At 38.0% G+C, this 267,715-nt stretch overlaps 2 protein-coding genes across 2 annotated transcripts; one reads left to right on the top strand and one right to left on the bottom strand.

The window, feature by feature from the left end:
- The first annotated feature begins 32,521 nt into the window (after window positions 1–32,521).
- On the top strand, window positions 32,522–218,861 carry VWA8 (von Willebrand factor A domain containing 8). The gene is made up of 45 exons (XM_027674295.1): window positions 32,522–32,681; window positions 45,829–45,906; window positions 55,586–55,716; window positions 57,549–57,659; window positions 70,725–70,892; window positions 72,739–72,903; window positions 73,277–73,326; window positions 73,650–73,758; window positions 76,713–76,817; window positions 84,495–84,626; window positions 85,904–86,038; window positions 86,119–86,196; window positions 91,766–91,926; window positions 93,104–93,217; window positions 100,887–101,055; window positions 101,362–101,439; window positions 106,192–106,307; window positions 107,244–107,350; window positions 109,217–109,323; window positions 113,163–113,234; window positions 123,508–123,584; window positions 137,275–137,350; window positions 137,988–138,123; window positions 139,443–139,562; window positions 141,442–141,647; window positions 150,012–150,163; window positions 159,406–159,514; window positions 160,447–160,585; window positions 161,765–161,967; window positions 168,408–168,524; window positions 169,002–169,066; window positions 169,166–169,291; window positions 169,913–170,022; window positions 171,974–172,128; window positions 173,875–174,076; window positions 180,332–180,413; window positions 182,414–182,618; window positions 196,385–196,493; window positions 197,233–197,389; window positions 199,738–199,846; window positions 205,548–205,673; window positions 207,578–207,736; window positions 214,208–214,306; window positions 215,502–215,740; window positions 218,124–218,861. Exons 1-45 carry the CDS (start codon window positions 32,537–32,539, stop codon window positions 218,230–218,232), a joined length of 5,718 nt encoding a protein of 1,905 aa, XP_027530096.1. The 5' UTR covers window positions 32,522–32,536; the 3' UTR covers window positions 218,233–218,861.
- A 30,471-nt stretch (window positions 218,862–249,332) lies between these two features.
- Window positions 249,333–263,206, bottom strand: RGCC (regulator of cell cycle). Its single transcript, XM_027674294.1, has 5 exons — window positions 263,066–263,206; window positions 262,746–262,925; window positions 253,063–253,170; window positions 251,510–251,572; window positions 249,333–249,919 (listed from the first exon to the last, which is right to left on the bottom strand). Exons 1-5 carry the CDS (start codon window positions 263,154–263,156, stop codon window positions 249,912–249,914), a joined length of 450 nt encoding a protein of 149 aa, XP_027530095.1. The 5' UTR covers window positions 263,157–263,206; the 3' UTR covers window positions 249,333–249,911.
- Window positions 263,207–267,715: the final 4,509 nt, after the last annotated feature.

Genomic DNA, 267,715 nt, shown 5'->3' with positions numbered 1-267,715 from the left:
CGCATCACCCTGCTCCCCGCATCACCCTGCTCCCCGCATCACCCTGCCCCGAGCGAGCCTTCGGTGAAGGCGTCAGAGTTAAGGCACCGGTGCTGGGCCAGCCCTCTGCCCGCCCCCGTGAAGGCTCTGAGAGCGAGGTACTGAGCATTTAACACCTTTTGGATGTTAAATTGAATGTTAAATCGCACCTCGTTCCCCCAGAGGCGCCAGGTAGTCCCACGGGTACGTTAAGACAAGCTCTTAGGAGCTGGGACACGGCATAGCTACTGTGGAACAGACAGCACGGTTGTGTAGGCCACGTCTGACACAGAGTGATTCTAATTTCCATGGCCACCACGCCTACCTTATGGAGTTGCAGGATTTCTCTGCCCTCCATCACACCTTTTATTATTATACAGTGTGCATACTTCAACCTTCTCAGTGTACTAGCTACCAGCATCCCCTTGAACACAGGCATTATGACTCTTCAAGTGGATGTTGTATCTCTATTAACACTTTCACTCATTTGTTTCTTCCTGTTGTTGTGGAACAGCAGAATATGTGGAAAAAGTAGGACTGGAGGAGAGAATGAAAAAATGAAGTTTAGTCACCATCCAAAATAACGGTGTTCTTCACCCCAGTTTCAGCCTGCCCTTTTGGATTTGCTTGCCTTGATTACAGAAAGTTATCTCTGAATCATCTACCTGATAAGTGCAAACATGGAAAAGGAGTTGGATTTCACAAGAAATAGCAAAGGAATTTGCATTTATAATAGTTTTGTTTATATATATATATATTCATTTTCTTTGTGTTTTAAGCCTTTTTTACCAAAAAATGGCACACTGCCATCTGAGCTTTAGCTTTTGCAAAGTACATCATCAATTTACAAAAAGTAGCACTACTGGTGAGAAAAGGTGAAGTCCTGTCTATGCGTTTAACTAAGGCTATAGAAAACTCCCATGAAGTTAAGATGGTGTACCCCTAAGCCAGGCCCAAAGAATTGTCATAGCAGCACAACTCATTTGAGGAACCGAAATTGCTGCATTTCTTCCAGCTGTAGAAAAAGGAACTATTTTTGTTGGTAATAAGTTTATCATCAGTCTGTTGATGAACTGCCTTGATGGTAAGAGAGTAACCTCAGAAGGAAGCAAACAAGATGACTTAGAGAAGTTTGGTTTTTGGAAGGCAGCTTTCTAAAGCTAATGGTGAGCAACAGTTGCCCAAAGATGTCTGGTCTCCTTCCCTTTGTTCCCTGAGTATGAGATACTGCTGAGGAATGTCATACTATAAAGAGCTTTACACTAAGAATGAGTGTAAGAGTAAGATTAGTCAGCTCCCCTCCTTTCCTCATGATGCACTGGAGGATCTCACATGATGGTTGTTTATACCTCTCGACATCTGACCTCTTTAGCCTTGGTCATGCTGCAACTTTGTGGTGCAAGTCACCTGCAGTGAAATATATGTCATGCTAGTCTCTCGCATTTCCTTGCTTGCTGAACCACAAAAACTGAGTCTCTTAAAACTCTGTCTCTTGAAGTTACTTCTTCAGTTCACAAATTATACATACTCTTTTGTCCTGAAATTCAGATTTTTGCTGTGCCTTCATCCTCATTTTCTCTTTCATGTGCCCTGAATCTTATACCTGTGACCAGATGCACAATTGTGTTCACCTAATTTCATCCCCTGGAGGTCAAAGCTTGGTTTCCATAAGTGGAACGCTAGTATAGGCCCCAGAAGATTTCAACAACCTACTTAGGTTGAAGGTACATTTCAAGGTCTTGTTGGATAAGGAGGACAGGCATCAGTTGCTGCACAGATCCTGCTGGGTCTCAATGAAACCCATGTAATGCAATTCAGCTCAGCCCTGACCTTTTGGGCTCCTGAATGCCAAATCTGGTTTTTCACTTCTTTCTGTGAAGGAGACAAATTTCTGCCTTTGCTAAGGAGCCTGGCCCTGTGTGATTTCCCTGTGTGTGAGCTCTGCTCACTGGAGTGAAGGGCACAGTTCCTGATGAGACTGGGGTGTCTCTGCTGCTTGGCTGAACTGGCTGAAAATCACAGGCCAAGTATTTTGCTGAAAAATTTAATTCTGTCAAAGCCAATGTATATTTGAAGACAGATATCAGAATCACAGGATTATTGGGGTTTGTTCAGAGGCATGCTGCCACATTTATAGAGCGCCAAGGGAACTGAAGTCAGGCCCAAGGCAAAGATGTGACAACCCACACTTAAGGGGAAAAAAGCACATAAGATTTGTTAGTGAAGGGTAGAAGAGCTGCCTGCTAAAACAAGAAGTGACCATCTGTCCCCTTGAAAAGATGGGAAGTTGGGCTGGGAGTAGAGCTCACTGGAGGTAGATCTCCACAACCGGCTCAGGAACAGACAGTGGTTCTCCAATCTGGTCTACCAAATTGCATCAAAACATCTCCAACATAGCCTGGGGGTTGATTTCATTTCATTCTGATTTTTTTATTTTATTCCAAGTCATGTTGTTTGGTTGGATTATTTGGGGTTTTTTTTATCTTTTTCAAATTTTTCCACTTAGTCTAGACATTAAGGGTTGAATTTCTTGGTAGTCTACTCTATCTACTGTGTTCAAAGATGCCTCATCTCCCTTCATCTTTTCTATTGCCTGCCCTTAATGACTCAGTGAAAAATAGATCAACAAAGCAAATGTTTCATTATTGGCATTTTCTTTTGCATGAAGTGCATTGAAAATAGTAATACATGCATGCATTCTCTAAGCAAAATATTTTGGATATATTTGACACACTGAAACATACGGATTTTGTTTCCAATGCTGTGCTTAGACATTCATAAGAAATTCCTCATCTTTTTAAGCATTTTCATTCTCTGAGGTGGAAAAAGGAGCTTTCAAGTTTTTTTCCTAATTTGAGGTAGAAAGGCACTAAAAGAATGAGCTTTTTAAAATTTTTTTCTGTATTTTTCCGCCAGCATTACCTTTAGCATATATCACATAAAGAGTATACACTAATTTTCATCAATTTATGCTAACATGAAACTTTCTTCTTTATTTGGCATGTAGTATCAAACCTAATTTGAGTAAATTCTTCAAGGAAATGTTGTTCTTTATTCTCTTCACTGTAAGCATGCCAGTTGGCTCTTTTTCTTTTTGCCTTTTTTTCTGTTAAATAATTTTGCAAAATATGTGAACGTATGATTTCATCAACATGGTAGTTGGATAGTTCCTGCCAGACAGACAGGTAGTAACAACCTGCCGTGGGTCATTAAAAGGATAAATGCATTAAAACACACATAATTCTCTGGTAACTGAAATAACAGAATGAGTCATTTAAAAAATAAAGGTTTATTTTTTAAGTAACATCCTGATTGCTGCCTTGAAATCCACTTCTTGCTGTTTGTGAGAGCATCCAAACTATTGTAGAACTTCTACATTTCTCCAAGTTTACAGTGCCTCCTGCTTGAGACTCACACATTGGCATCTGAGAAATGTTTTTAACCTAAGTTTTCATTCATAGACTTTCTCCACCATGTGCATTTTCTCTTCATTATTTTTATTCCTCTCATTAGTCTAATTACCGCTTCTGCATGTACCTACCTGTAAGCGACAGGATGCTTTTGACCAATTCCCTGGAGTTTTGGGGTTTAGAAGTGGGAAATTATTTATGCAGCTGGAAGAAATTTGTCTATTTTCTAAGCGAGGTGCTTCAGGAAGAAAGAAATCACTGAGAAAAAAAAACCTTGGGAAAAAGTGTTTTACTGGAGCAGCAGCAGAGCCATGGAGGGACAATCCACCATTCACTTCATTTCCTTCCCACCATTTTAATTTCCCCTTGTAAATTCCCCACCCCCTGCCAGTGTCAGCACCTCCTGTTTGTTCTGGTGGCATGGATAACCACCTCAACACCTTCTAAGAGGCAGCATCAGGTACTAATGGTGCTGAATGGTGTTTTCCCTTATGGACGTCTGGGGGGATGTCTTTGTCATCCTACCCATTTGACCACTCCTGCTTTCTGCTGAAGTTGCAACAGGTAACTTGAAAGTCAGAAGAAAAATTATCTGAAAGCACAGATGGCTGCAGATGGCGATTTCTCAGTTTGCTGCTATCCTTCCCTAATGGCCTCTGCCAGTGCTCCTGGCTTAGGCCATGTACATATATTCACTTAAGGATATTGCTGAACCAGATTTAAGGTATTCTAGCTTCTAGGTTTCATAAAAATACCTTCAATCTCATAGCCCTTTCAAACCCTGATCACCAGGACTTTATATCCTTCCTAGATGATGTAGTTAGTGGATGATCTAAATCTGCTGTGTGCAATTTTCATCTCATTCCCCATGAATATGTGGAACCCATTCCATACCTCTTCAGTGGTTACTTTTGGTAGGTTTAGATACTGTTGTCACACATTTCTACTCTCAACCAACCTAATTTCATTCTCATCTCTGACCTCTCAGCTTACACTTCCAGAGATGTTTCTTGTTGCTCACTTGACCTGCAGTGTCCATTGGGCACTGTGCTCCACCTCAGGCCTCACCTTAAATAACATCAGCCTGGGTTTGCCAGGTGTGAGGAACATACTCCTTGGTTGATCATCCTGACCATTAATTAGGGTATTCTAACATCCTTCCACCTTGTATGTAAAGCAGGGCTTCCCCCTGACTGTGTCTGATTGGCTCTGTGAGCACCAGGGAATATTTTAGCTGAGACATGGTTTCCTAGGAAAACATCACAGCAGTGTCAAAAGCTTCCGTAAATCTATCCCGTCCACAGGCCTGATATGTTTGACATTATTTGTTCTTGAAAAGCCTGTATTTATTACAACCACCACCCCCCCGTTATCTTCTAAGTACTTAAAAATATTTTATTGTTATTTTGTGAGGAATCGAAGTTTATGTGATGGATCAGTAATTCCCAAGTTCCTCCTTTTTTTATTTTTTTAAAGTTTCACTTCATAATACAAGAACTGAAATGATTAAACACAGGATGTGTCTTCACCTCATTTTTACATATGTGCCAAACACCTCTGATGGAGTTTTGCATTTATGGTTACTGACCTTGGGAAGCCCAGCACAAACCTATGTATACACTAGCTGGAACTCATTTGGACCTTGCAGATGTAACTTTTTGACAAACATTTACTATAAAAGAGAAATGACTAGTAAAGCATAAAGGTTATTCATGTGACACTTTAAAATCACATAAAAATGAATAAATATACTACGTCTGAAATGCTCAGAACAGAAGTAGATGTTTTATTTAAATGATCTCTAAACAACTAAAGGAAAATTGGAGTGGGAGAAAAGAGCTTTGCCTCCCTCCTAACACTTAAAAGGGAGAAAATAGGTGACAAAATTATTTGTATGAAAAATGGAAAGAATTTAGCCTACCCAACAACTTGGCACTTAGATGGAGCCATTCCTTTTATTGTGTTCTACTAAGCACAATATTTGGGAGCTTTCCAATAACAGCAAATCAATATGTAAAGTTCCTACTTTGGTAATTTTTCTTCTTTAAGTCTATCGGAGTATGTGTTCAAATAAAAATAAAACAGATCTTTTTTTCCCCACCCCCCTGCTTAATAGAGGAAAGAGAAAGAATTATTCCAGTGGAGTTTTTATTGCTTGGACAAATGAAAGGAATAGGCAACAAGATATGTGGAAGTGGTGGGTAAGGGCAGTCACGTGGCCTTCCTGAAGAAGTAAGATGATGGACTCATGACAGTGGTCCCAGTCTTTGAAGATGAGCTAGAAGATTCTGAGACAAATAATATCATAGCAGAAAAAAAATAGTTCCCATAAGAGTTGGTGGATGTAGTGTTCAAAACCATGGAAGATTTCTGTGGCCAAGACAGTGAGGTATATGCTTACTTTTAAGCATGCAGTTTGTCCCATTTATTTCAGTTCCAGCACATGCTGAAAGCACATAATATCAGTGGGGAACCTTGCAAATTGACAGATTTCAGAAGAGAAATATTTGCTGTATAGAGAAGGCATGAAAGGAAGGGAGATACTTATGAGAAACAGAGCAGAGAACAAAGGATTTGCTTGTTTACTTTTCTATGATGATACATTTTTCTGACAGTAACAAATAAGTTAGTAACTCCACAAATACCAATATTAAGTAAAACGGATGCTTTTAGCAATTGAGTCAAGTATAACAAGATTAAAGTAATTCTTACTATAAATCCTGTGATTTAAATTCAATTATCTCAGGGACAAATTGCTCCACAAAGTTTTTCATGGAGTCTATTAAATTAATGTGGAGTTGAAATTCTGGAATTGCTCTAATAGTGCTCCCACATTACTTTCAAGGGATCTCATCAGATGGTTTGCATAGCTATTTTTACTTTTTAATAAAGAGAGGATGGCACATGACTTACCAGAAAAGGAAATAAATTTTTGTTACTTTAACCTTATTTAAGTTATATTTCTAATTTAAAGAAAGAGTCTTAATCCACAAAACAGCCATAGGGCACGGGAGAGCTCCAAGTTAACATTGGCTACACATAACCAAGCCTAGTTTAGATAAATGAAAAAGTAAATAAAAGGGGGTGTGTTTTAGATTAATAAAGCTGAAATGTACAGGGGTGAAGACTTGTGTTGATATGTTCTGAAGCTGGTGGTCATCTTGCCACTTACCACAGAAGTTGCATGTGAATAATATTTATCTTTGTTTTTAGGGAAAAATATTTTATTGTCTTAGTAAAGATTTGCACAGTTAAAATTTTTATATTATTAGTACTACTACAAGGTGTAATGAACAAGTATGTATTGCTACTAGGGCTTACAGCTTTAAGCATTTTCTTAATAGAATTTTTGCCAATATGCATTTCTGCTGCCAAATAAAAGCATATCCAGGCACGAACACTTCTCCCTTCTCTTTGATATTTTAGGACCAACCACATTCCCCAGAATTTGGTTGGTCCGAAAATCTTACTTCACAGGGTGGTGAAGTAAGTCCTGTGAGATTTTTCCTGCAATAACAGAAATCTCTCATTGCTGGATGGAAGAATTGTGCCTGCTGGTGGGTTATGCCAGCCCTGTCCACAGAGGGTGTGGGGCGGTGGGAAAGGCGTATTTGTCCTCCTGGTCTGCTGCGAGTGTGGTATAGCTGGGATTCTGTGCAGCATGGGAGACAGGTCTGTTTGCTCTTGTCACTGTGAATAGATCCACAAGGCTATGAAATACCTGAGGAGATAATTCTTCCCTTGCCAGCAACGGTGGAGCAAGGCAATGGTGACTAGCAAATACATTTTTGCCCAGATGAATAACAAAAGGGTAAATTAAGGACAAAGTTTGGAGATGCTTTTTGCTCTATGTTTTTCTCTACACCTACAATGCAGGAACAGGGATATGATTTACAACCAACTTTTTTGCGTGTGTGAGGTTTGGGAAACTTAGAGGGGGTTTCATGTTTGTGACCTGTGGGTGAAGTTATGCCGGAAGAAAAGGTTTGTGGTTTGAATGGAAAAGTACCAACCTGATGAACCTAAAAAAGACTGAGCAATTCCTGGTCAGCCAGATTTGTTAGGTAACAGTTTCTAAGATGAAAGCATCTGAATCCCATGGAAACAAGCAGAGAAGGAGTCAGAGAGAGGCAGCCTTTAAGTGATAATATTTGCAGATGTCATGAAGGCCCAGGCGATGATAAATCATGAAAAGAGCAAATCATCGAAATAAATTATTTGGATTAGCTGGTGAGATGAACTTAAGCAAGTATATTTCTAAACAGACAAATGCAAAGCTCTGCACTGAAATACAGATTCTGTAGGAAATACTTATCTTTATGAGGGATTCCTTAGGGCATGCCTCAGTTTTGAAAAGGTTGTAAAGGTCACAGTCATTAATCAGCTGTGGAAGTTCTACAGCCAGAATCAAACGGTAAATTTGATTTATAAGTAGAATTTATGGCACTTGTGAGGGATATTGCCTCTATGCTCAGCACTGAGGTACACAAAGCTGTGGTATGGTATCTGGTTCTGTGGTCCACAGTCCAAGTCAGATGATTACTGTTCAGGAAGGGTGCAGGGAGGAGCCTGCAAAGCACCTGAAAGACCACAAAACGTTCTTTACAGTTAACAAACATTCTTTATAGTTAACATTGATGAGTTAAAGACTCAAGAAGTTTGTTCTGATTAACAGGAGAAGTTGAGAGACGACTTAAGTCAAAGCTCGGAGATAACAACACAGGAAAGAGGTCAAGGGCTTTCTTCATTCTATGTCTGAGCTATCAGAAACTCTACCTACTTTTAGTTTAAAATTAGAGCTAGAAAAAAGGACAGGGTTTAAAGCAAGAATAAAGTAATCACTGGAATAACATATCAAGGTTTGTGGTTCAAAATTTTTAATCAGAAGACTGGGTGTTGTTTCAAAAGAAGTTCTCATTCAAACTCAGATGTATCTTATAACTTGCTCTGTAGAGAACCAAATAATCAACCACTACTATCCTATGCATGTAAAATCTTCTGTAGCCTGTATGATGTATAATCTCTTCTGACCAGATAATCATCAGGGAATCTTTTGAGTTTATAATCATGCAAATATTATATATTTTCTATAGGTTAGAAAAAAAATCTATTTTAGTAGGGCAAATAAGGGCATACAAATACCCTCATCCTGTCACAAAAGCAATATTTTTTGTCATTGGAGGAGGTCTGGGTCACGATAAAAAACAGAGTACTAAGAATTCTACAGCTGATGCGCATTTTATGGTTCTTCCATCTTATGCTCCCAATGATATCCTAGATGGCAATGATTGAAGCTGTCTTTTTATTAGATATGACAGCTTTCACGTATGAGGCTGTATGTGAAGATCAGTGAAGATCAGATGCTAAGATGAAATATGTTCAATTTTCTAACCACAGAGTTCTTGCTTTGGTACACTACTGAGAAAGTGGTTCTGTGATCATTAAATACTAGCTCTCTGCAGTTGTACGTCATTTAGCAGTACAAATTTGATAAAAATCAGGCAAGAGCATATGATTCCATTTCAGTTGGTTTAGCCAGCGCACACAGCACAGTGTTTACATTCACTTTGTAATTTTATGTCGATTTTATGCTGCCTTCAGGAAGACAGCATGAAGTTAGAGTTGCCTAAACAGAGAATACTTGCTCTACATTAAATCTACATTACATCTGCTAGGACAAAATTCTCTCTTTAATATTTTGTTAAGAAATCGGTGGAATGACTCTGCACCCATATATTGCATTCTTATAATTACAGTGGCTTTGAGATTTGACACTAAGTTCCCCCAAAAACAGATTCACTTTGTTGTCAAACCAAGCTGCACTGAGAGTAAAAATGGAGACACCAAAGAGTAATCCCATTGTGCCTGCTCTGCAACCACAAATGCCAAGCCTTGGGATACCTTTGAAATTGCCAGTGATTCCTGTGGAAAAAAAAACAAACCAAAAAAATAGGCAAAGGGAAGTCTCCAACCAAAACAGGAACACTTTCAGGAAAATACCCGGAGGTAAGGATGATTTACTTTGAACTTGCTCTTTCAAGATCCAGTTACGTCTCTTTAGAGTAGAGCATTATTTGGAAGAGGTTAAATTCCCTCATGTTTGACCTACATTGAGTTCTGGGGTTTGGGAGAGTGCTGCGTGAGCTGGGCACACCAAATAATTTTAAGGATGCTAGTCATCTTAGTACACGGATGATCTGAAAAAATGAGTAACTTCTTTGTCAGCTGGCTGAACAATTTTAGAAACCATTAAGGTGAGTTAGTTGGAGGTTGAACCACAATGATAATATTATTATTTAAAGCCAAAAGAAGGCATGATGACAAAGATCCTCTTTGAAATTAGCTTGGGAGGGAGTGTTCCATAAAGACCAGCAATACAGGCATTAGTATGGTCAGTAAAGGAATGAATTTTGGTGGACTGATTTTTAAGGAAGAATGCCTTGGACAGTCTGGAATTACAATAGCAGAAATTATAATGTAGGAGACATGAGAAATGAGAACTTCAAGAAGACTGGACAGATAGCAAGCGCAGTCTTTGTGGTGTAATTCTGCAATGAGACCACTTGCCTTCATGGAGGTAGATGAACACGGTCCTATGAAAGCCAGATCAGGTTCTATTTCATTGCTCTACATTTTGAAAATTAATTTTAAAAACATGTTTCAGGGCATGGAGTAGTCCTAGACAGGGGAGTGTCACACTCTGATCCGCTGAATTTCACACGTCTTTTATTACTGTCCATTAGCAAATGCTGAAGTCTTTATGAAGAGTCATTAACCTCCCTGTAGCTAGAACAGTATTGTGCCAAGTCCTCAAAACACAAAATTTATAACCTTAATGGGTAGTCTTTAAAGACCCCTGAAAGCATCACTTAATAAAAACATGCAGTAAGTCTGATGGTCTTTTTCTTCTTTTACTAGGAGATCCGAGAGCTCCCATTCTCTTGTCGTTTCAGAATGCAGTCTCTCCTACAGTCATACACTACATAGGATACATCTTGCCTATTTTTTTGGGCTTATTTTCATCCCACATTGAGAAAATACATAGCTAAAAATACTTCAGGATGCTTTCCAGGGAATACCACCCATGTGTCCCTCAAGAGACTCTTCTTTAATGTTTCTTAACCCACATAGTATTAAATGTTTCCAGTGACAGACTGTGTCTCCATAAATAAGCTGCATAAGTTCCTAATATGAGCTGTGCATTGCATACGGTGGAATAATTGCCTTTAAAGAATGTTGAGGCTACAAAAAGAAGCAATCATAGAGGTAGGCAATGCCAAAATCAAGGCAGTCTGTGCAAACTCAGTATGGTCCTGTTGTGCAAATGCCTAGTCTGAGCCAGTCTCTCATTACAGCCTATTTTTTCCTCCTGATTCATTCCAACTACAGGTACGTGCTATTCACTGGGTGGGAAGCCACTTGATATTTCTTTATATTCTTCATTTGTAGTAACTCTTCTTAGTGGCTTGACACATTACCTTTTACTTGCCATCCAAAAATAGAGAAGTCAGTCAGCATGAACATGGCTTAGTTGACAAACCAAATTGACTATGATTCTCTCTGTATACCTTCCCTCTCTGGTGTGGCAAAGCCTGTGTTCAGATTAAGGAATTTCCCTGCTCTGTTTTCAAACACCTCCCTTCAAACAACAAGGCCCTGGTATCCATAACAGTGGAAACCATTATGCGAACCAAGCCTAGAGATGCTACCAGCTCTTTTTATGCCTCACATAGTATCCCCTTGAAACTGCCATAGGAAGGAAAACTTGATCCATACATTAGCAATATCTGTTCATGAGCCATACTCCTTTGAACTACCAGGTAGAGCTATTTTCCTGGGGAAAGTACAAAATCCTTCTTCCCAATGCACCAAACCTCTTTAGTGAGTGCCCCTCCTTACATTGTCCTTCTTGGCTTCAGAGAGCTGAATCCTATAGCATGGGGCCCAGGGAGAAGCAGACTTTCATGCAAATGCCAGGTCTGTGTTTTTTCTATGAGCCAGCAACTAGCAGTATCAGGCTGCAGAAAAACATCCCACTACACAAACCCTTTCAACAGGGAAGAAAACACATTCTGTTTGAGAAATCAATGGAAAAACAGATGTCTAAATGGGTGCAAAGTGGTGCTGCTGCTATTAACAATGCAATGATTAATGATTCCAAGTATTTGGGATACAGTTAACCCCTTTCATCAACTCATCTAGGCATATAAATAGAACTTGCAGGATTTGGCTTCTTCCTAAGCCACATGAATAGCTTATTTTGCATTGGGTTACAACAGATTCAGGGACAAACATGGCACTGACATGCAGAACTTTGCAGAACCTCCCTTAGCATTATAATAGGCAAAAACAAAACCCCAAACCTGCTAGGCTAATGTGAAAAAAGATAGCACCATAGCTTTGAGCAGCCTCAGACTGTGCTCTGGTTGTTGAAATCTTTCTGTTTGGCCTCTAGAAGGGTGAAAAGGGTTTCTCTTCTTCTGAAGAAGAAAAGCCCTACCAGGCTTTATCAGGCTTCTCTAAGTCCAGTGTCTTTAAGAGAGGGGAGGCTTTTTGGAGTAGGGAAGGAGAACTGCCAGCTTTGCCCTGAGCTGGTGATTTCTGCTTAATGATCTTGAATGTGTCTTCAAACAGGGCTGTGCAGAAGCTGTAAAATGATTTCCCTCCCCTCCCAGCTTATTTTCATAAGCTGGTTGTTTACTATGAGATCAAATGTTGCTTATTTGCATCTTACTATCTCAGATATGATTCCTTTGAAGTGGGCTGGTTCAAAAAGGTTATCCACGTGTCTGTAGCCTTCACTTTCTTGGGGAGCCTTAGTAATCTGCAGTTACCGGGGTAAGACATATGATAATTCTCCCTCTGAAATGATGGGGTGAAAGCATGCAGAGCCTGCCTAATGCTGATATCAATTTTAAACATTGAATTGTTGAAGCTGAGGAAGGTGCAGCTGCTAAAAAAAGTGGGAACATTTTTAAATTAAGACACTCCACAGACCCAGGAAAATTCTTGCTTAGCAAACGAAATGAGGACAAACAGCAAAAGAGAGGTACTTCATTACAGATTTTATCAGCTAACTTTCCCTCAAGGGTGCATCAGGCTTCTTTTCTATTTTCTAATCAAGTCTCCTGCTGAGTGTAGAAGGGAGGAGAAGTCCAAGACACCAGTCATCTGTTCAAAGCTGGTTCATGCCATAGGTGTCCATGGGAAGATCAGTCCCATCACCCCAACCCCACGAAAAGGCAGACGTCAGCACTCTTCACCTTCTGTACTCTGGCAGAGTGGTATCTCCTTTCACGCTTCCTCCTGCTTCCATGTAGCTAGTGGTTTTGAGTTCTTCAGGGCAAAGTCTATGCCTAAGCAGGGAGAGTTATTACACAGGACTGGGACTACAACATAAAAGTGGCCAAGGCATGCAGTTATTCAGCTATATTTATCCTGAGGGGAAAGGAAGTAATGAGGAGAAGTATGTTGGTGGAACTGAGCAGTAGGAAGGAGATGACATTTCAAAGGAGGGAAAATGCAAATGGGAAAGGCTACTGAAGGCTAGTTAAAGGGAAGGAGAGACAGGACTGAACAGAGGAGGAGCATATGTGTCTAACAGACACAGCGCTGTGGTGGTGTGCTCTATGTGCCTGTGCAGAGCCTTCCCGTCAGCAAAGAAATGAAAAGAGTATATAGGTTTCTTCTTCACATACAGCTTTCTAATTCGCTCAACCACACTGATTCCTTTCCAATTCAAGTAAGAAAGTGAATACAAGAAGGCAGAAATAAATTAAAAAGTAAGAAAGACACACTCTTTCATACTCTTATGATCATCAGACTAAATATATCATTTCTGCAGCTCCATAGAAGGCAATGAAGCTGAAATTAGTTCTTCATGCAGGTATGGTATTGAGTAGTGATTTTTAGGCATTCAAAAATGCAGTATAAATAGTTTATGCTCAGTCCTAAGGGTAAGGTGTTTTGTTTGTTTACTTCTATTAGATCATGGTTATTCTGCAAGCTCAAGGAAATATCTGATTGAAAATTTTAGTACAAATGAGGGAATTATTTTGAAAAAAGGGTGTGAAATATTTGCAGAGTGATAAAATGGAAATTTAAAAGTACTTCCATTTGAAGAAAGCTGGAAAAATAGTTTAGAAAAATATAGTAGAGGTGTGTTAGCCCAGGTACTACAGGAAAAACAACCCAATTTATTAAACTCGTTTGTATTTGTTCAAGACAGAAGAAAATTGGAGAGACACGAAAGGCAGAAGAAGCATCGTGCCAGACAACTTTCTGATACATAATGGTCAATCCAATTGTGCTATTTTGTGTTCTTTCTTTGCTTAAGATGCCTAAAATCTATCTGGTAGGTTTTGTTGTATGTCACATCCACATGGACTCAATTCTTAGATTTTCTTCCTGAAGGAATAAAAACGTTCATTGAGGTGGTGGAGAGTTGGAAGTCAGTAATATTTAATATGGAACAGACTCCAAATTCAGGTTGTTTCATACAAACTAATCAAAACAAAAAAAAATTGCAAAAAACTGGATTAGCAGGATAGAAACATAAACATTGAACACAATACTAACTGATTTAAATTAAACACAAGTACATAAGGCAGCTAAACCTTTCAGTCACAATCTGTTGTGTTACTGTAGATATACAGACTAGTAAATTCTGTGGTGTCTGGTTCTTAAGGAATAAATGTCACTTTGTGTCCTCTGACTGCATCTGAAGTCAATAAATCCATCTGCTGCCTTTCACGCATGTAGAATGCATTTTCATCCCCTCCGAGCCATGTTCGTTGGGCAGCTTGCTATAAATAAATGACCTGCATGACACATTCAGATCCTTGAATTTAAGCCATTAATTTAAGTATATATATTGCAGTCTCTCCCAGGTACAGAAGGAAAGGGGAGCACAAATAGCAATAGTCCTAAGGTGCATCCCTTGCCATTACAGGTTGTCGAAAGTGATCTTAAAATATTTGACAAAAAATAAATAAAGACAGATGCTAATTTTAACAAGAGCAGTCTATTTTAATTTCTTTCTGTAAAACCCTCTCACAGGGTTCCTAGCTGTGCCTCTGTAGACTGAGGGCGGTGTGGAGAATAACTTACATCTCCTTCCATTAAATGAATATAACACCTTTATTTAATGGCAATATGTTAACTTGTCAAAACTCATCATCTTCATGCTACATAATAAAACACTCCTTAATGCAACACAGTACTATGTCACCCAGCTCACCTAGAAGAAAAATTCCACATAAACTATTTTGTACCAAAGAAAGTTTTCCCTTCAGAAGATAACCCCCGTGAGATCTTAATTAACATCTTGTTTGAAAAAATTCTGAATAAACCCCTTGCATTGAACCAGTATTAACATAGTATATTATTTTTTATTCTTCCCCAGCTGCATTTTTTTTATTCAAAGCATATTTTCTCCTTTTTTTTTCAGAGAAACTTGAATTTTGTTCCAATTTTGGAGAAATGCAAGCCAACCAGCTGTCAATAGAGAGTGTCTCATCTTATTAAAGACCAAAACCAAACAGAATTAGCAGTCTTTAATATTGTTCCACAGCTAGTATGGTTGCTTTTCAATATTTCATGTGGGTATGATTTCTTTTTTAGAATAACACCATTGCTAAGGTACCCACACAACTCCCCTCTTGACTTTCTGAATCCCTAACTTATGTTTTATATCAGGTTGTTGGCAAAAAAGTAGAATGAAGAGAGAATATTTTTAAGAGAAAAAGTGCTTTTCTCTGTCAGAAGTATAAGAGCAATCTGGGTATATTTGTGCTGCATGACTGAAGTTTTGTCTCTTTGTTCACATTTTTTGCTAGATCTGACATATCCTCCACAAGAAACTGTGGGTCTCAAGGGAGAAAAGAAGGGAAGAGACTGCAAGCTATTATTCACTGGGATGTTACAAAAATATCTTTCATGTGTCAAGCGGTACAATGTAGGTGGTACAATTTGGCATTATCTTCCATTGCTACTCGTCTATCACCACACTTTTAAAAACTGTCCCTGTCATTGGTGTGATGTCTACACACAAAGTGATTCCACTTTTTATTTTCCTGCAAAACAAACCCAGATTTCCAAACACCAGAAGTAGCCCAGAATAGGAGTGACTAATCTCTACTAAAATATGTATACTTACATATAAATATACATGTAAAATGTTATTTCCAAGATTTTATTTCATAGGATTTACTGAAAGAGAAGTTTCTATTTTAATAATCGAAATAATGAGTTTGCAAATCTTTGCAACAAGGATTTAGAGCAAACCCATGCAGTAATACGGAACTGAATTTGAAGGTTTAAATTAGCTTATTAGCAGAATTGACTATGTTACAATCTACTTCGGAAAGTAGTAGGTAAAAGCTTTCATGGAACTTCATCTTTCTATGACTGATGTAGCAATATGGGCTCTGGTTACTTGGGCAACTGATCAACAACTTCATCTTGGCTGTAAATGCAATATGGGGAAGAGATTAAGAAAAGGAAACAGGAAGGAGGGAGATAATTTGAACAGAAAAATAATAATGCCTAGGATCAAGTAGTTTTAGTTGTTCATAAGTGCAAGAAAAAGGACTCGATTCCTACATGACTATAAAGTGGCATTTAAAGAAGAGGTGCCAAGAGAATTGCAAATTCCTTTACTTATTGAGTCTTACCAAAAGTGCCAGATTCTAGTTATATAGAGAATGAAGACAATATTTTGTACAAGTACAAAACAGAACATGCAGATGTTATCCTCTTCTGGCAGTAGGGAAGCCTTCAACTTCAGAAGGTCTAGGTTGGTTATTTGGGGCACTTACTGTTGTGAAAATACATAGGATTTATTCTGAAACTACTTGATAGCACTGGAGTAAAACCTGGGGGGTTTTCTGACCATATAATAGTGACTCTCTGATTCAAAGAGACTAGATACCCATACATTATAGTTTTATCTGAATATTATCAAAATTATAAAGATTAGGAATATAATTCTATTCCCATTTCTCATTCTATTTTGCCTCCACAAGGTCTGGATTGCTTTTTCTTTTTAAACTCTTTACAGCAGTAAAGTCCATGGGAAACTGTTTTTTACCTTGCACCATAGAAAGCCTTTCACCATGAGGGCACAGAAATGTGATCCTATGAAGAACCAAGTCAGCATGAATCCATGTCTCCAACACTATCACACACTTCTAGGGAGACTAGAATGGAAACAAAACAATACCTAGAAGCAGTGTGGGATGAAGTCTTTAAGCTAAAAGCTCTTAGAGCAAGTGTGGATACCTGTGCATATTCTATAAGGCACCTGATCTGGTACCTCTTGGCAAGGTTACTGAGAATTTAGAACAATCAAAAATTAAAATAATAATCAGTCGTTCAAAAACCCACTGATTGAAAGGTGCCTTATTATCATTAAAGGGTTGCTTTAGGTCCTAAAGGGATTTGCTGTTATTCTGCAGAATAGTATCATCAGTAATTCCAAAGCAAGCAAGCATACTGTATTATAACTGTTTCCAGATGATATAAGGGTTGCAGAAATGGCAAATAATGCAGAATACAGGTGACCGAGCCATCTCAATCATTTGGTAAGCTAACTATGGAAGTTTTAGGGCAGCCACATGCAAAGCAATACTTTGAAGAAAGAAGGAAAGCATCTGAGGTCATGGAAGCTAGAGACTGAACATATGCTCTCAGCCTGATCCTCTTAGAAAGGGTGGACACAATCTTTACTGTATAATAGGAAACTGTATTATCTCTGACATTGGTGCAACTGTCACTATAATATTGCAGCCAGCCTTGACACTGGCCTAAACATTGTGAATGTCCACTAAAGAGTCACAAAAAAGGATTAAAAGGTTACAAAACAACCTGAATGAATCGTTCCACCATCAAAGTTAGCCTTAATTTCTGACCACTGGAATGTCTTGCACCTTGCTCTGTGGGAAGAGACTCCTCTCTAAGTAAATCACCGTTCCAAGTAACAGGAATTAGAAATTGTGATCAAGATAAATCAAACTTTTTTTTAGGCAACCTAAGAAGATTGAACCCACTGTGTTATTACTTTACTGCAATGCCCATTTTTTTTTTTTTTTACCGGTCTAGGCTGCTCTTATATGCTTTTGTTTTTTTTTTTTTGGAGGTAGAAGGGTCAAGGGGCTCTTTTCTTTTATTTGTGTTTTGGCTACAGTTAATGTAAAAGGGTCTCCTCACGTCCTTGGTGAGGAGGAAAACTGTGACAAAAAGCCACGTCCAGTTGCTGAAAATACTGCTTATGTGTTTCTTTACACTTTTATTAATCCAATTATTTTAGTAGGTGTGCTCCCAAACACCTGACCTCAGATTAGGATTATCCTGTGAAGGTTTATGCACAAATTCGACTTGGCCCACTGCAAATTCAGAGAAAAGATATTCCTGCTGGTGATACTACAAAGTAATTGTCAAAGTTCCTTTGATCTCACACTTCCTGTTGTCTGTCCTAGTTAGAGCAGCCAGGACCGGTTTCATCACTGTGTGGGTGTAACCCAAACTGTGTATTCTATACCCTCTATGTCATTTCCCAGGAACTGTTAACAATAGGCCATTTGCAGCAGCTGCCCAGAGCACACCTGGCCCCTCAGGCTGTAGTTATGGGTGATGTTAACTCCCCTCCAGGGAGTCATTAGCTCCTCCACACCCAGCCTGAGGGGTCATGCCTGCTAATAGGCCACCAAGGATTCAAAAAATATCTCATGACTCACAACCACCCATTGTGGAACTCCCCACCCTGGGGGAGGTACTGGGCATTCCCACTGGAACCTGAGTGTACATAATCTTGGGGTCTTGGGACTTCTGGTACCACTCATTGGATCCAGAGGAGGACCAGAACCTCGACCGGACTGCAACCACCACTCTCAACCAGACTGCGACCAGCACTCTCACCAACAGGTTTCCCCCCCCCTTTTCCTTTGGACTCAGGGGGACCACGTGCGGCTCAGCACAGGGGCCAACAAGCACCATTCCATTCGTGCCCCAAGGTGCTGGGTTATACGTCTGAGTTTTGTGAGTTAAAACCAATTGCTTGCCCATATAACTGTATTATTGTATTATTTTTTATTACATTGTAACTCTGAGTTGTGGTCTCTTTTGAGTTGGGTTCATTTCTCCTGCTGGTTTACCTTTAAATCAGCACATTGTCTCTCTGTACATACTGTAGAATTGCATTTTATAGAATGCAGTTGCAAATACTAGTATTAACTTAAAAAGCTTACAATATCTCAAAGTGAGCTTTGTCCCTTCTGTGAAGATTATTTCAGAAGTTTTCTTGGGGTTTTGGTTTTGTTTGTTTTGTTTTTCTTCAAACTAAGCACTGAGAGCAAAACTCTCCTCCTTTCAGGAACCCAAAGCATGGAGTTGACTTCTGTGGATCGTCTGCTCTGAAACTGAGGAAACCTCATTGCACAGACGCAAAATATTGAGAACTCATCTGCAGGATCTTCTCTCCTTTTTAACTCTGCTTAATTCTATGACTGAAATAAGGAAAACAGGGTCTATTTTTTGCTTTAAATGTAATTTATTATGTAATTGCTGCTCGGTAAATGAGTTTACATGGGATACAATAATACAGAATTTCAACTGTACTTTAAAGTCTGTCTTGCAAATCAGTGTCGTGTTGCTACTCGTTTAAGATCAGTGCTGTCAAATATTAACAAAATACAGGAAATATGTCCTTCTCTTTCAGGAAATGCTTATGTCATTGAGTCAGTAAAACTGTTTCAGCTTAAGAGAATCAGATTTAAATACTACTTACAGACATACCTAACATCTTATAGCAACAATAAATATTAGTGTTATATTAAGTGTTTGCTTAAATTCAGAAGCTAACAGATGAACTAATTCAGTGTTAGTGTTTCTCTTCCCATATACAATGTGATATGACAACTTGATGAAACATTTGCTATTAAAACATTTCTGAAAATATTTTCAGGACATGTACATTCTGTACAAGATAGCAATTTTGGGTCTTGTGCAATATTGCACAAAATATATAAGTATGTTTTTTATATATTACAGGTGTAGCTGAGGGGAGGAAAACAAAACAAAAAAATGCTTCTTTTTTAATTAGGATAAACAACACCATTTAATTTTCACCAACTGAATTTGTGGTTTTTGGGTTTGAATCCTAAACCACTTTATTTTTAATTTAAATTTATTTAAACTGAAAATATATATAGTATCACCAAACAGATGAAACTTTTGATTGTAACCCTATACCTCAATTTTTCCTCTCTTTTCCTGTCTTACAACCGAAGACAAGTTAGAAGATACAGGCTGGATTCTTCATTACAACTCAGCTTTGCCGGAGGGAAGAGGTTAATGGGAATGCCATACTTTTACTTCCATCATTAAGTCCACAAGTTATTTATTCTAACTGCTCTTCTACTTTGTCCTTCTTGCCATGGTCTAAAGGATGATTCTAGTCCCACTTTCCACTGACAGCACTCAGCCCAATTATGCCTAGGAAACTATATGAAAAAGAAATAAAAAGTAATGCTGGATCTATGGCAGCCAGGGAGCTTTATTTATGCTCTAGGCACATTTTGGTGATCGGTGCAATTACACTTATTGCCCCAGCAGGTCTTTTCCAGACTAAAATAGAATAGTTCATGTCCTTCTTGCTTTGTTCATGTTCTCCTCTTGCTTTGTGGAACATCAATTTTCCAAACATTATTTCCCTCTAGCATCTGTCTGTCATTTTGCCTCTCTCTCTTTCAGCTTATTTCACGTATTCCAACACGATCCAAGAAAACAACAGATGGCAACTGCATCTAAGTGGGTGTTATCCACTAGGACTGCAAAACAAGAGCTTGTTTTCCAATAACTTCCTGCCTTTCAGGTTAAAAGTTTCAGAACCTACTGCAATTCTCTAATGCAAGTCTCCAAAGCGAGTTAGGATTGGATTGGCTTAGGTAAAGTAAGATCTGCTGTTGACTTCAGTAAGGTGAGATTGAGATGTGCCCTCAATCAAAATTTTGAATCCAACCTCATTGACTAGACTTGGATGTGGGATTCCTAATGTGCAATGCATGAGTAGCAATGATAACACAGTCCAGCAGAAGAAAGAGAGGTAGTATAAGGTATAAGAATGTGAAGTTGGGTGGTTATGTGTCAAACATCTGTTAAAAAACAGCTGGCAAGTTAAAACGCTTGGAAGAGAAGGGGTAAAAGGAGGAAGGGAAGAGAGAAGGAACAAAGAAGGAAAGGGGAGAAGGTGAGACAAAGGAGAGAAGGGGTAGAGAGAGAAGAAAGGAAGGAGAGAAGGATGAGTATAAAACATAAGAGGTATATGCAGTGGTGTTGCTGAACTCCTCCTGATCACAGTTCCATTTCCTCAAAACTTCAGGGCTTCCACTTGTGCCAAAAAACCCAATGAAAATAAATGCTCTAAGAGTTACAAACAATGAGACACATTTTTACTAGATTTCCTTGGGTAGAAGTGGGACAATATCTGTATCTTGTCCTTACAAGAAAGTAAGGAATAATTCTCCTTCTGCTCCTCAACAAAAAATATCCTTTTGATCAGCAAAGAGAGAGGACTGCAAATACTTTGGGCTACATATGGTGATTAACTATTGAAATGGGGAAGTAAGTATATGAAGCATCAGGTCACAGATGAAGTTTCAGCTTTTTCTTCTTCTGCTGGGCCTGCTCAGCCTACAGCTGAATCAGTACAGCAGGCTACAACTAATATAATTAATAACTGTTACTGAAGAAAGGGTATGTATTATTAAAAATAGAGTCAGAACACAGAAAAAAATAAAAGCAGAATATAAAAGCAAAAGTAGGGGATAATCTTTACTTCTGGGATAAAGGGGAACACAACTGAACTAGAATATAGGGCATGTCTATTGACACAACTGAAGAGGTTTCAAAAGGCATACAAAAAGGAGCAATTCAAATCAGACAAAGATGTAAGTAGTTAGTTGGCTTTGCCTCACTTGGCTGTGGGTGTCTAAAGCAATCCATTCAACCTGAGCTAATAAGGCAAAGTTCCCAGTGGAAAGAAATAGATGTTTCAAAATAACAATTCAACTGAACACAGATCCCTGCCTTAGGTTAAGATGAATTGCCCTTTCAGGCTGTCTATTTTTTTTCTCTGAGTATAAGGTGGACCTTCTGTTGGCTGCTCAAACTTTGATGACATTTCTATTTGCAAAGTTTAGAGCAATTCAAGGCAACCCAGGATGTACAATGTCACCACATAAAGAATCAATAACTTCTTGAGATGAGGAAAACTTTTGTACCAGGTGTGGAAGGACTGTGGGGAATGAATCCCAGCCAATACCCAAACCCCCACACAGACACTTATCTCCATCGCACATGAAACAGGGAATAAGCAAGTATATTTGTGTAGGTATTTGGCTCTTAGCCAGGGTCAATCCACCACATAAAGTGGGATTGACCAACTTTTTGTGTAGTACAATCTTTTATTTCGCCTATTTGTCAGGAAGGCTTTTTATGTTGATCAACCTTGTTGGATTAAAAGATTGCTAAATAACTGTTTACAAACCCCTGGAGCTATAAAAGCAAGCTGAAACACTGCTATCATTAAACATATTTTGCACTATACACTCCTCCTATCAAGAAACAGAAGAAATCTAAACTATGTCTCTTTCTCATTGATTTTTTAATAATGAGAAATCTTTACAGTAGCAAGCAATAGGGTTTGTGAAATACAGATGTCATATTTTTAGTGGCAACCTTTTGCCTGAGCTAACGCATTTAGCAAGAAATTAAAAATTCACATATAGATTTCCTGATACTGACAAGGAAGTAAGAGAAGTAAGAATGCTCAGATAATTATTCATTTAAAAAAAAGGATTACTATGTTTGATTGTCTAAACACTTTTCATATTTGCTCCACTTAATTTTTCTGTGTTATTCAGTGCAATGGTTTTTTTAATTTGTTTGCTTCTAGTGGATCACCACTTTGTGTGTCAGCAGAGACTTTAATCTCAAGTTTTTCTTTTTTCTTCACTTGCATTGTGTCGCTACAATGTTATTATTATAACCGAATAATCTATACACAGCAATGACTCTATTCCATTCCTGATGACTGCATCTTTTAAGCTTATATTTGTTCCTATTGCCCCAGGTATCAACTGTCTGGGCTACAATTCATGCAAAGTATTATCGACCCTCTTCTCATCTAAAAAAAAAAATACAGTTATACTGTATTGCTTTTTGGTCATACTTCTGTCTTCAAGATCAGTTCAGCGACTGGATCAGAGTGGAAGTCTGTGTCAAGCAGCCTTTTAGGTGGTCTAAATGAGGACCTGGTGAAACAAAGTAAAGCTAGGCACAGTTAAATCATGCCACAAATATGGAATGCCTTTTCTAAGCCTCCAGCAAGTATCATCTTTCAGCAACATAGATATATTCTAGTGCTTGACGAATAAAAGAAGTGGCCTACTCTTATTTTTCAAAGGATCTGTCTGTAATTTGAGGAAGAATATATTTAATCATAACAAACATAGAATCTATCTTGGGCTGATTTGTATCATCACGGTGGTTCTGTGGTGCTCCAGAGCCCTTCCGTGTTTAACAACTATAAACACCTATAAACCACAACAAAAAGACTTATTTCCTGCCCCAAAGACCTTACACTACAAAAGGCAGGGCAGCCAAAGAACTCAGCAAAGAGAAGGTGGGAACGGAAGGAGGCAATAAGAACTGATAGCTGTTCCCGAATATTATTAGTATTAGCACAGGCTGCCAAACATCTTTGTGATTGCTCTATTTTATAGGCAAAGAAAAGGTTACAGGTTTGCAAATGCAGATCTGAAGAAGGAAAAGCTCATGACCACTGGTAGTGCTGTGTCTGAAAGGGCACACCTCTTTCAGAGATGAAGTTCTTTCCTGTGAATACATTCAAATTGTACTGTTGATTTTATTGCCTTTCTGCTCATCCCAGACAGCACTGCTGTTCAAATAGGACATAAAATAGATTCTGTTGTAATTAAGTAATTAGCTGCACAATTAAATCTGAAGTTAGATAAGTGCTGTGAGCTGCACTCCGTAACTGCTTGTAAAGTGACACCCAGCTTGTTTGTTCCCTTTTCACTGGACTCCCACCTTCTCTTCTTCAAATCCCTTTTATACTTATGGGAATAATAATTAAGAACAATAGCAATAAATCTCACTGTCAAGTTCTTGCATATCGAGTTATTGAGCCATCCCACTTTTACTTGGGTCTGTTTCCTCATGTGGCAGTGAGCTCATTCATCTTGAACTGGCTTAGAGAGTGGAGAGAGGAGCTCATATCTATCCCCACTCCCCTTTGTATGTCTACCTGGCAAGAGATTTCAGGTGTTGATCTAGCATGACAAATTGTGTAAGAGAACATACACTTCTCCTCATTACCTACTGTACTACCCACTTCCATCCCACACGACATAATGGTGGTAGAGCTGTCAGCCACTCTTTGTGCAACATAAATCATGGCCAAAGCACTCGCAAATTTTTAAAAATAAATTCTGCTCTCCCATGAACTTGTATATTGTTCTGCTTGGACCAATTCTGCTAACGCCTACCCCTTTGAATAACTGTACTCATTCTCTGAAATCAAAGTATGACTGACTAGTTGCATGCAAACTAGGTTAAGCCTTTACATTCTGAGCTTTTGAAGACAAAACTGCATCTGACGTGCTTTGCAGTGCTCTTGAACTACTTTAGCATACTAAGAAATAAGGAAATAAAAGTAGAAATGAAGGCAACACTTTTAAGATGTCCTTAAATTGACCTTCAGATAAAACCAATGCTGAACACTGAGAAAGAAATTGTGAATGAAGAAGAATAGTGTCCCAAGTGTAAATGAAAGCTCCACAATCCCATTTAAGCATTCTTAGAACATTAATCCATTTAAGATATTAGGACAGCAAAGGACCATTGTTCAGGACAGCAAGTGAAAGTCAATATGGGTTGGGTTACTCTGTCCAACTCAGACAGATACCATATTTCAATCCTGAAAATACACTCAGAGGAATTTGAGATCTTTTATTATTTAAGAAGTTCCATTGGGGACTTTAAAAGTGTTTATTTTACCATACAGTCACTTGCAAAAGAAAGAAAAAAAATCCACTCCTAATGTATGAGCTAAACATGTATTGCATTATTTTAATCTCCTCATAATTACCATTTTCACCATTTCTTTCACTTGTCATAAAATTGAAACTTTCCAGACAGACTGTCTGATAAAATTATCTAGCTAGCTACAGTACATCAAAGAGAGCAGGTGAAAGTAAGTTTTGTACTCACACACACTGAAATTCTGGTTGACCTAAAAAAAAAGAATTTTTTTTATCTTCTGTCTCTTCTTTTGTAAGCTATCCTTGATCAGTGTAGTTAATGTTTCTAATTTTCTAACTGAACTGTTACATCTGAACGTAAAGGAGAAATAAAACAAAGAGTTGAAAAAACAATCAGATTGTACAACATTTGAAAAACACAATGCTGCACTACTGAAAACACTAAGAGAATTCTAATGAAGTTGGAGTTTCCCTGGAGGACCTGTGCTAAATAGTCTTGTCCTGAGAAAGGAGTTCAGATATGGACTTTATGAGAATGAATATCAAACATTTTCAGGGTCTTTTCTTTTAGAAAAAAAATCCCATCATGGCTTCATGACAGCTGGCTGTGCCTTTTTTTAATAATTTCTTAAAAGCTGTTTAGGTCATCTTTAAAAAAGATTTAATCAATTTTCTGTATAAAATTCCCAGAAAAAATAATCTCATTCATTCTAATTTATATTTAACACAAGAGATTATATAAATACAACTCTGTGAGATTTAAAATCTCAGACTGGGTCATTTAGAGCTATTTTAAATCTGCATTTTCGTACATGTATAGCCTGTGAAGGTTTTCATTCAGTGTTCATGCAATGCTAATGCATTCATGGTGTGCAGGCCACAAGGCCTCTTCCCACAGACAACAGCACAGAAGGCACAATTTTGTGTATTTTATTTACATTGACAAGGTCAGGGGTCAGGCTGCTGACTGTGAACTCTACTGTTAGATGGACCCAGAACATATGCCAGCAGGGAATTCACTGGCAGCTCCCTTAAGCAAGGATTTAGGATATTAGTGTCTAAATGGACCAGTTGGGTGCTCACCTCAGCCTTCGTTCTGGGCTAAATTTTTCACCAGCTCTATTCTGTGGCCAGCCAGGCGTGTTGACAATTTTTCGTGAAAGTAATGCCTACAGAGAGTTCAAAGGTTCAGGAATGAGGCAATAAGTATTTTCATCTTTTGGGATTGTGTAAGCCCCACAAATGACCTCAGGCTCTACTGCATTAATGTTGCAAGTTCCACAGCTAGAGCATGGTTAAGCTTTGTTAGTTAACAGCAAACATGAGCTTGTGAGATTGCCTCACAATTTACTGATATTTAAATAACCTTTGTGATACAGGGAATTAGCCTGCGCTTCACAGGGACAACACTAAATTATAGGGAGGGTAACATTAGTTCTTTCTTCAGGAAATCTGGCATTTCACTGAAGCTGTTGGGTCACCGGCACATGTCAGCAGTGACTCGTTGAGATTATTCAGTGCAATCCTCTGTAGACATCAAGACATAAACACTAGGAAAAGCCAAGGTGTTTATAGGTTAAGAAGAAAGGAAACCTACCATTTCAACGTGAAAAGGTATAAAGATTTCAGGTAATCTTCGATCAGATTTTGCTTAGCTCTCAATGTAACAGCTCTGCTAACATTTTGTGGCTGCCTTTGAGTTGTGGGCTGAGCCCAGAAAAGCTTTAAAATATGGGCACATAAAACTGGGATGGAACTACCACGTTTTACCCAGATACTACTCATCCACTCTGCTGACCAGTTTTGTGTACAGTTGTAGACCACTCCAGTTTAGTAAAACACTAAATACAAACCAGTGAAGTTTATTTAGCAGATATTTTCCATCAGTGTCAATGTGGGTGAAGAGAATACAAGATTTGTTTTAGAGCATCATGACAACCATGAAGAACACAGGGAAGGACACCAAAAATCTTTGTCACTGAATGTATGTTTGATGCAATAAAGCTAAACCAAGTAAGCCACAATGAGCTGATACCCTAAATTGGTGATTAATGTGTATCAGAAATAGTGTGGCCAGCAGGACCAGGGCAGTGACCGTCCCTTGTACTTGGCACTGGTGAGACTGCACCTTGAATCCTGAGTTCAGCTTTGGCATCTCACTGTAAGAAGGACATTGAGGTGCTGGAACATGTCCAGAGAGGGGTAGAAAAGCTTGGGAAGGGTCTGAAGCACAAGTCTTGTGAGAAGTAACTGAGGGAGCTGGCATTGTTCAGCCTGGAGAAAAAGAATGTTCAGGGTGACCTTATTGCTCCCTACAACTACCTGAAAGGAGATTGCAGCCAAGTGGAGGTTGGTCTCTTCTCCCAAGTAACAAGTGATAGGACTGTGGTTGATAGCCTGTGGTTGTGCCAAGGGAGGTTTAGATTGGATATCAGAAGAAATTTCCTCCAGAAAGGGCTGTTAAGCATTGGAACAGGCTGTCCAGGGAGGTGGAGGTATTTAAAAGATATGTAGGTGTGGTATTCAGGGACATGGTTTAGGGGTGGACTTGGCAGTGTTGGATTAACAGTTGGACTTGATGATCTTAAAGAGTTTTTCCAACCTAAATCATTCTATAATTCTAAAACACACATCCCTGAGTTCCTCAGATTGAAGGAGTGACTACCCAGGTGCTGTCCTCTTCAGCAGGAAGGACAGCAGCAGGCTCTCAATATGTGGATTTTCTGTCTCTCTCTTCTTGAAGGGGTCATTGTCTTTGCTAGTGTTAATGCAATGCTACGTATTCCCTAAGTCCATTAGCTTCTATGTGCACATTGTCAATGCACACTAGGCTTTATCGGTCTATGAATATCTGCAAAGCCAATGAAATCACATTTTCTGGACATCTCACTGATTCTGTCTGACAATTTCATATCAATAGCAACAATAACACTATTGTTATATTTCATAGAAAAATACTGGTTTGGTATTTAATTCCAGAACATTTGACTTCATGCAGCTCTGAAATCAGTAAACTGCTATATTAGTTTATTGTAGCATTTTTTATTTTTCTAGAGTTAAAAGAAATAACAATTACAGAAATCAAATAAAAACAACCCTCCTGCCTCAGAGTCCACATTATGCATCAATAGGACCGCAGAGATGCCCCTACCACTCAGTTAAACAGCATGAGTGAACCAGGTCAGTATATTTTCAGTGGATTTCACAACTATTTCTGTCAGCAGAAGAATATGAGGGGTTCCAGTGATGCTCAGGACTTGCAAAACATTGTGGTCACGGTTGCTTTCAGCCTGTATCTTAACCTAATCCTTCATTACTTTAGTTCATATAATTTTTACTCTCACCCAACATCCATCTAGTGCTTTCACCCTGCCTCTTTGGGTTCCTTCTGCTTAATTCACCATTTTCTAACTGTCCCTTTGGGCTTGGCTCCTAATCCCTCTGCTTCTTCAGCCTGAGGAAAGAAGGAAGAAGGAGCACTGAAAGCACATCAGAGTGTCTTTGTCTGTAGTGCTCTCTGGCCATGAAGGAGAAAGAAAAGGGGGAAGTCTGGCTCAACCAATGTAGTCTTATTGTAGGCCATCCTTCATATAAACAGAATATGTTGACTTAGCTGTTAAACTATTGTACATTTCCTCACTTTTCAGAAGCTTGTGATTAAAAGAAAATAAAAATTTAAAAATGGGATCATCAAAAATCATCTTTCTGAAACCAGAATGACTCTCTTAGTAGAACTCTGCTCCTCAATCTAAAGCACAGGAATGGTGAGGTTCCTAGTTTAAGAACTGTTTTCATGTGGGTAAAACCATATGCAGATTTCTCACGCAGGGCAGAGGTTTTAGTCTTCTCGGGTCTCCCCTCTGCTCTCCAATAACACCAGGGAAAGTAGTGAGCATTTCCCTCATGATGTGGCTGCTCAGTTGTGTAGCATTCCAAGTCATGTATTGGTTATAGCTGCTCCTGAGTAAAACATTCTCTTTTCTTTTTTGAAAAGTGGCTAAGCTATTTTTGTTCAAGTTTTCAAAAGAAGTCTTCTGCCTGCGGCAGAAATTCAGCATAAGAAATTTCTGCCCAAATCATTAAAGAATGGCAGAGTTACAGACTACCGAAAACAGATGGAGTTTGCCATAAGAAATTGCAGATGCCATCACTTATGGCCTTATACTCTCTGAGCATTTATACTGTAACACATATTCAAATGTGAATGTGAAGTACCACTCAGCAGAGTACTTGTTTCTCTTACCTTTTATGTTCTTTGAGAAAAAATAATAAAAATACAGGTTTTATGGCTGCAATAATGATCTTCAAGAAATGAATTTCCAAGTGGCCGGAGGCTGTTAGGTCAACCTTCATCTAAGCAATCAGATTACACAACCTTCCTTACCTCAATGTCATTATTTCTCACAAAAATCAATAATTACTTTATCCTTACTTGCTGTTTTAGTTCAGCCTAACAGTGCAAACAGCACAGAAAAACACAGAGGCAGAGGGGTGTGAACAGAAGAAAGGTAATGGAGTTAATTTCTAGAAGGAAGTGTCATTCAAACAGAGAGGAAAGACCTTTCAATCCTTAACTAAAAAGGCAGTAATTATACATTCTGGGGTGGCAAATCTATTACAAATGCCATTTGTAGAAGAAAATCTAGCAGTAACTCTTGCTGTTTTATAAAAGTGCAGCGGGAAGAGGTAGATATTCTAATAACCATTAGATACAAAGAAAGACATTATGAACGAAAGTCAGTTTAGCAAGAACCACGAGATAAGACAGTTTACATTAGAACCTTGGTATCTTATTGGTGAATCCATTTTTTTAATATCAACTTGGATTAAACTAGGGGACAAATTTAGGATTCAGGTCAACAAAGGAACAGCTGTGCATTTCCACTTTTATTTGATTTATATTGTTCGCAATCAATTTCATACAAGAGAAGCACCTTTTGGTATTATAAAGGCTCATTATAGTGAATTAGAGTGGCTCCATGGAAATCAGTACTTATATTTGTTCAAAACTCACACACAACAGAAGAAAACAAGCCAGACTCTCTCTATATCCAGTACTTAAAGCAAGACATCGGTGGCTACAGATAATTTGGGAAAACGACTATAAGTTTTAAGCCAAGGAAACTAATTTTGCCTTACAAAAACAAACAAACAAACAAAAAACCCCCAAAAAACTGCAAAAGTAACCTCTCGATCTCAGGAAAAGTATTCATCAGCAAGGCCTGCCTCAATGGCTTGACTTTCTCTGTTAGTATTGCCAGATGGAACCCACACCACTAGGGAATGGTATGAATTCTGAGAGACTTCTTTTTTGTCTCTTCACATTCTCTGGACATATCTTCAAAGGAGATTAATGTTAGACCTAGCCTCTAGACCAAGATTTAACAGTAAATGAAGACTGACTTACTCCTATTACTGTAGTTCAGCCAGACCATTTTGGGTAAAATTCAGGCCTCACTGCATTTAGTGGGAGATTTCCTACAAAGATGAAGCCAGGATTTCATCTCAGCAGTCTTCTCTGTTCTTGTGTAGGAGAACTGAATACAACTAGGCAGAGATGATGCATTGTTCTTTACAGTCTGCACCTGTGTCTAATTTAGTCTTGCAGCTAGAGCTACACAGCAAAGTAGTTGACAGCTACTAGAGAGAACAGTCTGGAAACTGTCAACTCAGAGGGATCCTTTTAGAGCTCTCACTTTTCAGAGTAAGTTCTTTTCTGTTTAATCAAAGGAAAAGTATTTTTGTTAAGAAACTTGACATTCCAAATAAGAGTGCTGTTAAGCCAGGGAATGAAAATACGAAATTGCTGTTTGTTACCAATGCTGTAAATCATCTGTGAAAGCCTTCACAAACACAGCAGATGCAGACTGCTAAATCCTTCCACTTCATGACAGCACTGAACCACTGACGGAATCATGTTTTCCATAGAGAGGATTGAGCAAGTACCAGATATGTAAAGCATATATGATTAGCAAACGAAGCAGATGTCATGTTTAAGCAACAATGTAATATTGTATAGTCAGATAAAATTTCACATGTATATACACAAAAAAGGTAGATTCTACACATTCACACTATTGTATTAAATCTTGAGTGGTGACAGGTCTGACAGTATGGCCTAAAAACAATGCAACATTCAAGTTGTGCAACTGTTTGTGTACACGTGCATACATGTATACATGCAAGAAAACTATCCTACCCATAATTATGCACAGAGATAACAATGTTTCCACTATGTTTCACAGAAACAGTTTGACAATCAGTAAATATAGTTTTCTGTTGCTGCGAGTGGAAAGTTGGAGGATGAAGTCAAGGCTGAATTTGAAGTTTTGGAAAAGTTGACTAATTCAGAATTTTAAGGCAATGCTCTAAAAAGCAAAAAATTTTATAAACAAATGACTCAGAAAGGGCTGAAACTTAAAACATTTTGCTTGACAGGTGTATATATACACACACACAGAGGCAAAAGGATGTTCACAGTGGGAAATTACCGTGAATGTATACAAAACTTTGAAATGCCTCATTATTTTCAGCATAGCATAAAACCTATTCAGCATTCAGGTGATGGTTTTAAATAGACAGATAAGCAAGTGATTATTACTATTTATTATTTTTTGTATAGATATGACAGAGAGGATCAATGTAGTTTTCTAATTTAATATCCCAGAGTGCTAAGATACATTCATAAATTATTCCATTGTTATTTTGCCTCACTGGCGTTTTACTTTGTTCCAGCAGACCTTCTTGTTACTTAGCCTATCTTTAGCCTCCAGCATTTGCAATCTTCATCTTACAAGAAATCAGGGCAATATCCATAAAAGGATGTTTTAATTTAGTTTATCCTGCCTTAGACCAAGAACGCAGGTTCATAGACCTATATTAGGTACTAAGAATAGAAATTATACTCAACTAACACTCTAGCCAACAGGAAATGCTGAAGATTGTGAAATTTCACCTCTCATAAGTGTTTAAAGCACCTGACACTGAGGTGCAGAAATGCATGTAGGTCTAGATCAACATTCATAATACCTTATGGGGGCTTAGAAGCCTAAGTTGTCTATGTTTAAACAGATGCTTAGCTCACACTGTAATGACCGCCCTTTGGGATAATTGTTCAATGTTGAAAACACAAATGGGAGATTTACTGGAGCAAAATTCTCACAGCCATGTGGACACTGAGATATCTGAAAACTGAAGTACAGGCGTTAAAGACAGTGGCTTGACTCTGGGTTCTATCTCTGCAATGCTCTCTCATCATCCTTTTACTGGTGCTGAGATTCAAGTCTCAACTGGATTTTTCTTGAAACTAGGCTTAGCTCTTTATCGTGAAAGCTTCAGTCTTTCACAAATTATTCTAAAATTTAGTACCGAGCTTTTACATAGATCCAGGAGCACTACCTTTGGCTGAAACAAGTCAGTTTTGAAATCTATTTTTGTAACATCACCTTTCACAAAAACCTCACATCTACGCCATGCATGTGGCAAAAGTCACTCCGAAGTGAGTTGGTTCAAATTCCTCTGGAAGTACAAAATGACTGAATACCGAGAGCAGAGGCGAGGGGAGGCACTGGGGCACATGGGCCTACGAGCGCAGCGGGATATAAGAAATCAAAGGTAGGAAATACCTTTGGCGCAGGCATCTACATCAGCCACCTCTGCCCACGCCTCGCTTTCCAGGCTGTTTTAAGCGTTTCCACCTATGTAGTTCAGCGTCTCTTATAGAAAGAAAACGAGCCGTCCGCGTAGCTGACGCCCCAACCCTCCCGACTGAACACACCGGGGTCTAGGGCCATCGCCGCCCTCTCTGGCCGGGTCCCCGCACCGCTGGGGCGCAGCTGGGGTCGCGGGAGTCACTCCCGGTATCCCCGCTATTCCCGCTATCCCACGCCCCGGCAGCGCAGCAGCACCGGCCCGTGCCCGCCCGGCGCTGGTTTCCGGCGGGACTTTGAGCGGCGGCACTTTCCGTTCCCCGGGCTCGGCTGGGCCGCGGCGGCGGTCCGTGTGCCCGCGGCTCTCCGCGGCTCTCCGTGCCTCCCCGCGGTCTCCATGCAGTCTCGGGTGCTGTGCCTGGGCGCCGGGGCCGGCGGTCCCGCCGCGCGCAGAGTCCGCCTGCTCCTACGGCAGGTGCTGGGCGGCGGCGCGGCCGCGGCGCGGTGCAGCCGCCCCGAGGTCAGGGCGCTGCATAGCTCAGGTAACCAACCACCCCGGGCCCCCCCTGGCCCGGTCCCTGCAGCTTCCCGCGCTGCTTCTGCCCCGGCCACAGCGCCCAGCGCTGGCACCGCCGTGGGGTCTCTCGCAGCCGCGCTCTGCTCGCTGCCAGGCTCGGGGGAGGCCGGCAGGAGGTACCTCCCTGTGGACTCGGGTTTGTCCGGACTGCGCTGCCGCCCCTGTGCCGCAGCTCGTGGGTGTGGCGGGTCCGGAGAGGGGCGGCCGAGCTGATGAAGGAGCACGAGTCCTGTGAGGAGCGGCTGAGGGAGCTGGTGGTGTTTAGCCTGGAGAGAAGGAGGTTCAGGGGTGACCTTATCACTCTGAAAGGAGTGCTGCCTGAAAGGAGGTTGTAGTCAGATGGGGGTCGGTCTCTTCTCCTAGGCAGCAAGTGACAGCACAAGAGGGCATCGCCTCAAGCTGCGCCAGGGGAGGTTTAGGTTGGACATAGGGAGGAAATTCTTCACAGAAGGGGTGATTAGATATTGGAGTGGGCTGCCCAGGGAGGTGGTGGAGTCACCGTCCCCGCAGGTGTTTAAGAAAAGACTGGACGTGACATTCAGTGCCATGGTCTGGATGACGTGATGGTGTTCGGCCATAGGTTGGACTTGATGATCTCAAAGGTCTTTTCCAGCCTGGTTGATTCTGTGATTCTGTGGCATGAGTGTAAAGGGCAGTCACAGGCTTGCAGGGGTGCTTAATGTGGCTCGTCGTAGTGTCTCGTCCCAGTGTTTCATCCACAGTGAAGCAAGGAACAGCCCCGCAGCCTGTACCTATGATAACAGCTCTTCTCTGTAGAGCATGTTACATCTTACCATACTTTCTGTCTCTGCACCACGTGGCTTCGTCCCTGCGCTGAGGCAGAGCCTCAGTGTTTGTGTCAGGGGCTGCCGAGGCTGGTGCGTGTCTGAGCGTGCCTGCAGGGTAAGGTAATGACCTTGGGCTTGCAGATGCCATGAAGGATGACCTGAACTGCCCTGGAATATCCTCTGGTGACCTTTGAGACAGGTGACAGGCCTGTGCAGAGTAGAAATGGTGTTTGGAAAGGGTGGCCCGTGCCTGTGGTAGCTGACACTTTTTAGGATGAATGCCAAAAGCAACAAAGCTCCTAAATACAGACTTGTATTGCTAACACTTTTAATTACACCCCTTTAATCCCATATATCTCCATTTTATTATTTTTAAATGTTTATTAGTTGACCTGTTCATTTCTTTGTTTAGTTTCTCAAAAGTTACTCGAGAGGAAAGTCTTTGAGGAATTGATAACCATAAAATTCCTTCAAGAATTTTTGAACAGAAAATATTTTAATTGTGAAAAGGACTAAAAAACATAGGATTATTTAGCATCAAACAAGTGAAAGGGAATAAGTTAATGAGTGAAACAAACACCTGAAGAAGGTTGCTCAGCACTTTTCAGCCCTTTGTTGGGATGAGTAACCTTAAGAACAAGAAATTTAGCATGAAAAGTAACAAATGCAACATTACTGAAAATACTTCATAATTTTAAATGTGCTGTGGCATGTAATTGAGTTTAACTCAGCAATATTCATGAATATACTTTATATGTATATGAATAATAGGAGTACTCCCAGTTACAATCAATGATGATAAGAGTTTTGGTAGAAAGATTTAAGTCTCAAAGCTCTAGACAACCTTGTAGCTTATTAAAGGCAGGCTAAGAGATAATATTAGGGATATTTGCCCCCCTGACACCTGAGACATCTCATTCTTTATAGTGCTTCCTGTGTTTCTGTGAATTTGGGACCCTGATAGTAAAAATACTGGGTTTTTTTCTTGTTTTGTGTTCTTTCTTTTTTTTATTAATTTTTAAAATGTTTGCATGTCCTCTTGCAGACCCTAGCATTCCTTTGAGGACACTGAAGTTGCAAAGAGGTGATCTGAAATTTTTTGTACCATGTTTTTGCACTTTCTATGCAGCTGCTGTAATTAAAAGTCTTGTTGTAAGCAGTGTTGAGGTTGCATGTCTCTTCCACAAATAAGCAAAATGTTTCTGAAAAGGCTGGAACCTGTTCAAGAGTCAACAGCAAATTGTTGTGTACCCAGTAACTTGGATCTGACATTCCTCCCAAATTGAATTTACTGTCTGTCCTGGTACCTTTTAAGTCTAAGAGAGAAACTGTTGCTGAATTTTCTCCTGCTATATGTGAAGAAGCCATGCTTAGCTTTTCGGCGCTGGCTTTGTAAAGTGAATATGGCTTGCTGGTTCAGTGGGGGCCATGGAGGAATTGCTAGACCTGTCTAATGGTAAAGCTTAAGAGAAGTCTTAAAGTGAAAGAGACTTCGTGACTAAAGGGTAATGGGAATATTTAGGAAGAGTTTGGGTTTGCACAACTTATTTAATGAGGGAAACAATTTATAGTAGCAAATGTAGAAGGCTGACTGCCAAAATCAGTTCTAATGCAGGTTTCATGTTTCCTTCTAAAAGACTGAAAAGAATCAAGACTGCAGAGTTACTTGTGATGAATTATTTTAAATCCACATGAGCTTAACAAAGTGAAGTTGTACATAACTCAGTTCATTGTTATTTAATTATTTTAATCTATACATAATATGAATATTTTAAAAAATCCTGACAGAATACACAGATTCAGAGGTGCTTTAAGGGGTTTGTGGGAACAAATGGTGAATTTGATGTAAACTGAAGAGCTGGAAAAATATAAATCATTGCCAGTCAAATAGTAGAGGCAAAGGAAGGTCTCTCATGTGCTTTGCTGCTCAATGTACAGTTAGTAACTTATACTATATACTGTATATATAGTAGGTACATTTACTGTTTTCTGCAGCTCTACCTGTTTAGGTTCTCTTACTGTGCTTTCCAAAACCTGGTCAATTGCAGTTCATAGTCAAACCTGTGCTTAAAACCCAAAAGATCTCAGTAATACGTGTGGGAGTATGTGCTGAGAATAACACAGTCACTTCTGAAAACTGTGTCAGACTTCAGAATCCTAAAATGTTAATCATTGGTGTACTGGATCTAAGTGACTGTGGTAAAAATTGATAGATAATCTGAAAGAAGACGATGAATTGGACCATGTGTGGGTTTTTTTTCTTGTTCTATCACTGTGTAAAGACTAAGGAACTGGTGGATGGTGGGTGTAAGTGCTTTCCAGCACATTTCCTTTTCTAGCTTTACCTGTGTCATTATCTTTGTTGAAGTTCACATGTTGGCAGCTGGGAGTGTGGTACTGGCAAAACTTATTTAAGAAACTTCATTCTTTCTTCCCTCTCATAACATTCCTGTAATTGTTCGTTGCTGCTGTAGTTGTACAGGGAGTTGTACGGGGGCTGCATTGTGGTGACTGAAATGATTCCAGGGATCTGATTTACAGTGAGACCTTATGAACAGCTGTTGCGTCAGCGCAACTGAGAAGGCAGCAAATGGAGAGGGGAATTTTCAAAGCCAGTTGTCTGAAAGTTGGCAGAGTTATGCCAACTTATGTTCAAATTATTCTAACATTTAAGAGAGAAAAGACTGGTGGTAGAAAAATAGTGTATTTTATTAGGTGTGCAGATATAGCTGGAACAAACGGATGAGCTGTCAGGCAGGTCAGTTGTACAGTGTTTGGTAGGGTTTCACTGTTGTTCCACGAGTCGATGTTAGTATATTGTTTCTGAGTTTTATTATTTAGTAGTTGTTCAAAATTTAATTTTTCTTGTTAAACAACTGTTACAGGCCTGATACATGTTGGTGTGTTCTGCAAGTCCTGCCCATTTTAATGCATAAAGTTGAAGTTGTACCCGTTTGGCAAACTCAGGAACTCAGGATAGTAAGAAATGCCACAGTGAATTTAAAAACTGTTTTGTCAGTTTTGGGTAGCTTTTCTGTAAATGGGAAGTTTTAAAAACAATCATGTTGATTTTCAGTTGTAGATTCTTTTTAGTTTAAATACATTGTTGAAATTATACTAATGTATTTGTTACCTAAGCTCTGTTTAGAATACATTGATAGTCTGGGTTTTTTTGCACTGAGTAAACTGTACTTCAGGAATCTTCATACAGTTTTAAAACACTCTGAGCTAATTCTTCGCATAAGTAGCACTGGCTACAGAAGATTTGAAAGGGAACATTGGCGATGAGGTGGGCATCTATTACCCTGTGACTGAGAGTAGCTAGTTGATATGGCTTTATACAGACAGCTATGAGAAACCTCCCACTCATGGGCTTTCATGCTCATGGGGGATTTCAGCCATGCAGACATCAGCTAGGAGAGCAATCTGGCATTGTATATGCACTCTTGGTACTTTGTGAGCTGTGGAAATTGGTGGAAATTTTGTAACACAGATGCCGGAGAGACTGGTCAGGGTTAACTCTTCACTTCATCTGCTGCTTTCAAGTAGGAAAGAATTGTGACCAATTTGGTCATAGGTGGGAGGCTGGATTTCAGTGACCAGAACATGATTGAGTTGCAGATCTGGAGGAAGGCTGGAAAGGTAAGCAGCAGAGTTAGGATCCTTTGATTTATGGACTGCGGGTTTTCACTTACTCAGGAGATTGGTAGGTACAATCCTTTGTGTAACAACCACAAAGAGGAAAACTGCACAGGATAGCTTGAAGATTTTTAAAGAAAACTTAAAGATGGCTCAGGAATGAACCATTCCACAGTAGCAAGAGGCCTGCTTGGCCAAGCAGGAAACTTCTCAATGAACTACAGTACAAAAAGGGAGCATACAAAAGACAACGAAAGTGTAAAAGCACAATTTGGTGTGTAGGGACAAAATCCCTACCCTCTTGTCAGAGTGCAGATCTTAAGTCCGGAAGGACTCTGGTAAGCTTGAGAACTGTGTCATGGGTTTAACCTGTGAAAGTTGAAAAGGAAATATGAAGTTCTGCCTCTGGACTAAAGTTTTGCTATGTGCCACTGTAGACTGGAGAGGGACTGGCTGAGCAGCAACTTTGGTGAAAAGGCTGTGGGGTTGCAGTGTATGTCTAGTTGAATATGAGCCAACGCATAGCAATTAAGGTGAATCATAGACTGGACTACATTAGAAGCATGGCCAATAGTAAAGGGAGAGTTCATCTCTAGCGCTGGTGGGGCTCTGCCTGGAATGCTGAGTCCAATTGCAGGTTCCATAGTTTTTGGAGATAATGAGAAACTGATGGAGTCCGCTGGAGGATTACCAAAATTGTGAGGGACCTAGAGCACGTCACGCTGAGGAGAAACTGAGGGATATGGGTTGGTTTGTTTTGCAACAGGCCTAACAGAGGAGAAATCTGTTGGCAACTTAACAATTATAATTACAAAAATGATTAAGTCTAACTCTATAGCAACAGGTAATATATCAAAAGGCAGTCATCACAAACTAGGGTTTGGGAGGCTCGAACTGGACAGTGGGACAAACCTTTTTGTTAGGAGAATAGTACAGCAGGGGAAGAGGTTGGCTAGAACGGCTGTGGAACATCCATCCTTGAAGGTTTTTGAGATTCAGTCAGACGGAGCCACAGCTCATCAGATCTTGTCTTGGAGGTTAAATGATGTTGAGCAGGGGGTTGGAGAAGATCGCCAGTATTTCTGAAGTGTTTTGATAATTGATGAAATGGACATCTTAGCACTTTTTCACATGGTAAGTGTATTATGAAGAGATATTCCGAAATTTGTATGTCAAGTGTATGGGAGATCATCATGCTATTAAACATTTAAGATTGACTTTTCACTCTTTTGTAATTGAGCACTATCAGACTCCCTACCTACCATACCTACCAAGGTATGCTATTGGCCCAAACAAAAAATATCTCTCTACTAAGTAAAGATTGTAAGCTTTCTACATGACTGGATGTCAGATAAGATTCCATGCTCATGTTGTTGATTTTCTGCTAATGCAGAAAAATGAAGGAAAAGATTCACTTCCTGGAGTAAATACCAATATTTTGGTTTAATGATGCTTTGGATTTTGATTAGTAAAGACAATCATTAGCCTAAAACAGACAATTGAAAACTCAAGCGTTAGCTTCAAAACTAAAAATTAAAAAAAGAGGAGGTCTAACAAGAATGTTGAGTAGAAATAGAGTAGTATTCAAATTTTATGTTTGAAGTAATTATTTTGGTTTCTTAGAGGAAAAGACTTGAGGTCATAAAAAAGGGCAACTGGAGTGGATTTTTTTGGTTAGATTGGAGATAGGTTTTTTTGTGTAAACATTCATCTATTTTGGCAGCAGCAGCTGTCAGTCTGCAGTGTCCTGTCGGCAGCAGCTGAGCTTCACCTCATCTACATGTGAAAGCAGGGGTGGTCGAGAAACAAACCTAGTGAGTGCAGGAAATAGGTTTCTGTCCCTCCTACTTATGTATTTGGAAGGTTGCCAGTACTGATATGAGATGCAGAATAGGTGACAGTGTTGCTCAGTGACTGTATAATATTTGCAGCCATGAAGATAGCCAATAAGAGCTGCTATGAAATGAAAGAAATAAGTTGGCTCTTCAAGAATAAGTGAGGGTGGACAATCTTTTCTGTTCCTTTATGGAAATATGCTGGATAAATATCAGTTAAAAGCATAGGTTGTTTTTCTTCCTTTCCTTCACTTTAGAATGAACTGAAGACCTGGAAATATACATTTGAATATAATACAGATTTCAGACTTTCCTTTAACAGGTGTGATTTTCCCACACAGAAATTCATATTAGCAGAGCTTAGCACCTTCACAGTTTTAATATGCTCTTGCTGTTGCTGGCTTTTGAAACCAGATGGATAGTCTGTGTACAAGTGAATGTGTAATATACTAAGATGATTGTTAGAGTCCATTAACCTCACATATTTTCAGGACTAAAGAGGCCAAAAGGCAATAAATTCAGCGACCTAAAAACATAATGTTCCTGAAGCTTCATTGTAGTGTCTTCTAAAAACCGTCATAATATAAATACAGTTTACACATGAGACTGGAACTATTTGTGTTGTCACTTAAAAAACTAAATACATGTATAGAGCTGTTCAGGGTGGGTTTTTTTGCAGTAGCATTTATTTTAAAATGGCCTCTTCAGATGTATTAATTTCCTTTTTTCTTAATGTGTTATTTTACCAGAAAAATGGTGAGTAGAATAAAACTTTTTTCTACTTTGTAGTTGAGATGCAACCTGTTTATCTTCAGATATTACCAGTGTTGTTGTAAGTAATTTAAACAGCAGTGTCTTTTCAGCATATAGGAATGAATAGTAGGATTAGGGAACAGTCTTGTGGGAGGTGGAGAGGAGAAGAAGGATAGTTGGTGTGATAATTACTAGCTTTCAAATAGAAGACCAGTCAAACATGCCAAGTGCACAGTAAGACTGCATGTTTGAGAAGCCTTCTTTCTGAGATTCTAAAATAAAATAATCCACAGTGCGTCAGAACAAAGGTCCATCAAGTCTACTATTCCATATTGAGAACAGTGAGTAGGAGATGTGGGGGGAGAGTAAAGGCACAGGGTGTTGTTCATGCAGGGGTGCCCTGCCAAAGTGCTTTTCCAGCCTCTGGCTGCCTCCTCTGCATCTCGGGGGCTTGGAGCTAGAGATGCTGCCTTTCTATTCAGTAGCCCAGGCCACAGTGGACTGAGTGGAAAAAATAGGCCTGCACACCTGAAGAGCCCTTCCTTCTCAGTTACTGTAAAAAGCAGATATAGATATTGATATTGTTTCTGTCTTAAAGTGTAGGTCTAAAGAAGAGAACATATCAGGGTCAGTGCACTGCAGTTACTGTGCGTGTTCGAATTTCCATATTGCCAGAGATTCAATTCACACCTCTCTATTCCAGATGCAGGAGAAAGAGCTCATTGCATGTATTGAGGCTGTTTTCATATATGCTTTTTTTCAGAGTCTCTTCAGAGTCCTGTTAGTGGGTCATGATCTTTATGTGCTGCCAATTTCTGACCCATGTTGCATGGGCTCTTAAAAGACCTGCTTTCTCTGTATGTTGTCTCCCCCATGAATGAGATGTCCTCCTTACCTTTTGGGTTCTGGCTTATTTAGTGCTTGTCTTGTTTCAGTAGCCATACCTCTTTGTGTACCTTGGGCACTGTATCTTACTGTTTTCCCCAGAGACTGTGGTATGTAAGATTACTGTTTTCTGGATGGGAAACAAGAAAGCAGGAGCACATCTTCACTGCTTGCCTAAGCAAGCCTTATACAGGCTACAAAGTCTTCATCACAAACTCCTGTGTGTATAGCCCTTGTCCGCAGTAGTGTGGTAGTAGCTTGTGAGATGGAGTATATAGGCTATTCCATGATTTACCACATAGTCAAATAATGTGGGATACGTGCTCTCAAATTACGAGTCTTGCTGATTTAACAGCACCATTTTACCAAGAAGACTGTTATCAGTTCCTTGCCAGCTGGTGAAACACTGGAAAGAGCCTGTCTGGAATGAGATATCTGTTCGAAGAGTTTGGAAATGCAGTGGAAATGGACTAACCAAACATAAGTTTTTAAACAAGTACAGAAGAGAAAAACTGAGACAAGAAAATACAGTCCAGGTGGAAGTGTGTGATAAGATTAGTGGGCTAATCCTTCCCGTGCTCATTTAGCTAGGAAAATGGACTCTCCTGTCTTGGTTTATTATTGCTTGAAGTTCTGTTAAACACTGCTAATACTTTTGCTTTCTGGACAGATGCAAGCTGGAGGCAACATCTGTCACCAGGCAGCAACAAACCTATTAAAAGATGAATACCCTGACTGTATGCTAGGGATTTTGTGGGCTCAGCTCTCACCACATCTTACATATAGTTCCCTCCCAGCCCATTTTTCATGGAAGTTTGTAGAGTCCATTGATGGCTAGAGTACCTGTGGGATTTTTGGACATGGTTAGATGTGTTGATCAAGGGTTAGCGTGCTAGGAACTGACATAAATACTACCTGAAGAGATGGATTTTCCATTTTTCACCTAGACCAAACTCAGTTGTGATTTTTTTAAGGGAGTGCAGGAAATCAACTAAGGCTTTTCAGCTTATGTGCTAATAAACTGAGTAATTGAGATTCTATCCTGTAGTTGATATCATCATTCCAACGTATTGAAAAAGTCTGACATCTTGTTGTTTTGGCATCTTGTCCCTACTGTGTTTTGGAAGACTGTGTATGCATCATGCGTGAAAGAGTATTTACAACTTGAGCTAGGAGCTAATTAATCATATATTCTGGTCTCATTGCGTGTTGACTGGGGAATGGAGAGAAAATAAACTGTCACTAATTTCCTAAGAATATGTAAGGCAACCTGCTCTTTTTAGAATGTTAAAATTCTTCCTAGCTTTTGCAGTGAGGCAGTGAGCTTCTAGGGTGTTTTCATCAACTTGGAGACATTTTTGTAGAATCATAGAATATCCTGAGTTGGAAGGGACCTACAAGGATCATTGAGGTCCAACTCCTGGCCCTGCACAGAACACCTCAAGAATCATACCATGTTGTTGTCCAAACACTTCCTGAATTCTGTCAGGCTTGGTGCTGTGACCACTTCCCTGGGGAGCCTGTTCCAGTATCCAACCGCCCTATGGGTAAAGAACCTTTTCCTCGATCTCCCCTGACACAGCTTCATGGCGCTCTGGTCACCACAGAGGAGAGATCAGTTCCTGCCCCTACCCCTCCCCTTATGAGGAAGCTACAGATTGCAATGAGGTCTCCTCTTGGTCTTCTGTCCTCCAGGCTGAACAAGCCAGGTGACCTCAGCTGTTCTTCATACTGCTTCCCCTCATCCCATCACCATGAGTGGCCCAGATTAGAAAGATGTGGAGGCAAAAATGTTGGTGCCCTGCCATGATCCTCTTTAGCTGTTCCCCGGTGAGAAAGTAATTGGAGTTGCAGGAGAAGAAAGAGAAAAGGAGAGAATGCTTAGGCAATAATAGTTTTTCTTACTTTAAAACTTAGAGAAATGGGCAAAACACTAGGAGAGCCAAAAACTAGATTTTACTCCCCGCAGTGCTTGAGTCTGTTGTTTTTTAATTTAAGTGACTCTTAATTTAAGATATGTAACAGTTCCCAGAATGGGGGCCAGGGCCCTAAGCTAATGCAGGACTTTCTTTTGGAGTGAGTTTGAATGCATCACACTGAAGAGGGCATAGTACTCTTTGGTGCATTTGAAATGCAAATTCAGCAAAGGCCAGAAAATTAGCTGCAGCCCTAGACAGCTGCCTAATTCTTAGCTTAGCCCAGCTCTGTCCGGGACCATTCCACCTCTGGGCTTTTGCACAGATCAACCAAAGAAGGGTTTTTAGCTCTAGCATGGAGAGTGGGAACTGCTTGGTGCTGCTTGCACTTAGGACCTGTGGCAGTTTGAGCCACATTAGAAATCCGAAATCCAATTTCCAGGCTTCCCCCACCCCTTCCCATGATTTTTATCCCAGCACCGAAGAGAGAACTTTCAGGCGGAGGCCTCTATGGGGGAAAGGGGAAGTAATATACATTTATTTACACAAATAAATACTATACAAGCTAAAAGCAACTATATTATATATATTACACTTCTATCAGTCCCTTTAAGCCTCTCCCTTTAACTTTAGTCCAGGAAAAGCTTTTCAAGGCTGATAGGTAACGCAGTCTCTCTCTCTCATGGGAGTGTTCAGGGAACCTGAAACACTCCCCCACCAACCTTCAGTTGTTTGCTGCAGTCTTTTCTTCTTCATGAAGGCCCAGATAGCTCTGAGTCCTTTCTCTTTGGTTCTGTGCCATCTCTGTTGCATGGTTCTCTCTTACGCTTTCATACCTCGGTTCGCTGCTGCTGTAGTGTAGTCAGCTTATCAAGCATCCTTCAAGTCAGTTTTCGGCTGCCCCTGGTCAAACCTCGGCAGGGTAACTCCGGAGCCTCTCTTTCTGGCCCGTCTCCAATTTCGCCTGGGATTCTTCTCCCTGGCACCGAGCTGCTTCGTTATCAGCCCGTCTCTTGGCTCAGCCTTGCATCCACTCCCACTTAACAGTGAGAGGGAAAAAAGCCCCCTAGCCTTGGCCACAGGCAGCTCGGTCCAGTTATACACTGTCCCAAGTGCCCCACAGCCCAGCTGCAGGGGTGGGAAAGAGGGCCTAGCCTCCTCCCTCTTACCTCAGGTGTTGTGAGTCGCGTCCCTCACAAACACTCACTCCAAACGCTGCCTCCAACCCTGGCTTAGGCAGGGCTGTGGGCCGCAGGGCCTCCTCTCCCCCCTGATGGGGAAAAGAAGGAGGCCCTGCCACCCCTTTGGCCTTCTCACCCTCACACAGCAGCAGACACAGACAGAATTGCCAACAACTTCTGGCAGTTGTGTATATATGATTTTTCGGCAGAAACAAATAAGACGAGCAGTGATTGGCCCTCCAGGGAACACTGCCCTGGCACCCAATCACCTCTGAGCCCCCCGGCTCTCGGGAGGGCCAATCTCAACCTATGACAGGACCAGAGATGAATTCTTGTTCATCTTTTATATGGCAGTACTGCTGTTGCCTGTCTCCCACTTTCTGGCAAGCCATTGGCGCACTCTGTTGTTGCATAAAATGTGGGAACAATAACCAGCTTACTATCTTTTGCCAATATTTTAGGGAAAAAATGGGACTCTGATTATTTATACTTCAGAAGCAACATAAAGACCCATATTCAGGCATGTGTGTCAGGTTGTGAATCCCAGTCTTGGCAAGTCAAGCCCTTCAATTTGGGAGGAAATCAGCTATAATCCTTTCTTTACTGCTTGCTGTTTGTTACTGTAGGTGATTCTCCTCTGGCTGCTATAAATCTAGTCCTAAACGTGTAACCTTTCCCATGGATTGTGTGAGTCATGTCAGGACCTGGGGATTCTCAGTCCTGTGAGATGAGCAAGTAGCATCAGGGTGTGCTGAAAGAAAATGGCTTTTGAGTGCAAAACTACAGTCACTGCTAACTGAAAGGAGAGCTACTGTGTGTATGGAAGGAGTTTTAGTTACCTCTTAATTTGGACAAGCGGCTTCTTCAGCATTTCCCTTTCTGGTTCCAGCATTTGTCTTCCAAAGTGTTTGACTCCTTCTGCAGTGCTGTAGACTGGGTCGTCTTGGATAGAGTAGGACAAGGGGCAGATCTACAAGAGAGTTTTTAGAGTTGGATCTTTTTTGTGATCTCTGTACTTTATACATCTTATTTTTGCGAAAAGCACAAACACAAGAAACAGTTCCAAAACTTGGCCTCAGTTCATGGAAAGGGAATGTAATCAGAGTGCTGTGGCAAAACTTACCCCCCTGTGCAGCAGTCTTACTCCAGTAATCCTCTCCATCCTCATGCGTGCACTACAGTGTCTGTTGAGCACTGGAGATGGTGTTATCTTCAGCAACAGTCATGGAAAAAAACATCATTTGACTAGAATAATTTTAGTTTCATGGTACTTCTGAACTCATTTATGTAGCCCAGATTGTCTCTTGAAAAAAATAATCATCAGGTTTTTTACCAGTCTACAGCTCAGTTTCTTGGGGTTTGGGTGTTGTGCTGTTTTTTTGTGTGACTGCTGCTGCCTTGGTGCTCACCCATTCCTGACTGCAAACTAGTTTTCACTTTTGATTTTCACCAGAAAGTACACAGGGCATGCCCTGCAATTTAATTCAAGCCTGTGGCTGCAGAAAGATAGATAAGACAGGCAGATCATAGTAAGAGACCAGTAAATAAACTGTCCAGATGCTCTAGGTTTGGCGAAATCCAGAGCAAGAAATGCTTGAGACCTCTCAAACCTTGGAAAGGTGCCAGGTTCTGCAGCCATGTAGTCAGGGAATGCAGAAAGAGCCCACTGGCATGAATCTGTCATTTTGTACCTCCAACAAATACTGTTTCAGGCTGCTTGAAAGCTCAGGAAGATCATCACCCCTACAAGTGTTTCTCACTGCTAGTTCTGCAGGCAAATGTGCTGAAGATTTAATTTCAGTAAATCAACCATGGTAGCTGGGATGGAGTTCTACACTGAGCTTGAATTCCATAGGTCCCAACAAAGTAATGTATGGTTATAACAAAAGAAAAAACAGTCAAGGAATATTAATTAAATGCAAATTGTCCAGGTACCTGATCTATGGAAAAGCAGCAGAGCCTAATTAATAAACGCAAACACATTAGAGGCTGCTTTGTGAACACACAGTCAGCCTTACCACAGCAGGCCTGTGTTGTTAATTTTAAGGACCTTAGGCACTTAGAAAGTATCTGAAGTAACTGAGAACTAAAAGACTTCTTTTCTTGTTTTTTTAGGTGATACTGTCACTATTGGAGATGTGTCTTTAAAACTCAAAACACCGAAGAACCCAGAACTTGTTCCACAGAACTACAGTAAGAATCTACTTTCTTTTTGAATGAGGTTCAAGACTTTATTCAGAAAACTTCTACTCACTCAATCACCCCACAGACTTTACTGAAATTATCTAAGAAATGTATTTTGAAAAAGCGGGAAATTTGGAGAAGGCTGTCTTTGCTGAGTATATCTCTGGTCAGCTGATTGTATAGGAATCTCTTAACTTTGAATGTAACTTGTTCCACTGGTCAGTGGGATAGTAAAAGGATCATTTGTGTATGTTTAATTATTTTGTTGAAAAGGGTTCCTATCCAGAAATTACTTCTAAAAATAATCTCAAATTGTTTGGTCATAAAACTGTGGCAGTTTAGAATTATCATTCAATTGCAGTATGATTATATGTCCTAGGAGTTTGGCAGATGTATGGTGTTTTTCTACTGTGATATTTAGTATTCCCAGATTGTCATGTCATTGTTGTCAGCAAACATACAGATCTTTGCAATCCATCAAGTTAATGAGAAGTCAATTGCATAGTGATGAAAAATGCTGTCAAATACAAAAGACACAGCCCGTTACACACATTAACAATGCACATACATGTACTTACAATTAATTTGCATTATGTTTTGATACCTTATTAAAAATGTCCTTATTTCCTGATTGTTGATTGAGAATACACACTTTTTGAGCTTTTTCTTTTGCACCATGGATCAGCAAGTGAATCATGCTTGCGTTGTGGCATTTCGTAGTACAGTATGAAAATGCTTCCTGAGGATACAAAATGATCAGTTGCCATTTGTTCAACACTTTCACATATAGGCTGCTAGATGTCCAAAATGCAAATTAAAAAACACTCACCAAAACCTGATTTTCCATTCAGATAAATTTGCAGACCAAAACCAAGCACAAATGGCATTCTGAAGGGGTATGCAAGTCTTATACTATGCATAGACAAGGACAAGCACCAAGAACTCCCAATTACTGTCCTTGCTGGGCTTGAAAAGTTCTACAGATGAAAAGTGTGAGTGTAGCCATTCACTTGAAGTGGATTTGCTTTCCAGTATGTCTAAATTCATTGCATGATGTTTTGACTCAGACACCAAGAAAACTGGGGCACTGGGGTTTTTTTGGCCTTTTAGAAAGATGGCATTGATAATATCAACAAGGGACTTGCCACTGCACACGTGGCAGAATGGCAGGTAACTGCTGGGAGAAAGAGATTGAGGGCAAGAGGGGTGTTACAGGTGTACAGGTGTGCTTAGGACAACAGGGAATGCTGCTGGTACAGTGTCAGAAAGGGCAAGAGCTGCTGCGTGAAAGTTCATGTTGTTTCTTGGACAATGGTGCTGCAGTTCATCAGACAGGCATTAGGTGATCCTGCTTGAGCAGGAGGGTTGGACAAGATGACATCCAGAGATCCCTTACAACCTCAAGTGTTCTGTGCTTCATGATTTTGTAGTAACTGTGGGATGGTAGACCTGTGTTACTACTGACATGTTTGGATGGTTGTTTCTTACCACTATTCTGTCATGCAGCATTTCTTCTGAAATATTTGCCCTTTGAGAAGTGTAGCAGAAATATAGAAGCATAGAATAGCTTGTATCGGAAGGGGCCTTTAAAGACCATCTAGTCCAACACCCCCTGCAATGAGCAGGGACATCTTCAGCTAGATTAGGTTGCTCAGAGAGCAATACAGAGAGGAAGGTTTGGTTTGCTTTCAGTCTGACTTGTGTGAAATCTGCCATTAGTCTGGTGGGCCAGATCACTGATCTGCATCTGGATTGTGGGCTGCTTAATTCTCATATCCCAGTAGGCATCACACTGTCACTTCCCTACCAGGTGATCTAAGGTACCAAAAATTTCCAATGCTATGTGCCAGCCCTTGCTATTACAGGATAGCCTATGAGGAAAGGGTTTCTTTTTTAGACTATAATGACAATTCCCATACCTCGTGAGTTCCCTGGGAATGCAGCCAAATGGTTGAGAAATGCTGCTCTGTATTATTACTTTTCATATGCCGCTACTTTTTGTAGCTCCTTAAAGGATAGATTTTTGCTTTTCACCCTTTATTTTGTGTGCTTCTTTTCTCATTTTGATCACAAAGGGCATCAGTTGTCTATGCTAATGACTGATATGATCCATCTCACGTATTTATAATTCTTGTAGATTGTTTTGCTTTCTCGTTTTGTTTGCTGTACCGAATGTGTTAATTTTAACAATACCTTCCCAGTCACTATTACATGTTTTGTTCAATCTGCACTTTTCAGCAAGGTAAATGTTAACTGTAAGTTACTCTAACAACATCTCTTTCTGAGAAGGTAAGAGAATTATAAAAGCATTTGGAAGAATTAAAGGAGAAATTTTTGTAGTTAATGATTATAAGAAGGAAAAAGTGGTTGAAAACCGATAGTAAAAAGGTTATTAAACATGGAACTCTACAGAGTTATGAGATCTTAGCTAAAATCTGATATCAAAACAAAATGTAACATTTATTAGAACATGTATATTATTAGTTTTGTTTCTCTTCGTAATCATAACTGAAAGGAACTTGTGTCATGCTTGGGATACTCTTGTTCATCAGTATTAATGTACTGATAGTAGGATTACTTAAGGTACAAAACTTTGCTTGTAAACTTAACTATTAAATGAGTTAAAATTTAGTAAAGTAGAATACTAATGTATTTAATAGCAGAAAATATATTTCAAATACTTAAATACAGTTTCTTGGTACATTTAAACTTAGGAATTTTTTTTTATCCCTTAGTGTTCAAGTTCTTTGGTAATATTACTATGGAGAACAAAGTTATATTCCTGAAGTGAAGTAGGTTGTATTCACTCCATATCGATAATCATGTCTTTATGAGATACTTAGAGAGTATGTGCATTACTTAACACATTTTTTTGTTCTTTTAAGAGTAGTTTTTGTTTTTCTATGTGAATGACTGCTGTAGATACAAGTTGTTTTGATGTAAAACAGATGAACACAATTTATGCATGTATGTACTAATTTATAAACTAAAATGTAATATATTTTGAATTTTTTTTGTAAGTAATATTACATTTAAATGAGAAAGGTACTTACATGATTTCTTTTAAAGTAAGACTAGAAATAATTAGATTATCTGCATAAATGGGAAATATCCCTGAAAAGGTCTCAGACATTGCAATGGTTGTAGTGGAGTAAGAACTAATAGGAGGGAATTGAAGCAGTTACAGTTCATTTATTAGTATTGCATATGATATTGTTTTCTAGCCCATCTTTTGTGTAAAATAAAATGTTTCTGGTTTTTTCTTCTGCCACATAAAAGCCATGTTAAAATGTGGTGCTGTTAAAAGTGCATATCTATAATTTGCAACAGATTTTAGGGATAAGTTATTCTTAACTCATCATTATTATTCTAGGCTTAAAAATAGCCTTAAAAATCTGAAGAAATCATAACACAATGAAGAAGGTAAATGTGTTAAGTACCTGCAAAACTTCACATTTGTCATTTTGTCACATAATTGCTACAAAAAAATTTTTTTTTGTCTTACCTAATTAGATTGATTTTTAACTGATTTTTGCACTTTATTGTATTTTGCAGAAACAGATAGGATAGGTATTGCTGGTTGCCCTATGTTTTCATGTCTTTGCTTTTCATGTTTATGCTAGATACCTAGCAAGTTCTGTATGAAATATTCCATTTTGTATGTTAATGTGAAGTATTAATTTGTTTTGCTGTTGTTGACAAATTACTTTTTCTTGGAAGATGATAATTAAAGGTACATGAAATCTGAATTCTTTTTAAAAGTGACAAGCAAAAATGAGTCATACACAAGGGAATTTTGTTAATGGGATTTCTGTCATAACTGTCTGACACGTTCTAGAAAGAGGGCACTTATTTTTGCACTGCTTGTTCTTTTATCAGTAAAAATAAACCCTATATTTTTGAAGTCTCACCATGCCTGAAAGCAGGGTTGTATCTTTAATTATACTTTGGAGAAACTTTGTATGACTTTCTGTGATAGTTTAGATCTAAAATTGAATTGCAAGAATGCACATTAATTTTTTTTAATGTTGACTTCATGTCAGTGCACTGCTTTCCTTAATGGTTTCTGGAAATGTTATGAAAATGACATTTCATGTATTTATTAATTTTGACAAAATGATTCCCAACACAGCTCTTCCAGGACACTTCGTTCGATGATGGCAAATCCTCATTAAGACAGGAAAAGGGATGTTCTCTTGCAACAGGGCTTTGCTGCTCTGTGAAGGTGCAAGTGCATTTGAGAGACTGTAGTCATGTTACATGCAGCTGCATTGAATTGTGGAAGATTAATTTCAAACAGTGCATGGTTTTGTGCCAGATGTCCTGACTCTTAGCGCCCTCTTCAATGTGTGATCAAAAGGGACGTGCATGTATACAGGGGATTAAGTGAGAAATTCTATTAGTTTTTTTTCAGTTGAAGTATATGAAGCAGTGATTGTTGTGAGGAATTTAAACAGAATGTTTGTGCGTATAATAATGAGATACAAAGAAGGTAGCACTAAATGGATTTCTGTGCTTGAAATTGTTCTACTGTTGAGGAAATTGGGATTATTTCTCTGTAATAGGCTCAGTGGTGTCAGCAGTTTCTGTTTATTTATTCTTCCACCAAAAGAGTAAGACGACTCTGTGTCCTTTTCACAGGATGGCGTGCACCACCTACTGAAGCCAGGACAAGTGTACGTTCAGTTTTTGCTCAGAATAGGTTCAGATTTGCACTGGAATGTGTGTTCATTCTTCTTCACGCTAACTTTACATCTGAGTGTCAGAGTGCAACACATTATAGAGACAGGTTGTATTGCAGTATGACTGTAATGTTGTGCTAACAAAAATTTAAGTCATTGCATAGTTCCTGAGATTAGCTCAGCTGGTTAGAGCATGGTGCTAATATCACCAAGGTTACGGGTTTGATCCCCGTACAGGCCATTCACTTAAGAGTTGGACTGCATGACCCTTGTGGGACCCTTCCAACTCAGAATATTCTGTGGGTACTTCATTCCTAGCCTCAGGGAAGATGTCTGCTGTTAGAGATGGTGATTATTTCAACACTACATTTCATGTAGGCTTCCAACTGTTATTTGGGTGTTACGACTTCATCCAGAATCTGAAATAGTGGTCTTTTTGTCAGTAGAGCTCTGAACATTTTACAACATTATCCCTGTTTTGTCTGTACTGAGAGTGAGGCACAGGGAGATATGGGGACATGGAAACCTACAGCAAAGTTCTGGGTGGAGCTCAGAGAATCATGTGCACTGTTCCATGTGCCTCAAAGCAAGGTCAGCTGAGTTTGAACCATTCCTGAGAGATGTTTGTCATCCTCGTTCTTAAGATGTGATGGTGACATGGATTTCACAACCTCTCTGCACACTTTGCTCCAGTAATTAATGATTCTTTTGTGACAAAAGCTTGTTCAAATACCTCATTTAGGTCTTTTGGGGCATACTTTTAGTTCCCTTGGGTCTTATTTTATCTAGCATAACCATGATATACAGATAACTTTTTTCTTTGTGGTGGTTCTGTCGTGCATATTGGAAAACAGTTATTTATTTTCTGAACTGAATTCCAATTTATTTTGATAATTTTTCTCTCTTTTTTGTAGAATCTCTCATACTTTTCAGTGCTGAACTGAACAGTTGCACCTTAAAGCAGACACAGTATGTCCCTCCAGTGGGAGTCTGGGCTACAGATAACTGCTCTGATTCTATGTTTCTCTCTGAGTTGTACATCCAGCTAAGAATAATTTCATTTATTCCATGTTTATGCGTCACTAGGAGAAACATTGTCTTCTGAATCCCATTCAGGGTTTCTTCCAGAAAGCTATTTGGTTTTACATGTTTCCTTTATATTATCTTTTAATTTACATGAAGAAATATGATTTATCTATGTAGAACTCAAGCAATCAACTCAGAGGAATTAATCTATGAGTTTACAGTCTCATCCAAGAAGTAACTTCCTACTTTCTAAGCCCCTGCAAAGACTCACAACTTATTTCCTTACCACCGCAAGAACAAAAATTTTTGGAATGAAGACAGTTTCCATGAAAAATTTATAAGGAAAAATAGTATTCCAGTGAAAACTGTCTGTGACGTAACCGCACTGTAAGACTGAAAAGTCTTTGGGCTCTGTGCATCACCATAAAATGGGAAGAGCAGCAATGTTTTACTTGCAAAGTGCTAAATGACAGTCACTGAAAGCAGACCACATAGGAGTGCCTCCCTCTTCACCTTGGCCGTGCTGCCTTCTCCACTCTCTCCTGGCCAACTCACTGTCTTTCTTCATTGTCCCCCAGCCTGAACAAGCTGTGAAGTGAGTCTCAGTGAGCTAATTTAAAAAATAAAATAAAAATTCCCTTTTTGAAATGTGTTTATGTTTTTAGACAAAGACCTCCTTCCTTTTCCCCTTCTTCCATAACTGTATTTTATGGCAGCTACCCCGTTGCTGGATGTACTGCAAACTGCTGTGGACGGCTAAAGGACCCCCTTGGTATTCAGACAAGATCTTTTTCCTGTCACGATTTTTTTCCTTTCCTGAAAAAAAGGAGAAATTTTCAGACTCTGAGCATGCATTATAGTGAAGGTTCAGGGTATGCAGAGGTCTTCTTTTATTCTGTTGAAAATTATGTATACTGTTGTCTTCTAAGTGCCTGTTTGTTATTATGTGAGTGATCAAACAGGGACACAAGTTCTGCTGTATTTTGTACTGCATTTGGAATAGATATTTTTGGGAATCAGTTCACTTAGCTGTCTGAACAGTGGGAAGAGTTAGGTGTCTCCTTATTTATGGGATTTCTTCTGTAGCTGAGGCACAAGGACTTGCCAGAAGATACTGCCTGCTATCTCCAGCAAATCTTATGGCTTCAGTGAGTGTAGCATCTGCCAAGAATTTACGTATGAGTGAACCAGAAAATTTCTGAGGTTAGCATAGCCATTTCAGTCTTGGTTTTATCAAAAGCTGATTTGTGGATCAAAGAGGAGCAGCTGCTGTGTTTGCTTCAAAATCTATCTAAAAGATTTTCTACTTTTCTTAATTGGAGATTTCTCCATTCAGCTTTAACTGCTTACTTTACAGAATGTTTGTGCAGATTCTGCTAGGTACTGTCCTACTTGTCACATATTACGAATCAATAGAATGCAGTTTCTTTTGCTGTCTGTCCTTGGTACACAGGAATAGCAAATTGTAGCACCAACTACTCTCCTGCATGTGCCAGATGGTGTCTTAGAGAATACGCTGTGGAGCTTTCCTATGCACCATCCTGCAGATTAAGAATGTAACTATTTAACTACTGCAAATCAGCAGAGTGCCACTAAACAGATTGTTCAAACCCAGTTTGCATTAGATGCTATGTGACTCATTGGATAATTAATAAAAATTGCTGTAATATACTTCCTGATGCTTTCCTCAGTGAATTTGCCCTATCTTCTAAATGTCGTAGAAAATGGTTACATGATACTTGTAGTAATGTTGACATATAGTTCCTGAATAGAGAGGAATTTTTTTTCAAGTCATGTTAGAGAACTTAAAAGCCTTGCAATGCAGAGAACACAGTACAAGTAGTCTAAATATATATAAATAATATACAAGATACTGTGTATGTACATCTAAGGTTGCTTTTGAAAAACTGCTGTGCTTTGGAAATAGTTTATGTAGCATAGACTGCATGTGCAAAGAAAATGTTACATGATTTTAGAAGGGCATAGCTGGAAAAGTGAAGTGGGCTTAATATCTGGAACAACGTACTGAACAACTATTATAAAAATACACTACAGGCACATTGGCTTCATGCAGGTAGAAGTAATAATGAATGTAAGATCTGTCTTAAAATTTTTGGTACCTTTAAGATAATACTTTTTGTTTGTGTGATGCTTTTAAAATTTCCATACCTGTCCAGTAGCATAGTTTGGACAGAGCAGTTCTTCTAGTGTGATGTATTACCCTTTATTTCCCAAAGAATGTATCTAGTAGAAACTTGCCTTATTTTCTTGAAAATCTTGTAGAAAGGAAAGGACTGATTTGCATTTGACCAGTTGTGTGTGGTACAATGTGCATTGCTTTTGGAATACAATACTGCAGTGAAGAAGAAAGTATTTTGCATTCATGTTATCTTACTATACCATATATGAAAGCTAATCCTGGGCATGCTAATGACAGTTGTTTAGAAAACAAAACAATAAAGCAAACCTGGAATGTTAGTTTACAAATTAATCTGACAACCATAATGCACGTAGGTAGATTGCTCACCTGTGTGTGTATGCTATTCCTGTTCATGTTGGTGGTCAGGATATTGTAGATTTCCTTGGAAGTAGATGATTTCGCATGGATTTGCTGAGTGCCAGACCAGAGACCAAAACATTCAGTTAAAGTTATTGTCAAAGTTTTCCTTAGTCACCTTTAAGCTTGAAAAATCTTCCTTGAATGTCATACAGTCATTTAATGCTGTTTCTATGATCTTACAAAAATGAATTTTAATTCTGGTATGCAAAGTGAACTGAACCCTCTCAGAACTGAGAGGCACTACTACTTGCTGTCCTTAACTCTGCCCTGCACACACTACTTCCCCTGTCTCAGGAAAGCTTAAGTAGCACTGAGCCTTGTTTTTTTAAATGTTGGCTTCTAATTGCAACCAGTAAAAAAAGCTAAATAACCAAATATTAATTTGGAGATTTCATTACCTCTTGCTCCTTCCTTTCTGTGCTTCAGCATCACCACCCATGAACCGCCAGCTTCAGACCATCATTAATCTTGTCAGATTGTTCTGACAGTAACCATATACATATGTGCATACATTAATCTCCCTCTTGACTTGCTTATGTTCGCCTTCTCTTCCTGCACTAGTGCTACTTGCTTGTGGGTGAGAAAGAGCCAGGCTTTGCTGGGGGATATGTGAAGGACTGTTCTGGGAATATGACGCCCCTCCTTCAGTGCGCTCTTTCTGCATGATGATTTCCAGTGCTGCCAACATTTGAGTACATATGGTAAAGGTTTTAGTTTAATTATAATCAGGTTATTGCTTTTTAAAATAATGAGTTTTATATTTCTTAATAGAAGTAAGCAGATCTGCTTTGAGTTGTCTTTTATTATGATTTTGGAAGTGTGATACGGCAAGGTTTGCATTTCCTTGGTAATTCTGTGGTTTATTGTGTCAAAATATAAACAGGAATGAGTTGTCTTTAAAAAAATAGCATTTAAAGTATGTCCCTGATCACTAATCTTTGTCAGGCGCAATCACAGTATTTTTTTTTTTTTTTGAAGTTCATGATTCAAAAAAGCATTGGGATATAGGCAGGATAAATATTTTTTAAATTATGAATAATATATTTACATTATATTAACTGATGCTGAGAAGTCCACTCAACATTGAGTAATAAAAACACGTCTTTATGTTAATCAGTTTAATGTGAAATAAGAATCAGCAACTTTTTTTTCTGTTTTATGTTGGTTGTTTTTTTGAAGGATGAAGTTGTGCAGACTAAAAAGCAGTGGGTAAGATAGCTGTGTAAACTTATATGTAAGTTAAATGGTCTAATATAAACTCTGTGTGGAATTCTCTGCTTTTCCACTATCCAGCTTTAGGGCAGAACATCTTTGTGTCTTCGTTTTATTTTTGAAGACAAGAACAAAAAAAGGTGTGAATGGTCAGCTGTCTAGCACTTTTCAAAATTTAATAATGTGTTCTTATCTTTGTGTTTCAAAGTAACAGATTCTCTGGCCCAGTCTGTAGTCCACCATTTAAGATGGATAATGCAGAAAGATCTTCTTGGCCAAGATGTCTTTCTTATTGGGCCCCCTGGGCCTCTCCGGCGATCTATTGCCATGCAGTATCTGGTAAGTATGTTGGTTTAAATTCTTGGAGACATAGTTATTAATGTCAGTTAGTCATTCCTATACTAGACAAGTGGTAAAAAGTTAGTCCTAGAAAATCTTACAGCAAGCTACTTAGGAGGTAAATAAGTTTTTCCATAAATGCGCTTTCCAAAGTTCAATTTTTGTTATAGACAGATAGAAAGTACAGACATTGTAATACATGCTTTTCTGCTTAAACTCCAGGGGAAAAAAAAATGAGTTGGAAAACTGTGTTACCATATGCTATCACAAATGGAGAAACAGTTTGTTCTCGGCATTATGTATTTTAGAAGATTAAGATATCTGCCTACTGTTACAGACAACAAATCGTTTTTGCTTCATTACATAAAAAAAGAAACGAAGGAAAAGATTTAGGAGAGAAGTGTTCTGAGTAACATTTGGGAACAGTTACTGTGAGTGATTAAAGTAGATGCATGTATGATCCTCTCTTGGAATGTGGGAAGGACTTGCCTACATCCATCTGCATGGACCATGGGAGCAACATGTACAACATTTCTCAGTTAAAAAATCAGTGCCTTTAAATGATCAAGAGGAGAGGGTTGTTTGCCCCCAAAAGTGATGTGGGTAGGGCTTGGTCTACCATGAACGGTATCTGGTTGGACAGAGGGATCGCAAATGGAGGTGTATAAACAGTTGTCATAAAGATCAGTCATTCCTTTAAAAATCAAAAGATACTAATTCAAATACTAACTCTCAGAGGTAAAGCATAAAAGAGAAAGCTGCAAGATTTGAACTATGCAAAGGAGAGAAAAGATTTCTTAATTCAGCAAACCAGATGTGCTACTCGATAGCTTGATGCATTACTTAAAGTTGAGAAGAGTTTGGTATAACCTAAAAAGAGGACTTAGAAAACACCTGATATCCAGGCATGGGACGTAGAATGTGTCTTGTTATTTATGCCACTGACTTTACACACTTGAGATCTATTAGAAAGGCTGCAGCTTACTGATTCAGTGCCATGCCAAAAAACTATGGGAAGGCTGGTCTTTCCCTGTAAGCTGATATGTGCTGTGGTGCCTTTAATGAAGATACATAAGCCTGGAAAACTTTTATCTGCTGTTACTGAAAGCTTTTACTATGTATTCATATACATAGGGCTAATTGTTGAAAAAACAGTCTGTTTTTTTCCTTTAATTAAAAGAAAGTGCAATTTTATCTACCTGCAACATAAAGGACTTGGTGGCTTTGTAACCAATAGGTACTGAGAAAGTGGAAAGGAAATAATTTTCATAGAGTTTCATATCTTTGCTTTATTCTTTTCATACAACTATAGTTAAAAGATGCCTCATAAGAAAGTTCTGTTAAATCAATGGTACCTTTAATTGAGGAGTAAGGACTAAGAGCATCATGAGTCCATTTCCTAAGCAGAATGCATGATAACCCAGATATGGAAATAGCAGGAATATCAGTTAAATAAATATCAATTAAAAAAACATGTGTTTTTTTATTTTTATTCATGATTTGCAGATGTTGATTGTTTTTCAGGGTCCAGAACCAGAAGATTAACTTAAAGAATTTTACAGATGTACAATGGAAAGAATATGTAGCTGGTTATTTTGGTTTTGAGGAAAACAAAAGTTTATTGAGCAGAAATTAAAACCATTTTGTTTGAGACAGAACACACTGTAAACATTTTAAAAATAAGAGATATTAGATTTTTTCAGAGTTATTTCAAATGAGTGTGCTGCTGCCTAGAGCTCTTTTGTACAAATATACCATTAGGCCTATTCGTAAAGTTTACTTACTGAGGTTATAGTCTTACTTTTGTAATAACTTTAATCTATTGTCCACAGGAGCTAACAAAGCGGGAGGTTGAATATATTGCACTGTCGAGGGACACCACAGAAACTGACCTCAAACAACGACGAGAGATCCGAGATGGTAGTGCTTTTTATCTTGATCAGGCAAGTTGCACTCAGGCACCACCTGACAGTTGTTTACAAGTAGTTTGAAGGAAGTAATGGTTTATATGATGAAAAATTAATATGTGGATTGACATGTTTCTAATGCAAGTAGAAAGTGTCTTGCACTCTTGATCTCATGATTATCAAAAATGTTGTCTCTACCCAAATCCAAGATTACTCCGTCTCTTAAGAGTACTACAAGGTTGGTTTAGGCAGACTATTTTTGATATGCTTCTGTAACAACAAGTAAGATCTATTCTGTGCAAGTTAGATCAGCACTACTCTTGGTACGTCTCTTCCCTAATACTTGTAGTACATTGGATGTATTTCTGAGATGAATCTTCCGATCTAGTTTCATTGCAAAAGAGTCTAGTTCATGTGTTTCAAAACTGCTCTGTGTTTTGAAACCCAAGCACAGTAAATGGAGGCAACTGGGGGATGTGGTTTGAAAGCTCACTGCTGATGTGGACTAAAATAATGGTTTAAACACTCCTGTCATCAGTATTGCCCCAGATCAGTAGCTGATTTAGTACAACCATAGAGTGACTCGGGTTAGGTAGTTTCTCTTCATAAGTTATCAATGGCATGTTTCCCTTCTGATTATGCAAGTAAAATACACTTCTGTCTCAGTTTAAAGAGACTGAAGTGTTTTGCTAAGGAGGATGAGTTATGAGGTAGACCAAACTCTTCTCTCTCAGCAATTGTAAATCCAAAATTAAGAGGCTCCAATCGAGGAAGTATGGAAAAAGGAAGAAATAATAACCCTTTATTAAAGGATATATCTATATTGGCAAAAACAGTAACAGAACACAAAAACAACTAAGCAATAATCCTGTACCCAAAAGTCCCCTTCAAAAAGGAAACAGTCTGATACTTCTCTGTCCTCTAGCGCGATTCTAATCACGGTCGACAGGGGACGCTGTTGGATCGATGGAGGAGCAGAGCCTGCAGTGCTCGGTGTTGGTCAGCAGGGGGCGCTGTTGGGCTCTGTCGGTCACCGCGAGGAGAAGCCGAAATGGAGATCTCCCCCCCACCGAGGAGGGGAAGGGGAGAAGGGGAAAGAAGGGCACTTTCTTTCCCACGAAACTCACATTGTCTGCGGCTGGCTGCGGTCGGGACTCCCCCCTTTCCTTGACGAGCACAAACTCTCTGATGAATTCTGAGCAGATTTGGGCTGGAGACAGGGCAGCCCGCAGGCAAGCCGAGGCTGGAGAGCAGCCAGATGACCAGGTCGAGAGCAAAACGGCCTTCAAGCTTGTCCAACACACACACACACACCTTGCCTTGTTAAGGCAAAAAGTGAAGTGTCCCCCATTTGTAAGGAGAGGAGAAAAACTCCTCCCCTCTCCCTGCAGTTTTTTAGAAGGGCTATTAGCTGGGAATGCAGGTCTGCCAACTAGTTCTTTTGTATAGTTAATTACCCCTCCTCGTTCAACCTCCTTCTCTTACAGTGGGACAGGGGAAAGGAAAATTTCTGCGTGGATTTTTAGAACAAGTAAACCTATGACAACTTCATATGAAATGTCTGTTTTCCTAGATACCTAAAATTTTTACACAGATTAGACTTCTAATTATATAAGGTGGGTGAATTCCTCTGATGTAGTATGAACTTAAATGTGTTATCAAAAACAGTTCTCAGTTGGTGATGCTGTAGAGGTTGATGATATCACCATCATACAAGTGTTTTGTGAGAGAAAAGATAACCTGAAAGCTCTGTTCTCTGTTTTAAAGAAACATTTTCCCTTTTTTTTTCCTTAAATTCCCAACGATCTCTTTTTCAGCCTCCAGACTTCCAAGAAACCTTTAAACAGACTTTGTTGAAACCACGATATATGACTTTGAGCAATGGAAGATCTTCAGAATGAAGAATTAATTGCTAATCGAAATATATATTTTTTTTAGTTATTTCTAGGAGTTCAGATTATCTCGTGCTTCTCTGGAAATGTGAGGATTGCACAATATGAGATAATTTGAAGTATTTACTGTGGATTAAGGCTGTGGCTTCTCATTTACCAGAGGATAAGAGCATTTGTGTAGGTTGCGGGATTAACTCCTCAACTCATGTTAGCTCCATGCCTATTTGCTGTTATAGACAGCCTTATCCTCACACTTGCTATAGGATAGTCAAGGTAATTTAGTGTAAGAGCATTAATTAACTAACATTTGTAAGGGCCACTAGGGCTGTACTGGGGACTGTAAGAAGCTCACCAAAATTCGAGATGGTCTCCTAACCCTGTATTTGTCTGTAGACATTGATCCCAATGCAAGTATGAGACAGCTTGCTTCACTTTGTACAAGCTGTTTCGTGTTCTCACTCCAGTAAGAACACTCTAGGAAGATTAGCTTTACAGAGTAAAGGTCTAAGATTACCATCTTCCTCAATGAGTTAGAAATTTTCAGTTAAAAGGTTCTAACCAGAATCCAACACACTGGTACTCCAGACCAAGACTTTCCTTTAGCAAGATACCATAGTACTAAAATCAGTTGGAATCGTGATGTCTTTACTCAGCTCATGTTTTACTCATTGTATTTGTAGCCAATGTATGTTTAAGCTCTGAACGGAAAATAAGAAAATAAATAATTGGTATTTAGATGAACACTTAAAATATTTGAAACATGGTGTTCCAGCTGAAGTTTTCTCACCCTACATTTTAGGTAAAGATACATAAAATATGGTACATACTTGTGTTTAGAACCATCATAGATCTAATTATTCCATTTTATTATTGAGCTGTAAAGTTTTACAGGTTACATTGGTGCCTGAATTTTAGTTAGTTCATTTAATGACTTTGAGATTTGCAGATAGCTTTACCAATTCAAAACATTAGAAAAGCCGGACACTACTCTTCTTTAAACCACAGACCATGAACTGTTTGAAGATAGAGAAAGGCATCAGTAGGTAACCTTAACAAAATATTCCCTATAGAGCTTGGATTGCTCCAAGTGGCATAGCTGAGCTAAAGAGAAGGTGAACTCATGTGAGAGACTGAAGATACTAGGCTCCGCTTTTCAGATTTATATACTGTTTCCTTCCTGTGGAATCTCATGCTTGCTCTTCATGACACCCAAGAGAAGACAGCAAAGTTTGAAAGTCTGGTTTCCAGAACATGCTCTGTATGAATTCTGTGGGTTGAATAAAACTTAGCTGTTGTTTAAGATAGATGAGGCTCTTTGTATGCAAGTCTTAACATAGTACTGTAGTTTACACTTTGAATAATAATGTACGGTAATGAAACCTGGCATCTTGTGACCAGAAAGAACTTTAGTCTAGTGAATCATCAAGTTCGCAGACCCAGAGAAGTTTGCAAAGTTTTCTGAGTGATTGTTAAGATATTACGGTTGTTTATAGCTCTACCTTTAATAGTGACAGATTAAATGCTCTAAATTTTTATCTCAGAGGTTTCCAAACATCTGCTATATTTTAACATGAAGTTACTGAACATAATTGCAGTTAGTTATTTTAAATAGATTTGAAAGGCAGCGATTGGGAAGCAGTTACTGAAATTCTGTATTGAAACGTATATTGAAGGGCCAGCGTATCAAATATTCTTGCATATTAGCGTTTCTTAGTACTAAAATGAATCAAATGGGAGATTTGGAGTTAGGTAGGTGACAGACATATCTGAAAAAGGGTTTATTTACCTCAGGAATAGGAGACCATTAAAAGAAAGGTAAACATTGAATTGGTAAATTCATTCCCTATTAAACTAATGTAAAATAAAGAATTTATAATGGGGTAATTGTGAATTATTTGTTTTAATTCAAGTACTGACAGCAGAAAATTCTGTTTTCTAGTCTTTACCTTGGGCCATTAATTTTGGCTTTCATCTGTAATTCACTGTTAAAAGCCTCAAAAGTGTCATTATTGCTGTTACTGAGCTAATTAAGTAACCTCTTGATTTTATTCTGTAATTTATTGCATGGGTTAATTATGTTGTATATCAAGCAATTGGTTAAAATTACTTTATATTGCATAAATATTTAAATGACACCTTCTAATTTTGCTTTTATTGATAGAAGAACTTGTCTTGCAGAGTGCTTTTCTGCTTCTGTAACTCTTTATAGTTGAGCTGTCAACTTCATTGAACCAGTATGAAGATTCCAATATCAACCTATTGTATTTTCAAAAATTAAGGAATTAGATTTGATATTTTTTGTCTTTTTTTTTTCCTGATGTGATTTTACTTTTTATTGTGTGTGTAAAGGTATAAAAGGCACATCTCTGGTTTACACTCTTATTAGTACAGCCTTCTGCATTAGTAATTATTACATCTAAGGAAATCCTACATTATTTTAGTGTAATAGATGCATTTGGGAGAGCAGCTAAGCCATTTTATTACTGCTTGAGAGGTGTATTGCTCCAGGATTGTGTCACAAACCATGTTGTCTGAAATGCCCAGTTTTGTTTACCCTGTAACTTCCAGCTTTTGCATAAAATGAAGCAAGCTTCCTAAACAAAAACCACTTAATGAAGTGCACAGCCTTTTCTGTTCAAGACAATCAAATTAACTGAGGTTGGAATAAGTATATAGATGTCATATAATTATGTGCTGAAAAATTACAAATTCAATGTCATGGTTTTGAAGATTTGCAGATTAAGCTGTATCCACTGAGTGGATGATATATATGTATATCACTGTCATTTCTGCATATACAGAATTAGACTGTTTTGGAGTATCTTTGAACTATGTGAATATTCATTTTAATACAATAATTTTACATCCCTAACTGCACCAGCATCATAAGTTACACGATAAAATATAAAATTGATTGTCAAGATACCAGAAAAATAATCTTCTAAGAAGGCTTGGAAGACTTCTTGTAGCAAACAATTAAATACCCAGAGTGACAGAAATGACAGCTTAAACTATCCTGTCTGTAAAATGAACATGGCATGAAATCCCCTGGAGGTAGCACTGAACAGACTCAAGTTTGGTTTCCTTTAATCAAAGCAGATTAGAACGGGAACTATAAAATCAGACATGAGAATAATTGAATGAAATTATAATAATATTTGAGAGTGAGATTATAATCATATTTGAGAGTGTGTGTATGTATTTTTATATGTGTTTGTGTACACAGATAAAAATAAAAATCTTTCTATATCATACTAAAGAGCTGTGTAAGGGTAATTCAGCTTTAAAAAAATAACCAGTGAGAGCAAATTATTGCTTTCTATCACAGAGTAATTCTGTGATTTATTAATTTACTGCTTTGGAGGAGACAGGGGACTTTTGTGCTGGTAAGTTAGCCACAGCAAAGGCATTGTCAGAAAATATAACTTCATTGACTGACTGTCACTGCAGTATCTGTCTACCTAGAACAAGGAGCAAGATACCAAAGTTTGTAGAGAGAAGAGACAAGCATTGCACTGCTCCAAAAGTGTAAATGTTACTATTTATTTTCTTATTTTGTCCAACATTGCACAGAAAGAGGGAAACATTAGGTAGAAATCAAGAGTATTTGGATGAAGTTAATCTTTATTGATGTTGACATAGTGTATCTTGTATCTAAAAAGAAAATGCATGATGAGGACCCCTATATAGTAGCCTCTTAACTTTGAGAAGGGATTTTGTTTTAATCATTTGCAATATTTCTTTCATGCTACTAAAAGTGTCGGCATTGAACTTGATTTGTTAGTTGATAGTTCAAACTCTGGTATCTTGTGTTGATGTATAGGGTATGTAGAGGAATGCCTGTGACGTAATGTGGAGGAGTATTAGGACCGTGTATTTATAATTCTTTACAGATTAAAATCAAAACTGTGAGGTTCTTTTTTCTTATGTTTGTGTCTGTTACATGTATATTCTACTTTCTTTTCAGCTGTTATTTCCTACAATGGGGGAAAGAGTAATACTTGGTAATATGTGGGGTCTTAATATCCATAGGCAATATGGACTTGATGGATGGTGCTCTGAATCAAAGTGATTTCTGAGTGATAACCAACTTAATAATTTTTATATATCTGTCAAGTACCTAATTTCCTTTTTATTTTGCTACTCAAAAGGAAGAAAAACTTAAATTACCTTTCTCCCTTGCTATAACAAGAGTTATAGCAAATGAAGATAAAAACCCTCTAAGTTTCTTTGTTTGTAGGTATTTACACTAGTAAGTCTGTTAAAAAACTCAGTTCGCTTGTTCCTGGTTCTGGCTCTGCCCAAGAGGTAAAATGTTTCATGTATCTGATGTAAATATGCTGTTGTACTAATATACCTGTTGTAAAGCAACTACAAGAGCCGGACCCTGCCTGTGTGGGGACATAATTTCTTGTAAATACAGTTTGCAGGCACTATTGCAAAAACACCTGACTGTCGTGTTAGGGTAAGGGGTGATGGAAATAAAACCTCATTTGACGTGTGATACTTCAAAAATGGAAAAAAAAAAAAAAACTGGAGAGGAAGCTGAAATCAGTGACTGGAGAAGCAAAAATCAATGACTGTGAAATGAAAGCCTGTTCCAGTTCTTGTCACATTAAGATATTTATGTTCTGATTCACTTCCTGGAGTAAACTTTTCTAGCCAAGTTTTCTGATTTGAAATTCCAATAAACTCAATAGTTTTTTCTTTAGCTGTTCTTCATTCTGTGCCGTGGTGTTGTATTATGAATTAGATGCTCACCATTGCAGGCCGTTAATCCTCACTGAAACACTAACTACTGCAGACAGCTGGATTCCCTCTTTGGATACTAACTAGCCTGTCTGACAGTGCTCTTGTATACTGCAATTTCTCTGTCTTTTGTGGGGTTTTTAATAAAAAAAGGAGTGGATAACAGTACCTGTCCTGTAATTTTCCTAACCTCACAGGGGAAAATTCACTATAAAACCCACCCAGAAAACACTTGATTAACTCAACGGGTAGGCTGAATAGTGAAGATGTAACCCTCTACTCCATTACAGAGTGAAAAAAAAGGTTGAATTTGTTCTTAAGTTACCTTTTTAATTTGACTTATAACATTAGTTACTATTACATTGATTTTAATAAAACCTGAACATCACATTTGGAATATGTGTAACTCAGTATACTTGTGGCCTAAATTGTAAAATGCAAAACTGTAGTATATCATTGTCTACAAAATGAAAAATTTTGTAACAAAAAACACGTTACACATTTTTGATAAATAGTAGGTCTGTGTGTCATCTTTCAATGCCATTATGCATTCAGAATTTTTATATTAAATAAATTCTATTTTAAACAACTAGCACAAGATTTTAAAAATATTTAAGGAAAAAGATGACAGTAATTTTTCATAAAAAGTTGATATTTTTGTTTTTAAACTGGTTGAATGTGACTTTAGTAGGCCTTTATGTTACTACATAGTTTTTGTTATTTTGGGGGAAGTCTTTTCATATTCAATCATTTACCAGCAGTTCTGGTCAACTACAAATGTGATGCCTGTCTGTAAGAACAATTACAAGGAGAATCCTGGGAACTACAGGTCTGTCAGCCTGACCTTGGTGCCAGGGAAGGGCATGGAGCAGATTGTCTTGAGTGCCATCATGTAACATGTACAGGACAACTAGGAAATCAGGCCCAACCAGCATGGGCTCATGAAAGGCAGGTTCTACTTGACCAGCCTGATCTCCCTCAGTGACAAGGTGACTCATGTAATGGATAATGGAAAGGCTGTGGATGTTGTTTACCTAGACTTCATTAAAGCTTTTGACACTGTTTCCCACAGCATTCTGCTGCAGAAACTGACTGCTCATGACTTGGATGGGTGCTGGGTTAAAAACTGGCAGGATGGCCAGGCCCAGAGAGTGATGGTGAATGGAGTTACATCCAACTGGTGGCTGGTCACCAGTTGTGTTTCCCAGGGCTCAGTATTGTGGCCAGTCCTGTTTAACATCTTTTTTGTTAACCTGGATGAGGCAATCGGGTGCACCCTCAGTCAGTTCACAGACGACACCAAGTTGGGCGGGAGTGTTGATCTGCTGGAGTGCAGCAAGACTCTGCAGAGGGATCTGGACAGGCTGGATCAAGGGATTGAGGCCAACGGTATGAGGTTCAGGAAGGCGAAGTACTGGATCCTGCACTTGGATCATAATAACCCCATGCAGTGCTACAGGCCGGGGGAAGAGTGGCTGGAAAGCTGCCCATTGGAAAGGGACCTAGGGGTGCTGTTTGGCAGCCGTCTGAAGATGAGCCAGCAGAGTGCTGAGGTGACCAAGAAGGTCAATGGCATCCTGGCTTGTATCAGAAACAGTGCAGCCAGCAGGACCAGGAAAGTAATTGTCCCTCTGTACTTGGTGTTGTTGAGGCCATACCTTGAGTCCTGTGTTCAGTTTTGGGCCTCTCACTACACGAAGGACATTGAGGTGCTGGATTGAGTCCAAAGAAGAGCAGTGAAGCTGATGAAAGGTCTGGAGCACAAGTCTTATGAGGAGTGGCCGAGGGAGCTGGGTTTGTTTAGGTTAAGGGGAGACCTTATTGCTCTCTACAACTACCTGAAGAGAGGTTGTAGAAAGATGGAGGTAGGTCTCTTCTCCCAGGTGACAAGTGACAGGATGAGAGGAAATGGCCGCAAGCTGCACCAGAGGAGGTTTAGATTGGATATTAGAAAAAAATTAGACATTGTTTACAGATATCTTTAAAATTTAGCCTAGTAGTTTCCCCAGTAGGAGACAATTTTGTATGCTTCGCTGCCCCAATGTGTGTTTGTATGTCGATCTTTAGAATGCCTCTAAATTTCTAGAGAGTTTGCTGTTTTCATATCAGTATTATAAAAATTTATTATCTTATTGGTTCTTTTACATCTTTTTAGGAGAATAACATGAGCCATTTACAGTAAATTACAAGTTTTGATCAATATGCTCTTCCTTCCTTGGTAAAATGAGTAATAAAAGCTCCTAACATATTCCATTCTGCATCTCTATAATTTCTTTTTCTGTTACCTGTTACTTGTTGGTTAGTTTTAACAATGTAAATTTTAAAAACTTGATCCATTGTATTTGACCCATGGAAATAAATTTAGAAGATATCAATTTCCTGTGAGTTTTGTGATATTTGTTCGCATGGTAGGTTACAGGGACTCAAATGTCCACCTCCCTTCACTGGAAAACAGGCTGTACCATGGATTTAATAGTTCAAGTTCTGTTAGCCTGCTGCAGGCAGTCAGCATCACGTTAGCTCAAAACCAGCCAAAGTTTTGTGTTGTTTTTAACAGATGGTTGTTAAGGGTCTCTTTTCATCATAAATGACATCTGGACATTGCATTGTTGTGATGTTTATGAGATACAGGAATGAATGGAAAGAACTGGGTGGATGAGTTTGTGTGGGATATTGTGCAGGTGGTGGGAACAAGATATTGCATTGGAAGGGACATCTGAAATGTAGGCTACAGATGTAGAGAATCCTTACCTCGTTAGTTCTCATGCATTTCAATATGTGCATTGTGGTGAGCTTTTTTCTGTACTTCATCCCTTTCTAATACTTTATAACTTCATCCATGTGCTTATACAGTGTGATTTATGTCAAAACTGGGGTTTACAGCTTCCTGCACTTATATTTTGCAATGCTCAAATAGAGGAGCTCACTGTGGTTCAGCTACAGAAAAGTCAATGAAATTCTGCTTAGGGTTGTCTTGTTTCTAAGGTGGTTTTGCCTTTAAAGGTAAAATATATGTATTTTTAGGTGCAGTGTGAAACTGTGGTAAACATTCTGCATTACGTATTTGTTGCATAAAGCCATTACAGTGAGATCAGTGCTATGTGAAGGGTTTCTGCTCCCGGCCTGCAGTAGCTGCAGGTATTCCCTGGAGCAGGTATCTAGGTTACTATCTTTCCAGAGCCCTGGGAGCACAGGTGGGAGGCAGCAGCATCTGTCCTCCTCTGTGAGCAAAATAGTCCCTCACTGCAGTGATAATAAATCTGAAAGTAAACATTTAAGAAATCCCTCTTGGCCTTTTAACAAGTATTTATATGTTTAATCTCAGATTTATTGGCAAGGTTGAAGGATATAAGCCCTCCCTGTCAAATGTGTTTTTTATATTAAACATTTAGAATGAACAAGGCTAGTGAGAGAGGGAAGCAGTGCAACTCTTTCAGGGTTCTCATTATAGAATTATGAAGATTTGTTTCTTGGAAGCATTTTTAGAAAACAATTTTCAGTGGCAGACTGCAAACTTACTTTCCTTCCTCTGATTTTTTTATTGCATATTAGTTTCCATACCAATCCATCAATACACAGATAAAGCTGAAGTAATGATTCAGAGAATGCCTTGTAGTATGCCTAGGAAAAACTTACTAATTAACAACCAGAATGCAGAAATAGCATAGTTCAGCAAGAGACAGTTCAGCTGTTCTGGTCTTAAGAGCAGACTTTATGCTACTTAACACAAGAATTTTAGAGGTAGATGAAGTGTGCATTACTTCATTGTATTCTGGGGAAAAACTTCCATTATTTCAGATAGGCTTTGAAGATAAATAAAGGAACACAGTTTGGTAGAAGACCAATCAGAGTACATTAGAACCTAGGTTGTGGTCATGGTATCATTGTTATGGGGTGTCTTTGATTAAGAAGTAAGAAACCATTGTTGTGCATTCAGTCTTTCCTGAAGCTGATTGTTAAAGGTACATATAGGTAGGCAAAGATAATTTGAAGCTTATCTTTTGAAATTTTGTTTTCCCGAGAAATAGAACTTTGACTAAAAACTTCAAACAGTTTCCAAGCTCTGTATTTGGTCCTGATGATCAGAAGTCAGCATAGTGTAGTAGGCTGCTTCTCAAGATTGCACTGCTAATGAAGAGTATCTTCTTTCTTGAAGTTAATGATTTTTATATACTTCCTAATATTCACTATCAGCAGTGTCACCCCTACAGCAGATATCCTTCATATACAAGTTCAAGAAAGAGGTTTGTGTTGATACTGGAAGCCTGTCATTTCAGCAAGCCTTCATCCATAGTGTGCGTGTCTCGATGTGAGTCAACAAGATTCTATGGATACTCAAAATATTTTGAAACCATATGAACAGAATGTGTATTTTCCTCTGTCTAGTAAAAATCAGTCATAAAGTCTTCACAGACTTATAATGTGCAGAATCTAACCAGCTTGGCAAATAAACTGTTTGTTAAAGTGTATTCTGGCTGTATTTCCAGGCTGCGTTTAGACAAAATAGCATTTTGTTCATGCCAGGTATTGGACTGTCTGGTGGAGACTCAGGTTTTCTATTCAAGCAGGTTGGAGCAGATTTTTTACTTGACCAGTGACCTTTCTAGGGAAGAATGTTAGTAGAGAATTTATCCTTGGTATACATTTATGGGATAAGGAGAGGGGTATTTTATTTGCCTGTTAGTAGGGTATAATGTCCTCAATGAACAACAACAACAACAAAATTCATTGCTTTTTTAAAGAATTGGTGGTTCAGTGGAAGAGAAATAATCTAAGGATTGTTGCTTATTTTAATGGGTTTTTTCCATGTTCCTCAGATACTGATTGTGAGGCTAGATACAAAAATCTTGTCTTTTTAAGAAAGGAACTTGATCTAGAGATGTGTACCAAGATTTAGGAGTGCCTTTTTTCAGTGGCATTTGCCTGTGTCTGGATTAGATACATAAATGATTAGGAATTATTTCCATTTTAATAGCAATGTGAAAAGCTTATGTTATGGCTAATTTACCAGTTGTTAGTTATGTTTCTAAAGTGTACATAAGAAGCATCTTAATTAGTTAGTCTTATCATTTACTGTCTTCTTCTCAGATGGATCTCTGATTCAGTTGGATGCTTTATACCACATAGCGATTAATTTGTTGTGCAGAACTCTTCGTCTCTAGTTTATCCTTATGCATCCTTTATACATCTGCTTTCATATATAATTTTTGGGACTTATTTTTGTATTCTAATGCTTCTCCATTATTCTTTCTCATATCTTTCTTCTTTCTCTCTGACCCAATTTTTGGCATCTATTGTATTCATCAGAGATTTCCATCTAGTATTATATGACAGGTTCTTCTGTAGGAGTTTATAGGAGACATGATCTAAAGAGACTTCATTAGTCTCTTTGTAACTGTGCTTGTGACTAAAATTGTATTTAAATGTGATAGGGATGCAAAGAAAGACTCTTTGATGCCTCTAAATGTGACCTGTGCCCAAATGTGCCGTGTTGTTATCTGATTAAACTTCTGCAAATTGGAAAAGCACAAGAATGCATTGTGTTTCAGAGTCTTTTAGTGGGCAGTAATTAGGAATATTAGATAGCAAGTGCAGTTAATGTACTTGAGTGAATGTCATTATAATAAGGTTGCACAAAATCACCAGCACAGCTTAGTTTTGCATTTTGGCTCAACATTATGCACGTAGATAAGCAGCCATGTGTAAACAACAAATTAACTAGAAAATAAATAATTTTCTATCCCTAAGTCTCCAAAGGATTATAAAGTCAATGGCTGCATTTTTATTCTGTTTTTGTAGAAGACCATATTCAGTCAGGGAATATACTTCTAAATATTTTTTATTTTTTCACTTAAAAAAAATCCCATATTATTTATTAGCACTATTTTGTTTTCATCATCCATGTTTGATTTCCATAGATTTATAATCTAATCAGACTAAGCAATGTGCTGAGGATGTACTATGCTGGTACATATTCTGAAAAATCCAAAGGAATACCAGACCTTTTTCTAAATATTTTAATGTAATTGTCAACGTGTAAAACCACCTTGATTGTATGTTTTCTGTTTAGATACCTATCCCAGAATTGTTAAAATACCCAAAAGTGCAAAATATTATGTGACATCAAAAAGAAAGGATGCTGCATATATTAATATATACTGTGTATACACTAAAATTCTGCAAAGTTTTATATTTTATTCTGTTGGTGCAAAATAGAAGAACTTATTTCTGTCAGTCCCTGTAATAGTTAGGAGATAAAAGTCCAGCTCATGAATGTGTAGCACTGTTAAAGTAGTCAACTGTCACTTTTCCTGATTGCTACTGATCTGAATCTTATTGATTCTTACAGAAAGAGGCACTGTTTTGGGAAACACTTGGAGGTTCTTTTTCGGCAGGATTTAATGAAATATGGAAAGTTTAATTGTGTTATAATATTGTGTTGTTTTTTTTTTTTTTAAAGTGTGCGGTTCGTGCAGCTACTGAAGGCAGAATTCTTGTTCTGGAAGGCTTGGAGAAGGCTGAGCGGAACGTTCTGCCAGTGTTAAACAATTTGCTGGAGAATAGGGAAATGCAGCTTGAAGATGGTCGTTTTCTCATGTCTGCAGAGCGTTATGACAAACTTTTGCAGGTATGGAAATGCTCTTTGGATTTTCCTTTTTCTTTTTTTTTCCTGTTCTTGGTAGTGCTGGAATACTGTTGTGAAGGGGAGAATACTTACAAATCAAATGGGGGAAATTTCACCAAGGTTTCTGTGTTTTCTTCTGGAATGTTGCATAGAATGAAGTAGGCAGGGTAAGCTATGTGGGAAGTCAAACTACTGTTTTCAAAACCAAAAAGTTTTCATCCGTATCTTGTCTTCACAGGAAAAAGAGTAGTCCATGTTAACCTTGTATGAAGTGTGTATGTTTCTAAAACGTGGAAACCACAATGTGAGAATAACTAAAATATACTTGTGAAAAGATATTTAAGTTGAAATTGTTCCCATGAAGTTCAGATAATGCTTCAACATTGAAATAGCCTTGTTGCTAAGCCTTTAAAATGTTAGGATACCAAACGAATGAGGTCAAGATGAGCGACACTGTATTCATTGGTGCTGTTTTGCCTTTAATTTGCAAAAGTATATGTAAAGAGCAATCTAAACTATAGAAAATGGTTAGATTGATAGGAAATGGGATTATACTCACTAACATTCTTTTTTTTTGACAGTTTCAGTAGTACTTTGCATCTTACTTTCATGTACTGTAGTTGCCAGTCACATACCTGTCAGTCTAGCACCTGCTTGGTCACGTTTCTGTCTGCCATACCTAACTGTGGTTAGGCATATAATTCAGACCCATGTGGCACAGGAGGGAAATGTGCATAAGTCTTCTGTCATTGATCTCGATTGTATGAAGTTACCAGCTGTGCTGAAGTACCATAGTGAATTTCTAAAAATATATCATTATTTCTTATGCCTCTCATCTGTGGTTAAAATTCTTCTGATCCATGCCTTTTCCAAAAATATTTTATGATATTTAATTAGTAGATGCAGTTATTGGAAGCATTATTATATTTCAAAACAAAGCTTTTAAAATGTAATTTTATTTAAAGACTGAAAATGAGAATTCAAACAGATTCAGTTGCAAAACATTTTCTTTTCCTTTTTCCTATTTAACACTTTTCTAATGATTAAATGTCTCAAAATGAGTGCCTCAGGCAAACTGCTAATAGTTTATGAATTAAATAAATCTTTTGCTACAATATTAAATCTAATATTGTTGTTTTATTGTTTGGGGAATATTGTATTATATAAACTAATGTTAATTTTGCTTCTCCTGTGTGAATAATTACTGTGTATCTAAGTCTGAAGGAAATGTACTCATGTATGGTTTCAAGGAAGACTTAACTATGATGTGGAAAGATAAAGACTGCATTTTTGGATGTAGTGAATCCTTTACTTGACAATAATACATAAAGGAGGCTAGTTTTGTATTATTTAATATAATACAACATAATTTTTAAATGGAAGTTTTAAAATGGAGATTTTAGTTGCCTTTACACTTGTAATGGGGGGGGAAGAAGAAAAAAGCTTGTTCATGGTAACCCACTTCTAATATTTTAGAGTAAAATAAATGTTATGGTCTGTTTATTTTCTGTTCTTCATAAAAACAGTCTTATATTGGTACCTTTTCACATGATGTAATGTAACATCACAACAGGCACCACCATCTGTGGGGTTTTTGGTCAAATTGCTACAGGCCTGAAAGCTGTACCTAATCAAGCATTCTTTTTATGTTCATTTTGAAAAAAACTGTTTTTACCTTCCACAGATTTGACGAGCTCGATGCTTTCTAGCCACTCTGAATGAAAGATGAGAACACTACCACGTTTAGGTTGAAGGACCAGTGCTGTTAATTGATCTGGAGCTTAGTCATCATAAGTTTTTAATGATGTGGGTTTTTTTCCTTCTTGTCGCTTTATTTTAATTTATTTAGGATCATACAAAATCAGAGTTAGATGCATGGAAGATTGTTCGGGTCAGTGAAGATTTTCGAGTGATAGCACTGGGCCTGCCAGTACCTAAATACTCTGGTAACCCTTTGGATCCACCCCTTCGCTCTCGATTTCAAGCTAGAGATGTTTATCATCTGCCCTTTAAGGTGAGTGTTGTAGAAGATTGGATTATTTGTGCTGAGTAAAGATAATATTTTGATGTTATGTTTTACTTACCTCACCTCTAAAAAGAATTCTTGACTAATGAATTTATCTTAAAGTACATTTTTTATATTTTCATATTTAATAACATATTACTAAGATGCAGGTTTAGAGTTGCCATGGAATGCTGCAGCAGAAAAGCAACTTCTGTAAAACATATAAGAATTTGATTTTTTTTTCTCAAATAAAATTAATTCTGTGACAAGGAGTGAGTAGAATCCTCACGTCTAAATTATAGGGAAAGATAGAAAATGCCATATATATCATGACCTGTGACTCACAATTAATTTATTCTGTGATTTTATGTTCTATTTTCAGGACCATCTTCAGCTATTATATTCAATTGGATCAAACATTTCCACAGAGAGGTAATTTTTCATAATTAAAAAAAAAATTGAATAAATGAATAAGTGATGTCCTTGCAGGATTCCGTGCTATTTTTGCTTCTCTATCACTGCATAGAGACAAGAACTGAAGAAATTTTTTAGTATGTGTGGGTATATGCTCACACAGCTTTTTGTATGCAACCCTCATATAATGAGTCCTTAATGCTTTAGAACTTCAATTACACCTTACTTGTTTGCACTCAGAAGTAGTTCCAGCATCTTTAACTGTATTTAACTTTTTATGCTTCAGTATTTTAAATATAGATAGCATGTATAAAACTCTGTAATTACTTTTTCCTATGCAGAATTTCTCAGCTCCTGTCTTTTGCTACAACTCTCTGCTCTCAAGAATCTTCTACACTGGGACTTCCAGATTTTCCTTTAGACAGCTTATCGGCTGCCGTTCAGATTTTGGTATGTGCATACACATGCTGTGAAACTGTATGGGCTTAAAATTTCTCAGAATTAGATCTGGTTTATTCATCTTGTCAGAAGAAGATTAACATGAATATTTAAAAAAAACAACCTGAAAAAACTAAGAATAGTTTGAGGAAGAAAAGTCTCACTCAGATGTCTCTGGATAATATTTTAACCAAGCATATAGCATAATATTGAAAGATGAAGTATCATATGACATAAAATTTGTGCTGTGATTAAATGTATCTTAGTGCTCAATTTATTATTTTTTCCTCTCTGGTGAATCATGTTACCTGACTTCAGGGGCATCTGCGGTTTACCTGGTGGCACTCAGGTAGTCACTGGAGAGAAATAAAAAGCACAACATAAAAGTGCTTTGGATTTAATGTTATGCTTTAAATCAGATTGATTGCATTACAAAGACACCTATTATTCTCCACTGATATGGTAAAGGACCCAAGAAACTATTCAAATGTGGGTAGAGGAAACAGTTACATTGTCTGAGATGAAGCCTACATTAGGTCTTTGGGTGGTCTGAGGAATTTAGAATAAACATGGAAATGGAGAGTTACGTGAAGAGGCAGGTGTTGCACACTTTAAGATGCAGTGCTTCCTGACACCTACAGTACATAAGGAAATACGCAACTGTACACCTGCTGAGTTTACAGTGACATATCAGGCAAGTCAGGAATAAAGCTGTGGCAGTCTTTCTGCTTTCCCAGATAGTCCTTTGTCTCTTGGATTTTATAATTACATGGTAAAAAGCCAAAGTCAGAATGGAAGGTGCCTCCTGAAGGAGGTCAGGGAGATGAGATCTGTATGAAGAGAGAGAGGGGTTGGTGCCCTTTTGCATGCAGGAAGATATGGTCAACCTAGGAGGGTAAAGTACACGGACAGTTTCTCAAACCCTCTCTCCAAGGTGCAGGAGTCTGTAGAAGGATCTCGGGATAGTTCTCTGTTGTCTCATGCACAGTCATTCTACCTATGGTACTGCTCAGCAGCAGATCACTTTCTACGTATTTTATTGGATTATATACATTGAAACATAGCAATTACTTGTGTTACTGTGGTGCTCAGTCCCCTCAGTTGTGCTGGATACTTACAGACATAATTTATTTTCTGAATTTGTGATCCTGCATTAGATGTAGAAGTGATTAAAATTCAAGTTCAGTGAAATGAAGCAGTATTTGGAGGGCTTTAGGAAAGAAATACGCGTTGGATTTTAAAATAAATTGCAACTTTTTATTCTTTGAGCCCCATAGTGAAAAATTATTTTTAAATGAATGCCAGATGGCTTTCAGAGTAACAGAAACAAAATGAGCCCTAAGCTATTACCTAAACTATGGAATGAAGGAAGCATTTTATTTTACATTAGAGAATATGAAGTGTTATCATTGTATGACAGTGTCTTTTTTAGGTAGATGAAAATTGTTTCTTTTAGAATTAGTTTTAATCACTTGGTTTTTTAAGCTGACTGTTCTCAGTGATTGCTAGCTACAGCATTTTTCCTTCATGTGCTGGGTCAGTGCCATCCTCTACTTCTAGCTTGGCTGGTTTAACTGTTTAAAAGTGTGAAGGGAAGGAGGGAATGTATTGTAGTGAGTAGTTTCTTATCTTCTGTCATGGATTCACACAGTCCCAAAACATATATCTTGGCTTGAAAACTCCTGCCTGCTGAAAAGGAGAATTTTTTAATAGGATCCTGTTCTGAAAAGGCTAATTTTATACATGCCATTGTAATTATTATTCATTTGAGATAATGTGGACAAATTACATGGTACGTCTTTATATATAGACGGAAGGCTTTTAAAATGCAATAAAGGGCTCCCTGATCCTTGAAGCAGTACATTTACTACAGTGCATTAAATGGTTTATTTTTACCGTTTTTTTTTTAATGTGGAACATTATAAATAATATAAATCTATTACTGCTTATAAATATAAATTGAATTGTGCATTTCATAGAGTATTCGTCTCCTGGTTTCATTTCCAAGGAACTTTCTTTCAGTAATGTAAATCCAAGTGTATAACTGAAAATCAGTTGGTTTTGTTTGAATTATAATATTCGCTTTGATGAAGGCTTAAGAAGATAGTGCCAGTCCAGTGACTGTTTTTCACTAGTGTTACACACAAGTAGTCCTTAAATATTTGCAAGTCGTTATTGAAGCAAACAATCAATACTTAACTTAGGGGGTTTGAAACACTTTTTTCATACCAGGAAAGGCTTTATGCATAGTTTCTTGAGTAGTCATAAATTAATTTCTCTTTCTTTCTCTGTTACTGCAGCAAAATAATAAAATCTTTGTCTAGTTCGCAGCACCTGACAGAAGAGTTAGTACTTAAAACTAACAACTTTTAAAAAAATAAAAAAACCCGTTGTTTTCAGTTCTGTGTAGAAAGTGGAAGCATACTTAGTAACTTATTTCAGAACAGAACAGTTTTAGTCAAGCTGCTCAGAAATGTCTATGAACAGATTTGGTAAATAGAATCTGTACAATATAATAGATTCAAAATTAAATACTCTAAATTTCTGTGAATTTACACATCATTGTGTACACAAGTAGATCCTTACTGTAATACAGATTTCTTGTCATACTGATTCTTTCTTAGCAGTACTGTGAAACTCAGTTACTGGTAGTGGGATTTATCTCTCTTGGCCATATGTGTCTTCCGGTATCTGAGCCCATCACCGTAACTTCCATTTATGCACAGGAAAGAAAATAAATTTTAGGACATAGTTCTTCTAATCTACTTTGGACATTTACATTACATTGAATTACACTTGAGAAATTTCTGTTTTGACAATTAATTGAGTACTGTTTGTAGTGGTCATTTGTATATTGCCCTTACAGTCTTATTTTAATTTCAAAGCTATATAGGATTTTTTATTTAATGGCTGGTGACAGAATGAGCCTATAATTTTTTTAATTTATATTTTTAAATTTGAATTAGGATTCCTTTCCTATGATGTCAGTCCAGCATGTTATTGACCGGCTTTACCCCTATAATATTTTCCTTGGAAAGGAAGGCAGGACTGCAGTCAAAGACATGTTAAAAGTAAGTATTGCACATTTATATTGTAATTCCAGGGAGTGATGGATTATGGCAGTAGTTCTTTGACTAATGTTACTTTTCTACTTCTGCATAAAAAAAGAAATTTAAAGTAAACTAAATGGCTACATTATTGCTGATGCTTAAAATCTTCGTAATAGTATTTTTTTAAACCTTCATAAGCTAGTAAATTTTGTTATAGTGAAAGGTGAAGCCTCTAGGTTCTCTGGAATATTTAGACCTCAGTTAAAGGCTCCGGAAGAATCCTCATTATATAATAAGTAGTTAATTAACTTGAAAGTAGCTGCTTATATGGTTAAGGTAGTCAAATTCTTAAAAAACACCTCTGGCATTTGACTTTTAAAAGAAGATACTAAAAGGGCTATAGATATGACATGCACAAAATACATTCAGTATAGCATAATTATAGATTATAATGGTCTATGAATTTGCTTGGTGTTAGCCTTTTTTTTGCTTTTTGTTGGTCAGATCTGTTTTGTTGGTTTATCGATGTTTGGTAGTAGTTGACAAAGTCTAATTATGCTGTGTTATTCCACTTATTCTTTTAAAGCATAAGCACAGTGTTCGCTTTCTTTCATTTTTTAATATGTTACAGGGGTTATGGATGTTGTTGAATATTAGCATTCACAGCTTAGATCATCTTACCCAGCTCTTTTGGTGCTAAAAATTAGATGTTATTTGAATGTGCATATTTGGAAATAACCCACTTTGTTGAATTTTTGGTTTCCCTAAAACCAAGCTTATGTGTCAGGGAAATGTTTCTAGCCCATCCCTGCTGACACATCCCCCCTCCATATGCTGCCTTTTTGCTTTGGAGTTCGGTCCTCTATTCCGTATGTAACTAGGCTGCTCTCCTACTTGTCTTCCTGAGTTTTGGGATGGACAGTCCTTGCATTTGAAGGACGTTGTCCTGAATGAGCTGCTAGCTTTTCTGAACTGTCAAAGGTGACTCCTGTGGGGTCTTTCCTACCACTTCTCTGAAGAAGCCAGTATGGCCTCAAATCCAGTATCTGAAGTCATTTGTCACTTGCCTTCATCACTGCCCCTCAGGATTTTGAATTCCATTATTTCATAGTTGCTACACCCAAGGCTGCAATTGATTGCCACATCCATGACTAACTGTTCCTTGTTTGTGTATAGCGGGAGCTATCTGTGCATCACCCCTCCCTAGCCAGTGCAGTGCCTGTGCTGAGACATTATTCTAAGCAGCCTCAGAAATCTAGATTGATTAACTCTGTGGAGAAGGACCTGAGGGCCCTAGTGGACAACAAGCTATCCGTGAGCCAGCAGTGTGCCCTTGTGGCCAAGAAAGCCACTGGTATTCTTGGGTGCATTAGGAAGAACATTGCCAGCAGCTCGAGGGAGGTCATCCTACCCCTCTACTCAGCCCTGGGGAGGCTACATCTGGAGTATTGTGTCCAGTTCTGGGCTCCTCAGTACAAGAGAGACACAGAGCTCCTGGAGTGGGTTCAGCGAAGGGCAATAAGAGAGCATCTCTAATGAGGAAAGGCTGAGGAAACCTGGCCTGTTTAACCTCGAGAAGAGATGACTGAGTGGGGACCTCATCCATGTCTCTAAGTATCTGAAGGGAGGGTGTCAAGAGGATGGAACCAGGCTTTTCTCGGTGATGCTAAGCTATAGAACAAGAGTTAACAGGAAGAAACTGATGCACAGGAAGCTCCACCTGAACATGGGGAAGAACTTCTTTCCTGTGCAGGTGACTGAACAGTGGAACAGATTGCCCAGAGAGGTTGTGGAGTCTTCCTCGCTAGAGATATTCAAGAACCATCTAACACAATCCCGTGCAATGTACTCTAGGATAACCCTACTGGAGCTGGGAGGTTGGATCAGGTGACCCACTGTGGTCCCTTCCAACCTGACTCCTTCTGTGATTCTGTGCCACACTGTGTTGCCCATCCACCACAGTTCAGAGTAATTGAAGTTGCCCATAAGAACCTTCATCTGTGTGAAAATAGACTTCTATCTGTTAGTAGAACAGTAACAGTCACTTCTGTTCTTAATATGCCTTTATTTTAAATACTTTGTCATTTTGTTTACCCCATCAATTATTAATGTTGAATGTTTTTGTGTTCAATACCATCAGCTTCCTCCATTTTTTATTTCTTTTACTTTGTGTTGTGCATGCTTTTAATTCCTGTGTAAGACAGATTGATTTGACTTGTAAAATCTCCTTTCTCAATTATAATCTACTTTTAAATACGTCATTATTACATTTTTCTGTGTTAATTTTTCTTTTTTTTAAAAATCTTCCTCATCACTACTTACATGAACTTATATTTATTATGTCAACAAGTACATGTAATCTTATTTGGAATTTTACTCTATTTGCACACAACAAATCTTGTTAAGCAATGAACCTTAAGAAATACAGAAAATACTGGTTGTATTGAGGAATGTCTGTTTATAATGATATTATAGTACTAGCAGCTCCAGAACATTGGTAAGAAATTATTTTTTTCCACTCTGTGAGAATGGTGAGGGAGTGGAGTCTAGTACAAGCAAGGTGATTTCTTATTCTACCTTTCTACGGGTTTCCTAAGAGTGTCCAACTAATAACTGCCACTGAATACCTCTTTCTGTTTAAAAGACTAGAATTAGAAAAAGCTCATCTTAAGTTGGAGGTACCATGAGTTGAAAAAAATACTGGATGTGTATTCAAATTGATGGATTAATTTGTGTGTATTCAATCACTTCTTAACATTGGCTAACATTTAAAGAAAAAAAACCCAAATTTCAGATAGTGAAATGTAAAGCTTAGGCATCAGACTCAGGGACAGATATGGGGACGTAGTAATATAGATGATAACATATCCTAATTTCAGGATGTCTTCCCTTCCAGTCAGTCAGCTGTTGGAGCTGAGAAGTGAGGTAGCCAGTGGTTATGCCAAAGAGCTAGTTTTGGCAGCTGTTAGATGCTGTGCGTATTTCTTGAAGAGATCATATTCTCAAGGCACTGTCTTTTCAAATGTTATCTTCAACTTGGGGAAATTCTTTTGTTATAAACCTACTTGCTTACTGAGACTACACCAAGATACAGGTATTATTTGTAATTCTTATTCTCAATAATGAATTAATGGGAAATATTGACTTATACCTTCTCTGTGAGTGAAGGTAGTTTCTTGGGAGTGTTTGTGGGTGAGAAGCTTGATGTTACTCAGCAATGTGTACTTTCAGCCCAGAAAGCAACCATATCCAGAGCTGCAGCAAAGGCAGTGTGGCCAGCAGATTGAGCGAAGTGAGTCTGCCCCTCTACTCCTCTCTGGTGAGAGTTTACCTGGGGTACTGTGTCCAAGTCTGGGGCCCCTAACAAAAGAAGGATATAGACCTGCTGGAGTGAGTCCAGAAGAGGCCACAGAGATCAGAAGGCTGGAGCAGCTCTCTTATGAAGACAGGCTAAGAGAGTTGGGGCTCTTCAGCCTGGAGAAGAGAAGGCTCTGGGGAGACCTGATAGCAGCCTCCCAGTACCTAAACAGGGTTTACAAGAAAGCTGGAGGAGGACTTTTCGTGATTAATGTGGAAAGCCCATATAGGACACAGAGGAATGGCTTCAAACTGAAAGAGGATAGGTTTAGATTAGATATGAGGAAGAAATTCTTGACAGTGAGGGTGGTGAGGAACTGGCACAGGTTGCCCAGAGAAGTTGTGGATGCCCCATCCCTGGAAGTATTCAGTGCCAGGTTGGATGGGGCTTTGAGCAACCTGGTGTAGTGGAAGTTGCCTCTGCCTATCACATGGGGTTGAAACTTGATGATCTTTAAGGTCCCTTCCAACTGAAACCATTCTGTGATTCATGTGGTGTTAGTCTTAGATGTGTAAACATGCTTTGAAATACAAATTTCTTGTTGTGTGGATCTGGTTGGAGTTAAAATCTGTCTTGGGCTTAACTCTGTCTATCAGCTAACTTTTTAATTTGATATGAATGTAATTCCTTGTTTCAAACTAGTTAGCATAAAAAAAGGTGTTTAAGGATTGCACACTAATCCAGCATCAGCAGTAGTCTTCAGAGTTGCTTATCATACAGAACATTTGTACAAGTCCTACAGTTTGTTTTCATTAGTTCATTAGCTTGCAACAGACAGGACAGAAGTACCAAAATAAACTTGAGAGCGATGTGCATTTGTTTACCCTTATTTGAAGTTTCTGGACTTTGGCAACTGTATCAATTTGTATTCTGATTCTTAAAGATGATCCTTAACTTAGAAGTTCATGCAAAGGAAGATATGAATTGGTTGGAATTCTGGCCTTTAAAATTATTCTGTGCTTGCATGAGATACTGGCATGGCAAATTATTTTGACTGACAGATGAACATTGAAATATGATTGTAAAAAGTAAGTGAAAATGTATTTAAGGTTTTTCTCTGCAAGACTGAGATATGGAGAAATCACTGATTTGAAGAAAAACACTTCCAATTAAACCTTTTCAAACAATAAGCTTAAGCACATATGATGTTCTCCCACAATATCAAAGTTTTCTTTTCTCTGTACTACTGATAGGCTTTTTTAAAACTGGTCATCTTCATTTAGGTTGAGTTTGGTGGCTCATAAGAGACTCCAACTTTTCTATAGTTATTTTTCCTTGTCACATAAACTTTTAGTATTTTACTTCAGAGTCATTGGATATTTTGGGTTTGCTCTTTTAGTTCTCACATGCGTACGCCTCTTTGAACGAGTAGGCAACACCCACTTCTTGGACTTTTTTACAGTTTAATCAGGAGACTCCACGAGATTTTAGAAATAGCATATAGATCAGATTTGTCTTAATAAATGAGCAAGTCTGTTTTAGCCTGTATCCAAGTTTTTAGCGTCATTCTAAGGCCCTAGAATTTTTCTTCATTTTTTTCATGTTTTGATTAATTCTGTGTTTACTGTCTTGATAAAGCTTTTTTGTTCCTTTTACCTGTTTTTATATTACTTTCTCACCCACTTTAATCTTACCTGACCTCCTCCTCAGAAACTGTTTCCCTGCCTTGCAGTGGGGAATCTTCGCATGACATAGGCACTCTCACAGAGAGTGGCCTAATTGTTCAGAATACTGGAATCTTATTTCTTGTGTAGACAAGAATAATTCTTCTTCAGAAGAATTCTATTTACTTCTAAGATATTTCTTTTGAAAATTTTGTTCTAAGGAAGGATTTGTTTCTCTCTTGCTCCTTCCAAAGTATTTTATAATCTTTAGGGGTTTGCATTAATGGATACTCCTGGTGCCAATACATACCATTGTAGTGGAATCTGTCAGACTTCACCTATCTATCCATCCCATCTTGCACTTGCAGTTCATATTTTGCTTCTTGTGAAGCAGTTCAGTTCTCTTATTATTTGGAAAATTCTCTTTCCTTCCCATGCAGAGAATCTTCCAGCCTTTGGATGCCTCTTTTGAATAGCTTAGCTGCCTTGTGGGTTCAGCAGAGTGGTCATCTGCAACTACTACTCATTTAAACTCTCTGTTCCTTTGACCAGCTGGATTGCCAGTGTATTCCTTGCAATTTCCATTTTGAGACATTACCAATCATTGGATACTTCCAAGTAGTCAGAATTCCTGTTTAATTTTTTTCTAATTATTACAGTTTGCCTTTTCTCACATGTTTCTAGGCATGCAGAACGTGGCCTGATGATTAAGGACTGCCAAACCACTTCCTTGGTTTTTGGTGGCTAGTCTATTCTTTTTGCTTTTCTTTTGAGTCTGAGTCAATGAGACTGCCCACTTCTCATGGGAGTATCTCATACTCCAAGTATCTCCCAAACTTTCTAATACGGAATGTATTTCAAGCCACAAATATTATTCCTTTGCAGCTATCAGCTTGAATATTTTATAGAGGAAGTTGTTTCTGGCTCAGCAGAAGTATATTTAATGTGTTGTACATCCATTTCATACCACTCTGAGTCCATATCTGCCTATCATAATTCTAAATGAAGAACTGCGTCAAAGAGATCTGTCTTGCTCTGAAAACCACAGACAGTTTTGTTTGCTGCTCCTGTTCAGGTGTGTGATCACTTGTTTAATTACTACAGTATTCAGTTCAGCAGCATCTATGTGGTTACATGTGATGAATTCAAATTGTATGAATTCAGTAAGATGAATTTAAGTTATATAAATTCAGTAACATTCTGCACATAGACAGTCCTTTTTCGCTGTCCTGACTTAGGGTCTAAAATGCTAGCTACAGAACCCTCAACAACAACAAAGAACAACAAACAAAAAACCCCCACCAAAACAAAAAACCCCAACCAAACAAAAAAACACTGTGGAAATTTTAAACTCCCAAGACCTTTGTAAACAAGATCTGCTGATGCTGTCTCCAAATCTTTGTTATTTGATGCAGAGCCTGCTGGTGCAGATAATTTTCTTGCTCACTCACAGTTATTTTCTTGCGTTGATAAGGGATTTCAGCATACAAGCAGTTTGCAATTTTGTGTATGAGCACTTTTGACTCTGTCCAAAATGCTATTAACTTTGTAAGAATGTTGTCATTTCCTAATGAAGATAAGACTGAGAACATCTGGTAGTTCCTTTCACAAGTTGGAGCGTTTCTTAGAAGCGTAGTTTGAGATACTACTCAGTAGGCATTCCTATCCTCTTTGTTGTTTAAGCATTTAATGGTATCAGAAGTAGACTCAGCTGTTAAAATAAGAATATAATTGGGCGCAGCCCTTTACTGAAGAATATTTATCTTAAATACATGTTTAAACATAAAATTTTAGTAGGTTTTGTTCCAGAAAGGGAATTTATGAAGTGATGAAGAGCAAAAGTGTTTGTAAAAACCCATCTCAGTTTTCTTTCTAAATTATAATCAGCAGTGCTATGAATCCTAGGAGTAATAAAAACTACATGTTTTTTAAGAATTACTTTACATTAGTGACTTCTGTTTAAAAAAATTTTTTTCTAAGAATTCTAAGGGGTTGGATAATATTCCTTTTTCTCTTGTTTATTCAGCTTTCGCTCTGTTGAATAAAATGGCTCTTTGAACTCAGTAGTTTCGGTTATTAGGGGTTTTGTGCAGAAACTCCCCAATATGACTCTCCTTCCCCAACATTTTTTAAGTGGTTTCCATGCTTTCTATGTACAGCATAAAATAAGAGAGTATAATGCTCAAAAGAGGATTGAGAAGACAAATGTCCCATTTTATGTCCTTGATATACCAGAACATGCTGAAGGCTTAGTTTGTACAGGTTGTCCTCAGTTTTCATTGTATAAGGCAACTGTGAAGCTAAGTAAATGTAATGTTTGGTGGTTATTTTTATTGGTAGTCAGATGTTTAAATCTGCAATTGGTTATAATGACCTGCAAAGATAGGTGGTCTATTATTACACATGCTAAAGGCTATAATTCGTTTCTCGTGTTGTTTTGGACTGTCAGGCTAAGACTTGGCAAAGTCACCGTGTGACATTTTCATTTTACATCTGTCACTACAGTCTCAGTAAGTAGATGGTGTACAATCTCTTTGCCTTGGTTTTAAATGTAAAATACATAGGCCATCAAAAATGTGAACACAGGTATGTAAAGTAAAAGTTGAAGTAAAGTAAGTGGATTTAGGGCTTCACAAACAATTAATTGTGAACTGCTGGTATTGCTTTGGAAGGAACAGTTTGAAAAACCAGAAAGGTGTATTCAGTAACTAATTTCTTCACCTCTTAATTCTACAGCGCTTTGAGCTTCAAGATTCAGAAAACCACTTGATTCCCAGAAAGATTACTAAAGTAGAAAGTGTACATGGAAACAAACCCTTCAAAGCTGATGTAACTGTCCAAATTGGTGAAAAAGAAGTGACATTCCAGGTATGAATTTATATTCATCAAACTATAATGTGTTTTTAAAAATCACTAACTTGTTTTCATCAAGAATTTGACACTTACACTTGATACTGAAAGTAATTTGAATTTTTTTTAATACATGATATTTACTGGAAATGCATTTAGATATTGGAATATTAGTTTATGAATATACAAGATTTTATTTCTAGATAAACGCATACCTCCATGTGAATCATTACAGTTTGGATGAAAAAAAAAGCCTCTGAATTTCTTCTTTTTTAAATTGGATTAGAATAGCAGAGAGTACTTATGATACTCTTGATGCTGCTTTCCCTTTTTCTTTTAGTAAAAACAATAGTCTGTCTTGGTTTACACTTCAAATAAAATCTAATGAGTGCTTGGTAATGTTCTGACACAGGATGTTGGAAAAATGGAACAAAGTAATCACATCAAATATGATTAGTTTGAGTTTCTTCCAATGAAGTTTATGACCTGCTAGGTAGTGAAATAAGTTCTTATTCAGGAAACAGATGCTGATCTGAGAATTTGAAGTTAATGTGGAATTTGGAGAGTCTAGAGAGTCTGTAAAGGTGAATTAGTGTGAGTCAGAGAGATCACAGTAACATTGGTGAGTAATATCCTCAGAGAGTTTGTACCATGACAAAGTTAAAAGGGGAACAACAGCAAATGGGAATTTTTCAGGAAAAGGTGAGTCTGTAGGCATCTGATTCAACTCTTTTCTGAGGCAAAGATTTTTGTTTTCATTTGACATATGGGTGATGACTTCTGAAAGTATGTCTGCAAAATGTCTCTGGGACATAAGAAGTTTGCAGATGAAACAGTTATCAGACTAGAGCAGGAAGTGGGAATAGAGCAAGTGCCTTAATGTGGTGAACAATTGAAACTCTCCAAGGTTCTGGTCAAAGTAACTCCTTCAGATTTTCACAATACTAATTGCTCTTTCTCTTCTGTGTTTCTCTGATGAGCAGTGAATATTGGGTTTTTTTGTTTTGTCTCTAGCACAAAAAGCCTAAAGTTCTTTGCAGACCCCAAAGCTGCAATTGTATTGATTCACATTTTGTTAATTTTTTTCATGAAGTGTGGACAAAGGAGATGTGAAGGACTTTGTCTATTAGAAATTATATGATTAAATTTTGTGACAGTGACAATTTCAAGTTTGATGGATGACAATTATCAGCAAAATATTACAGTAGTTTTGGACAAGTGTCACCTAGTCTACACAAGCCTAGCATTATCATGGTGTAGCTTATTTAGGATTATGATTTTTTTTTTTCTTATAGGTTCCAGCTGGAACTGGACTGTTAAAAAATCATCCTCGATCAGATACTTTCATAAGGACTTCCAGCCATAATCAACTGTTGGCAGAAATGATGCAATCCCATATGGTTAAAGATATGTGCTTAATTGGAGGAAAAGTAAGAATTTAAATTTCAATTCTCCCCCTTTCCTCATGATCCTTAGAATGTAATCTAGTTCTTATTTTTTTACTTTTTAGGGCTGTGGCAAAACCGTTATTGCTAAGGAGTTTGCTGATATACTGGGATATAGCATAGAACCTATCATGCTTTACCAGGTAAGGAAACTATCTGCTGATGATCATGCTTTAAATATGATCTCAAGTATAATACACAGACCTTGATTCTTTGTGTATACTGTTCTTCTCAATCAGTGACTTTAAAAGCTGCAGCTATGTTCATAAAACATAGGTTAAAACATCAGTTAAAACAATAAAGGAAGCAAAGATTTCAACGATAGCAAAGTCTTATGATCATTATAGAGCATTTTTTGCTCTCTGTGTTAGAATGCTCATCTAAGTCTCTTCTTACTGCAGGCCTAAATAGAGGGAGTACAGTGCAGCAATATAGATAGTACAATGTTATTACATATAAACTGATCCTGATACTGCTTTCCTTCAATTTTATTGAGTTCATTGTGAATGTGAAAGAGATAATCTAAGTAAAATGTATAGAGAATCATCTAACACAATGGTCTTTCTTCTCACCACAGAGAATTGACAACTCATTCTGTACTTTGGCATTCAGTGTTGTAAAGAAAACTTTGTCTTTTGTGTCTTCTCCTTTTTGGATTTTTTTTGTTTCCTGCCTTTGTGTCAGAGTAGTGACCACTGTAGTTCATGCATGTTGAATGCCTCTGGAAGACCTTTTGTAGTTCCTTTTTTGTTCATCTTGGTCCATATGCCATTTAATCTTATAATGAAATACTGCAATATCAGCACAATTTTTATATAGTTATGACAGATAATTTCTTTTTGGTATTATGAATGCACCATGGGGTTTATGTTTCTGGGGAATTTTTTAAAAGTTATTCTTCATGTAACATAGGCTTAATCTATCTTTTTTTTTTTTATGTGTCTCCTCTGTCAAGATCTCCTGATATCCTCTTATATGTTTTTTTTTCTGGTGCCCAAGATGTGGAATTTTAATCAATATTATAAATTCAGTGCCTTTTCTTTTTTTATATTTATGTTTAATCTGATTACAATTGTGGTGGGACTGTGTTGCAGTAGAGATTAGAAGTTGAAGTTCCATGTGTAAAAATATTGCATCCTAGAAATGGAAAACAAGGACTGGTGTTTAAATGTAATATATACATATTGTATTCAATGAATATTAACTTCATTATTCATAGATACTATAGCAAACAGACAGTAGTCTTCCATCCTTAACCTAATTGATGCTAATTTATTTATGTTGTGTCTTAGTACAAGTGTGGCTTTGAAGATAAATTTGGGGTGAAGTGTGTGCAAACATAGTTTGAGACATGCACAGGCAGTTGACATAGTTGCCTTAAAATTTAGCTGCATTTTTCATGTATTGGAAGAAGACATTTACAGTAATTTAAAAAGTAAGGGCAGTGTGAATGTTTTTACTGAGTAAATTGTAAATTTTGTATTAAAAAAGATTAACATAGAAGTAGTAGCAGTGGTTCCAGGGGGATTAGACATGTAGAATAATAAGGGAAAGAAGATTTTGGAGTTGTCTGTTGTCTTGGAGTATGATAAACAAGGCGCAGCAGGGCTGCTATACATTTAGGGTTTTTTCCTTGTATTTCATCTGAACAGTGCTTCAGGCTTTCTCACAGCACTAGAGGTGTTGGGGTTTTTTGCAAACCTCCAAGCTCTGTCATAGCCAAGCCATGTCATAGCCAGTGGTCACTCAGTACATGTTTGGAAAGAATTGTGTCTTAGACTGTAATACACTCTAACCTCATGGCATAAACTGAAAAATTACAAGATTTAAAAGTAGAATTAATTAATTTGCTAGCTTTTCACACGGAGAGAGATCAAGTGTAAGGTTTCCTCCATAACCTTGAGGAATGGAAACATTCAAATAAAATATGAAGTCAAGAGTCTCGTATGACCTTATGAGTCAAAATATACCAAATATCACAGGATTTACAGTTGTGAGTGATAATTGGCAATGCCGCAGGGAAACATTAACATCAGATTTAATGCAGTATATTGGTCTCTTTCTTCCATCCCTTTTCTGCTTTACATTTTTCCCAGACAGCGTGGAGACCTCCAAAGGAAGAAATGGCAGTGGCGTCTGATTTGGAAGTATAATGGCATGTGGGGAGAGACACTGATAGAAATGGGTGATGAGGCTGAAGGGTTGAAACAGACAAAAAGTGAGAGAATATAGAGAAGAGAAATACTGATGATGATGAAAAAAGGCAGTCTGTTTTATGTTTTCTTGCACTGTTGAGAACCTCCCCAGACAGGATCTCACGGCTTTTCCTTCCCCCTATATGGCTTCAGATGCTAAGGGCACAGACTTTGAAACTCTATCTGCGTAGTTGAAGTCAGACAGATGACTTCTGCCCTTTTCTAATGCTTTAACTTTACATGGTCAGGTGTGAGCAGATTTGGGTTCCAAAGCTACATATCCTCATCAATGCAATGTTACATTTGTAGTAATATACTTGGATTCCCAGCAGCACCTATTATCTTTTGTATAGTGGTCTACTAAGATAAATGTATAGCTTCTGAACCAGAACTGAGTGCATCCAGCCAGTCTGTGTACTTCTCTCTATACTTGTCACTGTAAACATATTTTTAAATCATCCCAGGAAAATAACTTTTGCAGCTTGACAAACCTGATGAAGGACAAGCACACCCTAACCCTGGATTTGTTGTACACAATATTGGGTATTCACCAGCAAAATATGTAATAACGTATCAGGGGCTTTGCATAGCAAAGTAATAGGATAATTTAATGACAACAGGTGTTAAATTCATATACTAATTCAGCAATGAAGACTATGAAAAGTTTGATAATGCTGTAAATCTAGCATTTTTTTTCTACTTTGATTCAAAAGAGCGTCTTTTTGTTTCTTTTTTTTCAGAGAGACATCATATTGTCCTAAATCCATTTCAAAAATTAAGGAGGTTTTTATTTGTCCTGTGGTTCATTTTTATTTTCCAGTGATTTCTGCAGGCACAAAAATGAGTAGTGGGGCACTTACCCTTGGTCTGAAGCAATAGCACTGTTTTTCTTCAGGCTCTGTGAAGAAATGAATTCTTGGATTTTTTTATATACGTATGATCTTTACTTTTAATATTTGCTTCATCATTCTTTGCATCTGAAGTTGGTTTAAGGGTTTGGGAAGTGTGAAAAGGCCTATCTCTCTATATTGATTTCATCAAAAACCCCAACTCTAAAAGCTTTTATGTTGTGAGATGAGAATCAAATTTACCTAAATCAAACCTTTTGAGAACCTAGATCATCATATACTAATAGCTGGCTCAGTGAATAGTTCCTGTCTCATTTGTGATATCTGACATCAGTATACGGATTTCTCATTATATGCAATTCCGTGTAGGCAAATTGCTGAGAAAGGAAACTCATCCTGATTAGGAAAGGTTTGTTTTTAACTTGTCTCTTAATGCAGATAAGCAACAGCAAATGAGGAGCAGCAACCAGCTAGTTCTTTGTGGACTGTATCTAAGGAACTTTTAGTTTAAATAGTGTAAAATATAAGATTTTCTCCTCCCAGAGTTTCAGAGGAAAAAAAAGTAACAGTCAGAGTTATAAGTTTTCCAGCAACTTGCTCCTTTTCTTCTGCAGCAAAACCAGTCTTTTAAGCACATCACTAGTGTTTGTGTACTGCGATGTTTTTGTTTCTAGAACTTTTTTTATTCATATGACCTCATAATTTTTCTTTACAAAATCCTTCCAATTTTGTATTTGAGAAATACTAACAAATGATGAGTCCAAGTTGGCGTGAAAAGCAGGAAACATAGATTTTTCACCTCATAATTGCCAAGAACGTGATTAGTATTGTGAGCCATGAAGGATGCCTAGGTTGGAGGCTTGTATTGGTATAGCTGCTAAAAGGGAATGGAACAGAAGTTACCCTACTTGTTTTCTCTCCTAAACATCTTTTTTCCCCCCCTGAATACAGGCTATTTTAGAAAATAAACAATGCAATGTAAACCACTTAAGTTACAATGACTGTTACAAATTAAAATAAGCTTTTTGTTTATATGGCAATATATTGTTGCCATTGCTTTGTCCAAAATAAGAGGCAAAATTAATTCTTATTCTCTCCTCCAAAGGGAGGCATTTTTCAGTATTAGAGTATTATAAGACTATTTTTAATATCACATATGAAATTATTTAATAAAATTTATTAAAAATTGGGTAAGAGTGAATAAATAAAAATAATAAGTCACTGGGCAAGTACTTAACCATAAAATAAGTCCCTTACAAAAACTGCAGGTGTTAGCAACGATATTTCTTTTAATGTGTCCCTAAATTGAATAATATTCAACCATTTAAATCACAATATAAATATTCATTTTATATTTCAGAAAATATCTTGCAGCAAAATACACTTCTGAGTTTATCTCCAGAAAATTAATGCATTGTTCTCAAGTGTTGTTTGAATTAGAGGTGGACATGCTATATAGCATACTAGGCTCTCAGTCAATTCATACTCTATGCTGTTTCATTTCTCTAGAGGTGAAATAGTTCTCTGAATTATAAAAGGTGTGTTAGTTAATTATTCAGTTACAGCATTTACTAGCTGCAGAATGCAGTTCTTATGCAAGTCCTGAAAACACAGGATTGATAAAAATGTTTCATGTTATAGTTTTAGTCTAATTAATAGAAAAGAGCAAACACAGCAGTAAAACAACAGAAATGCAACAATAAATATAGGGTATGGTTTTGAGGATTTGAATGTGAGACTTTAAATTATACAAATGTGGAAGCACCGAAGGAACGAGACTTTGTCCTGTTATTTTAGGGCTTTTAAGGAAATATAGAAAGAGGAAATGATTCAGGGCATATGACGTAATATATTCTATTTTTATTCTTTAAAGTTCAAAGGGTTTGTAGTTGTGAAAAGTACATATGTAAAAGCTACAACTACATAAAAAATATATTCTCATCTGATTGTAGATTAAATTGTGGTCACAGCACAGCTCGAAGAAGGAATTTAATCTTCCAGGTCACAAAATTACTATTATGTCTTTGTTACTCTAGTGCTTACCTGTTCTAATGGAATATCTAAAATATGTTTGCTAGAGGATATAATAGATTTTGCCTTTGGTTTTGTTCTATCCCTTAAGCATTATTTTGTGATATGCTATATATTTTTGACATTATATGTGTTAATGTCTTCTTTCTTACCCTTGTCCATTATTCTGTTATGCTTCCACTGCATTTTCCTACTGAGAGGTGGACTATCATGCTGCGTTCAAGATTAATGATGAAATCTTTGCTTTTTCAGATGGCTCCATATGAAAGAAATTATTCTTGTTTGTTCCAGGTGTAAATTACTGCCCCCATCTGTACACAGAGCTGTGTACAAGTTGTCATATGCTGGTATTGTGTTAAAGGAGCAGGCTGGGAGAGTAAGGCTTTTGTTCTTGTTTCAAAGAGGTGACATTGCAAGAACTAGAACTTCCAAAGACTGTTTAACATTTTGTGTGTAGATTTGTGTGTGTATTTCTAATCCTCTTTGGAAAAGTAATTGAAGATTTTCTGCTAGTCTTCCATGGGTATATCCTTAAGGAAGAACAAAAAGCAGTTTTTTAAGGAGAAAGCATGTACCTGTAAATTAAGAAAATAGAGCATGAGCATAAATATATTCTTCTGATGAATTGATACTTACAGGATATGACAGCCAGAGACTTGCTACAGCAAAGGTACACTCTTCCTAATGGAGACACTGCTTGGAGACCGTCGCCACTTGTTACTGCAGCTCTGGAAGGAAAGCTTGTTATTCTTGATGGCATTCATCGAATTAACCCTGGCACTCTAGCTGTACTTCAAAGGTCAGGATGTGAGCACAGCTAAGTTGGGTGTATGTGATATTTTTGTTGAGCGCATGTATACTGAGAAGTTAAGTTCCTTCTGGTGAATATGGCTTTGTAAATTCAAGAATGCTGTAAAGATCAAGCTGAGTGTTAAAGTTTCATAGAATAGGTAATGCTCATTTTTTTACGTAATTAAAAGCAGAAGCAATTATTTCATTTTTTGTAAGTCTACAATAATACAGGAAATTTAAATCTGTTTTAACTATGGAATGTAAGTCTGAATTTTTGAATGAGCTAGATTTTACTCTAAAATTATGAAATCTAAAAATTAGTAATATTTGCACAATATTTGAACATGCAAGATGTCAAAAAAATTTTAATACTTTGAGTGCATTCTGCTTCTAAATAATATGTGATCATTACAGTTATATGTAAAAGTATACTTTATATTGATTGCAAAGAACTATTTCTAAACATTATTCCATAATTCAATAAAAAATTAGTTAAACTTTGCAGAACAGAAACAGTAATAGCAAATACTATGTTAATAATAATCTGTAATATCAGGTCAATTTTTTCTGATATTTCATATGCCTGCATCATATACTGCCTTTTGTAAACGTAAAGGACATCTAGAGCTTTAAAACAGGTTGTAGCAAAAACATTTTGTGCTTTCTGTTATTATATATATATGCAGAAGGGCAGAAGAGAGAATTGTACTTGCCTGTGTTTTTGCTTTGTCATCAGTTTAACTTTCCATTATGATTTTTTCTTCTGACGTGTGCATGCGTTATAGCTAATCAACTTCTGCCTACAAAAAAAATAAAAGCTAGGTCTGTATGTATGTTAATCATTAAAGCCAGCTGAAAGATATCTCTTCAAGAAACAAAAGAAAAATATATTACTTGGTACAAGCATAACAAAACAGCTGTTTCATGCCATTTATGCACACTCCACTGGTAAGAAGGATGTTTTTTATTTTTTGTGTTCTTACCATATCTGTTTAAACTAAGTTGACTGACTCTGTGCTAAAACTTATGCATGTTATTTTACCTCCATGCGTGGATGCATCTGAAGTTGTTATAACTTTTTCTGTGGCCCATATTGACTGAGATAGCTTTTAAAAAAACACGTGGAGTTATAGATATTTTAAAAATTAATCAGTGGCTAGCTAGAGCTTATTCTTTATTTTCAGACTAGTGCATGACAGAGAACTGACTCTGTATGATGGCACCAGATTGTTAAGGAAAGATAGATATCAAAACTTAAAAGAAGAATTACAGCTCTCTGATGAAAAACTACGCGAAAGGTAAAGTATCAGCTACAACTATAGAAGCAAACAGCATTTAATTTTTTTCATTTTTTTTAATAAAAAACTGCAAAATGCTTTTCTATTGAATAGATACCTTCTAATCACTAGGAGAAACATCTTTTAAACATCAGGTTCCTTGTGAGCTCTATTTCTTTTTGTGACATGGGAAAATTATATCCTGTTTAGAGTACTTGAACTAGAAGGAAAATATTCAATATCCTTTAAGAGAAGCAGTTAGAAATTGAAGAGAAATTTTAAGTACATACAAAAATAGATACAAAGCTATATGATATTTAGTTTTGGAACATTTTATTAAAAGCCTTGGAAAATAAAGCTAAGTTGAAATTAAATACTACTTGTTACATTCTTTTGCCTCATTAGCTAGAAAGCTGGTATTTAATTTACAACTAATATGGGGCAGGAAATCCTAAGGATGGGTTGGGACCCATTATGCTTATTCTTTTTGTTCCTTCATTTCCACTTGTCTGCCAGAAACATTTCACAGATAGAAATGTTTTCTAGTCCTCTGAGGCCGTATTTGATACATAGTCAAACACTGCTGACCAATTCTAGTTTATGTTGAGGGTATGTCAAAACAAATGAAATCTAATATTCAGTAATATATAAGGAGCTAAACATTGTGATTCCGAAATGGATCTACCATCTGAAAAAACAGTTGAAGTTTTATGTCAGATGTCCGTGCTCATATTAATGCTGCATGCTGTGTGTGTGCCCACTATGAAGAGGCCTCATTGGTTATAGTTCATTATGTACTACCAAGTTTCTCTGAATTATCTCTCTGAATCTGATCTTTTTCTTTGACCTCCTTTATAGTCCACCCTTTTCTTTTACTAGTTGTTTTCTTATTTCTGGTTCCCTTTTTGATCAAAATACTGTGGATTTAAAAAAAAAAAAAGGACCAAAAAATGCACTACAAAACCAGCCAAAACCCCAAACTTCATTTTAAGCCCTCTGTTTTTTTGTAGGTATGGTGTAATCTAAGCCTACTTGTTGCAAATTCTATCCACTCTGCTGAGACCATACACTTAGCTAGATGGTCATTTCCTGCATTTGCTTTATTTGAGTGAAGAACTGTACATCAGGGAAGTGTTCTGTTTATTGGGATTTTAAGCATAGACTTCGAAAGAGTGGTAAAAAAGCTCCAAGGGCCCATCTAGGTTGGTATCCCAACTTTGCAGTGGACTCTGTACTTCCAGATATACCTATTGTGTAAGGCTCCTCCCTGCTTCATGTTCATGGTCTTGTCCAAGGTGCCTTCAGGCAGAATGGCAGTAGCTGTACTGTTTTGCTTACTGCCTAGGACCCTTTATTTCATTGCCAATATATTCCAAAAACCTAGACAATGAATTGCACATTCATCTTCAGTACTGCCCCTCTTACTAAATCAAATCTCTTTCACAAGAATAGAGCTTTACATCTGGATTCTGCGTCTCCTTTATAACTATGGCTGTTTTGGCAATGGACTCCCTTTAACCTTCATTAGCTGTTAAATCATGAGAACTATCCAGGCTGTCTTCTTCAATCATTGTTCTGCAGACCCTTCTTACTGTGTCACCTCTGAATCTACTTTCCTTCCTTTCAGTCTCATTGAGTAACCTGATGGTTCCACTGTTCTGTTCAGTGATAATTGTGCATTTGTGCATTGGTTTTGGTACTTTGGAGGCTCCGTAAGTCTTTTTTTTTGGGGGGGGGGCTTTCCTTGAAAGGCTGTCTCTCTCTCCTTCAGATTGCAATGTACTGCTTTTACCTAACCACTTTAATATTTTGCAACATAGTGTTTTGTGAGTTGCTAAACTCTTAGGTATCTGTTTGACTGACAGTGAGCTCTCGCTCTAATCCATGAGTGAGAGGTGTCTGCTGTATTAGGCAGGAATGAATTTTTGATTACTACTTGGTCTTAAAAACAGACAGATACCCCACTGTTTAGACGTGCTTGCATCTGGAAACTCGGTGTAACCATTTAGCTCCATCTTGGCTATAGATGAAAATTCTTCATCCTGAATTATCTGAAGTCCATTTTGCTGAGAATCCTATCCTTCTCCTAGGTGAAACATTCAGTCTGCTCTTGTTTTCTCTACTGACTTAATTCAAAAGAAACCAGGTTAAAGTAACGCAAACATGTAACCACTTCTTTGGTTTTGGCTATGGGCTTCTTTGACATCACTGGACAACTCCTCTCTGCAGAGGGGCACTGTTCTCATGAGCCCTTGAGAAACTGAAGGTGTTCTAGGACTTCATCCTGGTTTTGGTGCCTTCCATATTCTGTAAATATCACTACCTTTCACTGGCTCCAGGATGCGATGTCAGTAGTTGACATCTTTGATTCCAGAACTGTATTCTTCCTTGCTGCTCATCCTTTTCAGCAGTAGTTACCTGTCACTGCAAGCTTCAGTACCTCCCAGTGTTGGCAGAATGCTGCAGAATTAACCCTTCTCTCCAGGCACCTTCTCATCAAATGATATCTGAGGTACTGACAGCTGATTTAATCACAGACTTTATTCATGATGGTGCTAACCATCCCTCCTTTGCCTGCAACGTATTGCCTTGTGGAGAAGTGACACAGAGTGTGTTGTACCATGAATTTATTAGCAGATTGGCTGAGCAAATTCTTACTGGATTGCAACTGGGAGATGCTTTCTGTATTGATAAGAAACATCTGTCTTGCTGCATGTCACTGACTGTGGCTAGTGGTGTTAGCTGTATTTCTGATGTTAGAGTAAGATGAAAAGACAGCTTTACCCTGATTTACTGGATTTGACTAAAGTAATTTCACTGTAATTGCTCTTTGCCAGGTGAGTGGAATTTATGATATCATTCCCAGTTTGGACTGAATTTGCGATATTTGAGTGACACATTAAGTCTACTGGTAATTTTCCAATTAGGGAGTTCCTGTGTAAAGTGGTTTCAAGTTTTGTTTGAATCAGAGGATTATTCTGACTTTTTTTTTTTACAAGTCCCACTCATTTGTAAATTGGGAATCAATATGGTACAAAGGATACATATTATCTACCTGGTATCATGCTAATGTAGTTCTTAAGAGAAACAGAGGAAGAGGAAGAAACATACTGAAAGGCACATCAATGATTCACTGGAGGTGCATTCAGCTCAGCTCTGCTGTGCATGAGTGTTCTTGATTGTAGCGACTATTTGTAATATAGTTTCCAGTTTCTTTCTTCTGTGCTACTTCTAATTGTTCATAAATGCAAAATAACTCGTTGTTACTCTCTGTTCCCTTAATTTAAGACTCACTAGTGACGTGGCCAGATGCTATTGTAAGGTACATAAATACAAATATGTCTTTCATATTGGAAAAGAAAAATGGATAATGCTTTTTAGTAGACTACTTTGTGAATGGAATTTTAAAACAGAATTTCCATCTAAATCTGTTTTAGAGAGAAGGTGTACCATTCCTAACCAATGAGTCAAAAGTTCTGTAAACACTTTTTTTAGTCTCTGTTTGTAAAAGGATTTGGCACACCTAAAGATTTTCCCCATTTTTAAGAAGATAAAAAATTGTGATACTAATGGAGATGTTTTAGGAGACTCCTTCTTCAGACGAGCAAGCCACATTTTGGACTAGGCTTTCGTGTTCCTATATGAAAATGCTTGATATTAAAAAAAATAATATTTTCCCACAGTTTTAGTGCCTTTAATTTTTAATGCTTCAATAGTCAGAATACTCATCTGTGTAGTAGAAGAGAAAGAAGAAGAGGGTCAAGAGTTTGTTGATTTTTTTTTTTTTTTACTAAAGGGGTGGTATTTCAGATCACATTATGGTCTAAAGAAATCATTGAGTTATATGTTCACTGTTATTTCATTACACTTCTACATCTGTATAAAAATTACCATTTTTCTAAGAAAAGCTTGAGACTGGTGAATGCAATAGCTCTCTCAGGACTGACAAGTCCAAGCAATATGTTGCTCTTGCCCTTGATTTTGGGATACTCTTTGGCCTGCTGAAAGCCTGTAAGCTACAAGGTAACTAGTACTGGCCACAGTGTCATTTTTCCTCTATTTTTTGTTATGCTAGTTTGGCTGTGGAGTTAAGTTAGCAAACATAGTAAGATAACATTCATTCATTTGAGGAGACTAAGAATTCTTGTTTATGAGTTTAAGGAGAAGAAAAGAAAGCAGCCCTTGAGAAAGTGACAGATGGTCCTTCAAGATATTTTACGTAGAAGGAAATTATAGATGCTGATACGTTATTCATTTCCCCAAACAGGTTCAGAGATTAAGAGAAAGTGTGTTCAGGTACTGTGCATATCCAAGATTTCTGCATAGAATTTCTTCTATAATCATCCATTACTTCACCAAGACAGATACTGTAAAGATAACACACAGCCTTTGCAAGACAAGCGGTGAAGTGTTTATCTCATGATAAGGTATTTTAACCTGTTTGTGTGGATATACCCCCCCAGAACACATGCACACACACACGCAGGTGTGAAGTCCTTGTTGTGGTGAGCAGAAAGGCAGCTATTATAGGAAAATTCAGAAAAAGGTATATAATAGGATAGTTCAAAAGCTAAAAGAAGTCACTCATAATTCATGGATGGTTTTAATGCCTTGCAGACAGTGAATTATTTTCCATGCAATTAGGTTGGAACACACAGTAGATGAAACAAATATGAAGTGCGGCAGGGAGTGACTTTATCAAGCAATAGAATTTTTAATTGCTTACATTTTTTAGCTTTTCCTTCATTTGTTGTTGAGGGGTTTGGTTTTTTCCGAATTTAGTGAATTTTAAGGTAAAGTAATTTGTCAATTTTAGACTGCAGTGAAGTTTAAGAAATACAGTAAGAAAGTAACAATAGGTAATTTTGGTCCTAGTATTATAACAATTCCCAAGTAATAAAAATTGATAGAAAATGAGATTTATTAAATCATTTTACAGGAAGAGACAAGCAAAAATAGTTTGGTTTTGCACAGTGGCATTAGAAATGCCATTCTGCATTGTATTTCTTTTTTTTCTGAGAAACTTCAATTGCTCAGAACCATGTGTCAATAACAAGAAAATCTTCCCCTAAAATTGCCCACACTGTGTTCTGATCTGCCTCTCGAGAGCAGTGGTGGTAATCCTTGGTTGGAATTAAACAGTGGTGTCAAAAGAAGGACACTCATTTTATTAGGAGAGTGCTCTGCTGCCTGTGTTGTCAATAAATATTTGATAGAGAGAAGGATAGAGACTCTGCATGAATCAATTAACACCAAATCTTCCCACTGTCTTTGAGGCTCATTAATTAAAAGACGCCAGGTTTTTAACAAGATACACTTACTTGGCCTTCATTTGCAAAAAACACAAGATTTCCTGTCATGTCAAAGATTTCTTTTCTATAAAGTACAGCTCCACATGGGAACTCTCCATATTATATCCCTTTAGAGTCTCGGTCTATAATGTGATGGAATAACTTTGAAGCTCTTCAGTTGTGCTGATGGATTGAGTAATTTGTGGCATTTGTTTTAATAATACACTTAGCTTGCCATTTTCAACATTGCAAACGTCAGTCCAAACAATAGGCTTTTGGAGTAGCCAAATAGTTTTATTCATGTTTACAAACTGGATGCCTACAACAGCGATGTTGTGATATGTCCAAGTCTAGAGATTACTCAGTGAATTTAACTGATATCACCAAATTAGCTTGCCCTGACTTTGCATCTACTCTCCTCCCACTTCTTTCTATGCTTTTCTTGGCTGTCCCCATGATGCCCTTTGAGTTAGACAGTGCCGAGGAGGTGATACAAAAGAAATGTGATTCCTTTACCAGGAAAGTTGACTGCTTCTTGTGTTCTCTTATGGTATTGCAGAAGGGCTAGAATTTGATGGATTTCTGGAGGAGGGTTGTTTTTCTTCCTAGTAATGTAGCGAAAGGCAAGTCTGTAGTTATATGTATTTATCCTATCTAGGAAATGTTTTCTTCTATAATAAGGTTGGCTGCTGTTCCCTGACCTTTTTTTATGCTTAGTGACAATGACATTCCCATTGGTTCCTCTTTCATGTGATGTTTTCAGACATCTATTTCTATTTTTATCAATCAGGGAGTAGCTTCTAGGCTTATGACTTTCAGCTGAGAATAACTCATGCTACTGCCTTAGTTTGCTTTGATACAAGAGACTGCTGTGATTGCCCTGTTGTATCACAGGTTTATTGTTGTGTCGAACAGCCAACTATGCAGTAGATTTGTTGAGCTATGTCTTCAGTAATTTATAAAGAAAATGACATGGTAACAGCAATATAAGTTGTCTAATTAAATGTTTCTTGCTTTTTCTAAACGAGCATCTATTTTAATAAAAGTACTGTAAAATAAGTTGTTGAAAACAGGCCCTCCTCGCACAATTTGACTGGCTTTTGTGTCTGACTTGTTATCCTATTATTTCTGCTGCTTCTAGAGATCATGCAGTTGTGCCAATTGATGAGTACCAATGAATGTCCAGTCAGAGGAGGTGAAAATATTACATAAATAAAGAATACAAAAGATGTGAAGAAGACAAAGATGCTAAAATCAAAGGCAGTGGTCTTTTAGTGCCCTAACACATCTAAAAGTTGTATATTTAAGTCTGTGTTGTAAGCTCCCATTATCTTCAGTGGAATCAAGACTATTAGTCACCTAATCATGCAGTGAGAACTGAGGAACACTGGCTGAAGCTAGCAGGTCAGTTCCATAAAGATTTAAAAAACAATAATAATAAAAGTACCTTTTACACCTGGGAACAGTGCATATGTTGTCACAGGCAGTTTTGGAGGCAGATAGGATGAATAAGTTCGGAAGGGTGTTGAACAAATTTGTGGGGAAACGGACATTAAAGCAAATAGAGATCTACCCTGTGATATCCTTGAAGATATGGTTGTACGTGCTGGGCGAGTATGAGGAGGATAGACTGCTGGTAGTGGCTAGACTTTTGTGCTTTCCCCAAGGAGTACCTCCAGCTGTCGTAATGAGGGATGGTACATGTAGTGGGATGGGTAGATTTAAGGATGCAGGACAGTAATTCTTAAGTTCTTGTATGTCGTAATCTGTCTTTTGAGAGACGTCTCCTCATGCTGACTCTAAAATGAGCCAGGGGTGAGGTGATTGGTTTGGTCTTTGAAGCACAACTTTCAGGAGTATTATGAAGTTAGGCATATTAATCTCATGCTAAGAGTCTAGATGATCTTCCAAGGGCCACAAAGAGCATCTGTAAGGGGAATACTCTTAGACTGTTACTAAATTCATCTTTTCATGGTATCTGGACCAGTCTCTACAGTGTCATCCTTTCTGTCAATCTAATTGAGTACAAGAAGTTACTCATTACTGCAGCTCTGGTAGGTCTTGTTTTCTCCCTGTGAGACATCCTGCTTTAGGTAAAGCACTTGAAAAAGTCCATCAAATGAGTGAGATGTGTCCATTTCAGATATACAACACAGTAGACTGTAGCTTAGTTGGGTGCCCTTCTGAACATAAAAAGATGTGTAAATTTTTTAAAATTGCAAGTCCCATTATGCAGCCTTTTTTTTTTTACAAAGTTGCATTGCAAATGATCTGAATATACTGTTATATGATTCAGTACAATAATTTATCTCTTTTTTTTTCATCTGTTGTAAAATTTAAATTTGATATTCACTGCTTAAGCCAGGTAATGCATTTTTAAACTCTTTTTTTTTTTGTAGGTCTATCTTTCCTATCCATCCTTCTTTCAGAATAGTGGTCTTAGCAGAACCTCCTGTCATTGGAAGTAGTACCCAACAATGGCTGGGTCCAGAGTTTTTGACACTGTTTCTTTTTCATAATGTTCGATCTTTAAGCAAGAGTGAAGAAATTGAAGTTATTAAAAGAATGGTAAGTATATTCAGTATTTTAGTCACTTACTGACTACCACTTACTGAACAGGTTTATTTGGTACATAAAGAAACATATTGCTGTTTCACTGTAGCATAAATGAGTTACTTTTCACAGCTTATCAAAGCAGCATATCTGCTTTTCTTTTAATGTTATTATTCTTATTGTGATATTAAATGATACTGTAATAAGAAAGTAGTCTTCATAATAAAGCAACTGTGACAACTGTGTGCTCATTGCATCTAAGTGTAGCTGTATGTGGAACTTGCATATCTTGCAGTAAGATTAATGCCGTTTTTCTTTCAGATTCCAAATGTACCCAGTGTTGCTGTGGAGCAGTTGTTGTCATTAACACACAAGCTTCGAGAAACAAATGATGCCACAGTGAGCCCTTTCTCTTTTTTTTTTTTTTTCTCCTTAAATTTACTATCTCCTGCTATGGCTGTTTTAGCAAAGGCTGGGTGAAACGTGCTAAGCTATAGTGTTATTTCAGCTGAGTGGAAAACCAGCCCCAGAAAATTTTTGCTGGCAATTACTGCACTGCATAATCTAAACTTTTTTTATGTATGATGTACATATTTGGAGTCTGCGTAAGTAAAGCTTTTAGGAATTTGCTTGAATTCCAGAGAATCAAGAAGAACAGTACACATGTTGTCAGTGAGTTTAGATATGTGGCTCACAGTGAAACATGGTGACATGCCTTTTGAATAGGTTTGTGCATTCAAATACATTTTGATTACTTCACTTTAGTAACTGGAAATTTGATAGATAACATTTTTGAGGCTTTTTGGGCAATAGGAGCTACGTGGACATTATAAAATGCTGGTAGGCAGCAGTAAAGACTCAGGAAAGGGAAAGCCCCAGAACTTCCGGCTGCATTACTGCTATAGGCTATTCTATTAAAGACGACATGTCAAGAAAAATAAGTTCTGCTGACAGAGTGACCACAAAATTCCTTAAAAAGATACAGCTAAGTCATAATGAAAAAAAAAGAAATTATTGCTATGGCAACTAAAACACTGCGTGTTTTTGATGTAACTAAAATGTAAAACATTTTTACTGGAGTCCAGGAGTTTAACTGGTGTGGAAACTCATTGTCTTTAATTTTTATGATTTTAACTCAGTTAATAGTTTTTACAGTCTTACTATTTAAGAACCTGAGAGAGGCTGTTATGGTCTTTTGAGCTTAAAAAAAGTAAGTGAAAAGGTAGACGTTTCGGTACACTTTTGGGACAGAGTTGTTATTATTATCTATTTAGCTTCCTATATCTAATGTATAAGTGTATTGTTTTTGGCATACTTGGACACATACCATGCCTAAATAGAGCATTACAAAAATCCTTTCCAAATATGGACTTGTGGTTATCTGTAGAATTGTGAAATACCTAAACGAATTATATGATGTTGGCTAAGAAGTGAGTCACAGTATGGTTTGAGGGAGGATTCTTGTAGATCAACAGTGACATAAGACATGTCGGGAATAGCACACCTGTGCAGAGAGCTGAAATGTGTGCCTTATGTATGTTAGGCTATTTATAGAGTTGTCTAAATAAATAAACCTCTGCCAGAGAGAATCCTGAAATATTAACCATTGTTTAAAGCGATTTTGTTAAAAATAGAGTACCTGTAGACTGTTCACTCTGTAGGTGTTGTCTGCGTCGTTGTAATTGTTTGCTTGATTTACAAGACACAATCAAGATCCTGTTGAATTAGATGTCTCATATATATTACAAAGAATGTCACTAACCCAATTTTGAGTTTATGGTTGTTCAAATTAAAAATACCAAACCATATAAGAAAGGAAGAAATTTGCTTACCAAAATTTTAACTACCAGTTGCAAATATCCAAAAGATGTGATGCAGCTTTTCCTCAGTGGTCCTGTTCCTCTGTGCTTATTTATTTCAGTGCAGGGTCTGAACCTATATATTATTTAGAATTTATATGCCCATGTCCCTAGATTGGACTTAATCAAGGTGGCACGATGTATGAAATACACTACCTCATTTCATATGCCCAGCTGCTTTTCTCCATCGGTGCAGTCTCATAGGTTGTGATTTATTGCCTATCTGCCAAAACTTGCTCTGCTTAAGAACCTTTCAGTTGTTTAAGATACTTTTGTGAAGACAGTATGATCTCCAAAGGCAGTGAGAGTTCTGGCTAGTAAGTAGGGATAGCAAGGATACAGCACTTGCTCCTCTCCCTTGCCCTTGCTTCATGCTTGGCTGTCATGGCTAGGCTTTGCGAATGAAGATTTGGGAAGGTCTCTACCCACGTTTCTTGCAAGCGCGTTGGTGGCTAAAAAGGCCAATACGAGAAAGGCATGTCTGGTTGCAAAAGACACAGCAGAGACTCCTTAGATGGTATATTCTGCAAGGCTCGATTCTTTCTGCGTTGTCTTTTCTCCTCAAGGGTGATCCTGCGTGCTTTCTCAAAAGCATCAGCAGCGTTATAGATGGTGTGTCTCCAGGCCTCCCGATTGGAGGCCAGAGTAGACCAGTTATGGTGATCAATATGCCCGAGGCTGAGTTGTTGCTTCAGGGAGTCCTTGTGTCTTTTCTTCGGGGCTCCTCTCTTGCGGCAGCCGGTGGCAAGTTCACCATAAAGAAGGATCTTAGGGAGGCAGTGGTCTTTCATCCTGGAGACGTGCCCCGCCCATCGCAGCTGCGTTCTCAGTAGCATGGCCTCAATACTTGTGATTGCTGCCTGTTCAAGAACAGATGTATTGGTCACATAATCTGACCAGTGGATGTTTAGGATTGTACGGAGGCAGCGTTGATGGAAGCGTTCTAGGAGGCGCAGGTGGTGGCGGTAGATGACCCATTATTCGGAACCATATAAAAGGGTAGACAGCACTATGGCTCTGTAAACACTGATCTTGGTACTTTTCTTCAAGTGTTTATTACGCCATACTCTTTTATGGAGTTTTCCAAAGGCACTATATGCCTTCGCTAACCTGTTGTCTATCTCCCCGTCAATCTTACCTTCCGAGGAGATGAGGCTGCCTAGGTAATTAAACTGTTGGACTGATTTGAGTTCTGTCTGGCTGATGGTGATGTGGGGATGATGGAGGACTTCCTGAGGTGCAGGTTGATGGAGAACTTCTGTCTTCTTTAAGCTGACTTCCCGCCCAAAGAGCTCAGCAGCGTCTGCAAAGCAGGATGTTAAACGCTGCAGGGCTGCTTCTGTGTGGGCAACAAGGGTGGCATCATCAGCATAAAGCAGCTCCCAGACAAGATGGTTTAGGGTCTTGGTGTGGGCCTTCAGTCGCCTTAGGTTGAATAGACTTCCATCAGTACGATACCAAATGTAGATACCGTCCTGATCATCGAGGTCTGCCGTGGCCCTTTGGAGCATCGTGCTGAAAAAGACTTTGAATAGGGTAGGAGCGAGAACGCAGCCTTGTTTCACACCATTCTTTATTAGAAAGGGCTCAGAAAGTGTGTTGCCATATCTGACTTGGCCGTGCTGATCCTCATGAAGTGAGATGATCATTTTAAGGAACTTGGGGGGACAACCTAAACGTTCCAAAATCTGCCAAAGACCTTTTCTGCTCACAGTATCGAAAGCCTTGGTGAGGTCGACAGAGACCTTTGTTCTGTTCCCTACACTTCTCTTGCAGTTGTCTGAGAACAAATACCATGTCTGTGGTGCTCCTGTTGGCTCTGAAACCACACTGACTTTCAGGTAGAAGTTCTTCTGCTATAGTGGGTATTAGTCTGTTCAAAAGTATTCTTGCCAGGATTTTGCCAGCAATGGAGAGCAGAGTAATACCACGGTAATTTGAGCTGAGCAGGTCTTGAAATAACACATGAAATGCTATCATTTATATCACAGTCTCCACAGTGCTGAGTGGTAAACTATGATTGTTCAGAAGATGCTGCACAATTTTCTATCAGTGAAAGCAGGAGGAGTAGTAATCTTTACAGTTAGCTCAGTCTAAAGAATTCTTGCTCATTGCTCAGAGCTATGCTTAAAAGGTATTGTTCTTTGCTTTCTCATAATTTGAGAAAAGTTTTGTAGAATTTCATAGAACTGATTTTTTTTTTAATATAAATACCTTTTTGTCAATATGGTAGTTTTTCAGGGGAAAGAATTGGGTTAAGACATTTCTCATGCTCAAAAATTAATAAGGGGAGTTAAAAAGGCTCTGAACTTCTTGAAGTGTTGCTTTTCTCTATTTTTTCCTCTGGATGTCAAATATCAAGACAACCGCAGTATATATTAAGGCAATTTTAATGCAGTTAGAAATCATGTATATGAACCCAAATGAAACATTTTGAAATTATCTAATTAAAATATTTCACTTGACCCAGGCAAAGCATGGCGTGACTTATCAGATCATGCTCATTGTTGTGTGTTTCCTGCGAAAATAAGGAACCTGTTTGTATTAGATACCTTCATCTGGCAGATATAATTATAGAATGATTTCTTTCTCAGTCTTTATATCTTTCTTTAAATACATCATCACTTGTTTTGAGATTCTGTTTGTTTGTTTTTTAAATTTTACTCTGTGTGTTTGAGATCCGTCTTCTCAAGCTTTGAATAATTTCTGTAAATCTTAGCTGAATCAAGTCCAGTTTTTAGCATTTATTTTAACATGTGGACAACAGAAAAGGACACAGTGTTCCAGTAATGGCCCGCCCAGAAGGCGTGTGCAGAGGTGATACAATCTCCTTACTGCTGCGCAGTGTTGTCTTGTTTATACGTCCAAGAATCCTGCCAGACCCTTTTTCCAGAGCATTACATGTGGAGCTCGTGTTCAGTTTGTGAAAAGCAGACGAGTTTTTAGCACATTGATCCTAACCTCGTTATTGTTAATATTGTTTAGTGTTAGGTTTTATATTGCACATAAAATTCAGTTCACAGCACATTTTTCTTCCTGTTGCTTACCAAGTGAAATCATAAGGCTAATCTTTTGATGACATAATGATTTCCATGACAGTGACTTATTGCAAAAAATAAGAATTACAAGCTTACCCATTAAAAAGCAGAAGTTGCTGTAGAAGATACAAAGAATCTATGAATTAGGAGAAAAATTGAAATAATTCCTTTTGGATTATGTTTTTCTCCTGACTTGTTTGATTTAAATCCTTCACACAGATTAAGTAATTAAACTATCTTGTATTTTTTGACAGGCACAGTCACTGGCTTCATTTTTATCTACTCGACAACTATTGCGAATTTGTCGCCGACTGTCACAACATCCAGATGAAAGCCTTTATGATGCTGTTAATAAAGCCTGCCTTTCCAGGTAGGACTGCTAGTTTTGGTGGAAGTTCAAGAGCTTCTTGGTCAGTTGCTAACATTCAAGATAGCTTTTAATGCATTTTAATGGTTAATACAATTGCTGTCTTGTTCCTAGAAGTCTGTAATTTCTTTAAAAATATTTCTGTGATATTCTCAAACCTAGAAGGTAAGTAGAAAGGACTTTGTACTCTTTCTCATCTTTATGAAGATACTTCATTACATTATATAAATGGGTTACCATTACCCACATTACTTCACTGTTTCAAAACACTCAAAGCAGAGCCATATTAATGTCTAGGATAACTGATGTTTTGTGGAGAGTTGGTTTCAGTTCTAAAAGCTGTATCTAGAAAAGCTAGGAACATCTACAGTTTTGTTGGTTTTGGTTTTTCTTTTGTGGCCTTTGGTTTGCTTGCATTTTGGTGGATTTTTTGGTGGGTTTTTTTCCCCCTCTTGTCAAAAGAAAACAAATTGTTATTATCAAATGGTTTAGAAAACTGAAAGGGCCTGGTTCTGAACACCTCAGAGCTCACTCTTTCTGTTTGGAAAGAGGTCCAAGTCAACTGGGTCAAGAGAAAAGGTATTTCTGAAAAAACATTAGTTCCACTGTAGCTCTTACTGGCAGCAGAATGAGGACATTACATGCCTCCAGTCCTAATCCATTCTACATTACAAATTTTGAAATAAATGGTAACACTGAAGCCTTTCAAAATGAGCGCACAGCCACAAATGTGGTTCATTACCTATGACAGAAGCTCAGTTCCTCTCCTTTGGGATAGGTGAAATGTGCAAGATTATTTGGGTGTGAAAGGAATAGATATTTGGGGTTTGGAGTTGCAGGTAAATTGTCAGATTTAATCTTTAGAGTACAGAAAATGCTGGAAACTTCAAAAAGAAAACTGCTTAAAATACAACATCCCCATTATTTCTCTTCTTTTAGGTTTTTACCAAATCTCGCTAGATCAGCTTTACATAAAAATCTTCAGGATTCTGGTATTGAAATGAGTCCAGATAACACAAAGAAACTGGAGGAAAAGGATTACACATGTAAGCTTGTGCTATCTTCTTTCCTGCTCTTCATGAATTTTACTTAGATTGTTGAACATATAAAGGTGACTTTGTTCTATGGAGTGCATTGCTTCTCTCAATATGTTGATACTTTTGTATTGTCTACTGTATTCCCAGCTCATGGAATTTTGTTCTCCATCATATTTGTGTTCCTCAGTCTGGAAGACCCATTGTCTCAGGCTTTCTAATACTGCTTTTTCTTTTCTTTTTGTCACTGATAGCTAGTCTTCTGTACAGTTACAGCCTTGGTTTGATCTTAATATTTCTCTGTTCTGTTTTTTTATCATTGCTTCTTTCTCTCCCATGTTAAAATCTACCTTTTTCTCATTGAGACTCTTGTAATTTTGTGTTATAATTTGCTTTCATTCTGGTACACACTTCTTTGTTAGTTTCTCTTCTTTTTGTTCTCTTTAAATTGTTGTGGTTGTTACATGTCACCTTTATCGAGCAGATCTTTGTTTCTTTAGCTTATCCAACTTGTATTCATTTGTAGTAACCTTCAGGGCTATGCATGTATTTCTGCTTCTGCCATTTTTCTCACTTCTCCTTTCTCATTGATGTATGACCCCCTTCTATCTTTTCATATCTTTTGTCAGGCAGCACACTGTAATTTGCCATTTTCCATTCACTAAATGTTTCCTTTACTCTGCTTCACCAGCGTTACCTCTGCTCTCAATCTTCTGTATGTTTGTCATTAGTTCTGTGATGTATTTGACTTCTGTGTTTTTACTGTTAGCTCTTTGCAATGGTAGACACATATTTGGTTTTAATTCATGTGGATTCTAGTTTTATAGACTTATTTGTGTATGTGTATATATAAAAGTATATATGTAAATGCAGAGATATGTTAATGTATATATTAAAGTTTCTGTTATGTACAGTATAATATAAATGTACAGCCATATGTATATGTATATGCATATATACGTATGCAGCCATCTATGTATTGTTATATATATTATTTGAACTCTTGCCAGTTGTGTGATGCTATCTTGAATTTTCTGTGTTTCCCTGTTTCATGCCATAAAGGTGAGCAAATAAAAACATGTCTAGAAATTAGGTTATTTTCAGTTTTACACCATACCAGATTAGGAAATTAGTATAAAAAAAAATTATTACTGTTTTTAATGCATAGATTATTATTTACACTTAGTTGTTAGTTTCCTAAGGACAGAATTTATGGTTCTTTTGATCTAAGAAATTTTTCTAATGTACTTTTTCTCTCAGAGCTGTAGTTGAAGGTTATTTCAACTAGCACACATCTAGCCAGTTTTCACCAAAATTATAAACGTGACATATTCTGGCATTAATGCATTTGAGCAGAAATGCGATGCTGAAAGAGAGAATCAACTGTTGTGGCAGGTTGGCTCCACCACCCACACAGCCACTTGTTTGCTCACCTTCACACCTCACTCCACAGTGGGACAGGAGGAGAGAGTAGGAAGAATGAGAGTGAGAAAACTTGTGGGTTGCAGAAATGTAGCCTAACAGTACTGGTGATATTCCAATAACACAGTGAGAGTGTGAAATTAAACCAAGGCAGCAGTCACAACTGCTGATATTTCTTATGATACTTTTCCCCTAAGATCACTTTTTCATCACTTATTGTAGTTTGAAAGAGACACTTCTTTGTAGTTTGAAAGAGAATTCAAATTCATGATAATGCAACCTCTTGTTAACAGATATTCTTCCAAGTGTTCTCTTTCTTCAGGCAGAAATCAGAAATTTTAACACAGCCTTGTTAAAATTTGTAAATCATTACTTGTGAATATTGGGTGTTGATTGCATGTCTCCTTAGAGGATGTTGTAAGTAATGCATTTACTTTTTTCCTGAAAAATGTCCAGGTGAAATAAACAATGGGATTCTGAAGATAGGGTCTGTGACAATGCCAATTTATAACTCAGATGAGAAAATGAAAGTGCCTGATGTTTTGTTTTATGAAAACGCACAAGTAAGTACAAATCTCTGACTTCTGAGTTACAAAAGTTTTTTATACATGTGTGCTATACTAATGTGTATGCTCATATATATACTAAATAACGTACTAACTAAATTGTAATGATATATTTCTGAAGTAGTTTCTTTAGGCTTAGATTTTTCTCACACCATTTGGTGGTCATTTCGGATGTGTTTTCATCCCTTTGTGAAGAGATTGCAACCGACCTGTTGAACATTCATAAAATATGAAGTAACAGAGTCTGAACTGAATTTTCTTCAGAATGACTTGATTGGATGTTGCGTTGACTGGTTTTATTTTTGTCTTGCTGCTGCTGGACTGATCCACTCTTAGAACTGGATTGTTGATTGCGTCCTGAGACTGTGTTTTACAGGCCTTTTGCATGAAGTTTTACCTCTCTGTAATGGGTTGACCTTGGCTGGATGCCCAGTGCCTGCCAAGCCTCTCTATCACTCCCTCTTCTCAGTTTGACAGAGGAGAGAAAATAAGTTGGAAAATGACTCTCAGGTTGAGATAAGGCATTTTACTAAAGCAAAAGTGTAAGTTTGTGCATGCACAAGTAAAGAGAAAAGAACAATAGTTTTATTCTCTACTTCCCATCACTTCCCATCAGCAAGTGATCTCTGGCCACTTCCCAGCAAGCACACATAGTGGGAAGGCAAACATTGTAAATGACAAATACCTCCCATTTCCTTCTCCTTTCCTTAGCTTTTATATCTGAGCTGATGTCATATGGTATGGAATATGCCTTTGGTTAGTTTGGGTCAGCTGACCTAGTTGCGTCCCCTCCCAGGATCTTGCCTATCCCCAGCCTACTGATGGGGGGAATGCTGGGGACAATGCTGATGCTGTGCCAGCTCTGCTCAGCAGTTCCCATAACACTGGTGTGTTGTCAACACCTTTCTAGGTACCAAAGCAAAGGACAGCACTGTGAGGGCTGCAATGGGAAAATGAACTCCATCTCAGCCAGACCCAGTACACTCCCTTTCAACAGAATTAACATTGCATGTTTGAAAAGCAAGGGGAAGAGTAATCAGTAAATTAGTTATTAGTTAGGATTGTTAATTATTTCTTTTTAATGAGTTTATCTTATGAATTAGTCATTAGTGTTCACTAACGACTTGGTGTTCACTAGGTTCCTAGTAGTAGTGAAGAGTAAGAGTGATTAGTGAGTGAAAGGAAAAGGAAGGGCTTTTTGACTGTGGGTTTTTTGCTTTCTGTTTCTCCCGCATCCCTTTAATAGAGGTAGGTGTACAGCAGCTTTCTTCTCCATCTAGCGGGGGAGCCTCAAAACTGTCAGACAAGGTATCCTTCGAAAGAGATTGACCCTCTGGGTTACCTTTAGAATATTTTGCTACTGAAAGGCCACTCTGATAGTGTGATCTTGTCAAATATTTTTCATTTAGGGAGCTGGTGTGGATTTGCTTACTTTTCCTTTCCTATTCTTTTTTTCCTACCTCACTTGCAATTTCTCCACAGAAAGACTATGCTGCATGGGTATCACCTACTGAAGGTGATGCAAGGGGAACAGATGACAGACTTCATCTTCCCCACTAACATTTCATGTGAGATTTTATTCTGTGTTGCCATTTCAATAAATTACATAATTTGAGCCTGTGAGAAATGAAATCCTGAGATCTACTAGCATTGCTTTTTCCACCTTCTTGCTTATAGCTTCAGAAAACTGTAAACAACCTGTGTTCAGATGTTATTTAGGGAACCTCTGTTAAAAATGCTGCAGAGAATGACCTGCTCTGTATCTGTCCCTGGTAGCTCTGTATCTGTCCCTGCTCTCTAAATGCTGAAGGAAACAGCAACCAAATACCAGTCAGGATAGATGTTCCCATTTCTAAACAAATTCTACTCTTATATTCTATTGCTAGTTTGTAGTTCGGTCATTCCAGTGCTGTAATGATCATTTAGCAAAACCTGCTGGAGAACAAATTTGATTTGAGTTTAGTGCAGTACATCTCCATTTTCTAGAAACCACAGAAATAAACTGAAACACAGAAAAGGATATGTCCTCAGCCCTTTGCAGTGCTACACAATATAATGAAATGTATAGGTTTTTGCCTCTGTATGTTTAGTCTTGAAACAATTCATGTTCCGCTGAAATTTGATATTGCTGTGGAACACTGCTGTTAGTCCACAGCAAGTGGCACAGAGATGGAAACAGTTTTTTGGGTAATACGCCAAATGCCATTTTCAGGCCAAGTGTTGGGGAACATGGGTGAATAAAGGCAAAAGGTGATACAATATTAATATGTCTACTTACAAGTCCTTTGTGTAAGTAACTAATATTAAATGTCTCCATGCATCATAATACAATGCTAATTTAAGTCCTGGTGCCAAAAAAAAAAAAACAAACCAGAAAAGAAGTAGTATCAATACATAATATGTCTTGTGGCTAAGGTGCTTTGCAGGGAAACCATAATGTACACATATTTATTCAATTTAGGATTAAAAAAGAAGTCATCAGAAGGACATATTTTGCCCTAGCAATAAGATAAAAAATGCAATCAATGTGTGTGGTAAACTGGCTTCCTAGAATTTATCCTATATCTGGTCAAAATTATTCTCATCAGTTATGAGTGTCTGGTGTATACACATGCCAGAAAATATAATAATTTGCCTTGTAGTACTCTCATTAAATCGTGAATTGAGTATTCAGTAGTCTTTTGACACGCTTGATTAGGATTTTGTGGTATTGCGCTGTATTTACAAGAGTTTCTTTCCCCACCCCCAGGCTGTGTTCTAGAGAGATTTGGAAATGTAAAATATCCTTCACATAGAAACTGAGCATTTCTATGCTCAGAAATTACAGGAAAGCTACTGATTTTTAATTATTTTCTTTTTTAATCAAGTACTAGAGATGAGATGATAATGTGAAAAAATTTATATGTTTATTTAAAGGCCAGCATTCATTTCTCTAAGTAGGTTGACTGACCTACTTACACATGACCTATTTTTACTAGATACAGTGGAGAAATATACACAACTTTATTGCAAGTAAAGTAGTCTGCATTGCCACATTATCCTTAAATCCTTTTGATCCTTTTAAACAAATTATTTGTGAGTAGCAAGATAAGGTTAAATGAGGTACAGTGTATGTTACCTTTTATGATATAAAATATATGTAAAAATACACCTCAAGCACTTAGGCTTCAGTGAGGCACATATAAATTAATAATTATTAAAAAGATACCTAAAATAATTAGCTACGTATCGTAAGACACATATAAACACTTTCAGACTTGAGCATGCATTTTCCTGTCTTTGTTTTCCTTGAAAATACAATTTTATTAGAATAGAAAAAGTGTATTTTTCATTAATTATACCTGTTGTTTAATCTTTAATAAAATATGTGTGTATAATTTACATGTCAACTGTCTTTTATTCTCTCTGTTTCGTTTCTCTAACGTTCTACTAGGATACGTTTTGCTTCCTCCAAGTATAGTTGCTGGAAAATTTGCATGTACTAAAGAAAGTTCTTACGCTCTTGGTAACAAGCATTCAACTAGGCTAAAAGGAAATGTACAAGGAGTGATTACAGAGAGTTAAATATATTTAGGGAAATCAGGCACCCACAATCAGTTGCAGCAGAGGACATAAATGTGGGGAGTTAGTATTTTTGTGTCATTGTTGGATATATTGCCTCTGCTATTATTGGCTGAGAGACTCTTGCTTTGAAATAGGTACCTCTAAGTATAAAGTTCAAAAATTTTTGACCCCAAATCCTTTAAGTAAAGTTCCTGTTGTACTGCTGTCATTAGCAAATGCATAAACTTGAGAGCATAAAAACAGGGGTGAAAATTGTGGTTTTGTTTCTCTAGCACATGATGGTAATGGAAGATATGCTCAAGGACTTTCTCCTGGGAGAACATCTTCTTTTAGTTGGCAACCAGGTGAGTTAAACATCTCTTACAATGCCTGAAACAAACTCATTATTTAATGATGAAATTAAATCTCTGTTTTGCTTCATTGAAATTGCATTCATTTCTACTACTGAGATATTTGATCCAATTTTTAATTCTTTATCTAATAGTGTCCAGGGGTTTTATGGGCACATATCTGTGGAAAATGTAAATGCCTTAAATGTTTTTTACATGGCTATCAGAGTAAAAAGTTAAAACATTAATCACAGAATCACTGAATATTCTGAGTTGGAAGGGACACACAAGGATCATAAAAGTTCAACTCCTGGCTTTGCACAGAACAGCCTCAAGAATCACCACGTGCCTAGAAGCATTCTCCAAATGCTTGTTGAACTTTGTCAGGCATAGTGCCATGACTACTTGCTTGGGGAGCCTGTTCCAGTGCCCAGCCACCCTGTGGGTGAGGAACCCTTTTCTAATGTCCAGCCTAAACCTCCCCTGGCACAATAATAGTTATATGTAACATCATTACCATTAAAATCTTCAGTTAATGGCTTTGGTTATCCTTCTTAGCTATGTATCAAAGCTGTCCTTTAAAACCTCCAGTAGCAGATAAGAGATGTACACATAAGTATTATCTAAATCTATGGCTAGTATCTTTGCTGATGGATATTTATTTATTTATTTATTAACCAGGTTGGTTTTTCCCCCCATAAAATAATCTTCCTTTAGCTTAGTTTTCCCTTAGCAAGGATACAATAATTTTTAGCAGATGTTTCTCTTTTTTAATAGCCCTTAGAAAAAGTTTAACACAAGACGCTAATGATCTAACCTATATAGCAAGGAATATAAAATGCTAATTGTTATTAGTTCGCATATATTAAAATATACAGTCTCATCTGTTTAGCATCCTTGTTATCAACTTGAATTTACAAAGATGGTGTACTTGAAACCTCTGTAGACCTTTGCTGGATGATGCCAGCTTCTCCCGAAAGGTTTAATCTTTTCGTAAATAGAAATTGATGTATTTCATAAATGAAATAAGATCTGTTTACTCTGTTTCATAAACAGCGCTGTCTATGCCATCTTCTGAGTTGGTATTTAAAATGTTATATAGTACAGATTGCCTGCAGAACCTGCTGCCGAGGAATAGCAGGAGTGGGCTGAACCACAGGAGAAGGGAGGCAGGGACAGTGTCCTTAATGACAAGTTTTGCAGTCCTTCACTGTCCAAGCAAAAATAATAGGTCTGGGAATAGCAGCCATGATCACCCAAGTGCCTGTGGCTGCCAGACAGGTCCATGGGGATGAGGCAGGTCTGAGGTCAAGCTGGGATCGGCAAGGTACAGGGCCAGGCACAGCATTCCCACAGTGTAGGTTGGGAAGGAACCGAGGAAAGGGCCTGAGGATACATGCAGCTCCCAAGGCATGGGCGACAAAAGGAATCCCACTGAGGCAGGAACACCATCTCAGAGCTGACCTTCAACACTGGCAAGTAGAACCCTAGGTGTGGGGGAAGAGCTTGCAGAGCCCGGTGGTACACTCAGGGCTCATTTGGCAGGAAATTTTTGAAGACTGTATGAGTACAATTGTTAGGATATAAGGTATTTTTCCAGCAGTGGTGTTCTCATCTTTAATGTGTGTCACATTTTCTCCAAGCTTTTGAATCTCTAATTGAAAACAGTGTTAAAAGATTTGACTGGGTTGAAGTATTGGAACATATTGCTTTGATTCTAGACATCAGCTCGGCTGTACCATTAAGTTGGAAAATTAGTTGATTTGCTGTGATTTCTCTTTGGCAAATCAGTAATAAAGGTTTTAGTTTTTAATTGCTAACATACTTCTGAGTACTTCCAGGTTTACTCATTACTAATTTGTTCCACTGTTTTTATGTGTAACTAAGAAAGGTCCAACAGGCCTTTCCTTTTGAAATACTGTTTTTAAGTTCGAAGCACTGTATTTAGCATTCTGCAATCTTTTAGGACCACGGCAATTATTCTTGATTTCTTGGGAATGATCACTAACCATTCAGAAATTGCTTACTAATTCCTTAAATATATTACTGTAAATTTGTGCAGCTTGTGATGAATCACATTCATGTACTTTAAAAGCAACCATATTGTATCAATTATGCTTTCATGCTGCATGTGCAGATAACTCCCCATTGAAGATATTAGAGTTTTCATCCTCTTTTTGTAAAGCAAATTATTAAAAAATAGGATTCTTATTTTCTGTTCAGTTACTTTAACAGTTTGATGTGTATAAGAAGGTGGAGTTTTATCACTGCTTGATACATACATCAGTGTGTACCTGTCTTTCACAGTTGGAAGAAAAAGATGATGATTTTTTGGAGATACAAAGTGCTGTTTTGAGTTCCTTTCTGTTAAACTTCATGTTGGTGAATAAATGAATCATGGAAATTCAGTGTAATAACTGACAATTCAAATACTGTGAACCTGACTATTTCAAAACATATGACTAACATCCCTTTGAGTGCTTGTGTAATTTCCTAGATATTTAAATGACTTGGCATATACCTTAGGACGTAATTTGGTCCTTCAAAATTATGCCTATGTAAGTGAGTGTATCCGTTCAACTGTGATTTAATGTGCAAGGCTTGAGCTGTAGTCTTTCTTTTACAATCTGGATTTGGTTTTGTTTGGTTGACTAAATGTGGTTTTCCACTTTTGCCTCTTTTTTCATAACACATGTACACACCAAAAATTCCTGCTACCTTAAGACCTCTCTCTTTTCAAAGTAATTGTGGTCTCTTTTGTATATTCATTTTAGTTAAAGAGCTGACTGATGAGAGTTTTTTTACCAAGATTTTTTTCAAGATACAGACTTTGACAATTAGTGAATTTACTTTGAAATTCGGTGAATTAGAATTAAGTTATCTTGGTGGATGTTAGGGACTGGCTTTCGTAATGAAACTGAGGAGAATTTGAAGACAAGTATTAGATACCAACAGATATTTTTAGAAGTGCTCAGCTTTTAAAGTGAACTACTTTACAACACTTCATTCATATGTATTCCCTGGGTCTTGTATGGCCCAACATAAATGTAGTACATGCATTGTGGCTTTGTCTAAATATTTGTTTACAGTGGTTGTTTATTTACTTTGGATGCTAACTGAAACATGCTTCCATTACATATAAAAATGAACAGGTTTCTTTGAGTTCAATGGATAGATATGAATTTTCAGCTATGAAATAGCTTCCAAGTAAAGGACATGCCAGTGCTTTAAATATGGCTTCTGATATTGCTTGCTGAATGAGCCTGTAGTCTGAGAGTGAATGACCATCTATAGTTTTTCAAAGCAATTATACAGCAGCTTCTTCTTTGGCTGAGAGTAAGCAGCTGCTTATTAATTTCACACCAACAGGCAAAGAACAGCAAGAGCCCTGTTTGGTAAAGGTTACTTATTCCAAACTTTGCAGTGACTGCTTATTTAGTCATTACATATTGCTCTTGCAGTGGCTTCTGAGAGAAGTCTGGCTTATGAGACAGACTGAAGTATTGATTCTTATTACCAAGGAAAATTTTTAGGTTGCGTTTTTGTGCAATTTTTCCTGATGGACATTGTGCGGTTCATGGATTGGCCACTACTTGCTATCTTTTACTGTCTTGAACTTGGATTTTCTTTGCCAAATATGAGAGAAACTATGTTAAAAACCAGAATTTGTTTATGTGGAAAAAGTTGGAAAATAGCAGTGGCTGAAACGCTTTTATTTTGTCTCAAAATTTTAAATGTTAAATATAACATTTCCAAAATTGTTGCATTTGGAAGTTGTGTAAAGACACGTTGGATGTTTTCACCTTTATTAGTCATAGGTGAGGTCTTGGCTACCATCAGTTGTCTTTGAAGATACCAAACAAAATATTTATAGTTATAAGGGATTTGTGACCTTCTGGGTAGAGAAGGCTCACAGACCGCTCAATTCTGAATTATTTTATTGTCTTGAAATTCTAAAACACCTAACAGCATGTTAAGCAAAATTTAAGTATTTTATTTGGCATTGTTCTGTTGCCATGATTTATTGAATGAGCTGTTCAGAAGTAGAATGAAGAATTCTATAAAGGTGATAAATACTGCAAATAATCTGAAAGAAGACCACAACAAAATCTTTGGAGGCACTTAGTTAAAGTGTTGATGTGAGCCCACAGTAAGTTAACTATCACAAATACATTAATAATGACTACTGTGTCCAGCGGAGGGCTACGAAGATGATGAACCATCTCTCTTATGAAGAAAGGGAGCTGGGCCTGTGTTGCTTGGAAAAGGGGATCTTATCAATGCATACAAATACCTTAAGGATGGATGTCAAGAGGATGGGGCCAGATTCTTTTCAATGGTGCCCAGTGATAGGACAAGGGTTAATGTACATAAACTGGAACACAGGAAGTTCCATCTGAATATGAGGAAGAACTTCTTTACTGTGAGGGTGACAGAGCGCTGAAACAGGCTGCCCAGAGAGGCCATGGATGATTCTTCTCTGGAGATACCAAAAACCTGCCTGAAAATCATCCCATGCAACCCGCTGTAGGGGAACTTGCTTTAGCAGGGGGGTTGGACTAGATGATTTCAAGAGGTCCCTTCCAATCCCAACCATTCTGTGATTAAAAGAGCTTAGAAATGTAGCGACCTTCTGGCACATTTGCCAATTTATTTTCCTGATAGAAGAATGTAATTTCATCCTTGCTGCTGCCTTTCTTTAACTGAGAGATCAACTTACAAGAATGCTTGGGCTCCCACTAGGAATTTATTTTATTCTTGAAGAATTTAGTGGGAAAAATGGTTGAGTCTTTCTTAAATATTTAAATATTCAAAATGACATGCTTGACTAGATCTTTCCTTCTAATATAATATTCTTATTTCTAACTCATTGTGAAACTGAATTAAGTACAAACTAAGAGTGTAATAATTTCAGTCATCAGAAAACTTGAAAAAACAAATCCTTGGCATTTTAACTTTTCTAGAAATAAGGGTCCTTGTTTTTCTGCCTGAACTTGTTTAAAGATAGACAGTTTCCTCTGCAAGGCAAGAATGTACTATCGTAAACCAATATTTTATTATTATTATGAGTGTGGAGAAAATAAAGTCCAAATGAGCTAAATTGGGCCAGATGCTATGAAATTTTTTGTCTACAGAATTAGGTATGACAGTTGTGGAAAACTCAGAAAATACTTCTTTACTTGCTACAGTCATAACAGTATGTACACATATGAGAATAGGCATCCTCTTTAAATGTGTCTCTGCTTACAGTGTTGATTTGTGCTTGTACACATTAAACGGAAGAACCAGAATTAAAAAAGAATATTTTTTTTTAATGTTTCTTCACACAAATTCTTTCTATTATAAATTTTTCATATGCTCCTCTCCACTGAACCACAGTTGTCTTACCTCACTGGAAATGTAAAGGTTGTATTTAGCCTGACAGGGCTCAGGGTTGAAAGTTGTACTTAAAGTCAGAAAAAAACCATAAACTCTACAAGCTTATCTAGACCTGTAGTGAGAGATGTATCCAAAGCATTCAATTCATGATTCCTATCAGGGAATTAAGTTTATTTGTTCCCATGGTGAAATCTTATTATTTTGCTGTCACCATAATTTTTGCATGCCCTGGATGATAAACTCATAATAAAAAAATGAGATACTAAACCACAGAACACTTGCTGTTGTGACTGATAAAAATGTACATTGCAGCTGGGGCAAGACTTAAAACCACCTCTGCTTTTGTACAAGTATTTTAATTTGTTGCTAACATTCAAACAAGGTAGCAGTGACAGGGTCGATTGCAGTGGTCCTCTGGTAGCAATGTCTGGTGTCTGCTGGTGATACACCTTCTGCAATTATTAAACTGCATTATTCACATTTGTTCCAAGCAGGGCTTCATAACACCTGGAGTGTGTGAAACAATTCTGTATAGGTGCGGCTTGTTGCTTTGCTGATAACAGTACATTTTTTTAGAAAACCAGAAATATGATCCTCTGTTCTGAAAATAGCAGCCTCAACCAAAATGCATGCGTTGCAAATGTTTTTGCTGGCAGAAACAGGCAAACTGAGGCCATGGAAGGTGGTTTGGTGCCAACCCCACTGTTAGAAACTGCATATTAGCAAAAGTGTTTTCATTTTCTGAACGTTTTTGTTGTTCAGCTGCAAGTTTCTGTGATAATGACATTGTCAATACAACACTTTCCGTGAAGTCAGAAACTGAGAACTCTGACATGAGGGTTCTGGATACTAAAATGTAATGGTAAGCCAAATTTGCCTTTCATTCCCTAGTAATGGAATTTTAAAATTAATTATGAAATAAGATTTCCTAAGGTGAAAAAGTGATAAACTGCTTTTTTACCAGTTTTAAAATTCGTTTCATTCTTTTTGTAATGAAACAGGTTCTCTGCTATGCAGGATGGCTGTGTGCCAAGATGGAGAAGGTGTGATTGCAGTGTTTCAGCTGAAGGGCAGTACTGAAGAGCACAACATGGCAACCTCTTTAACTGCTTCAGTATGATCTGAAAATCATTTAAAAGAAAATAAAAATGAGGCAGCGTGGCGTAGATTTCTTTTTCCCCTAAGAGGCAAATTGTTAATTTAAAAAATTTGAGACCAATTCTTTTGTGCTATAACTTTATTGACTTTATTTGGGCTGTACAGGGGATAAATTTGTCCCGCTACTGTGAGATCTGTGTCCTGAATTGCAAAATGCCTTCTGGGACCTGTAATAACCTTGTTTATATTTGAAACTGCAGAAGATTTAGTCATTTCATCCTTGGTAGCAAGAGTTTACACTGTCAATTAGAAGAATTTTTAACTAAGCGATTATTTTGTCTTCTGACTGCATAATTTCTTTTTTGTTATTCGTTAGTGCAGATATTTACTTCCCATTTTTCTATTTCAGTTGTCCCATATGTCTGATGGAATAAAAATTGTCTTATATTTGCTCTCTGAAATATTTTTATTCTGTTCAGCTGAAACACTAACACAGATGTTATTTTCTCTCTAATTAGCATGTTTATATTTCTGTTAAATTAAGTAACTGCAATAGTGCATATTTAAATATCATACAGCAAGTGTTAATGGCAAACTATTTTGTCCTCTGAATGTTACCTTAGGCTACAATAATTGCAAATTACATGAGATTATGTTCTGAATCCAGTCCAAGTTCAACTCAGTCTTTAAGTGTGTTCAAATGAAAGGTACTTCTGATTCTTTCTGCTTAAATAGTTGACTGCTGTCCATGTGGATGTCCAGAAGATCCAGTTTGATCCCTGGCACACAGGGGGAAAGGAGGATGACTTTGTTGCAATTTTGTGATTTCTTGTTTCTTAGGTGCCAGTAAATCATTTCAGAGGGTTTTTTTTTTCCAAAATGGGTTACCATTTTCCGCAATTCTTGTCCACCTGAAGAACACTACCAGGCATATTCTTTATCCCATGGAGGTCAGGTGAATTTGGAATAAACCTGCTTCTCTGGGCCTTACATTAATGCATAGTACTTAAGGAATGAACTCATCCAAACTCTCTTTTTGCAGTTTCTTAGTGGTGCTAAAGAACCTTCTGAATATTTTTGGTCTCTTCCTTCCTTTTTATTATGTTGTGACTTCTTAGTGGAGTAGCCAAGACAAAGAGAAGTGGTAACTTGTTATGAAGTAGGAATGTAGAGGGATGGAATCAAAAAGCTTTGACGTGAACTTTGCTCCAGCTACTCTTGCCAGCCAAGGATTTTATGTGGTACACCACAGCCTCTGTGAAGGCACACAGTGTACTCTCAGAAGCAGTTCAACCTAGAAGTTGGGCAATGTAACATGTTTATAATAGCTAAAACCTGGTGGGAATGCCTTTTGGCTTTTGAATACTGCATGCACCTTTTAAAAAATGTATGATGTTCTGAAATTGAGATATACTTAAAATTAAGTAAAAGGTACTGTCCAGAGAGTCTGGTGAGATGCACAAATAAAAATGAAGAAAGGGTGAGATGTGGTCGTGGCATAGCTCCCATTGACTTCACTGTGTTACTTTAGTAACTGTGGTCTTTTCCTTCCTCCACAGTGGTCCTCGACCATGCTTGTGTCCTCTGAGAGTTCTTAGAAGTGAGGTCCTCTCCTCTACCCTTGGGGATAACAACATGAATAGAAATATACAAAAACATGGTCCTTTTTCTGTAGGAAAAATCTGTTACTTCGTAGTTGGGAAAATATTTTTCAGGCATAATTCTAAGAATCTATCATAAACATAAAAACCACATGCACTTTCAGTTAATGCACATGAAAGCCAATTTTTTTTTTAAATTACAGTAACCACATTTTTTGATATTAAGTATGTTTTACATTGATTCAATATGTTGATCTATTTCACCATCTTTGTACTTTCCACAACTGGCTGGAGTCCCACTCTGCAGCGAAATAGGATATGCAATCTGCTTGGGATTGGTACAGAAACTGTGTGCAGACATCTGCCCAGCCATCAATAACTCTCAGGAAAGGAAGCTGCTTTCAGCATGGGTGTTTTGTGCTTGACATTGGAGTATTCCTGTTTATTCACCCATTTATGGGTGAATAAAGTATCAGACTGACAGAATTAAGTATCTGACTGCAAGTAGCAGGAAACATATGTGAATAAAACTGTGCGCCACTAGGGGATTCTTAGCCTGTTTCTGGTTACTTTTAATGCTTCTGAGAAAATTTCTAACTTGCATATTTCCCCCCAAATGGGTATGTCCTGTAAGTTCTGCAGTTTCATCCCCTTTCAAAGCAGTAGAGAACTGTTTCCAGTGACACTTTTCAGAAACAACTGGTGAAAGATATTAAGCGTGCTGGCAGCTTCTTACTACACCTATGTGTAAAGCTGTAGATTCTTCTGAAGAATCAGATGGAAGAAGGTTTGTGAGGAGGCATGTGGCAGAGCACTGACTTGAGTTGGCTTTCTTGTCTGGAGTCAAGTCTGCAGCAGAGTCTAGGTAGTTTTATTTTTGTCTGCTCTGTGGTATTTTTTCCTCTGCTCTCATGGTGAGAACTCTCCAGTGGTTTCAACTATTACACATATGTGCATGATTCTCCATTTTCATAGATATAGTTGGATGAGAGACCCATTTTAAGAAGCTTAAACAGTTTGCAGTTCTGCAGCTGGCAGTTACCATCATTCAGCTAGAACACTACAGTCATAAATGCCATAACTTGCAGCTCTGAATGCTCCTATTCTGTTTCAATGCCAAGTGAAACAGATTTAGGAATCTCAAGTTGGTTTAATCTAATCTTTTTAATCTTTCTGTGGGTTATATATTGATCTTCTTTACACTGATGTGGACTACTAGTTGCATTCATGCAGTCAGAGTGAGAATCTCAGCACAGGGACAGTGTCTTGTCAAACAGCTTTTGGCTAAGCTACAATTGAGAATTTCTTTCTACTGTTTGCTTTTCTTTTTCCTTTGCAACCCTTGGTAATCTCACTGGCATTCTGAGCTCCCAAATCTGCAGCCACATCCTTGCAGGAAGGATAAGAATTTCTACATCTTGGTCCACATCAACATCAGCATTTTAGACCTGATCAAGAGTGTACTTTTGCAGGGAATCTCCTTACTGCAGTTGGATACAGGACCCGGATTCTCTTAGGATAAGACTAAAGTGAAAATTCCTTCCATGGGACCAGATTAGGCCTGAACTGAAATACCAGCTCCTGAACTGATTTTATAGAGCACAGCAGGGTGTTAGAAACACCTGATTCACTTAATAAACCCACTGTCATCGTTTTGCACAGGTTGCTACTGCAGACATCCTGCAATAGGACAATTACACAGTTTTGTCTCCAACCAAATTCTGGTTCTATCTGGGTCTTTTTTAGTAACTCCAGTGGAATGGGATCAGCAAGTATTTACCAAGGCTGTGCCCTAACTCCATTTGACAGTTACAGGATGTTTCCTACAACCACCAGGAATGACCTTTTCCTATTAAATGCAAGACAACTTCCTAGCATTGACATTCTTGCAATACCTTTGTGAAATAGAAAGGCTGAAAAAACTGGTATTAGTTAAAGGATGCATCAGCATGTGTGACATAACTCTAGGGATACAATCCTGCCTCTGGATATTTCTAGTAAGACAGATAAGTGTTTTGCAAATATATGTAAAATAAAATATATATCATTTAATTGTGTTCAGAATTCTCTGAACTGGATTGAAGTTGTACTTTCCTATAAAGGAATATGGAGAGTATTTTAACAGCTTTGGCAAGTTATCTTTTCTTTGTTTATAACCCTTAAATGTGTACATCAGTATTATGTCTTAATATTATATTTATTTACTGCAGGGTGTTGGGAAAAACAAGGTTGTTGACAGATTCCTTCACCTTCTAAACAGGCCCAGAGAGTATTTACAGCTGCATAGGTAAGAATGTGTTAGATTTTCATCCTTTATGTTTTCAGTCTAATTTCTCATGTTTTAAAACTCATGTTTCTGAAGTTTAATGTGTTCTTACTGTTTGAACAAAGACCCTATTATGGTAAGTGGCACACAGACCACAGGACTGTGTCTGGCAGAGGCAATAAGCTGACAGGTTGAGGAGGGGATGGGTACAAGAATATAATGCAGTCACATTGTTTAATATAAGAGGAAGTAGAAGTCAGAGAATACTGATGTTAACTTGGTTCAAGAAGTGAGTAATATATTTTGCTGTCATTTCTGGAGAAATTTCCCTAAGCATGAGGTACTGTGTGAGGGAAGAATTCAAAGGTGCTTGTTTGAATATATCACTCATCAGACAAAAAAATTTACATAATAAAGGCTTTTTAGCTTTTTTCCTTTGGCACTTGTGCTAAATGCATGTATTTCTTTCTCACCCATAAACATTTGGATTAGAAAATTACATTACAAGCTAAAAAATGGACTTCAAGACAATAAACCAATTGAAAACAATTCAAAAGATGAAATAATAGCAAATTATCTACCTGCTTTTTATGACATGAGCTTGAAACCAATAAATTGAAATAAAAAATAAATATGTCTAGAAGACTCATTTTTCATTGAACTGCATCCTATTTCAGCTTCATTCTTAGTTCTTACCTCTCTGTCTTCAACTTCCTAGCTTCATCACTCTGTCTCCTTTCATTATCACTGTTTTTTAAATAGTGCTAATAAAAACATTGATCTTTGGTATTCTGCCTTTTAATAAGACAATCTCTGTAACACTTTCACTCTCACTTTCTCACCCATTTGTCTTCAAATGTCTTATATTTGTATTCCTGCTGGTTGGATAGCTCTATCTCGCTACTTTTCTACTGCTGTTTTCCTTTATGCTACCTCTTCTAGTCTTCCATCACTTCTCTGTGAAATACTGCTTTTGTGACCTCCTACTTTCAGTTTTGCGTTAACTTTCCTGCTGTCTTCTCTGCTTGGAGAAGCCACCCACTCCTTACAGATAAAATACACTGACATTTTTGCAAATCACAATTATTTCACAAAGTATTTCCGTCTGTCTGTGTGTTCTCCAGTGAGATGTGATCAAGCAGAACAGTGCTTTAATATGAATTCAGATAGTTCAGGAGAACATTGTATAAGCACAATGTTTGGGGTGATGATGGGGCTGTAGAATGTATTCGTTTCAGCATGCTAGTTGATGCATCACTAGGAAAAAAAATGTGCTTTTATTGTCTTGTCAATACAATCTTCTATAGTTTCTGTAAAACACTGTTCACGATTGCAAGGTTTTAAAGATAGATTGAAGTAGAAAATAAAGCAGAAAATGATGAGCAGTCCTACAAAAATAATTTGTGAATATAGAAACCTGAGAAATCTATTTCCTAGGTAGCATTTTGGAATTCTTTGTGAAGAACTCAGTCTATATAATACTTTGCTTAACTTTACAGGGCTTTTAAACAAGGATTACAATATTACTAGTGCAGACTTCTGGATTGCAAAACAAAATAAGAGCAAGTTTACAAAAAAAACCCAACAGTTCACTAGTAAGCTGTTACATACTTAGTGGGGAAAAATTCAGTCAGTGTCTTATGGCATAGAAGTATTTTATTAGAAAATATGCTGGAATGTGCACTTCATCTTTGATAACCCTATGCGTTTCTGCAGATTTCCTAGCTACTACCTTTAAGCATGCCAAGGAAAGTATTTGTAAACATAATACTTTCAATGGTGCTCATATACCTGAATTACAGATACTAAGAAATAGAACATTCCAAGTATGCATTGTAGTTGATTACCTTGTAAGGGAAAAGGATAATTTTAATGCTTTCTTCATGAAAAATGTGAAGGCAATTCCCTATAAGATGAAGGTGGATTTTCTCTGCCCTTTCAGAAATATGTCTGACAGATGGCACTGCATTAGTCCTTGAATTTTGATTTACAGACTCTCTAGTTCCACTTCAACTAGTCTCTCTGGAAATGAGTGTGCACTTGCCAGCTGCATATTCTGAGACTCTGAGTTTCAAAGAGGTGGTGAATCTATCAGAAAATGGCTGACATCATGAGTTCCTGAATTTGTCCATATCGACTGTCACTTCATACAGTTAGCTACAGAATGAGTAATAGGCACATATGTAGGGTAATGCCAGTATGGAATGGGTTTCCCAACTGAATAATGTCTTCTGTGGAGAAGAGAGAGATATATCCTTAGCTATAAATATTCTTGTTGCTGGGTATAATGAAGATGTAGCCAGAGAAGAAACTACGACAGTGGAAAGAGAGAAGAGTTTTGAAATTAATATACTAAAGGTCTTTAATAAAATGTAGTGTTATGTAATAAATAAAAGTAGCAAATAAATAACAGACAAAAATAATTATACTGAATTTCAGAAGTATTCTGATCTATGAATCTAATCACCATTTTTTGAAAAATGTTTCTTTAAATGCTATTTAAATGCCAGAATCATGAAGATATTCCACATTTACTTTTAATAGCTTGTGAATAAGAGGGAAACACACTGTCGTGTAGATTAATACAGTTTGTTATGCAGTGTAATTGTCTTTTATAGAAGAATACCTCACCTCTTTTGACTAAAAACAGGAATATAAGAGAACTAAAAATGCTATTAAATCTGTTTTGGTTTTAGTTGTTGATTGTTTGGTTATGGTGGGTTTTTTTGTTGGTTTGAGGGGTTTTTTTGCTGTCTTGATGAAACAGTGTAAGGAGTTCTGCTGATCTAACTCTACATATGTTCAATGACATTCAAGGAGGGAGTGTTTGCCTTACGCAATGAGCTATTACCAGGAGTAATTTTAAAATCTCACATTTTATAACATACTTCAAGATGATGAGAGGAGATAAAAGACAGAAAAAATAGTGTATTTTTCCTTAAACTTCCTTTCTGACATCTGTATTTACTTGCAGTGCAACTGATTCACATGGGAAGAGTCAGCCTGACCTTAAGGTTTCAATTCCTTATGGAGGTTTTGAATCCTTTTCCTTAACCTTTTTTACAGCACCTCATTGAGAAATTCAATTTTCTTGAAATTTGTAAGTCTTATAAATCATTTTGGTACCATAAAACAGAAAATTTTAATGAAAGGAAGCTGTGATTAGATTCAATAATAACAGACATTAAGAAAAATGTTTGCTTAAAAATTAGTCAAAAAATTGGCTGCTTCCTCTTGAATACTTTCTAATATTAGGAGCTGATCAGGAGTCGACCAGCCCTCTCATCACATTAATTGTGGAGTTATAGAACTCTTTCTTGAAAAGGTAATAGGTGGAGGCTCAGCACAGCCTCTCTCTAGGACTACACTTACAAAGCATTTTACTGCTTTTCTGTGTTAAGGAAGAACTTTCATCTGCCAGGATTCCCCTGTCACTCCTTTCCTACAAGAGTAAATTTCAGCAGAGAAATCCTAAATTTTGTTTACCCTCCTGGGATGGTTGTCTCCATTTTGTCCACCCGGGACGCTGTCTACATGTAACAATAAACAACAGCTTTGCCTTGTCTAATACAGAATTCAGGGGTTTACTGCTTCCACCTTGAGCATGCATTCCTCATGCTACTAGAAAGGTGAAAATGTATGAGACTTGTGCAGTTACAAGCCAATGAGAGATCTTTATAGAAATTCAACATGTACTGGTTTTACAGCCAGTAACTAAGAAACTGGCTGTAAGAAACTTTGATGTTCTCCAAGTACATGTAACACAGGGTCAAGTGTTGTTGCGGCAGTCAAGAAAAACACAGAAACAGTCTTCTTCCAAAAAGAATAGCATAGGATAGGATAGATTTTTATTGCAACAGATCTCTGACATTTGTACTCCCCGGTGTAACGTACATGTTGCATTATAATTGGTGTTTCTTCATAAGCATACATCAGGATTGGTTGCCCTATAGCAAACTCACGATGATTCAGCATTTGCAGACTCACAGTCACTTGCTCTTGCAGGCTCATGATGACCCTGCAGAAAGTTCAGAATATCCACTTTCGAAGCTCTGTCTTCCTTCCGACAGACCTGCTGTCAACCCCAACAGTCAAGTATTTCTGTTGCTCCTAAATTAGTGAACTCTGGAAAGCCTCATCCTTTTGTGAACGTTTCTGTTACTACTTTTGCTATCTCTCACATGGATCACGCTGAAAGAATTCGCTAGTGGTTCTACACAAAAATCTAAAGTTAAATTTGGTATTTCATTGAAACAGGAAAAAGATTTTAATGGAAACTGATAATCATAGAATCATAGAATATCCTGAATTGGAAGGGACCCAAAAGGATCATTGAAGGCCAGCTCCTGGCTCCGCACAGAACCACCTCAAATCACACCATGTGCCTGAGAGCATTTTCCAAACATTTCTTGAACTTTGTCAGGCTTGGTGCTGTGACCACTTCCTTGGGGAGCCTGTTCCAGTGCTTAACCACCCTGTGGCTGAAGAACCTTTTCCTAATATCCAACCTAAACCTCCCTTGACACAGCTTCGTGCCATTCCCTCAAGTCTTGTCACTCGTCACCAGAGAGATGAGATCAGTACCTGCCCCCCTCCTTCCCCTCATGAGGATATCTTCTTTTATTATTCTTTGCTATGTATTTGTTTGTTTGTTTATTATTATTATGATTATTATTTTTATTATTATTATATCTTGCTTTTTTATGTCTCTCATGATAATATCTTGCTTTCAATTACAAAGTTCCTTAAACCAAGAAGATTCCACAGAAAGAAGAAAAGAAAAGTAAAACTTTAGGGAATATGCAGACAAGAACCTGTGCCCTGTTAAGACTATAAAATCCTTCTTAGCAATTATGAGAGTAATAGATAAATATAAAACTGTAAGCTCCCAGCTCTCCTGCATTAAAATGTCAGAAGGAAGTATCATGAACTTTGAACTGTTGTCTACTTTGATGTGATCAGAGAAAAAAAAGATTAGTTTTACTTCTCTTATCATCAAATTAGTAACTAATTGCATGCAAAGAATGATTTTGTGGAGTTAAGTGTTCTTTATCTGTCATTTAAACATTTAAGTTTGCATCTATTTGAAATTAAGTCATACTCTCAATCTGGTTGTTATATTTCAATTAGAATGATTTCTCGTCCTTTCAGTTACTATTTTTATGTAGACTGTATTACAGAACTACAGCATTTATCCTTTTGTGTTCAATGAAAGCTTGATTTATTGCTCCAGTTTTGGGATTTTGGGGTGTGTGTGTTTTGTTTGGGTTTTTTTTTGGTTGGGGGGGGTTTGGGTTGATTTTGGTTTTTTGATTGTGAAGAGACGTCTGATAGAAAGTTTCCTAAAAGCTTAGGTTCTGACTAGGAAAATGTAAAATTCAGGTACTTGCTTTTTATGGTAGTTTCTGGTGATCTAAATGAGATGCTAGGTTTTACATGCTAAAGGCATGTGGATTAATATATATGCATCAAGTTTTTGGAGTCATATGGTGTTATCTGATCTTAACTTTCATCAAAATACATGGCTAAGCTTTAATACAAGAGTGTAAAAAAATGAAAAAAATATTTAAATGTAATTTATTCTGAAATACAAATGTAGGCAACTAAAAAGAACTGGAAAAATACTGTGGAGAACACATAGTGTCAACTCAAGACCTGTGAAAGCTGCCACCTCTCTATTCTGCTGGGGTTGGATTTGTTGTAAGTCACGTAGCCAAAAAGAGCAAGATGCCTCTGAAATGGTCATCTGCCATCATGAGTTATGTTCCTAATTGCTCTGATAGCAAACAAAAGCCTCTCTGTCTTGATAGTCCCTTTACAAAAAATTAGTTGCAGAAAGAACATCTGTGTTCCAAGCAACACATTTGCTAGGTTTGGGAAGGCACAATGTTAATTTTTCCTTGTCAGTACCTTTTCTTTAAAATTTGGTATAGATTACACTCCTTGATTTTTTTGAGATATGCAAAAGCTATCTGGACACAGTCCTGAGCACCTTGTCTCTAGGTGGCCCTGCTTTAGCAGGGGGGTTGAACTAGATGACATTCAGAGATGCCTTCCAACCTCAGCCACTCTGATTCTGCGATTTAGCAACAATTTCTGCAAGGTAGCAGCTGGATGACCCTAGCTAGCTCTAAAGTTAAAATGAGTTTATCTTATCTTCATAAAATTACATAATCCAGGAGTGGTTGTTCCATGTAGGGAGTCCATTTGCACTGTCCTTAGCTGATACTCAAATGTGTCAGTATGGAACAGTAGTTAAAGTTGAGGGAATTAAGAAACAGCTTCAAGCTCATCATCATTTTCAGAATAATAAAAACAATTTTTGTAATGAGATTGTTTGATAGCTTCTAAAGAATTTATTTATTTTTATGAAAATGAGTATAAATATTGAGTGGTTGTTAAGCAGAAGTTTCTCAGATATGTTTTCTGGCTTCATGCTGTGTCGGTCACAGAAGAGCTGTAGGAAATGCAAAATTTGGAGCCCACCATCTCCTCTGCAGACAGAGGAGGCATTCCTCACAGGCATTCCTCTACACAATTGAAAATGTCCAGGAATGAAAAGTACCGATCCTTTTCGGTTGCAATGGGAACTTCATTACTCTTAGCTAGTGGGAGAACTGATCCTTCCTCTGAGTTGCTACAGATGTGGCCACTGAAGTCATTATAAGTAAAACTAGTCAACTTCAACTCTAATGTTTTCAGTATATAGATCTGCATAACAACATTGCGGTGGCTTACAGAAATAGAAGCTTTTGATGAGTAGACTGCTGTGTAATCTACATCAATAATTTATTGATGGCTTATGAATGGATTTTCTGCTGCTCGGAGCCTCAGTGAATCTGCAGAAGACATGAATTGATTAGTTCTGTTCCAGTGTTCTCTTTCTGTATATCAAGAAAATCTTTTATGAAATTAGTTTATCATCGAAAAAGATAATATGAATCTTCATAAAGTCATATGACAAAAAGAGGGAATGTTTTTTAATGTACGAGGGTTGTTCTCTGTAAGGTCAAAAAAATTAAAACTGCTTATAAATATGATTTGATGCCTCTTCATGAAAATAGAGAATGTAGGAAGTTTTCTTCTTTAGCTTTTAAATGTAACAGGTTTTGCCCCTAAATTAGCCATATTAAGTCTTAGTTCTCCATGAGGTATCTTTTCTTACAAGTTGAAATAACTTGTTTTTCACTTTTCTAGGCAGTGACATATATGCCAAAGCAAATTGGCTTTCTTGTAAATTTGATGTTTCTCACTGTCAGTGGAATACTAACTGCTATAGAAATTCTATTTTTTATCTTACAATCTTACTGTTATTTTAGAAGACATTACACTACCTTCTTTTGTGTGTCCTAATATTACATTTTCTTTCAAAGAATTTGCCTATGATATGGCATCTTCCTGTTAGTTACTATGTTTATTCTAGTGACTGATGCAGGGTTCATTTTAAAAATTACATTTTGTGTTGTGCCTTTTCTGGTTCCCTAATAAGTTACAGTAATCTGATGATCTTTTTTTCAAAAAATTACCCGAATTTGCATATGTTATCCTTTTCAAAATAAGCATAATTTTGCTGTGATCTTTAACAATCAAATTAATAGGAGGTTTGGGGTAAGAAAATGAGCTTATGGTGTCCCTACAAGCAATACTTACTACAAACTGTCCATTAATCTTTATATCTTAATTTTCTTTCCCTCTTTTTTAGCACAGATAATCACTATAAAATCTAATTACATGTTTCTCCTATTGAGATAATTTAAAACTACCCTTTCAGGTTTATTGACTTCAGATTTTTTAAATTCTAATTAAAAAAGTTGTTTCAAAAGGAATAGCTTCCTTTGCCCAAAACATTGATGAATACTAGAATTATAGTGCACCTGTTCTCAGAATTGCATTTGATTGTCTTCTCTTGAAAGAATATAGGACCACATTAAACAATTTAAATGCTAATATAACTCAGCAGGTCTGTTTTTAAAAATTAATGGCACAGAAAAGCTATGTCTGTAGTGGACTTTTGAAGGTAGTGCTCTATAGCTGCACTGGTTTATTTGAGGAATCCATTGAACACAGCAAAGTTGTGCGTGTATGTGTTTTTGTTTGTTGGCAGCCACAAAACAAAAGGCTAGGTAATTTTACCTCATGATTTTGAGTCATGAATGTCTAGAATATTTTCTTTTAATGTTGTATCTTGTAGTGTGTACTTTATTCTTATGTAGCTCAGGTTTGGAAATAAATAATAAGATGACATTTTTATTATGAAGATTTATGTTGTGAAGCACTGAGTGTATTGACTAGCATATAATAGGTGTCTATGGTTTTTCACTCTTGTGTTTTTTCGCCCCTTCTCTTAAACACATTTTCAGTCAATACAGAGTTGCAATGCAAAGCTTCCTAGATTTCATGCCAGTTAATGGTCTCTGTTTCCGGTGTTAGTTTTTCATAAGCTGGGTGACTAGCTCTGCTATTGTCAGATTTCAGGTGTTAGAGACCTAATTCATTTGTCTTTTTGTAGGCATTGAATTCAACTTCAATATCCTGCTGCATGGTTGTTATGGAGAAATAGCTCAGATTAGAAGACCCTGTAGTTTCATTTTCCTCTAAAGCCTAAGTAACAGTTTCTCGCTGTTTGCTCAATGGAACTTATTCCTACACACTATAAGGGGAGCTGTAGGGTGTCATGTTTCTTCATTCATGGATTTTACAACTAGGATGAGTGAATTTCTTATGTTATTGTAATAAATTAAGTGAAAATGTTGCATCTTGTTTTGACAGATGGACCACATATCAGTAATGGTGTAACTTTAGATTTAAGCATATAACATGAATTAAACATATAATTCCCTTTGACCTTTCTTCTGCCACCTGCAGTCATACTGATTAATGAGTACCTTTATACTCTAAATAATTTCTTGAATTTTAAACAAACATATGTCCTGCGGAGAAGCTATAACAGCCTAGCAGGAAAAAAAAGGTGGATTTAATTATCAGTACATACAGATAAGTCAAAAAGGCTTTACAGTGTCATTTTTAACAGAGAAATGAGACAGCTGGTTGGCTTTTCAGACATTTCAGAATTTCATAAACATAGCGGTCAGATCATGCAATAATGCAATGGCTGTATGGTAGGTTGGCTAAAGAAATTAATTTATACATGTCAGAATCAGGCAGATTGGTTCTTTGTGTTAAGATTGCCTACTCTTCATCCGGATAATCCACGAGTGGATTAGCTAACCAATTAACAGCTTCAAATGGCCCTTGGCCTAATTATTTTTCAAATACTCTTTAAAATTAGATCACAGCAGATGGGTATATTCATGTCTGATTGACATGTAATTGAGAGATATATATCTATGTACATTTTTAAATAACAATATGTACATATTTAGATAATAGATACCTCACAGAAATGAAGAACAACAATTATTAGAGTATATATTTTGCATCTCTGATTTTTGCTTTCAACTACCAGAAAGTTTTATTTGGCAAATAAAGACCAAAACCTGAGTTTGGTTTATGTAAACTTGTTACTATCAGCACCAACCCGTAAAACACAAGGTTGCCTTCCACCGATAAGCTCTTACCCTTTCAGCCTCAGCGTGAATATATCCAGAAGCCACGACTGTATTCTTCAGCACTTGTCAAGATGGATTAATTCCAGCGAATGTGGGTGTTTGTGATGTTAGCTGACACTATGTCCTGTATTTGGGCATAAGCCTTCTTGGGGACTCAAATCTTAAATTAAAGCATTGGAATACCTTTTTTGAAGTTGGGTAATAACAGTCTCTGAGGTTGATGGAAATTTCTCCTGCCATATCTCATGGTTCTTCCCCAGAAAGAAGGCATTGCTCTCAAAGAAACAATAACTGTCACAGTAGTATGTTTGAGTAAGTTTACAGAACTCAGAAAAAGCTAGGGTAACTAATGGAGCAGTAGCAAAAAAAAAAAAAAATACAGTGATGTGAGCTAATAAACAAAAAACATGAAAAGAATTCTCAGAAGTCCTAGTACAAATAGTACTGTCAGAGGAGTTGCTGTGTTTTAGTAGTAAACATTTTTTTTTGTGGTGGTGGTGGGGTTTTTTGTTTTTGTTTTTACTGGAGTGAGGATGGCTTCCTTGGTAAAAATAAAAGTACGTTCTTAGGAAAGGCATTAGTGAGCATTTCATATTTTTCTTTTACAATCGTGTAAAGACAAAATCAGTTCAGTCAAGTAAGATGACAATATGTGAGACAGCTTTTCTTGCTTGCTTCTACATTCCTACAGTTTTGCTTCTTTGTGTCAGAACTATTTTCATCAAGGGTGCTAACTGTGATGAAATTAGGAGGTTTAGATATTCATGTCTTTGTTAGAGCCTAGCTAATATTAAGGTGTTAATATTATTAAGAGAACATGAATTACAGCTTTTAGTTCCTTTCCTGTGAGAATTTTGAGTGCCAGACATATTTTACATTTAGGAAACTCTGCTTGTTGTGCTGTTCAAAAATATTTCAGATTTAGCATATTTTTATTTTTCTATATTTCAGTGTCTTCACATAATTTATTACAAAGTGGAAATTTAAGAAAAAAAAACCCTAAAGAGACAAATTATTTTTAGCCATTCTTTACTGTGTTTCAGTTATGTTAGGTTTCTGAAGAACAGAAATTAATGATACCTAATTGTATAGCTTATGATTCTGAAAGGACAATAACATTAATCTATAATAACCCTGGCAAAATCATTCTTATATACATTTCTGAATGTAATAGCCTAAGCAAGTGGAGGAGTTTTGCATTCACTTAAGTCATCAAGACAAAGGAATTAATATTTGGCTTTATATTTAACTTCTATAATACATTGCAAATCCCCTGAAATATTTCCTTAAAATATTACAGCTGAATATCAACAAAATAGAAAACAGATAAAATTATAAAAAAATTTAGAAGCTAGATTTAGGATGTCAACTTGTATTTCATTTTGATACTTTTTGTATTTTTTTCTGATTTACACTACTTTTATAATAGCACTTAAATAAACTGTAAACTCTTGAAGTGTTTATTTTCTGCAAAGATACGGTCAGTTCTGTCTTCTCTGAAGAATGAGATCATCCTAAGGATTTGTGTTGGCTGCTGGTGGTACTAAGTACAAATTAGTATTCCATATCAGGGGATTGTAAGTAATCTCTGCAGAGCCAGAGGATTAACTAGCTCACCAAAAGTAAAATAAACTGGTTTGTGTTACAGTAAAATACCATTTAACATTTCTGTCTTTTCTTGTATCATCACCTGTGACCATCCATACCACCACTAGAGATCTTAATTTCCTGATGTGTTCTGTTTACTTTTTCATGCATTGGCTCTTAAGTGCAAATTTATGATCTCCAAAGCATCCTGTAATGCTTCATCTTCTTTTATATTATTCTTGGCCTATGCTTCCCTCAGATCCTCCATTTTCTCACCTTTCTATTACTTTAAAGAGATCACAGTTCAGGTTTGACAAAACCTTCCCCTTTTTACCTTGTATTAATTCCTCAGAACATTTTTCCATTGGTTATTAGTAACCTATGACTGTGGCTTCATATACTGAAGAGTTTGGTTTACACATTTTAAAATTCTTCTGCATCTGCAACTGTATAGGCTTGAACCAGAAATGTTAACTGATAGTGGAGGTAGGCTGATGCATACAATCTGAGAATTTAGTCCCTAAATAATGTGTGTTCCATAAAGAAAAATCATTGGTTTGTTGGGTTTTTTTGGATGCATTATTGATTTCTCTGCCTAGTGTAGAAATTGGTTAGACTAGCAGGATGACAATAGAAGCTTTATTTTTGTGTCCATGATAGAATTTCTAAGATAATAGATTAATACTACTGCTGATTTTAATGGTTAAAAAATTATGTGTTGCAAGTGAATAAGATATTAATATAACTATTTAGGGCAGTGTTGCTGCTTGTGACAGGCTGCATTTGATGGGCTTAAATGAAGTGAAGGTGCTTCCAGCTTTGTAACCTTTCACCTCCTGGATTAAAGTTCAGATGAAGTAGCTAAACATTAAAAATCTCTCTTCCTGCCCTCTGCTTTATTCCTGTGCATGGAAACTCTGGAATAAATCAATCATGGGTTTAAAGCTAAACAAGAAATTATTAGTTATTAGGGACAGAAATCCTGCTGACAGCAGTTTCAAATAAAGGAAGTGTGCAAGTTATGCTGTCAGTTTAAAACTGTAATTGGAAGCTGGCCACTTAGTGTGCTGCAAACAGTACTGTGTTTGATTTCCTGTACCCAAGAAGCTTATCAGAATATTGTTAGTTTTTTACAAGGTGTTACAAAATTAAAGATAGAACTAAGGTGGATATTTAGAAGAGTGAGTCAGCTAGGCTTAAGCAAACAGTTTTGTTATGCAGCATGGCTGTGAGAAGTAAGAGATTTTGATTGCATCAAATCTCACATACAATACAAAGGTTACTAAGCTTACCTATGGACTAGTATGTGGATCTCAAGCTGTGAGACTCTCCTGATGGGTTTTGTCATGTGATCAGCCCATCATCCTGTTGACACAGACTAAGCCAAATTTTGAAATACAGGAGGAAAGAGTTGGCATAGCCTACTTGCCCTTAGACTAAATTGCGTATCCTCTTGCTTGTGAAACCATGGGAGTCATGGGGACCTTCTGTCATGACCCACTTCTGGATTATTCTCTAGGTCATTGGTCCCTCTGAACCCCGAAGTAAATGGGGTTGGTTGTACAGATCTTGACAAAGATTTTGGCAAGTATTTTGTATAATCAGTAGGGGCTTTCCCTAGGTTATGGACATAATTTATATAGGTGAATCCAGTGCGGTGATGTCTGTTGCTTGACCTTTCTGAATTGGAACTGTTTTCCATTTATCAGTACATTCAGTGGCGGTTGGAATAGATGAAAATAGTGAAGATTAAGAATATTCTCATTACAGATTTTAATTAGCACTGTTTTATGTTTGAAGGTAAAAATAAGTGAGCAATTCAAACGCAAAATGTCAAACAGAAATACTGTGTTATTAAAGTCTCTGTCCCATCTAAGAGCTTATGCTGTGCATGATATAAAATATAGGAAGCCAGTATGGCTTAGATAGAACTAAAAATTGATTTTTAGAATTCCATATGAGTGTGTTTAGTTTGGTTGTTTTGTTTTGGGGGGAATTTTTTGCGTTGTGGTTGTGGTGGTGGTTGTTGTTTGTAGGGGGTTTTTTGTTTGTTTGGGTTGGGTTTGGGGTGGGCTTGTGTCTTTCGGTTATTGGGTTGGGTTGGGTTGGATTTGGGTCTTTTGGGGTTTTGGGAGGGTTTTTTTGCTTGGTGATATGTGGAGAAGAGCAGCTAAAACAGTAATGATTCGTGTTTGGTTCTTCTAGGGAGAATCACCTGTTTGTCATGTACATGACAATTTCAGCATACTTAACTAGAAATAGTAACATCAGTAGTGTGCCTACATACAAAAAATACTTATTCACTTCTCAGTGGTTTTGTTTTGAGGGTTTATGAGAAAGGAGAACTACCATGAAAGTCCTGGCAGAGACAGGGATACTCGCATTTGACCACCAAACTGGCACACCAGTGTTCCCAGTTATTCAAGAATTCTGAAAAAAGAGATAATTTTTCCTCTTAGGGAGTACTCAGTTTTTCATTTACTCATTTTGCATTTTATTGTAACTAAAATTCCTGTGTATTTTTAATTAATACTGTCTGGTTTTCCGCATTTCAGGGATACCACTGTACAAAGCCTTACCCTACAACCTTCTGTTAAAGATGGTCTTATTGTATATGAAGATTCACCACTGGTCAGTAGTAACATTTGGATTTTATATTTAGAAATGTTTTTCATTTCAAATTTAAAATATTCGTGATTTGGTTTTTCATGGCTTATTGAGTGAGCATGGTAGCAAACTTTGCATTAGCTTCTACTTTAGTCACATTTGCCCCACTTGCTGTGCCAAATGTGCTTGAGAAACCCCCCACACAAAATGAGTATGAAAAATAATTTAGTATTAACCTGACACATTCTAACTGATAGAGTGGTATTTTCCTCCTCCTCTTTCATAGCACCTCACACCTACATGCTAAGTTGGGCTCCAAACAGCTGTTGCAGCCATTCTTTAGTTCATTCAGCTGCATGTTGACAGTCTAGATGCAAGCTGGCTTTGCGCTTCTCTGTCAGCACTCCATTCTCAGTCAGGCTTCTCACATCCCTCTCTAGCACAGCCCTTTTTCTCCCTATCCAGAAGAACCAGGACCACCCACCTTTCTTGTCCCATCTACCTCCTCTTCCCTCTACTATGATTTGGTCATAGCTTATCCCTGTTCTGAGTCACTTTCTTGTCTCAGTGTCACTGTGACATCACTGCTGCTGATTGAGAAATCAGTATGCAGCTATTGCAGGTGTTTGGGGGAGGTTGTGATGTTATGATTCTTTTCTAGGTAAAAGCAGTGAAGTTTGGACATATTTTGGTAATCGACGAGGCAGACAAAGCACCAACAAATGTTACCTGTATCTTAAAAACTTTAGTAGAAAGTGGGGAAATGGTTTTGTCAGATGGAAGACGCATTGTTGCCAGTAAGTAGAGAGAAAATGTTTTGATCATTGATCATTTGATCATTTGATCATAGAATGCGACATGTTGCTGGTTTTCAGCAATTACACTGCTAAGTAGAGAGCCAAAACAATCCAGATGGATACATTACTTGTTGCTAAAAGGTTAACAATGAAAGAATTTACAGTCATTTTCTTTACTACTTTTGGAATAACCACGAAGTTTTCTTAAATTAGCATTCTTGTGAATTTTGCTGAAATTAAAATAAAATAAAAAAAAACACCAACAAAAAACCCAAACCCCAACAAAATGTAATTTGACCTCTCTGCTTCTCATTCACCATAAGAAATAAAGATCTAATTGACCAAATTATGATCTTGGTTATGCCTATCTAGTCAGTTGGGGTATAATTTGATCAGATCTAGAATGAAGATATGGATATACCTAAGGTTGAATTGTTAAGGATTAATCTAGTCAAATATTGCAAATGCTTACATTATTTAAATATATCCTGCAGGATGAAAGTATTTTGTAACTTGATGGAATTTAATTCATGTGAATTGCAGGAACTGAATATTTTTCATTATTTTCCAAAGAAAGACCATGTTTGAAATGCCCTCTGGATGTTACTAGACACTGTACTTTATGTAATGAGTTTCATTTTAACAAAATTGGGAATAATGTTTGAGTGTGGCAATCATTCAGCACACATGGCACACCTGAGTTTTGCTTGTCATCATAAACTGTAGGTGGGCTTTTTTAAAAATATCTTGCTAACCAGTCCCAGAGGTAGTAAAAGGATGTGCCACTGGAAACATGCTGTAAGGGAACAATGGAGCCAGTGTGAGTAATTTTGAAGAACCAGGGTCTTCACATGTGTTAAATCACATATCTCTGGCTTCTCGCAGATTTTTGTAGTAACCAGGAGGCATTTCAGTCCTGTCTTCCCAGATCAGATAATGTCAGACATATAAAAACACATTTTATTCACCATTGGCTTCACCATTTCAGTGAAATTAGATATAAAGAGGACAGGTAGTCACCACCCCAAGAACAGTGGATGCATTTTTATGTTTTTTGAATTAAACACTTTGGTTAAATTTTCATGTAACAAACTACCAAACTTTAAAATGAAACCTAGAAAACTTATAGTTGAATGGCAAAAAAAAAGGCTATTGAACCTTTTTTTTTGTAACTATTCTTCTAGTTCTGAGAAGAACAGAATTAGATTAGAAGATTTTTTCTTCTAATTCTAAGAATTCTTCTTCTAATCTAATTATGTTCGTTTATTCAGGATTGCAAAGCTTAAATATGCAATTAATACATTTTATTTCTTTTCCAGATCATGCTCATGTAGAGGGGAGAGAAAATGTAATAGTTATTCATCCTGATTTTAGAATGATAGTTCTGGCAAATAGGCCTGGATTTCCTTTCTTGGGTAATGACTTTTTTGGCACATTAGGTAAGTGATTCATATTAAATTATGATCTTTAATAGAATTGTGTAATAGAATAAGTGTATTAATTAGATTTCACGAAGAGAAGGGGTTCTTATGCATATTGATACTTTGTTTCACATAAGGCACTCAAGGTGAGATTCAGCTTGAAGACTCATGTGAATCTACATATGTTAATAAAAGGGCCCAAACTTGCCCTGAAGTGAATATGTGGTCATCTCTGTTAAAACTATTTTGTTTTTTGGGATCTGAACAAAGATTGCAGATAGATAAGGTTATGGGAAATCTTTGTTAATGAGTGTATATCGTATACAAATATAGCAAAAAAATGAGCTGTAAGCATCTCTCTCAACTGTTCACCATTTTTTTCCCCATATCAAACAAGCCACAGGTCAGGTGCTCTCCTCTTTGGTACAAGAGATGGTAGCTTGATGGATGGTTCTTTTCTCTCCTTCTTCAGCAATAGACGCTAATGTGTTATCACTATGCTGCCTGCTTCTTAATCCTCACTTGGCTCTCCATTCATATGGCCATGTGTGATAGGCCTTAGTAAAATACATATATTTGACAAGATATTGAATTCATCCTAGTTTCAGGAAAGGCCATCCAAATTTCACATCAAACAGCGTATCAACAGCAGCCTTATTTTGAAAAGTTCCTGGGAGGTCCTAGAAATCCTGTGTATTGGCAAAAGTTCCCTAGAGCTTCATCTCACAGCGAAAGCAAGAATTTACATTGCATAAGGGCAAGGGATGAAGAACCATTGACCTGTATAGTCCAGTGTTACTATAAGTGGGCCTCTGGCAACGTTTTGGCAATGTTACATGACAGCTATGAATACCCCTCCAGATTCCGCTGATTGTATTATCTGTGTTACTTTGGCCATTTATGTGCAGGCACCTTAATTTGTGGGTTTTTTCTGGTTAACTTTGGCCATAGTGCTTATTCTGTAGGAAATTAAAACATACTCTAAAAAGCAAGTGCAATCTTAAAAAAGCAAGTGCAAACTAAATTCCATGTTACATAGTAGTTCTTTGTGTGATTCCCACTGAATGGGCATTCCATGTCTGAAAGTCATTGGCTCTGAATTTCAACCAGCTATCTTGCCCCAAGATGATTTAGTGTTGCATATTTCTTTTTCATGACCTAATTTCCTTCCTTACATGGACCCTTTCAACAGAACAGATCATGCCAATGTTACTGCTTTTGAACCACATGGCAGAGACTTGGTTAAGATTTTGGGATTCTTCATTAATTTTGTTTTTCAAGCTTAGGGTCTCTAATGCTTTTAATCCAAGTCCTTTTTCAGCAGGATCTGATCTTGTTTCTGCAAAAGGCTCTCTAAGAATAAACTCAATTTTATAGATTATGTGTTTGGGATCAACATAATGCAAATATATAGAAAGAACATTTTGCCAAATGTCTTACTATACTTCAAGACAGGCAGGGAGAAGGGATAAATCCAGTGTTTCCTCGAGACTTCTTAACTGGGTTTGCATTAGGACCTTTCTGCATTTCAAGATTTCCCTGCATCCTGTGGTGTTTTGAAAGGGTTTGCAAATTGGTTCCATTCAACCAGTTATGTTTTCTTTAAAACTTTTTCCTTTTTTTCTGAATTAATTTGGCTTGTGTTTCTTCTTGAAGTTAATTTCTCCCTCGTGGTTGGCTTTGTTGAAATGACAGGAGAGATCTTCTTGTTTCCAGAAACCTCAGGGTTCTTCACATTTTCAGAATAGTTTTTCCCTTATTAAGTTTTAAAAAGCTAGTACTCACCATTCTTTTGAGTCATTGCTTTTTTATTAAAGCTGCAATATTAAACTTAAAGGGGCTGTTGTGATGCTATCTCTTTATAGATTACTTAACTTTGCGCTTTTTTTCTTTTTAGGGGACATTTTTAGTTGCCATGCTGTTGATAATCCCAAACCACAGTCTGAAATGGCTATGCTAAAACAATATGGTCCTGATGTTCCAGAGCCGATTCTTCAGAAACTGGTAGCTGCTTTTGGAGAACTCAGGAGCTTAGCTGACCAAGGAATTATTAACTATCCCTATTCAACTAGAGAAGTTGTGAATATTGTAAAACATTTACAGGTACAGTACATCAGATTTAATTGAAAAACTGAGTTCATCACTGTTAATTTTTTAATGCTTGAAGGTTTTAGAAAAAGATGCCATTATTGTTAATGCATTTTTATTTAATTCTTATGAGAAGTTTTACATTTGGAAGGAAGCATCCTATTTAGATGTTCAGATAGTCTGAGGGTAAGGATTACAGATACATATGGGCAGATTTTTTTTATGCATGTTTATTTATAGATATTAAAAAAAAACCACGAGAGTCTTCTTTTTTGCTGTGTGAGAAAATATCACATTCATACTGTGAATACAGTGTGCCATGTTCATACTGGCCCTCACTATAAAAGTCCATATTTAACATACAATCCTTCAGGGACAGTGCAACTGTTCACTTTATGCTGCTATAAAATTTGTGGGTTTAATCCTTTCCTGTGAAAAAACAAGTTCGTGCTGCATAACAGTAGTACGTCACTGGTGAACTCTTTCTAAGGAAAATATTAGATGGATAACAGCTTAACAAGGAGGTACATAGGATCCACAATTACTTCTTACACACGTTTAACTGTAAAATCATGAATTTAGAGATGATTTGGTGTTTTAAGTGTTACAGTAAAGTCTGACTTTATAAATTGAAAGATGTTTTTTGCCTGAAGTATTTGAAATATAAAGTGTCTTAATGCTCTTTGAAATGGCAGTGCTTTTATTTTGTTCTGTTTATAATCATGAAATTGGTAATTTGATAATTTATAGACTGTTTCTTCTATTATTGAATCCTAGATTTTAAAAAATTAGTGAAAATTAATGTCATTAATACAATTAGAATACAATTTCTTACAAATTTTGACCTACTGTTCCTACGTTTAACGTTATATATAGTATAGCAGGGTTGCATGGCAGTTTTGGGTTTGTGCTCATGAACTTATTCACAAACATTCTTTCATATACACAGACATTTAGATCCTGCATGTTGGAATTAATACTTATAAAAATCTTCAGTTCATCTAGATTTCTGGGGAGTATAGATTTTTGTGCTCTGTGGTCTCTAGAGCGCAAGAAGGTCTCGAGACAAAATTGGTGCTACTATGATATTAATAATATAAAGAAAAAATAATGCTTTATAACTTTGTACTAAGGGTTAATAAGATTCAGACCTAAAAGCTGAGGAATCCATCCAAATAAACACATCAGCAAATTAGTCTGTTGGGATCCATTACCAACTGATAGATATTTGTTTACCAAGCTGATAGAACATGTACATGCAGATCTCTAAACACAGTGTTACATTTAAAATGGCTGTGGAAAAATTACAGACTTGAGTAACAGTTGCTGTGCTGCTGAAAAGCTGATGTTTTTAGGTTTTTTTTTAAATGAACACCTTCCTGTCTTCATACCCTTTTTCTGTTCCTACCTTTCTTCCTAGCTTCTTTCCTTCATCATCTGTCTCCAAGTAATCTGAAGTTGTACTGTCTTCTGTTACTAACTGGTGCAGAAACACAGGACTTAATTCTTGTTTTATTTGAGTGTGAATAGCATCTAATTGAAGATCGAAAGAGCTGCATTGGTAATTGTCTTAAGGGCATTTAACTCTCTGCTTCTGTCTCCTTCACTTAATCAGTTAGTACAGTCACATCAACCTGGGCATTGGGCTCAGATCAGCAGGGAAGTTTCCCATCTGCTAATCTTTCACTTCTTTCAAAGTGAAAATATCCAAATAAATCTCCAACATACAGCTTTGATTTCTTCTGTAATGTTTGTTTTCAAAATCCCAGTCTCTTTGAAAGGATGTAACATTTTGTTTACTCTAACTTGTTTTTCAATCTGAATAAATAAAAAGACTGGGAGGAGCCAAATGTAAACAATGAATAAAAACATAATGGTTATTCCAAAGTAAGAAACTTTTAGGTCTTCAGGTAGAGAAGAAAGAGGAAGGAGGGAAATGAGTCAATAAAATTGCTGGTTCTTAGGAAGGAAGGAGGGAAGTTAGTCATGTTGTTAAACAATTTCCCTTACAGCGGTTCCACAGCCCCATTTTCTTTATACTATTGTGTTGATTTCTTTCACATAATTTTAGAATTTTTTGCTTCTGTATAAAAAAGGTTGAATGTTGTGGAGAAAAAAATTGCTTTTGATTACTGCTACCTGAGAGCATATCTGAGCATCGGGACTAGTCAGTTAAAAATATTTTGATTACTATGGTATCAGCATATTATTAAACTAATCTCTACACTCCGATTAATTGTGGTCCTCAGCATATAGGATTGATTCTAGAGTGCAATTACAAGATTATCTTCCCATAAAGATTAGCAAGTAGAGGACATGTGGTAATTTACTTGGAGTTTAGACACTGTGTTCAGAGCTAGGTTGCCTCTATATTAACTTTTCTTAGGGAAAGGTTTTTTTGGTGAAGGTCAAGACACCAAACTATTTTGAAGACACGAAACTGCAGGAATAGGGAAAATTGTCTGATGTAGGTACCTAACTTGGTTGCTGCAACTTTTTCTCCCCACATACTATACAGGGAATTTGGGTCTTGAAGCTCTAGATGGCAGGTGACCTGAATATAACCTTTTTGTCTTGTTTGCCTCCAGTTTTCAGACTGTGTCAAATGTCAGAAGTGTTTATATTAATAGTGGCTTATGGGCAAGCTAAGAAGCTCTGTTCTTGCTCTGCTGGATTACCATATGCTGCCTGTAACTACCAGCGTGTGCTATGACTGCCTCTCTGCAATCTAATATGCTATTTTTCATGAGGCCTTGGCAGATGTTAATCAGGAAACCCACATTAGCCCAGATAAAATGGCAATAGCTTTTTTACTAACTCTTTTTTAGTTTGGGAAAGCTGAGACTTTTCTGATAGGCCTTCTTTCTTATTTGTATCTGAGATTGTTTTCTAATAGTAAGCACTAGTATAACAGTTTTCAAGCAGTAAATGTCTAAGAAACCTTCTGGACCTGAAATCTACTAATCATCAGGCTTTTAGGCCTGTTCAGTAAGCTTTTGTGGTAAAATAGGACTTTTTTTTTATGTTAAGCCTAATCTCAAAAGAAAACTAGGCTTATCAAATCACGGTTTGTATTCATTTCTCACCTTGCTGCCAAACGCATCAGTAATAACTTCTTACCCTTTTAGCCAACCACAGTGAATCTCAGTTACCACTTTTCAAAGGTAATTAGGTTTCTACTGATTTAATCAAAATCAGTGGCTATGTGACAGAGGGACAAGTTGAAATTAGTGTCTCTGTGAGTGGAAAGACAGGGAGAGAATTCAGCTCCTTGCTTGTCAGTAAATGATGCCCACTAAAGACATGAGCGCTGATTAACCTGTGGCTCAGGAAAGCCATACACATGATGCTTCTGCCCTGCTGACAGGACAACTGAGGAGGCACAGAGAGAGCTGGCAACATTCAGTGAAAGGGCATCAGGGCTGCAGGAGGAAACCAAGAGCACAGAGGAATGAGCAGGTAGGGAGAGATCTGTTAAAATGTGCAGGGTGGACCTTTGAGGTGGTGCTGGCCAGATGGAAAATATACAGGCATCTGAAGGCACTAGAATATGTAGGGAAGTGAGTGATAGTCAGAACACAAGGTGGAAGTCTAAAACAAAAAATCTGAACTCATTGCAGACTCAATACGAGATTTATTTATGACTTTGTTTTCAGGGCAGTGAGTATACCATATTCTAATTAAGATTCTCTATTTGTACTAAAAAACTACTATTTTGCTCATAGACTTTAAGCAGACTATAACAATACATCTACTCAAGGAATGTTAGATCCATAAAAACATGGATTTTTTTACCAAGCCAAATTCTGTATCAAATAAAGCAAAAAATATATAAATAAAAATATAAAATTGTTACAAACAAAACCTATGTTACTTACTATTTTAAGGAATAGCCAAGAATCTAAGCTGTGAAAATACTCTGAGGTGCACACAGAGGTGTAAGGGGAAGAATCAATGAATGAGAACCAGACAGGCTGATGAGAGATCAATATTTTCTCTAGTAATCTCATTCTAAAAATCAATAGAAACCAAATGATTTTTTTTATTTTTGTTCAACTGAAACCTCAAACATTCAATCTCTTTCATTTCTTTTATCTTTTTCTTTTTTTTCCCTTTAAGTAAACGGTCATTTCCTTTCTTCAGTAAGCAATTTTCCAAGCAGTTATTAAAAAGTGATTGGATTTGTTCTGATTGAAATGAGAGACTTGTGATTTTTTTTTTTAATAACTGAAGTAGAGGACCTTTTGACAAGTGACTTGTGTTCGAAACAGGTTTTATTGGCAGCAGTGATCAGTTGTACCTCAGGAAATTTTTCATGGTGTCCAAGAGGTATGGAACTATTGAGGCAATTCATTGCAGAGAAGGGTATCGATGTCAGAAGTTATGCAATGATTCAGCAAACCATGGAAATACTTGGAGACTACTAGTGAAAACCAGATATTATTTGAAGCACTTGACCAAGGTTTCTGCAGTATCTAGTGCAGGACAGGTGAAAGAGCAGATCATGAGTGAATAAGATATCTTGGTGCCAGTTTGTTGGTTGTGCTTTGCAGTGAGAAGGGGATAACAGAGAAAATGCACTGTTCATCATGTACCTAAGGAAAGAATCTAGAATCATAGAATCGACCGGGTTGGAAAAGACCTCTGAGATCATCAAATCCAACCCTTGATCCAACACCTCTGTCGTTACTAGACCATGGCACTAAGTGCCACATCCAGTCTCATCTTAAAAACCTCCAGGGACGGTGAATCCACCACCTCCCTGGGCAGCCCATTCCAATGTCTGATTACTCTCTCTGTAAAGAATTTCTTCCTAATATCCAACCTAAACCTCCCCTGGCAGAGCTTAAGACCATGCCCTCTTGTCCTGATGCTGGTTGCCAGGGAGAAGAGACAAACCCCCACCTGGCTACGACCTCCTTTCAGGGAGTTGTAGAGAGTGATGAGGTCTCCCCTGAGCCTCTTCTTCTCCAGGCTAAACAACCCCAGCTCCCTCAGCCTTTCCTCACAGGACTTGTGCTTGAGAGTTTGATTATATGGAGTATGCACAATTGTGGACACGTTTTGCTCTTCTTATTAAAAAGAAACCACACTTGAAAACAGACTGAAATAAAGTCCTGCATACGGAGTACTAAGTAGCTTTACGCGTTTATGAACCTTACCATCATGTACCTTTTTATAAGTTGGTGGGCTTTTCTTTTTCGGTATGTTTGACTCCAAGGTGCAATTTTCATTATAGAAGTTAGTACTTTGGCTATTAAACATTGTCACAAACTTAAGTTAGAATAGCAGTTGGGAGAAATTTTGGGTTTAGTACCTGTTTAATTCAGTATGGAATGGACATTGTAACAAGGATGGCATAGGCTGTAGGACATCTTATTATCCCACAATAACTTGTATTTTGCAAGACTGTGATAATGCAGAACCTCATGGAGAGGTTTAAAAAGCAGGACATAGTTTAGCATACTTTTATACCAACACTAGTACTAAAATATTCTGTGCCATGTATACCACAGATTAAAAAAGGTTTGTACAAGCCTATTTTAGCATTGGTATTCCAGTCTATCACAGTAACTAGCTAAATTTAGTATTGCTTGTGTCACAGGTATTTTATTACAGAGATTAGATATTTATTAAGTTGGGAAAAATATTAAACTCCTTACTAAGGCTGATATTTGATTAATAGTACAGGTCAAAACACTTAGGAAAATTTTCTGCTTTCTTCTGTTTTAGTTTTTAAGCAAGACTCAAATATCTTTATTTTTAATACATTTATAAACTTCTCTGACACTTACATGAAGTCTATTTTTCAAATTCTTTGTACTAGCCTAGTTCACTAGTGGGGAATAAGACTTCAACTCCCTAAAATACTTCTTCACAAATTTATCTTCATTACTGTAAAAGAGATATACTGAGATTGAAGCATCCAGGTCCTGGTCTGAAATATCTAGTATTTGAATGAAATGCATATGAAGAAAAAATTAAAAGTTTTTAAATAAAAAGGTTCTCACCCCCATCTCTTGCCAAAAAAACAAAGGTAAAATAAAACTCTTAAGCAGCAAGGTTCTGGGATATATAGCAATTTGGTGATTATTTTTTAAAATGCTTTTTATTTGGTTTGCTCTATTTACATCAGTGGTGGGCTGACCCGTGGCCAGGTGTCACCAAAGCCACTCTGTCACTCCCTTCCTCTGCTGGGCAGGGAAGAGAAAATATAATGAAAGGCTCATGGATAAGGACCAATTACTGTAGTGAGCAAAACAGACTCAACTTGGGGAAATTAGTTTATTACCGATCAAATCAGAGTAGGGCAATGAGAATTAAACCCAAATCTTAGAACACCTTCACTCCACCCCTCCCTTCCTCCCAAGCTCAGCTTCACTCCTGACTTTCTCTACCTCCTCCCCTCTAGCAGCACAGGAGGACAGGGAGCTGTGGTCTATTCATCACACATTGTCTCTACTACTGCTTCCTCCTCAGAGGGAGGATTCCTCACACTCTTTCCCTGCTCCATCATGAGGTCCCTCCTACAGGAGACAGACCTCCACAAACTTCTCCAGTGTGAGTCCTTTCCATAGGCTGCAGTTCTGCATTAACTGCTCCAGTGTGTGCCTTCCACAGGATCCTAAGTCCTGCCAGCCAACCTGCTCCAATGTGGGCTTCCCACAGGGTCACAGCCTCCTTTGGGCATATACCTGCTGCAGCTTGGGATCCTCCACCTCAGTTTCTTTGTTAATCAGTGGCATAAGTTTCTTTGAGTGGTTCTTAATTTCTCTTATTTCTCTTATTTTAACTTATAGAATCATAGAATAGTTTGGGTTAAAAGGTAACTAGTTCCAACCCCCCTGCTGTGGGCAGGGAACCTTCCACTAGACTAGGTTGCTCAAAATTCTATCCATCCTGGCCTAGAATGCTTCCAAGGATTGGGACATCCACAGCTTCTCTGGGCAGCTTGTTTCTAGTGCCTCACCATCCTCATAGTAAAGAATTTCTTCCTAATACCTCACCTAAATTTGCATTCTTTCAGTTTAAACTCATTCCCCTTTGTCCTATCACTACATGCCCTTGTCAAAAGTCCCTCTCCAGCTCTCTTGTAACCCCTTAGGTGCTGGAAGGCTGCCTAAACATCTCCTCAGGGTTTTTTCTTCTCCAGTCTGAACAACTCTCAGCCGGTCCTCATAGGAGAGGTATGCCAGCCCTCTGATCATCTTCATGGCCCTCCTCTGGACTCACTCCAGCACTTCCTGTGCTGGGGACTCCAGGGCTGGGTGCGGTACTCCAGGTGGGGTCTTGTGAGACCAGAGTAGAGGGGCAGAATCCCCTCCCTCTACCTGCTGGTCACGCTGCTTTTGATCTAGCCCAGGGTACAAATGACTTTCTGCGCTGCGAGCATACAATGTCAGGTCATGTCCATCTTCTCGTCCACTGGTACCTCCAAGTCCTTCTTGGCAGGGCTGCTCTCAATCTTTTCACTCTCCAGCTTGTATTTATAGCAGCGGTTGCCCCAACCAAGGTGCAACACTGTGCTCATGGCCTTGTTGAACTTCATGTGATTCCCACGGCCCCACTTCTCAAGCCTGTCCAGGTCCCTCTGCACTTGGTCCCACTATGTCATTGATGAAGATATTAAACAGTACTGGTCCCAGTACAACCCCCAAGGGACACCACTTGTCACCCATCTCCATCAGGACCTTGAACCGTTGACCACTGCCCTCAGGATGCAACCATCCAACCAATTCTTCATGCAAAATCATCAGTCCAATACAGTAACAAAACTTCCATTGTTGGAGAAATTGATCAAAATTTGATAAACGTTTGGGATTTTTTTAATGTACATGGCACATTCCAACTAGTATTTTTCATTGAGAAAAAAAACTTTGTGAATCCCAAGTGAATTTCTGTTTCTACAAAAATCCATCATGACGTAAAGTATTTTTTGGCAAGCAAGCAGTGTATCATCTGTTTTTCTATATTCAACAATAGAGTGAGGATTCCTAAATGTATGGCTGAATTATACAAATATATGTACTTGTGTCCGATCTTCATTGTTTACAGAAAGTAAATTGAAAAAATACAGGCTGCTTTTAACTATATTTTTATATGATTACAGCATCTTGTAATGTGTATAATGAAAACAATTCACTATTAATGATCTTGACTATTAAATAATTGTCACATGCTTGTTGTTTAATTCAACAATTTTTAATTCAGAAATTATGTGCCTTCTTTATTTTGGAAACTAAAAGCATAGATTACTTAAGCATTTTTCTGTCGAGAAAAGTTACTGTTACAACTATTCATCTTAGAAGTATGTAATGATATGCTGTAACTTAATAGATAGTCACAGAAAGATATTCAGGGGTCTTTGTTTCTTCACAGAAATTTCCAGCTGAAGGACTCGCAAATGTTGTTCGAAACGTGTTTGACTTTGACTCCTACAACAATGAAATGTGTGAAATTTTGTACAACACTTTGCACAAACATGGGATACCTATTGGAGCAAAACCAACCAATGTACAGCTGGCCAAGGAGTAAGAATAACATAAAATATATGTTAAGAAGACATATTTCTCATGATCACTTTTTATAGTGTGTTATCTTGCTGCTAACTGATTTAAAAACAACCTGGAATGCTTGGAAGTCAATCCTCCACTGGTTCAAATTTATAATCTTCCAAATAAGCTACAACAATATAAATTACTTCATAATAGAGTATTTGCTTATTATTACAATTAATCTTTAATGTCCATGTACATATTGATAGCTTGTAAGGTAAACAGTTACATCTTAATAAAGGGAAATACTTGTTTCTTCTCTTGTGTTTTTAATTGAATCGCAACACACTTCTGTCCTGTTATTTATCATCTAAATCTGTAGAAACAAAAGTTGTCTTCAGTGGTAGTTGGGTTTTGTCTTTGATGCTCGCAAAAGGCTCTACGAAAATATTTCTGCCGAATGGGGCAATTCATGTAGGGTCTAAGAGCCATTTTTGTATGTGTCTGTAAATCACTATTATTCTTGAATTATATTACCAGTTGACATATTACACCATATACTTTTTTCCAGAGGTTAGAATCAAAATAGCTAAATTACGTATTAATGCCCTCTACCCTTCAAGCCCCACCCCATTCCTGAAGGGACCTTACCAGAAGGCTGGAGAGGGGCTTTTGACAAGGGCATGTAGTGACAGGACAAGGGGGAATGACTTTAAACTGAAAGAGGACAGGTTTAGATTAGGTATTGGGAAGAAATTGTTTACTATGAGGGTGGTGAGGCACTGACACAAGTTGCCCAGAGAAGCTGTGGATGCCCCGTCCCTGGAAGTGTCCAAGACCAGGTTGGATGGAATTTTGAGCAACCTAGTCTAGTGTAAGGTGTTCCTGCCCACAGCAGAGGGATTGGAACTAGATGATCTTTAAGGTCCCTTCCAACCCAAATCATTCTATGATCCTGTGATTCTATGAAACAAATATAATTAATTCTTCTAAAATTCACAGGAAACAAGCTTAAGTACATCATATTGAAAAGCAATTGGAAAACTTACTCTGTCTTGAACTTTAATACATAAATTATTTTTGAAGAAACAAATATTTCCCTTTCATGTAGAAAGCTTTATGGATATATAGAAAATTGAGTTTGCCATGTGACACATACATTTTATATTTGCTAAGGAGGGACTGATTTAAATGGCATGATGTCTTGATGTTTACTCCAGTGTGGGTGACCATGCACTGGAACAAATTGCCCAGAGAGGTTATAGAGTCTCCCTCACTGGAAATATTCAAGAACCATCTGGATACTATCCTGTACCATGTGCTCTAGAATGACCCTGCTTGAGCAAGGAGGTTGTACCAGATAATCTGCTGTGGTCATTTCCAACCTTACCCATTCTATGACATTAAGTGTCCATGTGAATGTAGGTTTCTCCTGCTGGAGTACTACTGTTATCATATCTAACATCCTACATATAACTATTCAAAAAGATTGGCAGTGTAGTGCCTGTGGTGTACCTTTTAATTTTGTTGACAGGATTATTACATGCCTAGGAAACCAACAACTACAATTTCTGCCGAATTGACAGTACACACTTGAAACTTGCCATAGTTTCTTTGCTAAAAGTCTCTTGGTAACTTCTCTTTTAAAGAATTATGATGTTTGCTATAGTTTTTGAGAAATTTGCTCTTTGTATAATTTTTTAGAAGTCTTAGATGTGGGAGAGGACTCTTTGGTAATGAGAAGATCAGAGGTTTAGGAAGCATAAGAGAAAGACTGCTGTAATTGGGGACAGCTCAGTCTAGAAGTGATAAAATAGAAGAATGCACTAATTATATTGATGCAATTATATTGAATTAAAGATAATCACCTGATTGTTTTTAATTCATCACTGAGGTTTTATAGGACAGGTTACGCCAAGGATGAAGGACTTACAAGAACCCTACAAGATGCCTATCAACTTCATTTGACTGGCAGCTATGAGCACATTCTTTGTACACTGATACCCAAGGGGAGGAGAAACTACAGAAGTGGTTCACACACAGTTGATAAGCAACATTTTCTTAGATCTCACCATCTGGGCTGACCACCTGGCTCTCATGATCCAGAAATATGGGTCTCAGTCCCTCACTACTGCTGGAATTTGAGGTTATCCTACTGCTCCATTGCAGGACAGCCTTGCTGTTGATCATGAGATTTAACCCTATGTAGCTTGTAAGCCGCAGGTAGATCACCTTGAATTACAGACATATCTTTCAGGAATGGTTTCAGCACAGTTGATTCTGCCTTGGGGTAAAAGAACATTGAGATAATCTCTTCAAATCTACTCCAGTCCGTAATTGCAAGCTCCCGTGATGGACACATTGAGGTAATTTGGTATATGGTGTTTGGACCACTGCAGAAAAGGTACTAGAGTACTGACTTCCTCCCTAATGTTTTCCATGAATCTGAGAGGAGGATAATGGTGCTTATGTGGTCCATCCCACTACCTTAAGGAAACCTTATACCTTTTTTTCATGATTCATGCCTGACGACCTTCAGAGATGGAGTTCTATAACCTCCCAAAGCAAGTCAGTCTTGTTGCTAAATATCCATGCCATTAGAAAGTCACCTCTCAATCTTTCCTCTTTTTTAAGGCCATTGGTTGATTTTATTTTTCTTTTATGCTCCTTCTCTTCACTTGATTTGTGTCTATCTTTAAGCATTGTGTGTGAAACTGGGCGAGTTCGTTTCTACTGGAACCAAGTACAGTACAAGAGTATAGAATGTAGATGTATAGAGATGTATTTCATGCCACGGTTCCTTTTAAAAAGCTCAGTATGTTTGCATTTCTTTCAATGTTTAACTCATCTTTGGTTTTCTAAACATAAACCTCCACATCCTTTCTGCAGAACCCTCCATGGCTCTTATCCCGTCGTCACTTTATGTAATCAACTTCCTTCATGCTTACATTTTTCTTACTGTCTTGTATTTTTTCAAGTTAGTTCTCTGACTTGTCAAGATCACTTTCTGTTTTAAGCTCATTTTTCTACCTGCTTCTAGGCTTTCACAAGTTGACAGTCTGAAGGTTTACCAGGTATGATTTCTACATTGCTGTGAGCAAAAACAGCATACCCCCACAGATCACTTCTATGCTCCTGTCTTAATTTTCTAGACTTCTAAGACTTACTAGTTATCATAATAAATTGCTCAGGGTTTCTACTAAGTAGCATGAACACTGGGATAGTAGTCCAAACCAATTCTGCTCAAGGATGTTAGTCAAACCTACAGCAAAATCATTGTATAAGAATACAAAGTTTTGCATTATAGAAGCATTTCCGGGAGATTCTAGGACAGGAAAATCATTACAGTGAAATGCTCAGTCCTTTATACAGGTATCTTCTGGTATGTCTTGTATCAAATGATTTGGGAATCTTTATTTTAATAAGCTTTGGAGAAGCCTGTCATGTACTACTTAATATAAAACTTGTATAAATCAGAATTATTTAAATTGCTACTGAAACATAACTGCTGTAAATACAGGAAAGAAGCCATGAGACACACTGGCAATGCACTATAATACAGGGTCTCAACAGAAGAAACTTTAGGGTTGTATCCAGCTGAAATTACAAGGGAAATTGAACAGACGCTAGCAGTGAGTCTTATGGGAATTTTAGATAAAACTTTGGAATTAATATACCTAATCTTGGATGGAAAGATTAGATGGTGTCTAATGACCATATAGAAAATAATTCTTGCAGTAGTTCTATTTTGAAACATAAATTAATTTGTAGATACTGATTTGTTTATTTACAAAATTAGTATCATATATTAGACCTCTAAAGCAATGCTTTACTTGCACTTTTTGTTTTCTTCAGTTGTCATTTTTTCCCAGATAGGGACCTGGGAGTTTGGATTGACAGGAAGCTGAACACGAGCCAGCAGTGTGCCCAGGTGGCCAAGAAGGCCAATGGCATCCTGGCCTGGATCAGGAACAGTGTGGCCAACAGGTCCAGGGAAGTGATTCTTCCCCTGTACTCAGTGCTGGTGAGGGCACACCTGGAGTACTGTGTCCAGTTCTGGGGCCCTCAGTTCAGGAAGGATATTGAGGTGCTGGAGCAGGTCCAGAGAAGAGCAACGAGGCTGGTGAAGGAACTCGAGCACAAGTCCTATGAGGAGAGGCTGAGGGAGCTGGGGTGGTTTAACCTGGAGAAGAAGAGGCTCAGGGGAGACCTCATCACTCTCTACAACTCCCTGAAAGGAGGTCGTAGCCAGGTGGGGGTTTGTCTCTTCTCCCTGGCAACCAGCATCAGGACAAGAGGGCATGGTCTTAAGCTCTGCCAGGGGAGGTTTAGGTTGGATATTAGGAAGAAATTCTTTACAGAGAGAGTAATCAGACATTGGAATGGGCTGCCCAGGGAGGTGGTGGATTCACCGTCCCTGGAGGTTTTTAAGATGAGACTGGATGTGGCACTTAGTGCCATGGTCTAGTAACGACAGAGGTGTTGGATCAAGGGTTAGACTTGATGATCTTGGAGGTTCTTTCCAACTCGGCTGAATCTATGATTCTATGATAACCATTCTTCAAGGCACTGACATGTTCCGTATTGTCAGGTTATAACATTATGGTATTGTCTGTCCTTCCTCATATCACCTGTCCAGTAGTTTATAATTTTTATCAGTATTGTGTGTAAAGCAGATGGCTTGTCTGTGATGCTTTGCCAAGACATAGTGGGTAAAATAATAGTACTCGTGGTACTAACTCATTATCTTTCTTTATGTACAATTACACTTTGTTTTTCCTGTTGACATCTGTTACATCAAATTTGTCTGAACTCATGTTAATCTGCCACTTTGGTGCACAGTTTAGACCATCTGCAGTTTCTAGGTAAAACAGCATTTAGCTCTAATTATGACATTTATCCTTGATGAAATTGCCATTCCATATTTTTCCTCCTGTCACTATCCACATCCAAGTGCTTGCTATAACTTGAATATTTTTTTACATTAACTGAATTTTCTGTATGTAATATAAATATGTAATTTTAACAGCTTTAATTTTCTCTTGAGACTGTTCTTTGATGTTGTTTTTCCCCCCAGGTAATCTGTAGTTAATTGTTGGATATGTCTCATATCATGTATGTCTGTTGTCCATCCTGTGCACTGTGGGGGCAGCTGAGAGTGGGCTTTGCACTTGACTATCAGCGAACAGGAGTTTTAACGTACGACTGTTCTTAATATCTACTGCTTATATTTTTAATCAAAATTATGTTTGAATAAATTGAGGACAACTGGCTGTTAAGGAATTTTCCTGATTGCAGACTGTATCTTACTTTAGTCCAGAAAGGTTACATGGGATGGAAGTCTTTTCAGCTACATGGACCACAGGCTATTACTGGAGCCCTTGAATAATACATTCCGTGCCAGCACTGAGCTGGTTTGCAAGATCATGTATTAAGCAGCTTTGTTGCCTGTCATAGTTCATGTCCGCAGCTGTACTAGTCTGGCAGTGAAGAATTTGCATTCAGTGGAACTTCAGTCTTACAAGATTCATAGCAATTTTCCAGTGTGTTCTCCAAAAGCTAAATAAATAACTTTATGAAGCAGATTCTGTTGACTTTTTGAACACAGTTGTTTGGGTTTTGGTTTTTTTGTTGTTTGATTTTATTTTTTAAATAGCCTAAAATGAATTTATTTTCTGAAATCAAAAATATAAAAATGGGAAGAAATTGTATTCTGTAGGTGTCACTTTGAAAAGTTTTCTAGCAGCATAAGAGAATTACCTTTTGACAGATCGTCTCCCCTTAGACTGCTGTGCATGAAGAAACTCAGGCTAGATAGCAATTTTTTGTAGAATTGCCTCATCAGCTCTAAGTCCCATTTCTGAACAAAATACCTGCTTGTGTATACATTTCATGGGCAGCAGTAATGATGTAGAAAACCTAAATTAATCTAAAATTAAGAGCGAATAAACATTAAAATAAAAAAACCTGAATTTTCCTGAAGCAAAAGGCTTTGACAGATCATAATCAAAGAACTGATCAGTTTTTGCTTTTAAATCTTGGCTTAAATTACTTGCTTTTAAATCTTGTCTTTCTTACAAGATTAGTGCAGTCTGTCCTGTAGTTTTTCTGTTTTAGAAACCCTTTCCAGGTTTGAGAAAAGAAAAAATCACTATCACTCTGTACACCCCTAGCTGGAGAGAGCAGTACTGTTTTTACCAAGCCACTGCACTTCTTATACCCATCAGATCTCTTTGCTTTGCATATTTTTGCCAGTGTTGACATTTCCATAGTATTCTGTCTGCCATTTAAGTAAATGTTGTATGGTTAATTAATTTGAAATACAGCAGTGTGGCAGGAGCACCTTGTGAAGCTTTTACTAGTACTGTCACTTCAAGTTATTTTCAAAACTTGCTTTTTAATTATAAGTCCTAGGAAAAGAAGAAAATTTCCCTTCTTCACTGTGTATCATATATATTTGCTAGAGGAAAGCTGTTAAGATGTGTACACATTTTCAGTGTGGGCATGTTCCAGTCCTTCTGCACCCTCAGTCTCTTCTGAAAGTTATTTGGGAGGCAGACCCTTAATGCCACCAGCTTCTTCAATACTCAGTCTTTCTTGGACCCAATTTGTATGAGAGAGCAGTGAGATGGAGAAAAAAAAAATTGTCAAGCCCTAGAAGAATAAGATCCCTATTACTCTTGACAAAGAGCTCTGTATTATGAACTCTGCTTTCTGTTTTATTCTTAAATTCTGATCTACATTTCCCTGCTCCTTCCTGTTTATGATGACTTGGTCTGCTGCCTCAGAGAAAGTAAATCATTTAGAAATGGGGAAGAGAACAAAACCTCAAGAATCTAGGTGAAAGGAGAAATCAGTTTTCCTGAGGGAAGAGAGGAACTATTAGCAAAGAAAATCTCCAGAATGCTGAAACAGAGTGGAAATGTTTTGTTTCTTTGGGAATGCAATCTGTAATTCTATTGCTATATAAAGCACAGTATTTGGTTAGAGCTGGTTATTTACATATGTTTTGTGTTACATTTTATAGCTATTCATGATTATTAGTAAAGCTGTTGATTTCTGGGATGTTGTCCATGGGAGTAATGTGTAAGGAATTAAAACTGAAGTCCAAATCCTTGTGGAAGTTGATGTTCCATCCACTGAGCTAACAGGAAATAATTATTCGTGATTATAGACATATCAGAGATTATGCTACTCAGACTCATAGAGCAAAAAGAAATCTCCAGGATTTTTTTGCATACAAGACAGCTTGTGGTTCAAGAAATAACCAGTGTTTTGCCAACAAATCATTTAGAAACCCCGAATGGAAGACTGTAGTAAAATGCTAGTTCACAGACATCTAAATTGACATTTAGTATAGTGACTTGACTGTTTACTCATTCTCTGACTGCATGAATAAATTTCGTGAAGATTTTTGTGTATGTTGAAATAGTGCATCCTGAATGTTTTTCCCTAATAGTGTTGAATGTTGTCATCTGCCATATTGTACTTGCTTGCTTTTTTTTTTGAGTCTGACTTAATTTCTCTTCTTAATTTGGAAGAATTTTGGCTAGATTAGCTAGGTGTAAAGAATGGAAAAATACAAACTGAAGTGAGGAAGAATTCAAAATTAATCACTCTGCAAACATTGACATCTATTGATATTCTTAATTAGGCAACAAACAGGCAATGAAGATTCTTTTGGTTCTTTGACTAAGAGAGGGAATTAATGGGATGCACTTTACATGTCCCAATGGCATATTGCTGACACCTGGATATTTATTTATCTATGAGCACCAACAATCTATAGCATCCACAAAATTTTCTGTTTGCAAAAAGTGTCTTTGACTGTCCTGGCAGATGGTCCAAACACATAAAGGTGATGGAGGCTGTCTGCCTTGAATTTCTGGCTTCTCCTAGTGGCTTGAGGTTTGGTGTCAATATACCATTAAGAAATATTAACACATCTTTCCTGCATGAGTAGCAAAGATTAGAGGATATTTGTGTTCATTCCCTGACTCTTCCTCTAAGTTTTTAGGGGAAAAATAAAACAAAAATAGAATTCCCTAAGTTTCATATATAGTCTAACTGAAGTTTTTTGTTTTTGTTTTTGTTTTTTTTTTATTTGAGATCTCTTCTTATTCTGAAATAATATAAAGAAGAAATTAAGCAAACCTCTAATATCTAGAAGGGCAAGTTTAAATGGTGAGGAGAGGGAAAATAATTGTAACAGTAGGAACGAGAATCATCAGATAGAACAGAAGAGACCAAGCAGATACTTTTAACAAACAGTCTAAGAGAACTTCCTTAAAATAGACTTTGAAGATATTTATAGAAACTGGGAGAAAGAATGTCTTCTATTCTCTTGCCAAGTCCTGTACATGTATGGTAATGTGCAACGACATGGAACACAGAATGTTGTTTTGATAGGAGGTCTCTTTAGGAGCAATTGATCCCAAGTAAAAGAAACCAAAAGTTATAAGTTCATTAACTTGAAGGTATTCATGCCAGTTAACAAATTCAAATTGCTCTCAGTGGTTGCAAATCACTTCAGAGGAAAGAAAAAAAATTGTGCTGTTCCTATTTTGCTGTCATGCTACACTGTCATACACCAGTATTTTCTTTTCCTATATAAATGAGTTTTCCTGTCATCCCTGTATTTCTTCCCTAAATAAAAGGTACAGAAATTAATAAATCTACTAAATTCATACTAAATAAATTAATTTACTTACCAAGGCAAGTAAATGTGGCTTTTGAAGATGTCCCTGTCCTTTCTGTAGATGGTGTTGGCCAGAAGGCAATGGGGTACTCTCATGTCTGTATTACTTTGCCTTTGTTAATGTGACCAGTGGTAAAATGAATAGAAATAATTAATGAAACTTTTATTGCATTGTTAACTAGCTGCAGTGTTTACTTTGCTTATTCTGCTGGGCTTTAGATGAGTGAGCCACTGACAGGAATTCCTTTAAGGGTTGCTATCACACCCTGCCTGATCTGAATAAAGCAAAGCAAGACATGGTTTGGATATATTTTGCTGCATATGTCACAAAATTTATCCTTTTTAGCCCATTTTATATGCATTGCTTCTTCTTTTATGATGCTGCTTAGATTGTGACTGTATTAGTAATACAGGAGACTAAAATTTTTGTGATTTAAAATGTAAAAAGGAATGAAATTTTTTTAGCAAGGAATCTTCAGATATATTTCATTAGAAAAATGCAGTTGCTTAAATTATTTATTCTGTATCAGTTACAGGTTAATAAATTTACAGATTCACTTGTTCTTGTATTATTTGACAGACTGCCATTACCAGATCATAAATTTATGGGCTACTGGAAAGTTGATCAGCCAGGAAATGCACAACAGAAGCTGCTGTGTCCATCAGAAACTCAAAAAATAGATGTAAAGGTTTGTATTTTAAACTTTTCTTTTAATTCATATAATACTGGTTTTATGTACTGGGACATGAAGGATCTAAAATGTGATTAATTTCTTTAGGAAAAAGAGTGTATACAAAGTGTGGTCCTTATCGTTTGTTCTTAGGGTTTTTATACTGACTAGAACAATATCATTTTTATATACCTTACCCTCACAATATAAGATGTGCTTTAAAATCACTAAGCTTGTCAGAAGTTCTTTAAAAGAGATTTTTATAAGAATATTGAAAATACCACATGTGAAAACTTTGTAGCTGTTTTGGATGCTTGGAGGTGGCCAGTTTCAGACCCCAGACCTCAATTATTGACTACGATCAGAGACTGAAAAGAAAGCTGTTTTCTTTTTCTATTTTGCATACAGCTGAATTCTTACAAGTATTTGGCACTTCCAAGTTTGAATCTGAACCTTTGGTAAAATTTTATCTGCAGCCAAAGTTTTAAGTCCTTTTCAGCTCTGGGTTCTTGGTAGAACTTCAGTAATTATTACTGCAGTGAGTGAGGAAAAACCTTAATTTCTGATGTGATGTAGGAGTGAGATTTAAACTTTATGTAATAAGAAATTGCCATCAAACTTCTTTGAAACAAAAATATTCTGATTTTTTTCCTTGTATGAACTGGTTTTTATCAGTACATGATACCTCCTTCATGTCACTAAGCAATAATGGTTCCAAACCATTAAAAGACTAAAGTGAAAAGGCATAATGGTTTCTGTACTGTAAAGAAAATGGTAGTACAGACATTCAGAGAGCTTGCAGAAAGCATTTCCTTTTCCCTTTTATTTAGTTAGTAATTGGTCTGGTTTTGGTGTTAAGAGTATTATGCCTTGAAGAAGATTTCTAGATTTTCATGAAGAATAGAGAGTGGGATGTTTTAGGAAGCCCTCATTGTTATCATTTGTTTTAGGGCCCTGTGTACTTAAATATTCAAGGCTTTCCAGTGGAACGACGTGAAGCCAGGTCCCTCAGTTTCACTGAAGAACTTGCTTTTTGGACACTGCCTTTAGATGAAATTAACATAGTTTGTGATGTCACTGTAACCAAAGGTACAGTAAGAAAAGCTACTAACTTTTGTGGTGAACCCAAGTATTATAAATAGTGAGATATCCTGGAGAAGATGAAGAACTAGACTGTTGACTTCGTAAGCATAGTAACACTTCAGCGCATTTACAGTAGTGGGTATTTCTAGATATGTTTGCAATGGAGTACAGGCATAATACTAGGAATTTTAATATTGGAATTAGGAATATCTACTATGGAAATGGACTATAGGAATAATATTTTTTTATTTCCACTTTTTTTTTAAACAGTAGGTGAAATACAAAATTAATCAGCCATTGAATTTGGAGCGCAATTTCTTTGTAAGGATATGCAAACTCTCTCTCAAACTAAGAGAAAGATGTGTAATTAGAGTAGAACACAGCCACTAAATTGCAAGTCTGTTTAATTTGTGTGTTCAACACTGCATTACTTAAAAACGATTCTTTGACTCTCCCTCTGTCAGTTCAATTTTAATACAAATCTTTTAACTTGGAGAGTGCTGTGCTTTTTTCCCCTATTCTCATGCTGATTAAAATTCTTTCTCACTGGATCAAGCCTGCCTTGACCTGTACTACTTATGTCTCAAAGCGAATTGTGCCATTAGAAATATTCATAAATGTATTTAGCGTTCTTAATTTTAAACATGTCTAAACTTTATTGTTATAAACAGATCATTAATGATCAATACTGGAATGATGCTTTTTCTACTTGTAGTACAACTTTTAAATAGATTAGCAGAATTTTATGGCAACAAAACAGAAATTAGGTGGCTTTGTATTGATTTCAAGAATTGTCTGAAGTCACTCAGGAAGGTGCTACATGTGAAAAGTTCTGTAAGGAATACATGAATTTTAAGGGAGGATGGGATAGAGAAGGAGGATGAACCAAGATTATAAACAAACAAAATCGAATGAAAAAGTTTTTTACATATTAGCAGCTGGCAGATGCTGTAGTCCTGTCTAGACAAATGTGTCTTGGACTGCTTGTTTGTCAATAGTGTTACAAGATTCTGCCTGTTAATATTTAATCAGTATCAAGAGATCATTTCTCTCTTTATCTTCCTGTGTCAACAGAAGTGATTTTTCTGTACTTTTTGCTGTATTATCTACCAAGTTTATGTCACATCTATTTCCAGAAGAGCAATTCACTCAGTAGCCTTTCATTATTTTCTTTTCTTATTTCAGAAGAGGAACCTGAAAATGTTCTTTACGTTACTACCTGCAATCCTGTTACTTTGTACTTCATGAATGTTTCTAGTAAGAGTGGATACTTTGTGAATCTTTATGACCTCTTCCCAAGAACAGTTGGAAGTGTCTGGCAACCTTTTGTGACTGTGGCTCCTCTGGGAAATCCACTCAAAGGTCAAGTGGTTCTACATGAAGAGGAGGTAAAAAGAATTAAAATGCAGCTAAATATTTAATGATGAGCAAAGTAGCATCATGAGGGTGGGATCACCAAGGACTCTACCTCTGTAGACTGAAATAGCCTGGACAGGCCTACCTCCTGCTGAATGTTCTCTCTTTTACTGTACTTGAAGCTTAGGAGTTGCCTTCAGCTTCAGTTTTTATGTGGGGATTTTCCTCTTGCACTTTTTAGCTGGACATTCTTGAAGCTGAATTCTACCTGCTTATCTTATTTCTCACTGATAGAGGGAGATTGGCCTTCATGGGAGAAAGGGAGAGAGTGGATCGAGTTCAGGAGTCTCAGTCAAGCAGCATGTTTGCAAAGTGTGAAGTCCAGAGTGAGGTGTAATATGTGAACTTAAGTTCTGCTTCCTTTTTTACTTTTCAAATAGTATATAAAAGAGATGTTTTCTGAGTCACGAAGTAAAATGTTGCTTATGCCACTATTTTTTATTTGTTTGGTGAATCCATTTCTCATTCTATAACATTTGAAGTATTAAGATTAGAAAGGAGACTATGCAAGCCTTAACATCCAGAGTATCAACAATGCAAATTTAGAACCACTGACAACTTCTGTGTTGGTTTGAGTCAAATGCTTTTTTTGAAGACAAATATTGCTTGCTTTCCACTTTCTCTTACTGTCAGTGAACTGATTGTAACATTTCTAATTCAAAACTTCTTTGCTCAAGAGTGGGAAGAGACAACAGTGTATACTGTGGTGCTGCTGTTCATTTTTTAATATTAATAATAGTTAATTATGTTACCTACCAGTCATTGTGGTTTGACATGGGCATGAAATCTGGTCATTGTTGTTGGCTGGTTTTTCCTTTTCCTTTTCTGAATTTCTTCTGCACATTTTTCAGTAGGTGAGAGACTTCAGTCTAGAAGAACTTGTCCTACATTGAGTTGGGGTGTTAAATAATTTTCAGTCATTTCTAGTGTTTTTGTGATACTGTTGTTCCAGGAATGTTTGTCAAGTGTCAGTGCTACTTTGTGGTGTCAAACACTACAGTTAAGCTCGATGCCTTATGAGAAACAAAATTCTACCTTTAGTAGAACTGCCTATGCCTTCTTTAGCTTCACCTTGGACACTTTCCAATGCAAATTGGAAAAAAATGATTCTGAGGTTACCTTCTTGTTGAACAACTATAGAAGTACCATTTGAGCTCTTTTGAGTTGCACATAACACATTTGTTTGGTTCTAAATAATCCTTATTCTTTTTTGGCAAAGTTGGTGCAGGAAACTAAAACAGATGGCAGTCTATCTTGTATCTAAAAATGTTTAGAATGTCTCACACTTCTTAATATCAAGCCAGCAATATTCCTTGTTTTCTAATTCTCTAAAATTTCTACCATTTTGTTTTTAACCAAATCACGGTAGCATTTGGTGTCAGCAATGAAGCTTTTATCAAAGGTTCTTCTGTGAAGCTTTAGGTAGTTTTCTCAGCATCTGGTTTTGTCTGTCCTCATGGAATATATTTTTCAGTGATAGTATGATATATATGTTTTTCAGACTAAAATAAAATTTGTTCTTTGGAGAAACTATTGTAGCTCAGTGTCCCTTTCCAGTCGAGCTGTAACCTCATGTTTTTCTCTGGCAAAGCTTAAATATTGCCTGTTTCAGACTTGCCTTTCTTGGCAAGTGCTACAGGAAAATAAATCCTATCTGTAAATAAGCCTGGTTTACACTGCTGGAAAATAATACAGAATTAAAATATTCTGAATGTTTTGCATTATCTTAAAACTTTTTACATAGCATTACCATTAAGGCAGATCTTACTCATTGGTTGTGAAAATACATTTGATTTAATTACAAACTTGGTTGCAAAAAGTCATTGTATACTTAGGACACGATTCAAAAGTAATTTTTGACTTCTTGAGAACTTAAGTAAGTCTTACACATCTTGCACCAGAAAAAAAGTGAAAGGGGGTTCTTTTGTATACTGAATGCTTGTATCCATGGACTACATTAGCAATTTATTTGGGATTGGTTTTTAAGCAAAGCACCAAAGCACAGGTCAGACAAATGCTGCTGTTGTAGTCTTCACAGCTAAGGTTTTATTCACAACTCTTTCAGCAGTGGAGCCATGGAAAAATCATGTGCTCTGTGCACCTGTGAAATGAGGTGGATGTTGCTGTGTATGAAATTAAATCCATTATTATTGATGTTAGCAGGTAAGCATATGGCCTAAGATAATAACCCACGTATCTTCTATATTTGCCAGGAGAATAAAGGTGATCTGAAGAGCATTTCCTTCCAGTTAAGGTAGAACATGGTGAATTGCTCTCTGGAAGTGCCTCTCTCTTTCTACTGGCAACAGAAGGAGCCTTAACATATAGTCAAGATGACTGCTTTCGGATCTGCTAAGGTCACTGGCAGGCATGAACTCAAAAGTTTGCAGCATTCACATGTTAAGAAAAGTAGATTAGTGGCACATCTGTATTTTGGGCAAGGCTCCAAGGGTTAGCCACTTGTGTTAAGGGTGCATCAAACAAAACAAGAAAAACAAGCAGTATAAATGATGTATGTGATGCTTTAGAGGTTTGTTTGTGTTTACTTGCAGAAAGACCAAGAAGTATAAACAATATTTGTAGAAATAAGAACTTGCATTTATTAAGTAAAAAGGCCACTTGACAGCTGCTATTTCCTAAATAACATAATACGTTAATTAGACAATACCAAAAGCATTTTTTTCCATTTTTTCTTTTAATAAAGGTCTTTGGAGATGAATGCTTCTGACTAATTTATAAAAAATAACAATTTTAAATAGAAGATAACCTTATTGGAAAAGATGAGATTATGATACTGTGGCTTTTCAAATAAGGTTGTGTGATTTATTTCACAGATGACATCCATCTGGATTCACTAGAGCCCTCCAGTGATATAAAATAAAAAGTCACCATTCCTTCCTGTCCATTTAAATAAAATTTTACTGAAAGTAAACTCCTTAGGGATTTAACTTAATTGCACAAATCAGGTATTTATCTCATTTTAAAGCACATTTACATCTTCTTGGAAGAAAGAGTAAATGATTTTATTTCTCACATCGGCCATTGGTCTCAGTGAGCGCAGCCTGTTCTGCTTGTATCTTTTTGTTCACACTAAAATGACAGACTTTGAAAGGACTTTTCAGAAATCTCAAGTAACTTCCTTGTAAGATGAGAATTGCATTCATATTTTTGAAGCAGCAATGCCCCTGCCCAGGAGTACTTCAGGGTGTACTTCTACTTCGTTAAAGCTTTGTACCCACCACTTACACTTTTCTCTTTCTTTCTGTTCAGAAAAAGAGCAAATACAGACTGAAAAGAATTTTGATAACTCTATGCATGGTTTTGTATGGGGTTGTAGGAGCAAAATGCACATGGAGAATTGATTTTCCTTAAGTTAACAGCACACTTCTAGGTATTTTTACACACACTTTACTCTGCTGAAAGGCTGTATCTGGACAAACAGAGTAACCTATAGTCTATGTCAAGGAGCACAACAATGTTCATCCAAACAGTGTCCTGCCAGCATCCTTTAACTCTGCTTTTATATTTCTTGGTCAGGAAGTGGGGTAGTGAGGGAGGGAAGTGCTTTTCCCTGTCCCACGTGGTGCTGCAGTTCTGTCAAAGCTCCTTGATAACAAGGGGGTGAGGGAGCCTGTGACACAGAAACTGACACAGAGATCCACCTTGCTCACTACACATAGAAGATGGCAATCTTCATTTAAAAGAAGACTTTTTTAACAGTTTTAACTTTTTTAACAGATCTGGCCTGAAGCACATAATTCCTGCGTATGGAAGTACCTGTAACATACTAGTAGTAACGTCTGAAACTTCTAGTTCACATAATATTCTGATGTATGTCTTCAGGACAAAGGGTGTATTTTTTTCAAAAACTAGTAGATGTCATTTAATTATCTTCTTTTTTTCTGTATATTATATAAGACTTTCCTTTTCTACAAGCACATAGAAATGTGCTTACATAGAAATGTGTGCATCTTTTATGGAAAGGGAGAAGACTCATTTTCCATAAGCACAAAGCTTATATCTCTGCTTATCTCTACTTGATCTCTGTCCCAGTTCACTGAAATCTCGAGTACAATAAAGTCTCCCAAATCATCTGAAAGACACCACTTGCATGAATTAGAACACCAGTAATCTACTTGCATACATTTCCCTACCTCTGAAGACATGGAGGTTTGAACCCCAAACCACAAATTCTTGCACAGACTTTTTTCAATTGAACCTGGTGTGTTAATATTTGTATCTGTGCCTAATATTTACAGTGTCAGGATTGTTACCTGTATATCACTCAAGGGATCCTTGAATGGCTCTAATAGAAAAGGTGGTACAGGAGGCAAGAGGAGGTATGAAGGGATTACCCTGCCAAGCTAAAGATCAGCCTCAATCTGTAGCTGGCAGCTAAGAAGAGTCTGTATTTGCAAGCTTGCTTGCTCAGGACATGAGCAGTGAGGACAGAAGAGATCAAAACTGACAGTGAGTTTGGGGAGAAAAATACAAAAGGGTTAAAGCAAGTTATTTGTACTGTCCTACTCTGAAAATTCCCCAAGCTCTCCGCTCTGTCTGCAAGACCATAAGGAAAAACTTCCCATACCAGCAAAATGAAATCACAGCGCTGTTTGATTTAAAGACTTTTTAGAGGAAAACGCTGGCTAAAATAAAAACAGCGGTAAGGAAAGGGAAACTTTGGAGTAACTAAAAATAAAGGCACACCACTTCACAAGATTGGTTATTGCATCTGTCCAGAGCTTGGAATTCCAGACACTGGGGTTGGGAGGTCACCCAAAGGTTACTTTTCTCCCAGTCAAGAACAAACACAGTGGAATTGCACACCAACGTCTTTTCCCAGCCCGCTTGAAGAGTTGCCAAAGCTGCTCTTGGATGTGTTCACAAGTGACGCAAAAATCTATTCTTAAACACAGACAGAATATACATCAGTCATAGCACAGAAGGAAACTATTAACATCAAAAGGGGTGGGGTAGAGAGGCTTTTTATATTACCAACTTCTCTCATAAATTTAACGCTAAGTGGAAAAATGTAATTGATTCGTATGTGTTCTTTATCTCACGTGGAAGGCTAATGCATTGCCTCGGTACAGCAGTGCTGCTCCAGAATAGTATAAATAAAATATAGCAGAAAACCAAAATCCAAAGCAAATGCCCTATTTTTTTTCCCGAACCACATTTATATAATTTTGATTTGTAATATATAAGCAAACTTCCTTTTTTAGAAATATTGAACTTTAACTGAAATTCCCAAATGCTCCAAATAACATGATAATATCTTAAATGCTTTACCATATTTAGTTTAAAATTACTATCATTATTAAAGTTAACTCTCACAAATAATTCTAGTGAAGGTATGAAGTGTACCCAAAAAGAACAAAACCACCGTGACTCAGATTGTTTTTATTTGTTTTATTTAGGGGAATTTGTGGGAATTTATGTTTTACTTCCTTAATGTCTGTCATGTGTTATTGCACATGTTGTACGTAGACAGTTTACTTTTAGTAAGTCCTTGCAGAACCTAATGTCCTTGCAGACCCTAACGTTTCCTTGAATGGCAAACAAAAAATTCAACCCAAGGCTTAATTAACTTGTTCCTTTGTACCTTTTAAATTTCATTTGATGCAGTTAAGGTTGTCCCTGAATGACTGTTCTCTTGAATTCTTAGGTAAACACATTAGGAGCAGCTGTAGAATTTTGCAAAAAGAAATGTTTAAAATGCCCCCATCATTTGACAACATGTGTAGACCCTGGAACATTGAGAAATCTGAAGAAGTACAAAATTTAGCATACCATATTTTCATGTGACGTGGAAAATGCACCACTCTGTGCAGTATCCCGTCTGCTTCTTATGTCCGTCCTGCTGTCCTCTCACAGCTGTCCTATCTGTGACACTCTAAGCTGTCTGAGCGTGCAGGGTACAGAATGATTGTCACACACTGAGATATTTAATAGGCTCCACAGTATCAGAAGTATGAAACTGGAGAGAAAGTACTAAGCCATTTCTTCTTCACCAGTTTGTCACCTTCGGTGGGACTGAAGCCATGGGTACATTAGAGAAATGGTAAGAAAACATAAAGTAAAAAGAAACATTTTAGTGACTTGACAGAACAAATTGATGTGTCCCTCACCTGTAACTGACCAGAACTTGGACATGTAAGCCATACTAGTCTAGTTCCTAGAGGTTATGCAGAAGTGAATGTGAGCCCTTGCATGTACTTAATCTCTCCAGTTCAATTTCTCTATGAACTTTGAAATGAATGAGGAAAATTCAGCTTATGTTTTCCAACAAAATCTAGATCACCTTTTCAAAATGTCCTAAGTTGCTGGAGTTGCAAAAGTGCTTCAGATAGAATTGTTGTAGTCTCTTAAATGAGCTTGAGATGTACCCGGATCTGCTTTTCATTTACAGAGCAATGTTGTATTGTTACTGGATACAAGCAATGGTGCCCTTCGCCACCTTTTGCTCTTACCAGATGCTCAAGAGTCTCCTAAAAGAACATCATGGTGGCGCAACAAAGAAGAGATGGTGAGGAGTCGCACCTGCCTCTATTATACTAAGTTTTTTTAAAAGCAAAGCTCAGTATTGAAAAACTGTCCCAGGATCATTAAGCTTTTCTGTTATTACAGCCCAAGCATTTAATTGTTTACTCTTCTGTGTATTTAAATGTCTCACACAGCAAACAGTTATTAATTTTTATGGAATAGTGATATGAAAAATATAAATAAATTGTCTGAAGACATGTATCTTTAAAATATCCCTCTTTGGAGCTAGAACTGGAAATAATGGAACATTTTGTTACAAGGAATTCTGTCCAAAATAATGAACTCAGTTATTATGCAATTATATGACTAGGAGCAAGGCAGGCTAGATAGCATTTTGATAGGTAATTAATGCCATGGATTCTTCTAAATAAAGGGAAAAAAATAGTACACTTTCAGGGGAGTCAGGGAAACTCACTGGGGCGATCTAACACTAATTGCTCTATGACATATTTTTATACAGAGCAACTACAAAATGTGCCGAGAGTTTTCACACAAAAACTGGCTGGTGTTCTACAAAGAAGCAGGGTAAGAATAAATTTTATCCTTGTATTATATTGATTTATAACATATTTCCTTGTGTATATCCTTATCTGATTGTTCTTCTCTTGGCTTCCAATTTTACAGAAACCACCTTATTGTGCTGGATGTATTGGAGGGTCAAACTCATACCATCTCCCTTCCAATCAGTCTGAAATCTGTTTTCCTGGCAGCTGAAGACCGCTGGCTCTTGGTGGAAAATGAAACAAATAAGTTAGTTCAGCCTGGTTTTCTTAGTGGCATTATTTCTTGTTTGTGTCTTGTTTATGTTCAGGAGTTTCACTCCTGATCGCAGAGTTGTTTTTTTCAGACTGACTGGACTTAAAATTTGGTGTTCAAAATGCAGATTTGCTTGTGGTGAAAGTGCAGGTAGGCTTATAGAATAGGAAATGAACAGGATATGCCTGCCTCTGAAAGTCTAGACTAGCTTTGATTGTATGCATATTCATACTGATTTTACTGAGGTGGTATTGAACTTCTGAAATAACAATGTTCATGGACCTAGTCTTGGAAATACAGACACTTTTTCCAGAGTTGGCACCTACTTCCTTTACTTTCATGATCACATGGAAGAAATGTTACTGCACTATCTTGTTTTTGTAAATGAACAGCAAATGAAAATGTGTAAATAGTTGCCAGAAGACAAATCTGCCAATAGCTGGCTTACCCTTTCCTATCTCACAGATGTTGGTAAATTGTATTTAGTTTTAGCAAAAGGCGTTGATAACCTTGTTTATATAAATGCAGAGTGTTTTCCCTGTTTCGGAAGATAAAAGTCCTTGTTTAGAGTTACAGGCTTAATCAGGAATTATTATAAATGTGTATCCTTTACAGGAAATTTCTTTTAACCAAGCGTGCCCATATGGAAGCTCAAGACAGTGAGGTTTGCCAGCTGTATGCATTGAGTGAAGAACCAGCTGAAATGGGATTTGGCTTAACAACAGGTATTGAATGCAAGCTTGGCTAGTTCCTTCTTTTTTTTTTATCATTTCTGTTTGCAGCTGCACAAACAAGGCTTTTTAAAGGTCTGAGTAATTAACCTTCTCTCCGATTCTCTTTTTGTCCTCCCCTTACCATGTTTGCTTAATAATAACTTTTCACAAGGCATGGCACATCCCATGCCCAAAGCATCTTTGTTTCATTTAAGCATTTAAGACCCTCAGTCATGGACTTTCAGGAAACAGACAAGCATATAGAATAGAAAAGGAAGAAAGATGACTAGACAGCAATTAGAACAGGAATACAAGGGAACAAATCAGGTTGTACGCTGTTGCAGATCTGCTGCACACAGTCAGATGAGCTAACAAACATCTCCCAGCCTCAGAAAACTACAAAAGACCTACTGTTAAAACAGAACAGAAGTCACAGTTTGTGTAGTTCTGTCAATAGTGTGCAGGGGGCCATTGAGGCCATCACACCTGTGTTGAAAGATAGGGGGAATTTGGTCATTAAAATTCCCAGATGATGCTAGGCATTGAGATGTCTTAATTACAGAATAAGGCAGAAATCTCCAATGGTCATGATTCGGACGGGTAAGATCTGTCTATCTTCAGATCTAATAGCATATTCAACCCCGAGCATTTGATCGTGGTGCACAAAATCTTTAGTGTACTTGGTACACGTGCATCCCACCTAACAGTTTATAGGTTTTGGCCACTGTGTCTCAGAGAGGCAGAGGAAACAAATAGAGAAACTGCTTTATATCCGTTGAAAAGGGAAAAGGTTTTGTTCTGGTTCTTGTGGCTAGCATAAGTATGAAAGATGAGATTAACACAGTGTAAATGTGATACAAGCAAGTGTTATTGCCAAATAACAAATAGGGCTAATTTTACATAAACAGCAACAAAGTGGATACCAAAAACTAACCACAGCCTAAATATCTAGAATCCATTTTATATCTTGTAAGTTTACTCTACCAACTTATCAAGCGCCATCAGAGCACAGTAGTTTCCTTCCTCTACCTACCTTATTTAGAAAACATTCTAGAGTATCATTCCTCAGATGGATAGAAACATCGTTATAATTTCCAGTCTCAAAGTATTTGTGGACAGTTTTTTACTGCGTGCTTTCTGTGCTGTTTTAATCCTTTGTTATCTGATTTCTTCTCTTCCAATCCAAAAAGTTATCATATCCCCTCTCCACTTTTTTCCAAAACATTCAGCAAACCCTGAATGTAGCATCTTCAGCCTGTTCTTGTTCTTTGAGACAGAACCTGTGACAGGAGAACCAGTAGCCCATTTATCCTTTGAGGGAGAAAAGACTTTCTCCCACTGCCAGGTGAACGAGATAGTCTGCCCATTGAAGTGGAAACAGTGTATGCTGCAGCACTATAGATAGCACGTTCTGTCTGTGTTGATAACTTGAGGCAAGGTAAAAGGCTCTTACAGTTGCACAGTAAAATTTAGTTTTCCTTAGCTTAAAGACGAAGAAAACTAGACCAGTATTTAACATAAATACATTACAAATGCATTACAAATATTATTAAAATTTCAAAGATAGCAAGACAGTCACTGAGAAATGTCACATTGACACTTACCTGTGCAAACCTACATTTTGCCTTTTGGTACCTTTGCATTATAACAATTTTCAGTGAGATCACATGCTGTTTTATTCTATAGGCTTCCTGCCTCATTTGCACAGTAGAGGGCAAAATTAAGTCGTATAAGCATCTACAAAGCTAGTAATTAGTGATTTTGAGTACTTAACTTTACAAAACTAAGATTATTTCCTGGCTTCTTTTGTGTGGTATAGTATAGTATAATCAGATCTACTTTTTAGTAATTTTATGCTCAAAGTAATAGCAATGTTCAGTGCTCAGCACTCTTACAGTTAATATTGTTTCCTGTTGCACATCTGGATTTAATTACTTTCATTTTGTTTAATTTCCCTGTTTAGCGTCAGAACTATGTGTGCCACATGCAGTTTCAAGTGACCAGCTATCTTCAGAAAACCTCAGCGCAGCTGTGGGACAAAAGATCAGCTCCCCCAACAGGATCTTCTCGGATGAACAGAATTACGCTACTATTGTTATTGGTTTCCCAGACCTCTTGGTAAATACTGGGCATTATTATTAAGTGAAGTAATATGATCTCACTTATTCTGTAACCAGTTAAGTACCTGTTTACCAAATGATATGGAAAAGAAGGGAATGACAAATTCATGTAGTGTACACCATTTGTTAGAGTAGTCTAATCTAGAGGGATTTCAATGGAGTTTTAAATAATAAGAAATTGGACAACATAATGTCTAGCATAAAATTCATCTAGCAACAAATTCGTTGTTGGTGAGCTCTGAACAGTGCTGGCTAGAGGAATATTTTCTAAATCATGTGTTTTTACATGTTTTTAATTAAACGTAACAACTGCGAAAAAGGATATCGGTATAATTTTGAACTATTCATTTTGAACTTTTTTCTCAGTGTGCAGCAGGTAAAGACTAGATTTAAGAAAAAGAAAAAAGGTATAGAAAATGGTAGCAAAACCACACAGCCCCTTCAGTATTCAATAATGTAGTTGAGTGTAAATGCTGCATGTAGGTGCGGTCACTGCTGTGACACAATTAGAAAAGGACCAGAAAGGAAAGTGAAACTTGGCAGTGTAGTGACTAGGGTTGTTGCAAGGAGTGGAGGTAAACACAAGGAAAATAAAAGCAGTATGTTTAACTCTTTGAACTTTTTTTCCTAATTGCCACCTAATGATATGTAAAAAAAGTAGTGCTTATGGAATAAATAATTGTAAGTCACGTTTGCTTAATAAATTGGGGCAAATTAGAAAATATAAGTGTTAACATACATGAATTTTGGGAAAGCCAAATGACAAAAGAAAATTTGAAATCCAAAAGGATTCAAAAATATGTTTTTGACAATAAGGCATTCCCTGTATTTGCAACTCGCTTTTGAGTTTTCCTTGATCTAGATTTATATGACCAGATTGATTATTCTAGCTATTCATGTAGCTATTCTAGCTACAATAGGTGTGAGTTTATTGCTGGAAAAGGGAGGTGGTTTAGAGGAGGGAGTACTAAAGGTGCTACACTCTTCAATACTAACACACCAATACTGATAATGAAGCATCTTGCTCTGCCAGATTTAGAATGAGGCCCCATCTTTCCTCATGCATGATTTTATATGTCCATGTGAGTGTTGAGTGCTAAGAGTAACTGTAAGGGTGATGGGGCAAAACTTCAGATTCAGTGTTTAGTGTTAATGGTGTAGATGTTTAATATGAGCAAGGTATCTGAGCTCTTATTTGTAGTAGCAGTGCTCAGTTTACTAAACACTGAGGCCTTCAAGATGATTTTTTTCTCTAGGCTCTTTTAACCATAGTGGGAGATGAAGGAACTGGCTTTCATGTGAACAACTATATTTACATTTCTGAATCTGGAGTTTTATTGCCTTGCTTTGAATTTACTACTGAAATATCTATTTGCACTTATCTACACTAGTGGAAACTTAGATTATGGTAACAGTTTGTTACATAGTTTGATTCCAGATTAGGTTATTTCACTGCTTTCTGTTCCTGGTTCAATATGAAAAAAAGATGTTGGTTCAACTTCAGATCTTCAGAAATTCTTAATGCCTAAAACTCGTGTATATGATTTGTTGGTTTTCATTCCTATAGGAGTTTTTGATGACAAAATAATCCAGGCCTCTTCCTTGTCATGTGGTAAAATAAGAAGTAACCACAGTAGCCACATTTGATTTGAAATTAAGTAAAGAGTGGAATTTATAAAGAAACGTTTGTTGCTAGGCTCAATAATGGTAACGTTTTCTTCACTAGACTCCTTCTCTCTCGCAGTCTCCCAGTGAAGTGTATAGCTGGAAAAGAAACTCCTCTCTGAGTCAAAAATGTACTTCTCCTTCTGATCCATTTTATTATGGAACCCAGAGGAAAACAGGAGCTGCAAAACAAACCAATTGTGTAACTTTATTGGCTTCTAATCAAATAGTCAGAATTTTAGCACCTGGAGACGTGCCTTTGAAAGACATTTACCCAAAAGGTAAGAGGTTCATGTACTTGTGCTGCAACACACTTGTTTTTTGTTTTGCAAACTGCAATCACTCATCAATTTTTCCAAAACGTTCTTAAATAATCACAGAGCAAATGTTTGAGAAGGATGAGAGTAGTTGCACTTATTTTTAAAATTATTTTGAATCATATTAACATGCCGTATTATGTTTCTGGGAACTAACAGGCTGTCTACACTATGAATATCCCGGTAGATGGGATCTTCCTCTGTCTACTCTGGAAACCCACTATAAGAATATGATCATTCCAGTTCAGCAATCAGCCTTCACCAGTATTTCCAAGTTCTGCTCAGTGTCATGCAGAGATGCATTGATAAACCTGTTTTCTGACTAACTCGGTATTCTATCCCCAGCAGAACTATAGGAGAGGTTATTTTGGGAATGCATGTGAGCCTGTCCACTTCTTTGTCTTTCCTTTCATACTTTCTCAATAGTTGCAGATGTTTTCCTAGGGAAGTTAAAGCCTCAGGCTTTAAATCTCCTTCTATGGACCTGTTGTCCACAAGTTTGTCTGGTCCCTCTTTGAACTTGTTTGTCTCCACAGCAAACTCACAAGTTCACAATTTTCTGTGATAACTGATCTCCTACTAGGTTTATCAAGTGCCCCTTATTCTAGTATTGCAGGTTTGAGTGAGTAACAGTTCGGCATTCACCTTAACCATCACCTTCATGACTGTGCCAGCTTCACTCACACCTGCCTTCTCTCCAAACTGAAGAGATCCAAGCTTTTTAGTTCTTCTCTTGTCCAGGAGAATGTTGCGTGAACAGCATTCACATACAGCAAAACTGTCCTCCATTTATACACTAACAAAGCAGGTGTAGACTAGAGATCTTCAGACCATTTTGTGCTGCCATGCCCAGCTTTCTGTTATTACTGTAACTTTAGCTTCTTCAGCAAATAACTAAAAATATCCCAGTTATGGCTATATAACAGCATTTGTGAGTTCTGTGTTAATTACCTCTAGGAATCTCCAAAGAAAGTTTACTATCAAAAGAGAAAACCCCCAAAGTATTTGTATATGGTAGAATGGCAGGGTTTTTTTGAATTCATCAGCATGAGAAGCTATTTGAGATTTATTCTCTGTGTGACCTCTCTGTCCCAGAATAAACACTTTATTCCAAATTAACTCCCTTGAACAGAATGAATTATCTAATATGCCCGCCCTCATTTAGCACATATTAACTTCCCTGTGTAGAGAAATCCTTTTATTTATTACTAAGAGCCAAGCCAAGGATATCAACAAGGTAGAAAACTTAAGTTACCTACATTTACAAAGGAAAGATTACCTTTTAAAAAGATTAAACTTAATAAAATTAATTAATGTTTGCATCTTCGAACCAATTATACCACTTCAGGCTGTAATCTTCTCATACTTTATAAACTACTGAAGGGTCAGACTGGGTCACTTTTTTTCAGGCCTTCACAGAAAAAAAGGGGATCTGATTCTGAAGTAGATGGTTTAAAAATTCAGACAATAAATCTCCTGAGTTTTTGTTAAAATTAATTTATTAATTTGGGAGTGAGAGAGGGATACAGTGTTTCCAAATGATAGCTGAAATTGACAGGTATTTCTAAAAGCCTTTTAAATTGCTGTGGTATGTGACATTTTAACATGCTAGATTACTATAGTTAAAAACCAGGGGACATTCTTTGTGAATCCCCGATAACAGTGACCTGAGCATTTTATCAGTCTGAAAATTGACTTCCATCTGACCAAACAGTTTAATTTTTTTTTTCTCAACTATGATGAAATATATTCATGAACAGTGATTGATAGCTTTAAATGCGTAGAAAATTTTATGAGGTTTGTACAGTGCTTTATGGCCATTTAAGTTGAAAAATTTCAAGCCTTGAAGATCATTATAATTGAATTTTCTTTTCTAATTTTTCTTTTCTAAATGAGGTTTTAATTTATTAATTACAAAAATTGATCTTAACCAAATCATGTTTAATATGACCTTACTGATACAATTAAATGGGACTTGAGCAAGACTCTAGGTTTTCTATTCCATAGCCATTTTTCGGGACTTTTTCAGGACATTTCCATTTATCAGTTAATGACCAGTTTTTCTAGTGAAGGAGGAGCTATGAGGGAAATCCTAGAGAGACCTGTGCTACTGAGCATGTCATAAATTAATTAACACTGAAGTGAAGGTGCTGATGTTACTGGTTATTATTCATGGCAGGAAGGATTCACCATGAAGGATTATAGAAGGACTACAATTCTCACTGCAATAGAAATAGCAGATGAAATTCAGTAGAGATATAATATACATGAGGGAAGAAAGAATCCTAATTCTGTATCAAAGAAGATGAGGCTCATCAGAACATCTTACAAGCATTGTTTTGCTGTCACGATAAACAGTTTCATTAAGATAGCAGTTCAAAGCTCAATAGCAGTTAAAAAAAGCAAATCAAATGTTAAGAATTACTAGGGAAGGAACAGAAAAAAACAAAGAACCTCTTTGTGCTGTTGTGCAAATCCACGTGTCCTTAACACGGTTTAGTTTTGTTCTTCCATCTCAAGGTGCGAGAAGGCTGAACTGGAGTAAGTTCAGAAAAAGACAACAAGGAGGAGCAAGTTTAGATCGGCCAACCCTCCAGCATGTGGAGACAAGATCAGGAAAGGCGCATATGGTAGAGTTCTATGAAAACGTGTGGCATGGAGATCTGGGAAAAGCAACATTTTGCACTCAGTACCACAGTTAGGGAGCAGCTAATGAAGCTAGTAGGAACTTCGTCAAAACAAACAAGACATGGTTTTTCATAGAGTAAGGAACCAGCCGGTGAAACCACTTCCCAAAGGATGTTGTGACTGCTGAAACATGGATTTAAAGGAAATCTGGACAAACTCCTGGAAAGTTACTAAGTATGTAGATGTAAAAACATAGACACCACATTCAGCTAAAGAAGCCCCTAGATTGGAACTGGTTGGTGACTGCGGAAAATACCATGTGCACTTGTCTGTTCTTACACTTTCCAAGCATCTCTTGGAGACAAAATGCTAGATTCGAGGGACCTTGTACTGCCATTGTTGTGGCATGAGTCATAAGTATTTCTGAGTGTAAAAAAGGGAAGACAGAAGAAAAGAGGCATGCATTTATATGCTCACTTGGAAGGTGAGATAATAAAGTACTAGTCCTTACAGTGCTCATTTGAGATTTGTGTTTACAACCTTCTCTGCTGGGCTATTGTTTCTTCTGTAGTTTGCCTCTCAGTCTCACTAACTGACAGAATATTTAATTGAATACTCATTTAACTGCTACCCATAGCTGCTTAACAGTCTTGGTCCCTTAAAATTCAGTGTTGCTTTTTCCTGATTGTGCTGCATAATTCATGGGGGCTTTTGGACGTTTGGTGAGTTATCGGTGCTGTCGTTTCTGCATTGGAAAACCTGTAGTTAATTAACTAGGAAAGTTCTATGAGACTTCATTCATAAGTCTTTGTATCCTTCCCTGGAAAATGGTATAGTGAAGGAAAGGCATCCTTCTATGTAAAATCGAGTATGTCTCAGTCCCCTGAAATTCTTGCACTGTTGTCTTCTGTTGCCTTTGAGAAGTTGCTTTATATTTTTGCTTTTGTTTCCATATCTATCAGGATTTCATTCTCATCTTCTTGGACAGCTGGTCAGTTCTGGCACACAGCCTTCCATTTCTATTAATAATTTGAAGTACTCAGCCAAACTCTAACATGCTCCAGTATGTATTACTGAAGCTGTTCCGGGACAATAAGCAAAGAAATAATTGCCTATGTGTTTTATTGAAACTGTAAACCAGAATGATAGTTATATTTTAAAAGAAACTATAACAAGTAATAATTTCCCCAAAGACTGCCAAATAGATGCATGGACCTGAAATATAAGCTCAGACAAAAGATCATGGCAGAATAGCAAATAATAATTGATGTTTATTCTAAAAACAAGGCCATAGAGATGAGGGCTACTTGAGAGCAAATATGTACTTGGATTCTCAGCGCTTTCTATAGATGAACATAAAATAACATTCTATTACTGAGTGCCTGTCTCTGTTAGTGTGACACTAACTGGAACAACATGTAGTGTAACACATGTTACTGGAATAACCTTGGCACATCATCTGGTCTACCTGTTTGTATAGGGACAGAATGACACCTGTAGTCTCTTTTTAACTGATGCTTGTCAAACAATTGACCTATTGCAATGCTTCACTCTCCTTGTATACAAAATCTTTTCAGATTATCCATCTTTTTTTTCTCTAAACAAAACTGAATACTTGATGTCACTTTCATTCATTCAGGATAATACTGCTGTCTTTGTAAGAATCTTCTCAATAGGATTGGATGTGCTTTTTTAAAAAGTCTCCAGTCAGACAAAAAAAATTCCTTAAATTTGTCCTTATAGCCCATCTCTTCTGACCTCTTTGTCATCCCCAGGACTATCATGTCACAGAATCACAGCATGGATAAGATTACCAGGGACCACTGAAGGTCATCTAGTCCAACCTCTCTGATCAAGCAGGGTCCCCTAGAGTACGTTACTCAGGATTGTGTCTGGACAGTTCTTTCCCAGGGAAGGAGACTCTAAAAGTTCTCTGGCCATCCAGTTCCAGTTCTCAGTCACCCTCACAGTAAAGAAGTTCTTCCTCAGCCTTTCCTCATAAGAGAGGTGCTCCAGTCCTGTAATCATCTTCATAGACCTCCACTGGACTTGCTCAAGGACCTCCATGTCTCCCTTGTACTGAGTAGCCCTTGACTGAACATTGTGTCTGTTTTCCTTAAAATTTGATGTCTAGAGTTGTGCATAGCTATTCTTCTCCATCAGGCTTTGGCAAAAGATGAACAAACTGTACTCGTTCAGCTCTGATGTTCATGCTTCATCGTAAAATTCGTGACTGCAGTTTTGGGCCCTACTCAGCTGTTCCTGTGTAGCATTTAAACATTTGATTGCTCCCTGCTCTGTAATGCTTTGTCTTTTTGTAATTTAATTTGTTTGATTTGTGTTCTTTCTCTAATTTATTAACTTAATTTTTGTCCCTTAGCATTTATCCCACAGTGCTACCCTTTCCAATTCAGTATCAACCCTTGTTCTAGATCTTCATCAGAATTTTTATTCTATATATTATGTATATTATTCTCAGTTACTAACAAAAGAGAAAGCACATTTTAGAAGAGTAACAAAATCTAGGGAAAACATTTTTCTAGACTTTTTCTTCCTATTTCTGATGTGTTTGATATTTCCATTTTTATGAAGATGAATAAAGTCAACAGATGTGCTACTGTAGGTATGTATACTATAGATATCTAGATACAGTAGATATGCATAAAGTGGTGGTGTGGGTTACTCTGTATACTCATTGGATATTAGATCCCCTTATACTGCTGATCTTCTGTGTGTGCTGTAGGCAAGCTCAACACTTCTGCAGCCAGACTCTCCTTGGTTTCAAGGAGGTTAAAGATACATTGTTTCTGAAGGAAATCTAGACTTGCTTTCATCTTGTGACAATGACATTTTGTACCAATACTGTGCTGTAATTCTGTCTTCTGGTTTATTTTCTGAAAAACTGCCTTGATTTACTCCAGGCAGTTCCTAACTGGAAGCCACGTCTGAGCCCAGGCAAAGTGTACTCAAATGTTGGCAAAAGCTAATGTAGGCACGCACCCAAAAATTTATTTCTGAGGGAAGTACCATATATTAGCTGTATTCATTAAACTGTCCATTAACAGAATATTAAATGCTTGATAGTCTAGGGCTATTTACTATAAAGTTATAAAATCTTTGGATACTGAAAACCTACCTCCAAAAGGAGTGGTTCAATTTAAGAGAACAGCGTTTAGGTTAATATTACTGAGAAATTTTAAAGTGGAAATCATGAACACAATGTTTTGAAATGTTCCTTAGTATGCTTCTAAAGTCAGATATAAAACTGACATTATCTTCAGTGACAGATAAAAACAGTGAGTTAGGGATTGTTGGTAACGTGTGATTAGTGCTTTTGTGAGCGGTTATATTTGTGTGTAATTTTGACATTTGCTATACAAATACATTGTTATTTGTTAACTGTGACTGTTTACTCACTATCATAATAATAAAACAATTCCCTATTTGCAAGTTATATTCCTGTATTGAATGTGAAACCTTGTCATTTTCTGACAGGTAATGTATAATGAAATGTTTAAATTTAATCTGCTAAATGCAAATGCAATAACCAGTTAATCATGCAGCAGGAAAATAACGTTTGGTTTTTTTCAGATGTCACTCCTCCACAAGCTGCTGGATACTTGGAAGTAACAGATCTTAACTCAAAGAAAATCAAATACATTGCAATTCCTAGGTAACTGATTTTATTGATTAGAGCAACCTCTGTCGTAGAGGAAAAGCAAAGAGAATTTAGTGTACATTATTACATCAGGATAAGCAAATATTTCTTCTGATGTGGAAAGTAAGACTAATTCATACCTTGTGTGAAATTCTGCAAACACTGAAGCAATTTTTGTCAACATAATTTATCTGTTTACTAGGTGATACCAATGAAAATATAGCCATTAATTAGTAAATATGAAAAGTACCTTTATATTCTGATTTTCATCCCCTTTGCTCCTTCCTCCTCTTCCATCCACTTTGTTCTCTACCCTGTTATATTCTGGTTTGCTGCCTTTATTTTCTTTTCCTTTTTCCCTGTCTTTAGCATCTGACAAAGACAGGAAGAATGATCTGGTGGTAGGTGTTAGGAAACTAGGAATCAAGTTCAGGTCCAATATAAAGTTCTCTTTGAAAATAACTTGAGCTTCTCTACATTTTGGTTCTCCATTTGGAAAGTATACATTCCCTCACAAGTATCTTGTGTGATATACAAATATCTTGTATGATAAATCAAAATAACCAGACTGTGTGTCTTCTGTTTGGTTTTAACATGTCTCTCACAACTGTAGAGAGTATTTGCACATGTTTTATAATATAAAGATATATTTTGGTTACAAATTGTCATTTTCCATTGCAATAATAATAAAGGTAATTTTTTTAAATGGCAGTCTCTCAGCTTTGCATATTTAAATAGCCCATGTATTAAACTCACACATCAGGAATTTTATACTTTTTTTTAATCTATCCATTTGATGTTGATTTTTGACAATATTGATTCTGATTTAAAGTAATTCTGGTTCATTAATAATCTGGGGAACATTTTAAATAATAGATCCTTATTTTTGGACTGTTCACCATTTTATAATTGGCCCATTGGCTTACACCTGTGACAGTTACTCAAAAATATGAGACCTTAATATAAAAATAGTAGGGAATCACATTATTTTACACCAGGATTTTATAAGAAATTACAGAATTTACAAAGCCATATTTCAACATCATGACCATTAACCTAGCATTAGGATTTAAGCTATATATGGCAGATCTGAGCAGAAGTCCAAGTTTAAAAATATATTCCAGTAGGAACTGATAAGTAAAGTGAGTTTTCATATATATATATATGAATAATTCTGTGTTAAAATATAACAGCCTTTTCTCCTTCTGGCATAGTTAGCCTGGTCAAATGCTAAGATAACTTTTTTCAGTTGAGTCAGTACATGACAATTTCAGTCATAGGTAGAGGCATATGCGTTGCTCCTTTTCATATTTTTGAAAATTATTAATTGTAGTGTTAGTGTAGGTTGGCAACTCATTATGCCTATCACTAACAGTACTGAAAAATGTACAGAGTCTTTCCTACATTATCTGAATTTCCCTTCAGATTATGTACCTATTAGGCCCTCTGTTTCAGCAGTAAACTTTTGTCAGCAAGGTGACTGTTTAAAACAGTGGTAAGATTCTCTGTGCATAAAGCTGTACCATCGTTAAATAAGTGTTTAAATCTTCATTTTATATTAAATCACTAGAGAAAGGTATAACTCTAATTTGCTGGAAATGCATTTTCCTCAGTGCCAGGTCATGTCTTCTCCTGTTTCTTTTGTAGTTTTATATACATTTGTAGTTTTTCTATAACATCTTTTTAGAATTTTTATAGTTTTTTTCTAAAGACTGTCTATTTTCAGAGAGATTCGATACAGCAGTGGGTTAGGCAACATATTCCCTTTCAGCCTGGTCTTTTAAACTGCTTCTTACACTGTCAAGTATCTTTTGGTTATATCCAGTTTGAGTAGGTGAAATGTTTCAGATAAAACAGTGGGTCTGTAGGGCTTAGTTGTAGTCTCTTCAGGCTTAGTTGTAGTCTCTCATGACATGAGGATGGAATTTCATTTAATTGTCATCTTAACTACATAAATACTCATTCCCCTTTTAATTGAAACTTCAGGAAAAATCATATTAATTCTTGTTTTTCAGATCACAGTCTCTCTCTCCATATACATCATGGCTCTCTAAGATCTCAGATGCCGATGCCCTTTTGGCACCACTGGGCAAAGTAGGTTTGGTTACTGTGGACATGGGAGGAGGTGTGAGACTTTGGGAGACTGGGCTGGAAAGCCTCCAGCGGTCACTGCAGGACTGGAGGAACATGATTGGCCAAGAAGATGGTCGTCCTGTGCAGGTAGGAGTTCATAAAGCTGAAGTGAAATACATTTAACAAAATGAGTTGTGAGTTTTCAGGAGGGAAAGGTATGTTGGAAAACACTGTGAAGTTGAAATACACCTGTGAGAAAAGCTGAATAGACTTGTTCACTGAAAAAAAGAGGCGTAGTAGCTTAAATTTGAAAACTTTTTGTGACCCCTGTAATTATGGTTACTGACAGACTGTCTTACACTGTTTGTATTTTTGCCAAATTCCACTGCAATTAAATGCAAATCAATTCTTTATCTCCTGCTGATTTTTAACTGTAATTTTCATAATGTAGAATAATGAAATTAATTTTTAAGCAAAGGATATACTTTTACAGCATTCAAATGCTTGGAAAAAAATATTGTGGTTTTACTTTGAAAAAGAAACTTGAAACCTAGATGAAAGATGCCTTGAGTTCACTAGCCTTTGGCTGGTTTTGATAATTCTCCCAGCAGAAGACTTGCAAGGATCTTCACACAGTTGTGTTCCCATGTGGAATGTTTAAGGAGATGCTGAACACACACCGTGTATACATGTATTCTGTGTATTTATGTATACACAAGTGTTAATGTACTGGCTACTATGTATGATTGCAACATAGAGGGAAAATTCAGGACTGTTTAATTGGATCTTTAATTTCTGTTAGTGCCTGGAGAAAGTATCACTTTACTTCAAACAACTAGAGTGTGCTTTAGGAGGACTTCTCCACTTCAACTAGGAGGATCCTGTCTGCCACAACTAGGAGGATCTCTGTCTACCACTGCAATTATTTCTGTTTCATGAATTTCTGTAACCACTCTCACAGTAAATTAGAATGGGAAAACAGAATCAGTCTGTTCTAAATTAGATCTCTCTCAGTCTTTGTTTACATGGCGTCTCAAGTGTGAATGAGATGTATTAGGCCAAAATCATCATCTTTCACTTTCTTTTCCCACTCTTAGCTCTCTTTCTACAAGACATTCTGCAGTTACAGAGACTTGGGCAAGAACTGATGTGTTCTTGTTACTGGACCTCAGCAAATGCCATTCATAAAATTAATGAGAAAAGGAAACTGTTTCCCTGTTTGAACGTTTGTGCTTGACACTTGGTCACTTTACCAGTGCCATTTTTATTGCCAGTGCAGTAGCACTAGCACCATCTTATGGCCAGATATAGTCGGTTTACACCAGCCCAGTTTCATCGGATGATCAAGTTGACTAATGGAAATTAAAAGAGCCAGCGGGAAGAGTTGGAGTTTTATTTGTTTTAACAGTTGTTTTTCCTTCTTTTTTGTTTTTTTTTGGGGGGGAGGGTGTTATTTTTTTTTATAACTTTACATTTCATTGAACTATATTACTTTACTTTCAAAAATAGTCAACTAATTTTTAGAGAATACTGGCTTGGAAAGTACATGTAATCAAAAAATTTAAGTCATTTAACTAGTAATGTCAAGTAACCATTTTAAAGAAGGCTAAGAAGTTTTCCCATGGTCACAAAGCAGTTTTCAAGATCCGCTGTAGAATTTCTCTCCACTGACAGCCTGCCTCTCTACTAGGCACATTCCAGGGTGAAGTCTCCTTTAAGTATCTTTCTTCTTTCCTCTGTCAACACAGGGTACATAGCTCAAAGCAGTGGTTTGTCAGAACTGGAATAGCAGTTTGATTTGTGCTAAAGGGCTGGAACAAAGCCTCCTATGTGATCTTCAAACCTGTGTAATTATAACTAACTTCTGTTTCTCTACTTTTTTACTTTGCTTCAAATGGAAAGATAATGAGACCTAAGAAACTTTGTTTACAAAGGCATTACAGAGCAATAAACAGAAAATTAGGTCTTTTATTTTATGTCATCTCCAATAAGATAATAGATATGTAGTTGCTAATTGGATATGAAGGCCTTCACCTTTCCTACTTAATTTTTCAATGGACCTAGACATAAAAGCAATACTTCATTAAGGCATTCATTTCTGGAAATGAAAAGATCCCGTTAGCTTGAAAACATATTCTTGTAGATTCCCTGTGCAATTAAGCAATTAAGAACTTCAGTGTCTCCTGTTCTAGAGACAATTACTTTGCTAAGAATGCTGCAGCTAAATATTTCTTGATACCTGTTTTTTACAAAATTGTACATACTTTGCAGCCATGTATTGATCTGTTCATTCCAATGTATGAAAATCACCTTCTTTTTTGTAATGTTTCATGTGTTAAGTAACTTGGAGTCTAATGAGGCATCTCTAATTCCTTGACTAAACCTATAATTCCCAATCATCTTGTAGCAGAAATTCACTTAAGGAAATTGTCAGTGTTCCACATATTACCCATCCACCCCCAAAAAACTGTCATTGTTGCATATCACAAAGCTGCTACAGGCTTAGCTAAGCTTATTATTCCTTCATGGTGATATTCTTAGACCAACACGAGACCTGTCTAGGTGGTTGGGAACCACTGTTTTGCAGAAACACACAGAATCTCTTTGAATCCTCCTGACTTTTTAGAGAAAAACGAATTAGAGGGCTTTCAATATAAATATCGTTTCAAAGAATTAGAAACAAATCTTCAACTAGGCTTCAGTTGGAACTATTGGTACTCTCTTCTAGAGATGCCTTTTGGCTTTCACAGACACATTAGCTCTCAGAAACAGGCTGGATATACATAAGCAATGAAACAGAACAACAAACAGCTGTTCCACTTATAATCAGTAATTAGGCTCCCTTGGTATAATGTCGTGGCAATCTTCAAAACAGTCAACATTTGTTTTGTATTGTTGACATATTCAACAGAGTTCAAGCTGCTGAAGTCTTGAGGCTACAAAGTTAATTTATCAAAATATGGTATGTGTTTACATAAGTCTGCATTTATACAGTCAGGTCAGAAATTTTCGTCATTTATGGAAGTTTTAAACTCAAAATAACACTACAGTATTCTGAAATGATTGGAGTGAATTGGAGTGCCTAAAATCCAAAATCTAAACAAAATTCTGTATTTTCTAAAGCTATGAACTCCAACCCAAAAATTGTTTAGCTTTTTCACTGTTTGATGTCCCTGAGAACAGAGTTTCTTCATTATCAAATATCCGAAAAGAATTTGAAAGACAATTTCTTTTAAAAATCTTGCCCTAAAAGTTTCATATCAATAGGGAGACATTGGTAAGTTTGTGTTACTTTGTTTCATCAAAGGGTTATTGATAGAAATTAAATCGAAAAACACTGATTACATTCTGACATAGCTGGGATACTATTTTTCAATAAGCATTGTTTAACGGTATGTCTCATTTAGATGAAGTACAATGCTTAGATAAAAATAATTAAAAGATGCATCATTTTTTAATAGATGGTAAAGCATTTATCTGTGACTATTAGCAAAAACATTTATTTCTGTATTTCTTCTACTTAATGTTCTCCTGCTGTAGGGTGTTGTCTAAATGTTTTATGCTATGTAAAGAATACTCAGAATGTCAGAAGTCCTAGGACATACCCAAACCTGTTGAGCGCATAAAAATGTACTTGATCAAAGATTGCAAAACCTTTGTCACCTAGTTTATAATATGATAATATAGATCTGAACTCAAAACTGAATTCACAACATTCATGCAGACTGATTCAGTCTGTTGGAAGAGGTCCTAGAGAAGGACAGCTCAGGAGCACTTGGATATATTTGGGATATGTTTCGGGCCTTGGCACTAAAAGGAGACATGAATGAAATGTATGTAATAGGGAAGGCTTTAGATTAAGGTTTTTTGAGTGTTCATTTCTGACCATTTGCCCTGTGAAAGTGACTGAGAGAATAGTTTTCTGTCAAAAATGAATGTTTTAATCTGAAATAGTGATTCCTTTTCTCAGTAGTGCTAGACAGGTGTTCTTTTGGTGTCCTCTGTGACTAGTTAACATTTTACTGATATAGTGTTTCCACAAATAATCATTTTAAGTAGCTAAATGGAGAAGTGAAAAAAAATTTCTTTGTCCATCCACAACTAGTTCCCTTTAGACACCGCTAAACTTTAAAATATATAATTATGCAGCATCTGGGACCAGTAAGCATTATCACTGCTTTCCAGAGAAGGGAACTGAGACTTAAGGAAGGCAGGTCACCTGTTCAAGTTCATGCTATATGTCTACACTGCAGTGTCAGTGGGATAAATGAATTATACACCCATATTAACACACTTTGTGTTGCCAAGTTAAATGGCTTGAAAGTCCTTGAATGCTGCAATCAGTATGAACATACCTTAAATTGGGGAAAATAAAAGCATATAAATGCAGCACAGCCACCTGAGGAAACAAATGTCAACTCTAGATTGCTCAAGGTTGAAACATGCTTGGCTGAGTAATGGCATATTTAGCAAAACTCAAGAATGCAGTAAATGGATATTTTTCTCAGATTTAAATGGCTGTCTTCATGGTCTTATAGCAGCACTCAAAAGTTATAACAAAACATGTAAATTATCCTTTGTCCTGTGAACTGCTAGAAGGTATGAACATGTGGTTCATGTAAAAGAGCAATGTGTATGTGTTCATCACCAGTAGTCTTTTTCATGTTGTAACTGCTGAAATCACCCCTGATGCAAGGGCTTTTTGCTAAAGCAAACATTTTCATGAGTTCAGCAGCACTCAGTAGTAATTCCTAACATTTAGACTTTCTTCTGCAATCCATCAGTTAACCTTTGGATCTGATTAGGGCAAAGGCAAATGCTTAGTAGCAGTTATGGGATGCCTAGTCTATCATTAGAAATATATTTTTTAAATATGTTCTTTTCCTACCTATATTGCAGGTAAATCTTGTGTTTAACTGGAGTTAAAGCTGAGTACATTTCTGAAGTAATCATAATGCCAAAAATGTCACATTTACTGTTGAAGTTGAAAGAAGCACAGTCACGTTAAATTGGGGGGGGTGTACATATGTAGTTGTGCATGTATAAATATATATTCACACACAGGTATATGCATATGCACACGCACATGTTAATTTTTTTCCCAGTTTTCATACCTGGACATTGGCTCTCTTGAATTAAAATTACCTCAAGAGATCATCATAACCTGGCAGATAGTCAGTCCCTCAGGGACTGTATTTCATAATAAGCAAGAATTGAAAGTTGATTTGGGTGATGACCATCTTATTCCCTTCCTTGAATAATCTCATTTGTTTTCCACACAACTAATCATGTAGGACTCTACATGAAGTATTCGCACCTTAAGTGAATTAATATTTTTGGTTTTATTGAATACATCCTTTTCTTTCTTTTAATTTTCTGAAGCTGTACTTGGAAATTCAGAGTAATTCAAGTTCACCTGATGAAATTTATTTTTTTAGGTTGGATGTTTATCTGAAGAATAATTGATTCCGGAGTTTCAGTGATCCCAACTTGTTTATATTTACTCCAGGATCTACTTTAATCTATACTGATAGTTTGGAATTTATTGGGTTTTTTTAAAGTAACATTTTACTTTATGACATTTTAGCAAAAACCCAGCCTTTTCCTGATGTTAAGACTGAACTGGGCAAAGCTGCAGTTCTTGAATCGAGACAAAAGCATGACCTTTAGCAAGAGCAGCTGGTCCTTCTCCCCACTACCAACCCCGTTCTCTGTTTTCTACTTCAGATAGAGCAGTTTTTCTGACCACATGAGGGCATCAGTGGGCTAATAACAGTGATTTCCCTCAGCCTTAAATACTGTCGCTGTTCTAAAATTCCACCAAAGTTATGATTCTTTCAACAGTTTTGCTATTCAAGACAGAAGCTTAATACCTGTATGAATTTTAAAAGCTACTTCTAGAAAGAAATGTTCACAGGAGTCAGATGATTCATGAAGCTTCATCAGTTCATTTTGAACTCTTGCAAAGTTTTACAGGCAAGATAGAAAATGAAAATGAAGCCAAATGAATGAAGAGAATGTATTAAAAGTTTTATACTGGAGTGCAACTTATGTTTTTTTCATTTCAGGATACAAGTTAAGAAATAGAATGTATTTCATACATTTTTATTGTCTTGTCCAAGACTGAATATTCTTTTCTGTGGAAAAATTACTTGTGGGCTCAATTTTGTGCTGTTGATGTGAATAGAAATTGCGCTATTAATTTTTAGTACATAGAAAAAAGCTGTACATGATGAACATAATAGTACAAGTGAACATAGTAGAAGCCATTAGATTATTTTTTTTTGCCTGTTTATGCCTTTCTCTCGCTAGTTTCTGTAAGAAGGCTATAAAATGTTTTCTTTCTGTCTTAAGTAGAATCAGTTTTATAGTAGAGTGTAAAACCACCACAGAACAGGCAAATTAGCCTTTGATTTGCCTGATGTGGAACTTTTATATGCTCTTTGAGAATGTAAAGCGTATATTCATGTTGCTGATAAAGAATGTGTTGGAGGAAAATATGTTCTTGTGATCTGTGAAATGCAGCCGAGGGTAATACTGAGGGTTTAAGGTTGGAGGAGGGGGAAATAAAAGAAAACAATTATTTTGTTTCAGGGAAAAATCAGTCTTTTGCACATCTGCTGAAATACATTCTGCATTCCGTGGAATACATTTCCTAATCCTTTGTGCCACTGTGGGATTGATTACTTAATGCCTTTTTCAGCTGGAGCATAGTCATGTTTTGTTTCAGCCAAAGTCAGTCTTTTTTCATAATAATGTATTAGAGTGATAACAGTTTTTTTCACTGATTTTGATGAAGAAATAACCACCTCCCAAATCACCTGTAAGATAAAAATCTAAGATGTTTTCACTTCTTTTCCTTCAGTGATCTTCTGATATATGCCAAATCTTTATCCAGGGCGCTAATATAGTAAGCAAGTTATTTAAGAAAACATAGATATTTTAACTTTATAATGTTTCTAGTGGGTTTATATTCTTATAATTAATGTTTTTCAACAATAATTTAATGCCTTGTGTGGAAAGTAACCCATATTCTTCACTGACTATAAGCTGTCCTGTTTAATATATTTTATATTAATGAAAAGGCAAAATAGCAGATTAATTCTTTCCTTCCACATCTCAGATATGTTAGGATAAGAGGAGATATCTTCTAATTTGAATCTTAGAAGGATTCTGTCCTTTATGATAAAAAGAGTAAATGAAGAATGGGATCTTGCCAGCCTAGATCCTGCCTACATCTGTCTACTTTTCAGGACAGTCTAATCATGCAACTAATTAATCTAATGCACACCTCCTTAATTTACATTGAACTAAGCACCTGATTCATGTGAATTGTATTCTACCTCAAATCTTCATGCACACATTCTTTTTCCTATTTTCTTCTGATCAATAGTAAGAATCATGCAATAATGCAGTATTATGATTAATACTAAAATAAGAGCATGTGAAAATAATGTTTTGATACCTTAACATTTTCTTTTAAAGATTTTCCTACATAGATATTGTCTACAGCTGTAAATACTGCAACTGTGACCCTGTGAGCTTGTATAATTTGTATGTATGTATTAGGTTGTGACACATGAAATCATGCTGGTTGCAGCTTTAGTAAATGTGTTCTATGTGGAATCATCCACTGAATGCTTAAAGGGCTTAGAAGAGAGGTTGGTTCCTTGTCACCAGATGCAACAAGGAGTAATTCCATTTATTTCTATTATGAAGATGTAAAAGCCTCTAAGGAATGCCCAGCTCTGCTTAAACATTCCTGATGAGAATGTTAAGGATAAGAAATATTTGATTTGGAGGAATGAAAATACAGTCCATTTTTTAAAGTAAAAATTTAATCCCTTTACACCTGCACGATGCTAGCCTGGGAGCAGAGTACTTTTTTTTTTGTTTCCCCTCCCCCTTTTTGTATTTAGAGTATTGAGATAACCATTGTGTTTTATGTAAGGGGATTAGATATGAGTTCATCCGGTCAGGGCCAGAGATAATTAAAACTAAGAGGTGAAAGGTCTGTTCCCTTGTACATGAGGCAGCCTGCCCCCATTGGAAACTAGGGTTTCTTTGCCAGTCCTGAGGCAGAAACTTGCTTTTGTTGCTGTGAGCACCACAAAGGAGCTTTTCTGGCAAGCACTCCTAAATGGGAGACATTGACACCTCCTGGGCCCTTCAGGAATTTTAATGAAGTTAACCGCATCGGAATACAAAAGTAAGCTTCTATATTAAAAGACCATCTACTCTCTAGCCAGTTTGCAGTGCCGAACAGAGACCTGTCAATTACAGGGTAGGATGACAGGAATATCTATGACCAAAAAAATTATCTACATCCCAGTCGCATTCCAGTCAGCATTAAGGATGAAGTCCTTCACATTTTACTGGAAGGTCTCACTTGTTGATTATTTTTCTATTCAAAGCTAGAAATATTTTCAACCTTATCTGACTTCTGTTTACAAATTCTATAAGATAGTTCTTAACCTGTAACCATGAGTTCTCTTTCTGCCAGCAGTTAAGTCTAAGTACATATTCTGCTTAGAACATATTTTAGAGAGTCAGCTTTTTACACATCGGTAATGGAGGTATGGACATCTAAGACAGTGAGAGCTGTTGATTAGATCTCCTGCATGGACCTCCCAGGAATAAAGAAAATTTCAAGTGGGACAAGACAGGAGGAGGTGAAATTCCCTCTCTCTTTCCCTGTCTCCCCAATAAAGATGAATTGTGGAATTTTAGTCTTTAGTTTGTTGTAACAGACTTGAAGAATAAGCTTATGTATGGGCTTAAAATACATGGGGAAACGTCAATACTCTGAAACATGAATAAAAGATATACTGAAATGTTCATTTCAGTTGACTTTGCTAAGTGTCTTTTACTCATTCAATACTATTATAAACATCTTAATAATAAAGCTGTTAATATGCATTCAAGCCAGATGTACTTTGAGTAGTACTTGTTAAGATACAGAAATGCACAGTTGTGCTACTTGGGACTGCCTTTGACGTGGTGAGGCTCCTTTTTAAAGATATTTTTTTGTTCTCAGTTTCATTGCAATGTAGGATTAAGATTACTGGATGCTAAAATATCATCAAGGTCACTTGTACAAATTCAGCTGCAGCTAAATTTGATAATGCTTTTGTCCAGTTTTACTCACAGGGCCATGGAGCTTTGTTTGCAATACATTAGAAGAAAATTAATTCTGAACTCGAAAGGGAAGTACTGTGTTGTGAAAATAACTCATGTTAGAATGAAATATGGGTATGTGTGGGGCATAAATAATTTGAATAATAGAGTACAGCATCTCTCTCCGTAATTCCCACGCTTCTGTTGTGGGTTATTTTGTTATGGCTTAATGCAAACCCTTTTCTTCCCATAGTTGTGACAGTGTCTTGTAAGGGCAATGCACAGTATATCTGGGTCAGCTGTGTGATCATCAACAAACTCAGCTTCTGTCTCTTACTTAGAGATTATAAAAGTACCAAAAATATGCCAGTGCTCCGTTACTCTCAAGGGGGTTAATGTTATTAAATTAGATTATTTCACATCAGAATTCAGTAGAATTCAATCCCACATTCATTTAAGTGGTATGAATACGGTTCTAGATCCACTTCCAAACATAGCTAAGATTTGTTTAGTACACAATATACCATAGTTTGTCTGACCAGCTGAAGTCTAGACAAAACTACCAGGCTTTGACTCATCTTCACAGTGACCACTATTACAGATTGGTATGCCTTTAGTAGCTGTTTGGCATAAATTTGACACAGATGTGAAACAACTGGTTTTACTATATTGTTGAGTGCAGTAAATCATGTAACTGGCTTCTTTGAGCCCCTTTATCTTTTTTACATTACTGTATGAAGGATAATAAGATCACTTAGTTTGCAAACTGAATGCATTTGTATCAGTTTCTCTTACTTAGTTCGCTCTTAGAATCTCAGTGTTGTCGGGAAAAAAAAAAGCAGTGTAGCCATGTAAAACCATTTTGGCATACATTCATATATCTCAGAAGGAACTGACATAGAGCGAGTTGTTCAAATGCTGTGCATCTCTCACTGAATGCAAAACGAGTGTTTAGTTCTATTCCTACCTGGCTGACCTTGCTGTCAGGAATGAATGGATGTGTAAGAGGCTCGACCAGAAAATTCAGTCAAAGCATTAATAAGTCTTGGTGTTTGTTGTTGTTTCTTTGTTTTCTTCTTAAGCACGTCTTTCATACCATTGCCCCTTCAGAAAAGCACATTCCTTTGGTATCTTTCTGACCTGCAATCTTCATGTTCCTCTTGCACAAAATTTTTGTTTGTTTGCGTCATTGACTTTGGAAGACCTACAGAGCCTCTGCCACAAAGTCCTTTTGAATGTATGCATTACTTACTGCTATAAGGGCCTGAGAGTATAGTATTGTCAAAGAAAATAAGAGAACAAAAATATTTTAAATCAGGGATGTTTACATCATTTAAACATCATTGATGTTTACTAAGAATTGGGACTCTTTAGAGAATAAAATGAGAATCATGTATCCCAGGAGAGGATGGGAGTTGTGCTTCTTATGTGATGAAGACTTTGAAGAAAAGACTGCACAAAGGGAATGGAAAAGTGCTTTCACGCTCTGATTGTGAATCATCGATATGTGCAAACAAGTTTAGATAACATACAATTGAAACGTGTGCCATGAGTGTTTTGGAAATAGTGGTTATTTTGGAAATCAAAAGGAAGTTTCAGAAGGAAAAATTCACAGTTTTCCCAGTTATTGTACTCTGACCTGTGCCTCATAGCTGGAGCTCAAGGCTACTTGACTGAATTTGTCTGTTGTTTCACAAAGCCGTGATATGCACACCAGGCAGTATGGAATCTGCACAGTGATGCAGTAATGAATAGTGCCTTTCAGTGCATGTATAGCTAAGAAGAGCACAGATTTCCTCAAGAAGAGATTCTTAGTCAAAACTCTTATTGAAAGAAACAATGTTCATGGAAGTCTTGCGATAGATTCAAACGGAAAATATTCAGGAGTGAACAGGTCAACTTTTGAGCAAGGAAATTATGTATTTATATGTTTGAAAAATATCCATCATAACAGTAAGAGAAAACTCTTTTTAGAAAGTCCAATCAGACAACCATGGAAAAATTACGGTGGATTTTAGGTTTGTTTGAGCCATTTCTCTACTTTTAGTACTTGTTTTTCTTGTCTTCTTTCTCAAGCAAGACAAACTAGATTTTACCTGTTTTCAGTTTCTCTGGTTTATAATCCTTCCAGTTTTGGATCCTACCCCTTAAGTCTACCTTTCTAATGTCATGAATTTCTCCAGTTCTCAGAGGAGTGACTTATGTATGGCTCTTCCATCTCTTTATATTTGTCACACTGAAGAATGTATCATTTTCCAGAAGTTTTTCTCTTCAGTTTTTTCATCATGCTCTCTCTGATTTCATGTCAAGTCTCAGTGACTTATTGTTTATTTATTTCTGAAATATATCTTCAATTCTAGTATAGATATTTGCTTGTCTAACTTTTAGTTTATAGAGGCGCTTGCAGAGGAGAGAGAAGTTGTTTGTTGTAAAATCGCCTTAAAACACATGGAATGGGAAGGAGAAAAGCCTGATAAGTCACTAAGGGAATTATCTAAGAGCTCAAAACAAAAACAGGAAAGTACATTCAGAAGATTTTCTTCAGAGGATTCTACAGTGTGCTAATTTAATGCCGTTTCTAAGTATATCGTAAATTTAAAAAATAATTACCCCAGCAAACCAGTGCTAATAAAAATTGGTTGTTAAAGTGTTAAGAGTTAGCAGAATTCTATCTTTTGTCTGCATAGATGAGAATTAAAAAATAAGTAAATTAATGAAACTACTGCAGTGCACTGACATGACATTTACACATCTGCTGGTGGTGTTCCATTCTAGTGTCATTGAATTTACAATTATTTTATCCAGTAGGCTATTAACCATATATATAAAAAAAAGGTAATGAAGAGGTCACATTCTTAAGCTATGATAGATTGTACCACTTGTTTCTTTTTTCTCTCTCAAGAAATTTTTTTCAAGGTTTTAACAGAAGTGAAATGTTGGATGTACTGTCCTTTTAAGAACAGAAAGCCAATAATCATTATAAAATAAAATATTATCTATTAACCATATGCCATTTCAAAATTACAAATACCCACTTTAATCAGATCAACACTGTTGTAAAATAGGTTTATATTAGAAATTTGTCTATTGCATGTGTACTAGAAATACTATTCGTGAACAACTTACACATGAGAAAGACACATGAGCAGTAAAGCTGTATTGTTTACAGAACTTTTCATTTAAGATTTAAACAACGCTTGTATTTCAAAATGTGTAGTGAAATTTTTTAGTGGAAAAACTTGACAAAAATAGAATATGACATTTGCATCACTGGTTATGGTTATGTGTGTTTCACAGAGCTTCCTTTTGCAGAATAAAGAACCTTCTATAAAGAAATCAGAAGCATGAACATGTAAAATTTTTGCATGATTTTATTGTTTCTCATTACAGAATAATATTTTGTTTTGATTCATGAGGCTGACATTACCATTTTGGTTTTATGAGTTTATTTTAAACTAAGTTCAGTGATTTTTGACCTGTGTTTCTGTTAGTTTTTAAATCTACCAGTTATAAAAAAAGAATGGTTTATTTTGGAGGAAATCTCTTAAACTTAAAAAGTATATAACCCTAAGGGTAACGTGCTGTTGTGGTTAAGTGTCTCTCTTCCTATACAAATGTTAAATGAATGTAATTTATCAGATTAGATCTTGATTTTACACTCATGACTAATGGTTTACAGAAGATGTATTGTACATACCTCTTTGAATTGATATAAATTCTATAAATGGAAAGAAAATTATGTTTTGAATAGCTGCCAAGACAGAGTTGTTAGAGAACATGTTTTCAGTTCAAAAATGTGTATGGAATTCATGTCAGCGTGGAGTTGAGTCTGCAAGACAGTGAATTCAAGGATTAAACTGCACTACAGTGAAAACCCTGATCATGACAGTGAACTTTTGAGAAGGCAGTAAATCATAGTTATTGGGACACAAATTGATCAGAGAATTAAATGTACTATGGTAGATGAGAAGAAAGTTAATTTGTAGTGGTTAGAGACATTAATTTTCCATCTCAGTCATTAAGTTTCATTTTTAAAAAAATGAAGTGGCATTAAATTATAGAAGATTCATAACTGAAAGGCAGTTTACACATGAATCATTGATTCACTACATGACTCAGAATTCGTAACGGGAAGGAGTATTTTTACCTTCAGTCACCCACTTAAATCCAGCTCCAGCCTAAAGTGACTCAGCCCTGACCATCTGACAGCTGTTGGCTGTTCAGCTGTGCCATGAATCAATGGGGAAAGTGCTGTCAGCAGGCAGGTCTAGAAAACCCACCTCAGTAGACTTTTGTGGTCATGGCAGGGAAGGTAAGAGTTGCGTGAGCGTGTCATTTGAACGAATCCCAGAGAAGAGCACGTCATTTCTTTAGTCCCTTTAGTTCATGAAAGGAAGATCAATCTACCCATCAATAATGAACATGGAACTGCAACTGTGCATTAAATGTGTAAATGAATGTACAGTGCTATGGATATACAATACTCTGAGAAGTGTTCAAACTGCAGGTGATTCTGTCTACAGGGGGATTTTGAATTATGTTGGGCGGTTATCAGGAAGCACTTTTCTAGTGTGGATATGATCTAAATGCACTGAGTGATTCCGTCTTAGCTTGGGTGTGGGTCTAATGTGCCAACTTGGGAGCCCTGTTTTTCTCTGCTGTATTCTGTTGTCCTCTTCAGGTGGAATGTTGCTGGTCCTATAGCTCTTCAACACGCCTAGTATCATATTATTAGATTGTTAGAGTGCTTTCTTTGCTATAAGAGAGATTTACAGCTCTGTTTATCTATTTTACAGATAACCATTCAGAGAGACAGTGGGTTGGATGTCAGTTCCCCTAAACATGGAAAAGTGGATATAGACAACATGCCGCATGTTGGTGGAAATATGTGGGCTGGTGGAACAGGTTTTTCATTGTTGTTTTTTTTAATGGATTATTGCCAGATATCTAAGGGAGATGCTGTGTGAGTCAAAAATGGTTTTATAATGCCATCCTCCGCCTAGAGCTATTTTATCCAATACAGGGTTGCTTTATTGCCAGTGAAAAGAAGTATTTGCAGTGTCTAACTAAAACTGTATATAGCAGATCTCTTCTTCAATTACATTTTGTTTCTTTTCATTGGCCATACAGAGAACTAAAAAGCTTGCAGTTACAGAAACTAGGTTGAGCCATTTCCCATCCTTTTAGATGTCCCTGTAGCTGCAGCTACTACTATTTAGGTAGTGTAGGCAAGAAGTACACAGAAAGTGCATCTTAATTCTAAAAGGGCATAATAGTGATCACTAGATAAAGTGGTTTGGAAACAGTTTAAACCAACAAATTCTAGGGATGAATAGCTTTAAGGACTAGGAGCTTTGAGGAGATGTACAAGATTTTTATGTTCTATGATCCCCTTTATACAAGGTAGAAACAGTTATGGATCTGGTCACAAGGGACTATAAACACGAGTATTCCATGGGAGTTCTTCCTTGCCATGATAGTTGTTTGGCTTTGAAAATCTTTGGCAATAAATATTTCTACTGGGGATTGTTGGCAGCATTTCTGGAACATCTGAAGATATGGCAATGGAAGCTTTAAAGAAAATGTGTTTTTATTTATTATCAAATGCATATTCTTAATGATTTTTTTATCTCAACCATGTTAGGTGGGAGAGACACTGCTGGGTTAGGTGGCAAAGGTGGGCCATATCGACTGGATGCGGGCCATAAGGTTTATCAAGTATCTCAGGCTGAAAAAGATGCTGTTCCTGAAGAGGTTAAGAGGGCTGCTCGAGAGATGGGTGAAAAGGCCTTTAAACAGAGGTAATGTGAAAATCTTTATTTTCCTTTCCATTTCCCAGAAGAATTTGAAAAAGATGGCTAAAAAGAATGTTCTGTCTTAACTGCATTTATCAGCTACATTACCCTGTTCATTCTCATTTAACAGAGCTTACCAGCACACGTTTAACTGTTCTGGACAAGATGTATAGAATGTTTTATTGAATTAAGCTGCACTGTTAAAATGACTATGTGATTTGGTAGAGTAAAACATAACTAGGTGGATAAGGACAGTGATGTCAATATTTATCTTTTTAAAAAGGGATAAACCATATGAAAATTTCTGTGAATTTAGATGAATCCGGAGGGCATGTTGTTAGGAGTTTATCACCTAACAAATGTCTTTCAAAATGGACCATTGCAAGCAAATTTCTTCTGTTTGAAAGGTCTCTAGCCAAAAGTTGAGTTGTGGCATGCTTTCATGAATTTCTACCTCCCTGTGTGGTCATTTAGCAAATTTGTGTTAGAGGAAATTCCTGGATACCGCTACATGCTGTGGGAACAGTGCAGCTGTGCCCTGTAAAATCTGAGTATCTGTACATGAGGTAACAATTTATGTCCTGCAAAAACCAAGTGAGTTGGTATGTACCAGCTGTAAATGGAGCCTATTATGAAACCACATTTGACTTGGATTATTGTTCTGTACCACCTGGATAGTTGTGGGAACTAACAGGTAAAAGTTAAGAATAGGGAGGAGGTTTGAGTCCTCAGGCTGACGAAAAAACGTAAGAGAAACTGCAAATTTCACTGCATTGTTTATACAGGATTATCTGGAAGGGAGAATTTTCATATGAAAATTACTGATTACTTTCCTGGCTAGGTAATATTTCTTGTCATAAACATTTTAAATTGCCCTATTTGACTAGAATGAAATTAGCAGCTACTCTTGAATAGAGGCAGTATTTTTCATGGTATTTTCCTGAACAAGCTTTTACTGGGAATTGATGTAGAGTTTAACAAAGTAAAACTGTGTGTGAGGTTCTTTTTGTTTGAAAAAAAGTGTTTTCTTCACAGATTTGAAGATGCTGAACTCAGATAGCAGGATCCATGAAATTAAGTGCATAGGCCTGAAAGTTACCTTTTCCTGCCTCTAATGAATGTTGGCTATAATGACTGTACAAAATTTTAAATATAAAAAGACATAATCATACTAAAGACAACAAAGATTTGATGTTTGATTTTAATATTGTCATTAAAGGACTAGTCTAAACAGCATTTTTCATGTATACTTTATGTTCCAGGCAAGTAACTTGTGATGGTATTAAAAAACTTGTAATTAGAAATATAATTAGCCTATACATACTTTACTATTCATTTATAGTTAATTTAAAAATCAATATTTTCAAAACACTGTGAGTGAAATTATGCTGTTATGAAGTGCTTGTTTGAAATGAACTAGGCACAGATAGGCCAATATGCTTTTGCTCAGGACTGATACCAGCCACATCCTGGATGGTAGAGTAGCCAGATACACAACTGCTGCCTTGCTACATGTTGTTGGGTCATGGACAATATTGAACAGCACACAGTCCTAGCATACTGTGGGGGCTACCTGCCCCCTTGCCCGTTCTTCACAGTTGGACCTCTGTAATAGCATTCCAATTGAGAATTTCACCAGTTTAGCAGTATCTGCTTAGCTACGATGTTAAGAAGAATGATACAGAACTTGAAATGAGCAAACTTATAGAAAAAGCATATATCTAGTTTCATGGTGCAGGTGTTGTGCTCTCTAGACAGGAAAAGTGTTCAGTGACATGACTCATTTTCTATGTGGCAGAGTACATTTTTGTTAATGTTCATTTAAAACTTTTGTTTCAAGGTTTCTTCATTTTATGAAGCACAAAGATAACTATTTGAGACAGTTACTATTTGTAGGTTTTCAGGGACAGATTTTATAGTGTGTCTTTACCTAACTTTTGTGCTAAAGCATGAATCAGGATATGTTTAAAATGCTCCAACAGTGAAGTAATGAATAGACACTCATGATCCTTTTATGTACAGATAGCAACACCTGAGCCAATAAAACCTTTCGAATTTGATCAGTTTTCAGTACATCTGCTTTACTTCTCAAACTTTAAAGCAGATTAGGAGAAAGTCGAAGGATTAGTAACTTTAATAAGTTTTGATGTGATTCAATCCCTGTAGACATTGGCGAACACCTGCCTTGTCAAAAAATCACAAAAGCAGCTGCCACTTCTTTAATTTGTCTCTTCTGTGTGCTTGTTGCCATCTGAATTTCCCTGTTATCAAGTACAAAACTTTCAGTTTACATAAATAAATATAAGATATGCCTGTTTTCTAAACTGTTCTTAGCTCCCTGTTCTTTGCTTTAGATTGAAAGAGATTCAGATGAGTGAATATGATGCATCAACTTACGAAAGGTTCTCTGGAGCAGTTCGACGCCAAGTTCAGTCACTCCGCATCATCTTAGACAATCTGCAGGTAATCTTAGATTCCCTAATAAAGGAACATAGTGAGGTTATTACATTAGGCCCCAAATACTATCCTGCTACTATTCTGTTACTGTGTGGTGATCATACCTTTGAGGCTATAATCACGGTTAGGGAAAACAGTTTCATATTACTAATTTAAAAGAAGCATGTAAGTGGGTCCCAGTGCTCATCTCTACAAGTTACAGTATTCCCATACCACAGCTTCCAGAGATTACTTATTCAGGAGCACAATTTTGTGAAAGAAAATACTGCTATACAGTATGAAAAGAGTTTGTGAAGGTGTGTAGAGCACAGTCTTTGTCTTTACCTCTTGTCCAAAAGATTTTTTTTTAGCTGAGAAGTGCAAATGCTAAAAGAGACACTCCACTCCAGTGCAAATTAAAAGAAACACTCCACTCCAGTGCAAATTAAAAGGGACACCTACTCCAGGTCAGTGCTTTACTGCATATACACCTGAAAACATGGATTTTTCTCAGGTTTGTTTTTGACTCTTGCTAATGAAAATAGGTATAGCCCAAATCTCCTAAGATCAAAACCGCCAGTTTGCCTTTCTTCTGGTAATTGATGTGGTGTTTTTTCTGGAGTTTTTTGATACTAGTGTTCATATACAGGGTAAATAAAATTGAAAGTGCATTGTTTCTAGGAGGAATCTGCTAATCTTCAGTGAACATTAAAGGAAAATTAATTTACTCCTTATAAGATATATTTGATTATAAATATTTCTGTTGAAGACTACTAACCACTAGTGTATATATACCTTAGTTTGTTAGTTAGTCACTGTGCTGTGTCTTCAGCAATAAAACTGACATATAGAAAGAAATTACTTTGTACGATAAACAGATTCCACATTGGGTCAAGAAACTCAATTCCCTGGTATTACAAGTAAGAAGGGTAATATTTCTTCGTCTTACTTATATCTTTAGGCCTTTGTAACTGCAACAACATTACTACCATCACATATATACACAGAGAACCAGTTTTATTAGCCTGTTTTATTATGAATGTACCAATTCAGAGAACTCCTCACGTAATGAACATTTAAGATGGACATGAGTAGATGATGCATGCTCTTAATATGTGTCTCAGTACAGGACATAGACAGGTTTCTATTGGAAAAATTTAGATGTAAGTCTCAGGTTTTTTCTACATCATTTATATCTAGATTTTTTTTTTACCATGTTTCTAGCACACATACTATTGGAAGCATACTGTGGGTATGAAATGAATAAGTGAATCTTCAGTTTGAAGTCTGTTTTTAATCTGCCTTATCTATCCCTTGGAACCAAAAGTCTTATATTCAGGGATCATGTTAATCATAATCAAAATATAACATACTTTAATATAAGGAGACCTATTCTCTTGCTTTGTTACAAAGGTCATTTTAATATCAAGGCAAAATCTTATAAGCCTCAGTATTTTATGAGACTTTAGTAACTTCCTGCCAAAATCTATAATAGCTAACCACAGAATTAGTAATCGGAATCTATGATGAAAGAAACAAATCACTGAGTTTAGAAAAGCTAGATCACAGAATAAGAGCAATAGTGAAAGCAAATTTTTAACTTTTTAAATTTTTATACAGATGTTGGTAGGGATTTTATTAGAAGATGCTGTAGGAAAATTAAGATAAATGATAACAGGAGCTACTTAGTTGCAAAGTGCCTTCTGTTAATAGGAAAGCTGAGTCCAAGCACATTTCATATGATCTTTTTGAGAGGGAAAAAATTTATTTGGATTCTTCAGCATTGTAATTCATTCAGCCTTGATGAAGAACTCTTTTTCTCTGACTAGCTCTATGTACACCACAGGTTCTCAACTAGAATGGTGTTCTTTCTATTACCAGTCAGACATTCCTCATATCTCAAATAAGAAGCCAATGGCACAGTCCATTCCAGTAAACTTTGCAGCTCAGATGTCTATGTGCTTTTAACTTTATAAAAATCCCAAATTACCTTCTCAGTAGGGAACAAGCTTGGCTTTTTAAAAATTTTTGAGTTTGCTTTGTTTCAAACTTAGTCTGTTTACATAATAGAAATATGGTGCCCATGTTTATTTAACCTGGATTTTCTTTTCAACATATGCCCTTTTATTGTTGGTTTTGTGGGTTTGTTTAAAATATGTTATTTTGATTAAATTTTACCTCCCTAGAATCGAGAGTCTGGGATTCAGGTCCAGTTGTCTATAGCTCACCAAAAGTTAGTAGTAGCAGAAGAGATGTTTGGAATAGACTGATCCTTGAAAGTGATACATAAGCATAGTCTGAGAATGTAATTTCATTGTTCATTTTATTTTTTATAACTCACTAATCTCTGTCAGGTCTTTGAACAACATTAACGAAACCTTACGGGTATTTGTTTATCTTCTGTAGAAGTAGCAAAGCCAGAAGTCCAGGAAATCCAGTCACTGATGAGCTTTCCTCTCTCTCCTAAAGCTTGTCTGTCTGAGCTACAGATTCAAAAGGTTATGGTCAGTCAGTAACTCAGAAAGGCCTTCTTAAATGTTAGGTGACTTGCTTTCCAGAAAGTACTTCTCTCTTAATTGATTATTACAGAAGGAATCAGGGGCAACTGTCCCTTTAGCTTCTGAGCTTCATGTAGGTCCCCACACTAGAACAGAGCCTACTGGGCTCTGTCTGATTTAGACCATGTGGGAACTATCTGGTCATAGCAGCAAGAATAAAATAGTGACAGTCCTAGAATAAACATGGCTCAGAGAACTGAAAATGTGAAAAACCCTGTGTCCTGTCAGTAGCAGTTTTGTGTTCAGCAGCTAAGGGAACATATTTGTCGTGTTTTCCCAGAAACAAATGCAAACCACAACTGGCAGTGTTTCATACCATCCTATATCATTACGAGTTACATATTTATGTGATCACTTCACATACACATCTTCTTCTGTGACATTTACAGACATCACAGTTGTAATTTGCAGGGTTTTTTGTAAATATGCCTGTGAAAAGAATTTGCTTCCAGTGAAAAGAATTACTGCAGTGGTGCATTGTGATCAACCACTCCCATGCTGATAAGATATGGTATCTAGCACATTTTTCTAATTTAAAAAGCAACACAATTAATATATTTTTTCATCTATATGGTTGCAGCGTATTGAAATAGTAATGTGTTGTATGCCCTTTCTAGTCAAATATCAAAGGAAGATATATATGTATTAGTTCTAGTTTTCTCTTAAAATTGTAAGTGCTTTTAAACTTACATTGGTTTTAAACATGTGAAAATTACATTTTAAAAATCCTTTGGAGCTTCTTTGTTATATGCAATATTTGCACATTTTATAACACACATACTTAAGAGAATTTTTTTTTCAGCTTTTATAAGAGGAAATAAACTCTTAGGAGTTTATTCTTCTAAGAATTCCTAAGAGGAATTCTGCATGGAAGAGGCAGGTGCTAAGTAGCCTAAATAATTTTAGTATTATTTTGGAAAGAGGTTAGATCAGATTTTGTCAGCATTCTTTCCTATTTTAGTAGACAATGTCAACTCTGTGTTCCTCCAATAAAATTTCAGCTCAAATACTGGCATTTGTTGCATAAGCTTCAGAAGGTATTACACTGTTTTTAACTTTCTCCATAGTAAAAAGCCTTCTCACACTGCTGTTCCTTGAACATCAAATAGCCACAAAGCTAAAGCATTGGCAGTCAAAAGAATAGTGAAACTAGTTGAGAATTTATTTGCTCAATGATGCTGAATCTTTATAATGTTCTGTTGTTTGTCCCTCCTGCCTACTGAAAGGAAGCAAATAACAAAAATTTGACAAAACATCAGTGCTAAGGAAATGTTAAGGATCTACCTCTGTTCCAGTACTTAGAGTGGTTAAGATGACTAAGAACAAAGTCGTCTCAGCTACATCACCTGGAAAGGTGCATGATTCATTTTAGACAGGCTTTGCTTACTCAGCAGCATGTTGTCTCCAGGAGCACTTTTTTAGTGGTTAGCTGGAGCGTTGAAATTTGCCACTGGCTTTTTCACAGCAGGAAACCTCCCTACAGTGCGACATTTTGGTGCGACATGTAGAAGTCACCAGGAGTTTGCGAGTGTCTCTTTGTGATATTACACAACTCTGAAGGCAACAAAGGAATTAATCCTTTCATCCCACGCATATTTAATGATAGTGGAAACTGCTAGTTGGTGGTACAAACAAACTCATGGATGCCCTATGGCCAAAGCTGGTTAAAGTGAGGTTGACTGTAGCACCATGGAAGTGTATCAGAGAACACAACTGACTGAATTCACAACCTAAGAAATGCTTTCCACTTTCCCCTTCAGTGATTTCCATGTATTGGCATTGTTTTTGCCTCCTATCAGGAAACATTTGTAAAGCTTTTGACACTAGCTAACTAAAAAACCTGTATTTTTCATAGCTATGTAAATTCTCTACTCTAAAATTAATTAATCAAAACATTTTTCTGTGGTTTTGTAGTCTTTCTGCCTACTTATTTTCACAGGCAAGTAGTCAATTACTCTTGAGTAATTACAGACAATAGGCTGTAGTCCAGAACACCTTCGTCTTACACACCAAAACAAAAACCTCATAAATTTTAACCCAAAATCAAAGATTCTCTGAGCCTTAAGAAGGCATTATCTGCCTGCTCAGAGTGTACATAACTCAGATTTATCCTTTCAAATCCCAGGCCTGCAGTTCACTGAGGATTTGTCATATAAGACTAACAGTTCAACAGAGAGCAATTGCTTTTCGTTCCTGAAAACCAATGTTTAAGGCAGTTTGTGTCCTGCTGGATATTTGATTTTCCTCCAATTGGTAACCAACAATTTGCTGAGAGGGCAAAAGCATTATATGTATATAAATTCAAAATTGTCTTTCCTTGCTGAATCAGCAAGGATGTGCATCCTTACTAGGGTGTAGATCTAAACAGAAATTAAATAAATGATGAAACCTGTATATACAGACTTTACTGTCTTTAGATGGAAATTACATATTATGAACCATGATGAAGCTATCCTTTGAAAACATTCTTAAATATGTTCCTGATAACATTGAGTCTTCAATATGAATTGCATGCTCTGTGGATAGGAGTACCATGAATATTTGAGTTCCTGGATTGTAATGCAAGTTCATCAAGTCAGGCTGCAGATAACTAGTGTCCCTTTAACTAAAACAAAAGAAGTATTTAATGGACTGTCTTTTGAGTACCATGATTTTAAAAGTAGGGTTTTTTAAATATATAACTGGTTTATTATTAATACTGTTTTAAAAGAAAGCATTTACCATTGCCTGAGGTGAATACTGCTTAGTTTTATCTTTAAGTCACCCAATGATTTTTCTTGTGCTGCTTGGATTGAGAATGCATAACAAATGATCAGTTATGTGTGTCCCTCTGGTTGTATGTATTTCTGAACAGGCTTGCTACACAGATTTTCAGCATATTTGCAAGAAGAAAGGTTAATATTTCTGCAGTCCACAGTTAAACTTCCATATATGAAACAACTTAAAAAAGACAAAGTTACAGAGGGAACATGTTCTTTGTCAGTGTTAATTTTTCCTTCAGAGAAGAAGAACAGGAGAGCTATGAACATGTGTTTGGATTTCTTTGACTTATGCCAAAACTATCACATTGTTACAAAGAAAATTAATGCATGTGTGATCTGCAGTAGGTCTTAAATTGTCTAACATACACTCTCGTCACTGAGTGAAGTAAGATTTCTTTTCTGTTGTAGGCCAAGGGTAAGGAAAGACAATGGCTGAGACACCAAGCTGTTGGAGAGCTAGATGATGCCAAAATCATTGATGGGCTGACAGGAGAAAAAGCCATATATAAACGACGGGGAGAACTTGAGCCACAAGTAAGTATCCAACAAGAAACAGGGAAAGGTGGAGAAGAGCTTAACCATTTTGCTGGTTTCATAGTGGCTGTACAGTATGTGTGTTTGAGTTTGAGTAAGTTATAGGGATGAGAAACTCAGAAGAATCATCTCTGGCTTGGGATGTCCCTGATACAGAGACAACCACAGAATGGAAAATTTACTTTACCTCTTCTTATAGTCTTACATGCATATTTCCTGTTGGCCACCCTCAGAGAGAGGACACTGATACAGGCAGTGCTTAGTTTTGATCCAGTGAAACGGTTTTTATGTTCTTATTTTGTATTTTAATGACCGTAAGGCAGTTAGCAGAAAACATTTATTTTGTTAGTTTTTACCAAAAAAAAGGAAGATATTTTCTCATAATTTAATTTTTGTTAACAAATGTGCTGATACTCTAGAAATTAAAAAAAAAGAGTGGTTTGCAAATGTCTTTTCCTTATTCTATGGGATGCAAATAATTTCAACTTCTACAGATATTTGGATTTACAATAATAAAAATTATGATGGAAAAAAAAGTATGAGGAAAAGCCGTTAAGATATGACAAAGTTGATTGTCCTATGGATGAATTCAGCCATTCCTTAGAAGGCATTATGATTAAACCTATGTGAGTCAGGAACAGAGAAACCACTTGAATCAGACCAACAAAACCTGGCCAAAACTTGTGGGGGTAATACATAATATTTAACAGTAGTACTTAATGACAGATTGCAGTTTTTAACCACACAAAGAATTTTTTTTTAAATAGCTGAGTACAGCATCTTTTTGCATATCAACTACCCACATTTGATGAATCCCTGGTATTACTTTTTATGCTGTTTGGTCCTGATGTCTATTGCTTTGAACAATTTATGGGACTTGACACTGCCTGTGTGAAAGATCAATAAGGGAAAAGTGATTGAAGCCTCAGTTCTCGTTTGTTTCAAAATGTGTTTAGTCCATGTATCAGTTTTAAGGCTTTGTAAAAATAATTCAATAAGGAAAAAAAAACAAATACCTTAAGTTTGTGCATAAAAAACAAAATAAATGTTTGATTTAATGGTCCCTCTTACCTTATGTTTTTGTGAGGGCAGAGGTGCCACAGCCTATAAAAAGAATAATTAAAAGAATAAAGCACAGAAATGCTTTACACGTAAAAGAAAAATTTTAGTTATTTGTTTATAATGTGACTGGGTTTTTTGCTAGATCATCTTCAATAGCCTCATACTTGAATCCAGACACATCTCATTGCATGCTAAATAAAACACCTACCTTAAATGTACTGTGCCAAAAATCGTTAAAACAGATGGGATTTGTTTTCAGAAAAAAATAATGGTTTCACCATTAGAATAAAGAATAAACTAGTAGTTAATCAGAACAAGATTTCAAGCATTTTTGGAATGTTATTAACCTCAGCAGACAAGTTTTTACAGTCTTATACGAATCCCTGTTAGTACTGTAAGCCAAGGAAAAGCATTTCCATTATGAGCCTTGGCAGAAAGAGCAAATTTGAAAGTCTCTTATACTGAAATAAAATGTGAAGAATCAAAACTGAAATAGAAAAAGTATTTTCCTGAGAAATGTGTGGAATCTTTTGAGGTATTTTGTTTCCAGTCATTGAAGGTGAAGGGAAAGAATGAGCTAAGGTATCTGTCAAGGAACTGGTTTGAAATAAAAAAGAAGTTCAAATCTTTTTTTTTTTTACAAAGAAAAAAAAATATGTTTGCTGAATACAATTTTCTTGCTTCACAAAGCTCATTGGGTTCACTTTCTAAAATGTTTTGTTATTACTGATGTTTAGCTTAGTATTATGTTAATACTGATGTTATTACTGATGTTTAGCTGTTATTACTGATGTTTAAACCCCATTAATATTGGGGTTTGTTCTGTTGTGTTTCCCTGTCAGCCTGGGAGCCCTCAGCAAAAACCCAAACGCCTGCGCCTGGTGGTGGATGTTTCTGGCAGCATGTACCGCTTCAATGGGGTGGATGGACGGCTGGAACGCTCCATGGAGGCTGTCTGCATGGTCATGGAAGCTTTTGAGAATTATGAGCACAAATTCAAGGTAATTGCAGCTGGGCTAGGAGCTCTGTGGTTATTGCACAGGCTGTGTGGAGCAGTGGAAAAAATGTTTCAGCAGTCAGTCTAGCCAAAGAGCATTATTCATTCCCACAAGGAAATAAAGACAATAATCTATTTCTAGCAACCTGAAAAATAATACTAGTGAAAGGATAAGAAACATTACACATCTCAGTAGAGGAGGATTCAATCTAAGAACTTAAGATTTCAATTTAGTGAGATTTGCTCCTTTTTTCTGGTTTTATCTGTTTCTTTGAGCAGAAATGCTTAAACCTACAGAACACAAGTAAATATAAGCTTCAGGACACGCAAAGATGCTCTTCTGTCTGCCCAGAGTGCACACAGCAGTACTTTGTCATGGGAAAAGACCAAACTTCTTTGTCCTTATTTGTGTTCTCTTCCAGTTATCTGAAAGCAAGAAAATAATTTCTTGTACTGAAAGATATTAGTTCCAAATGTTATTTAATGGTAGCCTGCAAAGGAAATGTAAATAAATTTAATACCCTTTTTGTATCAATAAGCCTAAACAAGGTTAAGAGCATGTTTCTTTGACCATAAAGAAAACAGTAATGACCAGTCTCAAGTTGGTTCTGGGCAGATTCAGTGTTTAATGGAAGAACAGAGATGCCCAGTACCTTTACTGAAGAGCATCTCAAACATAAGAATTATAATGCATCTAAAGCAAATGTAAAATCTCCTAAACAAAATTAGTAGAAACATAGTCCAGATCAATTCAGCCACGTCTGCTTCACATTGTTCCACCAACAACATAATCCTTCAGGTTTCTGCTCTTCCATGGAATCTCATAGACAAAATCAGGCCATATGGAGGTATGTGCTTCTAGAATGTCTTCTGAAGTACAATCACGCAGACTTTTCAGGGGAAAAGGCTATAAAAGGAGACAGACATTGTTTTTAGGCTACTTTCCTAAGGAAATGAGGCACATGCTCCCATCTTCTCTGGCAGTGATGCTTTCTCACCCTTAAACTTGCTTAAACTGAGCACGTTGCAAAATTGCAAACAAATTGAAACCGTAGTTTTGTTCCTAGAGTCACTGCATTCCTGCAAATGTAATGAAAATAGGCTAGGTAGAAAGTGATCCTCTTGGAGGAAAATGCTGTAATTGTTTTAAAATATCACTGACTCAATTCTGTAAAACAGTTGACAATCTGCAAGATGCTGCTAATTTTTCTCAGGACAAAGCTGAAGGTTTGGTATGTCTGCAAAAATAGCATACATTTCTCATATCTAAAAGAGGAACCATTTGAAAAAATAGAAGAACACACAACTGTGTAGTGTGCAATGAGAAATCTGCAGTTTATCACTTTTTTCTTTCTTTCTTTTCCTTATCCTTTCCTTGACTGGTTTTATAAAAGTAAACTTTTTTGGCCTGCAAGGCCTGCAAGGATCACCACAATATATACTGCAAATTTGAGGGGTTTCTTGTACAATGGATTGAACCAATGGGATCATCAGGCTTGTTGAGCAAAGGGGTTTTACAAAGTTAAGTTCCCTTCTGCTATCTAACTTCAGTGCAAATTCTGGAAAGCAGTTCCTGGCTTTCAAGATCACTTTTCTGGTGATGCTTAGTTTAGTTCTCTAATAAATATGGTTGTGAATTAGTCATATGAACTTTTCCTTGGCTGTTTTGTCCTCCTAGTTGAGCTTTCCCCATGAGTGGTACACTTTGCTGTCATGGATGATGCTGATTGTCTCATTGGTCTTGACAGCATGACTGAAGGTAGAAAATACTTTCTCTCTGCCTTCTTATACAGAAGAGCTGAGTATTGGGTATGTGACTGTACCAAGCAGTAATGAAGTTATCCTTCATGAAAGGGCAGACAAGTGCCAGCAGGTATTTGTCAGCTTTTTATGCTTGCATGGGACATCCTGCCTCCTTCCGTTTCCCATAAGTGCAGGCAGTGAATCATTCCTTGTCAAGAGGGAAACGGGAAGCCCATTGCACAGTGGGGAAATCCATTTAAATTAACAGCCATGTTTCAAAGCCCTCCTCCAATGTCATCTCTTCGTGCTTCCTCTGAAGTGCTTTATTAAAGAAAAGAGTGACACTGACTGAGATATTATAAGCCACATTGTCAGTCTTATCCTAATAATGGAGGTTAAGTATGTTCCTACAAATGCCCTTTGGCCCCTTTAAATGTGTGGATGCATCACTTACACATGTATGTTATAATAAGCAAGCTATTTTGCAGGATTAAATTTTGTTCATCTTTGGAACATCTCATTTTAGGTGCCAATTGTTTGAAATTGTACATAAGGGCAGTTTGTTCTTTATTTTATCTGAGGTACATGTCTGTCTCAAACTGCATGGTTTTATATCACCCCTGATTACCATCATTTGCACACATGATGGCAGATTGAGGAGGCATGTCCAGTGAATTATCCAACAGCAATTTTATGAAACCTTTAAAATATTGTGTCTCAATAAATAGCCTGTTATGTAACTGGTAGGAAAAGCCTGACTTATTATTTATAGCTATATTAAAGGGATATTGCCGATTTTATATACCTGTTTCAGCATTTAGTGTTTGTAAAATCTACTATGGAGGCAACACTGCTAATTCAGGAAAAGAAGAAATGGTTCACATTCTTGGCAGAATAGTTTCTTTTAAATAATAAAAAAAAGGTTTGAAATAAATTTAGGAAAATAAATGTTTAGTGTTGTCCAAAGAAGAGATGAATTTATAAAGGTCTAGCCCTCCAGCAGAGTTCTGTCTAATTCACACTGCCTTTTACATTCAGCACACATCTTCTTTCAGCTTTTTAAATGCCTTCAGAAATTAATCCTTTTGGCATGGCAGCTGCAGAAGACAAAGTCTTCCATTTTACCCATTTTAGACAGCAGTAACCATCCATTCAGTGCAAAATGTGACAGTGGAATAGATATTGTTTTAACCTTTCCTTATGGAAAGAGACCAACAAAATGATGCTGTTTCAAGACACATGTTTATATGTTGTGTACTCACAGCTCTGAATAGAGCAGTTCTTGTCTCAGTGTACCTGAGGCTATTGGAAAACAAGCTGCTGTGTACCACAATAATATGTGAATTCAATTAAGTCTTCACTATGGCAAACATGTATTTTGCTGCTGGATTTGTCCTGAGAGTCTTTGCTTGCAATCTGTTTTGTAAAACAAAACAAAAGTCAGTTCTGAGTAAGATCATATCACAGCTCTTCTCTTACTGGTAACTCCATCCACGTAAATTTTCCTAGGGAATTTATGAGAAAAAAACATCAGATTGGATCCTTGCTTTTCAAAGGCCCTTCTTCTGTGCTCATCTTTAGCTACTGCAAAGGAAGAAAACTGGTTTTGACAAAACCTTCACGTGCCTGCATGTGTTGGGATTCCCAGCTGACCAGGTCTATGGAGCTGTCTGCACCTATTCTTTACAAGCACTGCACTAAGATAATATGAAATCACTAAGGGTTCATTTGCTAGAACGCAAATCAGGAGGTAATAATTTACTGCAAGGAAACCTGGATGAGAGATTTAAATTCTTTGCCCTTTCAGAGTGAGCTTCTTTGATCCAGTTTTACTGCTGTCCCAAACTCTGTATTCCTGAATTGTGACAGATTCCGTACATTCCCCTGGGCAAACATCTCCCTTCTGTCATTTCTAAAGCTTGACTGTGAGCCTACTCCCATCTCTCCCTCCCAGGGAGGGTCTCCCAGGCAGCAGTCCTGTGTTGACTTAATTCAAATCAGTGCAGCTACATTCCCATCCCCTCCTTTGCTGGGGCACATACACTCACAACCTCACAGCTGGGGGAGCTGAGCTGCCCAAAACCAACCTCACACTCATTAGGCTTTGGCTACTCCTGGTCCTTGACTTAACTTCCAGAGGGATCAGAGGACCATGAGGACCAGAATGTGAGGGCTGGTGACCACAGCTCTTCCACAGCATGGCAGGATCTCACTCTGTTTTTCAGGAGGCCCTGCTTGACCCAGAATGCAGCAGTCAGGATGAAGCAAACAGCCACTTCTTCCCCTGCTGCCTCACCAAACATTTTTAAATCACAACTAGCACAGTAAGCTGTCAGCAAAGAAACAAGGAAACTGATAACATCTGTTAAAGATAAGCATGGTACTCAGTGCATGCATGGGCACACACAAAGAATAATAAGCAGCTAGCTGAGAAGGGAGCAGACGAGACATGATGTTCCCAGGTGAACGCCTTGACGTGCCTGTGATAGTTTGCTCAGATCATTTCAGCCTCACCTTGCCTGCACCCAGGTTGTATGTTCCACCTTACGCAAGAATGTGGAGGGAGCCAAACTGTAGGGTCAACATCTAGTGTTTCCTCTAGGAGCTACAGCAGTTCCCCTTATGCAGTCTGTCACATATGCTCAGGCTTTTTGAGATGAAAGGTTGGTCTATTACTGGTATATGCCAAGATCCAAAACGATATTCCCAAATGGCAAAGTTTGGCCTATTACCATAAACTCGGTATGGCAGAGCTGATACCAGGACACCCACTTGAGACATCCAGGAAACCAGAAAGGAGCTTTCTACAAAGGCTTCAGCCTTTTTACACAGGAAAATGACAGTATTTTGCTTTACATAGTAAAATTGTTGATTTAAAAGTGATGCTGAATACAAAACTGCTCAGCAAAGGCTGTGCAAGGTTTTATAATTAAGAGCCTATCCTGAAGACGTGTGGAGATTTCTGACATTGCATAAGAACCATGAGCTCTGTATATTTTCTGCTCCATTAAACCTCTGCTTTATTTAATTCCTCTGATTTGAATTATCTCTAGGTTTTAAAATAACACTCATGCACACACTTCTTGTGTGTGGTTCAGGATTTATTAAACAGGATTTATTCTTGTTTTAATTAGGAAGTATGCTGAATGTAACCTCAGCATTATTCTCAAAATCTGTATATTTTCATTTGCCATGTCTTTATATTCATCAGGAAAGAGAGGGTCTGAGGCATTACTGGTGATAAGAAATAAGTTTTGAAGAGAAAATGTGCCAGACTGGAAGCTTTGTGTGAGGCTGAGTAGTAAATACTAGACATGGAAGAAAAAAGGAGAACAGGAATGTTTTCCCGTGCCAACAAAGCAGAAAGAAATGGGATTGTATGGGGACTAGATTATATAAAAATTTTCTACAAGGAGGAAGTCTGGGTTATGTGAGGCTGTCATAAAATGATCTGACCTTGGGTGAAATAATCTATAGTATGTGGCACGTTTGCTGTTTCACAGAGGGAGGTGTCACCTTTAAAAGTGTTGTTCCAGCTGCTATAGCTTTCTTTCGATATATTTTTAAGCGAATTAGTGATGTGGAAACAAAAAGAGCTTTGTCTATAAAGAATGCAATTTCTCCATTCTCTAGGACCTGACATACCAAATAAAGTGGCTTTCATTAGGGAAGGCAGAAAAACTTTGAGGAATAGACCTGCCTTTTACGAAATGATTATATGGGAATTAGAGATGGTGAACCCAGCAGGAATCTGTAACAGTACATGAAAAAAAGAAAACAGAAAGGCAAAATATTGCATAAGGGCTCCCTGTCAACTAAATGCAGGTCTGTGCCAGCTAGTCAGGCATGTTCATGCTGAGGAATTGCCGGCTCAGGTCTCTCTGGGCTCAGGACCTGTACACTGTGCTCTGTTGCTTGGTGTAGACAGCTCTTAAATCCATTTTTGTCCTGCTCATGAATTCTCCCTGGGGTGACTGCCACATCCATAACACAAAGGGCAGGTCAGGACCTTGCCGTAACTCAGCTTGTCTTGGTTTTCATGTAACAACAATGAAGCTCTCACATAAAACAGAGACATTCTCAATATTGCATTATTTGTTCAACACGATTTTTGAACTATTACAGTTCTATATGTCATTTTTGCAACATCTTTCACAGGAGAATCATGTGCACACCATCTCCTTTGAAAACATACAGAGGCTCTTGGAATGCACTTCTCTACTTACTGTCAGCAATGGCTTTGATCTGTTATGCACAAAAATAAGAAGTGCTGATTTTCAAAAAAGGCAGCTTGTAATACCTTTTTTTTTAAGAGCAGAATGAGGTCACAAAAAAGGTTCATCAAACATAGCAGCTACTGTCAAACAATGTGCTTCTTGTTTGTCAGACTCAAGAGGATGAAAATTGCTGCTTTAAAAAAAATACATGGACAATGTAAGAGGGCAAGGTCTCGATCTTATGCATCACTGCTCTGCAGGTGGTGGGATGATGTGAAAAACAGACCATGGAAATAAGTAACTTTTCTTTAATTTCATTGTTTAGAAATTCTTTCCCATGTTTTCATGTCAGTGAGAAATTGCAATTAGTTTTCTTAAGCAGCTCATAAAGAGAAGCAGGGAACAGTATATGGGTTTTCTTGCTGAAAGCAAATTGCCTTTGATCTGTCTTATATCATTGTGGCCCAAGTGCCATTTCTGACTAACAGATGACTGATGACATTTCTTTCTTGTAGTACGATATTGTTGGACATTCGGGAGACGGCTTCAACATCGCATTGGTTGGGAGTGACAAAGTTCCCAAGAACAATAAGCAAAGATTAGAGATTCTTAAGGTAAATCCTATTGATCAGTGATGCTAGATAATTAAGGAGTTTGTGACTGCAAAAATAAAATTGTGGGTGGGTCACAGAACACAAAACATGAGGAGAGTAAAATAAAAGAAGGACAAGAAAGCAAAATCGATGTATTTGCATAAAATTGAAACAGGACCTTTCAGAGACATGGCAGAAAACAAATTATGCCAAAATAGTAGATGCTGGGTACACTTTTTTCTGGACTGCTGTGGTCATAAATGTGTTATTTTGACTATCTGTCAAAGGATAGGGGAAGTTCCAAGCATTATATAGTGATATAGATAGCTCTGCCTAAACCATGTGGTGATACTATTAGTGCATAAGTAACTAATTTGAACTGTAGAGAGGTCCCAGGTCAGCAATTTAGCCTGGCACCTTCAAGAAGTTATGTATCACAGTAGCAGTGGAAAAATGTGTCAATGCCAGATTGAAAACATATTAAATCACAATCATGAAGTGAGTGTACTCACCAAAATTTTACTGTACTAGGATGAAGAAAAATTGAGTATATTGTAGGATTTACCTATTTGGCAGCTTGATAGGTTAGAACTGTGTATTTGAGTTTCCTTCAAAAATTATTTGTAAAAGATTGGGAGCTACTTCAGTTAAAAGGACTGGATTTAGTAATGTCTGATATTCCTTCTGCGGGGAAACAGCTTCATCAATGAAAACAGTGTATTTATTTCATAACAGCTCAAACAAAATGTTTCATAACTTTTAAATCTGACTGCTACTGTTATAAGTCAGATATTTTATAATAACTGGGACACTACTAGGATTTGGCAGTCTAGTGCAAATTATGAACAGGCAGGAGCTGGTCATGGTATTAGGAAACTAAGCCCTGATTTCTTCCTTAAATACACAGGAATGTAGCTACTCAAACTGCAGCTGACCAAAGTATTTTACCTTCCCTAAGACCCAGTCTAATTAGGTCCATGTGTGGGTTTTGATTGTTTGACCCACTGTGTTTTTAGGAAGTGCTGTCTGTCTTAACATTTGATATACTATATACAAAAAGCTGCATCTTCTCTTGTACCTGGAGTACTGCCCGCATTTCTGATGCATCCCCTAATACAGCAGAAATGAATATTTAGTCCTTCCTGTGCTAGCTGAAATGAATGTTTATTCCTAAAGTCATCTTACGTATTTCCATGTGGTTATGCTGTGCACACAGACGATGCATGCCCATGCTCAGTTCTGCATGAGTGGAGACCACACCTTGGAAGGGACAGAGCATGCCATTCGTGAAATTGCCAAGGAAGAGGCTGATGAGTATTTTGTTATCGTCTTAAGTGATGCAAATCTTGAACGATACGGTATTCAGCCTTCAAGGTTTGCCCAGATCTTGACCACCAATACTCAAGTCAATGCTTTCGCCATATTTATAGGATCCTTGGGAGACCAGGCAGACAGGTGAGTACATTTGTTTTATGCTTAATACCATTTGCTTTCATATGTCATAAATCTACACTATGCTTTTATTGCAGTGAAATTTGGCATAGTTGGCCCTGCTGTTGTTATGCACTAAGGTTTTGATTGTGGTATTGTAAAATCATAGAATGGTTTGGGTTGGAAGGGACCTTTAAATATCATCTATTCCAATCCTCCTGCCATGAACAGGTATGTCTTTTACTAGATCACATTGCTCGAAGCCCCATCCAACTTAACTTTGACCACTTCCAGAGACAGGGCATCCACAGCTTCTCTGGGTAACCTGTGCCAATGCATCATCACCCTCATTGTAAAAATCTCTTCCATATCTCCAATCTAAATCTACCCTCTTCCAGTTTAAAACTGCTGAACCTTATCCTATCATTACAGGCCCTGGTGAAAAGTCTCACTCCATCCTTATGAGCCCCCTGTTTTTATTGAAAAGCCTCAATAAGGTCTTCCTGGACTTTTTTCCTCTCCAGGCTGAACAGCCCCGATTCTCTCATCCTGTCTTCATAGGAGAGGTGTTCTACCCCTCTGACCACTTTTGTGGTCCTCCTCTGGACCCTCTCCAAGAGGTCCGTATCTTTCCTGTGCTGAGGACTCCAGCACAGCACTCCAGGTGGGATCTCACAAGAGTGGAGTAGAGGGACAGAATCACCTCCCTTGACCTGCTGGTCATGCTTCTTTTGATGGAAGAAATCCAGGTTATAATTGGATGTCTGGGCTGCAAGGGCACATTGCCAGGTCATGTCCAAGTTTTCATCCTTTTTTTTGATTATTATTATTAATAATATTTGGTTATTATTATTAATAATAATATTATTAATCTACTAGCAAGAAGCTAGTAGATAGCTTCTGACTTGTGTCAGGAAGGAGACTGGCTTGTGGGTCCCACAGACATCCCTTGTGGCCAGCTAGTTGAGAGCATTCTGTGCATCCAAAGGAGGCAACTGAAGCCATCCTACCACTGGAGGATGTGCGCTATCCGTGTATGTAATATCACTGTGTAATCATAACAGAGACAGGGTGCCTTTGTCATTGCCCAGTGTGTGGTTCCAATGCATGTAGGCCTATGAAAAGAGAATAAAATAAAAGAAGCTAGAGTTTAATGGTCTGGGTTTAGTTCTACTACATAATTTCACTTTAAATTGTTTGGGCACAAGGGAGAAAAAGGAAATTATGTCCCAAGTGTCCTTCCAGGTTCCACATCCACTGAGGACAAGTACATGCAGCAAAAGTCTGATATAGCCGCATATATCAACAGTGTCTTTTCTGCTTCTGAGTCTTCAACTAGAGCAGAATGAGAGAAATCCCAAAGGGAATTAGCCCTCAGTACATAATTTTAATCAGTAAAGGGTTGAAAGATACAGCTGCACAGTCACCATTGTGGCTGCATGTCTGTACATCAGAGCTGCGTTATGCGTCAAAAGAGAATCTGTTCTGAAAGATTATAATTACAGAAAGTCCTTTTACTTTTGCTAGGAATTAAAAAAAAAAAAGGCATTGACCGTGTCCTGCTGTGTAAGAGATCTTATAATGGCCTAGTTCACTGGGTATGGAAAATGCACACAATGCTGTCACTGAAATGCATTTCTATGTATGTGGAAGTCCAGAATTAGACAAAGCCTTCCTGTAACTGCTGTGGGGGAAGGAGAAGGGAATTCTCTGTTGCTGCTTTTTTAACAACTAATTTTAAAAGTGAGACTTTGCTTAGTATTGGAGGAATGGTGTGGAGCATAAATTCCTTTAAAAAGCAGTGAAAAATAAATCCCAAGCTTGCTAACTGTATGTGAGGGAGATGGAGTTTGTAGCATGCATCTAGCTTAACTTTTTTAAGGGAGGTTAAGCTGTGAATAAAAATGTGTTGGATTAATATTGAGAGAAAAATACATTTCCATCTAATCTGCTGCAATCTCAGGGAAGAAATATAAAGAGCACATTTAGAATCACTGGAGATGTTGAACTGAAAGAGCTGTGGGTTCATGGTAGTCGATTTAAAGTGCCTTCATTTCCAGTGTATATCTCTAGCTGCCACCAGCAAGCCAGTTTGGTGACACCTCATGGGATCACTGATACCTTGATCAAAATGGAGTTTTGGCATGTCAGAAAGAGGACCTGGATAGAAATCTCTGGAAACATTCTTGTTTGTCTAGCTGAAAGGATCTCTGTGCCTTAGCTGCTCTTACCGTTTCCTCCCACTGCTGCTTTCCTAAACCTTTAATTGCATGGTGACAGCGATGTGAATGGCACGGATTGGGAAGGTATTCGAAAGGAAAACATCCATTCTTAAGGAACTCTGGCTTGTGGTAGGGAAGATAATTTGAGATGGTAATTGTCTCTTGTCTCTCATTCTGCTCCTTAGGCTGCAGAGGACGCTACCAGCAGGTCGGTCTTTTATTGCCATGAATACCAAAGAGATCCCCCAGATTTTGCAGCAGATCTTCACTTCTACCATGTTATCAAGTGCCTAAGCATCACTGATGTCATGGTGTGTGAATTTAAAGAAGAAACCCACTCCTGCTGCAGATATAAACCCTAAAGCTGAGGATGAACACATTTCTTAATAAAATACATACTGTTCTCTAATCAGCAAAGCAACCCAAATCTACACGACAACCAGGCTGTAAATTTTCACCCCAAATCTCTCAACCGACTTAGCATATTCAAAGAAATGCAGCGGGGAAGAGGATGGCAACAGAACAAATGTTTTTCCGGAGGGACAAACAAATAAAGGACAGTTTGTGATCATTTCTCTGTGTGCCGTGTTGCCAGCACTACAGTATCATCTCACCCTATTTTATTAAATACGGTTCACTGGGATTTGGTAATATTATGCAAGGCAGAGCCAGGCAATCTGTTTCAGTGTTTTGCGTGCATATGTTTGAATGGGTGGTTAACTCCATCTCCGATTTAAATAAGACTGCTCTTGTCAGGCAGGAAACCCTTCCTTCCTCTGCTGTTGCTTTCTTGTCTTGAGGGGCATCGGGGCTTCACCCCGATGCTGAGAACAATGGAGCAGTTTGGAAACAATGACCATCACATGTAAACATTCATTATCTGATCAGGCAGAGTTGTCAGATCTAGAGAAAGTGCCTGTTAAGAAGGAAAACAAAACAAAAATAGATTCGTTCAGTTCTGCCTGCGAAAAGTAAAGGGAGAGGGTCTTAAGAACACAATAACCAGTGTTTCCAAGGAGGGAGCTACTGCAGTGGCTCCTTTGCATGGCTGATTATGCTGTCCCATTGCACTGTTGTACAGAATCCCTGGGATGGCCTCAGCACATGGGGGTGACTTTTATGTCTGGAGACAAAAAAGTTACTAATGCTTTGCTAAAAGCTCATTCACGATCTATTTTTCTTGGGTCTTTTAAAAATGAAACTGGAAGAGAGATTTAGGCATGAGAAAATAAGGGTTTTTTTATAAAGGAAGAGGCAAACATCTATTGTAGCAAGATGTCTGTCTGTGTTAGAGTATATTTAATATCCAAGTTAGTTATAAAAGTTACTTTACAACTCGGTTGGCCCCATGAGATGGTAATTACTCTTTATCTACTAAAAAAGAGATATTTTGTAGTTCTTTGGGAACAATGGAATACTTGATGAATTGAATGTATGATTTAATTAAGCTGCGGTGGGGGATGTGCATCATTACTGATACTTTGCTGATATTGATATGAGGGTAGCTGAATAGGAGAAAATTCAGGAAGAGTACTTATCAAAATCTAAAGGAGGAATTGCAATTCTTCTAATATTTCTCTTAATCCTACAGTTACTCAAACTGCACCATGAGCAGTATATTTGGAGGGGAGGAGGCAAATTAATTTGATCTTGTTAAATACAACCATTGGTGTTTTAAAGGGTCATTCTCTACTCCACCAGTCCTGCAGCAAAAATCTTTACCAGCGCATCAAAAATGTGCTCTATTTAGGATGTGTTTCAAAGTCTGGTCAGCTTTCAAACTCTTTATGACGAGAGGATGGAAGACATTTTTCAAAGGCTTGTTAGTATTGTTATGATAGCTGTATATGTGAAAACAAAGAGGCTGAAGATGCAATTCCTGTTTGGAGAGAAGGGAATTGGGAAGAGAAGGTTAAGAAGGTTATCCCTGTTTGGGACAAATGCATGTATACACACATATACACAGATGCTACTACTAAGGGGAAGTGCACTTCAAAATAAAAATACCTTGGTCCCATAAACTTATGCTGAAGTACTAAATGCAATAAAGAATTGGCATATTAATAAGGCTGTTAGTTAATGTGTTTTTACATGGAAATTCCTTCAGCACTTCTGCTTTTATTGCCAGCAGTCCTGAAAAAAAGAAGGATTTTATTACAGTTAATTAGCAAGCTCACTGTATGCTTTCTAGATAACTTGAGTGGATAAACTTTCTCACCTCAGATTTACATGCAGTAAAATACATGCAGTTATATTTATAATTAAAAAATTAGTGCTATTTAAGGGAAACTCTGCAGTAAATCCAATTTTGAACCTTTTGTTTGATTATCCCTGTAAATTATATTTCATGTCATGCTATTTAAAATTACCCTTCTGTAGTGTTTGGTTTTATTCTTTGTTTCAGAATATGTCTGTTGTCTTTCAATTCACTTTTCATGGGCCTGTAGAATTTGGCCACATCCAGGGCCAGGCCTGGCCATGAGGGTGGGTGGAAGAGGGAGGAAGCAGTTCTAAACCTGCCCTCTTTTAGTTGATAGCCATTCCCCCTTGTCCTTTCACTATATGCCCTTGTCAAAAGTCCCTCTCCAGCTCTCTTGTAGCCCCCTTTAGGTACTGAAGGCTGCTATAATGTCTGCCTGGAGCCTTCTCTTCTCCAGGCTGAACAACCCCAGCTCTCTCAGCCTGTGTTTGTAGGAGAGGTGCTCCAGCCATCTGAGCATCTTTGTGTCCCTCCTCTGGACTCACTCCCACAGGTCCATGTGTTTACCATGCTGAGTCCCCAGAGCTGGATGCAGTAATGCAGGTGGGATATGATGAGAGTGGAGTAGAGGGGAATTGTTACTGATAGATTTTGAGAGAAAGAGAGAAGAAGCGAGTGAACCCTTTTTTAAATTTTCAGTTCAGAAGGAAAGGTTTTGGGATTTGCCTTTAATAATGCTTCATTGCATAGCATATTTGACCTGACAATGTCTCTCTAAATTGTAAAAATTCAGAGCAAAATTTTCCCCTGGCCATGCAACTCTCACCTACTTTAATGCCCATTGCTACCCCAGGGAAATCAAAGCAGCAGCTGTGCTTTTCCCTGTCTCACAAGGACTTGCAGTGTTATTTTCATGCTCAGAAATTCAACATTCTTCTTTTACATCCCTGGGATTTGCAGAGCTTCCTAATATGCATTTATTTTTAATTAATGAAATGCTTAAGAGTAACATGGCTGTGTCTAGCTAACAGCAACACCAGTGACTGCTCTCATTGCAATGCATGCACCAGCACTGTATGTCACTCGCTCCCTCTTAAACTGTCACTCACCCCCTCTGAAAGTGTGTTAAGGTATTTTTCATCTCTTCCCACAGTTTATTAGGGCACTTCTGCACTCATCAGTTTTTATGGAAAGGCACTGTTTTGGTGAATGAATAAAGCTGCTGGTTGGAGCAGGACCTGACCTATTGCTAATGCTTTAATAGCATTAACCACATCAGCAGTAGTGATTTTAATTACCTCTTATAATGCAGATTTTGGTCTAATTCTGTTTCTATATGTAATGTGTTCACACCCACTAGCCAGTTAGTGACAGTACACAGTCATCTGGGATTATTATTTACCTGAGGTGCAAAAAAAACCCCAAAAAACCACCAGAAAAAACAAGAAGCCCAAGCAGATGTGACTTTAGTCAGAGCAAAGCATGTTCCACATTTACAGACTTAAACAGCTTCATGTGACTGTATAAAAGCAATAGGTTTTATTGTGCACATGAAGTGCGAGGAGAGTTAGGAGGGATGCCTAATCTTTGATGCCAGCAGTCCATTTCCTTTTTTCACTTCTTTCCTTTACCAACATTAGGTGTCAAGCATGATTGTGAATGTCGTGCTAGAGCTTATCCATTAGCCTAATAAAATTAAGACTAATCCTAATGGCTGATCAAGTGTACTGATGTAATATTTGAGTAAACACGCATACGGCAGAAGATAGAGGTACTGTATTATATGTGCAAAATCAAACCAAGAGAAGGACCTTGATGCCTCGTTGAGAGTATGGCTAAGAGATGCAAGGATACCAGAAGTCTTCTTATCTATACAGTTAAAATATGTTTTAAAAATTATTACAAAACAAGTATTAAAATAATTTTTCCAGTTAAAAACCCAGGCTATTGTGCTATGTTGGCTATTGCACATTATTGTGTTTATTAATAGCACACCTGTAAAAATGTGAATGTACAAGATATTTACTGAGAAATAAAATATGAGTCTTAACCATGTATCAAATCCAGAAAGCTGCTTTGAAAATATAATCATTGTACACAACCTCTAAATTTGAAAAGGTTCAGGGTTTAGTTAATGCTTTAAGTACTACTGTTTTAGTGATAATAAGTAAAGCTCTTCAGTTTGTGTGCTGTAAAAGTAATGGAAGTTGTTGTTCAGTTCCTTAATAATTCTGCTTCTGGGGCAAACATGTCTGTTTTGACCCCATCCTTAAAAAAATACAAAAGAAACCCAAACCAACGTGTATTTTACCATTTTCTATTCTTTCTGCCAGCATGTGGGAGAGAGAGCAAACACACTCTCCTTACTACGAGCCTTTTAGAAAAAGAAGGTCAGTGTTTCTCCTTCTCAGCCCCTGTGTGTGCTATGCAGTAGCAGCACTCAACACATGGAAACATCTTACACAGTTCATTATGTTAGAAGACATTTTATCCAATGTAACCCTAACTGTACCCCAACATCACATGAGGTAAGTTACAGTGTTTGGTTGGTGCTCTGGGTGTTTTAGTTATTGAGTGATAGATACCAATACGTAAAGCAATTGAGCATTTTGAAATTGTACAGTGAAGTCAAAACCCTTCTGTGTCAGTTGTATTAAAATGCCTCCCACACCCTATGGCACTGTGCTATTTAGGGATATCTTTTCCAAGACAATTCATGGTGTAGATGTTTGATGTGACCATGCTCTGCTGAAAATGCAGGTGATCACTCACTCAAGAATGTGTGATTGTTTACAACAATTTGTAGCAAACAGATTCCCTTAGAAAAAAATACACTTGCAAGGCAAACCATTCAGCTGAAGGATTTCATCATCTAGGAGACAGGTTTTATACCATCAAAATAAACAGGTAAAAAATTGCCTAACTCAGAAGTACTTTTGTTTTTGAAATTGTGACAATGTTAACAGCATTGTTCCTAATAAAATGTTTTAAAGTCAACTATGTTTTCCGTGAAATAAGTGTATGTGGGAAGATTGCAGCAGAGATTCAACATTCTTCAGGATGAAGGTGATGGTAGTAGGGTTTTTTTGAAGACAAGGGAAGAATTATAAAATTGGAATAACTTCATTTTCATGACCATCTATTCTCCAACTTTTGACAGGATAAATAAGCATATGAAAATCTACTTTAAAAAACCAAACAGATACCCTTAGCATTACTCACAACATCCTTAGTCTGAACATCTGGCATGATTGCATGCAGAAAAATTCTGTGTCCTCCGTGCTACATGTGTAGTGTGATCCTAGTCAAGAAAAAACTCATTGCAGTAAGTATACTGACAGTTGGAAAAAAGAATCTCAGATTTTGACCCTCAGTTTCCCAGACATCACACACAGTTTTGCTTTGAACAGGTTGAGCTGTGCAAATCCAGGTACTCTGGAAACTAGACTCAGACCTGGTTCCCCAAAGCTGTGGATCCCTACCAACTGGGTGTAATCTGGCACCAGATTTCCCCTAGTTCCAAAACAAACATAAAGGAAGAGAGGAGGAAGGGAAAAAAAGGACAAATTCATGATTTTCAACCTGTTCAGCTTCTTGAACCGGCTTGTCTTGAGTGCCAGTGCAGGCATGATCAGGACAGAGGTGAAAAATGCAGACAAAGGAGCCTGCCTGGAAAGATCTACCAGGCACAGCCATGGCAATAAAATTACATTAGAGACCACAGTCCAAAGCCAGGAGAGGGTCATCAGAGGAGGCACAGTCAGCTCACAGAGCATGAGTGAGATGCTGCCATGTCGTTGCCAAGACCTGCTGTGGGGATCATGCAACACAAAACCATCCTCACTCAGGTTGGGTAGGCTCAGAAAGAGATCTCAACCTTCACAGTCAGCACCACATCAGAGCCATTGTGTCTGAGGCACTGGCTTTAGCCCTTCAACTCGTGTGCTCAAGGCTCCTCATCAGCAACAGGCATAAAATAAACTTTCCTACCCCAGGCATGTGCTCAGAATGAGTTGAAGCTTGTTAACATCATTGAACAGCGGCATGGGGACTAGAATAAAACATCTGTGTTCCCTGAACACAAATTTCATGAGCTTTTTTTCTTTTTAAATGCTTACAAGTTCCTTCTAGCACAAGTCAAAGTTTAAAAGTCCTTGGAACCTCTTAATGAGGGTGGAAATATTCACTGGCCACCTATAAAATAAACACATCTCACAAATATGAAGAAAAAAGTTCTTTTTATACCTGGACTTGATACAAACCCCATTCTTAGGAAGAGCCTTTTCAGTTCAAATCATTAAATGAATCTTGTATGAACTTCTCTGGCTAGGCTCTCAGAGTAGGATGACAATGTCACATTCAGATGGTGGTATGGAGAAAGTCCACAAATAACATTACAGGGTTAGGAAAGTGTGTTATACTGAAGAGCGATATGGGGAATGGTGTCCCACATATTTTTGCTGCCGCCATGACTAAATCATGCTCTGTGCCATCTGTACTAACATCTGCATTTCAGCTTGAATGGGTTTGACATCTGTAAGGTCACCTATTATAGTTTCCAAATTGACAATTATAAATAACTTTGGGTTTTTTAAAGAAATTCATTGGATTAGGGACAGGGCTGCTTCCCTGACATAATATACAGAAGCAGGGAACACACCTCCCTGTTACAATTGCTCTGCATATGCTGTCTCCATCCCAGAAATATTTGGTGGTAGCAAAGGAGCAGCCCTAGCATTGCCTCCTCCCCTCCTTCCACTCGAGCAATACAGGGAGTAGTGCAGGGACAGATTTTGCAGACACAGGGACATCTAAGTGTTGCTGCTGGCCTTTGCAGCACATAGTCCTCTCTCTGAGCCAGTGACCCCCCTAGCTGCTCCTCTCCTTCCCCTCTGCTGGGGTTTCATCTGTCCAAGACTCTGACAGCCTAATTTCCTACTTCTGGTTCATGGGAAAGCCTAAACTCGGTTGTAGTGAAAAGCCTGCAAGTGCTGCATTAAGCGGCAGAAAGTGTGGCTGAATTTTGATGCACCAAAATGACCGTATATTTTTTTGATCAGAATTATTTGACTGCTCTGCAGGTACCCCCTACTCCCTGCTGTCCCCAGCCCGTCCCCAGCCTTTGATGTTCCTCACCATATGAAAGGTGAATGGGGAACACTGAAAATCTGTGTCTTTCTTCAGTAGTCATAAAATGTGCCCAAAATGTGCAAAATCAGAATAGAGATACAGCTACCATAGTCCTCCTCACTCCCTCAATTTTCTGACATGATGCACTTTCAACATGGCATGGTTCCCAGAGAGCAAATCAGGTGCAAGAGGAAAAGGGAGACCTTACACTCATCAATATATTTGCTATTAAGACCTTGGCTTAAGGACCATATTTATGTTTAAGCACAGATTTTATGGTACAAGGGCTGAGCATGCAGGCAGCCACAGACTGGCAAGCATGCCTGTAGTGGGGAGACACGCCAAAATATCTGTAAGTTTGATATCTGAGGGCAGCAATCATATTAGAAAGAGCAAACACGGAAAGAGGGCCCTGCCTCCTAGTTCATGTTGATTCAGGGCCATGCTGGCCTGGTACACATGGGTCTGCCACGCTGCAGCTGCTCCCCGAGGCATCACCGACTTCTCCTCTGCTGTTACCTTCTCATTTGAAGAGGATAGAGATTGTTTCCTACTCCTGCTAATGTAATTTGAGACAGTCAGGAACACCAATTTGCTGTGATTTCACAAATGTTGTAGCTGAGCCCTGAACAGCAGAACCAATGGGACAGTGAAGTGGGGGCAGTCATTGCAAATGCTACTGAGAGAATTTTTTAAGAAGTCACCTTGTTCTCCCTTTGCACTCAAGAAGGTCTCCATGCCCACAAAACATGAAGTTTCCTTCTTTGTTATGGTGCATTTAAGAACTCAAAGCTCTCCTCTCCTTTAGTGCCCCCTCAGAAAAAAATCTCGTCACCCACCCCAAATCACTCCTCTCTCTGCTGCAAATAGCAGACCAAGGAGCCTCTGTAGGATCTGGTCTTTTGAAGGCAGGACAGGTTGGAAACAGAAGCTCTTAAAATACCCACAGCACAAGCCCCACACTACAACACTAAGGAGCCAAGGCCTGAACAGCAGCATGCATACCCAAACATGAGACAGTGTTAATGCTGCTTATGCATCAGGTGCAGAGAAGTATGAATTCTTTTATTAAGGTTTTAAGCATGTGGTATTATAACTCTGAAGTCATTAATAAGTTTATAATGCAATGAAAACATAAAGTTTTCATTTATGTCCTTTCTCTGCTTTTTTATTCATCAACTGTAAGGTTTTATCCACATGCATATGAGTAGATAAATCACTCAATGAGAGAATAGCTAGATAGCGCCAAAGGCCAAAATATCATTTAAAACTAGTATCTTATGGTGTTAATCCAATACTTGGAATCACAAAATATAAGCCAAACATTTCCATAAATGCATCTCGATTTATAAAGCAGTTGAAAGATTCTGGTGCTTGGTCAAAAGCAGCTCAAAAGCCTATTAGCCTTTTTTTTAAACATCCTTTCTCTTTAGTGCCTCATCTAAGGTGGCTCAGGATTAATAGGCAGATGGACAGTTACTTAACACAAGTTAAATCTCAGTCACCAGTACACTCAAGTCCCCTATATGAGATCCTCCATTCCTTTCTCAGGGCCATCCAAATGGTTGTGCTAAAAGATTTTACAGGCAATTTGCTAAAGCAAGCCAGTATATTGTACACTGAGCATTTGCAGCAAGTTGTTACATTAACACCTAAGCATGACCCTTGTAATGAACTATCACGTGAGCCTTTTGAGGTGTTATTTGCATCCTCCACACAGCACACCTGCAATAAAATCCGTTACACAAATTATAGTCAGTGTGTGGTTTATAAAAGTTTCCTGCTTCTCAAGCACTGGTGTGCACCCTCATTAATGTGCCTCAGTAATGTCATTTGCAGGGTAAAAAAAAGGAAGCAGCTAAGATTCTCTGTAAGAACAAAAAGTGAAAAGATCCTTCCCTTCGCCACCACCATGAAAAATGATGCTGAGGGAAGAGAGAATGCAGGTGAGAAGTTATTTTTCTAAAAAAATGAGAGCAGGAATACATACGAGAGGGCTGGCTGGAAAAAGGCAGGAAGCAACCCAAAGCCAAGCTGAGACAAACAAAAGCAAATGCCCAAGAATAAGTTTGCCTAGGCACAGATTGAGAGAGAAGAGACCCTAAAAAGAGCTCTTTTCTATCTCTATTTATCCCTCTCTAGTGCTGTGGAGAGTGGCTCTAAGTAGGTGTCAGATGCCAAGACTCAGTGTCTCCTCATGGCACCCAGCAGTTCTTCCCCAGCTGCCATCACCTTTCCAGGCCAGGGCTTTGCAGGGAAGTATCTCCCTGGGCTTTCAGCTGAAACCTGCTCAGTACATGGTTCAGAAAACAAACACACCCCTTCAGAGGGTTTGAGGCATCCTATCCGTCCGCTCACGGCCTGCAAAGCCCAACCTAACTTGAGGCAATGGTAGACAGTAAACCAAAAGGGCACTGAGCTTTTCCCATTACCACGAAGGGGTCTGAAAGCAGCATTATTTAACTCAACTGGCTGCTCTTAAGAAAAGGCACATTGTTTCTCTGGATGCCTTCTTCTAGGAAAAGCATCTGTGTGAATGTGGGAAACTTGGACTGGCAAGGCAGTGAAGGTCAAAGTTTAGTCATTTTTCCTCAAAACAGGAATTCAACACTTCATGGGTTTAAAAAAAGCCAACAAACTAACTCCCTTTGAATCACTCCAGTTTCACACTTTGTCCAAAACTAGATGTCATTTGCTCAGCCCTTAAATTTTTACTTAACCTCCAGAGTTTTGGATGGATCTGGACCCAAGCCATAAGGAACCAGTCTCCTGGCCTGAATCCCCGCTTCCCTTCAGGCAGCAATACTCATTGCCACTGGCTTTTCACCAAGCTACCGTGCTGAACCACCCATATACCTAGGTAGTGATGTAGCCACTACTATTGTCCTCCACTGCCTTAGGGTAATAGCTCACATCACACACCATTTCTTCCCATTTCTTATCTCCTGCTGCAGTAGGATCACTGCAAGTGGGAAGAATTCATTGGTTTTAACATTATTGTTTGGGATATTTTCATGTGGGTGTTAATCAGCCAGCCTTCTCTGCACTATGGAGGATATGCCAGTATGCTCTCAAGCTCCCATAAGGCAGGCATGCCTCGAACAGGAAAGGGTGGGGAAAAATGGAACAAGTAAGGGCTTTCTCACAGAGCATTAAAGTGTTATGGTACAGAATTACATTAGGTCAACATAGGCATTAAGATTCTTGACACAAACTTGTGATTAAGACAGTTTTAATTTAACAAGGTCTAGTGCATACAAATATTTGAGTACTTGAATATCCCTTTCTAGTAACTGAAACTCCAAGTATCCATCAGTCATGGAGCCTTGGTTAACACCAAGATGAAGCAAACTCTTCAGGGAGGCAAAGACAGAGAAAATTTTCACATAGGCATAAAATTAACTAATTCCATCACACATAGTTGGGGTTTAAACATTATTTTTTCAGTTCAGATGCTGTGGAGACACAGCTGATAGTGTGGTTTAATCTTTTTTCTGGAAAGTTAGTTATTTTATTAATACTTATTTGATCTCTTGGTGATTACTGTAAAGCATGCCAAAAGATTTGCAATGATCAGTTGCTTTGGAAAAAACTTGGAGAAATGAGAGATCCTATGATCACATTAACCCTTGTGTAGCCAGATGCCGTGCTACCTGCATGCCAGGTTTGACACAACCTAATTGTAACAAAGTGCATTAGGAAAAGCCCAGCTCCACTTTGCATGCCCATCTGAAGATATTTCTCTTCATTGACGCTGATGGGCTCTGTCAATTTATGCTATTTGTATCCAAGCACTTTAAAAAAAAATAAACAAGAGAGCAACCAGATGATTTTGAGGGGCTATCTTCCCTCCCCTGGTGGGCATGGCAAATATGTTGGCTCCCATCGTTCAGGGGCCACCAGGCTTCAAAGGGCAGCAGGATGGCAGACCTCTGGGTCAGATCTGAAAGGGTCAGCTCCAGCCTCCCAGCATGCAGATAAGTAGGAGGAACCTAAAGGCACAGACAAATAGGAAGCTCAACAAAATGACTAATCCATCATCATCCAAGGTCCTGCTGGCTTCTCAGCAGGGTGCCGGCACGCACTGACCATTTCTGCTTGAACTTAGACCCACAGTCAGTGGTCAATTAATTTTTATAGAATCCCCCATCTTTTTAGCACAATTCTGTCAGAAAAACCTTTAAAAAAAAAAAAATCTACAGCAGATATCCCATTGTGCTCTTGTGGTCACTGTCTGGGGTTTATGAGTTTTGTCCCTGAAAAGAACAAGGTCCTTTGTCCAAATAAATAATGGAGAACATAATAAAAATAGCCAAAAGACCCCCTGCCTTGGAGGTAACTCCATTCTTCTCTGGGTGCAGACCATCAGCCATTGCCCCATGACTGTCAAGTGGGAGGGTGTGCCAGGCCAAATGGGGGAGCTCACCCTTCCCTTGCCTCTGGGAACACCAACACAATGTGTACCCTCTGCCAGCCACCTTCTCCTGCAGGGCACCAGGCCAAGGGAGTCCGGTTGTCGGCACAGAGCAGCTCCTGCACCCAATTCCCCAAGGTGAGCCTTCCACATCTGTGTTTCTAGTATTTCCTAAGCCTCATGAGCCCACGAAATCCCAATCACTAACCAATCTCTCATTATCTTAAAACCAAAAATCCCGTTAATGGCTTTACCTCATACTCTGTAGCTCTGGAAACCTGCCCAGCTCCCTCTTGAGTTACTTACTTCAGCTGATGATTTTGGCAGGTTTTTCCCCCAGATCTTGGCTACTGTTCCTTGAAGGAACTGTGCCTAACCCTCTTGTTTTGTGGTTGTCTGTCCTCAAGCTTGACTCCACAAGGCATTTATTCCTGCACCCATTCATACGCTAAAAACTGAGCAGGCAATTAATCAGTGCAATGCACAGAGGCTCGCAGGCACCTACAACCAATTAATGACTTCACCATGTGTTCATTAGGTAAGAAAATATTTCCATGCATACCCATATAATAAAATCACTGACAGTGTTTAAACCTGCTTTCCTTAGCTTAATTTTAAAACTAAGCTTTATTGCAGTGGTTCTCCCATGACAAGGCTGAAAGCTGCAAATCTTGCTCCTGTGACTCCTTTAATAAAGTTTAATAAAGTTCCCATTTATGAGCATCTCTTGTGGCGTTATCTGGTATAGGTGCATGAGACAAAAGCCTTCAGAGCCAGCACCTTATCCTTTATTAATAACATTGTTGGGGTTTCATTTGGGCCTGTTTTGGAGGCCAGTGAGTTTTAATGACCATCCTCATTTCCAACATCAAAAGCTGAGCAGGGGCTGCACAAAACCAAGGCACGGTCATAGACAGCTAGTGGAAGAAGCCCCAAGTTTCAAGTCGAGACACCAACCTTCTAGAAAGCAGACAGGAATGTAGGATGGGATCTCAATTCCCCAAAGACATGTAATTACACCAGATAGAACATAATAGGCTTCTACAATTGTCTCTTGTGTTCAGGCTCTTATTAGGTGTATGCAACCCTTGGGGAGTTGCATACAAGTTTCCCATGATTTGCCCTTGAGGTATATCCATGGAGAGGTTTCAGCCAGGTTCAGGACTAACCCCATGAGTGCCTGTTGCTTCCTCAGCTGAATTTAAAGCAAATAGCTCAAACAGGGCACTGAAATGCTGCTTGCAGGAGGCATGGGCAACCTACAGGTGGGTGCTCACATCAGCTGCCACGATCCCCAATGCAAAACCCACTGACAGTGGTCACAAAGACATTGGAGACTAAGCTGTATCTCCTAAGAGAAAGAACTAGGATTTCTTTTTCCCTCCAGAGACAAAACAGAAGCATTTCTCTCAAATAAATTGAGCAAATTTTACATGCAGACCTGTTCTTTACCCTACCACACATATCCTTAGAAGACCATTGCCCCTCTGAGCCAGGTGGGCTGAAGGATGTAGAACTCTCTTGGCCACAACTCACAGGCAGTCACAGTTTCCTCTTTGTGCTGAGTTAACGGCACAAGCAAATCTGGGAGTCGTGCTCAGTGTACGCCAGCTGCTGAATAATGACGTACGAACAAAGGAAACCCGTGTTCCCAGTCCTGGCGTCTCCCAGCAGAACAGTCTCCTCTTTGTGGCTTGAAAGAGCCCAGACTATTTATGGCACTTCTGTTTCTGTTCTTCAGCAATTTCATGTTCATTGAAAACCAACTTTCTAATTTTGCAATGCCATACAAAAAGCACAGACAGGATGGGTTTGTCAGCTGCTCTTGCCTGCAAAAAACAGAAAAAAATAATAATTATACCACCAAGTCTTCCATCAGCAGACTCTTCCCGTCCTCCCCACCAAAGAGCTTTTTCAGCCTCTGCATTTGCAGGTGAACAAGTACCTCACCTCCGGCAAAGCACTTCATCAACGGAAACGGTATCATTGCGAAGGAATGCACACGGCAGGACTCAAAGAAGTTTACCAGTTAAAATTAAGCTGTGAAGCCTCACTGACACATAAATATGTCTGGGGGCTCATGTGAGATGACAGTGCAGCTCCTGACCTTCTGGGAAGTTTGTGAGGGACATTGGTTTGTATTTATGGTGAATGCAAAAACAGGCTGCATGTGATTTGAGGCATAGAGCCATAGAACAGTTTGGGCTGGAAGGGAGCTTAAAGACCATCTAGTTCCAACCCCCCTGCCATGGGCAGGGGCACCTTCCACTTGACCAGGGTGCTCAAAGTCCCATCCAACCTGGCCTTGAACACTCCTAGGAATGCGACATCCACATTCTCTGTGGATGTGTTCCAGTGTCTCACCACCCCATAGTGACAAATTTCTTCCTAATATCCAATCTAAATCATGTAAGCCCAAAACCAGTGTCTCATTCTTGGGGAATATTTGAGGGGAAGGTGAAAATTGGTTCATAATGCTGTGAAAGAGCTACAAAAGGGATACAAAAATAGCTGGAAATATCTGTGTGACTACCACTGCTTACTATAGACCTACATACCTGTCACAACATCTGCTTGAGAAACCTAAGGTGAAATTAAAAGGTTTATTTGAAGTCCAGAATGACTTATTGTACAGTTCCTTAAATATCCAGCTAAACAAGAGCAAACTGAGAAGTTCCTACCTGATTTAACCACATTTCAGAAAGAAACCTGTCTAGATAGTGAATTCCAAGAAAGACAGAACACAGAACACCTGGCAAAGTCATAGCCACCATGCTTAACCTGGTTACAGCTGAAGAAACACTTCGTTTCAACTTCTAAGCTCCAAAATTGAAGCTCTCAATTTTTATTCAGAAGTCTGTTTGGAGACTGCATTAGATGAAAATTTCCCCTTCTTTTAAAGTGAAGCTTCCAGCCCTTCTGCTTTCAGCAAAAGTTTTAAAAATATGACAGAAATCAAGCAAAGGATTAAAATGTCATAATAATTTCTGATGTCTGCCCTGAAATCAGGTTTGAGACAGTTTGGAGTCTCTTTGATGTGTTTTGAATACTTGTCATAGCTTTGGCTTCTAAAAATGTTCACATCTAAGTAAGGCAGACAAAAACATAGATGACTGTTTGACCTGAGTGAATCAGATACACCATCCTGAAAGATAACATGATTTTTGGCTAAGTGTATGTGTGTCCTCAGAAGTTTGGTATTTGACCTTTCTTTCTAAACAACACTTCAGCAGTAGGATGGGAAGCTGCTCCCCATGCAATTTTTTGAGCCACTTTGTCATTATTAAGTATTTAAATATCTTTTTAAAATTCTCTCCAGATTTCAGATTATCCACCATAAAGGGTCTGCTCCTTCTTAACTGGGCATGTCCTCAAAGATTCCTACTTGCATGAGTCTCCTTATCACTGAGAGGCAAGTATTGGACCACCAGATTCTAAGTGTTTCAAAAGTCTTGCTAAATCACTACAAACTGGTTCTGGATGGGGCATTTTACAGCTGGGCTGCTGGGAAGGTCTGGAGAGACCTATTTACCCAGACAGCTAATGAAGGAGCTGGAGAAGGTGCTGGAGTATTTCTGGTGTTCTGGTCAAAAATAGGGGAGAAGAAGCTTGGGGCCAAATCTGCAGGCAGCCTCATGTTTCCAAGTCCAGAAAATCATTTATATTGGACTCAGAGGATTTAATATAATATCAGCTTTCGCCAGAGGTAATTTGGAATCTTGGGGCAAAAGAACAGGTGTCTGATGTCCAAGGTTAGCATGTTATTCAGGCAAGAGCAGAGGTCCTTGGAGACTGAGTATCAGTAGATAAAAATGAGGGGACATACTCAGCACAAAAAGCTCAGCAAAGGCAGTAAGGTATGCCATAAATTAATTTTCACATCAACTATCCAGAAATATAGAATTAGATAAAGTGTAATTACTTAAAGTCAAACAAGTGTGCAGAAACAGGGCTAGCAAAATAAGCCACTTCTTTAGATCTCCTCTATGCAGTACTTTGGACATGACCTGGTTCTCCATTAGCTGTAGTCTCCTTCATTTACTCTTAGCACTGTAATTAATTATATTTTCCTTCCTCTGCAGGATTTTCCATGTTTCTGGAAATCATTCCTGAGTGGTTACATAATTTAGTCTTGTCCCACCAGCGCTGCCCCATCACATCAGTCACAGGTCCCGGTCTGGGGCTGTCTGCAGCCTGACTCAGACCAGGGGCCAGGTATGGACCAAGGGCTCACTGAAAACAGAGCATGCCAAGCCATGTCAGTCCTCAGCAGGCTCCAGACTCTCAGGCAGGCATGATAAGCAGCACCATTGTACTGCAGCTTGGCCAGTGAGCAAGGATTGATAGTCACCCTCAACCCAGGAACAAAGACCATCAGGGATCCCCCTTCCCACCACTCCAGGTACTTCAGATGTCATAACACATTTTTGTAAAGCATTAGCTAAGTACAAGAATTCAAGTAGCTGCAGGAACTACACCATAGTTTATTTTTTTTCTGCGTGTGGGTATCAAATTTGTGTATTCAAATTAAGCCACAAGTGCAAATAATGGAGCAACAAACTGAACTAATCCCTTGCCATTTGCTTGGTTCTTAGCGCTTTAGCATCAACAGAACTCAGCCATACCTGCCCTCCTCTCCTTCCATGGACAGAGAGAAGAAATTTAGCTTTTCATTTTCTCTCATGCTTCAATTAGTTTCCCAGCTGTGGACAAATCTTCACATAAAGTTGCAGCACTGCCTGAAGGGAAGGGGATATTTCTCTACTGCTGTGACCAAGCTCACCAGGGTTTTGGGTTGTAAAGTCACAGCCAGTGACTGCTGTTTCTCCTGTCAGTTTTTTCATTTCAAATCAGTTTCAGATGTTTAAACATTTGTCATTGAAATGGTTTGCAGTAGGATTAACTCCATGAGTAACATCAGTATTGGCAAAAGTGGACTGGGAAGATGCCCAGCCAAACCATGGTGCCTGTGCCAAGGGTGAGAAGATACCAGTTCCTTTGCTGCAATTTACTCTTTTACAAGGAGAAGAAATGGCTGTGAGTACTGACTTTTCTGTCACCACTAGTGACACTTTATGGGAGTGAAACAGAATCTTTTAAGCATTTACTTCCTTTTTATTTTCCTTCACAAAAACCTCTGTATTACAATAATTAACTTTTAAAAGCTCAGTGGTCATGGGACATGTTTGAGTCCCAAGGAGACCTTTGCACAACAACGGACACCTTGGAAGGGATCCTTGGAGGGTAGTAGTAAGAAAGATGCTTCACTAGGGAGCAGAGGGGTTTTCATGAACAGAGTTGGGTTTAGGGGCTGACCCTTGACCAGCATTTCTCTCCACCAAGGTCCTGGGTCTCAGAGCCTAAAACCAGCTCATTCCTCTGTTTGTAGTCTGCTGTGGCTCCTTGCGTCAAGTGTCTTCTTCCCCTGTCCAGTTTTGGCATCCCCCTCTTGCAGAAACAGAAGCCTTTGTCAGTGAAAGCAGTGAGACAGTCAGTAATTTAAAAGCCTTGGAAGCCTTTCCACACACTGAAAAGCTTTTATGATCAGTTGCTGCCAATATCTGGACACAGAAACAGGTCTCCACCTCAGATCTTGGATACAGACCTGTGTCCTCAACCAGCCACAGACTACAGGCTTGGAGCAGAAATACTGGAGGAAACACTAGGATGCATGTTAAGCACAGAAAATTGGAGTAAATGCTCATGACAGTGCCTTTTAATCCCTGTCTGACATGTGAACTCGATACAAAATGGAAAACTTGGCTGTGGCATGCAGGGAACTGAGCAAGTTGGCCTACACTCACTAAACAGGAGCAGAATTTGGCCTGGGATGTAGAACTCTGCTTCTCAAAGTCAACATGTGTTTTGGGGTGAAAGAAAAAGGCTCCAAAGGGAATCCCAGCTGGAGACTGCATCCAAAAATCTCAAGTGAGTCACCTCCTTCTGGAAGAGGGATGAATTCTTGCAAGGCATCTTTATTTCAGGCAAAGTCTGTCACCCTTGAGTCATGCCAAAGCAACACCACTGAGATGACCAGGCAGAGAATAATATCCACACTGGCTTTCCCAAGCAGAACAGGTGGTAAGTGTCATATTGGGGCATAACGGCATCCCTCTGCAGCCCTAGTCCCTTTTGGAGAACCCTTCCTCCTCTCTGACTCCTAAAACCCAAAAGAGGATGACAAAGAGGTGGAAAGAGGCCTAGAGTTTAAACTAGAGCAGTTCAGCTCCGCAGGAGGGACGCGGTTGCCCTGCAGTGAGTCGGGTGCCTGGAGGACACCCAAATTGCACCAACCCTGGCCCTTGTGCAGCTGCTGAGGGCAATCCCTCCAGCCACAGAGGATCCTGCCATCCCCAACTCCTGTGAGAAAGAGTAATTCATCAGGGGCAGGGGGAGAGTGGGGGGATGAGTGGGGTGCACAGGAGGCAGGAGAGGAGAAAATGGACCGGGGGGATAGTGGAAAGAGGACGTCTGCCAAGAAAGCCAGAAAGCACCTACACATACTATGTAAATAAGTACTATTTTCCTGTCCCTAATTTTGACACATGTGAAAATAGATCCTTTTTCTGTGCCTGGTGATGGACCTGGAGGTGGATCTCAGCACCTGCAAGGGGTGTCCCCATGGGGAGCATACACTCCTCAGCAACTCCCTTCACATTAGGATGGTAGCAAGGAGAGACCTGCAGACATCCACCCACTGCTCCTTCCCACAGCACTTGCAGACCAAATAGTCAAAAAGCCCCAGGTATTGGGCAACTCTAACACCCGAAAGGAAAAGGCAGGATTCCTCCCCAAGCACACCTCAAAACTCTCTTTTTCCTTTCAGTGAAGGAACTCGTACCCCTCAAGGTTGCAAGCTTACCAAAAAGACATAAATGGGATCTACGGGATCTACTGTTGCTGCATGGTTTACAAAGAGAGAATACCTGTGTGCACGTAGAAGGAAAAACCATCCACACAAGCTTACGTGCCCTGGAAAAGGACCTATGTCAAGCCCACTATTTCAAACCATCAACATTTTCCTAGAACTGGTAGGGACTTGGGTTAATTTGGTTTGCAGATGGAGTGAGACATGGGGTCAGGTACAGGAGCTCAGTGTCTTTTGAACATGGCTACACAACAACCAGTAAGTTTGAGCATGATGTTGGCAGTAAGTCACATCAGTTTCTCGTCCAGGTGGCTGAGGTTTCACAGTACAGAATCAGCAGCTTTCTCAGCTCTGGTTAAATCCCATAGGAAAATAAATACAAAAAAGGGTCTGAAGCCAAGTCTTTGTAAGCTGAAAATACTGAAAACACATAATCTGATGCTAAAGTAGGTCTTGATTTTTACTGAGTTGACTCTCTGGTGCACATTCCTACATCAGCTGCTTCAAATTGTATCAGGTGGAGGCATCGCACTATTACTTGTTCACAGCTTGGACTGCAGCCTGGTTTCTGAAAGAGTGAGCTAACAAGTCAGGTTAATTCAATCTTGCCATACAGCAACAGACTTGTGTAAGTATTTGGGTGTTGTGTGGGCAAGTTTCCATTAAGCGTATTTTATTTTCCCCAAAGCTTTGATGAGGAAGTAATTACGCTAGAAGGGGCAAGACACACATGGCCTATCCATCAGCTTCTTTCCTCTGGATGAGTGACATTATTATTAACACTGTAATCCATCTATCCAGCATATCTGAATGTAATTCAGGACTCATTTCTGTCAGCCCTCCTTTGATGGTTCCAAATGAGGGTACCCAACCTAGGGGGCATGAGGCTTTTAGTGGGCTTTCATTCTACCAGTCCCACCATTTCCTGAACCTCCCTTCCCTTTCTGCTAGATGGAGGAGGAATGGTTCACTTCAGATGGTAGAATTTTGGGTCAACCTTTCTTTGAAACAAGTTAACCCCCCAAAAGACTGGACACTGTACCAAATGACTTCAGCAAAACTTAGAAATCTGTACTGATACTTGCTTGTATCTGCAGGGAGCTTGACAGCAGAGGGTAGCTGTAAGGCCCCAAAACAGCAGTGGTTTTGCTCCCTTTGGGGAAAACTCAGCATCCTGGGGGTCTTTTGTAGGCACAGCCCAGGTGACAGAAGCAAAGTCACATGGGGGTTGCAAACAGAAACAGCAGAGAAACACTGACCTGATGAACATGTATACATGCACATATCACATAAATATATACTTCTTTCTAATTCTCCCTAGGATTCATGAAATTAGAAAAAGGCATCAAAATAGGCTCTGCATATAGGGTAGCAAATCACTCACCATATAAACGGGGGCTGTCTGGAGATTTTACATCTTTTTTTCCATTGGGAACTGGAGACTGTTATTATTCTGGCACTGAGATGAGCTGAGGGCATCAGTTTCCATGCAAATCCCTATGATATCAGTCTCATTATGGGGAAAAATAAAAGTTCAACAACACAGGAGTTGGAGAAAAGCCAAAAAATAGGCAAAATGAGAGGCTGAGCCCTTCTCTGAGCAAAGCTAAGAGAGCTTGGTTATCCTGCCTTCTCCCTTTAGCATGGTCAGTTTGCAACCACACATTGCTACCATACAGTAGTGTTCCTTCTTGACAAAATAATCTACATTTGTAAGGCTGGCACGTCTGTCATCTTGCCATTTGGCTCTCACAAAAAACAGGAAAAATTATTTATCTTGAAGGTATTTATTACTTTCAAAAGATATAATGGAATTGGGTTGCTTTAAGAAATGGTCTGTAAACTATAGAGGAAACATTTAAAATTATAACAGTGATTTAACAGACACATACTGCAAATGCATTTTTATGTACAGATATAAAACAGGAATTACACTTTTGGGATCCCAGTTTCCAGTCTGTTAGCACAGTATTGCATGCAGACACACCATCTTGTGTAACTCTGCCTCTGAAAGCTCTTCAGAGAACTCTGTTGTATGTCAGAAGCAGAGAAAGCAAAACATCACAGCCTGGCACCCTTAAAATCCTACATTGCCCTTTCCCTGCTTCTGCAGCTTCACCTCTGCTATTGAGTTCTCCTTTTTTCAGGCAAAGCTTTTATGTATATGCATATCCATGCATGCCAAACCCCAAAGGGAGGAGGAACTGACTCAATTCAGAGTCTGTTTCCCATTTTGGATATGGTCTTCACCACACAAAACGCTCACCCCTGGGCAGAAAGGGAGAAGAAGCCTGAGAAATAGGAGCTGCCTGAAATTTTTTCAGTCGGAAGTATAGACGGGTCATTACAGGGAAATAGTTTGAAACAGAGGCACTCTGAAAGTGAAAATGCCTTGCATAAAAAATGTAGCTAAAGAGAGGTTTCCAGAAACGTTTGAGTGGTTTTATTCACCCTCCTCTTCATTTCATGAGGTGCTAGCGATACCATGTCACAAGATAAGCACAGGCGCTGAGCCGTCCTATTGTATTTTGAGTATCAGCCAATACTCAGAACTAATTTAAAACACCTTTTCTTTTTTTAATGTCAGGCTTTTGTTACATGAGTGCCAAGGGACATTTCAAAACAAAGATGGTACTCAAATGCATAGGGAAGTCTGCCTTTTTGGCTTTATAACGTGAAATTCATTTTTAGTCAAAAAGAAGTCAGTTTTTTGAAAGCTCACTGGGAAAACACAATTGGCAGATGCTGAGGTTAGCTAAATGACTCCTTCTTATTCAACCACTCAGTCATGAGGACTAGGGAAGAGTGGCAGATGGTCCAGCCATCACTATGAGAAAAGATTGTTTTAGTCTTAAACAGGAGTCCATAGACTCCAGAAATTAATGCGAGCCATTATGTCATATTAACGAAACACTAAAACCAATCTCACATTTTAAATATTTAAATATTTTCCAGTCAAGATTGCCCACTGCTTGGGTGTTCCCTTCCGCTCCACCCCCATCCCTGATAGGGATAAATAAAGTAGCACATATATCCAGGGCCCATTCTCTGAAGTTAAACCATTTAATCACAAAAAAAAAGAAAAAACTCAACAACAGATATCAAATTCAACAAACTGTGTCAGTGCTCTTAATTGTAGAAATCTGCGTAGGAGAAAATTCTCCCAAAGATGAAAACTGAGCTGCTGATAATGTTGGAATTTTTTTTTAATGGTTAAGTGAAACAAAGAGCCCAATAAGGGTAAAATCCGGCTCTCTTTAGGTGCGTGTGTAAGGTAACAATCAGAGAATTTCTTGATCTGGGGAGAAAAGCAGGGTTTTTCCCTGCCACACAGTTCTTGTGGAGTTTTTTGAGTGTTTTTTGTGAATGTCTTTGTGTACAATGAGTGTTTACAAAATACATTCCTCAACCCTCACAGGCTTACACTCTGCTCAGGGTCATCACACTCCTATGTCCACTCTGAACCGTGGGCAATGCTTTGATTCTCATCTTCAGGCTTGAGGGATGGTGGCATCTGAGCATGAGCATTTCACAGATATCTGCTCCAAGGTCTGTGGGGAAGTGTTATTTTAATGCACTCTAGCAAGGCTTTTCACCTGAGGGTGAGGCAGAACTGAAATGTGCTGCTAAATGCAGATGTTGAACAGAGATAATCTGACATTTCACCCCAGAAAAAAAAAAAAAAAGAGAGAGAGAAGAAGGCATTATTGCAGCCACCAATGAGTTTTTCCAGAATTGTGTCTTTTCTTAAAAAGTGACTATTCTTGTGAGGTGAACTGCACCCCTGTGGAAGTGAAATAAACTGAGGGTGTTGGGAATTTAAAGAGAATTAACTGGTCTCATCCTTTTCTAGCAATGCTGGTGACCAGCTGAAGCTAAAGATGGTCTTTTCTGGAGCTGAAGGAATGCCTTAGCAGCAGCCTGCTATGCAGGTCAGCTTTGGGACACAACTGAGAAAGATCAACATGGGTCAGCATTTCTCCAGGTGAACATTTATCAAGAGCTGGAAAGATCCTCAAGTCAAAGAAGCCACCCAGGCATCTGTCTGTATGGGATTGGAGAGACTCAGGCCTTATGGACACAACAGTGATGCAAAACCTCCACGGTAGAATGGCTCAAAGACTTCAGAGCTCTCAAAGTAGTGCAGCACATGTGCAAGCATTGTGTGGCAAAGAAGGATGCAAGAGAAACCTTGGGAGAGTGTGCCAGCACCTGCAGAGCCCTCAGACTGCAGTGAGGGGGAAATAAATAAAAGCTACAGCAAAAGGTGAGTTTGAAAGAACCTACGATTGATGTTTAAACTGACATGCAGCAGGCCAAAATGGTACCAAAATTTATATCAGTGCTGAAAGCAATGAAATGTAAACAGATGGAATTCAGGATATGTATGGATCAGCTTACACCTGTCAGTGTACATTCATAATAAACATAGGGGAGGATATTCAGCTGGTTCATGAGAGGATTTGGTGAGTATTAAACAAAACGAAGATGGTACTTTGACCTCTGAAAACAAACAGAAGTAGCTCCAAACAGCTCTGTGAAAAGCCAGAAACACTAGGCTTGACACAAGGCAAAAACATTACTTCTCTGAGTGCAACAAACACATTTTACACAAGGTGGTTGAGAGGATGGGACAGTGCCAGCACACCCCTCACAGAAAGGGTGAGGTACTTTTTGCCATCAGTTTTACTCTCACTAATTCTGACACAGGTGCTTGAGAAATTGGAAAAACTGTCAAGAAGCTGTGCATGCTTCCCATGTGGATGTGCTGCTTTAGAAAGCAGGTGAACTTCCAGGAGAAATGGTGGAAAACAGAGACGACTTGTCAGCTCAGCTGCTGGCCAATTCCAGATAACCATGCCACAGACCAGCCTTTGGATGAAGTGATTGTGGTCACTTCACAGAGGAATCACAGAAGAGTCAGGGAGTCATAGAGTCACAAAAGAGTCATAGGGCCATGGAAGAGTAGAACATATAATCATCGGGGTTGGATTTTAAAGATCCCCTAGTCCAACCTCCCTGCCATGAGCAGGGACATCTTTCACTAACTCACGTTGCTCAGAGCCCCATGCAACCTGGCCTTGAACATTTCCAGGGATGGTGCATTCACAGCTTCTCTGGGCAACCTGTGACAGCATCTCACCATCCTTGCAGTAAAGAATTTCTTCCTAATATCTAATCTAACCCCATGCTCTTTCAGTTTAAAGCCATTACCTCTTGTCCTATCACTACACACCCTGCTAAAAAGTCCCTCCCCAGCTCTCTTGTAGCTCCCTTCAGATCCTGGAAGGCTGCTGTAAGGTCTCCCTGGAGCCTTCTCTTCTCCAGGCTGAACAGCCCCAACTCTCTCAAGCCTGTCTTTATGGGGGAAGTGCTCCAGCCATCTGAGCATTGTTGTGGCCCTCCTCTGGATTTGCTGCATCAGGTCTATGTTTTTATAGTGTGGTCTCACAAGAGCAGGAGTAGAGGGACAGAATCACCTCCCTGGACCTGCTGGCCAAGCTGATTTTGATGCAGTCCAGGATGTGGTTGGATTTTTGGACTAGGAGAGCACTTTGCTGGCTCTTGTTGAGCTTCTTGTCCACCAACACCCCCAAATCCTTCTCCTCAGCGTTGCTCTCAATCCTCTCTGCCCAACCTGTATTTGCTCTTTGGATTGCCCTGACCCAGGTACAGCATCTTGCACTTGGCCTTGTTGAACTTCATGGGATTCACGTAGGCCCAGGTATTGAGCCTGTCAAGGTACCTCTGGGTGGCATTCCTTCCCTCCAGTGTGTCATATAGAATCATAGAGGAGTCAGTGTAGACTCCTTATGAAGACAGGGTTATGCCTCACCAAAATATTTTTCAGGTTGGCTACCAAATTCTGCTACCCAGAAACATAAAAGCTGTGTTTAGTGAAGATGAGGGGATTCTCATATCAAACGTGAGTAAATCGGTAGAAAGTATTGTTTAATTTACACATGAACTTAAAAATATTAACCAGTTAGAGTGGCCCCTGAATGTATCTTTCCACAGCTCAAGTTCTGTGATGGCAAAACCCTAGATTTTCATCAAGTGCGCTAAACAAGACATGCACAAGTGGAACCGCCAAGATTTCCTCCCTCTAACACAAGAGCCAAGTGTAAACCTAAACCTTTTCTCATCAGCGTGAAAGAACACTAATTAAAAATCCTGGGGTTAAAACACGCTGCTAAACAGACAGGGGAAACAGGAAACTACATGAGCTGGGAGAGAAAGTGTGAAATTGGATCTCAGAAAACCTTACACATAAAGCCCCTTTCTTATTTTATTGTCTTTCATTGCTTGTTGCCTCTCTAGCATAGCCAAGGCATGTGCAAGGTTGCAGCTGGGTCAGACACACCAGCATGGTCATCCCACAGCCCCATTTGGGCACCAAGGAGGAATGTGATGATGGAGCTGCTGTCCCTCGTTACACAGCAAGGCAATGATGATGATGGGGAAGGCCAGAGTCCAGGAAATATGAGTCTAAATGTTTGTTACCTATGCACATTTACTCCTACACTTTTCCTATGGTTCCACAACTGAGGGGGATGGGGCCAGCTAGGACACAGGAGATTTAAAATCCTGGAAAGATGAGCAGGATCTCATTTAGCTTGGCTCTGGCTCTGCCTGCTTTCCACCTCTGAGGCTACAGGCAAGGGGCTCATGTCTCTTGCAGCTCTTTTCCATAGAAGACCATGTGAATGTTGAGCCACAAAAGGGGGCGAAGGAGGAAAAGAAGTCTGTGTGTCTCCCCTTTCCTCTTGCCTTTTCACAGATAGAGCAGCTATCAGACAAGTTGTGATGCTCATATTTTGGTCCAATTTGAGAAAGGGGAACTGTAAGGAGCATTTTTGCTAGATACAAAAGAAAGTGCAGGGAAGAGTTCATGGGACAGCATTTTGTGTTAAGAAGTACCTTCACGGTTGGGGAAGATACATTTCAGTAATGCATTTCATCAAGGCCATGTGTTTCTTTATACCTTCTTGATTGGTGCAGGTGAAAAGAAATACACAGTCCCTGATGAAATGCATTACTGAAAACATGAAACAAGGATACTAATGGGTTTTGGACAAGTTTCTGGAAACTCTAACTTTCCTCTGCAATCAACAGGGCTGGAGTTACCCAGTAGCAAGCTCAGAAAAAAAACCTCCAAGTTGCTTCTCCTAATTTTGTTCAACAAGGGCTCAGGAATGTCAGAGACACTTGTTATGGCAAGACATTTCCTACAAGATTATTTAAAGATGAAGTGCAGTGAGCAAGAGGCCCTAATCCTAAACTCAGCGTGTAATATATGCTTTGGACCACTGACAGACACGACGAGCCTCCTACGGCCAAGTGCCAAACTTTACCTCTCTCTAAGTTAGGGCTGCTGCATGCTGAAGAGATCTACCCTGTGCTTTACAGTGGTATTTATGAGAGCATGCCAAAGTGCTTTGAGACAGCCAACATATAGCTGCTAATGTGTAGTAACTACTGTTGTATTAGCAGTGCATTGTACCAGCTGTCAACAAAATAAATTATCTGGGATGCTATTTGGTGACTGAGAGCTGAGCTGTTCTGTTTGGCCCCTAAGAAAAACATGTATTTTTTTTCACATCATAAACTCTACACATAAACAAAAATAAAGCTACTGCTCATAAATCAGTTTTCCAAGAGCATAAAGCTACTAAACTATACACAGCCTTGAGAACCAGTCTATGGAGACAGATTGCCAAGATTAGAGCCTTAACTCTGCAAGAGAGTCCACTGAAGTCACAGTTTGAAAGTGCAAAATATTAGTGGGTATAAGCTCTTAGCACAACCCTGCTGCCAAGTCCCACAAGGGGAACAAGTCCCATCCACCCTCATGAACCACTCTGCTTCTAAGAGAGATGGAGAAAAAGCAGGGGACAGCACAACCATTCGCTCAGTTTTAACCTAGATATTAAGCTAAATGTCTCCTTAGATGTTTTAAATAGTGTTCAGAAACTCCTATTTTTGTTGCACAAGAAAGCTGACATAACACCAAATTTGAAAGACTTTGTGGAGAGCTGATGGAGCCATCAGCCCAGCCACATACTGACAGAGTTAAATCCCAGCCTACCTGCAAATTTTGCCATGGACTTCAGTGGCATCCATTTAGTCCTCAGCCATTAAGCCACATATTACAGATAATTAACCTGGAAATTGTGTGCAGCTGAGATAGCCACTGGCATCACCCTAGAATATTTAAACAAAACAAAACACCAAACAAACAACAAAGGCTCCAGACATCCTGCTACGCAAGCACAGCTGACCTGATTTTGAGCATGGGGTGGGCAGGTAAGGCACTTCAGCTGGGCTGTGCATGCAGAACACTGGCAAAGAGCGGTGCAAGATGAGAGAGAGCGTGTTCCGAGGGTGCATAACGGGCAGATGTCTGGAGGTCAGCACTGTGAGACTCAAGCACCAAACTGAGACACCTCGTTATTTCCTTGGTCCTGCCCAGTGAGGTGACTAGAGCTTTCCATCCTGCTTGACACAGGGAATCAGCAGGCAGTGCAGTGGCAAGGTACACTTCTCCTCCAGATCATTTTAGCAACTCTGCTTCATACCACATAGTTCCTTTGGGCTTATCCTGTGACATCTCATGAGGGCTCAGTGCCCAGGTTGTGGTCCCAGCACCTACCTGCACGGCCCAGCAGTGCCATTCCCCAAATCTGAGGGCAGAAGCAAGCTCCCGTGCTTGCACAATGTGATGCAAGGCCTCAAACACTGGTAACCCCGGGCAGCTGAGTAGTTTTCCCTCTGCTCTTTGGCTCCACAAGCTCCTACACTCTAAGGCCCATTGTAAGCAGGTTAATTTTGACATATACACTTTTCTTTGGTCAGTGGATTAAGAAGCCCAAGTGCAAAATCTGCTTAACTGTACTCTTTTAGAATATTCACTGTAGCAAAGGACCATCATTAGAGGATAATTCAGCCTCCCTCTCCTTCCTGTGATGGCTATTGAAGGAGCCACGAGCAATATCCTAACTTCAGTGTTTTAGGTAAGGGCCTAAATCAGATGAAATTGATCCTGACCTGACTTGATGCACTAGCAGGATTTTTTTTTCATTGAAACTGTGAAGACTGAATATGTATCAAAATACTACAATTGGTTATTTTGAGACAAGGGTAATGTTTTTAATTAAACATACTCATCTGAAATATATTATCTGAACAGAACCGAAGGATGGTAATCAGTGTTACAACTATGCGCTATGGAGAAGGCAACACTCCCAGGCTGAAGCCCATTTAAGCATCCTCAGGCCTCTTAGAGAAGCCAGTGAGCTCTGATGCCTTGAGAGAATGGAGGCACAGACCTCCAGTCTGTAGTTTTTAAAAACCTGAACTGATAAACATTTTAGTTTTCAAAATGTAGGTGTGAAAGAGCAAAAGCAACCAAAGCACTCAGGTCCCTTTTTATTGACAGACCTATTTTAATAGGTCAATCTACAGCATTTAACTGACAGCTTTGAATCTGTAAGAAAAAAAAAGGACCTTGAAAAGATCTGGTTTACAAGTCTAAGCTGATGAGATATAGCAGCCAGGATCATCTTACATTTTTGTGAAGTTATTTAGACAGCCCGAGCTGTTAGCCAGGCTGCAACGAAGTCAGTAATGTAGAAAGTAACAGAAAACACAATTTTCTCCCATTGAGAATGTAGAGTTCATGCCGTTAGTATGCAGAGCTGGATTAAATTCAAGAGCTTCTGCAGTCATATTGGCTTTGCTTCCAAACATCACAACGTTGGAAGTTTCCTTCCAACAGTCTAGCAGATGTCATGTCTAACACACGGCACTTCCAGATAAACAAAATCTCACATAAGATGGGCTCCAGTGCCGTGCAAATACCACCTGGATAGTCAGCTGGGTCCACCTGAGTCGAGCTCCAGAGTTCCTCTAGAGACCCATGCTGGGTGTACTGAAAAGTGTGTAACAGTAACAAAGAAGGGGAGGAGTCACCAGGACAACAGGCTGTGGGAGTCAGTAGGGGTTGAGCCCTTTCCTATAAGCAAGTTCTGCCAATGCAAAACAGTTCTCCCTCCCTCCCAAAAGCTCAGCTGTCCGTCAGTGCATTGATAGTGGCTACAGACGCACGTGCAGCCAAGGAAAAAAACATAAATTTGTCTTTGTCTTGTCTCTCTCCCTTATTAAGGTTACCAGGCATAATGTGTTACTACATATCAGCTGAGCCTGGGTGATGGCACCAAGGACACATACAGTTAATAGCAAACCCAAGATAAGATACATTGACTCAAGCCTCAGTGATGGAGGCTTAAACTAATCCAGTTAACCTGGAATTTGCAGTAGGTAAGAAGCATACATGCAAATAAGCGTTGCACCTCACCTCACACACCTTAAGCTGTGGCAATACATCTGCTTAGTCTAAACTGCTCGTTTCCATTTCTGGGTGTGTGGTGTTGGCACGACAGTGCTGAGACTCTCTTCTGAATTCAGCATCACAGCGCAAGACTGAGGTCAAAACAAGGATTAAAAAGTCAGCCAGGCCCATTAGGACAATGCAATCTCCAGCAATGTTCATTGGGGAAAGTGTTGCAGAAACTTTTTCCAGCAATGCATTTCTCAGGGCCATATGTAATCAGATGATGAACTTAAGTCATACACATACTCCAGTGAAATGACATCTACATTAGTGCCTTCCTTCTGACACAGCAAGATGTTCAAAATTGAACATAAACTAGAGGGAATTCAGATAAAGAGCTTCACAAAAGACACTCCCAGATTTTGCAGTTGATGATCTCCAGAACTGCTGTATAAGCAAGAAGTCTCCACCTGTTCATGCACAAATAAGATTAAAAAGTCCCAAGCAGATGGTGACTTAATCCCCAACTCCATCACCAACTGATGCTAGACAAAATGAGGAACACGCCTTGCTTTAAACCCTTGCTTGTCATGGAAAAATCCTCAAAATTGGGCGTCTGTAAGGACAAAGTACTGCCATTCCAAAGTACTGCACTAATTTGGTGATTTCACTCAATAAAGGGAGATATCCAACTTTAAATATTGATTACAGGCACAGTGTATTCAACAGGATCAAGCAACATCTGAACATGCAGAAATTAAGTGGAAAACTCATGCCCAATGCCTCAAACAATCCAACCTGAGGAACAGAGGTGCAAACAGCTGTCCATTCCCCCCCCACCTCATGATCACTTGAAGTGGCCTCCTCTGAAACTCATGGCTTACTTAACACATACAAAGTCAGGGTACTCTGTCTTCAGGATGATATCATGCACCACTCACCACCACTCCACTGTTCATGCTAACAACAAGGATTAAAATGTAGAAAACCAGCCAAAACTGCTGTTGCTGTTCAAGCAGCTTTAAAAACATGCCTTATGCAAATGATGTTTCTTAAAAGAAAAGCACAAGCTTGCATCTGCTGTCCTGGTTCCCCTTCCCTCCGCTCCTGCTGAAAGGCACAGCATGTCTACATTTAACAGCAAGTCAGCCAGAGGAATCCCGCATGCTGGCTTTGCACAGCAACACATCCCTTAACATCTGGGATGGGGGAGGAGGGCCAGGCCCCCCTCTCAGTTCCACAGAGGCAGCAAAAAGGAATATTTGCTTCTGTGTGTTTACAGTATAGTAGCAGTGAATTTCCACTGCTAATAAAGGGTTTCCTGCAGCGCAGGAACCTATGAGAAGGGTCCAGAGCAAGCAAAAGCACATCACTGTCTCAAACCTGAATCATCCCACCTTACTTCACAGATCTGAAGTTAACCTACAGCAAACATGAAACTTTATCCTCCTAAATCAGTTTACTCCACTTCTATTCTAAGGGACAATTTACCAACGGAATCTTTTCAGCAGTAGGAAATGCTGAAAGGAGTTTTTAGTCTTCAAAAAACACGCTCCACCACACACCCCTCCACTTGACATTGCCCTTCTGCCTGAAAGAAGGAAAAAACCCACACAGCCACATCAAGGTTATTTCAGACAGATTAAAATGTACCCAGTTCAGAATTTCTCTCTTACCAATTAATAAAATAGAAAAAAAATCATATGGTGTTTAATAAACCCAAGTATTTTGCTCAAATTTTAGGAAATCTGAAAACCAGGGAGATGGATCTACACCATTCTTACAGCATTCTCATTAGGAAATACACAGTAGGTTTTCTCCAACTTGCAGAAGGCAGGTCCAAATCTATCCTTTAAAGTTCCATGAGCTGTGCCACAGGTACATACACACTCCAGACACATGCAAAGATAACAGACCAAGGGGGCACAATAACTGAAGCACTCATGCAACTGGTCGTGAGACTGCTTTGGTCAAAATAAGAGCTGGAGTTCAAACAAGCCCAGCTCACATGGTCTGAGTGGACTGGAAAGCAACCATATGCACAGCTCAGACAGCAGAGCCAAGTGTAAAGCCTGCAGCACCTGAATGAGAGGTCACAATGACATCTCCAGTGCCTAATGCATATGGAAAGAATCAGGTTCTTGTGAAAACCCAGGTTAACCATCCCTCTTTCAGCATAACACTGATGTCCAGGAAGTCTTTTTAGATTGCTTGACTGTTCTGGACCCAAGGGTCTGGTATCAGGAAAACTCAGACAAGTATTTTCTTGGTGCTACAGGACCTCCATACCTTTAAAGTGATGGGCCAAATATCTGACCTCCCAACTAGTCCTTTATGTCAAATGGTCTGCAATTTTAAAGCTAGCTTTTATGTAGAGTTTAAAATATGTGTTATTGTCCAAATCTTTAATAACTCACTGTTATTGATTTGTATTAAAGCAAATCCGAAGTAACAGTTTGACCAGTTTTATTATTTTTCCAATTGCATCAATTTTACATAGTACAAAATTCTCTTATTTAAGCAATCACATAAAACCAGCATAACAAATTTTGTCAGACAGGAAATACACCTTTATCGAGATATTTTAAAGCATGTTGTTTTCAATAAGAGTTTAATTTGTACTTATGTTTCAGAGTTGTCATGTACATAGGAAGCTTCCAGACATCCAGATTCCAGTTCAGAATTTATTTGCATATAAAAATATATTATAATGGAAAAAAGCATTAAAGTTCTCAACTATATAAAATTACAAATATATTTGCATAAAAGCAACTTTAAATTACAATTTAAACTATATTTTAAAGGAAAATAGAGCTGTAACATTTAAGTTATCTTATTCCATCTGCTGCAACATAAAAAAACCTGGTATCGCCACAGTTAAATACTTGTACGAGTTTACAAAGGTTATGTGCAGAAGGTGAGTATCTTGGGGAGCAAAGTTACCAGACAAGGGCAGCAGTTCTCAGGGACTGATGTCACTTATCCTTCAGAGGACACCCACAGGCAAGCACAGTGCCAAAAATTAATTTCACATACCTAAAAATAAAGAAGAAAGATCATTACATTCTAAATTGAATAAGATTGCATGCTGTTGACATACCAGACATCCATCTACGCCCAGATTGCTAGACTGCCTGACAGGCCAAATTATGTCTTTTTTAAATTAACATGAAAGCTGAAATGCTAGTGTGCAAAAATATAAGGCAAGTACTGTTCTAACAAATGCCTTAGGCTTGAAAAGGTATCTGTACAAAGTTCTGTGTAACCTCAAGCATAAAAATACAACTCCTCAAAAATGTGATGATATAAAATATCAGACAAAAGTTGGACTTCCTACTCACTGTACAAATGAGGCTCTGCTAAGATCACTAGAGATTTGGTTAGTTGGTATTGAAAAAAAACACACCAAAAAAATCCACTACAACTCTAGATCAGGTGGTAGTTTCTGCCCTCATCTTTGATGTGCCTTGCAAGGGAAAAAACCGAAATCTGTATACTATAGGCAGTCCCTTAAGAGTTAGCTACAACATGGCTCTGCAAGATACAGCAATGGAAATATTTACTGTTTTGGGGTTTCATTGTCCTACACAAACCTTCAAAAACTCAGATTTTTTTTTTTTTCCAGAAGAGCAGTCAATTAAATCTCAGTGGGAAAGATGGAGTTCCCTCAAGCATACATCCATGACAGAAGACAGGAAACTAGAAACATATTTTAAGTAAGAGAAGTGAAACCAGGATTAAGACAGCAAGGAAGCAGGAAGCTCATAAGGGTAGGTATCTTGAATTAAGTCTGGGTCTTCAAGAAATACAGGGAAGGGAAAATACCTAATGAATATATGAAACTCTCAGTTCATAGTTTGAGAGGGCTTTGTTTATGCTGCTATTTAGGTCTAGTCCTACAATTTGTTAGTTTGGGCTCTATAGCTTATTTGCACACAAAACAAACACGTTTTATGTTTACAACAGCAGAGGAAGAAGCAAAAAGACTAGGCAGAGTACCTGGCTGGCAATAGGTGGCCAGTTTTTTAGTTTTGTTTTTTTTTTTTTCTTTAAAAATCATAATGAAGAATCCATTACTGTGACTGGAAGATACAATTTCTAGATAGTGAGAGAAAACATGATCTAAATTCCATTCGTGGTAAAGACAAGCACAAACAGGATTTTGACATTTAGTTTAGGTCAATAGATACAGTTACCTGGCTCCTCAATTCTTTCATAAAGCAAAGTCCAGAATAGAAAGGTTTTCCTCACCTATGGTTATTCCTCCCGTTATTTAGCTTTATAATGAAGCAACAAATCCCCACTTTTTAGCTGAGTTTTGAGTATTTAGGAAAGTGATGTTTACTTGATCACAAGGAGTGGTGAATTGCAGCTGCCTCAGAGGTGGGGACAGGGGTTCATTGAGGTCAGCCTTTGTCACACAAGCTAAACTGCATGCCTTGAACATTCAGGTAAAGATCTGAATTTAGTCCATTTCACCTTCTTGTACACAATGATCCATAGGACTAGCAAACTAAAATAAAACTGCACTATATAAACTATTTCTATTTTTCCCTTGGCCATTGGCTTTCATCACTCTTTCACAGTACCAACTGACAAGCAACTTACTAACAAAAATCTACTTACTTGCTAGTGTTCTGTCAAGATCAGCAATGAAGTCCTCCAGTTCTTTTGTGTCTCCAAGCTTCGCTGCAAAATAAGAGCCAATACTGCTTAGACATGATATATTTCTCTGGCTAGAAGAAACCGGAACCACACAATCCTCCAAATCATTTTCAGTGGTATCTAACATGCTGTGGATTATTGTCAGTCAAGTTCAATAAGGTTGCTGCAATGTCCAAATACACTTAGACAACAGCAGAGACTGAATTGAAATTCTAGCTTTTATAGTTTTCTATTGGACAGAAGCAACACAAAGCAATCCTTTGTTTAGTTTCCTTGAAAAGCAGAGGTTGAAGTAAAGAAAAAAAGCTGTATGTCAACTAATCCATGCCCTTGCTACTGTGGGCATCTTCCTCATTTCATCTATTCAGATACTGTATGCATGGCACAAATAAAACCCCAGCCAATTACCTCCCAGTCTAACTCATATCTCAGCCTCCTAAAATCATGTTAGTATCACTGGTTTGCTGTGCTGTCAGATCCTTTGATCTTAGTCCATACACTATGAATTTGGAACTAAACATCCCAAGTTTTACTCCTGACAACACCACTGGTTCCATTCAATCTAGCTTTACTGCAAGTGGCTTCCTTATTTTTCTAATCTTCATTTCTGTGGTCTATTCTAAATTAGTTTCCAACTCTATTTCTGTCTTTCTGTCTTCTCAACAGGAAGAATATCTTGACCTTTAGTGTAATTCCTTCCTTTCAGTTTAACTGAACTCTTTTGCTACTTCATATTAACTATTACTCATTATTTCTTCCTAGTATCATGCTAATTGAAAAGAAAGCATTTAACTTGTTTTTTTGTGACTGGTCACTGTGGAAAAGACATGAAAGCGTGAAAGGCTATTCAACATTCATATGAGAAGACTGGTTGTGATGAAAGCACCATGTAGTACATATGTATGTGTTCATTTATTGGTATGTCTGCTCTAGAGTTAATCCAAGTTAACCTGAATGAAACATTGTCATGGGAAGTTACATCAAGCTGCAAGACAGAAGCCACTTTGAAACAGCATAGCTTCAAAGGAGGAAGGAATTACTAATACACGATTTGTATCAGCAGTGCAAAGGTCTATATGGATCTGGACAATTTTGTTAACTTAAATAGCAGCATAGGGCTTCAGAGGAGTCCCTCTACCCCTAAGTGTTTTTACAGCAGGTGGGACACAAGCTACTTAGTTGCTTCAGTAAAGAAGTAACACAAGTTAATAATATAACTGTTATGTAAGTTTTACAATTAATCCTTATCAGACAGAAAACTGTAATTTTCTTGAGCTCAGTGTTTCAAAACCAAAAAAGATTTGCCAGGTCACCTGCAAGGAAGTGCAGATACAGCAAACTACTGCCACTTAGAATCCAGACAATAATACCTGGATCTGAAATGTGTTCAACAGTAATCCTTAGTTTTGTTATCATAAAAAAAAAAAGAAGTCTGTGCAAGCATGAATCCTGCCCCACAGAAAGGAGCCCATATAGTTGAGGAAGAAAATGCCAATGGTTAAAAATAAGCATACCTTTACATGGAGTTACAGATGGAGATGGCAAGCTTGGAGTAGATGCAGTTGGAGAGTTGAGCTTTTCATCACTGAGACTGAAACTATTTCTGTAGAGTGAATCTGCACCTGTAAAAGTAACATTATAAAGCAAATTTAACACCTTCTGCAATTTTGCAACATAATTGAAATCAGAAGTGGGGCCTTTCCTTTGAGTCTGTTGAACTCAAATTTACAGACTTCAAAATCAGAGGAATAAATAAATAAATTCTGTACTGTGTGAAGGTTGTTGTTCCCACTCCTACTGTTAAAAAGCAAGCAGTTCTAGGCTCTGTCCTCATCCCCAGTATGGAAAGTGTTAGCTTTCCCTGAAGTCAGCATCATTTGAAAAATATTACAGGAATGACAATTATCCCACATCAACTAAATTAGACCTGGTAAGATCTGCCTAACTCACAATATACTGGGAAATTTTGTTACCTAAATGTTGCAAAAGTTATATAAAGAAGCTGAATAGAGAGCTCCAGGAAAAGGACAGCCTCCCAGAATGGAGAATATATTTAGTGTTGTCCTTTATTCTCAAAGCAAACGCACCCATTTCTCCATACATTACTCTGCTGCTTTAGATCTACAGCCTCTTTTCATTTTCTTTTATTCTGTGACTCTCTGGAGTTCATGAAGCAGTACATCAGTACACAAGATATTCTGCAATCTTATTTTAGGTCATCTTTCAAAGAAAGCTTTATATGCCCTGGAAAGCAACAGGGAAGTTCCAATATCATTTTGATGTTCTTGTATTTTAGATAAGGCCTTAAGTTTCAAAAGTATCAAAAAGTATCTTTACCTTGTCTTTTTTCATATAACGAGTTCCATGATGCACAGTGCACACAAAGTATTAGTCATGGCTCCACTGGAAGAAGGAATTGTCATTGTGCTAGAGACACTAAAGCTGCTAGTTCTGTAGTTTTAAGCCAGTGGTCTAAAAACTGTAGTTGTATAAAAAGAAACCATTTTAATATGAACATGTCAGTGGTCTCTATTTATTTGGTACATTTCCTAGGACATAAATGTATGTCTTATTACATGGGGTGGTAACTACCACTGCTTGCCATTCAGGCAGTTCTGCCTCCCTGCAGCACATGCAGCATTTGTCTATGGAGCCTAGGAGGTGGTCACACTGCAGCATTAAGTCCATCCAAGAGAGAACTGTCACACTTCCTTGGATACCTATCCTATACCAGGAGATGACTGCCTTAGTTAAATTAAGGGTGTCTTGCTGAAATAGCAAAAGGAAGCAGGACCACAACTTGCCTTGCCAAAATCTGAACATCTACACCTCCACTGAACATTGCCATGATGTTTCCAGGTATCAAATATCAAGACCATCCTCTTGCAGATTACTCCTTTCCTGCAAGTTTCACCATCTTTGGGAAGAAGAGTGCGTGTCCATACCCCACCTCCTCTAGCCTGCTGTCCCCACCAGGACAAAATCACCTTCCACAGGAGTATACAGTTACAGTGACAAATCAGACCAGATGACTGCACCCACAAAGCCTGTCAGATCTCTCCTCAGCCGCAAGCTGATTTGTTTCTTCTGTGCTGGCTTCCAAGCCTACCTGTGTTACAACACATGCTGAAAATGCCGTTGTGAAAAGCTTCAACCTGGAACACTTTCCTCCTTCACATGCATTTTGGTCCACCATTGCACTGTATCTTTCAGTTTGCTCTGCAATCAGCTCAGACCGTGTTATGGCAAACACACATGCTACCCACAGCACCATGCAAATATGATGATGTGACTGACATCTGTTACCTGGGACTACTGCCACCAGATCAGCCACCAGTTGGTATTTCTTGTTTATAAAGAAAAGTATGCTTCTTCATGCAATCTTCTAATTGCAGTTTCTTTATCTTCACTCTTAAGAAGTGCCTGTTCTCTCTAAATTTGAGTAGAACCAAACCAATCTACTTGAAACTTCAGATACAAGAAAGATTTGATGAATACAGCAGAATTGAGATAACTTTAGTTAGAAAAAATGGAAAAAAGAAGCCATTTTAAAAGCGGCTCCTAAAAACATAAAAAATAACTTAAGGTTTTAAAAAAAAAAAATCTGATGCCGCTCTGCAATGATGAGTGTCACTGGTCCTGTACTATTATGCAGTATGAACCCTGTGCACTAAGTGTTACTTTGTCTCCATTAAAGGTATTTCCTCCTGAAATCAGCTTATAGATTTCCTACTAAAACCACACTTCTTTTCAGCCAAGTTGCAAGTCCCAGTGACCAAGAAACATAGAATCGAAAATTCTAGCTGTTCAGGACAAAACCCCCACCATCACCAAAAAGCCAAGTAAGTTGTAATAGCTCCTCACACAAACAGTGCTGTAGCCAAGACTGTAACTCACTGAAACACTGACAGAACAGACCAAAGAGGAAACAGCCTCCAGGTTATGTATTTGAAAAAAGGAGAACAAAAATTTGCAGATTTTTTCATATTTCAAAGGTTTTACAGCTCATTGAATTAATAAAAAATAATCCAGAGAACAAAGACTACAAAAACTGAGCATACTTTTAATGTGGAGTTTATGCTACTAGAATCCAGACACCAAATGTAGTGATGCTGGGTATTTAAATTACAAACCAATCCTTCTCACACACAAAATCCAAAGCCACAGTTGCTCTTATCTAGAACCGGAATAAAAACTTCTTTCTGTGAATGTTTGTGAGGGTAACTCATATTGCAAAAGCTTTAGTAAGCCATTAAAATTGGCCACAAACTATTCACACAATTCTTTCTTTATATCCATGTACACATCCAACCTAGCAGTGACCTCTGAGGCGTTTTGTGGTTTTTCTCTCCATGTTCCTTCTCTAAGTAACTCAAAGTACTCACTGCTCACTTTGCAATGTATGGACACCAGAAAATGTTATTTCATACTGGCTTCCACAAACATTGTGCTGGGAAATATTTACAACTGGGCAAAGATAAAACAAAACAGAACTATTGCTTTAAATATCTGAATGTTTTTCTTCCAGTTTCAAAAGGTAAAATATTTTCACAGAACAATGTTATCTTCTGATGGACTATTGATATTTTCCTGAAACTTTCTCAAAGCAAAAACATACTTGAGCTACTGGCTGTGGCTTACACATGGCACCAAGCACCCAAAATTCTGTTGGTGCAAGGAGGAATGCATTGACTCCACCATCAAGGTCACTATAACTGCTGAAAACAATGTACTGTTAAAAAAATACTTGGGACATCCATTGCAGAAAAATATCTGGTTTGGTGAAGTGTGGCTGTAGAGCTGAAAGCTCTGGGAAAAGGACACTTCAGTCCTTGCTCTCTACCAGCTCCCATGGCCAAGATTTGCTCATTCACCTCCAATAATGGCCCTTGGAAGGGTTCCACTGCTACACAAATACAACATCCTCTGCAACCCAGTAAATAGAGGCTAATGCCAAGGATCTCATTGCTGCTGTCTTTCCTCATCCAGCTCCTTCTCTCCCACTGCAAGTTTATCATTCACTACTCATTTTTCACTTTGTACTTTGATTCTAGTCCCTGTGCATATATATAAACTATGCCTCTTCCACTGTTTTAAAAAACACTCAAATTGTCTCTTTAAAAAAAGGCCTTAAAATCTGAGAGTTAAGTTACTGAGTTCATTTACATCAGTCATACTAAGCCAATAGCTACAAAATTAGGGGGTAGGAATACATATAGCTGTATTTTACTTTGGCAGATTACTCTGTAGTTAGTATTGACCTTTGCTGTTCCAATATAAGGTTAAACCAAAAAAAAAGAAAAACAGGGCAACACCATGTAAATATAGAATGTCCTCATGAAATGAGCAATTGATTGGTTCTGGGCAGTAATTAACTGAAGGAGGAAAACATCAAACTTTTCATCTTAAAACAGACAATGGAAAAGTTCAGCTGTCTAACTTCTTTAATATTATGCTCTTTCTAGGACCATAGTTCAAGATAATTTTAAAAAGCATTGGAAGTAAAACTTTTACTGCAGTTTTCAGTGGGAAAGTTTTAGAGGAAAAAAATAAAGCACAACCCTAAAGCTTTCAGAGAGGAGCTTTAAAATTCCACTCAAGTGTCTACAAACTATGAATTTATTATAAAACAGTAGCTCAGAATTTAATGAATAGACTGCACAACTAATTCCTAGTCAGAACATAGCCTACTTGCTAATAAAATAGGAGAAAAATCAGGAAACTGTAATGCCACCAGTAGAAGTGAGAAATATTCATGATACAAAGAACTTGTTCTACAATACATATGTTGCAGCCCTCAAGGATAGTGTTTGTTTTTATCTAATCACAGTTACAGTTGGCTGCATTGTTTATTTTTTGTGGGTTTTTTGCCTAGCTAATGAACATCTGGTCCCAGACTGATAAAAAATGACACCTTTTCACTATTGACACATCTAAGCTTCATTACTTAAAAGATTTTAAATCACATACTTACAAGAAAGTGATCTAGGAAGCCATAAATCCAGATAATGATATACACAAAACATGTTTTCTCGTTATATACAAAGCTTACCTTTCCAATCCCCCACCATGCTTACACTCTACAGGGCCATGTTTCCAACTCCAACCTTCCCCCTTACTAATCTTCCTTTCTAATGAGTAAGAGCAACAGATATGCTAGAGTGGTAAGAAAAAAAAGCACATTTCTCAGTATACTGAAATACCTGGAGAGAAGGCTATGCTCCTGAAACTTCTGATTTTTCTTCCCCTTGGACATATCAGTAATTCAATAGTTTCTTAATTTAATAATTTCTCAGATCATTTAGTAAAAGGTTATTTCTTCATAAGAGTCTCACTTCATTTTTTTCTTTATAAATACTGCCTCCTTGTTTGAGACAGGCCACTGGAAGTTCACAGACACAATCTACCTCCTCATAAGGTTCCCTCTTCATTATACTGGACTTTGCTACAAAGACCAAAGCCCCATCTACTTGTACATCCTGTCTTTCACAGCAACTCATAGCAGATACCTATAGAAGAGCTTAAGAGTGGTGCAGTCACACACTGATAGTTTTAAGACAAGCTCTACCAAATTCTTGTAGAGCACATATTGGTATCTTTTCTGAGACAGCAGTAGCATCAGCCTAAGCAGACCACAATGGCCCCATCCCTCCTTCTGTGACTTTATCTAGTTATTTTTCAGTATGTGAACTTTTAATATCCATGATACCTTAAGGCAATATATTTTACAGTTTAACTGTTCATCATGGAAGAAATAACACCTCTTTTTTTTTTTTTTTGAAACATGTTAATTTAACTTGATTTCCTCGTACTGGTGAGGTAGCAGTCACTTAGGATTTTCCAGAAGACTAGTTTGTCCCCACCCAAGACATCTCTTCTTTAGCCTGGCTGTCCCAGTCTATTTAATCATTCAAAAATTATTTTATGTCTTCATTCATTTCTGTTGCCTTTTTCTTTACCTTCTTTACAGCCGCATATTACAAGATTGCCAACGTAAACAGGCTTTTCAGGGTGAGTGCTTCAGCTCTAGACAGCATAGGCATTAGTACAAGCAGATGGAGATATCCATGGCATGTAATCACAAATGCTTGCACTACACCAGGCTCTGGGTGTTAACAAATCCTGTTCAACCCCTTAATTAACTTGCACCTACTTGATTTTTAAATTATAAAATTAAGAGCTCTAGATGCACTCGGGACTTCTTTCTTGTGTTTAAAAGCCAGGGAGTATGGCTTAGAAAACATTTACACAGTTCTAAAAGTAACTATGAAGGAACACTGCAGGCTGTATGAGTGCAAAAATTGAATTGATGCATTTATTTTGCAATGCTTTTAACAGAGAGGCTGGAAGATGAACCTTTCTCAAGAAAACACGGAGCTACAAGTGTGAAACATTTCTGAGAGCACAAATACAGACTATGATTTAGCTTTTCAGTGTTATTGTAACTTTGGCACAAGAAATACTGAAGTGTTTCCCTTCTCAACCTCTCATAAAGTCCAATTTTCCATTCATTATCCTAAGCCTAAATTTGGAAGACTGTCCTGACATTGCCATATACTGTGCTAGAACAATGCACTGACTGACATGCAATTTACACAAGCAAGCCAGCACTTTTCTTCGCAAGCTTATTCTGACATAAGAAAATGATATCTGTAAGAGTGCATCAGTATAGCTGCATCTACGCTAGTGGCTTTTGCCAGAACAGCACTCGCTAGCACAAATCCCATTTTATCACAATCAACATAGGCTGTAAATAGCAAAGAGTTATAAAGTATTCCTCAACTTAGAAGTTCCAGCATGACTAATAACCTAAAGTACGAAGCTGCTATACTTCCATTCATTTGAATACATCAAGTTGAAACATAGCCAGTACTCACAGTCCAGCAACTCAAGAATGCTGGAGTAACTCCCCAGTTGCATCAAGATTTCCAGCACTGACCCAATCAGCTGTTGTGGTTAATGTAATACTTGTAGGCCAAGATCATCGTGGACATCTGCACGCACAAGCCTTTCTGACACTGTAAGGTCTAGAGTCCATTCTGGTATGTACAGTACTTAACCACAGCCAAGCCAGATCTCATCCAAAGATCATTTAGTCAAATAACAGGACAAGATGTGGGAGAACAAAGTACTATCACACCCATTTTCCACAGGAATGTCTTCAAAATCATACTTTTTCTAAAGAGCCTGAAATATGTAATGTAAGAATTTAAATTAGTATTTTTGGAGCTAGCTCCTCAAGAGATTTTAAGGATAAAAGCAATATTTGCAGGATTAACTACATTGATAGAGATCTTCTGTACATTTTTCTGTTAAATTAAATGGGCTCATCCTCAGGACAGAAACCCCAGGAGAGTGGTTTTCCTTACCCTACTGGGCAATATTGTTCAACCACTTGACATCTATTACTAGCTTCTCATAAAGCTGAATTTAAGGCTGATTCAGGGGCACTGAAACAAATAGTTGCAACAGTTTAAAGTGTTTCCTCCCCTTACAGTTCCATCCCTGACTGAAAAGATATCACTGCATGAGTGGCCAAAAGATACACACACCTAAGCTTCAGCCACACCACATCAGTTAGGAGGATTAGATTAAACAACAAACAACAGATAGTACTAAAACACAATAGTCTGAACTGTTCTATACACACACGACAAAGTGCACTTGCAGTAGTCTTGGCACTGGATAAGATTTTGCAAAGACAAAGAGTCTTCAGAAACAAAAAGATCACTCAAACTATCTGCAGATAATATGGTTAGAATTTCTTTTGCATTGCTACATATTCATATTATCAGAACTTGCTCTTTCAGCCCAATTTCTCCTTGATCCTGCAGTGGTGTTTAACCTAAGCATGACCATGGGAAGAGCAAGGTCATGAATTCAGCACTATACTCACTAACACGGAATGAGAGAAACCAAAGGGAAGGTGAACCTAGGGGAAAAAAAAATCCTTGAGTTTGAACAGAAAAAGCCTGGGTAAGCAGGAAACTCTCTGCATCTATTCTTAAAATAGGTGTAGCTGGATTACATCAGACACTGGACCCTATTTTATAAAAGGCACTTTTCATAAACCTGCAATTCCTCTCCAATACTACTCTAACTTCAAAATAGAAGTTGTTTGCACTGAATGATGCCCTTAGGAAGAAGTGTTTTACTGGACCTTTCCTGAGACATAGGGAGGGCTGGCTATTTTTTTGTTTCCCTTCCCTTAAACATATCCTCATACACTCCTGGAGTACCCTCATGGTCCCATTTATGCCAGTGTCCAGAAGACAGTAATTTTGATTTCTCCAGAGCCACCTTTTACACGATGCATCACCAAGGGAGGAAATCAAGCACAGGATGGAATTCGAAAACTTGACTAGTTCCTCATACAAGATCTTTGAGGACTTTGTCCAGAGCCATTAAATCCTGTCTATCCTACTAACCCATTAATCTTTTCAGCCTAAATCAGTGCAGATTTGTGACACAGATTTTTATTTTTCAGAACTTCCTGAAGATCTGGTCTGGCCACTTATACAAGCATGCTGTTTTCTCACCAGGCCTTCTGCCCAGCCAGGGAACACCATCACTTTCCTCCAAAAATCTTTCTTGTCAATTCTAACAGAGTAATTTTAAACAGTTTTTGAGGTTGAAGTTTTCTGAACCATAGCAGACATGCTAAGTAACTGCAGATAGTTTTATCCATGCAATAAGTTCTTGATATTGGGTTGAGGGTTTTTTTGTGGTTCTCAGCAGTAGAGTATTTCACTCTATCATTATAAGTGTCTAAATCGTGAGACACAATAAGTGTATGCGAGAGGTTAATATATTACAACACAGAAGACTGCACAAGAAATAGTAACACTGGGGCTGTACTGCTGTAGTTATTAACAGACTTAGAACACAGCTCACATAACTTCAGTTCAGATCTCACCATACACACCCCCAGCCATCCAAGACACAAGTGTTCAGACTAAATTGGGCACACATTTCCAAATCTTCCTTGGAGGGAGAGAAATACTAACAAGGAGTGATTCGTCCACTGCAACATGAAACAGCAGAACAGCACCTTGATCCCTGTACTACAGAAAAAACCCAAAGGCACTGCTAGGCAAGGCATCCATGTTCAGGGCAAGTAAAACATTACCCATCAGTGAAATAAATCATTTCCATGATGGTGAAATAAAGGGCTCTGATAATCTGGAGAAGCCAGGAAGATAGTATTAGTGTTTTAGCGCTAAGTCAACAGAACTGCACCCTAAGTCCCTGAACTGATAGAGGCAGAATAGAAATTAGAGGAGCAGGTTTATTATAAATAGCTGCAAAATAGATAAGTTTCATAAAGCTTCCTAGGAACTAAAAAACTGGCTATCGTTCACTGTTAGCAGAACTTATTTCTGACAAAGTAACCTACTGTTCCCAAAGAGTTTCCATCCAGACTGGATGGAACAGACTTTTCTGGAACAGAAAAGATGTTTTCTCTCCCTGATTATTAAAAACAGTAAGAAGGGTCGAACTTTTTTTCCAATTTACCTAGAAACAATTTAGTTCCAATTCTATATTTTCTTGCTCAAAGCAGCTCTACACCCTCCCTGTTCCATTTTCTGCACACACCATTCACATACATCTACTGTACTTGGGCACAATGTAGCTTAAAATTAGCACCTCTGAAACAGCGATAATGCTATTCCATCCAGTTGAATGGATAGATCCAGCTAACGAGAAATCTGGATGTATTTCCATCTGTTGTAAAAAGCACACTTTATTTCACTCGCTTTCAACAGATACTTTTGGCCACCGAGAAACAATACACGGTCCCTGCGAACCTAAGAGACATGTTTTACTCCAGACACCGGGATGCCCCGGTGTCCCACAGCCGGCTGGCAGCACGATCTTCTCCCGTAGAGCGCTTTTTTGCGCTCATCTGCCCTGCAGCCAGCCCTGACGTGGCTCCCCTCCAGCCACTCTACCCTCCATTCAACACCGGAGAGTAAAACCAGCAGGGCCAGACTTTTCATCCCTGCGACTTCTTACCCAAAACGTTAACGAAAGGCATTGTTTTTAAAGAAATAGACGGGTTTCTCGCTCCCAGATCCCTGCCTCTCTCAAGGAGGGCGACGTGTTGGTTTAACACCCGCTTTGGAGCGTCGCTTCCCGCGCACCCCCCACCCCCGGGACAGGCATAGCCGGCACAGACGGACCGACGGACACTCACTCTCGGAGTCGCTGAGGCCGCTGCCGTCGCTGACGCTGGCGCTGCTCCGCCGCTTCATGCGCTCCAGGTGCTCGCCGTAGTAGAAGCGGCGCCGGCCGGCGGGGCAGGAGAACTCGGCCAGCACCGCGTCGAACTCGCCCAGCGCCTCCGCCAGGCCCCCGCCGCCGTCCGCCCCCGGCCCTGCCGGGCGGCAGCAGCGCCGTCAGACCGGGACGGGCGCTGCCCCACCGCGACCCCCGCCCGCCCGCCCCGGCGGAGGGAAAGGAAAGGGAGGGAGGAAGGAAGGGGTCCCGCCCGCCCGCTCGTCCCGCCGCTCCCACCTTGCCCCGCCGGCCGCTGGGCTGCAGGAGACTTCATGGCGGCGGCGGGCGGAGATGCCCTGGCGCCGCTGCCGCCTCCCGCCGCCAGCATGAGCCGCCTGGCCCCGCCGCCCCTCTCTTATAGCCCGGCCGAGCCGGGCCGGGCCGTGGCGGAGCGGCGGGCGGGGGGCGGTGCCGCAGGCGGTGCAGGTGTGCCGTGCGGGGCCGGGGGCAGCGGCACGCCCGGGTCTCGGCCAGGGTGTCTGGGCAGCTGGAGCCCGGCTAGCAACGCAGTCACCGCCGGGAGGTGTCGCTTCTTGTCCTGCGCCCGCCGCCCCGGCAGCGGGATTGGGGCTCCTCCGGGGTGATGCCGGTGCGCTAACTTCGGCACCGGGTGTGTGCCGTGCTGCTGGTGGAGGGAGGATACAGCGAGCGTCAAAGCCAGCTGCAAGGAGGGACTCTCACGGGAACACAAGGCTGGATCATCCTCACCCAGCCCCGTGGCTGCTCCCGACCGAGGGCACACAGCGGGAGGAGGTGGCAGCAGCTCACTCGGAGTGAGCCAGTGGCTTTGCATGCCAACTGCTGCTCGGCCACCCCGAGAGTCCCTTCCATCCCAATCCCCACTGCATTGTGCTGGCATCTGTCCGTGGTTATTGCCCTGCTCCATACGTTAGTGAGCAGTGGACACGGCCGTGGGGACAGCTGAGCCACTTTGTTCCAGAGGGTGACCCGACGATAGGAGCAGGTGGCAGTAGAAATGTAAGGAATGCTCAGGCACAGGGAGCCATGGCCCCAGGTGCCTCAGCCAGGGCGTTCTCCCGTGCTTTCCTTGTTCTTAGGAGAAAGCTATTAGCACTTGTCCTGAAGTCAGGTTAACCTGATGTTTGTACATGCCATAGCTACCGAGTATTGCTCTTGTACTGTCTCTTGCTCGTTTTAAATGAAAGCTGTCTGAGCAGCTAAAATACCAGTTCTGTTAAATACTCACTGGGGAAGACTGTCATATTTAGTTACATCCAGAAATACTGAAAACAGACACCAGGTGCTATTCCACGAGAATGCATCGGGAGCTATAATTATGTTTGTGTGTTGATAAGAATATTTAGAGTTAGAATAGAAGTGTCTGGGACAGGGAGAAGGAAGGAAAAACGTATCTCCAAAACTTTTTGACATTTTCAGACATGCTGTCATTGCTCCCGCAAGATACAATATGAGAAAAACAATATTCTAGACAATAAAACAGATTTGTTCACCTCTCCTTACTGGCTGATATAGAGGCATTTATTTATTTTTGCAGAATCAAAAGAAGTTCTCCTGGTGAAGTTCAATTGTTATTTATTCTGTGGCTTCCTCCTCCCTTGTGATCTTCCTCTGTTTTTCTTTCTGCTAATAAAAGTGGCTACAAACAATCCTTTTTAAAGACCATAATGTCACAGATGGAAAGCGAGGTTAAAAAGTGGGGAACAAGGAGATAAAAGAGCATGACGTCAATAGCACGAGTGGGACGAAAGAAAATAGACCTAAGGCAGAAAGGAGAACTGTTGTGTACGTAACTAGGTAGAACTCAGCCCAAAAAGACAAGGACCTGGCCCTGCAGCTGATGTTAGTTCTTTTTTGCTCAAGCATCTACATGTGTGATCAGCCCTACCTGTCCACACACATCCCAGCCAAGCGCTGGTCCTGTGCTCAGTCTAAAGACATGACTTAAGGGCAAAAGATGTTTGAGGCTTGAATCTATCCATTTTGTGAGGAACACAGGCAAAATAACCAAAGGATAGAAGTCCTCCTGTGCCCTTCCTGTTATTTCTCACAAAGATGGTCAAACAATCTCACAGCTTTTTGGAATAGGGTCTGAGGTCACATCATAAAGAAAGAGCACAAAGGGGGATGATGCTGTACAACAGGGCTTGAGTTGCTTGGGGCCTTGCTGCCACAAAAAGGGAAGTGACCTGCTCTACTTCTCCCTTCTTGTACTCCTGGCCTAGACCAAAGCATGTGCTTTGATCAGGTTTCTCTCATCTTCTGCTGAGCCAATTCAACATGCTAGAACAGCAGAAAACTAATCCGCAAGAAAGTGAGTAATTTTCAGTTGAACTGAGGGAGCTAATAAAAGGAGAGAGTGGATGGGTAGGGGGAAAAAATAATTGCTTCCCTGTAGTAATATAAGAATTTATCCCCAATATTCTCTTTAAATTATTATTTTACATTCAAATTGACATTTTCAGAATAATTTTTGGGCACGATGTAGAAATTTTGCCATAAACTTCCATTCTTTATAGTCACATGTTTGGGAAATCTTCTTTCCTTAAAGACAACCTGGGCTTAAAAATCCTTGGTCATGCTTACTGCACCATAGATGAGTCTTTTAACATTTCTTTCAGTAAATACTTGTGTTTTCTCCTAAGTAGCCTTGATTCTGCTGAATGCAACTGAGACTCAGCTGGTGAACTTTAATTTTCCACGTAAACCATTAGCCTTTACAGGAGGAAGCAAAGATTGACTATTATGCTTATCAGTTCTATGTCATAGACCATGTAGCCATGCACATCCATAAATATTCTTGAAAGGCCCCAACATGCTCCTGCTGAACTAGCTGCATTTTTGTCCCTAATGCCAACAGGAGGAGCCCACATCTGGCAAAACGAAGAAGTCACTTTTGAGTGCAGTGCCCTGAAACACTGCAGGCTGACACGCCTGGCTGCTCATGTTTACTGAGAGAAACATCCAACACAACTTATAATGTAAACCTCAGCTACTGAATCCCTCCCATTTTCTAGGATGCTGTCCAAGCTGTATTTAAAGTGAATTTCTTCTTGACCATTCAACGCAGTGTCTCCAGATCCTCCCCAGCTGGTGACACAGTGTTTACAGTGGTTTCCTACTGCATTTTTAGCCTCACAAACTTGTAAGCCACACAGCTGTTTAAATCAACAAATCCTGCCCGTAAGTATGCTTCAGGAAAAGACTTAAAACAGATGCTTTCATACAACCAAGTTGCAAGGCTCACAAGGTACCAGTTTTCTAAATGAAACATGGAGTAAATTGGGACACCAAACAGAATCTTAGGAGGGTTTTACAAAGGCATTGGTGCTGCAGATTGACTAATCTAGTGGTTTTCAAACCATGACCCAGAGATGCTTACAGATCCATGAACAACTTCTGAGGCATTCACGTAAGACAGGAAATACAAACACGAAGAGAAATTTACTGGAAGCAGGTTAAAATTCACAGTATATATGCAGCACCATATGCACATACACAGAAACTGGAACTGCAGAAGGGGGAATCTGCAAGTCCGAAATGGCTGAAAAGTTTTTGTCTAATGAATCATTTACTTTCATCACTTCAAAGAGCAAGAATACCCCAAAATATCATTCCTGTTGAGTAAGCACCATGTTCCCACAGGTAAAAGATGTTTTGTGAAACCTAAACCTGTCTTCTCACTGGTATTGATACTAAACAAAAGCCAGAGCGCTAGATCCCTGCCCATGGAAGCAGCCTGGAGTTTTGAATATATAATTTCCACAAGTCTTTTAATATTTATTAGTCTGTGAAAATAATAATTCTTTACAAAAGTATCAATACCAAGTTGTTAAAGTAGATACTAAATCTAAAACCTGGGAATGACAAACAGCCCATCTTCACCAAACTTTTAGCTGAAGGAAAGCAAGGGAACCAAAAATTTAGACATCTGTGAAAGAGAAAATGAAAACTGCCAAATGATGAAAAAGCACAGGTGTCATCCAGACTGACACACAGAGAAACCCAACTCCTTGGGCCACAGAGCAGGAATAGACCAAACATCATCAGTATAACTTGTCTTCCTGTTCAGCACATCAGAATCCTGCCCTTGGGATGCTTGTTTGAAGGGAGACAGTGGTTAACGCTTCAGCCTATTTTATCCTTCACGCTGCAAGTGGAATTGCCTATATGAGTGAATTGCTAAACTCGTTCTGTAATGAGGAGAGCTGTCTAATTAAAACTTGGCTGAGATGAGCCATGCATTTTACATAGGCTACCTAACTACCATCCAAGGTGTTCTGCTTCATTTGCTGACAGCTGGGCTAAATACAAGCCTGCAGCTAGCTCTGTATTAGCTACAGCCTTGTATTCAGCCCAGCTGTCCTGTAGCTCAATCCACAACACCAGTGGGAAGAGTGAATGACTCACAGCAATATAATCACTTGAAAAACTGCCAAAATAAAAAACCAAAAACTTTTGCCGGAGATCTTTCACAGGATTTTCCTTCCTCTTCTCCCAGCCTGTTCTGTAGACCTTAAACTGAAACACTAGTGTAAATTAGAGCTAAATTTTAGTTGTTTGGGTCAAAAGAGACAACTGCTGACAACCTAAGTCCTGGTCACATTTGCAGAAATATTTTTGATATCAAGCTGCATGACAAGGCCTTTTCTTCTTTTCCTCACTGCTCACCAGGTTTTTCCAATGATGTCTATGTTTGTTTAGCTACTGCAAAACATTGGCTACATCGTGAAAATAGAATTTGTAGGAGCAAAGCAAATCGAATGGAGTGTGTTATAAAATTAATACATGAGTTACTGGGCTGTAACATATATTACAGCCAGGTTTGGGGGAACCTTCCATCTTGAGTTCACTAAAAGTCACAGCAGAAGTTCACGTCCCTCAGAAAATCCTCAAAATCCAACTGCA

Source organism: Neopelma chrysocephalum, unplaced genomic scaffold (assembly GCF_003984885.1).
Source record: "Neopelma chrysocephalum unplaced genomic scaffold, ASM398488v2 Primary Assembly neopelma1_25, whole genome shotgun sequence".
In the NCBI taxonomy this organism is placed as follows: domain Eukaryota; kingdom Metazoa; phylum Chordata; class Aves; order Passeriformes; family Pipridae; genus Neopelma; species Neopelma chrysocephalum.
The sequence above is the reverse complement of the archived record's forward strand: the minus strand, read 5'-3'. Positions and strand labels throughout refer to the sequence as shown.

Excerpts from the sequence above, each read along its gene's own strand:
- VWA8 (XM_027674295.1), top strand. The coding sequence starts at position 32,537 with ATGCAGTCTCGGGTGCTGTGCCTGGGCGCCGGGGCCGGCGGTCCCGCC. Across the intron at positions 160,586-161,764 it reads TGATGTCACTGTAACCAAAG|AAGAGGAACCTGAAAATGTT; the intron begins GTACAGTAAGAA and ends TTCTTATTTCAG. Across the intron at positions 172,129-173,874 it reads TTGGTTTCCCAGACCTCTTG|TCTCCCAGTGAAGTGTATAG; the intron begins GTAAATACTGGG and ends TCTCTCTCGCAG.
- RGCC (XM_027674294.1), bottom strand. The coding sequence starts at position 263,156 with ATGCTGGCGGCGGGAGGCGGCAGCGGCGCCAGGGCATCTCCGCCCGCC. Across the intron at positions 262,926-263,065 it reads CCAGCGGCCGGCGGGGCAAG|GGCCGGGGGCGGACGGCGGC; the intron begins GTGGGAGCGGCG and ends GCCGCCCGGCAG. Across the intron at positions 251,573-253,062 it reads ATCTGTAACTCCATGTAAAG|CGAAGCTTGGAGACACAAAA; the intron begins GTATGCTTATTT and ends CTTATTTTGCAG.